This window comes from Pongo abelii, chromosome 1, assembly GCF_028885655.2.
Source record: "Pongo abelii isolate AG06213 chromosome 1, NHGRI_mPonAbe1-v2.0_pri, whole genome shotgun sequence".
Classification (NCBI taxonomy): domain Eukaryota; kingdom Metazoa; phylum Chordata; class Mammalia; order Primates; family Hominidae; genus Pongo; species Pongo abelii.
In genome coordinates this window covers 201,509,060-201,754,298 of record NC_071985.2, presented here as the reverse complement: position 1 = coordinate 201,754,298, position 245,239 = coordinate 201,509,060, and the positions used below count along the sequence as shown (strand labels likewise).

The following is a 245,239-nucleotide window of genomic DNA, read 5'->3' as shown; positions in this document are numbered from 1 at the left end:
AGAATCATTTTGTCAAGATCCTTGAAAAATTGTGTTGGGATTTAAATTAGAATTTCATCGAATTTACAGATTAGGGATAAAATTGAATAACACTGAGTCTTCTCATCCATAAATGTACCTTATTTCCATTCTGCCAGGCCTTCAATTCATTTTCGTGATTTTTCTTCATCAAAATATTGCACATTTCAATTAAATTATTCTATTCTTTAATATTTTTATTGCATTTTCTTTTTTCTTTCTTTTTTTTTCTTTCTTTTTTTTTGTTGAGATAAGGTCTCGCTTTGTGTACAGGCCAAAGTGCAGTGATATGATCACCTGGGCTCAGATGATTCTCCCACCTCAGCCTCCTGAGTAGCTGGGACTACAGGTGCCTACCACCATGTTTGACTAAATTTTTGTTTTTTTGTAGAAACGGCGTCTTGCTATGTTGCTCAGGCTGGTCTCAAACTCCTGGACTCAAGCAATCCTCCCACCTCAGCTTCCCAAAGTGCTGGGATTGCAGACGTGAGCCACCATGCTGGCGGCGGTGACTCACGCCTGTAATCCCAACACTTCAAGAGGCCTGGGCGGCAGATCACCTGAGCCCAGGAATTCGAGCCAGTCTGGGCAACATGGTGAAGCCCTGTCTCTACAAAAAATACAAAATTATCCAGGAGTGGTGGCATGTCCCATACTCCCTGTAGTCCCAGTTATTGGGAGGCTAAGGTGGGAGGATGGCTTGAGCCCAGGAGATGGAGGCTGCAGTGAGCCAGTGAGATGGAGGCTGAGTGAGATTGTGCCACTGCACTCCAGCCTAAGTGACAGAGCGAGACCCTGTTGCAAAGATATTAATAGTATTCTCATGATTCAAAAATCTCTATTGTATCGATTACAGTCCCCTTTTAATTCCTAATACTATTTATTTGTGCTTGCTCTCTCTCTTTCTCTCAATCATCCTAGGGTTTTTTGGTAAATCAGATTTTTGCTTTTTTATCTCTGTTTTTTATGATGTTGTTATTGTATTTTCTATTTCACTATCTTCTGGTTTTACCTTTCTTATTTACTTTCTTCGACTTCCTTTGGTTTACTCCTGTTCTTTCATTTTTTTTTAAGAGACAGGGTCTTGCTCTTAAGGCCGAAGTGTGGTGGTGTGATCATAGCTCGCTGCAGCCCTAAATGCCTACTAATTGGCCTTAAGCTAATTTTTAAAATTAGTTTAAATTATTTTGGAGAGATAAGAGTCTCACTATGTTGCTCAGGCTGGTCTCAAACTCGTGGCCTAAAGTGACCCACTCCCAACGCTTTGGGAGGCCAAGGTGGGAGGATCACTTGCACCCAGGAGTTTGAGACAAGCCAGACAATGTAGTGAGAACTTGTCTCTATAAAAAATACAAAAATTAGCCAGACATGGTGGTGCATGCATGTATTCCCAGCCTAGAGACAGGGTCTGTAGGGAAGCAAAATATTAGTGCCTAACATTTCTATTTTTTGTGAAGATTACGTCTCTCTATGTTGCCCAGGCTGGTCTTGAATTCCAGGGCTCAAGCAATCCTCCTGCCTCAGCCTCCCAAAGCACTGGGATTACAAGCATAAGCCATCACAGCCGGTGGTTACCTGTTATTATTAAAAATAAATGTTGTTTCAGGCCAGACTTGGTGGCTCATGCTTGTAATCCCAGCACTTTGGGAAGCCAAGATAGGAGGATCACTTGAGGCCAGGAGTTCAAGACCAGCCTGGTCAACATAGTGAGACCCTCATCTCTAACTGAAAATAAATAAATCATACATAAATAAATGTTTCAGCCAGGCATGATGGTGAACGTGTGTAATCCCAGCTACTCTGGTGGCTGAGGCGGGAGGATCCCTTGAGCTCAGGAGTTTGAGACTAGCCTAGGCAGCATAGTGAGACCCTCTCTCTATTGAAAAGAAAATGAAAATATACTTTTACTGCATTGTGATCAGTTAAAATTGTCTATATAATGTTGTTTTTTTTAAGTTTTTAAGATTTCCTTTGTGATCTGATATACTGTCAGTCATTGTTAATATTCATTGTATGCTTGAAAAATGACTGAAATTCTCAGTTTAATAGTTTAAGCTTTTCCTTTGTTTTTCTTTTTCTTTTCTTTTCTTTTTCTTTCTTTTTTTTTTTTTTTTTTTTTTTTTTTTTTTGAGATAGAGTCTTGCCCTGTCACCCAGGCTGGAGTACAGTGGTGCAATCTCGGCTCACTGCAACCTCCACCTCCCAGTTCAAGCGATTCTCCTGCCTCAGCCTCCCAAGTAGCTGGGATTACAGGCACCCGCCACCGCGCCCAACTAATTTTTGTATTTTTAGTAGAGACGGGGGTTTCACCATGTTGACCAGGCTGGTCTCAAACTCCTGACCTCATGATCCACTCGCCTCCGCCTCCCAAAGTGCTAGGATTACAGGCATGAGCCACGGCACCCAGCCAACAGTTTAAGCTTTTCTTACCTCAAGCTTTTTACTCATGTTTTTCAAATCCATAGTAATCTATAGTAACTTGAATCTATAGAAATCAGTGTTCAATGCAGAAAACAAAAACTACTCTAGATATTTTAGGCACAATGAGGTTTGATACAGGGCACTGTGTGTTTCAAAAGTCATTGGGAGGCCAGGCACGTGGCTCACGCCTGTAATCCCAGCACTTTGGGAGGCCAAGGCGGGTGGACTGCTTGAGCTTAGAGGAGTTCAAGACCAGCCCAGGCAACATGGCAAAACCCCGTCTCTACAAAAAGTACAAAAATTAGCCGGATGTGGTGGCGCGTCCCTGTAGTCCCAGCTACTTAGGAGGCTGAGGTGGGAGGATGGCTTAAGCCCAGGAGGCAGATGTTGTAGAGAGCCGAGATCACACCACTGCACTCCAGCCTGGGTGACAGAGCCAGACCCTATCTAAAAAATAAAAAAATAAAAAAAGTCACTGGCAGACTATAGGAGTGGACCCGAGGCTGGGCCTAGAACACACATTAGAACTGTATTTATAAATACACTGCTAGGGTAACAATACAAAGATCTAATACAGGCAGTGCCACTGCTGCTTCTACTGCCCACATACACAACACTAGGGGCCAGACATTGATGCGGGCAAGCTCGATAGCGCCACAGTTGTGCTTGGAAGCAGTAACAGCCCACGGAAAAGGACAATGGTCTTGGCCTCTCATCTGCTTTTCAGATCTTGCACAATAGCACTCAGTGGTGGAAAATAATTCACATCTGAAACACTCATTGTAAGGGAATCTGCGAAAGAGTTTTGGCTTTCTATCCTCTACAGGAAGGCATACTAGGATGTGGAGGATTGCTTGAGCCCCGGAGTTCAAGGCTTCTATGAGCTATGATAGCACCACTGCACTCCAACCCGGGTAACAGAGTGAGGCCCTGTCTCTAAAAAAAACTTTTAATAAGATTTTTAAAAATTGGCTGGGCACAGTGGCTCATGCCTGTAATCCCAGCACTTTGGTAGGCCAAGGCAGGCAGATCACTTGAGGTCAGGAGTTCGAGACCATCCTGGCTAATATGGTGAAAACCTGTCTCTACTAAAAATACAAAAATTAGCTGGGCATGGTGGCAGGCACCTGTAATCCCAGCTACTCGGGAGGCTGAGGCAGGAGAATCGCTTAAACCCTGGAGGCAGAGGTTACAGTGAACCAAGGTTGCGCCACTGAACTCCAGCCTGGGCAACAGAGAGAGACTCCATCTCAAAAAAAAAAAAAAATATTTTAAATGTCACACAATTATTACGGACTTGTCAATTTTTTTCCTTTACCTCTGTAAGTTCTTGCTTTATATATATTTAAAAACACTTTTTTAGGAGCATGCAAATTCATAAATTTTTACATCTTTTTTGGAGATTATAACTTTCATCAGTGCCAAATGTGCCTTTTCTTCCTATTAATGTTCTTCTGCTTTAATTCAGTTTTTCTGATATTAATATTGGTACACTGCTTCCTTGTGGTAGTATTTAGCTGATATGGTTTTGTGGGGTTTTTTTTCTTTTTTTTTTTTCAGAGACAGGGTCATGCTGTGTCACCCAGCTTAAGTGCAGTGTCACAATTACAGCTCACTGCAGCCTCTAACTCTTGGGCTCAAGTGACCTCCTGGGCTCAAGTGATCCTCCTGCCTCAGTCTCCCAAAGTGCTGGGAATTCAGGTATGAGCCACTGCACCCTGCCCATTATTCATTTTTTACAGAGGAGGAAATGTGGGCTTCAAATCCATGACTTGCTAGGGATTGCTCCGCTGGAGATAAGCAGAACTATGTCCAGCCTCAAGTCCAGCTGCATCCAAAGTCCCTCCGCCAGACTGTATTCCCACAAGGACGGGAACCAGACTGGGTCTGCCTTGTTGGCCAGTTCATTCACAGGGCCTAAGGTGGTGCCTGTCGTTTAATAACGAAAACACACCCAGAGGCAGTCAGAGAGGGAGGAAGAACACAATGGCACGACATCAAGGAAGTCAAGGAAAGACTGTTTGGGGTTTTGTGGATTTTTTTTCTCTGATAAATTATTTATTTTGGAATAATTTTAGACTTACAAAAAAGTTACAAATATATAAGAAGTTCCATCTACCCCTGACCTATTTTCTGTCATTGTTAACATCTTCTATTACTGTGGTCTCTGGGTAAACTAAGAAACCAACATTGGTACATTACTATTAACTAAACTCCAACTTTATGTGGATTCCTCCAGTTTTCCCCTTCAGGTCCTCTGTCTGTTCCAGGCTCCCGTGCGGGCTACCACGTTGCATTAGCTACCGTGCCCTTAGTCTCCTCTGATCTGTGACAGTTTCTCAGTCATTCCTTGTTTTTCATGACATTGACAGTTTTGAGGAGTAATCGTCAGGTATTTTGTAGAGTGTTTCTTAATTTGGATTTCCCTGATGCTTTTCTCCAGATTAAACTGGTCTCAGGGGTTTTGGAAAGAATGCCACACAGGTAAAATGCCTTCTCACATCAGAGCAGGGGGCACGTGGTAGCCACAGGTGATATTAACCTCCACCGCTTGGTAGAAAGTGCTTTCCAGACTTCTCCACTGCCAAATTCTACTTTAAGAATGTTAAAGCCTGGACACAGTGGCTCACGCCTATAATCCCAACACTTTGGGAGGCTGAGGAGGGCAGATCATTTGAGGTCAGGAGTTCAAGGCCAGCCTGGCCAACATGGCAAAACCCCGTCTCTACTAAAAATACAAAAATTAGCTGGGCGTGTTGCTGGGCACCTGTAATCCCAGCTCGTTGGGAGGCTGAGGCAAGAGAATCACTTGAACCCAGGAGGTGGAGGTTGCAGTGAGCTGAGATTGTGCCACTGCACTCCAGCCTGGGCAACAGAACGAGACTCCATCTCAAAAAAAACAAAAGAATTTTAAGATAGAGAGAGGTAGTGTTTTCAAAGAATATTGAATGATGTGGAGGAAGTGTCATAATGTGATATTAAGCGAAGGAAGAGAATGGAAGGAAATCCACCAGAATGTTGACAGTGGCTCTTTCTCAGTTGCTTCTTTTCTCCTCTTGCATTTTCTTTTTTTTTCTTTTCTTTTCTTTTTTTTTTTTTTTTTTTTTTTTTTTGAGACGGAGTCTTGCTTTGTCGCCCAGGCTGGAGTGCAGTGGCGTGATCTCAGCTCACTGCAAGCCCCGCCGCCCAGGTTCACGCCATTCTCCTGCTTCAGCCTCCCAAGTAGCTGGGACTACAGGCATCCGCCACCACGCCCAGCTAATTTTTTTGTATTTTTAGTAGAGACAGGGTTTCACCATGTTGGCCAGGATGGTCTCAATCTCCTGACCTCATGATCTGCCCACCTCGGCCTCCCAAAGTGCTGGGATTACAGGCGTGAGCCACCATGCCCGGCCTCTTGTGTTTTTTCATTACTCTACAATAAATATATAGGACTTGAAATTTCTTTAACGTTTTTAAAAAATTGTATATAGTATCACCTCCATTATACAGATAACACATACAGACATATTTATTCACAGGAACAATGTATAAAATATCCATTAAATGTTGATAGCTAGGGATTATCTATGGATGGTAACTTATTCCTTCATTGTGATTTTGTGTATTTTTCCATTTTTAAATAATAATCTTATTTTACGTTTTTATAGAGACAGAGTCTTGCTCTGTCACCCAGACTGGAGTACAGTAGTGCAATCATAGCTCACTGCAGCCTCCAACTCCTGGGCTCAAGTGATCCTCCCATCTCAGCCTCCTGAATAGTTGAGACTACAGGCATCCACTGCACCCAGCCCTGTTTATTATACTTTTTAATTGGACTTCAATTGCATAGAATGAGTTTTATCATACTAATTGGGTATATAGTACACATTCTCATCATTGGTCCATAAAAGGCCTTCCTTGAATCATTTATGAATTTATCTATTAGGGTGCCTATTTTAATAATATAAAAATATCCATGGAACCACTGCCCAAGACAAAAACTAAAATACTGATAAGAACTTACACAGACTGATATGATTCTCCTGACTTTTATCTACCCACAGCAACCCCTAATATGAATCCTGTGTTGTGTTCTTTTGCTTTCTCTTTTATGTAGTTTTATCACATCCACATCTGTTTCCCCAAATTATATGTATTTTTTAATGTGATATGTTGGGATTTACTTTCTTTTCTTTTCTTTCTTTTTCTTTTTTTTTTTTTTGAGACAGTGTCTCATTCTGTTGCCCAGGCTGGAGTGCAGAGGCGCGATCTCGGCTCACTGCAACCTCTGCCTCCCAGGTTCAAGGGATTCTCCTGCCTCGGCCTCCTGAGTAGCTGGGATTATAGGCATGTGCCACCATACCAGGCCAATTTTTTTTTTTTTTTGTATTTTTAATAGAGACAGGGTTTTACCATGTTAGCCAGGCTGGTCTCCAACTCCTGACCTCAGGTGATCTGCCTGCTTCGGCCTCCCAAAGTACTGGGATTACAGGCGTGAGCTACCACCCAGCCAGGATTTCCTTTTACCACTCAAAATTATATTGCTAAGTTTCATCTATATTGTTGCATTTGCCCAGCTCCTGTGTAATATTCCATTGTATGTTATTCCAAAATGTATCTGTCTCTTCTCCTCTCAGTGGTTCTCTGGATTATTTCTAGGTTTTGTGTTGACAGGAACATTCTAGCGTGTGTCTCCTAGAGTATGTGGTAAGAGTTTCTCTTGCATATGAAGTAAGGAGTGAAATTGCTAGGTCATAGTTGTTTTAGTTTGGGTCTCCCTAGAGCAGAGCCTGAGACAGAGACTAAACTGCTACCTGCATCTGTTGTTGGTTGTTTATTTGGGGGGTAAGCCCAGGAAGCAGGAATAAAGTGGCAGAAAGAGTGAGACGGGGAAGAGATCGTGGTCACTGCTGGAGAACTTGATTTTTGGATCTGTGGGCCCAGAGAATGGACGACAGGGACATTTTTATCTGCAAGCTCCTGAGCCCCATCTGTCAAGGGCTGCTCCTGGCATGTTATCTTCCCTGCACCTCTAGGCTGTGCTTGGGCTTGGGCTGAAAACAAAAAGATGTATAACTTGTGCTGAGGTGGGACTTGTTAGCGTGGCGTGAATCATGAGGTCAAGGGAACCGCAGCTGGGGCGCAAATTAGAGGTGAGTGGAGGAGAGACGATGCTGGCACCAGAGGCAGCTGCCAGAGAGGATAAGTGAATGTCCCACTTCACAGACTCACGCCAAACTGTCTTCCCGAGCGCTTGTGCCAATTTACACTCCCATCTGCAGCCTCTGAGAAACCCAGTGAACCCACATCCTCTCTGACACCTGGTACTGTCAGGCTGCTTCTTCTTCTTCTTCTTTTTTTTTTTTTTTTTTTTTTTGTAGATGTAGTCTTGCTCTGTCACCCAGGCTGGAGTGCTGTGGTGTGATCTCGGCTCACTGCAAACTCCGCCTCCCAGGTTCAAGCGATTCTCCTGCCTTAGCCTCCTGAGTAGCTGGGATTACAGGTGCCCACCACCACGTGGGGGCTAATTTTTGTATTTTTAGTAGAGGCAGGGTTTCACCATGTTGGCCAGGCTGGTCTCAAACTCCTGACCTCAGGTGATCCCCTCGCCTCAGCCTCCCAAAGTGCTGGGATTAGAGGCGTGAGCCACCATGCCGATCTTCTTCTTTTTTTTTTTTTTTTTTTTTTTGATATGGGGTCTTCTTGCTCTGTCTCCCAGGCTGGAGTGCAGTGGCATGACCACAGCTCACTGTAGCCTCGACCTTCTGGGCTCAAGCAATTCTCCCACCTCAGCCTCCCAAGTATCTGGGACTACAGGTGTACTACTGGTGGCATGCACCACCAGGCCCAGCTAATTTTTATAAATTATTTGTAGAGATGAGGTCTCACCATGTTGCCTAGCCTGGTCCCGAACTTCTGGGCTCAAGCGATCCTCCTGCCTCAGCCTCCCAAAGTGCTGGGATTATAGGTGTGAGCCACCATGCCCAGCCATCAGGCTTCTTAATGACCAATTTCTGGCTCTTGGTAGCTTTCTCTCTCTTTCATTCTCTGTCTTTCATTAAATATGCATTTGTGTGTATGTGTGTGTTTCTTTTAAATTCAGAAGTAGAAAGAAATCTTATTTTTTTCAAGGGGTAGTTTACCTGTTGAGAGTGTCAGTTGTTGTAGAGGGGCCTGGAAATATAAAGACTAAGAAAGGACCTAATCATGAGGCCCCAGGTTACTGGTGACTCTCGGGGAGTGGTTGGCAGGGGAGGGAGGTTGATGAAACCCCAGGGGGATAAGGGGCGGGACACCAGGGATGCAACAGAAGAGAGCCAAGGAGGAGGTCTGGTAGCCAAAGGCAGGAGAAGATTGCAAGGTCAGGTGGAGGGCGTGTCTAGAAATGGAAGAACTGAGTTTATGGTGAAATAAGGAGGAGCCGGGGAGGAGGGGGTGATGGAGAGGCAGAAGCAAGGGGCAGACTCCGTGTTAAGAGCAATGGGGACCAGGCGAGGTGGCTCACGCCTGTAATCCCAGCACTTTGGGAGGTCGAGGTGGGTGGATCATGAGGTCAGGAGTTCGAGACCAGCCTGGCCAACATGGTGAAACCCTGTCTCTACTAAAAATACAAAAATTAGCCGAGCATAGTAGCACACACCTGTAATGCCAGCTACTCAGCAGGCTGAGGCAGGAGAATCGCTTGAACCCGGGAGGCAGAGGTTGCAGTGAGCTAAGATCGCACCATTGCATGCCAGCCTGGGTGACGTAGCAAAACCGTGTTCCCCCACCCCCCCAAAAAAGAGTAATGGGGGCATCACAGTCCTCTCGAGGAAAGAGCGTTGACTTTGCAGCCAGATATATGCAGATTCAAATCTCAGGGCTGCCAGTTTTGAGGTGTCAGAGAGGCTGAGGACAGAGGAGCACCTAGACCAGAAGGCGCTTAACACTTGGTAGTTAGTTCTCTCTCCCTTCTTCTTCCAAAAGAGTCTGTGGCTGAAGCCAGTCCAGATCCGGAAGCTGGGAGGTTCTGCAGGAATGGCCCTTGGCTGAGTGGGCTGCAGGCTTCGGAATCCCATGAGTCTCAGGGAGGCCAGGTGAGAGCAGGTTTCTAGAGAGGGAGAACAAAGGGGATCCTGTAAGTTGGGGAGAGACGAGGGTGATGACGGAGGAGGCCAAGGTGCTGCTGCCGAGGCAGGGAAATTGCCATTGATGAGGGTGGGGGCTGGGCCTCCCCGGCTGAGATCCAGCAGGAAAGAAGTGAAGTCAGGGCAGAAATGATCTGTGTCCTGTCCTGCCCAAGAGGCGCCACCTCCACTTCCAGCCATGCCTGCTTATGTCGTGTGGCCAGTGCCCAGTTCCTACCCCAGCTGTTCGTCCTCCTTCGTGCCCATCTCAGGTCCTGGGGTCCTTCCACTGTGTTCTCCCAGCCAGAAATCTGGGTGTCAGCCTTGCCTCCCCAACTCAGCAGCCATCTAGGGTATGGACTCAGCTTCACTCTGCTTTTCCCAGGAGGTTCCCGGGGCTAGGGCGCCTTCCGGCAGCCCCAGGCAGCTGTCATCTGGCGGGACTCCCTTCCGTCATTACGCAGGAGGCTGGGGGCTTCACTGGCTCCCTCTGGCTCCCAAAAGGATCCATCATGTATTCAGCTGAGGGGAGCTCTCAGTCTCGCCTTCCTGAGATGCACTGATTTTTGGGAACTGGCTTCTCAAGCTGCTGGGGAAGGGTGGGGAGGGCAAAGTTTCATTTTCCATGGATGCCTTTGTGCACATCCCTCAACCTAGCTTTATGAGCTGTGGGAAGGCGGGAAGGGGGGCGGATCTGGACCACACTGAGCAGCCAGGAGGTGAACTCTGGAGGGAGGGCAGTCTCTGCAAGTCACGCTAGCCTGGGGCGCTCCCTAACCTGCCCATCCTGTGCCCGCCTAGTCTCGGCCAGGAGGCAGCAGGCACCATTGCTTTGCACTGTGCATGTCAGGCCCTTCCAGGCCCTTCAGCAGAAGGCAGTGGGGCCGCTCAGCCAGCAGTCACCACTGCTGTCCACAGCTCCACTGACCCAGCCCAACATGCCGCAGCTCACTTTGTCACCCCGCCTCCCAGGTTCTCTGATTTGCTAAAGGACATGTTCATGGTTGTCTGTCTCATGAACTGGAAAACCAGAGCGGATCCTCAGGGTCCCAAGCAAGAGGTTCAGTGTTACAGGGCTTGCAGCTCCGTGTCCTGAGGCTGTTCCTGCCTAGAGATGGACACTGCTGACCCCCAGGGCCACCAGCACCAGGGCCCTCTGAAGCTGCCAGGTGCCCCTGCCCCTTGGGGCCTCCTCCCAAGGCCCTTGCTCTTTTGCACCGAAGGTCATGCCTGCTGCCCCTGGACACTGCTAACTGTAGCTGCGGGTCACCGGCAAGTGTGTTGGGCATTGTTTGTGCCTCCGACAGTGCTCTGTGCAGTCACCACTCAACCTGGTTGCACCTCTAAGTCCTGGGCTGCAGTCAAGGTGGCTGGATTTCCTGTGCCTCTGAGCTGCTAGCTGCTATGGACACAGCCAGATGCTCCAAGGCTCCTGATCCTTGTCCCGAGGGCACGTGAACAGACACAGCCAGGAGGAAACTGGAGCGCTGGCTGCTGCCGGTGCATGTGCTTGTGCTTATGAAAAGTGGCCCTCTTCTGAGGCCACCAGGTGCTGCTGGCAGCCTGACCCGGGCTGCTGAGGGACACACTTGGATCAACATGCCTTATACTGCTGATGACGACTGGGTCACCTGGCCCGGGTAGGGTTTGTCAAGTTTCTCCACTGAGAAGGTGACTCTTCTCCCATCCATGCTCCCTTCCATACTTACCCTTAGGAAGGAAGTATTATGCTCAGCCCACGTTTAAGCAGTGGGGCTCATGTGCCATCTCCTTGAGGGTGGACTATCTACATAAATTATTTGGAATCTGCATGGGAGATTTGTCTCTTCTCATTCATTTATTTATATCGTTTGTTTAGTCACTTATTTATATCGCTCTGGACTCACGGGTATTGATTTTATACTTTGGGTTGTAATCCATTGCTATTTTATTTGGTTTGTTGCTCGAACTATTCCAGTTTTGGCTGTTGGGGGCTCTGTGTCTCTTTAACATTTTGTTGTACCCCCATTATTGTGGGGTGGGATATATTTCCTACCTCCTTGAAGACTTTCCACTCCCCTGATAACAAACATCAAATGCTGTTGAGACTCCAATTCACCCCTCCCTCACTCACCCCTTCCACTTGCTACTCCGGACCCTGAGCCCTGGCTGGGCCTCTGGTCCTGGGGATCTCAGAGCTGCTGGACACATTGAACTTTGAACCTTGCCCTTCCCTTCCCTCTGCCCAGCCACTGCCATGCACAAACAATGCCCTTTCCCCTGGTTGAGTCTGTCTGCCCTCCAGTTCCAGCCTCCAAAAAGCTTTATCACTTTAGTGCCAAAGCTGCCAACTTCAGTGTATATGAACAAACATACTTAAAGGACAAAACAAAACAAAAAGACCTGCCTCTCTATTGCCTTTGAAACCTACCTTATCTTCTTCACTCCCACACTTTAGATAAATGTCCATTTGCCTGCAACTGTTCTTATCACACACCTTCTCATTGGCCAGGGTAGTGTCATGGTCTCTGGAATCCCCCAGACTCTGATTCCAATCCCAGTGACCCTAGGCAGTGAGTTGATCCCTCAAAGCCTCACTTTTAGTCATCTGTAAAAGAGGGGCAGTAATAGCCTCCAAATAGCTCACACTGATTCATCACCACTATCGATGTCAGGCGATAACTTATGAAAAGTACCTAATATCCTTTGCCTGCCAGGCCCTTCCTTCCTCCATCTGGGGAATCCAAGGTCTGGGTTTCAGTCTCCATGAAACCTTTCCCAACCAATCGGCTGGAGCGAGTGGTTCCTTCCTGCCTGCCTGTACCTCCCTAGTACTTCGAGCGATTATTTGCTGACTCTCTGCTCCATCCCACCCCACCTCCAAACAGGCTGCCCAATGGTCAGAGTCATGCTGCATTACAGCCAGCAGGTTAGGAAGAAAGGGCATGGACTTGGACTTGGACATCACACTTGAGTGTGATCTGCGTTGGGATTGTGGCTCTGCACCTCAGCTGCTTGGCCTCAGCAAGTCCCCTAACCTCTTTGAGCTTCCTTTTCCTTATTTATAAAATTGTGATAACAGTAGTTATTTTATATGAATGCCGTGAAGATTTAAGTACATAATCCATGTCAAGCATTTCACAAAATGCCCAGCACACAGAAAGTGCTTAATAAATGGTCCCTTCCTCTCTTCTTAATATCAGGCAGGCTGCTCTGCCAGGCTCCGTTTATTGATGGATTCAAGGTTAAAAATAGAGTGGCAGTCTTGGGGAGTAGATCCTTCAGAGCTGGGAATTGACACCTTTGGTGCTGTGAATAGGGAAGGAGCCTGCCTCTCCCTTCAGGGGCCTCTCAGAGAAACACAAATCTTGATGCCTCTGGCCTTTCTCTCATTGATTTCCAGGGCAGGCGTGCAGAGGTCAGACTGCTCGGCTGGCAAGCTCGGAGCAGAGGCTCTGCGATCAAACGCGCTGGCTTCTCACCCCAGCCCTGCCATTCAGTGGCTGTGTGACCTTGGGCAAGCAGTGTTTCCTCTCAGAGGATCATCAGGGAAACTGACAATGCTAACAACATTGATTTTTTATATATATTACATATATATATATCACACATATATTACATATATATTACATATGTGTGTGTATATATATATATATATATATGAAAGCAAACAACTGATACTGGCAGAGACCTTGTGGTTGATGACCAACCAGCTCTGGGACTCAGGGTAATGGTGTCCCCTCTTTGAGCCTCAGTTTCCATATCCCTGAAACAGACACAGCAGCCCTGACTTACAAAGCTGTTGTGAGGATGCAGCAAGGTCGTGGATAGCAGCTGCTGACAGCGGTAACCCCTGATGGGCGCCTGAGTTATCTAATAGTCCATCTTCCAGTCTGAGGGTATGGGGAGACACATTTATTTTAGCTGTTTGTAACTATGGATCCATCAGCCTTGGAAAATGCAAATAAATGCATCAACAGAAAAACCCTTCACATCTTGAGTTGCTAACAGGCTGGTCCTGCCAGTGGGTAAACAACTTCTGTGCAATTGACTTCCCCTGCCATCAGCTCAGCACTCTTGGCAACTTGTTTTGTTACCTAGGACAAGACACTGGTTTAATTAAAGCAGATCCTGAATTGTGGGCAGGAGCTCCCACTTTCCCTTCTGCAGGGAGTCTTAGCAGTGATGTCAAAGGGCATAAATCTGACTTCCAGGGCCACTGAGCCAGCCTTCTTCAAGCAGACATGCAGGGGCTGGATGGTCCATGACCTCAGGGCCACACTCCCAGGTTGTTTCTTCCTTCCCTTCCTGGGACTGGTCTATCAGGCTCCAAACCCCTGTCCCTCACTCATTTCTGACCCTGAGATGGATACAGAACTTCATGACAACAACATTAATAAAAATACACAATCCTGGCCTGGCACCGGTTTACACAGTCCCAGCTCTGGGATTATAGCTGTGAGCCACTGCATCTGGCCTACCGTTGTTATTTTAAATCTTTCTTGACCTGAACCCTCAGTTCATTTTTAAAACTCCTCCTTTGGCAGGACAAAGGAACATGGTGGCTCATGCCTGTAATCCCAGCATTTTGGGAGGCCGAGGTGGGCAGATCACGTGAGGTTAGGAGTTCGAGACCAGTCTGGCCAACATAGAAACCCCGTCTCTACTAAAAATACAAAAATTGGCCAGGCGTGGTGGCTCACGCCTGTAATCCCAGCACTTTGGGAGGCTGAGGCAGGCGGATCACCTAAGATCAGGAGTTCGAGACTAGCCTGGCCAACATGGAGAAACCCCATCTCTACTAAGAGATACAAAATTATCTTGGTGTGGTGGCACATGCCTGTAATCCCAGCTACTCGGGAGGCTGAGGCAGGAGAATAGCTTGAACCCAGGAGGCGGAGGTTGCAGTGAGCCGAGATGGCGCCACTGCGCTCCAGCCTGGGCAACAAGAGCAAAACTCCGTCTCAATAAATAAATAAATAAATACAAATACAAATACAAAACTTAGCCGGGCATGGTGGTGCACACTCGTAATTCCAGATACTTGGTGGCTGAGGCATAAGAATTGCTTGAATCCAGGAGGCAGAGGTTGCAGTGAGCCGAGATCATGCCACTGCACTCCAGCCTGGGCAACAGAGCAAAACTCTCCCTAAATGAATTAAATAAATAAATACACAATCCCATCACATTGCAGTCCTCAAGGGAGATTTCTGCAAGAGCTCAACAGCCTTGGGCCAAGGCACTACATGCAAAGGCTCTCTTCCCTGCCACCTGCAACCTCTGCACCTAACAAGCAGAGAAGAAATTCTTGTTTTGCCCAGGCTGAGCAGGATGATCACCTGAGGATACGAGTAACCCCTATAGGACTGCGGTCACCAGGTGGGGGCGTTGATCTGACAGCATCCTATAAGAGTCCAGGCTCTCGATTCTCATTCTCTTGGGTTTCAGTCCCGGCTATAGCTTTTGGTGACTCTAGGCCACACTCTTAACCTCTCAAACTGTTAGTTCCTCGGTGTGTGCCCCTTGAATAAGATGGGGGCACTGACCCCTGTATAGTCGAAAATTCACGTATATGAATAACTTTTGACTCCCCCAAAACTTAACTACTAACAGCCTACTATGGACTGGAAGTCTTACCAATAACATAAACAGTTGATTAACACATGTCTTGTATGTTTTATATATATTATATACTGTATTCATACCACCAAGTAAGCTAGAGAAAATAAAATGTTATTAAGAAAATCATAAGGAAGAGAAAATACATTTACTACTCCTTATGTGGAAACGGATCATGGATCATCATAAAGGTCTTCACAACCTTGTCACCTTCACGCTGAGTAGGCTGAAGAGGAGGAAGAGGAGGGCTTGGTCCTGCTGTCTCAGGGGTGGCAGAGGCAGAAGAAAATCTGCATGAGAGTGGACCACACCATTCAAACGTGTGTTGTTCAAGGTTCAGCTCCATATTTATTTGTTTATTTGCGTGTTTATTAGTCTTCTTGCTTGTAGACAACAGAGTCCACTCTGGCTAGTTTCCGTAGAAGGAAAATTTGTTTAGGGATGTTAGAGAAACAGGATCTAGATGCAGCTTTCAAGAGCCTCTCCAAGAAGCATACTGCAGAATCAGACTCATGGCTCAGTTGGCGTCTCAGGTGGGCAAGCATGATTGGAGGAACCAAGGTCACATGCCTGCACCCTAGCTGCAAGGGAGGCTCACTTGGCTCTGAGGAGGAACTCAAGATATCAGGAATCCTACTCCAACTTTTTCCACTTGATTGCTTTCTTGGGTCCCTAGTAAGTAGTTCGAATGCAAAAGAAGTTGGAAATTTTAAGCTAAAAACAAGTTATTTTAAAGAAGAAAAAAACTGGAGAATTTAATTAGAAGTAGTTCTTCACCAATAGGCAGCCAATCAACTGTAAGTTCAGGCAAGCTGTCCTGCTGCATCAGAAATGTTTAAAAGCCTGTATTCCCAGCTACTGGGGAGGATCGTTTGAACCCAGGAATTCAAGGCTGCAGTGAGCTATGATCATGCCACTGCACTCCAGCCTGGGCAACAGAGCAAGACCTCTCTAAAAACAAAAACAAAACACACACACACACACACACACACACAAAAGGAAATGCTGAAAGGATTGCTTTCTTTTCCACAATAAGTAAAAATCCTCCAGAAAACAGGAGGAAAGGAAAGGGAACCAATACTTGTGTGCTTATTATGTGCTAAGTATTTTACATGTATTCTTTCTTTTAATTTTATTTATTCATTGTTTGAGACAGAGTCTCGCAGAGAGGAATTTTTAAAATTGTTGAGCAGCAGTGAAAGATAAATGGTCAGTACAGCTTCCTTCCTGTGTCCCTCAATTAGACTGTAAGGTCCAGGTAGGCAGGTACCTTGAATATCTTGTTCATCACTGTATCTCCAGCACCTAACATAGAGCCTGTGATGAAGAAACAGATAAAGGAAATGTAAACAATAATAGAACCACCTCAACTTTGAGGCTTCTGGCCAGCTTACCACCTCTCAAGGGGCTATGTCTCCAAACCTTTGGAAGAGCTCTTCCTTATTCGTGGAATGTCCATTCCTCCACACCCCCTTGCCTGATGGTGAAGTTGTCTTTGTCTTTCTGTTCTCAGCTTTGACTCACCTCCTCCTGGAGGGTTTCCTTGATGTACACCTCCATGCCTATCACCTCTGTTGGCATCACCACCACATCCTTGCCCTAACAGCTAGTTTTGTACGGTAGTTAAGAAGGCAAGCTCTGAAGTCCAACTGCCTGATTTCAAATACTGGCTTCAGCTCCTATTGGCTGTTGGTGCTTAGGTAAGTCGTGTGGCCATTCTGAGGATCATTCTCCTCATCTGTAACATGGGGTTAAAAATAGTAGCTAAATCACAGGATTGTTATGAGTTTTAAATGAAATAGTATATGCAAGTTCTTAGAATGGGGCCCGGTACAGAGAGAGAGAGGGAGCGTGCAATCAACCTCTGCTGCTGTTGCAATTCTTTACTGTTCTAGAACTTAGCAGGGCAATATTGTAATTGTTTTCCAGTTTGTATTCCCAACTTAACTGAGGCCTTCTGGAGTCAGGAACTGGGGTGTCCTTTACTCCCATACCTCCTCATGCACCTGCCATCCAGATCGGATGTTCACATAATATTTGTTGTATAAACTCAATCAAAGAAATCACAAATGCAAAGATGGAAAGATAAAATGTTTAGAGTTTGTATAATAGAAAAATAACTAAAACTAAAATGTCACCTGGGAGTGGAGAAAATGGAAAACGGCTAATAGCTACGTGGTGTAAAGATTTTATACACATCAATAAAAAATATCTGAGTTGCTAAGACAGATGGGTACAAAGGTCATGAACAGGCAATTTAAGTAAGTAAATAGAAGTAGTAAGTAAAATATGGAAGAATACTCAGTCTTCCACAAATGAGCTACAAATGATAGCAACAGTATCATAGAATGCAGAATTAAATATAGAACTATCCATAACTGAGAAATGTCCAATAGCAGAAGAATGGTTACATAAATAATGATATATTGGCTCAATGGCATGGTGTTCCACCATAAAATAATTATGAAAATGTTGAAACAAGTGTTTATGACATAGAAAGTTTGCAAGCAGATCGCAAAATTAAACTTAAAGCATCATCACCATGTGCGAAATGTTCATCTGGACTTGATCAAAGCTTGGCAGAGAATATAAGAAAATGAACACAGTTGCCTTGATAAAAGAGAGAAACCTTACTGAGTGCCCCCATAGCCCTGACTCCATGCCCAGGGCTTACACACATACGATCTCACTGAATCCTCCAGTTCTCTCCAGCTCCCTGTGAGCTAAGAGTCATTCCCCTTTACAGGTAAGGCAGCTAAGGCAAAGAGAAGGGCAAGAAAACCTGCCTGAGGTGGTGCAGGCAGTAATTAGCAGAGAGGCGTGCCAACCCTGGTGTGTTGGACTCCACGTTCCGTGCTCTTTCCAACTCATCAGATGTGTAAGATGGATGTGATCCAATAGCTTTCATTTCTCTTTAAACATTGCCTTTAGTGCTGTTTAAATGTCACTTGCGCAATTAAAACACAATTAAAAGAAAAACCAAAGCTGTCTCGGGAAGGCAGTTTAGTCTTTGTTCCTCCAGAGAGCTCCATGGACCAGAACCCCACCCTGCTCTTGGTCGACGCCCATGGTTTTGCCCAAACAATCCCAGGACACAGCCCTGCTGAACTTTCTGTCCCTCTTCGTTGGATTTAAAGCCCACGGGAGGCATCTGGCATTTCCTCCACCCCTCTCACCAAGACTCTCCTTTCATTTGAAGGTGCCCAGGAACTCTAGTTACCCCTGTCATGGGGACCCCAGTACTATTGTCAGTATTTCAAAAAGCCAAATAGAAATTGTGCTTTCATCCTAACAAGGCCTTGTGGGCTGACAGAGTGCCCTTAGTGTCCATCCTTGGATGAAAATGTGTCCTCACCCTGTGCACCAGGAAAAAAGGTACAGAATCCCAGGTTGCTGAGTTTACGGGAGTCAGGGAGGTCTCCCTGGGGAGTGGACTTTTCCAGCTGAGATCTGGAGGGTGAGTAGGAGTCAGCCAAGCGAAGAACAGAAGAAAGAGGCTCACTCTGTTGTCCAGGCTGAAGTTCAGTGGCACAATCATAGCTCACCATGACCTTGAAGTCAAACCAAAAGTAACATAAAAGAGAACACACTGATGCAACACGTTAAGATAGAAATGAAGAAAGGAAAATTAAGTGAGAAAAAAATTTTAAAGTTTAAATGATAAGAGAGAAAATGTGAGACGCTGTCTCTAAAAACAATAAAATAGGCCGAGCACAGTGGCTCACGCTTGTAATCCCAGTACTTTGGGAGGCAGAGGCGGGTGGATCACCTGAGGTCAGGAGTTTAAGACGAGCCTGACCAACATGGAGAAACCTCGTCTCTACTAAAAATACAAAATTAGCCAGGAGTGGTGGCACATGCCTGTAATCCCAGCTACTTGGGAGGCTGAGGCAGGAGAATCGCTTGAACCTGGCAGGCAGAGATTGCGCCATTGCACTCCAGCTTGGGCAACAAGAGCAAAACTCCGTCCTAAAAAAAAAAAAAAAAAAAGCCCCGAGGCAGGAAAGATGGGGAGCTTTCAAGAAAATGAAATGAAAAACGCACTGTGGACCAGGTGTGGAGGCTCACATCTGTGCTGGCTGACTCCCAGCACTTTGGGAGGCCGAGGCAAGCAGATTGCTTGAGGTCAGGAGTTCAAGACCAGCCTGGCCAACATGGTGAAACCCCATCTCTACTAAAAATACAATGACCCCAAAAAACCATATACACATATCAGAGTCACTGAAGAGGGAAACTCAAATGATGGTATCAAAACAATATTCTATAATATAATGATCAACATCAAAATATATTCTATTGGTCGGGCACAGTGGCTCATTCCTGTAATCCCAGCACTTTGGGAGGCCGAAGTGGGCGGATCACCTGAGGTCAGAAGTTCGAGGCCAGCCTTGCCAACATGGAGAAACCCCATCTCCACTAAAAATACAAAAAATTAGCTGGGCATGGTGGCAGGCACCTGTAGTCCCAGCTCCTCGGGAGGCTGAGGCACGAGAATCGCTTGAACCCAGGAAGCAAAGGTTGCAGTGAGCTGAGATTGCACTACTGCACTCTAGCCTGGGCAACAGAGCAAGACTCTGTCACACACACACACACACACACACACACACATATATATATGCTATTTAAAAAGTATTAGATTTTAAAGTTAAGAAAGATTCCTTTGAGAATCTAAACATAAAGGCACAAGTCACTTAAAAATCCCAGGCTGGCCTCTGGCTTCTTCACAGCAACATCCAGCATTAGCATACAATAGACAGATACCTACAAAGTCATCAAGGAGAGAAAGTGTGACTCAAGAATTTTATTTTCAGCCAAACTGTTGTTGAAGGAGAAAGGCAAAAGACAAAATTTTTGAACATGTGTGGGAAGTTTGGAGGCTGAGGCAGCCACACAGTCTGGATTTGTTGGAAGAATAGGATTTTTTTCCTTATGGTGACCCAGAGTTTTACTTAGGGGTTCATTTACACATTTATCCAACAGATTTTTTTTCTCTCTCTCTTTTGAAACAGGGTCTTGTTCTGTTGCCCAGGCTGGAATGCAATGACGTGATCATGGCTCACAGCAGCCTGGACCTTCTGGGCTCAAGCGATCCTCCCACCTCATTCCCCCAACCTGAGTAGCTGGGACCACAGGTGTGTGCCACCATGCCGGGCTAATTTTTTTTTTTTTAATTTTTTGTAGAGATGGGGTCTCCCTAGTTTGCCTATGCTGGTCTTCAACTCCCCGCTCAAGTGATCTTCCTGCCTCAGCCTCCCAAAGTGTTGGGATTACAGGCGTGAGCCACCATGCCTGGCTTAAACAGATTCTTAAAGACTAGAGAAGGTGTTGGGCCCTGTGTCCGGAACTGTCTTATACCAAATGCTAAGAAGGGTGAGGGAAAAGTGTCTTTGCAGAGATGAGTTGGCCTTTGAAGGTGAGTCAGAGTAACTGACAGGAAGGGGATCCCAGGCAAAGTAAAGGGCATGAGCAGCCGGGCACGGTGGCTCACGCCTGTAATCCTAGCACTTTGGGAGGCCAAGGCGGGTGGTTCACGAGGTCAGGAGATCGAGACCACCCTGGCCAACATGATGAAACCCTGTCTCTACTAAAATACAAAAAATTAGCTGGGCGTGGTGGCACGCGCCTGTAATTCCAGCTACTCGGGAGGCTGAGGCAAGGGAATTGCTTGAACCCGGGAGGTGGAGGTTGCAGTGAACCGAGATCGCACCACTGCACTCCAGCCTGGCAACAGAGCAGCCTCTGTCTCAAAAAAAAAAAAAAAAAAAGAAAAGAAAAAAGAAAAAAAAGAAAAGGGCATGAGCAAAGGCAGTGGGCATGGAGGCACGGAGCAGATATTCCAAGGCAAGAGGCCAAGCTGTCATCATGGATGGGACCTGGAATGTCCAGGTGTTTGGAATGGGAGAAATGGGTAAACCCGGAACGCTCAGGGTTGGGAAAGAGAGAGAGAGCCCAGACACTGGGCTATCAAGAGGCTCAAACTTGGCTGGGTGCGGTAGCTCACGCCTGTAACCCCAGCAATTTGGAAGGCCGAGGCAGACAGATCACTTGAGACCAGGAGTTTGAGACCAGTCTGGTCAACATGGTGAAACGCTGTCTCTACCAAAAGTACAAAAATTAGCTGGGCTTAATGGCGCACGCCTGTAATCCAGCTACTCGGGAGGCTGAGTCGGAAGAATTGCTTGAACCTGGGATGTGGAGGTTGTAGTGAGCTGAGATCGCGCCACTGAACTCACTCCTGCCTGGGCGACAGAGCGAGACTCAATCTAAAAAAAAAAAAAAAAAAAAAAAAAAGCTCAAACTTTATCCCACAGGCAATGTGGAGCCATAGACTGACAGAAGCAGGAAAATTCAAGAAGACGAGGAGATATCTTGAAACCTTCACAATGAGAAAATGTTCAGAGATTTTGTGAGAATTCAGCCATTCCCACAATTGCTTATAGCAGTCATACCTAATGGTGCACACTAGAATCATTTCCTGCAAAGTCAGGAACAAGGCAAGCTTGCCGCCTACTATTGCTGCTTTTGTTCAGCATTGTATTGAAAAGTCCCACCAGCACAGAAAAAGAAAGACCTTAAGGATTACTGTGACCATCTATGTATTTTTCATTGCTGAGTCAAGGAAGGTGCTTGTATATTTCCCTCTCTCTTCATCTTTATGTTTTTCCTGGAGTTTTAAATTGTCTTTCTTTTGTTCTTACATTATCTGCCTTTATTACTGAGGGCAGAAACCTCCCAACAAATTGGAAAGGTGGATATTCCTATTTCCTTTCTACAGATAGAGGAGGCTCAGAGGAATTGGCAAAGTCCACAGGAAATACCCAGTGGAGCTGGGATTCTTAATCTATTTTGTGGGATGACTCTATCAACCTCTGGGCTGGCCCTGTACAAAGAGCTGGAGTATGCATTGGCAGATACAGAGCTGCGGTGGGTGTGTCTCAGTTATGCGAACTTCATAAAGCTCACAAAGAAGAGGACAGTTGCAGGAAATCCCAAAGGGCACCAAATGAAAGAAGGTCCTATGAAGTGATGCCTGGAGGCCCAGCCACGCTCTCCAAAGAGCCGAGCCACCTCTGTGCAGCAGCAGGGCTTTTGGATCTTTATCCCCTTGCCTAGAATGTTCTCTGCTCTTCCTTGGGTTGGCACTTGGGTAGCACTTCCTTGGGTTGCTCAAGGCTTTGTTACCAAGTCAGGGTCCCACCTTCCCTAGGCAGAATGCTTCATGGAGGCTCCCCAGGCCTTGTACAAATGGAGGTCTATCATATCAGGTCATCAGACTAGTCCATTCCTGTCGCAGCCTTGGGACTAGTGGACACCATCTCTGGCCCTTGCAGAAATACATGAAATGAAGCACTTGGAAAATTCCATGTTAATCAGCACCTGGAAGCAGATGACTTGTTTCTGAGCATAAGTGAGAAGGCCTCAAGGGCTCCCAGAAATACCTGGCTCCTCTCTCTCTCTCTCTCTCTCTCTAAACCGCCACATCTAATCATCTATTTACTCAATACATTGTGTGAGCACTTCCCCGGTGCCAGCCTGTGCTAAGCACTGAACGCCAGGGCAGGCTGTTCCTGGCACAAGGGCACACAGCCCAGGGGCAAGTAGGGCTGAGATCCAGCCCAGGGACCGTTTGCCAAGCTGTGGGCTCAGAGAGCAGCATCTGCCCCCAAAGGATTCCTTTTTCTAATTCCCTCAAAAGCACTGCATGGGCTGGCTGCAGCCCTGCACATTAATGAATTAAACCCACATGGTCCCTGCCCTTGTGGAGCTCCAGTCCAGTGCAAGACAGACACATAATTAAACAATTAAACATAGAATTAGAATTCACCCTTATTTTGCTGGTGAGGAGACTGGGTTTCCTAGAAACTAAGTGACTTAGACAGTGAGTGACAGGGTCAGGGTTCAAACTCTGGTCTCCTGGCTCCAAAGCCACAATCTGTTCTACAGCATGATAGAGGCATTTGAGCTACATCAGTATTCACTCTGAGCATCAGCCCTGATCTCCAGCATTTCAGATTCTCCCTCTTTCTGACTCATTTGATTACAAGCTCTAGTTCCCCTGATCCTGAAGGTCCCTCCTCTTGACCTTGCCAGCTCCTTCAGCTCATCCCAGCCTCTCTCCTCCCTCTGGCTGCCAAACCTCTAGCTTGGATCCACCTGCTTCCTGTTACCGAGGCTTGCAACAGTGAATGACTCTTGCAGCTGGTACTTCCTGTCCCAGGTGTATTTTGGAGCCAGTCATGCATCCCAGAGGCTGGGCTGGGGACGGAACTGAGCAACAGTCCCTGGGCCATACTCAGAATTCCATTCCCAGTGGCAACACAAGCCATCACAAATCTAGGAATAAGCTGAAATGAATAAAATTATGAAACTTTACTGAAGGTCATAAAAGGAGATCTGAATCAATGGAGAGACATGCCATGCTCCTGGGTGGAAAAATTCAGTACCATAAAGATGTCATTTCTCTTCGGAGTAATCTACAAATTTAACGTGATTCCAATCAAAATAGCAAAGGCATTTTTTGGCCAGGCATGGTGGCTCACACCTGTAATCCCAATGCTTCTGGAGGCCAAGGTGGGAGGACCGCTTGAGGCCAGGAATTTGAGACCAGCTTGGGCAACATAGCAAGACCTTGTCTCTAAAAAAAAAAAAAAAAAAAAAAAAAATTTAATTAGCTGGGCATGGGCCAGGCATGGTGGCTCATGCCTGTAATCCCAGCACTTTGGGAGGCTGAAGCAGGCGGATCACCTGAGGTCAGAAGTTCAAGACCAGCCTGGATAACGTGCTGAAACCCCATTTCTACTAAAAATACAAAAAATTAGCTGGGTGTGGTGGCGCGTGCCTATAATCCCAGCTACTCGGAAGGCTGAGGCAGAATCGCTTGAACCCAGGAGACAGAGGTTGCAGTGAGCCGAGATTGCACCACTGCTCTCCAGCTTGGGCAACAAGAGTGAAGCGAAACCCCGTCTCAAAAAAAAAAAAAAAAAAAAAATGCTGGGCATGGTGGCAGGAGCCTGTAGTCTCAGCTACTCAGGATGCTGAGGCAAGAGGCTCCCTTGAGCCCAGGAGTTCAAGGCTGCAGTGAGCCCTGATCACACCACGTATTCCAGCCTGGGAGAGACAGAGCAAGATCCTGTCTCTAAAAAAATAAAAAATAAAGACATTTTAAATGGAATTTGACAAGCTGATTCTCAGGTTAATCCGGAAAGAAAAAAAATACAAAGAAAATACGCAACAACAGAATATCCAAGAAAAAATTTTCAGTAGTTTTTATTGTGGTAAAATATATATAACATAATATTTATCATTTAAACCATTTTTAAGTGTACAGTTCAATGGCATTCAGTACCTTCACTCTGATGTATAACCACATCACCACCATCCATCTCCAGAACTTTCCATCTTCCCAACTGAAACTGTGTACCCATGAACACCAACTCCCCATTCTCCCTTCCCCACAAGAAAAAAATTTTAATGAATAAAAATGAGAAAACTGTCAAGCCAGAAATAAAGATACCTTATAAAACAAGATAAATTCTATCTATCAATCATAAATGTAGCATTTCAAATCCATGAGGAAAAGGTAGACTATTTAATAAATGGCATTAGGACAAATGGCTCTCCAATTTTAAAAATAGAAAATTTGAACTCTACCTCACACCAGACACACCTACAAAGTCCCTTGAATTTAAAGAACTCAATGTAAAAAATAAAACCCATAAAATCATTAGAAGAAAAGTAAGAAAGGTGGACAGATTTGAGTACATAAAAACATTTAACTTCTGAATGACAGAAGACTCGATGAGCAAAGTTAAAAGACGAATAACAGGCGGGGAAAACAAACCCACCATAGACATGCAGAAATGCAACAAAACATATCTTGAAATAATAACAATTTTGCTTTTATTTTTCCCACTTCCTCACATCAATCAGAGATTTAAAATTACCTCCAGGAGAATTTGTGCTTTTATAGCAGGAATATAAAGAGAGAGAAACAGTCAGTGTTTGGATGTCATTGTTTTTTTAACTTTCTACATAGTCTACTGAAGCCCACATCAGAAATCACACTTCTGAAAGGCAAAGTCTTTTGATTTGCAAGAGGCTGCTTTTGCTGAGAGAAGAAAATGCTCTTGAAAATCAAAAGGGAAGGCCTTGGAAGAAGCTGAAGGTAAAATTTATGCCTTAACAATGGATTGAGAGGGAATGGAGAAGACCCAGGTTGTGTTTCCCCTAGGGAAGTAAATGGGGTCACTGAGCTGGGAAAGAGAAAGGCAGTAGGAGTGAGAATGACCTTGGAAGAGGTCAGGGGGATCCGGGATGGGGAACTGGACCTGTGGGACCCAAGGAGAGGAGTGGAGTCAGTGCCCAGAGACAGCTAAGTCCACTCCGTCACCACTACTGGGGAGCTTCCTGGGGACTGGGCCATCACCAGCAGACCTTCTGTGGCCACTCAACTGGATATCACAGGCCACCTTAGCTGAAGAGCTACATTAGTCATTGTATTAATCCATTCTCTCATTGCTATGAAGAACTACCTGAGACTGGGTAATTTATAAAGAAAAGAGGTTTAATTGACTCATGGATCTGAAGGCTGTACAGGAAGCATGGCTGGGGAGGCCTCAGGAAACTTAAAATCATGGCAGAAGGTGAAGGGGAAGCAAGCACATCTTACATGGTCAGAAAAGGAAGAAGAGAGTGAAGTGGAGGTGCTACACACTTTTAAACAACCAGATCTCATGAGAACTCACTATCATGGGAACAGCAAGGGGGATGTCCACACCCATGATCCAATCACCTTCCACCAGACCCCTCCTCCAACATTGGGGATTACAATTCAACATGAGATTTAGGCGGGGACACAAATCCAAACCATATCAGCCATTCAGCTCTGCACTGTCTGACGAGGGCCTTCATTGACAGCTGTCTGGAGTGCTCAGCAGGCATGATACCTACTCATGTCCTGATACTTTGCCCCATCCACACTTATCCCTAGTAATGCCTTTCCTTTTCACATGGCCCAGGACATTCACCAGCCTCCCAAACCAAGGGTGGGATATTTGATACCCACAGAGGAGGCAGTAATATGGAGTGAAGACTGCCTGCAAGCTGTCCTTGGGTAGAACTAGATAATGCTATAATCTACCCTGGTTAAAGTGATCCACAATATATAAAGAGCTCCTATAAATCAACAAAAAGGAGGCCAACAACCTAATAATTAAATTGGCGAAAGATATGGAAAAGAGAATTCACAGAAGAAATACAGATGTCTAATAAGTATATGAAAAGATGTTCAGTGACTGTTCTAAATTAGAAAAATGCAAGTTAAAACAACAATAAGATACATTTTGCTTAGCAAATTGGCAAAAATTTAAAAGGCAGATAAGGGAAAAAAGCACCTTCCTTTGCCATTGGTGGAATTATCCATGGGTGATTTGGTAATTCTATTGAATTTTGGTAATTTGGCAATTTGGTAATTCTATTGAAATTTTAAGTGTGTACACTTTTAAACCCAACAATTTCACTTCAACCAACATGTCCAACCAGGGGATGGTTGAGAAAGTCATGAGCAAAGGGGCCTGTCCGACATGTGTGTGTAGAATGGTTTTGCAACATCATTGTTATGAAAAACTGGGTTGGGGGTAAAGTTGGAGATGTTGCCATTTAGGTGGTGATCATGATAGGCTGGACTGAGAGCACGATCCTTGAGTGACCCATAAAAGAGGTGAGAAGTGACCCATGCATACTTTTGGGAGAAGACATTCCAGGAAAAGGGAATAGCCAGTGTAAGGCCCTTGGGGGAGGTGGGAGCCCATGCCTAGCATGTTCGGGAAAGTGATGCCACTGTAGGCGGAGCAGAGTGGCAGGGAGGGGGGAAGGGGACTGGAAGGAGGGCACGCCAGGGAGATCCCCAGAGAGGGGAGGTGGAACCAGTAGGCACATCACTCAGGGCCTTGCAGGCCATCGTAAAGGCGCTTTGGTTTTTCTTAGAAACTGGAAGCCACTGAAGGGATTGATTATTAAGATTAAAAAAGCAGAATGTAAAATCAAAGTATAGGATGCTACATTGAAAAAGTCATTTTAAAAGGTTGAAAGGGAATCATCAAAACTGACCATAGCTGCCAAGTTAGGGTGAAGGGATTATGAATTTTTTCCTCTATCCAACTTAATGTTTCTGTATTGCATGTTTGTGATTAAAATATGTTTCTAAGAGTTTTTAAAGTTGTGGTGGGTTTTGTTTTGTTTTGTCTTGAAAACTGACTCTCGATAGGAAGGCAGAAAACTATTATGAGGGGCCGGGCACAGTGGCTCACGCCTGTAATCCCAGCACTTTGGGAGGCCGAGGCAGGCAGATCACTTGAGGTCAGGAGTTCGAGACCAGCCTGGCCAACTTGGAGAAACCCCATCTCTACTAAAAATACAAAACTTAGCCGGGCATGGTGGTGTGCGCCTGTAATCCCAGCTACTTGGGAGGCTGAGACAGGAGAATTGCTTGAACCTGGGAGGCAGAGGTTGCAGTGAGCCAAGATTCCGCCACTGCACTCCAGCCTGGGTGACAGAGCGAGACTCCATCAAAAAAGAAAAGAAAAAGAAAACTATTGTGAGGGATGAGGAGGGGTGCAAAAAGCAATGGAGTTAGAGGCAGGTGGAGGGCGGGGCTAGGACCGAGAGAGAAGTGGGGCCAGGGGTAGGGAAACTGGTACAGAGGTCGGGAGGAGGGAGAGAGGGGGACACTGAGGCAGACAGAGAGATGGGAAAAGTGAGACCAAGAGAAGCAGAGGTGAGAGATAGGGAGAGACAGACCAGGACAAGGGCAGGAGCCCATGGAGGAGGCCACCTCCATGGTACTCCCTTCAGGACCTCAACACCCCATCAACCTCTCGAGACCCCTGTAAGACCCACGGGACCAGGTGCCTGACCCAGGCAGCCCAGCAATGGCCCATCCTCCAGCCCCACTCCAGCATCTCAGGATCTGGGAACTCAGGAGCCATCAGTGCTGCTTGGATGACCTTAAGCAGGGAAGTGGCATGACCAAGCTCGAGTGTCACAGGGCCCCTGTCTGCGAGGAGGAAATGGGTTGGGTCCAGGAAAACCACTCTGAGAAATATCGGGTACTTCTAAGAGCAAGGCGGGGCTACAAAGCACTTTCATATCACCTGCACACACACACACGTGTGCACACACGCACACCCACACACCATGGGAGGGCCCACACATCCGTTACAGCCCACACAGAGAAATTCCGGTATGTGGTGAGGGTCAGAGCTCTTACATCTGCTGGAGGCAGCCAGCAAGGCCAGAAGTTCACCTGCAGCAGGAACTCATCTGCTGAGACACTGTACAGACCCTGGTGGGGCGCTCCTCACACCTTCTTGGCCCAGTTGACTCAGGGCATCCAGGGGGACAGTTGCGTGCACCCTGCTTGAACCCCATTTCAAATGTGCCCTGCAGCTTCCCTCAGCTTTCCTGCCTCCGGGCTTTCTCCTTAGCTGCAGAAGGCCACTCAACCCTCCAGCAGCCACAGCTTGGAAGTCCAGGAAGCTGATGTCCCTGCGGCAGCCCTCAGCAATGAGGGACTGGAATCATGGATAAATGCGTCAGCTTTCTGACCTTCCGTGGAACAATTCTGAGGGTATTCCTCCTGGTTTTTCCGAGGGGCCCCAGCAGGATAAGCCCAGTTGCCTACAGTGGGAACCAGCTCAGAGAACACTCTCGTTGAAGGAATCATTTGTCCTGTGGAGCCCCACGGCCTGGGTGCGTCTACTTGCCTCTTTGTGGTATCATTTACTTGCTTCTCCATCCCTTATATTTCCTGTAGATAGAAGTCTGGCCTCAGGTCCAACTCTTCTGGCAAGGCACCAGAGCAGGCACTGTTGGTGTCCCACCATGTCCCATGGGCCAGCGCTGGAGGCCACCTGCAGACCTTCTGAGTCTTGCAACCTGAGGGCATTTTCTGCTTCTGAGAAGAGCCAGGGAGTTAATAACCCCAAGCAGCCTTTGACCAGCATTGGGTGGAGATTGGTGGCTAAATAGCCCAGCTTCCTCGCCTCTCTAGGGAAGGTTTCCGACATGTTCTGTATAGCCTTTCAGAGGGTCCCCAGAGGAACGGAGCTCCAGTTCCCGGAGTAGAGACCCACTCATTAATTCACTTTTTATCGGCTTTCTGCCTTTCCCTGCCTCACTTCCCTATTCTCTTAAAGATGGATGCTTTCTGGGATCATCTTCCAAATAAATCACTTGCACCCCGATCCTTTTCCTAGATAGAGTCTGCTTTTTTGGGAAATCCAAACTAAGGCAGCCTGTTCTCTTCATGGGGCTGTGTACTGCACGTGGCTTCACTTTAGGAGATACAAGAGCAGTGCTAGGGTGGGCCCATGGGCTCAGGTGTGACAATCTGATCCCTTCATTATGAAATTCTCCATCAACCTTTCACATTAATAATTTCATCCATAGGGGATTATTGCCTGAATCCATCATTTTATTAGGAGTTGTAAAAAAGATGGTTTTCTAATTCTATCAATCCTTACACATTTATTAGCTGGAATTTTTTAATAAAGAACTTTCCCTCATAAACTAGGGCTTTAAATTGAGATGCGATAGTAGAAAAATGACAGGATGAGGGCCTAATTCTTTCTTTCCATTGCTAATTCTCAGGACAAGGAATTGCACCCTGGTTATCTCCAGTGGCATTTAATGATACGTGTTTGATTTAGGGCTTTCTCTCTATCGATATGAACAAATGAGTGTTTACATAGTATGTTTCAATCCATTTCAGTCATTATTCTTTCTGATGATAAGTTGTCCCATCTTTAGCCAGTGAGTGTCTCTTCTTGTTGACCCCTATGCCCTTTGGATATGATCCCATTACTTTTTGACAATGTCCTTGCTTTCTGGCCCAATAGGATGTCCCAGCTCCTGTTGTCTGTTTTTTTTTTTTTTTTCTTTTTGAAACAGAGTCTCGCACTGTCCCCTAGGCTGGAGTACAATGGCATAATGTCAGCTCACTGCAGCCTCTGCCTCCCAAGTTCAAGTGATTCTTCTGCCTCAGCCTCCCGAGTATCTGGGACTACAAGCACACACCACCACGCCTGGCTAATTTTTGCATTTTTAGTAAAGACAGGGTTTCACCATATTGGCCAGGCCGGTCTTGAACTCCTGACCTTGTGATCCACCCACCTTGGCCTCCCAAAGTGTTGGGATTACAGGTGTGAGCCACCCTGCCCGGCCATGTGTCTGCTTCTTTTCCCAGACCTGGAATCTGCCATTCCTCCAAGGAGCTCTGGTTCTTGGTAGATGGTGAACACGATCTGGGCACAAGTGCACACATTGCTGCCGGGTTATTATTGTTTCTAAACCTTTTCAGTCGACAGAGCTAGGAAATACATACTTTTGAACAGGAAAAACAAAAGGATTAAGAGTTTCTGCTGATAGTTCCAATTCCAATCTAACATTTCAGGGTATTTATTTAATCTCTTTGGTCTTATCTTCATATCTTTTTTCTCATACACTGAAGATTTTATAGTCTAGCACTAACAATTACTTATTTGCATTATTCCATGGTTTTTATAAAATAGTTTCAAAAATAATGCCAATATTTTTATTAACAACAAGATTTCCAGATGAAGATGAACTTTTAAGACCTCCAGGAGGAAATTAAGACATGAGGGCTCTCAGCCTCAACCTCCTGGGCTTCAGCCATCCTCCCATCTCAGCCTCCCTAGTAGCTGGAAATATAGGCACATGCCACCACGCCTGGCTAACTTTTGTATTTTTTGTAGAGATGGGGTTTCACCATGTTGGCCAGACTGGTCTCGAACTCCTGGCCTCATGTGATCTGCTCGCCTCGGCCTCCCAAAGTGCTGGGATTACAGGCATGCGCCACTATGCCCAGCCCAGTTCATCTCTTACTGATGGACATTTGGATTGTTTCCAAAATTTCAAATAATGCCACAATGAATAACCTTGTGCATAAATCATTTTGGTATTTTTCTCTGTGTATCTTTAGGTTAGAACCCTAGAAGTGGGATTGCTGTGTCAAAGGGTAAATATTAATATATAAGTAATCATTTATTTATTTTATTTTATTTTTTTTTTTTTGAGACAGAGTCTCGCTCTGTCACCCAGGCTGGAGTGCAGTGGTACAATCTCGGCTCACTGCAGCCTCCTCCTCCTGAGTTCAAGCAAATCTCCTGCCTCAGCCCCCGCCACCACACCTGGCTAATTTTTTTTTTTTTTTTTTTTTTTTGTATTTTTAGTAGAGACAGAGTTTCACCATGTTAGCCAGGATGGTCTCGATCTCCTGACCTCGTGATCCGCCCACCTCGGCCTCCCAAAGTGCTGGAATTAGAGGCGTGAGCCACCGCGCCTGGCCATAATCATGTATTTTTTTAGGTGTAGCCAAGTTTCCCTCCAAAAGAGTTGTTCTGTTTTGCATTCCCATTAATAACCATTTTTCAGTCATTCATTCAATAAACACATGTTGCATACCTACTATGTGTCAGGCACTGGCTCATTTGCTGAGGATGCATACAACAGAGAAAGAGACACACGGCCCCTGCACTGAGGAGCTTCTAGTCTGGTGAGGAAGCGGAGGGTAAACAGATAACCACACAAATAATCACTTATGATATGTATTAAGAAGAGGCGGCCGGGCGCGGTGGCTCACACCTGTAATCCCAGCACTTTGGGAGGCCGAGGCAGGCGGATCACAAGTTCAGGAGATCGAGACCATCCTGGCTAACACGGTGAAACCCCGTCTCTACTAAAAATAGAAAAATTAGCCGGGCATGGTGGCGGACGCCTGTAATCCCAGCCACTCAGGAGGCTGAGGCAGGAGAATGGCGTGAACCCAGGAGGCGGAGCTTGCAGCAGTGAGTCGAGTTCGCGCCACTGCACTCCAGCCTGGGTGACAGAGCGAGACTCCGTCTCAGGAAAAAAAAAAAAAGGAGAGGCTGCTGTTGGCGATGGCTGACACCTGTAATCCCAGCTACTTGGGAGGCCGAGGCAGGAGGATCACTTGAGGTCAGGAATTTGAGACCAGTCTGGACAACATAACTAGAGCTCATCTCTACAAACAATAAAAAATTAGCTGGGAGTGGCGGTGCACTCCTGTGGTCCTAGCTATTCCAGAGGCTGAGCCAGGGGGATTGCTTGAGCCCTGGAGTTGGAGGCTATAGTGTGCTATAATCACGACACTGCCCTTCACCCTGGGCAACAGTGAAATTCTGTCTCAAACATAAGAAGGAAGAGAAGAGGAGAGGGGAGGGGAGGGGAGGGGAGAAAAGAGAGAGGAGAGGAGAGGAGAGGGGAGGGGAGGAGAGGAGAGGAGAGGAAAGGAAAGGAAGAGGGAGGGAGGAAGGAAGGAAGGAGAAAGAGAGAGAGGAAGGAAGGAGAAAGGGAGAGAGGAAGGAAGGAAGCAAGGAAGGAAGTACCGATTTTATAAGAGTTTTATAAGAGTTTACAATAAGGAGCCTTAACTCAATTTGAGGATCAAGAAGATCTTCCTGAGGAATAATGAATAAGCTGAAATCTGATGAACAAATAAGAATTAGCCAGGAAAAGTGGGTGAGGGGAAATGCCTGAGGTCAAAGAGGAAATCCAACCAGAAATTACAATAATCAAATTAGTTAAAAGAAAAACCCTTTAAAACAAAACCTATAGGGTAGTGATCAGTAGTCCAAAGATAATTTATAACTTTAAATAATTTTGTTGCTTAAAAAAACTGAAAATATGACCGGGCGCAGTGGCTCATGCCTGTAATCCCAGCACTTTGGGAGGCCAAGGCGGGTGGATCACCTGAGGTCAGGAGTTGGAGACCAGCCTGGCCAACACGGCAAAACCCTGTCTCTACTAAAAGTACAAAAATTAGCCAGGCATGGCTGCAGACACCTGTAATCCCAGCTACTCAGGAGGCTGAGTCAGGAGAATCACTTGAACCTGGGAGGCGGAGGTTGCAGTGAGCCGAGATCACACCATTGCACTCCAGCCTGGGCGACAAGAGTGAAACTCCATCTCAAAAAAAAAAAGAAAGAAAAACTGAAAATAAATTAATTATAAATATGCAACTTAAGAACCTAGAAAAAGACCAAGATAAAAGAAAATAGAAGAAAATTAATAAAGATAAAATAAGAAATTAATGAAGTAGAAAAGAAAGAAAAAAAGTAGAAAAGAAAGAAAAAAAATTTTTTTTTTTTTGAGACAGAGTCTTGCTCTGTCACCCAGGCTGGAGTGCAGTGGCCTGATCTCAGCTCACTGCAAGCTCCACCTCCTGGGTTCATGCCATTCTCCTGCCTCAGCCTCCCGAGTAGCTGGGACTACAGGCGCCCACCACCACACCCGGCTATTTTTTTGTATTTTTAGTAGAGATGGGGTTTCACCGTGTTAGCGAGGATGGTCTCAATCTCCTGACCTCATAATCTGCCCGCCTTGGCCTCCCAAAGTGCTGGGATTACAGGCATGAGCTACCGCGCCCAACCAATTTTTTTTTTTTTTATACTTTAAGTTCTAGGGTATATGTGCACAACGTGCAGGTTTGTTACATATGTATACATGTGCCATGTCGGTGTGCTGCACCCGTTAACTCATCATTTACATTAGGTATATCTCCTAATGCTATCCCTCCCCACTCCCCCCACCCCACGACAGGCCCCCAGTGTGTGATGTTCCCCACCCTGTGTCCAAGTGTTCTCATTGTTCAATTCCCACCTATGAGTGAGAACATGCAGTGTTTGGTTTTCTGTCCTTGCAATAGTTTGCTGAGAATGATGGTTTCCAGCTTCATCCATGTCCCTACAAAGGACATGAACTCATCCTTTTTATGGCTGCATATATGGTATTCCATGGTGTATATGTGCCACATTCTCTTAATCTAGTCTATCATTGATGGACATTTGGGTTGGTTCCAAGTCTGCTATTGTGAATAGTGCCACAATAAACATACGTGTACACGTGTCTTTATAGCCGCATGATTTATAATCCTTTGGGTATATGCCCAGTAATGGGATGGCTGGGTCAAATGGTATTTCTAGTTCTAGATCCCTGAGGAATCGCCACACTGACTTCCACAATGGTTGAACTAGTTTATAGTCCCACCAACAGTGTAAAAGCATTCAATAGGATAAATTTTTAAACTGGCTCTTTGAAAATACTTTTTAAAAGCACAAAATTGGCCAGGCTCATTGGCTCACATCTGTAATCCCAGCACTTTGGGAGGCCCAGGCGGCGGATCACTTGAGGTCAGTAGTTCAAGACCAGTCTGGCCAACATGGTGAAACCCTGTTTGTACTAAAAATACAAAAATTAGACAGGCATGGTGGCATGCGCCTGTAATCCCAGCTACTTGGCAGGCTGAAGCAGCAGAATCGCTTGAACTCAGGAGGCGGAGGTTGCAGTGAGCCGAGATCGCACCATTGCACTCCAGCAATAGAGCGAGACTGTCTCAAAAAATAAAGATAAAAATAGCAAATAAATAAATAAATACATACATACATAAATACATGAATGAACAAAATTGACTGGCACAGTGGCTCATGCCTGTAAACTTAACACTTTGGGAGGCCAAGGCCACCAGATCACTTGAGCCCAAGAGTTCAAAACCAGCCTGGGCAACATGGTGAGATCCTGTCTCCACAAATAAAATAAAGTAAAATAAATTAGCCAGGCATGGTGGTGCAAGTCTGTATTCCCAGCAACTCGGAAGGCTGAGGTGGGGGGATCACTAGGAGGTTGAGGCTATAGTGACCTATGATCACACCACTGCACTCCAGCTTTGGCAGCAGAGTGAGACCCCGTCTCAAAATAAAATAAAAGCACAAAATCACTTGCAAGCTTAAATAAGTAAAAAAGAGAGAAAATATATATAAATGATGAGAAAGGAGATATCACTACAATTATAGAAGTTACTAAATAATTTAAAAGTTAGCATTATGGCAACAAATGTCTTAGTCCATGGGAGACTGACAGTCAATCAAAATATAAATGACCAAAATTGACTCAAGAAGTAGAAAAGCTGAAGAGAACAATAATCAAAGAAAAGATTTAAAAGGCTGTTGAAGAGCTCTCATTAAAACAAATCATAAGTCTCTCTCTGTTTTCCTCTTCCCCTCTCTTCCTTCCTTCTTCCCTCCCTCTCTTCCTCCCTCCCTCCTTCCTCCTCCTCCATCTCTATCTCCCTCTCACCTTTTTTTGTGTGCTGGCTCCACTCCTTCATGTTACACAGTCTCTGCTATGGTTTGGATGTATGTGTCCCCCAAAATTCATAAGGATGGAACTAAAACCCAGTGTGATAGTACCCAGAGGTGAGGCCTCCAGGAGGTGATTAAGACATAAGAGCTCTCAGCCTGGGCAACATGGCAAAACCCTCTCTCTACAAAAAATATAAAAAATTATCCAGGCATAGGGGTGCATGCCTGTAGTCCCAGCTACCTGGGAGGCTGAAGCAGGAGGAACGTTTGAGCCTGGGATGCAGAGGTTGCAGTGAGCCGAGATCACGCTATTACACTCCAGCCTGGGAGACAGAGAGAGACCCTGTCTCAAAAAAATAGGCCGGGTGCAGTGGCTCATGCCTGTAATTCCAACACTTTGGGAGACCGAGGCGGATGGATCACCTGAGGTCGGGAGTTCGAGACCAGCCTGACCAACATGGAAAAATCCCATCTCTACTAAAAATACAAAATTAGTCGGGCATGGTACACATGCCTGTAATCCCAGCTATTCAGGAGGCTGAGACAGGAAGATTGCTTGAACCTGGGAGGCGGAGGTTGCAGTGAGCCAAGATCACACCATTGCACTCCAGCCTGGGCAACAAGAGCAAAACTCTGTCTCAATAAATAAATAAACAAATAAATAAATAATACATAAATAAGGGCTCCACCTGCATGAATAGGAGTAGTGAGTGCCCTTATAAAAGGCCTCAAGGGAACTAGCTAGGCTCTTTTGCCCTTCTGTCGCTTCCGCCATGGGAGGACACAGCATTCGTCCCCTCTGGAGGATACAGAAATGAGGCACCCTCTTAGAAGCAGGGACCAGCCCGTCACCAGACACCGAACCTGCCAGCACCTTGATCTTGAACTTCCAGCCTGCAAAACTGAGAAATCAATTTCTGTTCCTTACAAATGATCCAGTCTCTGGTATTTCGTTAAAGCAGCATGAACACACTAAGACATTGTGTACACAACCACAAAGGGATCCACTGGCAACCTCAGAGTCAGCTCGCCAGCAGCCCACCCTTCATTCCCTTGTGAAACATAAGAACGAGGACTGGCCTATCCTGTTCATTATAACAGTAATAACCGGAACAACAATAATAAAAACCACAGGCTGCTTGTCCAGCTTCAGTTGCAGGGTCAGTCGTTACAGTGTCTGAAGGATACAGGCTGGGGCCCTGCCTAGGTTGGGGCATGCTCCTCCACTTCATGGCTGAGGCAACTGGGGCACCGTGATTGATAACTCCACCCAGGTCACGTGGCACTGGGAGGCAGTTACCCAAGGAGCCATAAGCCTATGGATGATCACCGTGCCCTGCAGGCACTCCGGCACTTTCAGACAATGAAAACGAGAAGATTTCCCAATCTGTTCCACACTCTACTGGTTCCTTCCCATTTTCATTGCCTGACTTGAGGCATGATGAACCATGACCTCAAGTCAGACAAGGCCACAAGGCTAAAATTTAACTGGATACCATCTCAAATGTCATTCATACGACATTTAACACATACTTGTGGAGCACCCACCTCGCTCTGGGCACTGAGGAATCAGTAAGAGACAAAGAGAATATCCAACAAGATCTGTCTTCGTGGTGCTCGCGTTCTGTCCGTGGAGTTGTGGGGCCCCAAGAACACGACAGAATGAAAGATCCAATCCAGTTCAAAGGTCTTTGTTGTAAAATGAAATACCATGTTTACATATCTCAGGAGACAAAGAAATGTGAAACCTAGCCCCAATCTGAGTAAGAGTGCAGCCTTCTCAGAGTAAAGAGAATAATTAGATCATGTGAGTCACTGGAATCCAGGAAGCAGCCTACATGAGAATCCTATTTTGTAAGTTTCAAGGAAGCAATTTGAAGTAGCGGCTAAGCGCAAGGATTCTTAGTTCAACTCTCAGCTCCACTACTTATTGGCTGGGTGATCCTGATTAAGTTTGTTACCTTCTTTGTGCCTCAGCTTCTGGGGCCAGGCCCCAGACTACGTCCTTCAGATGCTGTAAAAGTGATAAAAATTATATTTATCTCGTGGATTACACATATAAGAAAGTGTTTATTGAGTGCCTACCAAATGCAAGCATTATTCTAGGCATTTGGTAGCCATCAGAGAACAAAGCAAAGATCTTGACCTCTCGCAGGGGGAGACAAACAGTGAATGCAATAAGCAAGCAAATACATGTATTTTTGGAGATGATAGGTGCTGTGGAAAAAGGAAAAAATAAAGCAGAGAAAGATGGAGAAAGAGGGGAGGGAGGGCTTGCTAGATTCCTAGAGTAGTCAGAGGTGGCTTCATTGAGATGGTGAGATTTGAGTGGGAACTTAAAGGAGGTGAGTGAGTGAGTCAAAGCAGATATCTGGGGAAAGAGCTCTCCCAGCAGAAGGAACAAACAGCTAGCGCAAAGGCCCTGTGGCAAGAGCTTGTCAGGGAGTGTTGGAGAAAAAATAAGAAAACCAGATGGCTGCAGCTGAGGAGAGGAGAAAGGGGTAAGAAAAGGAATCAGGGTTGGGCGTGGTGGCTCACACCTGTAATCTCAGCACTTCAGGAGGCTGAGGTAGGTGGATCACAAGGTCAGGAGTTCGAGACCAGCCTGACCAACATGATGAACCCTTGTCTCTACTTAAAATACAAAAATTAGTCGGGCATGGTGGCATGCACCTGTAATCCCAGCTACTCAGGAGCCTGAAGCAAAAGAATCACTTGAACCAGGGAGGCAGAGGTTGCAGTGAGCCGAGATCGCGCCATTGCACTCCAGCCTGGGCGACAGAGAGACTCCATCTAAAAAAAAAAAAAGGAAAGGAATCAGATGGTGGCAAGCCCTGGAGGGCACTGAAAGGACTTTGGCTTTTACTCTGAATGATATGGGAGCCACCAAGGGTTTCGAGCAGAGCAGGGACATGATCTGATCAGATATTAAAAGAATCCCTCTGGATTCTATGTTGAGACTAGAAGATAAGTGAACAAGGTAGACGCAGGAAGAACAGTTAGGAAATGCAATGGCTATTGCAGCAATTCATGCGAGAGATCGAAGTGGTTCAGACAAAGGCAGTAACAGCAGAGGTGGTAAGAAATGGCCAGATTCTGGACGTATTTTGATGGTAGAACCAACAGAATTTCCCAACTAGAATATGGGGTGTGAGGAAGAGAGGGGAGTCATCCGTTTTTGGTCTGAGCAATTGGAAGGACACTCATTAACTGAGGTAGAGCAGGCTTTGTGGGGGAAAGATGAGGAATTCAGTTTTGAACATGTTCAGTTTGAGATGTCTATTTTTATTTTATTTTGTTTTATTTTATTTTGAGAAACGGTCTCACTCTATCGCCCAGGGTGGGGTGCAGTGGCGTGATCACAGCTCACTGCAGCCTCCAACTCCTGGCTCAAGCAATCCTCTCCACTCAGTGTCCCGAGTAGCTAGGACTACAGATGCGTACCACACACCCAGCTCTTAGACGTCTATTAGACATCCAAGTAGAGAGCTCCACTAGGTGGCTGGATACTTGAGTATGGAGTGAGAAGAGAGTTCTAGGCTGACAATAAAACTTTGGGAATCGTAGGCATATAAGAAAATGTATTAAAGACCAGCCAGGAAATGAGAGCACATAGAGAAGAGAGGAGCTTCAACAGATCTTGCCAAGACCCAGGATATCCAACACGAACACAGACGAGGGAAGAGGAGGAACCACCAAGGAGACTTAGCATAACCAGTGAAGTAGGAGGAAAACCCAGAGAAGGTGACGTCCTAGAAGTGGTGTCTGCAGGAAGAGAGAGGGCGTGTCAGATGCTACTGCTGGGTCCGTCCACTAAGATGAAGGAAGATGATCCAAGCAAGTACTGAAAAGAAGGACTGGCAGGGTGGGTTTAGAATAGCCTGAGAGGAGAGGAATGGGGAACCAAACCCACCACTCTCTTGAGGAGTTTTACCGCAGAGGTGAGTAAGAAAAAAATGGGGTAGTAGCTGGCAGGAAAATCTGGTCAAAAACGTTTGTTTTGTCTTGTTCTGTGTCATAAGATGGGAGAAATCACAGCATGTCTGCTTGCTGATGGGGATGACTCCGTGGATCACTGCAGGGCAGGTCACTGGCTGAGAATGAGGCGGGAGAGGTGCTGGGAGGTTGAGGAGCGAGCAGGATGTGTGGAGCACTCACTTCAGAGCACGTGGGAGAGTGAAGGGTCTGCGGCATGGAGTGTGCCTGCTAGGCAGCCTTCCGGGCCCACTCGAAGTGTGTGGTCAAGGGTCATGAGAATTAAATGCACTAATGCATAATATATGAAAAGCACTTAGAACAGAACCTGGCACATAGAAAACACTATATAAGCATTAGCGATTATTATTTAAAATTAAGTATAGAAAGGTTTAAGACCATCAAAGCCATAGTGTTTTATGTATTTATAATGTTTAAGAGTATTTGGCCTACTAAAATGACAATCTTGTAACTCCATTTTAAATGTGTAATGGGGTAATTGATTAAGACTTATGATTTCAAATTGAAATCTTATTAAAGTAATACACAATATTGGAAAATCTAAGTGAGTTTTAGGCTCACCATATTCATTAGTTTAATTTTCTAGATTGATAAGAATTATTTTGTACTTAGGAAAGTTTTGTTCGTTAAGTGAGAAAACTTAAATAGTTAAAAAAGAAATCAAATATATTTATTAAATTTATCAGTCCAGTTTTATAGTTATAAAGGTGTTTAATTAACTGAGTTCTTAAGTGGGACCAAACATTATTCAAAGTCACCTTAAAAATTATTGTTGACATTTATTAGGCTTATAAATAGAATGATAAGATTTGTAAGCTGAACATAAAAGCCTAAGGAGGAACCAAGGTTTTTGAATTTGTAATTTTAATAAATCGACTCCATTTTTAAAACCAAAAATAAACCTTCTTAATAGTCTTCTCTGCAAACAAAAATCATCCTCAAGGACATCAAAAAACAGTGTCAGCCAGTTCTAGGAGCAGCTGGTTCATGTGGGAGAAGAATCAGAGCCCAAAACAAACTACCTTGCCTTGGAGGTCATGTTGGGGGCTGAGCTCCATGAGTGAGCACCACGTAGAGAAGGAATGGAATGGGGGCTGGAAGGAGAGGGGATGGTCACCCACCTGGGGTGGGAGTTGAGGGTGAAGGACTGAGTCTTCAAGGCAGCTGGGAGGTAAGTGAGACAAGAGGCAACTTCATGTATGAGCATTCTTCATTGAATCCTATATTATTAGAGTTCTCCAGAGAAGCAGAACCTATAGGATGGATGGATGGAAGGATGGATGGATGGATGGAAGGATGGATGGATGGATGGATGGATGGTTGGATGGATTAGATGGGTGGATATAGATAGATAGATAAGATAAATGAGAGATAGATGATAGATTAGATAGAAGATAGGTTAGATAGATGATGATAGATGATGGATTAGATACATAAGATAGATGATAGACAGATAGATAGATAGACAGACAGATAAATATAGAGATGAGATGGAGATTATGGGCTCGGTGGCTCACACCTGTAATCCCAACAGTTTGAGAGGCTGAGGCAGGCAGATCCCTTGAGCTCAGGAGCTCAAGACCAGCCTGGGCAACATAGTGAGACCCTGTCTCTACTAAAAATACAAAAATTATCTGGGCATGGTGGCACACGCCTGTAGTCCCAGCTACTTGGGAGGCTGAGGTGGGAGGATCACTTGAGCACAGGAGACGGAGGTTTCAGTGAGCCGAGATGGAGCCACTGCACTCCAGCCTGGGTGATAAAGCAAGACTCCATCTCACCAAAAAAAAAAAAAAAAAAAAAAAAAAAAAAGCTAGAGATTAAATAGATAGAGATAGACGTGAGATAGATAGATACAGATGAGATGGATGGATAGATAGATGAGAAGAAATTTACTGTGGAAATTGGCTCACATGATTATGGAGGCTGAGAAGTCTCATGGTATGTCATCTGCAAGCTGAAGAGCCAGGGAAGCTGGTGTCATAGCTCAGTCCAAGTCCAAAGGCCTGAGATCAGGGTAGCCAATGGTGTATCTCTGAGTTTGAGGCCAAAGGTCTGACAACTTGGTGGGTCACTGGTGCAAGTCCTGGAGTCCAGAGGCCAGAAAACCTGGAGTTCCGATGTCCAAGGGCAGGAGAAGATGAGTGTCCCAGCTCCAGGGAAGTGAATTTTCCTCTCCTCTGCTTTGTTATTTTATCCAGACGGGTGAGGGTGAATCTTCCTTACTCAGTCCACTGGTTCAAATGCCCATCTCTTCCACCCTCACAGACATACCCAGAAATAAGGCTTCACCAGCTAATGGGGTATCCCTTAACCCAGTCAGGTTGATGCCTAAAATTAATCATCACAAATCTTTTTTTACATTATTCAGGACATACCAGTAAAAACGTGAATTGCAACCAGGTGAGGTAGCTCAGGCCTGTAATCCCAGTACTTTCAGGGACAAAGGCAGAGGATCACTTGAGCCCAGGAACTCAAGACCAGCCTGGGAAACAAAGTGAGACCCCATCTCTACAAAAAAATAAAAATAAAAAATTAGATGGTCATGGTGGTGTGCACCAATAGTCCTAGCTACTTGGGAGGCTGAGGTAGGAGGATCCCTTGAGCCCAGGAGTTTGAGGCTGTGGTGAGCTATGATCATGCCACTGCACTCCAGCCTAGGCAACAGGGCAAGACTCTGTCGCTTTATTTAAAAAAAAAAAAAAAAAAAAAGCGAATTGCTTTTACTTTGATTGCAGAAGTCTTTCTTCTAATACAATCCCAGGCCAGGATTGACCATGAAGGGCCCTGGCTTAGGAGAATTTGAGGCCTCCAGGCAGAAAACCAATTGTTGAGCTGGTCCCCGCATCTCTGTTCTGGCAAGACGTGCTAATCTGGAAGGCACAGAAGGAGTGCTACTGAGGACAGAGATAGATTGTTCCTGACGCTTTTCCTCAGCCTGGAAGCAGCCATCCTCAGAACGGCTCTTCTCCCTTGGCCTGATTCCTGGTTCCGCCTTCTGGGTTTGGTTTTGTTCCATTCTGTTTTCCAACTCCCATCTATTTAGTGTTTACTATGTGCCAGGCAATGCTCTCAGTTCTACACTCAATCATCTTGAGATAAGAACTCATGAGAACTGTAGGCGAAGGTCTTCCAACTCCCCAGTAAGGTCACTTGACTGATTAGCCTGTCCTGAGAGCTCAAACTCTTTTTTTTCTTTTCTTTTGAGATGCTGTCTCACTCTGTCGCCTAGGCTGGAGTGCAGTGGCGCAATCTTGGCTCACTGCAACCCCCGCCTCCCAGGTTCAAGCAATTCTCCTGCGTCAGCCTCCCAAGTAGCTGGGATTATAGGTGTGTGCCACCACGGTCAGCTAATTTTTGTGTGTTTTTAGTTGAAACAGGGTTTCACTATATTGGCCAGGCTGGTCTCGAACTCCTGATTCCGTCCACCTAGGCCTCCCAAGGTGCTGGGATTACAGGCATGAGCCACTGTGCCCCGCTGAGCTCAAACTCTTAACCACGCAATGGTTTGGATGTGTGTGTCCCTCCAAAACTCATATGCTGGAACTGAAACCCCAAGGTGATGGTATTAACAGGTGGGGCCTTTTGGGAGGTGATGAAGTCACGAAGGACTGCCCTTGTGAATGGGATTAGTGCCCTGATGAAAGGGCTCAAAGGAACTAGCTAGGCCCCTTTCTGCCCTTCCCCCTTGTGCCACGTGAGGGTTTCGTGGTAAGAAGATACCATAATCTGAGCAGGCCCTTCCTGGACACCAAACCTGTCAGCACCTTGGTCTTGGACCTCCCAGTCTCCAAAACGGTGAGAAAACAAATTTGTTCTTTATAAATGACTCCATCTCAAGTAATTTGTTACAGCAGCACAAATGTGCTAAGACAACCACCATGCTACATTGCTTCTCTGTAACAAAGTTCCCAGAGACCTTGACATCCAGGCTTAATGGTGGCCAGTCTGAACCTCAGTATCCTCAGGTATAAAATGGAAATAATGCATCCTATGTATTAGGCAGTTCTATGAATTAACAGAGACAACTGTTCCAGTGCATAGAGAAAGAAGAAAATATCCTTGGTTTTCTTTAAGAAGATCTTGTCCGCCTAACTCGACAAGGATCGGGCAGAAAAGAAAAAGACAAGACCAACCTCCCTTACTCACATTGCTACAAAACTCCTAAATAAAATTGAGGCAGGATGAGAAATGTTGCTGGGCATGGTGGCTCACACCTGTAATCCTAGCTATTTAGGAGGCTGATGCAGGAGGATAGCTTGAGGACAGGAGTTCCAGACCAACCTAGATACCATAGCAAGACCCTATCTCAAAAACTGAAAAAGATAAAAAGCCAGGCTTGGTGGCATGTGCCTGTAGTCTGAACTACTTGGGAGGCTGAGGCAGGATTGCTTGAGCCCATAGGCCACTGCACTCCAGCCTGGACAACATAGCAAGACCCTGCCTCTAAAAAAAAAAAAGAGAGAGAGAGAGAGAAATGCTGTTATTTCTTATACAACTGAGTTTACAGGCTGGGAGTTCATACTCTTAAAAATATTAGCAAGGACAACTTAACAGTGTATTAGGAAGAAATATACTTTGATCAAGTGGTGTTTATCATAGGAATGTTAGGATGGTTCAATATTAATAAATCTATTAATGTAATTTATTCTAGGAAATAGTCTATAATAATGGTTTAAAAGAAAAATATACCATGACCAAGTGGTATTAGTTACAGGAATAAAAAGATAGATCAATATTAGAAAACCTATTAATATAATTTATCTTATTAATAAGTAGAAAAAGAAAACCATATATTTTAAAAGATAATGAAAATGCACTTGATAAATATAATATCCATATAACTAAGTTTTTAAAGTCTTTGTAAAATAGAAATAAGATACTTTCTTATGATTTTTTTAAAATGTCTCAGACCAACTTTAAGCATCATGTTTCACAATGAAACTCTAGTTCCATTAAGCGAAGAACAATCAAAGGTCCCAGTCACAACTCTTAATTAACATTGTTCTGAAAGTCCTAGTTAATTTAGTTAGGGAAACACATGAAATGATATATAAATATTAGAAGGAAGGAGGCAAAGTAAGCATCATATAAAGTTAATATGACTATATATCTAGAAATCCCCCCAAAAAATCCATTAAAAATATTAAGTGAGTCCAGGAACATAGCCAATTATAAAGCAAATATACAAAAATCAATAGCATTCTTACCAAACCATAAAAAGTACTTAGAGGCTGAGTGCGGTGGCTCATGCCTATAATCCCAGCACTTTGGAAAGATGAGGTGGGCGGATCACTTGAGGTCAGGAGTACAAGACCAGCCTGGTCAACATGGTGAAACCCCGTCTCCCCTAAAAATACAAAAATTGGCTAGGCATGGTGGCACTTGCCTGTAGTCCCAGTTACCCAAGAGGCTGAGGCAGGAGAATCACTTGAGCCTGGGAGGTGGAGGTTGCAGTGAGCCAAGATTGCGCCACTGCACTCAAACCTGGGTAACAGAGCGACACTCCATCTCAAAAAAAAAAATGCTTTAAATAGTTAGAAAAGTTAATGGGCAAATATTCCATTCATAATATTGGTAAAGGCATACCCACCTATTTCCCTCAAATTAACGTTAAAATTTACATATTCCAACTCAAAATCCCTAAAGATCTTATCTTAGGATTTAGAAAGCAATTCTAAAATTAAATTGAAGCATAAAGCTATAAAAATATTCAGGAAAAATCTGAAAAATAAGATCGAGAAGGGGCTTCCCCATCCATTAAAATATATTACAAAGTTTTAGAAATTAAAACAATATGGCACTGGCCCAGATGTTTTAAAATTTAAAAGGATTTTGGCTGGGCGCGGTGGCTCATGCCTGTAATCCCAGCACTTTGGGAGGTCAAGGCGGGCGGATCTCTTGAGGTCAGGAGTTTGAGACCAGCCTGGCCAACATGGTGATACCCATCTCTACTAAAAATACAAAAATTATCCGGGTGTGGTGCCACTCACCTGTAATCCCAGCTGCTCCAGAGGCTGAGGCAGGAAAATCGCCTGAACCCGGGAGGTGGAGGCTGCAGTGAGCCAAGACTGTGCCACTGCACTCCAGCCTGGGAGACAAAGCGAGACTCCGTTTAAAAAAAAACAATAATTATATATATATATTTAAAAGGATTTTATTCTCATCAGACATGGTAAGGTGACAGACACAACTTCCCTTGAAAGAAGGGTTTATTATTAACAGTTCCCAGAAGGAGGGTGCATGCCACACCATGCAGGGCCACACAGAGAAGCACCAGGGTCAGTCAAGAGGCAGAAGGAGCAGGGGAACGCATGGGCCAGGGCCTTTTTTGTGGTACTCCTGGGAAGGAGTGGGTGAGGCCAGGTAAGCAGCTGAACAGGTTTAGAAATGGATGGTCTGAATAATTTCACTAGCTCTGGGATGAAGAAGCGGTCCCTGATTGTCCAATACCTGGCTCTGCCGCAGTTTAGGGCAGGAGGAATTTTGGGTTGGTGTGTTAGATAAGAAGGTAGTTTCAGGTATGGGCTCCAGATTGGTTGGTTTTCATACAGAACAACTTGCATTTAAACAACTTGCTCACAGGCAAGTTGTTTACTAAGAATGAGCTAGCCCTGGGAGGGGTGGTCTCTCCAAGATTAGTAATACCCCCAAGATGTCAAAGCATCATAAATAAAGTTAAAATCATAATTAATAAAACAGAATAGACAAGTGATCAATAAAACAGAATAGAAAGATGAGACCTAAGTGCATAAAAGAATTTGATGAATGATCAAGATGGTTTTCCTCATCAGTGAGAAATTGCTAGATTATTCAATAAATAATGTTGGGACAACTTCCTAACCACTTAAGAAAAAGCAAGCTGGGCGTAATGGCTCATGCCTGTAATCCCAGCACTTTGGGAGACCGAGGTGGGCACATCACCTGAGGTCAGGAGTTTGAGATCAGCCTGGCCAACATGGTGAAGCCCCATCTATACTTAAAAATACAAAAAATTAGCTGGACATGGTGGTGCACACCTGTAATCCCAGCTACTCAGGAGGCTGAGACAGGAGAATCGCTTGAACCTGGGAGGTGGAGGTTGCAGTGAGCTGAGATTGCGCCATTGCACTCCAGACTGGGGGACAAGAGTGAGACTTCGTCTCAAAAAAAAAAAAAAAAAAAAGAAAAAGAAAAAAGTTAAAACTTTATATCACAAAATAAACTTGAAATGACTTAAAACACTAAGTAAAAATACACTGCTCTATAAATGTGTACATGTGGTATTTTTTATAAACTTGGGGTGGGGGGAGGGTGGCCAGATAAAATACAGGTATACCCCATGAATTATCTGGGACACACTTATACTTTAAAAGTATTTCTTGTTTATCTTGAGAACTAAAAATAAAGTCCTTAGCACTCCCAACCACCGAACGGACCCCCGGTGACCATGCAGGCTCCGAAGAAACCTTAAAAACTGAGTTCCCAGCCATGACAGGACAGGAGATGGGATGCACCTCATTATACCCTCTCCCATTTACAGTTTAGACACAACAACTGGCCAGCATTCACGTTAAAATGGAGATCGTAAAGGCGGAGCGAGGTGGCTCACACCTGTAATCCTAGCACTTTGGGAAGCCCAGGTGGGTGGATCACTTTAAATCAGAAGTTTGAGACCAGCCTGGGAAACATGATGAAACCCCGTCTCTGCTAAAAAATACAAAAAATTATCCAGGTGTGGTGGCGTGTGCCTGTAGTCCCACCTACTTGGGAGGCTGAGGCATGAGGATCACTTGAACCCAGGAGGTGGAGGTTGCAGTGAGCCAACATTGTGCCACTGTACTTCAGCCTGGGCCACAGAGCGAGGAAAAAAAAAATAGTGACCGTAATAAGACTGATGAAACAGATTGTTTGTGACAATAAGATACCATATTATAAACAAGACATAAGGCCATGCCAAGCTAGGGTTAAGTCATGCACCCCTACACTTATAGAATAAGTTATGGGCCAAGCGTGGTAGCTCACATCTATAATTCCAGCGCTTTGGGAGGCCGAGGTTGGATGATTGCTTGAGGCCAGGAGTCCAAGACCAGCCTGGGCAACATAGTGAGATCCTGTCTCTGTTTTTAAAATAAAATAAAATTTTAAAAATTAAAAAAAAATTTAAGAATAAACTAGGCCAAGCATGGTGGCTCACACCTGTAATCCCAGCACTGCAGGAGGCCAAAGTGGGCGGATCACTTAAGGTCAGGAGTTCAAGACCAGCCTGGCCAACATGGTGAAACTCTGTCTCTACTAAAAATACAAAAAAAAAAAAAATTAGCTGGATGTGGTGGCATGCACCTGTAATCCCAGCTACTCTGGAGGCTGAGGCAGGAGAATCACTTGAACCCAGGAGACAGAGGTTGCAGTGAGCTGAGATTGTGCCACTGCACTCCAGCCTGGGCAACGGAGAGAGAATTGGTCTCAAAAAAAAAAAAAAAAGAGAGAGAGAGAGAATAAACTAAGTTCTATTTTCTTTTTCTCTAACAGCTAAACAAACCCTAGCTTTGAGACAAGCGATAGTAAAACAGTTGCAGCTCATTCACCATGAGACTCTGACTGACTGACCCCCTCCTAGCCCCGCTCCACAAGCCATAACTACAACTTTGACTGGACAAGAGATTCATTTCAGTAACGTTCTTCTGATAAGAGATCACCACTCGGCTGGGCACGGTGGTTCATGCCTGTAATCCCAGCACTTTGTGGGGCCAAGGTGGGTGGATCACCTGAGGTCAGGAGTTCGAGACCACCCTGGCCAACATGGTGAAACCTGGTCTCTACTAAAAAAAAAAAAAAAAAAAAAAAAAAATACAAAAATTAGCTGGACATGGTGGTGAGTGCCTATAATCCCAGCTACTAGGGGCGTTGAGGTAGGAGGATCGCTTGAACCTGGGAGGCAGAGGTTGCAGTGAGCTGAGATCATGCCACTGCACTCCAGCCTGGGCAACAGAACAGAGCAAGACTCCATCTCAAAAAAAAAAAAAAAAAAAAAAAGAGATCACCACTCATGGACTAGTTCTGGCTGGTTTACAGAGGCTACACTTGAGTGCCTTCCTGTTCCTACTTCACCTTTTGATGTATAGGGCCTAATTGTAAGGCATTTAAATGTTATGTACCCCCCCCAAAGTGAACATGGGATGCATGTAACATGCATATTTGTTCAGTACTCATGTGTCAGGCCCCCCTTTGTGAATATTCATGGCTCCTCCTATAGCCTGCTGAATATGTGTACTCTGACCAACCCATTCAGTATAAATCCCTGTTCCATTCTCCCCTCTCCCCAAGTGCCTACGGGGCCTCTGCTGGAGGCTGTGCTTCTCAGCATGCAGAATGGCCAACCTGCAGGCTGTAACCCTTTACAAGAAATAAAGTGTTTCCAAATTTATAAATGGTGTGATTTTTTTCAGTTAACAATCTGGAATTCAGCTTTAACTGGGCATCTTATATTTTATTTGCTAAATCTAACAACCCTGGGAGGGGTGACTCTTCTAAGAAAAGCAAATGACCAATTAACCACACTGAAAATCAAATAAATGCAAATAAAAGTAGTGAAAAGACACTTTTACTTATCAACTAGGGGAAGACTAAAAACCAGGCTGGGCACGATGGCTCACGCTGGTAATCCCAGCATTTTGGGAGGCCAAAGTGGAAGGATCACTTGAGCCCAGGAGTTCCATGAGACCAGCCTGGGTAACATAGGGAGACCCTGTCTCTACAAAAAACCAAAACATTAGCCAGGCATGGTGGCGCCCACCTGTAGTCCCAGCTACTTGGGAGGCTAAGGTAGGAGGATGGCTTGGGCCCAGGAGGTCAAGGCTGCAGTGAGGCATGATCACACCACTGCACTACAGCCTGGGTGAGAGAACGAGACCCTGTATCAAAAACTAAATAAATAAAAACTAATAAATTAATAAATTTTTAAAACTGGCCAAATCCAGTATTGGTAAAGGGGTGGGGAAATAGGCATGCCCTCTCCAGCTAGGACCACCACTCATTTTCCTCAACATTTCTGACCCTGTAGAGACCCGACCTTCAGTATTTGTGTCCTCACCTCATTCACTCCTCAACCCATCATAGTCAGGCTTCTGCCACCCTCACACCATTAAACGGCTCTTCCTATCTCCAAACCCACGGGGACATCTCTCCTCTTGGCCTTACCTAATGTCTTTGATCCTGTTCCCCGCTTCTTCGTCATGAACACCCCTTTCCGTAGCATCGATGGCCCCCATCCCTCTCATCTCCACCTATTTTTCCCATCACTACTTCCTAGTCTTCTTTCTCTGTCCACCGCTTCGGTACAGGCGTTCCTCTCTCTTCTCTATTAAGTCCTCCTCCTTCCACAGTCTCCATGGGAATTCTTATACCACAGATCAAGGACTTGGCCTCCCACTGACATCTGCCTTCAGAGCACCAAGCCTACAAATCAAACTGTTTACCAGACTCTGGTGCTCCACAGAGCATCTCAAACTCAAATGACCAAAATGACAAACATCATCTTCACCACTAATCCTCATCTCAGAAAAGGCCACTGCCATCGAATGAATTGTTCAAACCAGAAACCTGGGTGTCATTCTGAACTGCCCTCTCTCCTTCTCCACCCACAACCAAACCATCACCAAAATCACCAACTATTTTGCTTACAAACTTCTCTCACATCCCTCTACTTATTGTCAATTCTACTGCCACTGCATCACCCAAACCAGCTTCAACTGCTCCGTCTCCCTTGCCCCCGCAACTCAAAAGAAAACAGGTGCAAGGTGAGAACAAGAAATTTGCAATGGCCGGGTGTGGTGGCTGACGCCTGTAATCCCAACACTTTGGGAGACTGAGGTGGGCAGATGACTTGAGGTCAGGAGTTCAAGACCAGCCTGGCCAATATGGTGAAATCCCGTCCTACTAAAAATACATAAAATTAGCCAGGTATGGTGGTGGGCGCCTGTAATCCCAGCTACTCAGGAGGCTGAGGCAGGAGAATCGCTTGAACCCAGGAGGCAGAGGTTGCAGTGAGCTGAGATTGTGCCATTGCACTCTAGCCTAGGCAACAAGAGTGAAACTCTGTCTCAAAAAAAAAGAAAAACAATTTCAAAAGAAATCCAAATGACCAAAAACATGAAAGAATAATCAACTCTGTTAGGAATTAAAGAAACACCAACTTTAAAGTGAACAAGAAAAAAACGAAATACTGCCTTTGCCTAAACAATTAGCAAAGATAAAGAAAATGACCATCCATGGTAGTAATGAAGTTCTGGAGCAATGGGATATTCTCACACTGGAATTAACCCATTTGAAGGGGCTTTTTAATTCAAAATTTAATTTCAAAATTCTGAATGAGCAGAAACTGCAACCCAGAAATTCCTCTTCAAGGAATTTATCCTAAGATGACTGGGCACAGCACTGAGCACTTACTCTGGGTATTTTCTCATTTAATCTTCACAGCAATCAGCCCGGTGAGGCTGGGAATATTGAGCCCATTATACAGAAGAGCAAACTGAGAGTTAAACAAATAACTCCCAGGATGCTTGTAAGTATCAGGGCTCAAACCACAAGCTTAAAAGCCCCCACTCTGCTGTCTCCTTGGCATAAATTTCTTGTCCTGTGGAGGAAGCAGACTCAGGAGAAATATCTTCTGGGTGCTTCCTGCCTGGGTGGGTCCTAGGGAGGCAGTAACGCAGCAAGTAAGAGAAGGGACATTTATGGAACCACAAGGGCAGCCCTAGAGGCTATGGAGAGGCTTGGAGGCAGCCATCTGGCCATGGGGTGGATTCCTAGGGAACTTGTTTTGATGTTGTACTTACATAGAAAATACGTGTTTTTACTTAACTGGCTTAGGGGAGCGGACGGACATTATGGAGAAATTGGCCCCAGGGGGAATATTTACACCATGGAAATTAGTGAACGCTACAAATCAGAGTGTATCAGTTAGGAACTGATTCAAGCACACATAAGCCAGGCAACAGTGTTTCAAGTGAGTAGAAAGATTTTATTTTGTCTCCAGCACCCATATGGCTGGTAGCTGCTTCTGTCTTCTTGCTCTGCTGTTCTGTGGCTCTGGCATCACAGCCAAGTAAAAAAGAGGAAACCACGGATATGGAAAATATGATGAGCAGAGTCTGCCACAGGGGGATAGAGTCCCCAGGCCACCCTTGCTACCACCACTGTGGTGCCTTGGTTCAAAAATAAAATAATGCCCAAGTGTGGTGGCTCACACCCGTAATCCCAGTGCTTTGGGAGGCCAAGGCCGAAGGATCGCTTGAGGCCAGAAATTCAAGACTAGCATGGGCAGTGTAGCTAGACTCCATGTCTACAAAATTAAAAAAAAAAAAAAAAATAGGTGGGGCTGGGTGTGGTGGCTCACGCCTGTAATCCCGACACTTTGGGAGGCCAAGGTGGGCAAATCGCTTGATCCTGGGAGTTCAAGACCGGCCTGGGCAGCATGGTGAAACCCCATTTCTACCAAAATTACAAAAATTAGTCTGGCATGGTGGCGCATACCTGTAATTCCAGCTACTCAGGAGGCTGAGGTAGGAGGATCGCTTGAACCTCGGAGGTGGAGGTTGCAGTGAGCTGAGATGGCGCCACTGCACTCCAGCCTGGGTGAGACTGCATCTCAAAGAAAAAAAAGAAAAAATAGGCAGATATCGTGGTTTATGCCTGTAATCCTAGCTACTCAGGAAGCCAAGTCGGAGGATCACTTGAGCCCAGGAGTTCAACGTCACAGTGAGCTATGATTGCACCACTGAACTCCAGCCTGAACAACAGAGTGAGACCCTGTCTCTAAAAACAATAAAATAGAAAATAAAACGACATAAAATGGATTCTAAGAGCTCTGAAAGCCAGATGGTGAGAGAAGCCGCTGAGGGAAGTTTTGGAGGGACCCTGTAGCTTCGAAGCTCCATTCTGTTTCTGTATGTACCGGACGGGCAGCCCCTGCCTTCACCTCTGTCTCCCTAAGCGTATATGATAGAGTGGCCTTGGCAGGGACATTGGCCTTCTCAGGCTGGGCAGTGGTGACTGGGGCTTCAAGAGCCTTCCCCATGGGGCCTCAGCTAGACAGTTGATGCCGTCTGGTGACTGTAGTTTACTAACTAGTTTGGGGACCCTTGTATTGGTAAACTGGCTCAAAATTTTTCTTTAATTTAAGAAAACCACCCTGACTTGTAGCATTCATTAATTTCCGTGGTATAGATATTTCCACTGGGGCCAAGTTCAAGCTACCACCAAATAACAAGCAGCTCACAGGATTCCTGAAGATGTAACAATTGGCTCTAGGGCGCCTGTGCATACTGACTCTAGCACACCAGTCCTGTGAGCCCTACTTTGGGAACTCCCAGAGATAACTGGGGATCCCTCTGAGGAGAGACTGAGGATTTGTCATCATATGAATGGGGTGTTGAGGTAATCAGGGAATTAAGCCCAACTTTGTAATAAGAAGCTGATAAAGTTAGGTACCCAAGCTATATGTGCACTAAAATGTTTTAATATGCATTCTTATTGTAAATAGACACAATGCTATTTATCCATTCAATAGGCATTTATTGAGAATCTCTTCTGTGCCAGGAACTGTTCTAGACACTAAGGATGATTAAAGTGAATAAGATAAAGTTTTGTCCTTTTGGAGTTTACAGTCTAGAACATATGAAATAAGGTCAGAAAGTTACAATTATTATGAAGAAAATTAAAGCAGAGAAGGGGATAGAGAGTGCCAAGACTGCCGAGTGCAGTGGCTCACACCTGTAATCCCAACAGTTTGGGAGGCCGAGGCGGGCGGATCACTTGAGGTCAGGAGTTTGATACCAGCCTGGCCTACATGGGGAAACTCCGTCTCTACTAAAAATACAAAAATTAACCAGGCATGGTGTCATGCGCCTGTAATCCCAGCTACTCGGGAGGCTAAGGCAGGAGAATCACTTGAACCCGGGAGGCAGAGGAGGTTGCAGTGAGCCAAGATCGTGCCACTGCACTCCAGCCTGGGCAACAGAGCAAGACTCCATCTCAAAAAAAAAAAAAAATTAACCAGACACAGTGGCTCAAGCCTGTAATCCCAGCTACTCGGGAGGCTAAGGCAGGAGAATCGCTTGAACGCAGGAGGCGGAGGAGGTTGCAGTGAGCCAAGATCGTGCCACTGCATTCCAGCCTGGGCAATAGAGCGAGACTCCATCTCAAAAAAAAAGGGTGCTAGGACTACCAGTTTAGAAAGGATGGTCTGGGAAGCTCTTCCTGATGAATTGACATCTGAGCAGAGAGGAAAATGAAGTGAGGGAGGGAGCCAAACCACAATGCGGGGGCACATTCCAGACAGAAGGGAGAGCAGGAGGAAAGGCCCTGAGATGGATGTAAAGTGGGCATGAGTGAGAACAATGAGGTTCCAGTGTGGCTGAAGCTCAGTGAACCAGGGAGAGCAACAGCATGAAATCAAATTAGAGAGGTAGCTAGGAGCCAACTGTGTACACTAAGGATGGAGTTTGTATCTTATTATTTTTTTGTTTTAAGATGGAGTCTTGCTCTGTCCCCCACGCTGGAGTGCAGTGGCGTGATCTTGGCTCACTGCAACCTCTGTCTCCCAGGTTCAAGCCATTCTTGTGCCTCAGCCTCCCGAGTAGCTGGGATTACAGGCCTGTGCCACCACGCCCAGCTAGTTTTTGTATTTTTAGTAGAGAAGGGGTTTTACCATGTTGGCCAGGCTGGTCTCCAGCTCCTGACCTCAAGTGATCCACCTGCCTCAGCCTCCCAAAGTGCTGGGATTACAGGCATGAGCCACCGCGCCCAGCCAAGTTTGTATCTTATTCTAAATGTGATGCGAAGACGCTGGAGGGTTTGAGCAGGGAAATAACAATATCTCCTGTGTGAGGCAGGCGAATCACAAAGTCAGGATTTGAGCCCAACCTGGCCAACATGGTGAAACCCCGTCTCTACTAAAAAAAAAAACAATTCAAAAAATTAGCCAGGCATGGTGGCAGGTGCCTGTAATCCCAGCTACTCGGGAAGCTGAGGCAGGAGAATCGCTTGAACCCAGGAGGCAGAGGTTGCAGTGACCTGAGATCACGCCACTGCACTCCAGCCCAGGTGGCAGAGTGAGACTCTATCCAAAATAAATAAATAAATAAATAAATAAATAAATATTATCAAAAATAGAATGTGGGCCAGGGGCAGTGGCTCACACCTATCATCCTAGCACTTTGGGAGGGTGAGGCAGGCAGATCACTTGAGTGCAAGAGTTCGAGACCAGCCTGGGCAACATAGTGAGCCATCTTCTCTAGAAAAAATAATCAAAAATTAGCCAGGTGTGGTGGTGCATGCCTATAGTCCCAGCTACTCAGGAGGCTGAGGGATGGGAGGATAGCTTAAGCCCGGGGGGTCAAAGCTGCAGTGACCCCTGATCATAGCCATTGTACTCCTGTGTGGGGACTAAGTGAGATCTTATCTCACAAAAAAAAAAAAAAAAGAATGTGGGTGGGAGAGGAAGCAGAGAAAACAATAGGGCCTATTGCTACAGTTTGGGTGAGAAATGGTGGTGATGGTGGTTTGAGCTAAGGCTGTGAAGTGGGGGAAGTAAGAAGTGGCTGGACTGAACTAGATTAGACAAGATTTAACAAAGAACCGGATATGAGATAAAAGGAAAAGAAAAACGAATCTTGGATAACTCCAATACATTTGCACTCTCCACTCAAAATTTTGGGATTGCTAGGGAAGGACAGGTTTGGGTGGGAAGAACTAAGAGTTCAGTGGAATGGTCATATGTCTTTATTTTGCCTTCATTGCTGAAGGATATTTTTGCTGGGTGTAGAATTCTGGGTTGACATTTGTTTTCTTTCCGTGTGTTAGACATTTGGAAGAAAAACAACCATAAAGGAGACATTTTCAGACAAATAAAAACTGAAACAGTTTGCCATCAACAGATCTAAATATACCAAAGACATTCTAAATATTTGATTTCTACCAAATAGAAAATGATCTTGGGTGGGGGTGGTGGCTCACACCTGTAATCCCAGCAATTTGGGAGGCCGAGGCAGGCAGAACTCTTGAGCCCAGGAGTTCAAGACCGGCCTGGGCAACATGGGGAAACCCCATCCCTACAAAAAACACAAAAATCAGCTGGGTACAGTGGCTCACGCCTGTAATCCCAGCACTTTGGGAGGCCGAGGCAGGTGGATCATGAGGTCAAGAGCTTGAGACCATCCTGGCCAACATGGTGAAACCCCTTCTCTACTAAAAATACAAAAAAATCAGCCAGGCATGGTGGCATGTGCCTGTAGTCCCAGCTACTCAGGAGGCTGAGGCAGGAGAATCACTTGAACCCGGGAGGCGGAGATTGCAGTGAGCCAAGATCGTGCCACTGCACTCCAGCCTGAGCAACAGAGCTAGACTCCGTCTCAAAAAAAAAAAAAAAAAAAAAAAAAATCATCCAGGACTGATGGCATGTGCCTGTAGTCCCAGCTAGTTGAGATGCCAAGGTGAGAGGATCACTTGAGCCTGGGAGGTTGAGGCTGCAGTGAGCCATGACTGTGCCATTACACTCCAGCCTGGGTGACCGAGCAAGATCCTGTCTTAAAAAAAAAAAAAAGAAAGAAAAAAAGAAAAAAAAATCTCAAGTAGGAGGTTTATTTTATTTTATTTTATTTTATTTTTGAAATAGAGTTTTGTTCTTGTTGCCCAGGCTAGAGTGCAATGGCGTGATCTCAGCTCACTGCAACTTCCACTGCCAGGTTCAAGCGATTCTCTTGCCTCAACCTCCCAAGTAGCTGGGATTACAGACATGTACCACCACCTGGCTAATTTTGTATTTTTAGTAGAGACAGGGTTTCACTATGTTAGTCAGGATGGTCTCGAATTCCTGACCTCAGGTGATCCAAACACCTCAGCCACCCAAGTGCTAGGATTACAGGTGTAAACTACTGCTCCCAGCCCTCAAGTAGGAGGTTTAAATGAACACTAATATATATAAAATAATAATAGTAGACTACAAGGTTTAAAACAAATATTTCACTCAAAAGGCAAAGATTACCAGACTGAATAATAAAAATCTAATTATATATTGTGTGTAAGAAACACACCTAAAGCACAGATATACAAAAAAGTTGAAAATTGGACTGTGCATGGTGGCTCACACCTGTATTCCCAGTACTTTGGGAGGCTGAGGCAGGCCGATCACTTGAGCCTAGAAGTCCAAGACCAACCTAGGCAACCTCATCTCTAGTGAGACCTCATCTCTACAAAAAATAGAAAAAAATAGCCAGGCATGGTGGCACACGCATGCAGTCCCAGCTACTCAGGAGGCTGAAGGGAAGATTGCTTGACCCCAGGAGGCTGAGGCCATAGTGAGCCAAGATTGTGCCACTGCACCCCAGCCAGGGTGACAGAGCTAGACCTTTCTCAAATTTTAAAAAGAAAAAAAAATAAAGTTGAAAATGGAAAGATAGAAAAAGTATATTATGCAAAACTGTCTTGGGCTGCTATAACAGAATATCTAAGACTGGATAATTTATAATGTATAGAAATTTGTTTTCACAGCTCTGAAGACTGGGAAGTCCAAAATCAGAGTGCTAGCATCTGGCAAGGGCCTTCTTGCTGCATAATAACATGGTGAAAGGCAGACAGCAAAGGAGTGAAAGAGAGCAAGAGAGAGACACCAAGAGACAGAAAGAAAGAGAGAGAGAGAGAGAGCACGCGCACCAGAGGGGGCTAACCCACTCCCAGCATTAATCCATTTATGAGGGCTGAGCATTTATGACCTAACACTTCTTAAAGCTCCCACCTCTCAACACTGTCAAAATGGCAATTAAATTTCAACATGAATTTTGAAGGGGACAAACATCCCAGTCACAGCAAATACTAAACAACAGAAATCTGTTGAAATTAAATAAAGTTGAAATGGGGTTACAGAAGAAAATAGACTTTAAAGCCAAAATCATTTCATAATGGGAGAGGTCATTTCATAATGATAAAAATTTAATTAGCCAGAAAAATATAACAATTCTAAATTGGCATGTACCTAATAACATGCTTTTTATTTTATTATTATTATTTGAGGCAGAGTTTCGCTCTTGTTGCCCAGGCTGGAGTGCAATGGCATGACGTCTGCTCACTGCAACCTCTGCCTACTGGGTTCAAGCGATTCTCCTGCCTCGGCCTCCAGAGGAGCTGAGATTACAGCCGCCTGCCACCACATTCGGCTAATTTTTTTGTATTTTTAGTAGAGACAGGGTTTCACCATGTTGCCCAGGCTAGTCTCGAACGCCTGACCTCAGGTGATCCACCCCCCTCAGCCTCCCAAATTGTTGGGATTACAGGCTTGAACCTCTGCACCTAGCTACAACATGCTTTTTAAAAGATATAAAGTAAAAAATAAAAAATGGCAGAATGACAAAGAGAAACAGATAAATCCATAATCGTAGCAGGAAATGTTAACATATCTCTCTCCATTAGTTGCTAGAACAAGTAGACAAAAATAATCAGTAAGAACACAGAGGATTTAATGATTAACTAGCCTGACCTAGTAGAAGTCTATAGAACACAGTATGCAACCACTGCAGAATCCATGTTGCTTCAGCACTCATGAAGTATTTCTAGAAATCAAATATATCCTGTATCCTTGGCCATTAAGCAAATCTGAACAAATGTCAAAGTATTAAAATGATACAGAATATGTTTTCAGACCACAATGCATATATGCTATAAATTAATAAAGAAAAGGTAATCATAAAATCCCCATGTATTTGGAAATTAAGATGTTTCTAAATAATCCATGTTATTCACTGACTACATAAAATCAAAATAATAATATCTCTTGGGGGTTAAAAAAAAGAAAAAACACACAGCGACAATAGTATATAAGCTGGAGGCTGGTTAATGAAGTTAAAGTGTTTTGAGGTTGTTGCATAGTTCAGGGAAAAAAAGACATTGATTAATTTTAGACTTTGATAGGAAGCAAGTTGAAATTACTAGGGTAACTACTACAAGAATAGAAACAGAAAAGAGATCTTTCAAACTAGAGGAAAAAGAGAACAAGACAAAATAACAGACCTCTCTCATAATTGATGGAAGCAGCAGACAAAAATCTAAGCACGGATTTATAAGATTTGAATATATGTGGACTTCCACATAGATGTTAAAAAGGCCGCTTCCAGCTATAGCCGGGACTGGCTGAGACTGGCTTAGTGTGCTAAGGTTTAGTTCACTAGTGGAATCTGGACCCCAGAAGCATTGGTCCCAGGGTGGAGCCCCCACCATATCCCTCAAATCTCATCACTTCAGTCTGTTTCACTCAACTTTCATCTTCCAGTTTCTGTATCTCATTATCTGAAGGCAATTTTTTTTGGCTTTTTTTTTTTTTTTTTTTTTTTTTTAAGACAGAGTCTCATTCTGTTGCCCAGGCTGGAGTGCAATGGCACGATCTCGGCTCACTGCAACCTCTGCCTCCCGGGTTCAACTGATTCTTGTGCCTCAGCCTTCCCAGTATCTGGGATTACAGGCGCCCGCCACCATGCCTGGCTAATTTTTTGTATTTTTAGCAGAGGCGGGCTTTCACCATGTTGCCCAGGCTGGTCTCAAACTCCTGAGCTCAAGCAATCTGCCTACCTCAGCCTCCCAAAGTGCTAGGATTACAGGCATGAGCCACTGCGCCCGGCCAAAGCTTTTTTCATTTTACTTTATATTTTATTTTTATATATTTTTTTGAGACAGAGACTCTCGCTCTGTTGCACAGGCGAAAGTGCAGTGGCATGATCTCTGCTCACTACAGCCTCGACCTCTCGGGCCCCCGTGATCCTCCCACCTCAGCCCCCCACATAGCTGGGACTATAGGCATGATGAATGATGAGCTACCATGCGCAGCTAATTTTTGTGTGTATATATGTGTGTGTGTGTGTGTGTATTTATGTCTATATAGATAGATAGATAGATATTTTTTTTTAGTAGAGATGCAGTTTTGCCATGTTGCCCAGGCTAGCCTTGAACTCCTAGACTCAAGCGATCCGTCCACCTCGGCCTCCCAAAGTGTTGAGATTACAGGTGTGAGCCACCACTCCCAGCAGGCTTTTTTCAGAGCTACAAAAGACCTCTCTACCTGGAGAATGAATGACAGGATAAGTGTATAAATACCCCAGCTCCCTTGCCCATCTGGGAAGAGGACCCTGAGGCTTTCTTCGGCTTCCCCATGGACTTTAGCTCTAGTTGCCCAAAGTGGTCTCTGGTGTGATAATACACCCTTTACTGGGAGCCTTCCCTTTCTTGTACACTTCTCAGTCCTCTACTGGTGTTTCCTGTACTTCCTGAATTACTGTGCACTGAAGTCCATGTCTCAGGGTCTGCTTCTGGGGGAAGCAGACTTTTATTGACATGTCTCCTGTGCCACTTCCCAGGACCCGTGTTAAAGAGAGGCAGTTCCCCAAGTGTCTATTAGACACAAGAGCCACCCCTGAGTGGCTGCTGCTCCAAGGGCTGTGTGCTCATGAAGGCCATGGTCCTGGGCCATGGGAGAATCTTCTCTGTTTTGCAGAGAAGCACAAGACTCAGCGTTGGGCTGGCCAGCATCTAGGCCTCAGCTGGCAAGAAAGTCTGTAGGACCCGGTGTGTGTCTCTTGGGGCTGAGAAGATGGCAGGCAAACCACCAGCTCAAGACCATGTGGCCTCAGGCCCGGGTAACCCAGATCAAAGCTCCTCTGACCAGTCCCCAGGGAAGACTTTGTATCTTTGTTGCCAAGTACACAAACTTTCTTAAGGGGAAATGAGTCCAGGACTTTTTGGCTCCATTTAGGTTTCAAAAGAGCTAGATAGGGGACCTTCCAGGCCCCTTGGCCACCAATCCTTCCCGTTCTGTGGCTGCAGCAGCACAAAGGGAATTTAGCAAACCTTGTTTCAATAGTTGGAACCCAGCACAATTTGGAGGAAAGAGGATGGATTTTAGAACCAGGAAGAGCTCCATTCAAATCCCAACGTTGCCACTTGCTAGCTGGATAATGTTGACACGTGACTCAGCCTCTCCAAATTGCACTTTCCTCACCTGTAAACCAGGTATAAGAAGTGTATTACCTTATAGGATCACTGTGGGGATTAAATTAAATAATGCTTGTAAAAAACTTAGTACAGTATCTAGTACATAGGAAATAATAAATGGTACCATTGTTACCATGTTTGCCGCAGCTTGATTATCATAACAAAAAATTGAAACAACTTAAATTCTATCAGTGGGCAATTGGTTAAATAAAAGTGTCGGCTGGGCATTGTGGCTCACACCTATAATCTCAACATTTTGAGAGGCCAAGGCAGGTGGATCATTTGAGGTCAGGAGTTCAAGACCAGCCTGGCCAACGTGGTGAAGCCCTGTATTTCTCTACTAAAAATACAAAAGTTAACCAGGCATGGTGCCACGTGCCTGTAGTCCCAGCTACTCAGGAGGCTGAGGCAGGAGAATCACTTAAGTCAGGGAGGCAGAGATTGCAGTGAGCAATGATCACTCCAGCCTGGATGACAGAGCCAGACTCTGTCTCAAAAAAAAAAAGGTGTTACCTCTCTATATGCAGTAGGATGCTGTGCAGCCATTAAAAATTATAATGCGGGTTTATACCTGTTGATGTGGACAACTGTTCATGTATTTATTATTTAGTAGGAAAAAGCAGGTTACATATCAATATATACAGTGTGAATTTATTTTATGTTTAAATGCAAGTTTGGGCTGGGCACGGTGGCTCACGGCTGTAATCCCAGCACTTTGGGTGGCCGAGGCAGGTGGACCACCTGAGGTCAGGGGTTTGAGACAAGCCTGGCCAGCATGGCGAAACCGTGTCTCTACTAAAAATACAAAAATTAGCCAGGTTTGGTGGCACGCACCTGTAGTCCCAGCTACTCATGAGGCTGAGGTGGGAGGATCACTTGAATCCGGGAGTTGGAAGTTGCAGTGAACCGAGATCTCGCCACTGCACCCCAGCCCGGGCAACAGAGTGAGACTCCCTCTCAAAAAAGCAATAATAGTAAATGCAAGTTTGTATATGTGTATATTGATGTATGTATAATTATAGGTATAAATGCATAGGAAAAATATTTGGAATAAGATATACCAAACCATTAATGGTGCTTATCACTGCAGGGTGGTACATGGGCAGATTTTTTTTATTTCTGCTTATCTGTATTTTAACTTTTTAAAATAATGACCATGTGTGACATGTGTAATAAAAAATAATAAAAAAAAATACGCTGGGCGCAGTGGCTCACGCCTGTAATCCCAGCACTTTGGGAGGCCAAAGCAGATGGATCACGAGGTCAGGAGTTTGAGACCAGCCTGACCAACATGATGAAATCCCGTCTCTACTAAAAATACAAAAATTAGCTGAGCACCTGTAATCTCAGCTACTCAGGAGGCTGAGGCAGAAGAATCGCTTGAACCCAGGAGGCAGAGGTTGCAGTGAGCTGAGACCGCACCACCGCACTCCAGCCTGGGCTGCAGAGTGAGACTCCGTCTCAAAAAAAACAAACAAACAAACAAAAAAAACATGAAAATGTGTGGTCGAGGGCAAGACAGAGCTCCAGAAGAGATCTGCCCAACACAACACCAGCTGTGTGGCACACCCCTAACCCCAGGCAAATTACTAAAAACCTCTCAGCCTCAGTTTTCCTCTCTGTAAATTGGGTCATTGTAGATTAACTGAGATAATGCACATCAAATCCTCAGCTTGGTGCCCAGGACACAGTGAGCCACTGATCTTCAATAAGGCATTTGACCCAGGATCCCCAAGTCCAAGTTCATTACTATTCTCAGCCCATGGAACTGCCTCCAGCTAAGGATAAGGGCTATTTCCTCAGTCACAGTGCTCCCTGCCATGTGGTGGAGACCTTATTTCTCTTCAAAGATAATGACTGGCAAGACTGTTGTCGAGAGAGAGGGGAGAAAGAGAGAGAGTGGCGGGGAGAGAGAAGAGAGGGAAAGAGAACTGTTAGGCAGAGGTGGAGAGAGTCCACATTCTTCTGAACTGTTTGAAAAATAAAAAACAAACTTGTTCATGAATTTCTTTTCGGGTTTAAAGATATGGGAATAAAATTATTTTTAACACTTTGAATTAACAAACTATTGAGTTACTCCTTCAGCAGGAAGTTCTTTTCCTCCTGCAGAGCAAGGTCATTTCACAAAGTATAGTCTGAGGACCATCTATATTAGGATCCTGGGCCCCACTCCGCCACCTCCTGCTCCAATGAATTAGACTTTCTGGGGCAGCAGAAGAGTGGGGAGCCTGCTTAGCCTTACTTTAATTAGCTCCCCAGGTAATTCTTAAGGATATCAAAGTTTAAGAACTACGACTTTATGAATCCATTGGCATATCAAGCACTTAGAAATGCTACCTTCCCTGCAGTCTATGAGATTATATCAAAGTTCAGTAAGTCAAGTGAATCCACCTGTGACTTTGCCATTATTTACTGTGCAAACTAAAATTATTCACCCCTGTAATCTCATGATCCTACTAATATCACCGGTCAAATGCTGCCTCAACTGGTTAAGAAATTATAATGCAATACTGTGTAAATATAGAACAAGAATGAGGAGGCTTTTTCCATTGTACTGTGGACTAAGCTCTGAGCTATGTAAAGTGAAAAAAAATCAGTGTTAAACAACGTGTTTGGTCTGCAAGCACTTGTGTAAAAAGAACGCCCCCCCACACACATATAAGATATACACATATATATTTGTATATGCAAATCTTTGTATATGCAAATATCTGGAAGACTATTTAAGGAACTGGGGGCGGGGAGGAGTTGTGGTTACCTCTGAGGACAAGGGGTGGCTGAGGACATGAGAAAGATTTTTCACAGTACTGTACACCCACCCTTGCTTTTGAATTTTGAACCATCTGAATGCATTCCTTTTTCAAAAATAAATTAAACTCAAATGTAAAAATATGCTGCCTGGGTGTGCTATCTTTGAGCTGCTCTGAATGCAGGAGCCTCCTTCTTAGCTCATCCCTGTGGCTCTCTGATACTCAGACTGTCTTTTCATCTAAGGCTCCCCTTCTACGAGTCAATCACTGACCTTGTCCATCCACAGACATATTTTGATCGGACTATTAAGCCAGACAACTCCTCTTGCACTTAACATTCCAGTCCAGAGGCAGCGAGAGCACACTTGCAAAAGATTCCATGATTTTAGACTTTGGCAAGAAGCAAGAGGTCAGTGTGCTTATGTAAGTCAACATTGCTTCTCAAAGGTGACGTGCTCAGGAAGGTAACGTGCATTCTCAGCCTAGCTCAGTCCACAGCAGCAACAGCAAGACTTGCACAGGACGAGAGGCAGCTTGGAGGGAGTCAAGAGGGAGAGAGCTGAGTCCCCATCCTGCTGAGGGACCTGGACAGTCCCAGATTGATTGGCTTAAGTAAAAAGGAGAAATCTGTGATCAAGAATAGCATAAGGGTAGCCCGGGCGCGGTGGCTCATGCCTGTAATCCCAGCACTTTTGGAGGCCGAGGCAGGCGGATCACAAAATCAGGAGTTCAAGACCAGCCTGACCAACACGGTGAAACCCCGTCTCTACTAAAAATACAAAAATTAGTTGGGCATGGTGGCGCATGCCTATAATCCCAGCTACTCAGGAGGCTGAGGCAGGAGAATCTCTTGAACCCGGGAGGCAGAGGTTGCAGTGAGCCAAGATCACGCCACTGCATTCCAGCCTGGGCGACAGAGCGAGACTCTGTCTCAAAAAAAAAACAAAAAAGAATAACCTAAAGGTAACATATGGCCCAGCCATTCCACTCCTAGATTTTTACACAAGAGAAAAAGAAATAACCTATGTCCATACAAAGACTTGCACACACGTGTTCATAGCAGCTTTATTTGTAAAAACCCCAATCTGGGAACAGCCCAAATGCCCACCAATAGATAAGTGGATAAACAAATTATGGCATACCATACAATGGAAGAATCCTCAACAATAGAAACGAATAAACTATTATTACATGTAACAACATGGATGATTCTAAAAATAATGATGCTGAGTGAAAAAAGCCAGACAAAGAAGAGTGCATACTGTATGACTCCATTTATAAAAAACCCTAGAAAATGTATGGCTGGGCGTGGTGGCTCATGCCTGTAATCCCAGCACTTTGGGAGGCCGAGGCAGGTGGATCACGAGGTCAGAAGATCAAGACTATCCTGGCTAACACGGTGAAACCCCATTTCTACTAAAAATACAAAAAAAAAAAAAAAAAATTAGCCAGGCGTGGTGGCCAGTGCCTATAGTCCCAGCTGCTTGGGAGGCTGAGGCAGGAGAATGGCGTGAACCCAGGAGGCGGAGCTTGCAGTGAGCTGAGATCGCGCCACTGCACTCCAGCCTGGGCAACAGTGTGAGATTCTATCTCAAAAAAAAAAAAAAAAAAAGAAAAAGAAAAGAAAACCCTAGAAAATGTAAGCTAACCTATAGTAACAGAAAACACATTCATGGGTGCTCGAGATGAGGGTGCAAATAGGGCTGGGAGGGAAAGATTACAAAGGGGCAGGAGGAAACTCTTGCAGATGATGGATATGTTCATATTCTTGGTTGTGGTGGTGGTTTCACGGTGTAGTCACATGCCAAAACTCATCAAATTACACACTTTGAATATATGCAGTTTGTTGCATGTCAATTATACCAAAATAAAGCTGTTTTCTGTGTGTTTGTTTTTTGAGATGGAGTCTCGCTCTGTCGTCCAGGCTGGAGTGCAGTGGTGCGATCTTGGCTCACTGCAAGTTCCGCCTCCCGGGTTCATGCCATTCTCCTGCCTCAGCCTCCCGAGTAGCTGGGACTACAGGCACCCGCCACCACACCCGACTAATTTTTTTGTATTTTTAGTAGAGACGGGGTTTCAACGTGTTAGCCAGGATGGTCTCGATCTCCTGACCTCGTGATCCACCTGCCTCAACCTCCCAAAGTGCTGGGATTACAGGCGTGAGCCACCGTGCCCGACCTGTTTTTTTTTTTTTTTTTTTTTTTTTAATCTTGGGTTATCCCATAGAACTCAAGAAATAGGTAATGCTTCCTGGACTGAAGGAAATGTCCTGTCTCTTGGCTGTGGTGGTAGTTACACAACTACACATTTGTTAAAGCTCTTCCAACTGTGTGCTTAAGATCAGTTTTTTGGGGTTTTGTTTTGTTTGTTTTTTTGAGACAGGGTCTTCCTCTGTCACCCATTCTGGAGTGCAAGTGGTGCAATCACAGCTCATTGCAGCCTCAACCTCTCGGGCTCAAGTGATCCTCCCACCTCAGCCTCCCCAGTAGGTGAGACTACAGGCACACGCCACCACACCTAGATAATGTTTGTATTTTTTGTAGAGATGGGATCTCTCATGTTGCCCAGGCTGGTCTCAAACTCCTGGGCTCGAGTGATCCTCCCACCTCAGCCTCCCAAAGTGCTGAGATTACAGGCCTGATCCACCACAACCAGCCCATGGGGAAGGATTTTGATTGGCCCATTTGGGGTTAGGGGTTAGGCCTTCATTCATGTGTCCCAAAGATACTGAGCAGCACTGGCCAGCATCCTGTTGGGCCCTGGGACACCGTGGAGAGTGAGACGAATGAAGTCTCTGCCCCAGAGTGGCTTAGTCTGGTCCCACTTCAAATCGAGATAAGCACTTTCAACAACAAAAAACAGAGTTAGGGGACAGAAAGCAACTTTGGGAAGGCAGTGATCCACATGAGGTGGTCAGGAATGGTCTCTAAGGTGACCTGGAACAGACAAAAGGGGCCCACTCTGCGAAGACCAGGCTGCAGGGAAGTAGGCCCCAGGCAGATGGAGGAACAGGTGTAAAGCCCCTGAGGCAGAAACGGTGGCATGAGAGGCCTAGGTGGCTGAGCTCAGTGGGAAGGAGTTTGGGAGATGAGGCCGGATCCTACAGGGCTTTGCAGGGCAGGGAGAGGAATTTGCATTTTATTCCCAGTGTCTTGGGAAAACTCTGGAAAGCTGAGGCAGAATGGCTTGATGTAATTTTTTTTTTTAGGTGGAGTTCAGCTCTTGTTGCCCAGGCTGGAGTGTAATGGCGTGATCTCAGCTCGTCGCAACCTCCACCTCCCAGGTTCAAGTGATTCTCCTGCCTCAGCCTCCTGAGTAGCTGGGATTACAGGCACCTGCCACCATGCCCTGCTAATTTTGTATTTTTAGTAGAGACGGGGGTCTCTCCATGTTGGTCAGGCTGGTCTCGAACTCCCGACCTCAGATGATCTGCCCGCCTCGGCCTCCCAAAGTGCTGGGATTACAGGCGTAAGCCACCGCGCCTGGCTGTAATTTTTTTTTAAAGCTCCTCTGGCTGCCATGAGAATAGACTGTAGTGGGACAAGAGTGGAGCAGAGAACGAGGAGAAGCCTACTGTGGTCGGTCACATATTCAGAGGGACAGCCAATAGGATTTGCTAATGGATCAGGTGTTGGGAGGATGGAGGCGAGAGATAGGGAAGAAGAAGGCCCCTAAAAGAGAAATAAATTGGATAAATGCAGCAGGGCAGGCAGAGTCTGGGTTACTAACAAGGCATCTTCCAGCTGATCACAAGGCTGAAGGTGGGCCCAGGGTGAACAAGCAGTCACTGTCATAGCTGCCGATTTTAAATTCCCTCTCTAGGCCGGGCATGGTGGCTCAGGCCTGTAATTCCAGAGCTTTGGGACGCTAAGACAGGAGGATAGCTAGAGGTCAGGAGTTCAAGACCATTCCGGGCAACAGAACAAGATCCCCCCGCCACCAGTCTCTACAAAAAAATGTTTAAAATTAGCCGGGCATGGTGGCACACACCTGTAATCCCAGCTGCTCTGGAGGCTGTGACGGGAGAATCGCTTGAGCCCAGGAGTTCAAGGTTGCAGTGAGCTCTGGTCACGCCACTGCACTCCAGCCTGGGTGACAGAGTGAGCAGAAGTGGAGAGAGTACATATTCTCCAGAACCTGTCTCTGAAAAAAAAAAAAAAAATCCTCTCTGACTCTCTCAGGAAACTGGTCTGGAAAAGAAGAGGGTTGGAGTAGTCTCTGGTTCTCAGTGGGGGTGGAACCACTCACTACAGCATACTGACATTTAAAGGAGGGGACTAAGGATGCTAGACATCTGGAAACGTGGGAAATCCCACCCAATAAAGAATGGTCTCATGTCCCACTTCCAAATATCCCACTAAACATTTATGAAGATGAAAAGCCTGTACATGCAAGTATGCTTGTTTAAAAATACTTCCCACTGCTGGGAGCGGTGGCTTACGCCTGTAATCCCAGCACTTTGGGAGGCCAAGGCGGGTGGATCACCTGAGATCGGGAGTTCAAGACCAGCCTGGCCAACAAGGTGAAACCCCATCTCTACTAAAAATACAAAAATTAGCCAGGTGTGGTGGTGCCCACCTGTAATCCCAGCTACTCGGGTGGCTGAGGCAGGAGAACTGCTTGAAGCCGGGAGGCAGAGGCTGCAGTGGGCCGAGATCATACCACTGCACTCCAGCCTAGGCAACAGAGCATGTCACCAATAACAACACTCATGGCTTTTGAGGTGCAATGTACTCGAACCAATTTGAATTCATAGCTGTGACATCTGGGGTGATTCTATGCATAGGTGCAAACATCTATTTCAGTGTCTTCCTAGGGTAATCGTGCCTAGATATTTATAAATTTAAAGTGCATTTATTATAAATTACTTTCCTTCTATTTCTCCTCTTTTGTACAGTTCAATTATAAGCCTAAGCATATTTTATATTTATATACATACACATACATTTAATCCTCAAACAATTCTATGAGGCAACACTGTCATTAGCTCCATTTTATAGATGAAGAAACTGAGGTGCAGAGTGGTGCCAGAGCCCACAAGGCTGGTGAGCAGCTGAACGGGCATTTGAACCCAGGAAGTTTACTCCAAAACTCATATTGTCTAAAGCACCGTATCATATGGACTTCAGGTAGATTATTTTATCTATGAATTTTATTTCAGAATAGTAAGGTATTTACTAAATACTGGTCCGATAAAAATGAGATGCAATGGTCTCGAAGCTCTCTAGGCCTCTCCTACCTCTAAAATCCTTTTATTCTGGCTTTGTTCCTAAACACTCTTCTCATTCAAGTTAACTTGGAAGCAAGAGAACTTTCCTGAAGAGGCACCGTGTTATATCAAATTAGCGAGGCCATTTTGCTTTGTTTATTTATTTATTTAATTTATTTTTTTGAGACAGAGTCTCACTCTGTCACCCAGGCTGGAGTACACTGGTGTGATCTCAGCTCACTACAACCTCTGCCTCCTGGGTTCAAGCGATTCTCTTCCTCAGCCTCCCGAGTAGCTGGGATTACAGGCATGCACCACCACTCCCGGCTAATTTTGTACTCTTAGTAGAGACGGGGTTTCTCCATCTTGGTCAGGCTGGTCTCGAACTCCCGACCTCAGGTGACCCGCCCGCCTTGGCCTCCCAAAGTGCTGGGATTACAGGCGTGAGCCACCGCGTCTGGCTGCTTTGTTTTTTAACCATGATACTCAAGTCTAGCAAAGATGCAATACAGATTCTTAAACATTCCTGGAGGGAAGGCAATGAATGATCCCTTCTCAACATAAATTCAGCAACACGCCCCAAGAATTTATAAAATGCTCACATTCTTTGACTCTGGCTTCACTTCAGAAAATCTTTCTTAAGGAAATATTTTTCATTGTGGTAGAATATACATAACATAAAATTTACCATTTTAACCATTTTAAAGTCTGTGATTCAGTGGCATTTAGTACATTCACAATAGTGTACAACAATTACCACTATCTAGTTCCAAAGCATTTCATCATCCAAAAAAGGAAACCCCATGTCCATTACACAGCCACTCCCCATCCTGCCTCCCTCGGACTCTGGCAACCACTCATCTGCTTTCTGTCTCTATGAATTTGCCTATTCTAGATACTTCATGTAAATGGAATCACACACTATGTGACCTTCTCTGTCTGCTTTTTTCACTTCAGCAAAATGTTTTCAAGGTTCACCCACATGGTAGCATGCATCAATACTTTATTCTTTTTTGTTTTTATTTCTTTTATTGACATAAAATTCACATAACATAAAATTAAATATTTTAAAGTGTACAAATCCATGACGTTTAGTATATTCACAGTGCCCTGCAACTACCACCCTACTTCCAAAACATTTTCATCAGCCTAAAATAAAACCCCATATACATTAAGCAATTAATCCCCATTTTCCCCTCCCCTCATCCCCTAGCAACCACCAATCTACTTTTGTTCCCCTATAAAGTTAACTCTTCTGGATATTACTCATATAAACAGAATCACACGTTATGTGACTCTGTCTGGCTTCTTTCATTTAACATTAGGTTTTCGAGGCTCATCCACATTCTGACATATATCAGGACTTCAAGACTGCACATCTTTTTATGGCTGAGTAGTATTTCTTTTTTTTTTTTCTAGATGGAGCTTTGCTCCGTCACCCAGGTTGGAGGGCGGTGGCATGATCTTGGCTCACTGCAACCTCTGTCTCCCAGGTTCAAGTGATTCATTCTCCTGCCTCAGCCTCCCGAGTAGCTGGGATTACAAGCACCCACCACCGTGCCTGGCTAATTTTTGTATTTTTAGTAGAGACGGGGTTTCACCATGTTAGCCAGGCTGGTCTCAAACTCCTGACCTCAAGTGATCCACCCACCTCGGCCTCCCAAAGTGTTGGGATTACAGGCGTGAGCCACCGTGCCCAGTCTGGCTGAGTAATATTTCATTGTATAGAGATACCACATTTTCTTTGTCCATCCATGGGTGGTCATTTCCACTTTTGGATTATTGTGAATAGTGCTACTATGAACATTTGTGTACAGTTTTCATTTGAACACTTGTTTTCTTTTTGTTTTTCTTTTCTTTTTTTTTTTTTTTTTTTGAGTCGGAGTTTTGCTCTTGTTGCCCAGGCTGGAGTGCAATGGCGTGATCTCGGTTCACTGCAACCTCCGCCTCCCGAGTTCAAGCGATTCTCCTGCCTCAGCCTCCTGAGTAGCTGGGGTTACAGGCATGCGCCACCACGCCCAGCTAATTTTGTATTATTAGTAGAGACAGAGTTTCTCCATGTTGGTCAGGCTGGTCTCGAACTCCTGACCTCGGTGATCCACCCGCATCGGCCTCCCAAAGTGCTGGGATTACAGGCGTGAGCCACCAATTGAACACTTGTTTTCAATTCTTTTGAGTATATACCTAGAAGTGGAACTGCTGGGTCAGACAGTATTCTATGAATTCTATGTTTAGCTTATTGAGGTCCTGCCAAATTGTTTTCACGGCAGCTGCGCCATTTTACATTCCCACCAGCAATGTTCCAACTTCTCCTTCTCCACATCCTCGCCAACACTTGTTACTTTTCTTATTATAACCATCCTAGTGGGTATGAAGTGGTATCTCATTGTAGTTTTATTTGCGTTAATCTAATGATTAATGACACTGAGCATCTTTTCATGTGCTTTTGGCCATTTATATACATTATTTGGAGAAATATCTACTCAAGTCTTTGCCCATTTTTAAATTGGGTTGTTTGTCTTTTTGTTGTTGAGTTATGCCTAAGGAAGTAATTTTAAATTTTAAAAAATATAGCTGGCATGGTGGCTCACACCTGTAATCCCAGCACTTTGGGGGGCCGAGGCGGGTGGATCACTTGAGGTCGGGAGTTCGAGACCAGCCTGACCAATATGGAGAGACCCTGTCTCTACTAAAAAATATAAAATTAGCCAGGCATGGTGGTGCATGCCTCTAATCCCAGCTACTCAGGAGGCTGAGGCAGGAGAATCACTTGAACCTGGGAGGTGGAGGTGGAGGTTGCGGTGAGCTGAGATTGCGCCATTGCACTCCAGTCTGGGCAACAAGAGTGAAACTCCATCTCAAAAAAAAAAATTTTTTTTGAAAAAATATTTAAACATAAAGATATTTATCACAGTATCATTAACAATAGTGAAAAGACTAGAAATCACACTAATGTCTAACAATAGGGCATACAACCACAGTTCCAGCCCTTAAGGGGCACTCTGTCTTGTTGGAAAGGCACCAAAAAAACCCCCAAAATTCAGTAAGTCCCAAATTCTGGGTATGCAGACAGTGCCAGAGCAGTTCAGAAGATGGGTGGGGAGAGTATCAGGGGAGACTTCTCCAGACAGCTGAAGAAATGTGAGGGTAAGAGTATGCGAGGCAGAAAGAATGGCATTCATCAAGAGTTGTGAAAAAGAATAATATGGCCAGGTGCAGTGGCTCACACCTGTATTTCTAGCAGTTTGGGAGGCCGAGATGGGTGGATTACCTGAAGTCAGAAGTTCAAGACCAGCCTGGCCAACATGGTGAAATCCTCTCTCTACTAAAAACACAAAAATTTGCCAGGTGTGGTGGTGGGCGCCTGTAATCCCAGCTACACAGGAGGCTGAGGCAGGAGAATCACTTGAACCTGGGAGACAGAGGTCACAGTGAGCTGAGATTGCGCCATTACACTCCAGCCTGGGCTAAAGAGCAAAACTCCATCTTAAAAAAAAAAAAAAAAAAGAAGAAGAAGAAGAAGAAAAATATGATCAGGTAACTACAAACAGTTTTCTGGGCTGTGGTATAAGGTTCAGTGCAGACAAGCAGGAAGGAGCTGGAACTAGAAGGATTTTTTATGCTAAACCTTTACCTGAAAGCCCAGGGAGCTTCAGAAGGAGGTCCCATGATCAACCTATGTGTTGGAAAGATCACGCTGACACCCCATGGAGGATGGACTATGGTGGGGCCAGACTAGGGTCTACTCAGAAGGCTGTTGTGAGACAAAAGGAACTAAGACAGTCGTGGTGGGGGGGACAGGAAGTAAGACATTAACAACTGCAGCACCATTAGACTGTGAGCCACACAAGGTCAGAAAGCAGATATGATTCCTGTATCAGAGTTCCTGCCTGTTATGGGTTGAATGCTGTCTTAGTCCATTTGGGCTGCTATAACAGGGTGGTTTATAAACAACAGAATTTGCTACTCATAGTTCTGGAGGCTGGGATGTCCAAGATCAAGGCCCTGACAGCCTCAGTGTCTGGTGAGGGCCCACTTCCTGGTTCACAGATAGTGCCTTCTTACTATGTCTTCACATAGTAGAAGGGCCAGGCTAGCTCTCTGGGGTCTCTTTTTAAGGGCACTAATCCCAATCATGAGTGTTCTGCCTTCCCAAAGACCCCACCTCCTAATACCATCACCTTAGGAGTTAGGATTTCAACATATGAATTTGAAGGGAACACAAACATTCCGACTATAGCAGAGTATGTCCCTCCATGACAGCTATGTTGAAGTCCTAACCCCCAGTACCTCAGAATGTGACCTTATTTGGAAATAGAGTCATTGTAGATGTAATTAGTTAAGAACAGATCACACTAGAGTAGAGTGGACACTTAATTTGCTATAACTGTTGTCCTTATAAGAAGATAGTCATCAAGAGTTCGAGAGCAGCCTGGCCAACATGGTGAAACCCCATCTCTACTAAAAACACAAAAATTAGATGGGCGTGGTGGCACACGCCCATAATCCCAGCTATGTTGGAGGCTGAGGCAAGAGAATCGCTTGAACCCGGGAGACAGAAGTTGCAGTGAGCCAAGATCACACCACTGCATTCCAGCCTGGGTGACAGAGTGAGACTGTCAAAAAAAAAAAAAAAAAAAACCCTGAAACACAGAGTGGGCAAGCAAATTTCCCAAGGTTACAAAGCTAGTTAAACGGCAGAGCCAGGATCTGATGCCTGGCAGGCTGACTTCAGGCTCCAGTGCTCTTACCCAATATACTATGCAGCTGTTCTAATAAATATTTGCTGGAAAGTTCAACGGATGGTTAAATGAATGACTGGATCAATCTGGATTTGGTACCAGAATAAAAAGTGAAGATGGGCGGGGTGTGGTGGCTCATGCCTGCAATCCCAGCACTTTGGGAGGCTAAGGTGGGAGGATTACTTGAGACCAGGAGTTCAAGACCATCCTGGGCAACATGGCAAGGCCCCATCTCTATAAAAAATAAAACAATTCGCTGGGCGTGATGCCCTGAACCTGTAGTCCCAGCTACTCGGGAGGCTGAGGTGGGAGGATCACTTGAGCCTGGAGAGATCGAGGCTGCAGTGAACCAGGATCAGGACACTGCATGGGTTCGATGGCTTACGCCTGTAATCCCAACACTTTGGGAGGCCGAGATGGGTGGATTGCTTGAGTCCAGGAGTTCAAGACCAGCCTGGGCAACATGGAGAAACCCCCTCTCTACAAAAATACAAAAATTAGCCAGTCGCTGGTGGTGTGTGCCTGTAGTCCCAGCGACTCGGGAGGCTGAGGTGGGAGGATCACTGGAGCCCAGAGGCAGAGGCTGCAGCAAGCTGAGACCTGTACCACTGCACTCCAGCCTGGGCAACAAAGTGAGACCCCGCCTCAAAAAAAAAAAAAAAAGAAGTGAGGATGACTCCCAGGTGTCTGGCTCGGATGACTTAGTAGGTAAGGTATCTCCATTTAGTGAGACAGGAAAAAGAGAGGCGACGTCAGATTTGCGAGGTGGAGGTTGGAGTCTGGGGAAACAACAAATATGTTCTTGAAATGCTGAGTTTGAATTACCAAGAAGACACACAAGTGATGTCCAATAGACTGCTGGACACATGGGTCTGGAACTCCAGAGAGACGCATGGGTTAGATTTATAGACTTGGGAGCCATCGGTATACTTAATGTCAGGGTTTGAATGAGATCACCAAAGCACAGTGTAAAGAAAGAGAAAGCAGACGACCCAAGACACAGCCCTGAGGACACTGGAATTTACGGGGCAAGTGAAAGAAAAGGATCCTTTACTTCCTAGCAAAGGGTCTGTCATGGAAACGACAAGTCAGGTTGTGGTGGCTTGAGGAATGAATATAAAACGAATCACAGGGTAAATGTATGTGTTACAGGTGAGAAAGTGACAGATGGATTGATGGGCTGTGGCAGAGAATCAGTGTGGAAATGACTGACTAGACACAGTGTTTTGTTGGTTGGAGCCAGCTTGCATCAAATGAGAGCTGATTATTAAATTTCAGAAATGTTGCAAGCTGGTTGTTAGATATAGCTTTTTTTTTTTTTTTGAGATGGAGTTTCGCAGTTGTTGCCCAGGCTGGAGTGCAATGGCGCGATCTCGGCTCACTGCAATCTCTGTCTCCCAGGTTCAAGCGATTCTCCTGCCTCAGCCTCCTGAGTAGCTGGGATTATAGGCATGCGCCACCATGCCCAGCTAATTTTGTATTTTTAGTAGAGATGGGATTTCTCCATGTTGGTCAGGCTGGTCTCGAACTCCCAACCTCAGGCGATCTGCCTGCCTTGGCCTCCCAAAGTGTTAAGATTATAGGCGTGAGCCACTGTGCCCAGCCAATACAGTCATTATTAAAAAATTAGTTGAAGAGACTTACGATCAAATATAAATTAAATTAATAACAAAGGTCATAAATTCTTAAAACTCATCACTTCCTAATTATTTTACTAGGCTTTATTATCTATGCTCTTATACTTACTGTATCTGTATGGTGGAAATACCATAATGATGTGCCACTGCACCTCGTTTCCCAGCTCTATGTTCAGTGATGTCAATTGGTAGCTTGAAACTAACCATGGAAATTACCAAATGCTATAAGTCAGAACTTGATTTATTTATTGTTTTATTGATTGTTTAGACTTACGAAAGTAAAGGAGAAAATGTTAGTAATGCGGCTTTTACTTAAAAGTGTATCATGTCTGTAGCCATCACATTGTAAACAGAATTCTTAAAAACTGAAGAAGTAGTCTTCCAGTATTCAAAAACAATTATCTGGCCAGGCACCGTGGCTCATTCCTATAATCCCAGCACTTTGGGAGACCAAGGCTGAAGAGTCATTTGAGACTGGGAGTTCAAGATCAGCTTAGGCCACATAGAGAGGCTCTGTCTCTACAAATAAATTGGCCAGGCATTTGACACACGACTGTAGTCCTAGCTACTCGGAAGGCTGAGATGGGAGGATCCCTTAAGCTCAGGAGTTCGAGGGTACATTGAGCTATAATGGTGCCACTGTACTCCAGCCTGTGCAACAGAGCAAGACCCTGTCTGTAGATGAATGAATTAATAAAATAAAACTATTATCCAGTTCCTCAAAGAAGTCATTCATATCACTAATGGATGAGTGAAGTTTTGACATATGTCTTCATCGTTTAACTTTCAAGTCCTTTACATAAAGGCAAATATCAACCAACATTTATGTTGTTTGTCAATTGTAACCACAGGTTGCCCAGGACATAAAAGTTTGGCAAAAATCAACAAAAGCAATCTGTGAGAATCAATTGTCTATATGGAATTTATAATACAATTTAATTATGTGTTACATATCCATTATGTCACTAAAATGTATAGTAAACTAATGTGTATGTATGTATATATGTACACATATACACACATATCTATGTATATACACATATACACACACACAATTGTTTTTCCCCACAGACATTATTCAACCTCCTGATGATGTAAGAGGCAGAACAGTCCCACTGCCATGGGAATAGGTCATTGGAGTTAAAGTAGTAAAGGCCTTCAGCACTGAGAGGGCTGGAAGAGGCACTGAATTCATGCAGGATAAAAGAATGACTAAGGGATGTGGGTCTGTAAGGCCCAAGAAACTCCATGCATTGAGTGATGGGAGAACTTCGTGCATTGAGAGAATGGTAGCAATGAGGATGAGTAGTTGTAACAGCCTGACAATAACTATCTCAAGCTGGTACTACCCAAGAACAATGGTCTGGATGTGGCTGCAGGGGGCTGACTCCTTGGTTCTCACTGGCCTGTAGTATATGGAGAATGAGTAGTCCCCATTTGTTAGGTCACAGAGAAATAAGTGTCCTCAGGAGACAATCTGGTTTCAGTTCATAATAATAGCTTCCATTTATTGAATGCACAGGGACCGTGGTACAGTGGTGTGATCAGAGCTTCTGAGTTAGACATTTCAGGTTAGAATTCAGGCTCGGCCACTTACTATACATGTGAGACCGGGCAGGCTACTTACCTTCTCTGAGCTTTCATGTCCTAGTGTGTAAAATGGAGAAAACGTCATTTACCATGCAAAAGATAGTACACTTAAAAAGTAAACATACAAGGGCCGGGCACGGTGGCTCACGCCTGTAATCCCAGCACTTTGGGAGGCCGAGGCGGGCGGATCACAAGGTCAGGAGATCGAGACCATCCTGGCTGGCATGGTGAAACCCGGTCTCTACTAAAAATACAAAAAAATTAGCCGGGTGTGGTGGCGGGCACCTGTAGTCCTAGCTACTCGGGAGGCTGAGGCAGGAGAATGGTGTGAACCCAGGAGGCAGAGCTTTCAGTGAGCAGAGGTCGTGCCACTGCACTCCAGCCTGGGTGACAGAGCGAGACTCCCTCTCAAAAAAAAAAAAAAAAAAAAAAAAAGTAAGCATACAAGATAAAATAAAAGGCATCCAAATAGGAAAATTTCTAATTCCAAATAGGAAATTTCCTTTCTTTGCTGACAATATGATTTTATACCTAGAAAACCCTAAAGACTCCACCAAAAGGCTCCTGGAACTGACAACTTTAGTAAAGTTTCAGGATACAAAATCAATGTACAAAAATCAGTAGCATTTCTATATACCAATAATGTTCAAGCTGAGAGTCAAATCAAGAACCCAATCCCATTTACAATAGCCATGAAAAAACTGAAATGCCTAGGAAAACAGCTAACCAAAAAGGTGAAAGATCTCTAGAAAGAGAACTACAAAACATTGCTGAAAGAACTCACAGACGACACAAATAAATGGAAAAATATTACATGCTCATGAATTGGAAGAATCAGTATCTTTAAAATGGCCACACTGCCGAAAGCAATTTACATATTTAACACTATTCCTATCAAACTACCAATGTCATTTTTCAGAGAATTAGAAAAAACTATTCTAAAATTCACATAGAACCAAAAAAGAGCCCAAATAGCCAAAACAATCCCAAGCAAAAAAAAAAAAAAAAGCCAGAGACATCACACTATCTAACTTCAAACTATACTATAAGGCTAGAGTAAAAAAACAGTATAGTACTGGTACAAAAACAGATGCATAGACCAGTGGAACAGAATAGAGAACCCAGAAATAAAGCCATACACCTACAACCATCTGATCTTCAACAGAGTAGACAAAAACAAGCAATGGAGAATGGGCTCCTTATTCAATAAATGGTGCTTGGATCACTGGCTAGCCATATACAGAATAATGAAACTGAAACCCCATCTTTCACCATATACAAAAATCAACTCAAGATAGATTAAAGATTTAAATGTAAGACCTCGAACTATAAAATCCTGGAAGAAAACCCAGGAAATATCCTTCTCAACATCAGCCTTGGCAAAGAATTTGTGGCTAAGTCCTCACAAGCAATTGCAACAAAAACAAAAATTGGCAAGTGGAACCTAATTAAACTAAGGAGGTTCTGCACAGCAAAAGAAACTATCAACAGAGCAAACAGGCAACCTACAAAATGGGAGAAAATATTCGCAAGCTATGCATCCAACAAAAATCTAATATCCAGAATCTATAAGGAACTTAACAAGCAAAAAGCAAATAACCCCACTAAAAAAAATGGGCAAAGGGGCCAGGCACAATGGCTCACATCTGTAATTTCATTACTTTGGGAGGCCAAAGTGGGAGGATTGCTTGAGACCAGGAGTTTGAGACTAGCCTGGGCAACAGGGCAAGGCTCTGTCTCTACAAAACATTTAAAAATTAGCAGGGCATGGTGGTGTGCACCTGTGGTCCCAACAACTTGAGAGGCTGAGGCAGGAGGATCACTTGAGCCAAGGAGGTCGAGGCTGCAATGAGCCATGTTCGTGCTACTGCACTCAAGCCTGGGTGAAAGAGTGAGGCACTGTCTCAAAAAAAAAAAAGAGGGGGGCAAAGGACATGAATACGTACTTCTCAAAAGAAGACATACAAGTGGCCAACAAACATGAAAAATTGCTCATCACCGCTAATCATCAGATAAATGCAAATCAAAACCACAATGAGATACCATCTCACACCAGTCAGAATGGCTATTATTAAAAAGTCAAATAATAACAGATGCTGGTGAGGCTGCAGAGAAAAGGGAATGCTTATATGCTATTAATGAGAATCTAAATTAGTTCAGTCACTGTGAAAAGCAGTTTGGAGATTTCTCAAATAACTTAAAACAGAGCTATCATTCAACCCAGCAATCCCATTTCTGCGTTTATAACCAAAAGAAAATAAATTATTCTACCAAAAAGACACATGCACTCATATGTTCATCACAGCACTGTTCACAATAGCAAAGACATGGAATCAACCTAGGTGCCCATCAACAGTGGATTGGATAAAGAAAGGTAGTACATAGAAACCATGGAATACTATGCAGCCATAAAAAAAGAACAAAATCACGTCCTTTGCAGCAACATAGATACAGCTGGAGGCCAATATCCTAAGCAAATGAATGCAGGAAAAGGAAACCAAATACCACGTGTTCTCAATTATAAGTGGGAGCTAAATACTGGGTACTCATGAACATAAAGATGAGAACAGGCTGGGGGCAGTGGTTCACGCCTGTAATCCCAGCACTTTGGGAGACCGAGGCGGGTGGATCACCTGAGGTCAGGAGTTCGAGACCAGCTTGGCCAACAAGGTGAAAATCCATGTCTACTAAAAACACAAAAAATTAGCTGGGCATGGTGGTGCATGCCTGTAGTCCCAGCTACTTGGGAGGCTGAGACCCGAGAATCACTTGAACCAGGAGGGTGGAGGTTGCAGTGAGCCGATATCATGCTACCACACTCCAGCCTGGGTGACAAAGTGAGATTCTGTCTCAAAAAAAAAATTTTTTTTAATAATAATAAAGATGAGAACAATAGGGTGGGTGCAGTGACTGACACCTGTAATCCCAGCACTTTGGGAAGCCTAGGCGGGCAGATCACAAGGTTAGGACTTTGAGACCAGCCTGGCCAACATGGTGAAACCCCGTCTCTACTAAAAATACAAAAATTAGCTGGGTGTAGTGGTGGGCACCTGTAGTCCCAGCTACTTGGGATGCTGAGGCATGAGAATCACTTGAACCCAGGAGGCAAAGGTTGCAGTGAGCCGATATCTCGCCACTGCACTCCAGCCTGGGCAACAGAGCGAGACTCCATCTCAAAACAAAACAAAACAGTGCTGTCTCAGAACATGAAATAATTAAAAAGTCTTCTGTAGTACAAACACACATAACACCTGGGCAAATTATTGCAAAAGGTAGAAAAAATACAAGTTTAGCTCATCCTTCATCACAGATAAAAAAAATTGATAAGTTCAAAAGCCATCTCCTCTTCTCTATTTTCTGTTTCATCCCATGATTTTTAGATTTCAAGAGGACTTGTAGTAATGAATATGGGTGCTATAAATTAATCTAAACATGATTCAAATCTTTATGTATTCATGAAAATTTTACCTGTTATCAATCTTAGGGTTCCAGGTGTTAATGGCAATTCTAAACGAAAGTCAAATATAATCATTTGCATAAAAGCATTAAAGATGATTAATTAGTATTTTCATGCAGCTGTGATCTATTCTGTGCTTTTAGAGCTGAAAATTTTTTACCAAAAACATTTACCTATGCTAATCTACAGGAAATTGCAGAACATTCTCTAGTTTTCTGTGTACTCAGCCACATTTATAGCATTTTCATAACTGGGATATTTCATATTTTCTGACTTTAAAAGGCATTACAATTCTACACCCTTGAAAATTAGGTTGATTTCCACACCATTCCTTGAATATTTATGTGTTCAGTTCCAAAAGGATGATAGTGATTAAATGTACTCGTGTTAACAAATTCCCATTTTTGTGTTTTGCATGATTTGGAGAATATGCATATTCCAGTTTCAAGGGGCCTAAACTTGAGGTGCCCTTAAAACTCAGTCACAAGGCTTAGGTAGAAAAGTGTTTTCAGAGAAATGATTTATCTGTGCTGAATAAAAGCTGTAGCACTGGCAGCTCAGATCCAGTTGCGATTGCTAAAGCATGTCCAGGCTGGTTATCTAATGCCTCTGCAGGAATTTAGGCCACACATTAATGCACTGAAGATAAAATCAATTTGAAAATTTCTTAAATCAAATGCCAGTCCTGGCATAATACTCTATGTGCAGGAGAACCAGCCAACAATAATAGGAAGCCAATTATAGACTATAAACCACTCTGCTCAAATGTCCTGGTTTGTTACTGACAGGGCCCATTACGCACAGTTTGCATAAGTTAAATCCACTGATGAGATAGAACTGCTATACACACACACAAGGGTGCGTGTCCCCGCTGCACCTAACATAAAGATGCAACTCAATTAACAGGAATGCTTATCAAGTGCAAAAACTCATAGCAACATCCTGAACATGAGATCCCCAAGAAACACCTTCCCATTCCTCCACAGCAGTGCAACTGAGCAGTGAAGCACTGGTTTTAAAATCAGCTCCAGATTCTTTTTTCTTTTTCTTTTTTTTTTTTTTTTTTTTTTTTTTTGAGATGGAGTTTCGCTCTGTGGTCCAGGCTGGAGTGCAGTGTTGTAATCTTAGCTCACTGCAACCTCTGCCTCCCAGGTTCAAGTGATTCTCCTGACTCAGCCCCCAGAGTAGCTGGGATTATAGGTGCCTGCCACCATGCCCAGATAATTTTTTGTATTTTTAGTAGAGACAGGGTTTCATCATTTTGGCCAGGCTGGTCTCAAACTCCTGACCTCAGGTGATCCACCTGCCTCAGCCTCCCAAAGTGCTGAGATTACAGGCGTGAGCCACCACGCCCGGCCCAGGCCCAGATTCTAATACTGCTGCTGCCACCAACTTGCTATTACTTCACCTCCTGATTTTCTCATTTATAAAATGGGATTAGCAATGAGGCCTATGTAGTAGCCTATGAAGATTAAATGAGATCATGCACATGAAATTCTGAGCACATAGTACTCAACAGATGATGGCCAGTATTATCATTTTGTTTCTCTATCTTCCTGACTGCCAGACCCCAAAACAGCAAAGGAAACAGAAGTAACATGGGTAATATCACACTTCTGTTAACCTGTTTGGGGTGGTTAGCAGGGTTGCAAGTAGTGAAGAGGATTCTATTTACTTTCATTTGCAAGTGTGATCTGTGGAGAAAATAAGAGGTAGGGGCGGTTTTACAAATCTTTCCCATGGCCAGACACCCCTGTAAATTAATCCTTTGAAATTAGCATGTAGGCCGGGCAGTGGCTCACTACTGTAATCCCAGCACTTTGGGAGGTCAAGGCAGGCAGATCACGAGGTCAGGAGATCGAGACCACCCTGGCTAACATGGTGAAACCCCGTCTCTACTGAAAACACAAAAACTTAGCTGGGTGTGGTGGCGGTCGCCTGTAGTCTCAGCTACTCAGGAGGCTGAGGCAGGAGAATGGCGTGAACCTGGGAGGCAGAGCTTGCAGTGAGCTGAGATCGTGCCACTGCATTCCAGCCTGGGTGACAGAGCGAGACTCCGTCTCAAAAAAAAAAAGAAAGAAAGAAATTAGCATGTAGATATGCTGGATACCTTTTCATGTAGATCTGGGATCTGGCGGCTAAAAGGAAAGAATCTTCTACCCCATCCATCTGCTGCTCCCTTAGTTAAGGCCCCAACACTTCTGTCCTGAACTGCTGCAACTATCATCCATCCACCATCCATAAATGGTCTCTCAGCTTCTAGTCTCTCCAATTCATTCTCATTCATTCAGCTGATATTTGTTGCATGCATAGTACAAATCAGGAACTGGGTTTACGTAATAGGTATGGTCTCTAATTTAAGGAGCTCCTTGAATAACTTTCTGAGCATAGATCTGACCATGTAGCTGCTGTGCTTACCAACCTTCATGGCTCCCCACCGCCCAAGGCAGATTCACAACTAGAGACTGATTCAGAATGATCTGGGTGGTACCTGGACATGCACATTTTTAATAAACCACATAGTTGAGTCTGATGTCTTCTCCAGATTGAGAAATGATCGATAAAGTCAAATTTCTTTCTTTCTGCCACCTCTGCCTCCCGGGCTCAGGCAATCCTCCCACCTCAGCCTCCCAAGTAGTTGGGACTACAGGTATGCACCATCATGCCTGGCTAATTTTTGTATTTTCTGTAGACATGGGGTTTCACCATGTTAGCCAGGCTGGTCTCAAACTCCTGAGCTCAAGCGACCCACCCCGCCTCAGCCTCCCAAAGTGCTGGGATTACAGGTGTGAGCCACTGCGCCCGGCCTCAATTTTCTTAATATGATACATAACTCTTTGCAATATGACCCCAACAACCTTCCAAGCCTCACCAAATCAACACAATTTGGTCTCTAAGTTTATTCTTCACTCCTCGCTATGCTCCAACCATAAAACCCACACTGATGTTCCTTGAACGCACCAAGATTATTCTTTCAACTTTGCACATACTGCTACACATACTGCATGGGAAGTGCTTCCAGTATCTTCTCATAGCATTTGCACACAGCAGGCTCTTTTACCTTCCACAGACTTTCCCCGACCGCTCCTCTCACGTATAACCCCAGTCACTATCCCTTTACCTGCTTTATTTTCTTCCTATCTTTGTTGCACTGATCACTATCTGAAAATAGATTACTAATTTGTGTACCTGTTTATTCTCTGTCTTCTCCAGTAGAATGTAAGCCCTACCAGGGCAGAGCATGTTTCTTGTTTCCCACTATATCCTCAGTGCCTAGAATAGTGTATAGGATGTAGCAGAAATCACCACTCTACCTATAGGAGCTTCAGTAACAGCATTTAACATGCTATTTGTATAATCCCTTCTAGTCAAGGCTCTCTTGGTTATTAAGAAACTGACTCAAGCTATTTTAAACAAGGGGCGAGGGAAGGGACAGAAACCATCGAAAGGACTTCAGGGGAGGACATGCAGCTGGGCTTTATGAAAAAGAACTCTGAATTCAGGGGCATTGCTCCCCTAATCCCAGGCCACAGACTCTTCTCTCTGCTACCCTGGGCTGCTTCTCCATCCTCCTTCCTCTGTCCTTTGTCTACTCGTCTCACATATGATCCAACATACACATGGCCCTACTGGCCCCTCACATCCAAGAGTCTACCTCAGTTGAAATTGAGAATCTGGGCTGGGCGTGGTGGCTCATGCCTGTAATCTCAGTACTCTAGGAGGCTGAAATCACTTGAGGTCAGGAGTTCGAGACCAGCCTGGCCAACATGGTGAAACCTCATCTCTACTAAAAATACAAAAATTAGCCAGGTGTGGTGGCATACACCTGTAGTCCCAGCTACTTGGGAGGCTGAGGCAGGAGAATCGCTTGAACCTGGGAGGCAGAGGTTGCAGTGAGCAGAGATCACACCACTGCACTCCCGCCTGGGCAGCAGAGCAAGACTCCATCTCCAAAAAAAAAAGAAATTGAGAATCTGCTGGCCAATGTCAGCAGTTGAGTCAACTGTCTATCCCTGATCCAATCATCTATGGCCTTGGGGGTAGACGGGGAGGCACAAGGAAGGGGTGTCTAGTACCTCCTCTACTCTGATGACAACCAAACCTGCCTAGCACAAATCCAAACCCTCCAGAGAAAACAAATCTTGCCTCTTCTCCCAAAAATACCATGCTCTTTCATACTTCCACTGCCTTGTATTATTTCTTCAACCTGAAATGTACTGTCCCCACATCAACCTTTTTTTGTAAGTGTACAACTTAGCAGCATTTAATACAGTCACACTGTTATGCAACCATCACCACTGTCTAATCCCAGAACACTTTTATCACCACAGAAAGAAACCCTGTCCCCGCCCTAGCCCATGTAACCATAATGTCTTCATTTCCCTTGTATATATGTAGAATTGAAAATTGTACATATTGGAATTGCTGGGTCATATGGCAAATGTTTAACTTTCTGAGAAACTGCCAAACTGTTTTTCAAAAATGACGGCACCATCGCTTTATATTATATACCAGCAATGTATGAAGGTTCCAATTTCTTCATACCCTTCCCAAGACTTGTTATTGTCCATCTTTTTTATGATAGCCATTCTGATGGATGGAACATGCTATCTCATTGTGTATCAACCTTTTCTATCTCATCCTTCAAAATCCAGCTCAAACATGCCCACTGCAGCATCTCCTGATGTGCTCCAGGGCAGTTTTAGTTACCCCCTAGTATCATAGTACCATAATTTGTCTATGTCTCTATCCATACCCATTCATTCAGTATCCACTGAGCACCTGCTGCATGCCAAGCACTATTTGAGGTGCTGAAGATACGGTGAATGAAACACAAAACAAAAAACAGCTATGCCTTTGTTGAGCTTATATTTTGGTGGGGGAAACAAATAATTAAAAGGTTGAGGCCGGGTGCAGTGGCTCACACCTGTCTGCAATCCCAGCACTTTGGGAGGCCGAGGCAGGCGTATCACCTGAGGTTGGGAGTTTGAAACCGGCCTGATCAACATGGAGAAACCCTGTCTCTACTAAAAATACAAAATTAGCTGGATGTTGTGGCACATGCCTGTAATCCCAGCTACTTGGGAGGCCGAGGCAGAATTGCTTGAACCCAGGAGGCGGAGTTTGCAGTGAGCCGAGATTGCACCATTGCACTCCAGCCTGGGGAACAAGAGTGAAACTTTAAAAAAAAAAAAAAAAAAAAAAGAAGCTTGTGAGATGGTGCTAAGTATTATAGAGAACACTAAAGCATAGTGGGACAAATAGGGTGGTCATGGAAAGCTTCACTCAAGCTAACATTTGAGCAAGAATTAAAGTTAAGTTTCCACTATAACACATCAGTGAGAGATGAGAGGGAGGTATTGGATATAGGTCTAGAGTCCAGAGAATAGAGTCCAGGGAGATAGAACACAAGTGTAGAAGCTAATGAGGAACCAGAAACCCGAACTGAGGTGTGGCAACTAAACTAGGTGAAAACTCAGGAGTGTGGTGTTCTAGAGGCAAAAACCTGTATTCGTTTTCTATTGGTGCTATAATAAATTATCACAAACATTGTGGCTGAAAACAATACAGATTTATCCTACAGTTCTGTAGAAGTCCTACATGCAACCAAAATCAAGGTGTTAGCAGGCTAAATTCCTTCTTGGAGGCTGTAGGGCGAATCTGTTTCCTTGCCTTCTCCAGGTTCGAGGCTGCCGTCACTCCTTGGCTCCTGGCCCCTTCCCTCCACCTTCAAATAATCTCTGATCCTTCTATCCTAGACACATCTCCCTCTGACCTCAGCTAGGAAAGGTTGTCTGTTTTTACGGATCCGTGCTATTAGATCAGGCCTACCAAGATAATCCAAGATATTCTTCCCATCTCAAAATTCCGAACTTAATCACACCCACAAAGTCCCTTTAACATGTAGGATAACATTCACAGGTTCCAGGGATTTAGAACCTGGATATTTGGGGCGGGGGGGGGGGGGTTAGGGGAGAAGGGCATTATTTTCCTACATGCAAATGAAACATTTCAAAGAGGAAGTAGTCAACTGTACCATATGCTGACATGTCAAAGAAGTTATGAAGGTGGGCACAGTGGCTCATGCTCATCATCTCAGCGCTCTGGGAAGCCGAGGCAGGGGGATCATTTGAGACCAGGAGCTCAAGACCAGCCTGGGCAACATAAAAAGACTATATTTTGGCCAGGCACGGTAGCTCACGCCTGTAATCCCAGCACTTTGGGAGGCCGAGGTGGAGGGATCACTTGAGGTCAGAAGTTCGAGACCAGCCTGGCCAACATGGTGAAACTCCATCTCTACTAAAAATACAAAAATTAGCTGGGCATGGTGGCATGTGCCTGTAGTCCCAGCTACTCGGGAGGCTGAGGCAGGAGAATTGCTTAAACCCGGGAGGTAGAGATTGTAGTGAGCCGAGATCGCGCCACTGCACTCCAGCCTGGGCCACAGAGCAAGACTCCATGTCCAAAAAAAAAAAACAAAAAAAGGCTATGAAGACTATGTCTCTCCAAAAAAAAAAAAAAATTTTTTTTTTTTTTTGAGACAGAGTTTCGCTCTTGTCACCCAGGCTGGAGTGCAATGGCACGATTCTCCTGCTTCAGCCTCCCAAGTAGCTGGGACTACAGGCATGCATCACCATGCCTGGCTAATTTTGTATTTTTAGAAGAGATGGGGTTTCACCATGTTGGCCAGGTTGGTCTCGAACCCCTGGCCTCAGGTGATCCGCCCGCCCCGGCCTCCCAAAGTGCTGGGATTACAGATGTGAGCCACCATACCCAACCAAAAAATTTTAATTAGCTGGGCACGGTGACATGCGGTGACATGCACGTGTAGTCCTAGCTACTCAGGAGGCTGAGGTAGGATCGTTTGAGCCTGAATTTAAGGTTACGGTGAGCTATGATCGTGCCACTACACTCCAGCCTGGGTGACAAAACAAGACCCTCAAAAAAAGTTATGAGAATTGACCATCGGGGTGATCCTTTTTTTTTTTTTTTTTTTTTTGAGACAGTCTTACTCTGTTGCCCAGGTAGGAGCACAGCAGCATAATTTTGGCTCACTGCAACCTCTGCCTCCCAGGTTCAAGCGATTCTCGTGCCTCAGCCACCCAGAGTAGCTGGGATTACAGGTGTGTGCCACCGCATCCAGCTAATTTTGTATTTTCAGTAGAGACAGGGTTTCACCATGTTGGGAGGCTGGTCTTGAACTCCTGGCCTCATGTGATCTGTCTGCCTTGGCCTCCCAAAGTGCAGGCATGAGCCACTGCACCCGGCCTCTGGTGATCTTTAACATGGGCTGTTCTGTGGAGTCAAAATCCTCATTGGTGCAAGCTCAAAGGAGAGAAGCAGAGAGAATAGGTAGGTAACTCTCAAGTTGTACTAGAGAAGAGCAAAGAAATGGGATGGTAGCTGAAGGGGCAGATGTGGGGTCAAACAAGGATTTTTTTTTAATATGGAATACTAGCATGTTTAAGCTCATGGGAATGATCTAGTAGGGGGAAAAGTTAATGAGCAGGATAGAGAAGGAAAATGGCTACACATCTGGGCCCTTTGAACAGGTAACGGATGGAATTTAGCACACAAGTGGAAGAGCTTGCCTTAAATAGGGCAAGGACAGGCTGGGCAGTGGCTCATGCCTGTAATCCCAGCACTTTGGAAGGCAGCTATGCTCACCACTATACCACCAACGCGATCCCAACACTTTGGGAGGCCAAGGTAGGTAGATCATGAGGTCAGCAGTTTAAGACCAGCCTAACCAATATGGTGAAACTCCGTCTCTACTAAAAATACAAAAATTAGCTGGGCTTGGTGGCACGTGCCTGTAATCCCTGCTACTCAGGATGCTGAGGCAGGAGAATCGCTTGCTCCCAGGAGGCGGAAGTTGCAGTGAGCTGAGATTGCACCACTGTACTCCAGCCTGGGTGACAGAGCAAAACTCAGTCAAAAAAAAAAAAAAAAAAATTGGGCAAGGACAGTCTGCCTATAGTAACTACAAGAAAGACAGTAGCACAGATGCAGGTGGGTGAGTAGATGTGATGGAAGGAGCCTGTGAAAATTTTATTTCTAAGTTTAAAAAAGAAGCTGAGAGGATGGCAAAGGTGTTAAAAATTTAAGAGAAGTGTAAATGGGATAGAGAAATGTACTAGGATTGAGAGGTTTTGAGGCTCATGTGAGGTCATAGCTTTAGTTTTCAAGGCAGGGTCTCACTATGTTGCCCAGGATGGAGTGCAGTGGCTGTCCACAGGCACAATCATTTCACAATGTAGCCTCAAACTCCTGGGCTCAAGTGATTCTCTTGCCTCAGCCTCCTGAGTAACTGAGACTTAATAGGCACGTACCACCTGGCCCGGGGAGGTCATGACCTTAGAGAGACTGAATCAGCATGTTCCGTTGTGTAGGTACTTAAGTGCACAGAAAGTGGAGTACTGAACTTAACCAAAAATGGATTTTAGCCAGGGAAGTACAATGAAACAAGAGATGGGGCAAGGCTGAAAAGCTGAGTGATTGTCACAGTGCATCACAGAACCTAAGCTAGGTAATGAAGGACATGAAGAGGTGAAAAGAGGTGAAGAGAAGTGGCAGGATCAATGAATTCTGAGACTAGTCTCGCTGTCACCCAGGATGAGGTGCAGTGACACAGTATCAGGTCACTGCAACCTCAGCCTCCCATGTTCAAGCAATCCTCTCACTTCAGCCTCCCAAGTAGCTGGGACTGTAGTCCAGATGGTAGTGCACCACAACACCCGGTTAGTTTTTGTATTTTTTGTCAAGTTGGGGTTTGGCCATGTTGCCCAGGATGTGGATCAATGAACTATAAATATCAGTACTATAACCACCCACTGTAACTGTTTTATGTCTACATATCTGACACCCCCTCCAGACTGAGGTCCTCCAAAGCGAAATGAGTGTCGTATCTTTTCCTAGTATCTGAGCATGCTGTTAGCTGGGTGGATGGATGCTTACCCATAGTGAAAGGGAAATTTCACACTCCCAAATCCTGATATATTAATATAGAGCTGTTACTTCCTCACTGTTCTTTAATACGAATTCAAGTACAAAGTTGCAATGCTTCACCAAAACCTATGGTATAAATAAGCTGGGTGCAGAGAGACTACTCAGAATGGCCATAGTATGCGATTATTGAGTCTGTGAATAGCCACTACACTCCAGCCTGGGAAGCACTGCATGACTGTCTCTAAAAAATAATAATCTATGGTATAAACCAAGCCTTTGACAAGATGCTGAATTCCTACAGGGTTGTATACAAGAACTGAACCAGAAAATGTACTAGATGTATTCCAGCTATGGTTAAGTTGGCTCTTACTGAACACTTCAGTGACATAAAATCTTTGAATTTCCAAGCCTCTATTTTACCTCCTTGCAGTAAACTAGCAGGACCCAAAACAGTCCTTGAGAATAGCAGGCAAAGAAAGGGGAAAGATATAAGTGAAATTTTGTTTTTTTTTGTTTGTTTTTTTGGGACAGGGTGTTTGTCACCAAGGCTGGAGTACAGTGGCATGATCACAGCTCACTACAGCCTCAACCTCCTGGGCTCAAGTGTTCTTCTCACCTCAGCCTCCCAAGTAGCTGAGACTGCAGGCACACACCACCATGCCCAACTAATTATTAAAATTTTTTTTTTGTAGAGATGGACTCACCACATTACCCAGGCTGGTCTTGAACTCCTGGGCTCAAGTGATCTGCCTGCCTTGGCCTCCCGAAGTGCTGGGATTATAGGCATGAGCCACTGTGCCCAGCTTAAACACTGCTTTATAAGCACAGACATAAACTCTTGAGGATGGAGGAAAAAAATGCACAAAGAGCATGTAAAATATGTTTTATTGTTCTTTAAAAGGGTTCAGGGATTGGTTTTAAATCAGGCTGCACACCTTTCAAATCAATCTGACATCTCTCTATGTCAAACTGGCTTCAGCTAGCAATACTTCATTAAATCCAAAAGAAAAAAATTGCTTTAATTTTAAGGAAAAAAAAATCCAGTTTTAAGAACAATTAACATTAGTCTTTAAAACAAAAGGAGGGCTAATGTTTCATGTTGCTTTATACATCCTTCTCCTCAATACAGAACCAGGAATGTAATTTTCCTAACTCAGGCAGGCACTGATACTGATGGACACTGCGCATGCGTACACACACACACACACACACACAGGCAGGCACTGATACTGATGGACACTGCGCATGCGTACACACACACTGCGCATGCGTACACACACACACACACACACACAGAGATACTGATGGACACTGCGCATGCGTACACACACACACACACACACACACACACACACACACACACACACACACACACACACACACACACACACACACACACACACACACACACACACACACACACACACACACACACACACACACACACACACACACACACACACACACACACACACACTTCCCCGAAACAACAAAATTCAGAGTATGTCAAGGAAAAAGGTTTGTTATTCTATTGATCAAAACCCAGTGGAATCAACACCATCTATCTTAGCTTAGCAGGTATGCTGTTTTGATCTTGAGTCTATATTAATGGAATCTATTGTTGTGTTCTGAAATAAAGAATTTTGGATAAACCATTATGTTTTAAAGTCCTAGAAACAATTTCAAAAAGCATTATTTTGTTTTGTTTTCTGGGATGGGAGAGGAGAGAATCTACAGATTTGCATTTAGTTAAAAATCAAAACTCCAGCAATAGGAAATAGGCAGTTCACATAGCCGGCCAACATTTGAGGTATCATCAGTGTGAGACAAGGTCCCGGTCTGTTCCTACTGGCCTAGCTGACGCTAACAAAATGGGAGGCTTATGGCTCTGCACAGCAAATTCCAGCAGGACAAGATGACTTTAAGCCTGTATTCAGAGCCTTAGAAGCAGGGCACTACTGAGTATGTAATATTTAGAGGTGAAAGTGCAAGAGATCCTGATGGTGCCCCTCTACCTGCTTTGTCCATGCAGCCTGATCGTAACTGCCTTCCACAAAGGAGCAGAAAAACAGCTTTTCTAGACCAGTACACTAAACCCAGCAAAGAATCTGCAAAAATGCTACTACACCGCTTCACAAGCAACATAGTCCCTTCACTACTCATTGGGTTGCACGATGTCTCTCTTCTACCTTGTTATGGCCTGTGGACACATACTCACTAGGCATCATTGTTGGTTTTAAACCAGGGATTTTTTTTTTTTAATCTCAAACCTAGTAATAACAAGGCAATCAGTGGTTAAACTGAACTTTACACATAGGGGGCAGTTTGGAAAACACACACCACAAGCATTTCTCAAGTCGAAAATATGTGAATTTGCTGCTGCTCCTTTGACGGTTCCTGAAAATTCAGAGTACAAGTCCTAAAATAAAAATTTTAAGCTACCAGCATTCTCTGACACTAGACAGAAAATCAGAGTAACACTACAGCCCACAATTCTACAGGGTGTAGAAAGTACGCTTACTGCCTGGACATCTTTATTAATGGCCTGGAGTCCTCCCTTTTAGAAGACAAGTTTCTGGGATATCCACTTAGCTTCACTGGTTAGGGAAGAGAAGAATTCAACTCTCAGGTAAGTTGAGAAGAGACTCCTCTTAAAATGCCATTTCTCCACTAACTTATCAAAATAAAAACAAAACAAAAGGCTCTTGGCTACTTTGCCTAGTATTAGATAGGGTTTTGAGGAAAAGAAACTAACATGAACACCCTTTCATCAGTAAAGACTAAAAACCACCTGGATCATATTTTTTATATATATATATAATATATATAGTATATATATATAAAATATATATATACTATATATATTATATATAGTATATATATATATCACTGTTTTTTTGGTGTTTTGTTTTTTTCTTTATTTATCTAAAAGTGCCCAGGTGGGCTTAAGGCTGCCAGACTGCACGCACATCTACAGCAACAAGGGCTTCTATTTCATCTACAACTTGGATTGGGGGAAAGGGAGGTGTAGGAGAAGAAGAAAAAAAAGAGGGGAAAAATATACCACCAACCCTCCCCCACAAAAAAAGGGAAAAAAAATCCCACCACAGGGAGATCTATGTGCCAAGCATAATGGAAGAGTGTGCTCCCCAAACAGATGGTTTTGCACAGGCTAATGTTCTGCTGGTTTTCCTTAGAGACCTATTTTGAAAAAGTTTAAAAAGACAGGAGATTTCAAAATAATTCAATCCTGGCAGAAATTCAAACTCCAAAACTGGAGCAAAATCATCCTTCACTGAATTAATTCCTTTTCTCTTTCTCTTTTCTTAAACATTTTATTCATTTTATAGAGAGATTTCTTTTTTGTTTGCTTTTGTTCCAATCATTAGGAGAGTGGTTGAGGAGTACTGAATCCATCACTACTTTGATGACACAGGTAATATTCCAGATTCACATTTCCAGGTACCAAGAGTTCCCTCTAAATGCCACAATCAAGTCAGCCTTTGTTTACATTTCCTTCTACTGAACACAGCAATGCCCATTGGTATCTCTGAAGCGTAATCGCATCTTAGGTCGGTATTTCTCCAAGTAAAGCAGCTGTTTGGAATTGAACGCTCCCCTTCTTTTTCTGAAAATACAAGAATGGCAAACTTTATCATGTAAAAAAAGAGCTGTCTGATTCACTGAAATGTATTATTTACATCCTAAGGCCTTTCTAATTCCACACAGCTGAAAACCAGCATATTTCCCATACTACAACAATTCTTAAAGAGCTAAGTTGCAACATGAACTTTCTAAGACCCCCTAGAAGGAATAGAAAAATTTTTCTTGCTGTCATTATAGTCTATTAACCATTTAATAAAGATCAGAATAGTTTATCCAGAAACATCTGACTAAATTCTTCCAATTAGATTGATGTATTCTTCAGATTAGAGTTGGTAGCAAGTATTTAGGATGCTAAAAAATAATAGTAAGATGAAGAAGCAGGCTCAAGACATACAAAGATAGCATTCCTTGAAATATGTTACCTTCCTAGAGCCGTTACCATATATTTCATGCTCTCTGTCGCAAATAGTCTCTTCTTTTGTTTTCTTTTTTTAAAGGAAGGGTTGAAAGGGAAAGGGCAAGACAAAAATTGTCAAAGAATTCTGGATAACAAAATAGCATGATTCGTTATTCCAGATCAATGTCAAGATCCTGTCTGTGCACTACCATCCTGATTTTGTCCCTGAATACATCACTTAAGAGTCTCAGGTGAGTCCAGGCGTGGTGGCTCACGCCTGTAATCCCAGCACTTTGGGAGGCCGAGGTGGGCGGATCACGATATCAGGAGATTGAGACCATCCTGGCCAACATGGTGAAACCTCATCTACTAAAAATACAAAAATTAGCTGGGCGTGGTGGTGCATGCCTGTAGTCCCAGCTACTTGGGAGGCTGAGGCAATAGAATCGCTTGAACCCAGGAGCAGAGGTTACAGTGAGCCGAGATCGAGCCACTGCACTCCAGCTTGAGCAACAGAGCGAGACTCCATCTCAAAAAAAAAAAGAGTCCCAGGTGATTAACTGCTCCTCTATACATTCTTCTTGCCTCCTCCTAATACAGAATTATATTTGGAAGGTATTTGGAATCTATTAAAAGGAGCATTTTTGAGATTCCTAGATACTCAAAACAATATACTGGACAGTCTATAATGTCCAAATTAGAAAAACTTTTGAATCTGGAAACCAGCTGTACTGAGTCTCTATCACTTGCTCTAAATTTCTTACATCTTCAAATAATACTTTAAGCCAAAAAAAAGCAAATTATCCCATACTATAAATGAATATCCCTTCCATAATTCCTTCCTCATGCATGATCTTGCTTTCTGTGTTTCTGAACACAAAACTTCATACTCACTGTCTTATAAACTGAACTGCATCTTCGTACTTCATTCCACATTCAATCAAAGCAAGTGCAACCAGCACAGGTGCCCTGCAGAAAGAAACCTGTATATAAGTATCCATAAGTCTTGGAGTGAAAGGATTTTTAAAAACCTGTAACTGCATATTACCAATGAAACGCATGAGCTTTCTTTTTCCTGTATACTAAAGTAGCTGGTATCTGCCTAACACAGTAAATATATCTCATCATCATTAATTCTATGATTTTTTTTTTTTTGGCGGGGCTGGGGGCAGGGTCTCGCTCTATCACCCAGGCCAGAGTGCAGTGACACAATCATGGCTCACTGCAGCCTCGACCTCCCAAAGCTCAGGTGATCCTCCTGCCTCAGTTCCTCAAATAGCTGGGACTATAGGTGCCCGCCACCATGCCCAGCTAATTTTTGTATTTTTAGTAGTTAGTAGAGACGGGGTTTCTCCGTGTTACCCAGTCTGCTCTTGAACTCCTAGGCTCAAGCAATCTGCCTGCCTCCGCCTCCCAAAGTGCTGGGATTACAGGTGTGAACCACAGCGCCCAGCCTGATTATCTACTTTTAGTAAAGCACCAAATTCTAAACCTTAAGAAATCTTTACTCTTTAAAACATCACATTATATATTAAATTTTCTCATCACTAGATATGATCAAAAATCCTTCACTGGCCTTTAGCCATTATCACAGTAAACTAAATGGCCAAACATATTACTTATCTCCAATGTGTCAGAATTTTCATTACCAATTGATTTTAATATTTCCTTATTAAATGCTAAAAAGGTGCTAGACTTTTTCAAGAAAATCCTTTCGATGAGCTAGGAAAATGCCCAAGAATTGATGACTAGAAAAAGTTCTATCTTTTTTAAAAAATTTAACAAAGGAAATGATGTTTTTATAAAGCCCATTACAGGGCACCAATTTTGGCTACCTAAAACTAGGATAGCTACTAGTTATAAAACTGCCAAGTCAAGTTACAACATTATCTTCAACCTTCAGGATAAGGACTAAAACTTCTAATCTTATGAACAAACAGTACCACACTACAAAAAAGGAAAATAGCAAACAAAAGGGCAGAGCAGAACAGCTTGAGTCACCACCACCTTGAGGCAATGGCAGCCTACACTAATGTTTTGAGTCAAAGTGTGCATCCTAAATTGGCATTTAATCTGCTGTTGATGACAGCGTTGCAACACCATTCCAAGCAATGCTCAGGGGAAAAGGTTTTAAGATCAAAGTCAATTCTTGTCCATACATCTCCTTTCAAGAGTTTAAAGTTCAGATATCTGCTCTCTATTAACTTCCCATTCATCTCAGTCCAAAATTAACCATGTATAGATTCATCAAACTCTAAAATTATTTTAATTTTGTTGCCAATTTCAGTGACCTGAACTTTTGATTACTTGAAATAGGGAGAAAAATAAAACACCCACTAAATCCAGGCTGGCATCAGAATCAGACAACCAGATGAAATGAACAGACTATTTTGAGAAATCATTACACTAGTTTTTCCTCTCATTTCCTTTCCTTTCAGGTAATTTAATGTTATTTAGTATAATATATGCAAATGTCTACCAACGTGAAACTTTCAACTAACTTAGGCATGGTAATGAATTCAGACAAAAAGGGTAATAAAGGTAAGAGTTTACCTTCCCAATCCTGCAACACAATGCACTGCAACACAGCAACCTGGCTCTTCACGAAATTTGGTTTTTAACAGGTTTAACCAATCATCTACTATCTGATTAGGGGGTGGAGCTCCATCATCAAATGGCCAATCCTGAAAAGAAATGACCTTTTACATTAAATTGATATTTTCTCCATGATTAACATCCTAATACAGAATACCTGCACACAGTACACACGGCAGGCCTAACTGAACTAACCGCACTATATATACCTATTGTTAACACAATTCTGATCATTGCTGTAAAATGATCCAGGATTGAAATTAAAGTTTGCCAAATAAATTAGCCTTCTCAATGCAGTATCACACACATCTGAATTTACAAAAACTTACAGAAATCTCTATCAGAGTCATAAGAGCTAGCGTTCTCCCAAATATATCTGAATAGAGTAGTAATTAGACATTAACAGACAAAACTGTAATTAAAGCCAAGACAAAGTAAGAGAGGACATAGCACATGTCAACATGATTTAAAAGTCCACCCTGGCAAAGCACACCAACTGGTGTCTCATTGGTCTCTACAGATAATTGAAGATTATAATTGAAGATAACTAAGTTATGACATCTTTAGAGAAAGGTTATCTGATAAGAAATCTCCAATAGTTAGTAAATCATAACAGAAACATACTACCATCTTTGTGCTTATTAAAAGGCAAGCAGCAAGTATTTTTAAACCGCTTACTAAATTATATATGTCCCCATTTAACAAGGACAGTGCTGCATGACAGGGTCCTGAGCAAATGGAGACCATTTTGTCAAGTATCCCTTCCTCTTTCTGTATTCACCTGTTTGGGCTATCTTTCAATTAAGACTAATCCCACGAGCATTCACAGTATAGGCAGGGGTTTATCTTCCTCACTACTTAGCAAGAGGTTCTAAGAAACCAACACAAATGGGGAGTGGAGGAGGGGGACTGGGGGCTGACATTTTACAAACCTTCCCTCCTCCCATCTAAGCTTCAAAGACAGAAATGCAAAAACACTGTTAGGAATTTTTTTAAAAACATAAAGCTATTCTAATGAGACTGGATAAGGACACTTTAAGATATTAGGGGAGGAAAAAGAGAAGTGACAGAGCATTAAATTGATTCTGCATTCATTATTGGCACCACTAGAACACTTCATGTAGTCCATTAGCCATAACAGTACATGTTTGAGTTGACAACTACGCCCCATAATTAAAGGACTGTCCGTGTTATTATAAATGTCACTAGAGAGTTTAACTGTAAATAGCAATAAAACCAGTACCTTAGTCAAGAGCTTACTTCCTCTAATACTCCCTAAAATGCACCTAGTTAAGAAACAACATAAAACATGCTTCACTTACTCATATAAGTAGTGTCTATTTTTAAAAAATCATTAATCATTTAGAAACATCTGAACCTCAAACTGATACAGCTAAAACCACCATTAGTCTATTCCAATGTGTGTATGGTTTGCAAGAGCATTCAGAGGATTGACAGGCCTTATTTGGGGATAACCTCTTACCATGAAATGTTCCAAAACCCTCTTCGCCTAGCAAAATTAGATTAACAAAGTCTCTGTCTGGGAAAAGGAAATTCCAAGCTTAAGGCTAAATGCCCTTGTTTTTTCAAGTGTAAGTTAAATCTTTCATTTTATCTGATCATAGCTATTTATTTATTTGTTTGTATTTTTTTTAATGACTTCTTTTCCTCTGGGTAGATACCCAGTAATGGGATTGCTGGATCAAATGGTAGTTCTACTTTTAGTTCTTTAAGGAATCTCCACGCTGTTTTCTATAGTGGTTGTACTAGTTTATATTCCCACCAGCAGTGTAAAAGTGTTCCCTTTTCACCACATCCCTGCCAACATCTATTTTTTTTTTATTTTTTGATTATGGCCATTCCTTACAGGAGCAAGGTGGTATCATATTGTGCTTTTCATTTGCATTTCCCAGATCACAGCTATTTAAAACAAAACAAAAACCTAAATTTAAAGGCCTGGAATAAATCTTAGGCCTACCATTATCTTCTACAAACTAGTTCAAGTTCTTTAGTTCATTTCTATTTCACAAAGATGTTTACCAACATTACTGACTCAAACAGACTATGGTCAATCCAGTCATTTTCTCACTCTGCCATCTGTCAAAACAAGTTGATTTCTGCTCACTATAGAACATATTCATAATTCAGCAAAATAAACTTGTATGCAGCTTATTTTCAGAAGTTTAAATTTTATTACTACTTTTTAAACACAGGGTTGCATTTGACACGTTTACACTCATTCCCAGTGATTTCCAGCAGTGGACAGTAAAGTCATTTAGAAATTTGACTGCAAGCAAATTACTACCACGCCAAACTATTAAAACACATTATTGACTGATTGACAAGGTCTCTGTCAATCAAGCTGGAGCACAGCAGCACAATCACGGCTCACTGCAGCCTTGACCTCCCGGGTACAGGTGATCCTCCCACCTCAGCCTCCCAAGTAGCTGGGACTATAGGCGCATGCCATCATGTCCAGCTAATTTTTGTATTTTTCGGAGAGACAGGGTTTCACCATGTTGCCCCACTAGTCTTGGAACTCCTGGGCTCAAGTGATCCACCCACCTTGGCCTCCCAGAGTGGTGGGAACAGGCACGAGCCACCACACAGGGCCCTAAAACACATTTTCTTAAAACACATTTGGCTATTTAGTTTTTATTTTCACCAAAATGGACATGAGGAAACTATGGATCAGATATAAGAGGACTGCCTTACCAATAGGTCATTATTCTTTTTGCATCAACTGCCTTCCCAACCACTGACCAATATAATAAAGACTACAGAACTACCTCTCCATAAGAAGCAGGAACATAACCTTAAACCAGTATCTTCCTTACTACGTTCTTCCTACCTAACTACTTATAAAATCTCCAGTTGTCTTCCTACTACATAACCTTCCCACAATCAAACCAACAGCTCAAAGACACCTAAAACTACAAGATCATTTCATTACATGCTCCTAAAAGCTGCTCCTACAACTTAGACAACTACTTAGGGAAGAAAGAATAAAATGTTAACTAACCTGATGCTCCCATTTGCTATAAGGAAACAAGCCTATTTTGGTGCTAAAAAGGAATTTAATTTAAAATAATTCCAATCACTTTGTGCTCAAATTGAGCTAGATAAGAAATCTAATCACACTAAAGCTCCTCAGAAACCTAACAAAAAGTATCAGAAACTATGCTGATTACTCTGGAGCAAGATGCCTTCTACCTCTCTCTCCTCATCCTCTTATCCCACCTTTTTGCCTCCTACAAGTTATCCACAAAATATTAAGTAACTAATCTCGTACTTGCAAAGTGGCAGAGTTCCGTATGGACTTAAGAATGTCTGACGGAAATTACTTTCGTTATATTCAAATTAGTAGCCTAGAAACAAAAGCTAAATATTGCATTAATTTCCTAAAAAATAAAACTTGCAAATTTACATGTTGTTAAAATAAGAGCACACTAAATTTTGCTTTTTATTAGTTGAAAACACTATGATTTGTAGGCTTTAAGAGCACAAATGAACAAAACTGCCAATTTGTTAATCCAAAAGAATTTGGAAGATTGCTATCAATAATGTATTTTTCACTACAACCTTAAAAAATCCAAAAGTACTACTGCCAGGGTTTTTTTGTTTTTGTTTTTGAGACAAGGTCTTACTCTGTCATCCAGGCTGGAGTGCAGTGGCATAATCAAGGCTCACTGCAACCCTGACCTCCCAGGCTCAGGCGATCCTCTCACTTCAGCCTCCCAAGTAGCTGGGACTACAGATGTGTGCCACCGTGGCCACCTAATACCAAGTTTTAAATTTTTTTTTTTTTTTTTGAGACGGGGTTTCCCTCTGTCACCCAGGCTGGAATGTGGTGTCGTGGCCACAGCTCACTGCAGTCTCAACCACCTAGGCTCAAGTGATTCCCTCAACTCAAAAACCCAAGTAGCTGGGACCACAGGTGTGCACCAACATGCCCCGCCAGTTTTTTAATTATCTGTACAGATGAGATCTCGCCACATTGCCCAAGCTGGTCTTGAACTCCTGGGTTCAAGTGATCTTCCCACAATATTGGGATTATAGGTATGAGCCAGTGCACCTGGCCTAGTTTTATAAATATTTATGTTTGAAAGATACAACTTGTTGTGAAAAATTTAAATACTACACACTCACTAGAACGTGGATTCCTTCTTTTTCAACTGGAGCTTTATCATATGTAGCATCACAAACTCGAACCAAAGTCGTCACTCCATACTTCTTAAGTTCCTTTAAAAAAAAAAAAAAATTATAATGGAACTTGTTTTTGAAACCTACAGCCAAAAATGTAGAAATGTACTATTATAGGCCGGGCGCGGTGGTTCACGCCTATAATCCCAGCACTTTGGGAGGCCTGAGGCGGGCAGATCACAAGGTAAGGAGTTCGAGACCAGCCTGACCAACATAGTGAAACCCCACCTCTATTAAAAATACACAGATCAGCTGAGTGTGGTGGCGCGGGCCTGTAAACTCAGCTACTCAGGAGGTTGAGGCAGGAGAATCGCTTGAACCCCGGAGGCAGACGTTGCAGTGAGCCGAGATCGCGCCACTGCACTCCAGCCTGGGCAACAGAGCGATACTCCGTCTCAAAAAAAAAAAAAAAGAAATGTACTATTATAAATTAAAACAATGAGATATTTTTAGATAAAGATCAGAATTGTTCTCACTGTGGTTATATATTTAATGGACACTCATGAAATCTCAGTGGGAGTGTAAGACTCACCTTTCTAAAGGGCAATTTGGTAGCATAACATGAAGACTTACACAAAAGTTCACATACACTGCAACCTAAAAATTCTACTTCTGGGAGTTTATACAAAAGAAATAATTAAAGACATACACAAAGATTTAGGTAACAGCACGTTCACCACAAACTGGAATGGTGAAAAATTAGAAACCACATTAATGGTCCAAAAACAAGGGAATGATTAAAGAAGTATGGCACATCCATATAGTGAACACTATGACAGCTATAAAAACAATACCAAGGAGGATGGGGAAAGATTTTAAAAAATATATAGTGTGATCCTACCTGTATGTGTATTTATGAACACACACAGATATATGCAGAGAAAAACATCTAGAAGCCAGTTATTAACAATTAAATGTTGTTAAATTCTTTTTGCTTATCTGTATCTCTTTATTTTTATGAAATAAACATTGCTTTTTTTTAAAGAAATACAATTCTGAAATTAAGAAAAAAAGTGGTATATTAAAAAGACACCTAATGCAGTTATAGCGAGAAGCCTTGCTCCTTTAAAACTCTCCCTACGGTGAATGCCTAACCCAGTGACTACCTATCTCCAAGGGGCTACCAACATCTTTTTTATAGTTGCAGGAGGACAGTGGCCTGTGCCACTTTTGGAGACTATGGCCAAGGAATCCACAGGTTGAAAATAGTACCACATAATTCAGCTAGACTTAAAGGTGACTGAACAATCTGAGGGCATACAGGCCTAGAATCAACTTGTACGCTGTATATATGAAGTTAAGCTCAGGGAATTGTAAGCATAAATAAGCAGGCACAGTGATATCCTATAAGAAGGGTCCATCATTTAGTTATCTAAAGTGCAGAATTATTTTAATTGCTAAAGGACTTCATTTTTCACAAAAAGGCCTTCTTATAATACAGACTCAAGAAAGGTAGAAGTATTGTCAGGAATTTTAAAAATGTTTCAAAATACAAATAAAATCCCATTAAAATAAACTCTGTAATAGCCATTCATTGAAAAGTTGTGATAGAATTTTTTATAGTATTTGTGACCTTAAGCAAGTCAAAACCTCTTTTGGTCTCAGTTTTCCCATCTATAAAATGAAAATCACTAAGAGTTCACCCACCTTTCTAAGTCTACTCCATAAATACAGCAAGAAAAATCATTTAAACTCAACAACCCAAGAATGATTAAAAAGCTTATGTTCTGGTCAGGCACGGTGGCTCACGCCTGTAATCCCAGCATTTTGGGAGGCCGAGGCGGGCGGATCATGAGGTCAAGAGATCAAGACCATCCTGGCCAACATGGTGAAACTTCATCTCTACTAAAAATACAAAAATTAGCTGGGTGTGGTGGTGTGCGCCTGTAGTCCCAGCTACTTGGGAGCTGAGGCAGGAGAATCGCTTAAACCCGGGAGGCGCAGGTTGCAGTGAGCCAAGATCGTGCCACTGCACTCTGTCTCAAAAAAAAAAAAAAAAAAAAAAAGGCTGGGCACGGTGGCTCATGCCTGTAATCCCAGCACTTTGGGAGGCCAAGGTGACAGATCACAAGGTCAGGAGATCAAGACCATCCTGGCTAACATGGTGAAATCCCGTCTCTACTAGAAATACAAAAAATTAGCCGCACGTGATGGCAGATGTCTGTAGTCCCAGCTACCGGGGAGGCTGAGGCAGGAGAATGGTGTGAACCCGGGAGGCGGAACTTGCAGTGAGCCGAGATAGTGCCACTGCACTCCAGCCTGGTGAAGAGCAAGACTCCGTCTCCAAAAAAAAAAAAAAAAAAAAAAAAAGCTTATGTTCAAATGTTTGCTCAAAGAAGTATAAAGAGTTTTTTCTCCTACCAATAGAAAAAATATTAAGGATCTGACATAAAAATACTACCTCTACCACCTTTCCTTCTCCCAAGTTTCTGGACCCTTGTATACGATTATTACAACGAAGTAGTCTGGGGGTGCCTTTTCATCAAAGGTGATTAGAATATCTGAAGTACATACAGAATGATTTTTAGTGTCAGACACCTAGGCAAGTATAGCAGTTCCACCACATACTATGTGCCATTAGGCAAATTACTAAATGGCTCTGAACCTGTTTCCTCATTGGTAAGAGGGAAATAATGGTATCTACACCTCATAGGGTTTTTGTATTTGTGACCTTAAGCACAAACATTGCTCGTTGCATAATGTGTAACACTGTTTATTATAATGCTAGGTGCATACCGTGTTCAATAAATGTTAATTATTATTATTGAATGTTTGACCAAAAAAACCTGTCAATAAATGTAGAAAGAACACAGAGAAAACAGTACTAGATATCTCTACAATCCCCAAATTTCATAAAATGTTCTTGAAAAAATCTGCTGTAACTAACCCAACCCAATTCAAACCAGGATTGGCAGGATGACTCCAAATACAGAAATAAATGGCTTTGTGCTAAGAGAATTTTTTAATGGGATTTTACCTAGAAATCAATCCAAAAAGTAGACCATGCTACAATCTTACCTCTGTGAACTTGTTGAGAGTAGCATTGGTAGGGTTGTGAGTTATCAGAAAACGCATGTTCTCATAGGAGATCTCCACAGGGGCTGGACGGTTCATTATGGCAAATAAAAAGTGTGAACGTGCGTGTGAGTGTGATGGGGAAAGTGAAAAAAAAAAAATCAATAAATCTTGAAATGTTTCACAGCAGAAAACATTAAAAAGACCACTAAAACGCCTATTATCAATCAGTGTTTTCTCTATTCAACTTGTTTATTCCTTATGAAGCTTCTCTCTTCAAGATAAGCAAAGTATTTAGAATCCACTTGAATCCAAATTCAATTTGGGCCTCAATTTCTGCAGATGGATACCTTCGGACTCCAAAAAATCCAACTACATACAAAACTTAAGCAGCCTTTACTACATTTAGGCACTAGTGAGACAAGTTAAAAGTGTAGGTCACTTTTCACTTGTTTACTTGATGCTTAATTTTACTGGAGTCATTAAAAGAAATATGCTTGCAATTAAAAAAAAAAAAGCCAACTATTTCTGAGGCCAGTCTCGGTGTCCAGGAGTCTTCAAGGCAATGTTAATTATGGCACATAGAACCTCCAAGCTCACTTGTCAGCGAAAATGCTGTGCTGAGCCTGGCAGAAGTCTGCCCTCACACTCAGAATCGCCATAAATGTGCAACGTATATTCCAACGAAAAACCTGGAGAAGAAAAGAATAAGTAAAATGAACTAAAGGCTGATGGCACAGTAAACACAAATGCCTGAAGTCAAAATACATTCTTTATAAACCCAAAGTGATGTGAAATGTCACCAATTATACGTTATTACCATCTATGAAGAATTGGATAAAGGGGTATTATGAAGAGTTTTAAAAATCAGAGACTCGAGCCGGGTGTGGTGGCTGATGCCTATAATCCTAGCACTTTGGGAGGCTGAGGCAGGTAGGTCACCTGAGGTCGGGAGTTTGAGACCAGCCTGATCAACATGGAGAAACCCCGTCACTACTCAAAAATACACAATTAGCCAGGTATGGTGGTGCATGCCTGTAATCTCAGCTACTCGGGAGGCTGAGGCTGGAGAATCGTTTGAACCCGGGAGGTAGAGGTTGTGGTGAGCCAAGATGGCGCCATTGCACTCCAGCCTGGGCAACAAGAGCAAAACTCTGTCTCAAAAAAAAAAAAAAAAAAAATCGGAGACTCAAGCCGGGTGTGGTGGCTGATGCCTGTAATCCTAGCACTTTGGGAGGCTGAGGCGGGCAGATCACCTGAGGTCAGGAGTTCAAGATCAGCCTGGCCAACATGGAGAAACCCTGTCTCTACTAAAAATACAAAATTAGCCGGGCATGGTGGCGCATGCCCGTAATCCCAGCTACTCAGGAGGCTGAGGCAGGAGAATTGCTTGAACCTGGGAGGCAGAGGTTGCAGTGAGCTGAGATTGTGCCACTGCACTCCAGTCTGGACAATGAGAACAAAACTCCGTCTCAAAAAACAAAAAAACAAAAAAAACCAGAGACTCAATTACTTTTAACTCAAATAATTTTTAAATGATTACTAGATACTTAAAGAAAACTTCCATGAACTCTTTTTTTTTTTTTGAGACAGAGTCTTGCTCTGTCACCCAGGCTGAAGTGCAATGGCAAGATCTCAGCTCACTGCAACCTCCGCCCCCCAGGTTCAAGCTATTTTCCTGCCTCAGCCTCCCAAGTAGCTGGGATTACAGGTGCCCACCACCACACCTGGCTAATTTTTGTATTTTTGGTAGAGACGGGGCTTCACCACGTTGACCAGGCTCATCTCGAACTCCTGACCTCAGGTGATTCGCTCGCCTAGGCCTCCCAAAGTGCTGGGATCACAGGCGTGAACTACTGCGCCTGGCCCATGAACTCTTTTCATAAACTTCACAAAGATCTCCTTATTTTTCTGCTTTGATGGTTAGGTCCTTCACATATACTCTTTGGTTAAAATAAGGTATACCTATAAATGGGTAGAGGATATTAATCAAAATTTCACTTTGAGGATTTTATTCTTTCCATTCAAAGTATATGTGTTGGCCCTCAATGATGAGACTAACTCATAAGGCACTCTCAAAAAATCCTGTGATCCAACACTGTACTGACAGTAGTTTCCTATATGATACTGTAATGCTTCACACAATGCAGTGGACATAACCAACTTGTTACGTAAATAAAGAATTGATTTTTGAAAAATCATTTCCCCTTTTCCTCACAACTCTTGAGTAGTTGTTACAACATACAAGGAATGAGGAAAGAGGATCAGAAAAATGGAGTGACTTGCCTAAAATCACACAATGGAAGTTTTTAACTGAGCCCAAATTCAAACCCAAGTCTTCTGTTAGTCCCGTTTCTTCCAATGTACCACAAATGCCTGCTGACTCAACTAACGTATAAACTTCATCCTCCCCTTTCTATTTCAGTTTACCTTTTTATTATTTCTCACATAATAATTGCCTCAAGAATACAAAATTATTTGAAGGTCACTGATTCACACAGACTTCTCCCCAAACATTAATCCCTACCAAAAAAAACAAAGCAAGAAGTGACAGAATTTTTATTATTATTTTAGGCCTGCTGCTTTGAAACACAGTACTCTTTACAGCTGGCTCAGTCAGAGAACATCAACATAATCATAAATTCCTCTGGAAACAGGGACAAAGCTTAAGTTCTTTCACTTGCCTTTTCCCTAAGTTACCAATAAAGGCTTATTTAGAAGTCTCTAAAAAATAGCTGTGACCAGACAGAAATAGGTATGAAAGATAACGACTACGGAACCATTTTCAGGAAGAAACTGAAATATATAGGTAAGTAGCTAGGCCTACAAAGCTTCAACACTATTCATCTATCCTCAAGCTTTTTTTTATGATACTCTCATGGCATTTTATTGTGTAAATTGCATACTTGTGATTATATAACCACGGACACAAACATAAAACTAAAATAATATAAAAGACACAAATGAAATTCAAAATAGCATTCTAAGAACTTCAATAATACTACAGCAGAATGAGTTACTCGCTACAGTAAAAACACAAAATGTCTACCCTCAAAACTAAAAACAAAAATACACTCCATCGCTCTTCCTACCTCAAAATTCTAACTGTAACCCCAAAACCTAGCCACCTTAGATTACAGAGGAAAACATTTCATAAAGTACTCCTTGTACAGTCAAGAAATTTTAGAACCAACAGAAACATCAACTACTCTGACCTTTTAAAAAACAAAAAAGTTGGCCGGGCCTGGTGGCTCAGGCCTGTAATCTCAGCACTTTGGGAGGCCGAGGCAGGCAGATCACCCGAGGTCAGGAGTTTGAGACCAGCCTGATCAACATGGAGAAACCCCATCTCTACTAAAAATACAAAATTAGTTGGGTGTGGTGGCACATGCCTGTACTCCCAGCTACTCGGGAGGCTGAGGCAGGAGAATTGCTTGAACCTGGGAGACAGAGGTTGCAGTGAGCCGAGATTGTGCCATTGCACTCCAGCCTGGGCAACAAGAGCAAAACTCTGTCTCAAAAAAAATAAAAAATAAAAATGTTTGGGGCTCAGAGAGGTTAAAATGGCTTAAGTATGATCGCACTGCTAATTGGTAGCAGCTTAAGAACAAAAACCCAGGTTTCTTTATTTTATTTATTTATTTATTTATTTATTTAGAGATAGGTTTCCACTCTGTCACCCAGGCTGAGTGCAGTGGCGCGATCATGGCTCACTGCAGCCTCAACCTCCTGGCTCAAGCGATCCTCCCACCTCAGGCTCCTGAGGAGCTGGGAACACAGGTGCACACCACCAGGCTAATTTTTGATTTTCTGTAGCAACAAGGTTTCACTATGTTGCCCAGGCTGATCTCGAATTCCTGGATGCAAACCAACCTCCTGCCTCCACCTCCCAAAGTGATGGAATTACAGGCATGACCCACCGTGCCCAGCCCACATACTTTTTATCTTTTTTTTTTTTTAGACGGAGTCTTACTCTGTTGCCCAGGCTGGAGTGCAGTGGCACAATCTCAGCTCACTGCAACCTCCGCCTCCCGGGTTCAAGCAATTCTCCTGCCTCAGACTCCCGAGTAGCTGGGATTACAGGCATATTTTTGTATTTTTAGTAGAGACAAGGTTTCACCAAAGGCCAGGCTGGTCTTGAAGGCCTGACCTCGTGATCTGCCCACCTTGGCCTCCCTAAGTGCTGGGATTACAGACGTGAGCCACCACACCCAGCCCCTTCTTTTCTTTTCTGAGACAGGGTCTTGCTCTATCGCCCAGGCTGGAATGCAGTGGTGCAACCATAGCTCACGGCAACCTCAAATTTCTGGGCACAAGTGATCCTCCTGCCTCAACCTCTTGAGTAGCTGGGACTACAGGTGCATGCCGCTGCGCCCAGCTAATATTTTTAAAGTATTTTTGGAGAGACGGGGCCCTTGCTATGTTGCCCAGGCTGGTCTAAAACTCCTGGGCTCAAGCGATCCTCCAGCTTTGGCCTCCTAAAGCACAGGGATTACAGGTTTCGTGAGCCACTGAGTCTAGCCCCACATATTTTTCAAGTTGCAATCTTCCATACAAGTATAATTTTTTTTCCAAATATCTGCTTGGATGTTCATCTCCAACTCTGTGACCTTAAAATAAGGTGGGAGAGTGGGTGGAGTTTATTAAAGTAACTACTCAAAGAACAATAGTTTGCATGCAATGCAGAGCAAAACACAAGGAAATTCTAACCTATTTGAATCCCTTTGGTTCAATGACGTTATCACTGCAAATGTGTGTCAGCTGAGTAAAGGCACTGAAAGACCTGCATTGTAGTGACAGCCAGGCTTAAAGGCTACAGCTCCAGCATTAAGTTTTCTACCTAGTCTCCAGTGTGTGTCTGCTCAGCAAACAGAACAAGCTTTATCCCATCTTACTCTCCCAACCTCATTTTGGAAAGACCATTTCCAGGAATAAAGATAATTCATTATGAAGATGTTCAATTCTTAATACTGAGAACCCAGCAAAGGAATTTCTGCCAAAAGAAACAGTATGTTCTAGCACTTTTAACAGACACATGATAAAAACAAGCTTCTGTTCCCTCCCCCTCCATCAAGAGTTCAACTACACATCAACAGTTACATTTTTGCACCTGTCAATTCAGATAAACTAATGTTAATTCCTGTGACACACTTAAGAATGCAAAGCAAACAGTGTGTAAAAAATCATAAACAACCTATCACAGCTAGAAAGTACTCAAAAGTTGCAGAACCCTATATTTTAACATAAATTCAGTGCATGTACACCATACAGGAAAATTCTCCTAAAGTTGTCTCTCTGACATTAATTCTGCTCTATCTACTTAAATAAATTATTGTTTTTAACTTACCAAGTGATGAAAGAGGCTAGTTTACTTGACATATAACAGTGGTAAATTCAAATATACACCCAAATACTCTCTCTCCATTTAATTTTATCATAAAACCTAACTTTTAAAATGTTGAATTTGGGATATTTCCATTTCCTAGGCAACATTTCCATTTTTAACAAAAGAATATAACTTCAATGAAGGATGAGAAAGGATAGTCTGTGACAGAGAAGTCCTTTTAAATTAAGAAAGGAGGGAGATAAGGGATAAAAAAGAAAGAAAAAACTATCCAGAGGTTAAGAAGAAAACATCTGTATGAACTGATATGAAATGACAGCTAAAAGACACTAATAAGTAAAAAAAAAAGCACAGTACATGACAGTATGAACAGTGTGCTTAGAAATATGTGTGAGTACTGTACGCATTCATGCACATGGGATATCTGGAAGATTATAAAGTTAAGAGGTAACAGTGGTTTCCTGGGGTTGGGGCAGGGCCAGGAACACAGGACTGAAGGCTGGAGGTCAACAGCATGATTTACTACATCCTAACATATACCTTTTGAACTGTTTTAACTTTTCCCATGTACATATGGTATTACCTTTAAAAAAAAAATTCTAAGGTGATAAGAACCCTATAATGATTTACAATCAAACTACGTTCTTAACAGTTCTATAATCATAGGATTAGAAAGAGGATCCAGAGGGCTAGTCCTCTGTCCCAGGCAGGTCTGTACCTACACAGTTCCATAAAGTGTTTTCTTTCCTGTTAAATAGGCTAAATGGTAAAATTCATGTCCTGCCTTGGCAACTGTAATTCTAACTACAAATAAAGTGAATTTAGAGGCCGGGCGCCGTGGCTCACGCCTATAATCCCAGCACTTTAGGAGGCAGAGGCGGGCAGATCACGAACGAGGTCAGGAGATCGAGACCATCCTGGCTAACACGGTGAAACCCCGTCTCTACTAAAAATACAAAAAAATTAGTCGGGTGTGGTGGTGGGCGCCTGTGGTCCCAGCTACTTGGGAGGCTGAGGCAGGAGAATGGCGTGAACCCGGGAGGCAGAGCTTGCAGTGAGCCAAGATCGCGCCACTGCACTCCAGCCTGGGCAACAGAGCGAGACTGCGTCTCAAAAAAAAAAGGGTGAATTTAGAGGTATAAGGGAATTTTATAAAAGCAGCCTCATTTAATTTAACCCAATTTTACTGGGCATCCTTTTAAAATTCCTATCAATTGGCGGGCACAGTGGCTCATGCCTGTAATCCCAGCACTCTGGGAGGCCACGGTGAGCGGACCACGAAGTCAGCAGATAGAAGCCATCCTGGCCCATCTCTACTAAAAATACAAAAATTAGCTGGGCATGGCGGCGCATGCCTGTAATCCCAGCTACTCGGGAGGCTGAGGCAAGAGAATCGCTTGAACCCAGGAGGTGGAGGTTGCAGTGAGCTGAGACTGCGCCACTGCACTCCAGCCTGGCCACAGAGCTAGACTCCGTTTCAAAAAATTAAAAAAAAAAAATATATATATATATATATCTCTCCTATCAATCCACTCACATCAGGATTTCTACTAAGAAATCATCTCTTTACATTTCCAAATTAAATGATACAATAAACCCTCTAATTTGGTGAGCTATGCCAGTATTCACCAAATTAAAACAGCACATTAAAATATAAAGGTACAATAAAAGAATTCTAGATTTAAGGAAATACAGTCTAAAAGCAAAGGTCTAAAAAAAACGAGTATGCATATATTTACTATGTTACTTTTCTTACCAGAAATTTTACAGGAAGTAATGCAAATTTGAGTCAGCTTGGTTTCTACAATCAGTCAACATGAAAGCCTAATGTAACATACAACTAACACCTTGCAACAATTTTTTCCTAAAGCGAATTCCCTTCATGTCAATAGCCACTTTTATTTCCCCTTAAAATAAGTATAAAAAATCTAATCTGTCAACAGTAAAGAATTTATCCTCCTGAAGAGGTAGGCATTTTCCTCAAATTCTTTCATTAATTCAAATATTTACAGAACATGTACTATGGGTCACATACTCTTACAGGTACAAGAGCAGTAAGCAAAACAAAAATTTCTGTTGGGATGGATCTTACACTTTACTGGGCAGAAAAAAAGAAATAAAAATGTCACTGCTCTGGAGAAAAATTAGAAGTAGGGGAGTTAGCAGTGCCGGAGGGAGGGGGGTTCCAATTTTAAATAAGGCTAACAGGAAAGGCCTCCCTGAAAAAAGTGACTTTTTATCCAAGAGCTAAGAGTGTGAGCCAAACAGGTATTTGGGGAGCATTTTAGGCAGAGGATTAACTGCTGCAAAGGTTATGAGGTGGGGACAAGCTTAGAATATGCTAGGAACAAGGGAACCAATGCTACTGGAACAGAGAGGACAAAGGAATGAATACAGTCAGAGAAATAAAAGAGAGCCTTATAGGCCGCTAAAAGCATTTGACTTTTATTCAGAAAATGATGCCTCTCCAAATGAAGCCAATGAAGGGTTTCACTCAAGAGTGACACCTCAAAGCCATAAAAAATAATGAAATCATGTCCTTTGCAGCAACATGGATGCAGCTGGAGGCCATTATCCTAAGCGAATTAACCCAGGAACAGAAAACCAAATACCGCATGTTCTCACTTATAAGTGGGAGCTAAACACTGAGTACACATAGACTCAAAGAGGGGAACAACAGACACTGGGGGCCACTTGAGGGTGGAGGGTGAGAGGAGAGTGGGAGTTGAAAAACTACTTATCAGGTACTATGCTCGCTAGCTGGTGACGAGGTGACAAAATCATTTGTACACCAAATCCGAGCGACATTCAATTTACCCATGTAACAAACCTGGCACATGTAAACGCTGAACCTAACATAAAAGCTGAAAAAGGAGAGAAAAAAAGAGTGACAACTTAGGTTTTACAAAGGATCACTCTATCTGCTATGTGGAAACATTACAAAAATGGTAAGGGTGGAAGCAAGGAGACAAGTAGATATAATGGTAGCTTAGACCAGGGTAACAGCAGTAGGGAAGATAAGAAGGGGTCAGTTTCAAGATACACTTTGATGTGGGATTTGTCCACAGACTGGATATAGAGTTTATGAAAAACAGTCAAGGCTCTGAGTAACTACAGAACTTGTGGAGTCCAACTTAATATTCAGAGACTCTTCAGAAAATAGATTGTAAAATCTTCTCAACCATCAAAGTAGTAGGGAAATTCCTCTGTAAAATGCTACTGTACCTAGTATTTTGACCACTTGGGGGAAAAAACTGTCTGAAAACTTGTAAACTAAAAAAACCTCACCTTTAATTAGTAAAGTGTTTAATTAGTAAACACTCATCTTCTGATTAACTGGTCTCAAACTGAAAATTTATTCATCTCTTATGACCTACTCCCAAATCAAGTAGATAGAACAACAGTTCTATCCTATCCTCTGCACTACCTACCTTTATCCCTCTACTGTTCCATTTATCAAACTAAAATAGAATAATCTAGCTCCTTGAAACTTAGATTTAAATTAATATAATATTATATTATAATAATTATATTATATTATATACAATATAACGTATATTATAATATATAAATATAATAAAATATAATATATAGCATAATACAATTATATACAATATATTAATATCCCTCCTTACCCACAATAACTACAGTCCTAGGAAGCTGAAAAAGCGGTATCAATTCAATTCTATACAAATAAGGATCCAAAATGTCAGTGAATAAGCCAAAAACAAGATGCTTTTTTACTGTTAAAAAAAATTTTTTGGCCAGGCGCGGTGGCTTACGCCTGTAATCCCAGCACTTTGGAAGGCAAAGACGGGCAGATCATCTGAGGTCAGGAGTTCAAGACCAGCCTGGCCAACATGGCAAAACCCTGTCTCTACCAAAAATACAAAAACTAGCCAGGCGTTGTGGCGCATGCCTGCAGTCCCAGCTCAGCAGGCTGAAGCAGGAGAATTGCTTGAACCTGGGAGGCGGAGGTTGCAGTGAGCCAAGATGGTGCCACTGTACTCCAGCCTGGGTGACAGAGTGAAACTGTCTCAAAAAAAACAAAAAAAAAATTTCATAGTTACTCCCTTGGTTATTCCCACTTTTCCACTTCCTCATTTAAGGAGGGAACTTGAGACTCAAGTTCCAGTACAGAAATCAATAATCAGTTCTACAAAAAGAAATCATGACCTTGATGGTGGGAAAATGTCTTAACATTTCAAAACCAGTAGAAGATACATGGCCAGCCACTCAGAAAGATAAGGGAAGCAATTAGTCAACAATCGCACCTGCTTCTGAGAACAGTGACAGTTATTCACTGAAGTCCTGTGGGCCCTGTTCCCACCAAAATGAAAAGGGAGTGGTTTTAGATGTGCATGTACCCCAGTGATTAACAGTTGTCCTTTTCTAGTAATTTCTACCTCTACAAATAACTATAAGACAAAAATTGAATTAAATATTTTCAGGCCACACTTAAAAATATTTACTTTACAATTTTGTACTCCATTTTTCCTCTAAAGATTTCCAATTCTCAAAATGAATCTCTTGTCTAAAATTGGTATTTTTCCTTTCATAAATAAAATTTAAATGCAGGTTAACAGCACTATGGCCAACGCCGACTTTCTCTTTAAAAAGTATTTGAATAGCACTGGTAATAACATTAAAAAATCCTAACAGCACAATCCTAATATTGAGTATTAATCTAATTGTTTTCAGTTAATCTTTTAAAAATCACATTAAATAGTTTTACTAAATGGATTCTATTCATCCATACTTTTGTGACAAAAGTATCATGGCTATCTTTTCTATGGGGTTTATGTTTAAAGACTTTAGTTTATGTGCATTTTAAGACTCCCAAGCCCCTTCATTATAAAGTTTAAGCACATTCTTTTCCTAAATAATTTTGATAACCTTCTTAAGAATAGGAACTATCTCCAATTCAGTTGCTTCCCCAGAAAGTTAAATCCTAACATTTGTTTTATTTCCTCCTCCCATCCTTCTTTCTTTAATCTCAAAAGGCTAATTTTTCCAGAGAACAATTTAAGTCTTAATCATTTTAATTTAGTTTCCAACATCACTATACATACATTAACCCAAGAACCATTGAATCAATAATTTCATTAATAAGTAATTTAAGATTCTGAACTTCAATTGTAATAAAGCAAATTCAGTAGTAAAAATCCAAAAGAACACCTGGATTCAGCCTGTCAACACCACACTGAAATGTTTTCTGAGCTATATCAGGACAGTTAAAATGACTGTAACAGCTGCAAGTTCCCTGAGGTTGCAAAATAGATACTTGGGAAAGGTTATTTGAATCACCTTTCAAAATAACCTACAGCACAGGAGTAGCATGCAAAGCAAAAACTTTCAGGCTACTGTTCACATTATTTAAAATATACCATCTCTCAGAACTTACTAGTTTTTGGGTCAACTTAACTCTTTTCATTTCCCTATTTTGTCAAATGTATTGAGCGTATTTAAAGGTCCTGTTCCAGTATTAACCCCCAAAGAGAGGGAGGGAAACTCTCTATGGACAAGACACAGAATAAAAACATCCCAAAATACATCTTGTCAGCATAAATTATTTTGTTTGAGCCCCAGAAATGTTTCTGCTGTTCAGGCACTCTGATCCAAGTTTCCCCTATAACTGGGTAACAAGTTACACTTCACTTCCTCTCCTAAACTTGCTTTTTATAAATTACATTATAGTTCACAGACATATGTGTACTGAGTACAATACAAGATAAACAGTCAAGAATCCAAATCATTCTATTTGAAGCTGCTGGTGGCCTTTTAAAATGTACTGTCTATCCACTAATTGTCCAATAATGGCATCCTTTCACAAAACACAGTAACATTAACGATCTTTAAAAACCACACAGTGAAAGTAAATATTTCATACTACATATTAACATGAAATAAAAATGGTGAAATAACTCTATAATGCCATGTCAAGAAGTTATTCTTTACTCACTAGCTCAGTTCAACATGGATTCACCTTCCTTTTCTTCCCAATTAAAGAATGCAAAATTCAATCTTTCTCGTCCTCTTCCTCCAAATGTTTACTGAGATGAGGGACAATATGTCACCTCTCAATTATACCAAAATGCAGCACAGCCAATCTTCGAACAAGCATTTGCAGAGACGTGTGCACATCATACAAACACTATCCAGGATCAAGCTCCTAGAAGAATCAACGTGGGTGAAAAATGCTTGATTGGTATTAAGTTTTCATATTACCGCCACAAATTTTAAAGATACAAAGTAAGCGTGAGAAGAATGGAGTAGGATTAAGACTTCTGAAGAAAGGTAAAACTTTTATAATAGAAAACTGGTAGAAACAGTGAAGGAACCATGGTAGTGTGACTTGAGAAAGGTGCTTAGTCTTTGGTTAGATAACTCTGGAGAAGCCTTGACCGGGCTGAGAATTTCAGACCAATTCAAAGGCAATAAAAGCTCTTAGGAATTTCAAAGCAGAGTAGTGGTAAGAGAGCAACTCTTTGCTCACTGAGGAAAAGAGCAAACATTGCCATATTTATGGGCCTCCTCTGATCTACTGAGCAAGCAGCTCCGTAATTACCAAAAAGCTTAACAAAAATTTTCTTTCAACTTACTAAATCGTAGTCAACAGATAACGAGTTTAACTAAATTCTACCCGTTGATGACCTCCAAATGAAGATCCAATCTAAGAAAACAATTGAGAATATAGCCTGTACTTTATATTTAAAGTACTTTTCACCCAGAAAGACCCAATTTGCATAATTTAAACTAATCACCAAAAGGAAACTTGTTTGTAACCACACATGTGGAATGAAAATAATGTCACTAGAATCTATTGTTTCTCCATCATATCCTTCTCTATTTGCTGACAAATCCTGCTGGTGACTCATATCCTTCTGCACTAACCAGTCACTCCATTCCCTAATGAAAGGCTTTTCACCAATAATGGAAAATACAATACACAACAATTTGTTCTGCTACTAAAAACAACAAATATCAACATTTGTATATAAATCCAATTTACAAATACTGTGGTGATACAACCTAGTGAATGTTTCCTGTAAAACAGTGGGGAAAATAAAAAGATGGTCAAATTTAAACAAAAACTAAAGGACAACTGGAAGAAAACAGACCTGATTGTGAATTTGAATTCTTGTCAAACAATACATTAGTTAACAGCCAACATATCTGGCCACTGCAGAAATAAAAACATAAAGTAATTTATCTGATCTGCTAAAACAAATATATCATGTGTACATTTTATGCCAAAAGAATTAATGTCTTGAGAAGACTAAAAGTTCAAATAAAAAATACTATGAGAGGAATTAAATACACCACTTCTCTAAAGGTAAAGACTGTTGTAATGTTCAAAATATTTTTTCAAACCAGGCTCAACTAGCAAAGAAAGGGTCGCAAAAAAGCCTAATCTCAAAATTCTCAACAATTTAAAAAGCCAACATTGTGTAAAGTAAATTTATATTCAAATGATGAAATTTAGTTTAGGCCACTTAAAATGAAGTGGATGCTGTGTTAACACAACCTGTGGGCAAGAAAATCAGTATAGGCAAACAAAAACCATCTGTATTCAAGTCACATAAAAAATATCCGTATAATCTGTCAATCCTCACAGTCATTTTTCTGGGAAAGATTTCGGTGTCCTGTAAATCTACACTGACTGAACAAACAGTGCAGGAAACGAGTCATTCTCTCACTTAAGTCCTGGTAACTCCACAATGGGGAACTGTGGAAAGCAGACAGCCAGCATTGCTGTGCAGCTTCTTTTATGGAGGTGCTAGGGTACTGACAGTTTCTGGTTGAGCCTAGACCTCTACCACTCCAAAGAGCAAAAAGATTTTCAAACAATATGCACCTCAGCTCTACACTAAGCAACCTAAAAGGCTTCATGTGCCAAGACAGTGGCCAGGGACTCAAGGGAGCCCATCGAATGAGGTTCAGCCAATAAAACAAAGGATAATGAGAGAAAGCTAACTGACACCTCTATACGTAGTAATAGTTCAAAAGATGAAAATGGTGGAAAGATTTTTTCTTTTTTTTTTTTTTTTTGAGACAGGGTCTCCCTCTGTCTCCCAGGCTAGACTGTAGTGGCATAGTCTCGGCTCACTTCAGCCTTGACCTCCCAGGCTCCAGTGATCCTTCCACTTCAGCCTCCTGAGTAGCTGGAACTACAGGTTCATACCACTATGCTGGCTAGTTTTTGTATTTTTTGTAGAGATGCTGTCTCTGTGTTGCCCAGGCTGGTCTCGAACTCCTGGCCTCAAGGGGTCCCCCCGTGTCTGCCTCCCAAAATGAGCCACTGTGCCTAGCCAAGACTTTTCTAATATTTCACAGATTAAGAGACTCAAATCACCATCTCCCAAAGTAATTATAATTGGTGGCATCCACTGTTCAACACAGATTTAAGTACTTTAAGCCCCTAAAAGGAAAAAAAAAAAATTATTCACTGCTATTTATTGATAATCTTTAACTTAGATTGTAAAACCTGGGATTTAATAATCAAATCCCGGCACTTTGGGAGGCCGAGGCCAGCAGCTCGCGCCTGAGCTCAGGGGTTCGGGACCAGCCTGGGCAACATAGCAAAACCCTGTCTCTACTAAAAATACGAAAATTAGTTGGGCGTGGTGGCGCACGCCTATAATCCCAGCTGAGGCAGGACAATCGCTTAAACCTAGGAGGTGGAGGCTGCAGTGAGCTGAGGTTGCACCACTGCACTCCAGCCTGGGCAACAGAGTAAGACTCTGGGGGAAAAAAAACCCCAACAACAATCAATCTATAAATAAATTTCCTTATCTGTAAAGCTAAAAGAATACTACTTACAAGATTATTGAGTTTTAAATGAGACAATACATGAGTTGGCATAAGAAAGGAATGTGGAAACCTAAACCCTGAAAGTGTAATATTGAACTTTACCAGTACCCCAAGATCTATACCGTCACCCTATTCAATAAACATAGCTAAGTCCACCATGTTAAAACTATGGATCCTGGGCCACACGGTGGATCATTCCTGTAATCCCTGCACTTTGGGAGGCCGAGGCGGGTAGATCACCTGAAGTCAGGAGTTCAAGACCAGCCTGGCCAACGTTATGAACCCTCATCTCCACTAAAAATACAAAAAATTAGTCGGGCGTGGTGGCGTGTGCCTGTAATCCAGCTATTCAGGAGGCTGAGGCAGGAGAATCACTTGAACCCAGGAGGCGCAGGCTGCAGTGAGCCAAGATTGCACCACTGCACTCCAGCCTGGGCAACAAGGGCAAAACTCCATCTTAAAAAAAAAAACTATGGATCCTGATTCTTACTCAAAATTTTAAAGATCCCATCTTCTATTCAACAAATATAGCTGATGGAATAGCACCCAAATAAATCAACCAAACTTAAGTTTCACAAAAACTTAAGCTTCATTCTTCCAAGACCAAGAGCAATAGCTAAAAATGTATGCACCTGCTCCTCTGCATCTTATTTGTAAATACATTCGTTTTCTAGGCTTCAGTGGTTACCAACCCCCACATTACAACAAAAAGGAAAAAGTATAGTCAAATCCTGTAAAATAAATCCCTACTAAATTTCAACTTTGTGTCTGCAAATTGTAAAGTGTTCCTTAATTACTGCATAAGGAAATACTACCTTTATAGGACAAAATGAATAAAAAGTTAATTCTAAAGAAAAATAAATCCAATTTACCTTGTTTGAAACTTTTTTCAAGTCAACTATATATGGGGCTCTCATACTGTTTTTTAAAGCTATACACAAAAGTATTCAAACATTTACTCTTCCTAGTGCTACAAAGTTCAATGATGTTGTAAATGGTTTCTGCCTATAAATTTGGTTCGTTCAAATTAAATTTTACTTGACTGACTCACAGAGGGAGTGGCCTGACTTTTGCTGTTCTGAGTCAGAAAATACCCCGTTCAGCAGTTCGAAACTATTTTTCATCTATAAAGGTGTTCTAAAATGCCAGCCTTTTCCAGCTACAAAATCTGTTGCCTTAGTAGAAAGATCTTAGTGATAATAATACTTTGAATCCGTAGTTCAATTTATAATTAACAAAGTGCTTTCACATGTATTTTCTCACTTCTTCTGATTTAAGTGTCCCACACAGCTCAACAGAGAAACTTTGATACAGTGGTAAGTTCTAGTTCACTCTTGGCCCCAATAAATATACTCTCCTCTTTTTCCAAAAAATAAAAAACATAAAACGCTGCTGCATTTCTTTAATCAGACTTCCCTCACGCAGACATATCCCAGGTGTCTCATAAAAACTGTCTCAAAGCACACACCCTGGGGCCCCAAGAGAGTTTCAAGGCAGAATCTCCTCCCACATAAAAGCCTAGCTTAGGCCCCAAAGAGCCTCCAGTCAGCATCTCCTAAATGATCCACTTGCCTCCAGCCTTCTCCATTAGTTTCAACAGCTCTCCTAAGTACAAGCTGCTAGGCCATCAGGTGGATGAGAAACCTCAATATAAGAGGAGCTATTGAGAGAGTAGTATGATGTATTGGAAAAATCAAGGGCTTTAGAGTCAAAGACCTGGATTTTTAATCCAGCACTAATTATTATCTGTGTGACCTGGGACAAGTTACTTAACCTTTTGAGTTTCTGTATCTCTTCTCCTCACCACTGTAAATCCATGGGAGCTCATCACTGTATCCCTAGTGCCTGGCAAATAGAAGTGATTCAAAATAAGCTAAATGGATGCAAATGAAGATACCACCTTTCTTGTAGTTGTGAGAATTAAATGAATATAAAAAGCACCTGTAGCACAGGAGGAAATTAATACTAATTAATTCCTTCCCTCACTAAATAGTAACAACACTATTTACTATTTCTTTCTTCTTATTTTTTTTGAGAGAGGGTCTCACTGGCTCACTGCAGCTGCAGCCTTGACTTCCTGGACTCACAAGATCCTCTCACCTCAGCCTCCTGGATAGCTGGAACTACAGGCACACACTACCACGCCTAACTTTTGTATTTTCTGTAGAAATGGAGTCACCATGTTGCCCAGGCTGGTCTCGAACTCCTGGGCTCAAGCGATCCTCCTGCCTCAGCCTCCCAAAGTGCTAGCATTACAGGCATGAGCCAGCTTGCCCAGCCAAAAAATATAATTTCTAACTTTTAATTACACACCAGTGATTTTGCCTGTAATTCTATTATGTTCACTATCAAAAGGACCACCCTCGCCTGTTAATCCCCAGCACTGTGGGAGGCCAAGGCAGGTGGATTAGTGGAGGTCAGGAGTTCGAGACCAGCCTGGCCAACATGGTGAAACCCCGTCTCTACTAAAAATATGAAAATTAGCCGGGTGTGGTGGCACACACTTGTATTCTCAGCTACTTGGGAGGCTGAGGCGGGAAGATCATTTGAACCTGGGAAGCCTGGGCAACAAACAGAGCGAGACTCCATCTCAAAAACAAACAAACAAACAAACAAAAGGACCATACTACTCTTTGCTTATATTGAAAAACTACCAACTTCTATCGCTTCTCGGCCTTTTGGCTAAGATCAAGTGAAAGACTACCAACTTCTAGAAGACATTACTTTTAAGATAACATCATTTTTAAGATTATATCAATGTGTAAAATCCCTATCAAGGTACTACTCTTCAAGAATCCCTACTTTTACAACACAAGAATGGGAAAAGTCCATGACAATAATTAGTCCGTTCATTATGAAACTTAAAAATGCCAAGATCAGAATACCAGCAAACAACTTCTCACCATCTTCACCAATACAATGGTGTGCTGGCAAGTGATTCTGAAGCCCCGATAATGTGTCATTCTGCATCCTTAATTTCCTTTTGCACACTCAGCAAAGCATAACTTCACTCACTTCCCTCTGAAACTACTCTCTATTACAGAGCATGACAGCAAGTACCACATTCCAACTCAGCAGTGGTTGTAGTTTGGTGACTCCGGACAGACAAACATTTGCTGAATGCCTACAGTGACACTAGAATTGCTAGTCACTGCTAACTTCTTGACAAATTCCAGGAAATAATAAACCAGACTACAGTTCAATTTACCTAACAATAAAATACTCTTCACCTGAAAAACTAGCAGGGCTTTACAAAAGTTCATGCTCCTGAACACTCTACAGGCCAGAGTGTAGGATCTTGAGCAACAAACTTCTTTTCGTTAGCTCTCAGGGGCCCCAGACTAGGATAGGATGGCATCATTGACAAATTTGAAAATTTACTTTGAAGTCATGAAACGTGGGAGAAAAAAATGTATAGAACAACAACAAAAAAACACATCACATCCTTTCTTGGGGAAAAAAATTAAAATCCCAGAGCCAGAAGATCATAGTGCCGCTGGAAGAGACTTATACCCCCTTTCCTCATACTTGAACCTGAGGACCCGGGGACAAGACGCTCCCGGAAAGAACTCCCTAACCCAACACACCAGGGTTCACTATCGCCACACACAAAGACCAAGGGGAAGGGCCTCCAGGATGCCTGCTCACACACTGGACACACGCCGGCACACCCTGCCACACTCCCGCCTCTGCCACGCACCTTCTCACCGACACACACCACGTTCTCCCCCCACACTCACCCGCTCTTTACCACACTCAATTCTCTCCTCCCCCATTTACTCACTCATTCTACCAGCACCCCTCATGCCCACACGCTCCCCACACACCCATACCCTCCCCTGCCCTCACCCGCATTCCCCCAACATCGACACTGACCCCCGACGCGCTCCCACTCCCCCCACCTCCTCGCACGGACACTCAGCCCTGTCCCCCACTCACACGCCCTCCCTTCACCAACTCACTCTCCCCCACGCTCGCACAGCTCTCTCCCTTCCACACACACGAGCCCGCCCCTCGCTCACCCACCCTCGCTCCCCCGCCCCGGCCCGGCCCTCCTTCCGGGGACGTGTCTCCGGCCTGCACTAATGGCTGCGGGGCCTCCCGCCCTCCCCTTCCCCGAGGCCCCCGGCGCCGGCGCGGGGGCCGCCCGGGAGGGGCGCACTCACGCTGGCGAGCTGGGGACTGGGCATTGAAGTCCGGCGGTGGCGGGAGCGAGGAGGCGCCTCTCTCCTCAGTCACCTCGGCGGCGGCGGCGGCGGCGGTAGCGGTGGCGGCGGCGGCGACGACTCCCCCCCAGCCTCGGCGCGCGACACCCGGCCCGGCCCGGCGGCGGCGGCGGCGGCGCGTCTCCACGAGTCCGTCTTGCTGCTGCTGCTGCGGCCGCCGCTGCGTCTCCTGCTGCCGCCGCTGCCTCCGCTGCCGCCGCTGCCCTGTGGCGTCGCCTCGCGCCGTGCCCCGCCGCCGCTGCCGCTCCAGCCGCTCCCGGACGGACGACGGTTACAGCCCGGCCGATCGCGCCGCCGCCACCACCGCTGCGCGCGCAGCCGGAACCAGCTCCCGCCGCCGCCCCTCAGGGGGCGCTGCGGGGCGCGGCGCGCGGGGCCGCCGGCCCGCCCTCCGCGTTCGCTGACTGGCTGCCCGGCCGGCTCGCGGGCAGTTGGGCCCGCCCACCTGCCCCGCGGGGCGCTGACCCACTGCCCTGGGCGCCTCCCCCGCTCCTCCTCCTCGTGGTTCGTTCCGCTCCGCACTCCCGGCTACGGAAGGCGAGTCCATGTGATCGGGGAGGGAAGGCAGAACGTGGCCTGGGGAGTCGCTCGCCCACGCTGCGCCCCGCCCATCCGCACCTGGGCTGGGTCGAGGGCCTGCAGCCTAGGTGTGACCCGCAAGGTCGAAGGGTTCTTTCTCGCTCCTAGGCCATCAGGCCTGGGGTCAGATCCTGATGGGACGGGGTGGCCACCACGTCCTGTGCTTGGGGATTTCCAACTCAGAAGTGGGAACCTGGGCAGCTCAGTTCTTGGCTGCCCTTCCTGAGGCCCCAAATGAATGGCGTGTGCATCTTCGTCAAAGATATTAATACGCCACGCCCAACTCTGCCCACAAGACACACACCCACCCTAAGAACTGTCCCTGACAAGCCAAAATTCAGACTTTCAGGATGTAGGATCTTGGGTAAGTGATTCCTTCTAAGTATTATCAACTATTAAATGGAAATAATAATCAGCTACCTCATGGGCTCTTTCACATATCGATAATAACGTATGAAAACGCTTGAGAAGGGCCAGGCGCGGTGGCTCATGCCTGTAATCCAGCACTTTGGGAGGCCGAGGAGGGCAGATCACGAGGTCAGGAGTTCGAGACCAGCCTGGCCAAAATAGTGAAACCCTGTCTCTGCTAAAAATACAAAAATTAGCCGGGCATGGTGGCGCGCGCCCGGAAGGAGGGCCGTAATCCCAGCTACTCGGGAGCTTGAGGCAGGAGACTCACTTGAACCCGGCAGGCGGAGTTTGCAGTGAGCCGAGATCACGCCACTGCACTCCAACCTGGGCGACAGAATGAGACTCCATCTCAAAAAAAAAAGAAAAGAAAAGAAAGAAAAAGAAAACGCTTGAGTTGAGAAAGTGAGAAAGAAGAGACCCTGAATTTCAAGCTTTCCGACTTAATGTCACCTTTAACGACGCAGATTATCGTAGAGATTCTCAAGTGGAAAGGTTTTTGCCTCTTGCATTTGGAAGCTAGCCAGAAATTCTTTGCCAGATCATGCGTCCTGAGTTTTGGTTTGGAAAATGTGGTCACTAGCGAGCTGGTAGGCTGGTTTGGGCCACGGCCAGATGGGAAAGTGCGGCATTGGAGGCTGACTTGGGAGGGAGATGTCTTCCCCTGGGAATTGCGGGTTGGGGAGGGTCTGTTCTTTCTGTCCACCCCTGGGAAGTCTTGCCTGCCCAGAACTGGCGCCTATATAGGAAGAAATGAAGATGCTCCCGTGGGTGCTTCTCCCCCATCTCGCCACCACATCCATGCTCATCCAGCCCTGCGGGGAGAAGCAGTGATCTGTCGTCATTAGACCTTCCCCACAAGGTAGACCTGGGGCATTGCTTCTGACCAGAAGGCTTCCATTAGAGCTTAGCAATAAAAAGAAAGGTCTTATGACTCAGCCGCATCAAGCCACAGCACAGAGTCCAGGATGTTCACCACCAGGTGGCCCAGGAGGGGGTATTCTAGGGCAAGGCTGGCTAGCAGGGCTGTGTGGGAGTTGAGAGAGGCCTTGAGGAGCAAGAGGGGCTGCAGATCAGTAGCAAGGCCCTTAGGTGAGGAGCACAGACTGGGCTCACTTGTATTCTGTCTGCCTCCAGCAAGCAGTATTTTCTACTTCCTGGAAACATAGACTGATTTGAAAGAAAGAGCTACCTCCTCTGCAAAACTTTTGCTGTGTCTATGAGTTATTGATTCTTCCGATAAAGTTGCAAAACACCTTGTGCAATACTCTACCATAGTACTTAACATGGTATTGTAATTGCCTGTTTTCAGATTCTCCCCTGCTTAGATGGATCTATTTGGGGCAGTCTAGCAGATTGTTTGTTTGCTTGTTTGTTTTCATCTAGTAGATTGTTTGACCAAGTGAATGACACTTCCCTCCACCTAGCTCTCCTTCTGGCCCTGAAATAAAATAATGTAATAACAACATTAACAACATAAGGATAAGAATAGTGGCTCCAATAATAGTTACCTTTACCCCCCTTTTTTTTTTTTGAGACAGAGTCTCACTCTGTCACCCAGGCTGGAGTGCAGTGGCGCGATCTCGGCTCACTGCAAGCTCCACCTCCTGGGTTTACACCATTCTCCCGCCTCAGCCTCCTGAGTAGCTGTGACTACAGGCGCCCACCACCACGCCCAGCTAATTTTTTGTATTTTTAGTAGAGATGGGGTTTCACCATATTAGCCAGGATGGTCTCGATCTCCTGACCTCGTGATCCGCCCACCTCGGCCTCCAGAAGTGCTGGGATTACAGGCGTGAGCCACCGCGCCTGGCCTTTTTTTTTTTTTTTTTTAAGACAGGGTCTCACTTTGTCACCCCAGAGGGAATGCAGTAGTGCAAACATGGCTCACTGCAGCCTCAACCTCCTAGGCTCAAGCAATCCTCCCACCTCAGCCTCCCAAGTAGGTGGGTGGGACCATGGGCCCATGCCACCATGCCCAGCTAATTATTTTTTTATTTTTGTAGAGATGGAGGTCTTGCCATGTTGCCTAGGCTGGTCTTGAACTCCTGGGCTCAAGCAACCTTCCCACTTTGGCCTCCCAAAGTGTTGGGATTATAGGCATGAACCACTGCACCCAGCCATAATTACCTTTTATTAAGCATCTACTCTTTTCCAAGTCCTGATAGAAACGTTTTAAAATGTTATCAAGGCCCGGCAGAGTGGCTCATGCCTGTAATCCCAACACTTTGGGAGGTCAAGGCGGGTGGATCACCTGAGGTCAGGAGTTTGAGACCAGCCTGGCCAACATGGTAAAACCCTGTCTCTACTAAAAATACAAAAATTAGCCGAGAGTGGTGGTAGGCATCTATAATCCCAGGTACTCGGGAGGCTAAGGCAGGAGAATCACTTGAACCCAGAAGGCGGAGGTTGCAGTAAGCCGAGATCGCGCCACTTCACTCTAGCCTGGGCAACAAGAGCAAAACTCCATCTCAAAATAAATAAATAATAAAATAAAATCTATTATCGAGTTTATGATTCAAAATGACCCTATTAGGAAGGTACTATTACCCCCATTAAAAAAGGGAAGTATTATCAACTATTAAATGGAAATAATAATCAGCTGCCTCATGGGCTCTTTCACGTATCCATAATAACATATGAAAACACTTGAGAAAGGCCGGGCGCGGTGGCTCACGCCTGTAATCCCCACACTTTGAGAGGCCAAGGCAGGCGGACCACGAGGTCAGGAGTTTGAGACCAGCCTGGCCAACATAGTGAAAAGCTGTCTCTACTAAAAATACAAAAATTAGCCGGGCATGGTGGCACGTGCCTGTAGTCCCAGCTACTTGGGAGGCTGAGGCAGGATAATCACTTGAACCTGGGAGGCGAAGGTTGTGGTGAACCGAGATTTCGACGCTGCACTCCAGCCTGGGCAACAGAGCGAGACTCTGTCTCAGAAAAAAGAAAAAAAAGGCCAGTTGCGGTGGCTCACACCTGTATCTCAGCACTTTGGGAGGCCGAGGCAGGCAGATCACGAGGTCACGAGTTTGAGACCAGCCTGACCGACATGGTGAAACCTTGTTTCCACTAAAAATACAAAAATTAGCCAGGCGTGGTGGCGTGCGCCTGTAATCCCAGCTACTTAGGAAGCTGAGGCAAGAGAATTGCTTGAACTTGGGAGGCGGAGATTGCAGTGAGCCGAGCTGAGATCATGCCACTGCACTCCAGCCTGGGAGACAGAGTAAGACTCCGTCTTAAAAAACAAAGGAACCAAGGAACCAGAGGCTCAGAGAGACGAAATGACAGAAACAGGATTCACCCCAGGTCTGTCTGCCTCTGAAGCCCAAATAATCATGATATTCATTTCTGACTTCAGTCAATAACTGGTGTCCTCAGAATAAGCTGGAAACCCTTGTGAAATGCTGAAAAAAATATCTGCCTCTGAGAGGGAAAGGTCCTAGACTATGACACCACTGCCACATTCCCTTACCCCCCGGAAAGCAGAGAGATGCTCTCATCCCGACATCCAAATGGCTTCCCACAGCAGGCTGTAACATGGTTTTACTCTCTCCACACCTCAAACAGATCAGGAACTGGGCTGCTGGTGCCTTATTACAGCAGGAACCACCCCTAGCAGTGAGTTTCACGCCTAAGTGCCTTGAGTTTATCCAGTGCTTTTGCTGAAGCATTCCAAGTGCCATTTGCTGATTAATCTTCCCAGTGCCCCTGTGGGACAAGCTGGCAGTACTCTTCGCTGATTTTACAGAGCATTAGCTCCTTGAGAGCAGGAGCTATGTGGGCCCACCACACACAGGGGTTAGAAAAACAAGTAATGGTCTGCCGGGCACAGTGGCTCATGCTTGTAATCCCAGCACTTTGGGAGGCCGAGGAAGGCGGATCACCTGAGGCCAAGAGTTCGAGACCAGCCTGGCCAACATGGCAAAAACCTCGTCTCTACTAAAAATACAAAAAAAAATTATCTGGGCGTGGTGGTGCATACCTGTAATCCCAGCTACTCGGGAGGCTGAGTCAGAAGAATCGCTTGAACCGGGAAGGCGGAGGTTGCAGTGAGCTGAGATTGCACCATTGCACTCCAGCCTGGGCGACAGAGTGAGACTGTCTCAAAAAAAAAAAAAAGAAAAGAAAAGAAAAGAAAAACAAGAAAACAAGTCATGATCATGTGGTAAAGAAACTGAAGCCCTCAGAAAAGTGGTTTAGACAGAGGTTGGGAACAGGTGACTGGTTCCCACCCTGGGATTTTACACTAATTCATCTGGCATCTTTGCATTGCCATTTTGTTGTCCTGTAGACTTGGGGAGTTATTTCATCTGCCTGATGAAATAACTATTTCCCCATCTGTAAAATAGAAAAGGTAAACTTCAAAAAAAGGTGTTTTGAGGACTAAAGGACTTAGTGTGCATAACTCATGCATTGAACTCATGTTAAGTATTCAATAAATGTAGCTAATATTATTATTAGTTGGTACTTGGCACCGTGCAATGAATAAATGAAATGAGCCTTGATACCACCAGCAGTTTATTTCAAAATTACAGATTCTGCAACTTACCATTAGTTTTGTGATCTTCAACAGATGTTGTAACTTCACAAATGAACCTTTCTCTTCATCTATGAAATAGGATGATAGCTCTAAAATGGAGAGCTTGAAAATACTTTGCTTTGTAAACTGTCAAGCACTCTGCAGACATTAACTGTGGTTTTAGAAAGAGCACAGGCCTTGCAGTGTGACTGTACAGGAATCCCAGCTCTGGCCCTTAAACTCCTCACCTCTAAAGTTTTCCTCATCTGTAATATGGGCATGGTGATCACATCTGTCTTGAAGTGTTGTGACAAATTAAATTATTAAAGACAATATATTTAAAGTAGCTGGCACAGTGAGAGGTGGTCCATAAATATTACTTCCCTACCCCCTAACAAATAAGTCTTGCCTTTTAAAGACCTGAAGCAAAGGAATCAGCAGGATGTGGTGGGAAACGTGTGGAACCAATCGCTGAGTTGATTCCTGGCTCTGCCATTGTGTGGCCTTGAGGTTTCACAGCCTCTCTGCGCCTTCATGTTCCTTCCCTCCAACACTAAATAAAGTATGCCTCCATTGCAAAGTTCGCTCAATAAATAGGAACTACTAACAAATGCACAGACAGGCCTATGAAGCACTCTTATGGAAAAGACCCAGTTGAAAAGACTCAGTTGCAAGTAGCAACCAAAATTTCCGAGCCCGAAACCAGATGGAGTCATGAGCTGCGAAATAAGCGATCCAGGCTCCACAAAGTTCCGATGAGCATGGGAGGTTTCAAGCCCCATGTCTGGACGCTGCCAGTGCACCGGCCAAGAGAAGGCCAAGAGACGACTCAACCCTCCCAGAGTGATAACCGGGTAGGAGGAGGCAAGGGGAGGAAGGAATGTACTATTCACCGCCCCACCCATCCCCTGCCTCTAATCTCTCTTCCGGAATTTTACAGCCCTCTTTTGCAGGGGCGGGGGGAGGGGGCAGGGCGCTGGCTCCAGCTGTTTGCAGAAATCGCCCGTCCCTGGCCTCTCCGCTTGTGCAGGAAGCCCTGGTGTCGTACCCTAAGCCGCTGCAGTTCGCACTCTGCGGCCTCCTCAGGCACTAGAGCTTCCCCTGCGTCCGCCTTTGGGGGAGGGGAGGGACTGAAGCTGTGAATTCCGGGAGAAGTCAAGGCTCGCTCGGGGCGTGTGTCCGCGCGCGAAGGGGCTCGCTGTCGCGGTGCCGGCGGGAGCTGGAAAGCTTCGGCTGCGGCCTGAGTGGACGGGAAGGCGGCGGCCTCCGCGGAATCCTTCCCGGGGCCGATCCACAGTCAGGATCCCCAGCTCCACCGCCATCAAGTGGGACTGGATTTTGGCCAGAGAAGAAAACGACTTCGGGAACTGGCAACGAGGGAGAGGGAAAAGTTGAGAAACGTGACTCAGCCTCCTTGGTTCATCTTTCACGTGGGGCAGCGGAAGCCTGGCGGGGACGGGGCGCCGCTCGGGGACTGCAGGCCCGTAGGTCCTTCCCTATCCGTGAGGGATTGGTTGGTTCCAGGACACCTGCGGATCCCAAAATCTGCGGATAATCAAGTCCCTGTTATAAAATATAAAATGGGCGGGGCGCAGTGGCTTACGCCTGTAATCCCAGCACTTTGGGGGGGCCGAGGCGGGAGGATCACTTGAGGTCAGGAGTACGAGACCAGCCTGGCCAACATGATGAAACCCCCGTGTCTACTAAAAAAATAGAAAAAGTAGCCGGGCATGGTGGCGGGCACCTGTAATCCCAGCTACTCGGGAGGCTGAGGCACTAGAATCTTCGCTTGAACCCAGGAAGCGGAGGTTGCAGTGAGCCGACATTGCGCCACTGCACTCCAGCCTGGACGACAGAGCTAGACTCAGTATAAAAAATAAAATAAAATATATAAAATGGTATAGTATTTGCATATAACCTACACACATCCTCTCGTATACTTTAAATCATCTCTAGATTACTTATACCTAATACAGTGTAAATGTTATGTAGTTGTTATACTGTATTGTTTAGGGAATGATGACAAGAAAAAAGTACATGTTTAGTGAAGATGCTATTTTTTTTCCCGAATATTTTAGATCCCTGGTTGGTTGAATTCAGGAATATGAAGGGCCTACTGCACTTGAACCTCTGTCGCTGCCCTGCCTTCTGGGTTCTCTTCACAGCATTCTCTGATACCCTGTGACTCAGTTTGCCCATTTAGCAGTTGGAAAATAGAAAAGGATTTATTAATTACTGAAGCTAGAGCTGTTGGAAATGAAGCATCAAGGTTTCCTACACAAAGGGATTAGGAGGTAATGATGTTCATAGCTGACATTTATTGAGCACTTACTATGTGTCAGGCAGTGTTTTTTGTTGTTGTTGTTGTTTTTTTTGAGATGAAGTTTCGCTCTTGTTGCCTAGGCTGGAGTGCAATGGCGCAGTCTCGGCTCACCGCAACCTCTGCCTCCCGAGTTCAAGCGATTCTCCTGCCTTAGCCTCCCGAGTATCTGGGTTTACAGGCATGCACCACCACGCCCAGCTAATTTTGTAGTTTTAGTAGAGATGGGGTTTCTCCATTTGGTGAGGCTGGTCTCAAACTCCTGACCTCAGGTGATCCGCCCACCTCGGCCTCCCAAAGTGCTGGGATTACAGGCGTGAGCCACCGTGCCCAGCCATGCCAGGCACTGTTCTAAGCACTTGATATGTATTAACTAATTTAACTTTTATAACCCTAAGGGGTGGGAATTATTGTTATCTCCATTTTACATTACTATTAATATTGTTACCCTGTTATTCCCATTTCATGGAGAAACTGAGATAAATAACAGTGAAGCCACTTGACCAAGGCCATTCAACTGGTAGTACATGATAGAGCCAGGAGGATTTGAACCCAGCAAATATATTTCCAGGGCCCCACTTCCTCAACCACTGTGTGTCTGCCTCTCCTAATAAGAATGTGGTTACCACATTCTGGATGTTGGTCTAACACTGTGAATTCTTTTCATTATATCAACCTCTTTCAGAGTGACTAAGATTATCTGTGCCTGTATAAATGTTTCATATATGCTATCTGACCGGTGATAATGTTTCTACACACTGAAACTTCAAAGTACTAGCTTAAATGGGGCAATTAAGGTCATATGTGAAATTGAGAGGACTCCTTCCCCAATGGTCCACAGCTTTCTTAATTCTGCCAAGTGCTATGGCCAAAATCTTGACTTTCCCACCCATAGTGGGTCCCATTTTACCTAGTGGCAACCTTGAGTACTTACCCATCTCCACATCAATGATCCTAACTTCCTATCTGCTGCTGTGTTTTCAAGGATGCTGAAAAGGTTGTCTTGCCCACTCATACATATCCCTTACCCCTATATGTGTAGAAACTGAACAGTTGGAGGTTTTCTTCTTGGTTTGAAGCCAAAAATGATAGTTCATCTTTTGTTAAAATGCAAACATCACAAGAGAGAAAAATAAACTGGGCCTCATCAGCTATTTTCATGTAATGAGAATGAGATTACCAGATCCTGGCCAAGCATGGTGGCTCACACCTGTAATCCCAGCACTTTGGGAGGCCAAGGCAAGTGGATCACCAGAGATCAGGAGTTCGAGACCAGCCTGGCCAATGTGGTGAACCCCCATCTCTACTAATAATACAAAAAAAAAAATTACCGATCCTTCCTAAGAACAAGTTTTAGTAGGAGAGAGACCAGGACTATCAACTCACCCCAACTGGTACCTGAAAGGACCTTAGAAGTCAGCTAGTGGAACCCCTCCTTTTATAGGCACACATGAAAAAAAAAGAGGTGGTTTTTTGTTTTTTGTTTTTTAAATGGAGTTTTGTTCTTGTCTCCCAGGGCTAGAGTAAAATGGCATGATCTCAGCTCACTGCAACCTCTGCCTCCCAGGTTCAAGCGATTATCCCACCTCAGCCTCGCCAGTAGCTGGGATTACAGGCGCCTGCCACCACGCCTGGCTAATTTTTGTATTTTTAGTAGAGACAGGGTTTTGCCATGTTGGCCAGCCTGGTCTCAAACTCCTGACCTCAGGTGATCTGCCTGCCTTGGCCTCCCGAAGTGCTGGGATTACAGACATGAACCACTGTGCCTGGCCTAGAAAAAGAGTTTTTATGCCACTCAGAGGTACTGAGGGTCTGAGAAGGAGCTGAGGGAAAACCATTATGGGGAAGGAAACAGAAGGGCAGGCAAAGGGACAAAAGATAAGATTAGCCTCAATGTCAGAAACCTTTCCTTCTCAAACTCCTGGGCTCAAGCAATCCTCCCACCTTGGCCTCTCAAAGTGCTGGGATTACAGTTATGAGCCACTGTGCTTGCATAGAAACCTTTCCTTCTGGCTGGGCGCAGTCGCTTACGCCTGTAATCCCAGTACTTTGGGAGGCCAAGGCAGGTGGATCACGAGATCAGAAGTTCGAGACCAGCCTGGCCAAGATGATGAAACCCATCTCTACTAAAAATACAAAAATTAGTGGGGCATGGTGGCAGATGCCTGTAATCCCAGCTACTTGGGAGGCTGAGGCAGAGAATTGCTTGAACCCGGGAGGCGGAGGTTACGATGAGCCGAAATCATGCCACTGCACCCCAGCCTGGGCGACAGAGCGAGACTCCATCTCAAAAAAAAAAAAAAAGAAAGAAAGAAAAAAAGAAATATTTCCTTCTATTTGTGTTTTTTAAAACCTGGCTCTGGCCGGGCACTGTGGCTCATGCCTATAATCCCAGCACTTTGGGAAGCCGAGGTGGGTGGATTGCTTGAGGCCAGGAGCTAGAGACCAGCCTGGCCAACACGGCAAAACCCCGTCTCTACTAAAAATACAAAAATTAGCCAGACATGGTGGTGAATGCCTGTAATTCCAGCCTCTTGGGAAGCTGAGTCACAAGAATCGCTTGAACCCTGGAGATTGCAGTGAGCCGAGATCACGCCACTGCACTCCAGCCTGGGCAACAGAGCAAGACTGTCTTAAATAAATAAATAAATTATCTGTCCACCACTACTGTAAAGATGATACATGCATTTTATAGCATGTAAATTATACTTTAATAATGCTGCTAAAAAATAAGACATGCTTCTTACACATTTTTTAAATTACAGAGATGGATGCTTAATAAAGCAAAAGTCTCCAGCAATCCTACCCAGAAAAAGAACCACTTTTTTTTTTTTTTTTTTTTTTTTTGGGAAGGAGTTTCGCTCTTGTTGCCTAGGCTAGAGTGCAGAAGCGCAATCTCGGCTCACCACAACCTCCACCTCCCGGGTTTAAGCGATTCTCCTGCCTCAGCCTCCCGAGTAGCTGGGATTACAGGCATGTGCCACCACGTCTGGCTAATTTTCGTATTTTTAGTAGAGACGGGGTTTTGCCACATTGGCCAGGCTGGTCGCGAACTCTCCCAACCTCAGGTGATCCACCCTCCTCGGCCTCCCAAAGTGTTGGGATTATAGGTGTGAGCTACCGCGCCCGGCCAAAGAACCACTATTAACAATTTGGATTATATTGTTCTTCCAGATTTTTTTCTGTACATTCATATTTTTTCTGTGTATTTATATGTATGTGTGTGTTTAACAAGTAGAATTATTTCCCTTAACAATATGTCTTGGACAGTTTTCCGTGTCAGTACATTTAGATCTACCTTGTTCTTTTTAAAGGCTACCTACACAGCATGATTGAACTATTATTCTTTTTTTTTTTCCCCAAATGGAGTCTTGCTATGTGACCCAGAGCTGGAATGCAATGGAGGGTGATCTCGGCTCACTGCAACCTCTGTCTCCCGAGTTCAAGCAATTCTCCTGCCTCAGCCTCCCGAGTAGCTGGGATTACAGGCGCACACCACCACGCCTGGCTAATTTTTGTATTTTTAGTAGAGAAGGGATTTCACCATGTTGGCCAGGCTGGTCTCGAACTCCTGACCTCATGATCCACCCACCTCGGCCTCCCAAAGTGCTGGGATTACAGACCTGAGCCACCGTGCCCAGCCGACTGAACTATAATTTATTTAACAGGTTCCCTATTGGTAAATATCCCGGTTGTTTCCAATTCTTTGCTATTGGAAGCAATACTGCAGTGGACATTCTTGCACATACATCTTGATAAGCCTTGGAGCACTTTTAGGGAAATTCTGTAGGATAAATTCCCAGAGAGACTTCCTTTTAAAACAATATGCTTCATCAACTATAATTTTCATCTTATTCCAAATGTCCTGGCATAAAAGCCTGTTCCTGATCAAACTTGAATAAAATGCTTAGCATATAGTACACATGAAACAAATATCAATTTCATGGCCATTGTTACCATTGTTTCATGATATCATTAATCCAGTGGATAGAAGCTCATTCCTTCTGTCAACAATTATTGATGAGCTTCTGCCATATAATAGGTCTGAGGCCCCAACAGTGAACAGACATAGACCCTGCCCTCAAGAAGTTGACAGTCTAGAAACTGATGGATGTCTCAACCAGCAATTACAACATCATGAGATGAGTACTACAAAAATGCTAACTAGCCAAGTCCTGTGGCTCGCACCTTGGTCTCAACTACTTAGGAGGTGGACGTGGCAGGACGGCTTGAGCCCAGGAGATGGAGGTTGCAATGAGCTATGATTGTACCACTGCACTCCAGCCTTGGTGACAGAGTGAGACTCCATCTCTGAAATAAATAAATTAATTAAATTAATAAATAAATAAAGTGGTAACTGCTTGCAGGGGAAATAAGGGAACACATAAAACGGACATCTAACCCACCTGAAGAAGGAAAGGAAAGGAAAGGGCTACGAGAAAGAAGTAATAGCTTGAGGTCAGGCGTGGTGGCTAACACCTGTAATCCCAGCGTTTTGGGAGGCCGAGGTGGGCGGATCATGAGGTCAGGAGATCAAGACCATCCTGGCCAACATGGTGAAACCCGATCTGTACTAAAATACAAAAGAAAAAAGAAAAATTAGCCAGGCATGGTGGCTCGCACCTGTAGTCCCAGCTACTCAGGAGGCTGAGGCAGGGGAATGGCTTGAACCCGGGAGGCAGAGGTTGCAGTGAGCCGAGATCGTGCCACTGCACTCCAGCCTGGCAACAGAGCAAGACTCCATCTCAAAAAGAGAAAAAAGAAGAAGAAGAAGTAATAGCTTGAATTATCCAAAGAGGGAAGGTAGTGAGTGCTCCAGCTACCAAAGGTATCCAAGCAGAGGCCAAGATACCATCTCCAAGAAATACTGGCAGGGATAGTAAACAAGATGAATGGTTCTCAAACATCTATTCTCAGACTGGTGCTAGTATGTGGAAAAAGGAAAAAAATATGTATAAAAGGGTAAATTATTTACTAAATGTATTTTTTTTTTTTTTTTTTGAGATGGAATCTCACTCTGTCGCCCAGGCTGGAGTGCAGTGGTGTGATCTTGGCTCACTGCAAGCTCGGCCTCCCGGGTTCACGCCATTCTCCTGACTCAGCCTCCGGAGTAGCTGGGACTACAGGCACCCACCACCATGCCCGGCTAATTTATTTTGTATTTTTAGTAGAGACGGGGTTTCACCATGTTAGCCAGGATGGTCTCAATCTCCTGACCTCGTGATCCGCCCGCCTTGGCCTCCCAAAGTGCTGGGATTACAGGCGTGAGCCACCGTGCCTGGCCTAAATGTATTGTTTAAGGAACAGTATTTTATTCTAAGAATGTATACCATTCCTTCCTATCTTTTTTCATAGAAGAATGTGCTTTCTTTTATGAAACAGTGGTGGTACTACATGATAGTTGTGTTTTTTCTAATGTCCTTATTTAGCCAAACTAAAAGGTAGCAACCATATCTGAGTCTGCCTTCTCATTTTTAAAACTTTTAACTGTTGATGACATCCAAAAGTCTGGGGACTTCTGAGCCAGATGACATCTAAGATTCTTTCCATCCCTGTGATTATAAAATTCTCTGCTCAACGGTGATTAAGGCCTGAAGCTAAATTAAGTTCAGAATCTGTGAGCCAAATCCTTTTCAACAGACCCAGGGTAAAAATAAATACATAAGTCCATGAGTAAGTAACAGAAAGACAACAATCTGATAGCCTCTAAAACACTTTTATTTTTTGGTTCCCAAACCACATAAGAGTACCTCAAGTTTCCATATAGATTTGCTCCCCTGCTCCAGGGAAATGTAGCAATGAAGAAGAGAGACCACAGAAATAACAGATAGAAGTGATATGGGAAAAATCAATTTGGTGCAGTTTTCACAAACCTTTAAAATAGAGCAATTTAAGTGATGATGGGGTTTCATGACCAGCGGCAGCAGAGCCTCTTGATGGGAATGCTGGTGTTTTTCGGACATTTCTCTGAGTGGGTGGGAAGGGAAGGAAAATGGTTTTTTTCCCTCCCCTTCCACTTATAAGAAAATGGAGGCAATGAAAAGCAAAAGTCTCCCATAATGTCCCATTAAGAGAAATGAATGAAATGCAGCTGCTGCCCTGTAGCCAGATAGCGCAAACCCTCAGACAGGCACCGGGCAGGCCTTGCCTGCCGATGCTGCAGAAACAAAGGATTCACCAACACACCTGCCACTGCGGTTACCATGGTGACTCCTCACCTTTTGCATTCCGTAACTTCAGGGTTGAGACTGGTTCAGGGCACATTTGAGTTTTCATGTTTCTCCTTGGCTTCTGAAAAAAGAAAGGGGAGGGGAGGGGAAGGATTCTAAATCAGCTTGCATGCTGCCTTGCCCCAGCTTTTCAGCCTGCACATCTAGGCATCTCTAGGGGAGGGAGGCCAACTGCAGGCGGAGGAAGTGGAAATGGCTCAGGTGGAGCCCAACAGACCTAGGTTCAAATCTCAGCTCCTTAAGGAATCCCTTTTTATTTTTTTCATTCAAACAACCCCTGGAGGCCAGTGGCTCACGCCTGTAATCCCAACACTGGGAGGCCGAGGCAGGTGGATCCCTTGAGGCCAGGAGTTTAAGACCAGCCTGCCTATCATGGTAAAACCCTGTCTCTACTAAAAATACAAAAATTAGCTGGGCATGGTGGTGCACGCCTGTAAGACCAGCTACTCAGGAGGCTGAGGCATGAGACTCGCTTGAAACTGGGAGGTGGAGGTTGCAGTGAGCTATGATCACTATGATTGCGCCACTGCACTCCAGCCTGGCTGAGAGTTTTAATGTTCTTATTTAGCCAGACTAAAAGCTAGCAGCCATATCTGGGTCTCCCTCCTCATTTTTAAAACTTTTAACCATTGATGACATCCAAAAATCTGGGGCTTCTGAGCCTCTTGGCTTTTCAGCCTGCACACCTTCTGGGCAAGACTGTCTCAAAAACAAACAAACAAACAAAATAACAACTCCAGTTCTGGGTCAGACACTAGCAGATACACAGAGATGATTGTGAAGAGCTGGAATTGGCCCCTAGAGAGTCAGGAGTACAGAGGAGATGATCACAAGCTAGGATGAGAAGTGACTTCACTGAGGCAGGTGCTGGTTCTGTCACCTCGTGGGGAGCTGGGAAACTGTGTGAAGCCTCAGCTGCATTGAGAAGGACTCTTATGAACATTCTGGCAAGCCCATAAGAGCTCAGCATAAGGGCATCAAAATTAAGGGTGAGACGTGTTGAGACTTGTACTCTGTCCTCAGGCAAGTCTGCTCACTTTCCCAAGCCTCAGTTTCCCCATTGTAAGTCAAAGCTAATAGTAACTGCATTACTCTTATTGAGAAAATGACATTCATTAATACATAATGATGAAGCAAAGAGAAGACAGACCTAGATCCACCACCCCCTAACTCTCCAATGCCCAGCTGAGTGACTGGGAGAATTCTGAACTTTCACCTCTCTGAGTCTGTTTCCTTACTTTGTAAAAGGGTAATCATAACTCATAAGGGTGTTTCTAGACTTAGATAAGAAAATATATGTATGTAAACTGCATAGCACCAGCATACAATAAAATGATAGCTGCTTTTTTTTTTTTTTGTGACAGAGCCTTACTCTGTCACCCGGGCTGGAGTGCAGTGGCATGATCTCGGCTCACTGCAACCTCCACTTCCCAGTTTCAAGTGATTCTCCAGTCTCAGCATCCTCAGTAGCTGGGACTATAGATGCGCGCCACCACGTCCGGCTAATTTTTGTATTTTTAGTAAAGATGGGGTGTCATCATGTTGGCCAGGCTGGTCTTGAACTCCTGACCTCAGGTGATCTCCCCACCTCAACCTCCCAAAGTGCTGGGATTACAGGCGTAAGCCACTGCGCCTGGCCAGTAGCTGCTTTTTTGTTTGTTTGCTTTTGAGATGGAATTTCACCCTTGTTGCCCAAGCTGGAGTACAATGGCGCGACCTCGGCTCACTGCAACCTCTGCCTCCCAGGTTCAAGTGATTCTCCTGCCTCAGCCTCCCTAGCAGCTGGGATTACAGGCGCCCACTATAATGCCTGGCTAATTTTTTGTATTTTTAGTAGAGACGGGGTTTCACTATTTTGGCCAGGCTGGTCTCAAACTCCTGACCTCAGGTGATCCACCCGCCTAAGCCTCCCAAAGTGCTGGGATTACAGGTGTGAGCCACTGCACCCGGTCTTTTGCAAGCTCCGGCTTCCGGGTTCAAGCAATTCTCATGCTTCAGCCTCCCGAGTAGCTGGGACTACAGGCATGTGCCACAACGCCTGGCTAATTTTTTGTATTTTTAGTAGAGTTGGGGTTTCACCATGTTGGCCAGGCTGGTCTCGAACTCCTGACCTCAGGTGATCCACCCACCTCAGCCTCCTAAAGTGCTGGGATTACAGGCATGAGCCACCACGCCCAGCCCCTATGGTAGTTGCTTTTAAGTATAGAAATGGAATTCCTGATCAAGAGCCTCATAGTCAGATATTATTATTGTTATTATTATTTTTAAAAATTTCTCTTTTTTTCTTTCCAGGCTGGTGTCAAACTCCTGGCCTCAAGCCATCCTCCCACCTCTGCCTCCCTAAGTGCTGGAATTACAGATGTTAGCCACTGTACCCGACCTATTGTTAATAGTGTTACATGTATAGAGAACCTGGCATTTAGTTGACACTCCAAAAACTTTACTTCCCAGCCTTTTCAGACCCTTTCCTCAGGCCACCCCACCTTTGCCTTCTCTTCAGCTTTCAAATGTGTTGGCTACTTCCCTTCCAGGCCAAGGAGGTGCTGCTGGAGGTCTGTGTTCCTTCCATAGCATCCCCCTTTTCCCCTCAGCCGAATGAAGGGGAGAGGGCTTGGGCCTGACCCAGTGGCCTGCCCACGTGGCTCCCCTGGAGACCGAGGTAGGGGAAAAGGCAGAGAGTGCGTCAGTCCTGATGCAATCACAGGCTTAGTGCTTGGCTCACTTCCTCCTCTTTGGATGTTTACGGGAGCCTGGATTCCACAGGAACCCTTGGAAGTGTACACTGACAACAGAGTAGGGGGCAGACAGCAGACAAAATTATCCCTGCTTCAGGGACAGTTCAGGAAGAAAGTGATACTGTGCCTGCCTGGGCCTTACGTTCCCTGAGCTCAGGGACAGGGGAAAGAGATACCAGGTGTCAAATCAGGGGCAGGGGAGGCAGGCAGGGAGGAAGAAGCCAGGACAGGGGACAAACCGCTAGCTGCTGCCAGGGCCAGCTTCCAGACACAGCTCAGGGAGGCTGTGAATAGGCCCTTTATCTAAGCCAAAGTGGGGGAAAGGAGTCACAGAAGGGGGTCTCAGGTGATAAGGAGCCTCAGAACAAGCTCAGGGGATCTTGTCCCTTCCTTCTCAGCAGAAATCCTAGCAGGGAGAAGCTTCTTTTTAAGGATTTTGTTTTCCAGCCATTTGCCCAGGATCTTCATTTGGGAGGCCCCTCCTCAATCCCACAGACCTTGCTGGGTCACCTAGAGAGGTCCTAAGAGGTGCGGTGTTGCACAGTGGTTAAGGACATGGGCTTTTGGCAGTCAAGTCTCAGTTCTTCCAGTGACTGGCTGGATGCCCCAGGCAAGTCATTTCACCTAACTCTCAACTCCCTATGTCAAACGAGGATAATAACAAGTGGTCAACCCCAGAGGTAAAGCCGGGAGGCCCATAGAACATTGCCTGGCAATGGTGAAAGCACCCAATAACTGTTAGATATTGTTATTTTTATTAAGAATAAAGGAGCCAGGCGTGGTGGCTCACGCCTGTAATCCCAGCACTTTGGGAGGCCAAGGTGGGCAGATCGCCTGAGGTCGGGACTTCGAGACCAGCCTGACCAACATGGAGAAACCCTGTCTCTACTAAAAACACAAAATTAGCCGGGTATGGTGGCGCATGCTTGAAATCCCAGCTATTTAGGAGGCTGAGGCAGGAGAATCGCTTGAACCCGGGAGGCAGAGATTGCCGTGAACCAAGATAGCACCATTGTACTACAGCCTGGGCAACAAGAGTGAAACTCCATCTCATAAATAAATAAATAAAGGCTTGGAGAGCCTTTTTTTTTTCTCTCTGAAGCTGGGGACCAATTGTCCTTCTTCCTTCAATATCTAATGACTGTTTCCCAGCTATCAGAAAGGAATCCAACTTCCCCTCCCCCAGAGCTGTGAAACTGAGTAGCAAAGCTTGCTCAAGCTCCTGAGTCATTCAGCAAAACCAGCCCAAGATAATCAGTGGATCAAGGAAACTAGATGCAGAGTGGGGAAAACCCAGCCGCAAAGCTGGGGCCTTCTCGCAGGGCAGTTCCCTCTGCTGGCCCCTCTGGTGAGCTTTCACTTCAGGTTCACAAACAAGACAGCATCTTCCCAGGCCCTCCTGAACCCAGAATAAGGCCTTAGCTACTCCTGGGTCTCTCGACAGCAGCCAGGCCTTTCTCTGGAATCTTGTTTGACACAAACTTTTTGCCTTTGGACAAACTCTCTCCTTCCCTCCGTATCCCAGGCCTCAGGAGAGTTGAAACCCTGATTCCCATTCTCACTGTCCACTCATTTCTCAGTCCCTGTCATTTGACTTCTGCCCGGCCACTGAACTGTCTGTCATCACACTCACTGATGATCTTTTCATCACCAAATCCAAAGACTTTTTCCAGGCCTTTCCTACTTGCCTTCTCTAAACAGTCAGCACTGTTGACCACTTTCTTTCTTTCTTTTTTATTTTTTTTCTGAGACGGAGTTTCACTCTTGTTGCCCAGGCTGGAGTGCAATGGCGCGATCTCTGCTCACTGCAACCTCCGCCTCCCGGGTTCAAGTGATTCTCCTGCCTCAGCCTCCCAAGTAGCTGGGACTACAGGCATGTGCTGCCACACCTGGCTAAGTTTGTATTTTTAGTAGAGACAGGGTTTCTCCATGTTGGTCATGCTGGTCTCAAACTCCTGACCTCAGATGATCTGCCCACCTCACCCTCCCAAAGTGCTGGGATTACAGGCATGAGCCACTGCGCCCGGCCTTGTATTTAATTTTTTTAAATAGAAACGGGGTCTCCCTATGTTGCCAGGCTGGTCTCAATCTCCTGGCCTCAAGTGATCCTCCTACCTCAGCCTCCCAAAGTGCTGGGATTGCAGGCATGAGCCACCATGCCCCACCCTGACCACTTTCTTTCTTAACTCTCCTTCCTGAGCTTCTCTGAGGCCACAGACCCCTGGTTCTCCTCCTCCTTCTCTCATCCTTGGTTGCTGGCAACATTCCAGCCCTGAAATGTCACTTCTCATAGTTCTGCTTTTAGCCCTCTTCCCTTTCTACCCCTCATGCTCCCTCCCACTTTTAAGCTGTGCCTGTGTCTTCAACCTCTATTTCCTTGCTGATGACTTCCCAGACTGTATCTCAACCACAGATCTTCCCCCCAAGAGCCACCCACCTGTCAAGCAGCTCCACTTGCACACTGCCACATACAGCAAGCTCAACAAGGCCAAAACTGAACTCTTTATCTTCCCCCAAACCTGCTCCTCCTAGGTTCCCAGTCTTGATGAATGACACCACCTTTTACCCTGTTCCCCAAGCCAGAAGCTCAAATGTCACTCTTGCTTCTGCCCAGCCCAGCTCACCAATCACCATGTTCTTAATATGTTATAAATAAACCTCCCCTCTCCCCTCTGTCTCCACTGTTTCTCTTTCTTTCTCTCTTTCTTTCCTTCCTTCCTTCCTTCTTTCTTTCTTTCTTTCTTTCTTTTTCTTTCGTCTTGCTCTGTCACCCAGGCTGGAGTGCAGTGGCACAATCACAGCTCACTGCAGCCTCAGCCTCCTGGGCTCAGGTGATCCTCCCACCCCAGCCTTCCAAGTAGCTGGGACTACAGGTACTTGCCACCATTCCTGGCTAATTTTTGTATTTTTTATAAAGATGGATTTTGGCCATGTTGCCCAGGCTGGTCTTAAACTCTGGGCTCAAGTGAGCCTCCTGCCTCGGTTTCCCAAAGTGCTGGGATTACAGGCGTGAGCGACCACACCTGGCCTGTCTCCACTGTTTCTGCTTCAATTTAGGCCCTCATCATGACCTGAAGCCTGGATTGATACATTTTTTGGTGGTGGTTGTTCTTTTTTTTTGAGACAGAGTCTTGCTCTTTTGCCCAGGCTGGAGTGCACTTGCATGATCTCGGCTTACTACAACCTCTGCCTCCTGGGTTCAAGCCATTCTTGTATCTCAGCCACCCGAGTAGCTGGAATTACAGATGTGCACCACCACACCCAGCTAATTTTTGTATTTTTAGTACAGACAAGGTTTTGCCATGCTGGCCAGGCTAGTCTAGAACTCCCGACCTGAGGTGATCTGCCCACCTCGACCTCCTTGAGTGCTGGGATTAGAGGCGTGAGCCACTGCATCCGGCCTGTTTTTTGTTTTTCTTGAGACAGGGTCTCACTCCCAACACCCAGGCTGGAGTGCAGTGGCACGATCATGGCTCACTGCAGCCTTGACTTCCCAGGCTCAGATGATTCTCCCACCTCAGGCTCAGATGATTCTCCCACCTCAGGCTCAGATGATTCTCCCACCTCGGGCTCAGATGATTCTCCCACCTCGGGTTCAGATGATTCTCCCACCTCAGCCAACCAACCAGCTGGGACTACAGGCATGTGCCCCTATGCCTGGCTAATTTTTGTATTTTTTGTAGAGATGGGGTTTCACCCCATTGCCCAAGCTGGTCTTGATCTCCTGGGCTTCAGCGATCCTTCTACCTCAGCCTCCCAAAGTGCTGGGATAACAGGTGTGAGCCACCGCACAGGCCTATTATTACATGTCTCATAAGGGGGCTCTCAGCCTCAATCTCTTCCCCCTTGGTACTAAACTCCTTTCAAGTGTCTGCCCATCTAAATAGACTCCCTTTCCTGAGACCCCACCGTTGCCCATAGGCCTTGCTGAAGAGGTCCCCCTACACTCTCGCTGACCTTGCTGATGCCTGCCCTGCTATCACCACAGTGTTTTGAACCAGGGGTGCCCATCTGACCCACACTGGGCTGAATTATATCTCTTGGGACTCTGAAACTGGGACATAGTGACTCTAGTTCAAACACTCCCAGGGGTCACAATACTAATGATAATGAGTGAAACAGCCCAGTGAGAGACAATGGGGAATGGCGGCAATTGTGGCAAATGGAAAGTGTGTGCCTCGGCTAAAGGTAGCAGCTGTGTCTCTGCTCTAGCAGATGGTTGCCATGGGAATATGGGCCCAGACTTGTCAGATATTCTGATTTTCCAGATTTTTGTGTGAGATTTCCCAATTTTTGAATTTGGGGCACTAATTCATTTTTGTAAATGCCACAGGCTAAGAATATTTTTTTTACATCATATTTGGTCTATAGGGCTGCCAGTTTGCAGTTAGTGCCAGAGAGTCAGGTTTAGGCATAGGACTCAAAGCTGGAGACAGCCACTTTCTGCCATGTGTATGGAGAAGCAGAGAAAGCCCTCTGCAGAGCAAGAAGAACAAAACCTATTCCCACTGACTCCTTGCCCCCCAGATTTACCACATGTCCACATTTCCTGGCCCAACACCTCCCGCCCTTCTTTCCAGGCCCAAGATTATGTAATAGCTAAAAGTTATGGGCGCTGAGGCCAGACAAACCAAGGTTCAGCTGCTGAGTCTGCAACTCCCAGCTGTGTGCTCTTTAAGTCACTTCTCTTCTCTGAGCCTCAGTTCCTTCCTTACTCTGTAAAATGGGCTACTTACCTCATAGAGTTGTTACTAGGATAAAATGAGATGCTGTTCAGAAAGTTCTTAGCACAGTGCCTGGCACCCAGTAAGCCCTGAATGGATGTCAGCCACTTTTATTATTACTGCCATTAGCAGTAGTATTCCTCCTCATTCCAGCCCTCTCTCCCAAAACACTTGTATAACTGCGGGCATTTACCATTTATTATTATTATTTTTTGAGACAAGGTTTCACTCTATGGCCCAGGCTGGAGTGCAATGGCACAAATCAGCTCATTGCAGCCTTGACCTCCTGGGCTCAAGCAATCCTCCCACCTCAGCCTACCAAGTAGCTGGAACCACAGAGCCATGCACTACCACACCCGGCTAATTTTTTTATTTTTTGTAAAGATGGGGTCCTACTATGTTGCCCAGGCTGGTCTCAAACTCCTGAGCTCAAGCAATCCTCTCACCTCAGCCTCCCAAAGGCTGTTATTATTTACTACTATTTTATCTGCCGTGGTATATTTTAAACTTCTTGAGTGAAAGGCCACATTTTATCTCTCTTTATATGGGCAAAGGGAAAGAAATGGGGTTGGAACACTGTTTTGTCCATAGTAGATATTCAAGAAACATTTATTTGTTGGCACGCTCCTTGGAAGTTAGGCTCCGTGAGAGCAAGGACCTTTGTCTGTCTGATTCCCTCTTTTATCCCCTGAGCCAAGCAGTGCTGAGTACACATAGAACTCTTAATAATGTGTATGGAATACAAGAATGAAAGGCATCTCTTCACCCTCCACCATGATCTTTAACATATCCTTGGAGGTTCTTGGTATAAATCTCAATCCACTGTTTCGTAGGTTCTGGAGTCTCTGTTAATGGCATCCCATTTTTCCTTTGGAGAACTGTCCCTCCTCTACTCAATGTGGCTGACCCACCTCAGCTTGGGAATGGTCATCTGACCAAGGGCTCACCAGTCAGAGACACCTATCCTCTGGCCTTAGTGACGGGTTCAGGATGGACTTATGACTCCATCAAGGACAATCAGAGCTGGAACTATTGGAACGGGGAAATTTGCTTTCCACTGAGGAAGCCAATTCATGAGAACATAAGCCCAGATAGAGCTGCTAGTAGCCATTTACCACCATGAGGAAAAGGCCTACCTAGGAATGAAGCAAACACAGAAAAAGGTCTGAGAGATAGAAAGAGCTAGACAGGTTCCTTATAGGTTTTTGTTGTTGTTGTTGTTGTTGTTGTTGTTTTGAGACAGGGTCTCACTCTGTCACCCAGGCTGGAGTACATTAGCGCGAGCTCAGCTCACTGCAACCTCCACCTCCTGGGTTCAAGCGATTTTCCTGCCTCACCCTCCCGATTATCTGGGACTACAGGCACGCACCACCACGCACAGCTAATTTTTGTATTTTTTGGTAGATACAGGGTAGAGAATGACGAAGACGTACTTATAGAAGCAGAGGCTGGAGGCCATGATTTCCCAGACAGAAAGAAAAAAAGAGAGACAGCACTGCTTCCTCATTCCTCATGAGACTAATTACTTCTCCTCTTGGGTTCTATGAGATTTCTCTGGGTTTCTATAATTCCTTCTCACCATTATCCTCCACCCTACTTTTTTTTTAACTTAAAATAGCTCTAGTGGTTTTTTGATCTTTTGTTTTTGCTTGTAACCAAAAGGTTCTTAGACAACTGTCCTAGGAACGGGTCTGCAGCTAAGCAGTTTTGTTCACTGTGCTGACAAAGAAGCTGGGTCCCTGAATCGAGACCCAAACATACATTTGTTAGCTGTGTCACCTTGGCCAGAACACCTGGATTCACTGGACTGGCTTGGCCCTCTGTAAAATAAGAATGATAATGCCTATCTTATCAGACTGAATGAGAGAAGGTGGAAATCAGAGCTTAGCAGAGTGCTGGGCGCAGAGAATCCATATCACCTGTGTGTGCTGAACACAGAAGAGGGGCTATGTCCAAGCCCAGAGCAACCCCTGGTTGGTCCCAGCCAGGAGACCAGAAAAGAGGCTTAAAGGAACAACCCCTCTCCCCATCAGCACCTTTTTCATCTCATTTGTACCAATTTTTTTTTTTTTTTTGAGACAGTCTCACTCTGTCACCCAGGCTGGAGGGCAGTGGCAGGATCACAGCTCACTGCAACCTCCGCCCCCCGAGTTCAAGGAATTCTCCCACCTCTGTCTCCGGAATAACTGGGATTGCAGGTGCCCGCCACCATGACTGACTAATTTTTGTGTTTTTAGTAGAGACAGGGTTTCACCATGTTGGCCAGGCTGGTTTAGAACTCCTGGCCTCAAGTGATCCACCCGCCTCAGCCTCCCAAAGTGCTGGGATTACAGGCGTGAGCCACTATGCCTGGCCTTGTACCAATATTTTAAAAGCATTGAGGGGGAAAGAAATAGCTTTATTTTTTTTTCTTTTTATTATTATTATTATTATTATACTTTAGGTTTTATGGTACATGTGCACAATGTGCAGGTAAGTTACATATGTATACATGTGCCATGCTGGTGTGCTGCACCCACTAACTCGTCATCTAGCATTAGGTATATCTCCCAATGCTATCCCTCCCCCCTCCCCCGACCCCACAACAGTCCCCGAAGTGTGATGTTCCCCTTCCTGTGTCCATGTGTTCTCATTGTTCAATTCCCACCTATGAGTGAGAATATGCGGTGTTTGGTTTTTTGTTCTTGGGATAGTTTACTGAGAATGATGATTTCCAATTTCATCCATGTCCCTACAAAGGACATGAACTCATCATTTTTTATGGCTGCATAGTATTCCATGGTGTATATGTGCCACATTTTCTTAATCCAGTCTATCATTGTTGGACATTTGGGTTGGTTCCAAGTCTTTGCTATTGTGAATAATGCTGCAATAAACATACGTGTGCATGTGTCTTTATAGCAGCATGATTTATAGTCCTTTGGGTATATACCCAGTAATGGGATGGCTGGGTCGAATGGAATTTCTAGTTCTAGATCCCTGAGGAATCGCCACACTGACTTCCACAAGGTTTGAACTAGTTTACAGTCCCACCAACAGTGTAAAAGTGTTCCTAGAAATAGCTTTATTTTTAAAGGAGCCCATTCTGGAACTCTATTCTAATGATATAATCAAACAAGAGAAAATACATATGCATAAGGATGCTCATTGCAATAGTGTTTACATTAGAGAAAAACTGGAAGTGACTTAAATGTCCAACACTCTGTTTGCTTATTAAATGATGATACCTTCATACAATAGACAGTTATAAAGATTTAGAGGAGAAAGGACAGAATTATTTTTAAATGAAAACAACTAATGAACAGAATTCAAAATGTTATGGGGTATACTGCAGAATTTGTCTGAATGTTTAAGGTGAAAGCCCAGTATTTCAAAGAAGGTTCTGTTGCTCTCGTACATTCCAGACCCGACACACACAGTCTCATGCATTACCTGTCTGGCACAGCATTCATCTTTTCTGCCTCTGGGGTTACTGGGTGGAAAAACTTAAGAAGCATTTATGCAAGTACAAGTCCTGAGGCCTCTAACATTAAAGGTATTTACAAAGATAGATATCCACAACATTTTCCGAGTACAAAACGCAGGTTTCAAAAATATTGCCAAATAAAGGGCAACCTGCTCGGGTCCCCTTCCACGCTGTAGAAGCTTTGTCCTTTCACTCTTCATAATAAACCTTGCTACCGCTCAAAAAAAAAAAAAAAAAAATTGCCACAAAAGACTCCAAAAAACAAAAGTATTGCCAAAAATTTGAACAGTGGTTATTTCAGGCCATGACACTTCAGGAGATCTTTCTCTTCTTCTTAGTATTTTTTTTTTCTTTTCTGAGATGGAGTCTCACTCTGTTGCCCAGGCTGGAGTGCAATGGTGCGATGTTGGCTCACTGCAACCTACGCCTGCCAGGTTCAAGTGATTCTCCTGCCTCAGCCTCCTGAGAAGCTGGGACTACAGGTGCATACCACCACTCCTGGCTAATTTTTGTATTTTTAGTAGAGACAGGGTTTCACCATGTCGGCCAGGATAGTCTCGATCTCCTGACCTCGTGATCCTCCCGCCTCAGCCCCCCAAAGTGCTGGGATTACAGGCATGAGCCACCCCGCCTGGCCTCTTCTTAGTACTTTTATGTATTATTTGAAGTTTTTATAATCTGTATACATTATATTTATGAGGAAAAAAATGAAGCTATTTTCATGAGGAGTCCACCTTGATTTTACTTTCTCCTATATTGTCCTCAAATCACATTCGATCAGATTTCCTCTACCATACCTTCCTTCTTTTTTTTTTTTTTTTTTTTTTTGAGACTGAGTTTCACTCTTGTTGCCCCGTTGGAGTGCAATGGCGCGATCTCCAGCTCACCGCAACCTCCGCCTCCTGGGTTCAAGCGATTCTCCCATCTCAGCCTCCTAAGCAGCTGGGATTACAGGCACCACACCCAACTAATTTTGTATTTTTAATAGAGACGGGGTTTCTCCATGTTGGTCAGTGTGGTCTGGAACTCCCAACCTCAGGTGATCCGCCCGCCTCGGCCTCCCAAAGTGCTGGGATTACAGGCATGAGCCACCGCGACCAGCACATACCTTCCTTCTTCAGGAAGAGGAGAATTTACCTGGCTGCCCTGTCCTCCAGGCAGACACTCCCTGTACAGGAAGGGCCTTCCATGAGCCTGGCAGAAACGCTAGGCAGCTCACTACTGTCCTCTTGTGGTCAGAACAGGTCAGAGCTTGATCTAGCAAAACACAGCTCACCCAGTCTACTCTGAAAGTCAAGGTCATCCCCAGAAGTGTGACCTGTGGCTATCCCTGCAGTTAATGTGCTGCACACCAGCATCAGTAGCCCAGCACCCCATCCCAAAACGGGCCATAATCAGGGCTTAGCAGCCTAAGCCTAAAGACTGCAAACCTATCTGAACAATGCTGTCTACTCCAAGCCAGAGACTTTCAGGAGACACTCTTTTCTGACAGTTAGAGCAAGTGATGGAGAGCATGCCTGTCCACTAGAGAGAGCACTCATGGTCAGAACTTGGGGTTTAAGACTGCAGAGAAGGCAAAGTTGCAGGAAAACAACAACAATCATCCTAATCATAAAAGCATCCCTTGCCCTTGTATGGTTCTTTTTACTTTTCAAAGTATTTCCCAAAGCAATTTGGCATGTCCAAAGAAATTAACACAAAGATGTTTGCTACAGCAAAAGAGGATTTAGGCTGGGTGCCTGTAATCCCAGCATTTTGGGAGGCCGAGGCAGGCACATCACCTGAGGTTGGGAGTTTGAGAACAGCCTGGCCAACAGGGTAAAACCCTGTTTCTACTAAAAATACAAAAAAATGGCTGGGCATGATGGCTCACACCTGTAATCCCAGCACTTTGGGAGGCCGAGGCAGGTGGATCATTTGAGGTCAGGAGTTGGAGAGCAGCCTGGCCAACATGGTGAGACCCCGTCTCTACTAAAAATACAAAAATTAGCCGGGCATGGTGGTACATGCCTGTAATCCCAACTACTCTGGAGGCCGAAGCAGGAGAATTGCTGGAACCCGGGAGGCAGAGGTTGTAGTGTGCTGAGATCGCGCCACTGCACTCCAGCCTGGGTGACAGAGTAAGACTCTGTCTCAAAAAAACCCCGAAAAAACACAACAAAAAAACAAAAAAATTAGCTGGGTGTGGTGGCAGGCACCTGTAATCCCAGCTACTCGGGAGGTTGAGGCGAGAGAATCGCTTGAACCTGGGAGGCGGAGGTTGCAGTGAGCTGAGACTGCACCACTGCACTCTACCCTAGGAGACGAGAGAAACTCCGTTTCAAAAAAAAAAAAAAAAAAAAGAGACAGAGAGAATCTAAACATCCTTCAGTAGGACAGCCATTTACTAAAATGGAATAGTATGCAACTGTTTAAAATATTTCTTTATTCCTTTTCCACTCCCACAGCTTCACTTGACTTAACTAGCCTTAAAAAAAAAAAATAGGTCGGGCACAATGGCTCACGGCTGAAATTCCATCATTTTGGGAGCCCAAGGTGGGTGGACTGCTTGCACTGAGGAGTTTGAGACCCCTGGGCAACGTGGCGAAAGTTCTTCTATACAAAAAAATACAAAAAATTAGCTGAGTTGCGGTGGTGTGCACCGGTAGTCCCAGCTACTCAGGAGGCTAAGGTGGGAGGATCGCTTGAGGCTAGGAGGTTGACACTGCAGTGAGCTGTGATCACGCCACTGCACTCCAGCTTGGGTGACAGAGTAAGACTCTAAAAAAGAAAAAAAAAAGTGCGGCTGGGCACAGTGGCTCACACCTGTAATCCCAGCACTTTGGGAGGCCAAGGCAGGCAGATCACTTGAGCTCAAGAGATCAAGACCAGCCTGGCGAACATGGCGAAACCCCGTCTCTACTAAAAATACAAAACGTAGCCAGGTGTGGTAGTGGGCGCCTGTAGTCCCAGCTACTTGGGAGGCCAAGGCAGGAGAATTGCTTGAACCTGGGAGGCAGAGGTGGCAGTGAGCCAAGATCATGCCATTGCACTCCAGCCTGGGCAACAAGAGCAAAATTCCCTCTCAAAAAAAAAAAAAAAAAAAGACAGATAAATCTATCTGGATGTGTTGGTATGGAATAATCTTCAAGATTCATTGTTAAGATTGTTTTTAAAAGAAAAAAATAAGTTTATGTGTCTGTTTAAAATAAGAATTTGTATAACCGTAGATATATCTATTTAGGTATGTATAGAATACACTGGAAGGAAACACCTCCAATAATGACTGCCTCTGAGAATGGAGGAAAGAGGGCATGGCGGTAGGAAGGAGAACTGCTTCCTACTGGATATCCTTATGTACTATTAAATTCTTTTTTTTTTTTTTGAGACGGAGTCTCGCTCTGTCGCCCATGCTGGAGTACAGTGGCGCGATCTTGGCTCACTGCAAGCTCCGTCTCCTGGGTTCATGCCATTCTCCTGCCTCAGCCTCCCAAGTAGCTGGGACTACAGGCGCCTGCCACCACGCCCAGCTAATTTTGTGTATTTTTTAGCAGAGACGGGGTTTCACCGTGTTAGCCAGGATGGTCTCGATCTCCTGACCTCGTGATCCACCCGCGTCGGCCTCCCAAAGTGCTGGGATTTTAGGCGTGAGCCACCGCACCCAGCCTGTACTATTAAATTCTTTATCATGCACGTTATTACATTTTCAAGGTAAAATTTATTTAAAATTTAAAATGTATTTCAAAAGACCTTTGGATATAATGGAATCAGAAAGACTTGGGTTCAAATCTAGACTCTGAGATTTACCAATTATATGACCTTAAGTAAATCACTTAACTACTTTGAACTTCAATTTTCTCATTCCTAAAATAGGATTAGTGGCCAGGCATGGTGGCTCATGCTTGTAATCCCAGCAGTTTGGGAGGCTGAGGCAGGCAGATCACAAGGTCAGGGATTCGAGACCAGCCTGGCCAACATGGTGAAACCACGTCTCTACTAAGAATACAAAAATTAGCTGGACATGGTGGCACATGCCTGTAATCCCAGCTACTTGGGAGGCTGAGGCAGAATTGCTTGAACCCAGGAGGCAGACGTTGCAATGAGCCCAGATCATGCCACTACATTCCAGCCTGGGAGACAGAGTGAAACTCCATCTCAAAAAAAAAAAAAAATAGGATTAGTAACATCAACCTCATGGTATTATGAAGATTAAAGAAGCTTTTGGGAGCTGGGTGCAGTGCCTCACGCCTATAATCCCAGCACTTTGGGAGGCTGAGGTGGGCAGATCACTTGAGGTCAGGAGGTCGACATCAGCCTGGCCAACATGGTGAAACCCCATCTCTACTAAAAATACAAAAATTAGCTGGGCGTGGTGGCAGGTGCCTGTAATCCCAGCTACTCAGGAGGCTGAGACAGGAGAATCACTTGAACCTGGGAGGCAGAGGTTGCAGTGGCATCCAGATTGGAGTAAAACTGTCTGTATTTGCAGATGACATGATCTCGAATAGAGAAAATCCTAAGGAGTCCACAAAATACTATTAGAACTAATAAATGAGTTTGGTGAGGTTGCAGGATACAAGATCAATACACAAATCAGTTGAATTTTTATACGGTAGCAATGAACAATCTGAAAATGAAATTGAGAAAATAATTTTCATTTACAATATCATCAAGAAGAATAATATACTTAGGAGGAAATTTAACAAAAGAAGTATGATACAAGACTTGGACAGGCACGGTAACTCATGTCTGTAATCCCAGCCCTTTGGGAGGCTGAGGTGGGCAGATCGCTTGAGGCCAGGAGTTCAAGATCAGCATCGGTGATACAGTGAGACCTCATAGCTACAAAAAAATTTTAAAAATTAGCTGGGCATGGGCTGGGCGCAGTGGCTTACCCCTGTAATCCCAGCATTTTGGGAGGCCGAGGCGGGTGGATCACGAGGTCGGGAGATCGAGATCATCCTGGCTAACATAGTGAAACCCTGTCTCTACTAAAAATACACAAAATTAGGTGGGTGTGGTGGTGGGCGCTTGTAGTCCCAGCTACTCAGGAGGCTGAGGCAGGAGAATGAAACCCGGATGGCAGAGCTTTCAGTGAGCCGAGATCGTGCCACTGTACTCTAGCTTGGGCGACAGAGCAAGGCTCCGTCTAAAAAAAAAAAAAAAAAAATTACTTGGATGTGCACTCCTGTAGTCTCAGCTAGTTAGGAGGCTGCGGCGGAGGATGGCTTGAGCCTGGGAAGTTGAGGCTGCAGTGAGCCAAGATTGCACCACTGCACTGCAGCTGGGGTGACAGAGCAAGGCTCTATCTCAAATATAAATAAATAAATAACAAGATTCAGACACTGAAAACTATAAAAATATTAAAAGACTTTGCGTCTGTTTTTGTTTGTTTGTTTGTTTGGTTGATTGGTTGGTTGGTTGGTTGGTTGGTTGGTTGGTTGGTTGGTTTTATAGACAGAGTCTTATTCTGTTGCCCTGGCTGGAGTGCAGTGGTGCTATCACGGCTCACTGCAGCCTCTAACTCCCAGGCTCAAGAGATTCTCCAGCCTCAGCCTCGCAAGTAGCTGGGACTACAGGTGTATACCACCAAACCTGGCTAATTTTTTTCATTTCTTGTAGAGACAAAGTCTCACTATGTTGCCCAGGCTGGTCTTAAACTCCTGGGCTCAAATGCTCCTCTCACCTCCACCTCCTAAAGTGCTAGGATTATAGGCATGAGCCTCCGCTCCTGGCCTGTTGAAAGAAATTTAATAAGACCTAAATAAATGGGAAGACATCCCATGTTCCTATATTGGAATGAACAGATGGCATTCTGGGGAGTAAGATGGCAATACTCCCCAAACTGATCTACATTTTCAGTGCAATTCCTATCACAATTTCAGCTGGTGTTTTTTTGGGGTTTTTTTTTTTTTTTTTTTTGCAGACATTACCAAGCTGATCCTAAAATTCATATGGAAATGCAAGGGACACAGAATAGTCAAAATAATCTTGAAAAAAAAATAGTTGGAGGACTCACTGATTTCAAAATTTATACATAGCTAAAGTGATAAAGACAATATGGTACTGACACAAGAATAAATATATAGGCCAGGCGTGGTAGCTCACGCCTGTAATCCCCGCACTTTGGGAGGCCAAGGGGGGGGGCAGATCACCTGAGGTCAGGAGTTCGAGACCAGCCGGGCCAACGTGGCAAAACCCCATCTCTACTAAAAATACAAAAATTAGCCGGGTGTGGTGGCACATGCCTGTAATCCCAGCTACTCATGAGGCTGAGGTGGAAGAATCGCTTGAACCCGGGAAGTGGAGGTTGCAGTGAGCTGAGATCATACCATTGCACTCCATCCTGGGCAACAGAGTAAGACTCTGTCTCAAAAAATAAATAAATAAATAAATATATAGATAGATAGATTAATGGAATAGAACTGAAAGTCCAGAAATAAACCTTTACATTTGTGGTCAATTTTGAACAAATGTATGAAAACAATAACTGGATATTCACATGCAAAAAAAAATTTGAATGAACCCCTATTCACACTATGTAAACAATTTGATCAAAAATGTAACAGACCTAAATGTAAGAGCTAAAAAAAGCATAATACTCAGAAGAAAACATGGGAATCAATCTTCACGACACTGGATTAAGCAATAGTTTCTTAGATATGATACTCAAAAGCACAGACAAAACAAAAAAATAGATAAATTGGACTTTGTAAACATTAAAAACTTTTGTGTTTCAAAGGACACCATCTCTCTCTTTTTTTTTTTTTTTTTTTTTTGGTTTGAGACAGAGTCTTGCTGTGTCGCTCAGGCTGGAGTACAATGGTGCGATCTTGCCTCACTGCAACCTCTGCCTCCCAGGTTCAAGCAATTCTCATGTCTCAGTCTCCCGAGTAGCTGGGATTACAAGCACCTGCCACCACACCCAGCTAACTTTTGTACTTTTAGTATAGACGGAGTTTCACCATGTTGATCAGGCTGGTCTCGAACTCCTGACCTCAGGTGATCCACCTGCTTCAGCCTCCCACAGTGCTGGGATTACAGGCGTGAGCCAGTGTGCCCAGCCCATCTCTTGTTTTTAATTTAACTTTTATTTTAAGTTCAGGGTTACATGTGCAGGTTTGTTGTATAGGTAAACTTGCGTCATGGGGGTTTGTTGTACAAATTATTTCCTCACCCAGGTATTAAGCCTCGTACCCGTGAGTTATTTCTCCTGATCCTCTTTCTCCTCCCAACCTCCACCTTCCATTAGGCCCCAGCGTGTGTTGTTCCACTCTGTGAGGACACTATCTCCTGATGGTGAAAAGATAACCCACAGAATGGGAGAAATATTTACAAATCGTAGATTGGATAAGGGACTTGTATTCAGAATAAAGAAGAACAACAAAAAAACCCCACTGACTTGTATGCTTTAGAAGTGAATTTTACGGTATGTGAATCACGTATCACTAAAGCTATTTTTTTATTTTAATTTTTTTTTTTTTTTTTTTTTTTGGACACAGGGTCTCACTCTCACCTAGGCTGGAATGCAGTGGCAGGATCTCAGCCCACTGCAACCTCCATCTCCTGGGTTCAAGCGATCCTCCTGCCTCAGCCTCCTGACTAGCTGGGCCTACAGGCTGTGCCACCATACCCGGCTAATTTTTGTATTTTTTATAGAGATGAAATTTCACTATGTTGCCTAGACTGGTCTCGAACCCCTGAGCTCAAGTGATCCACCCACTTCAGCCTCCCAAGGTGCTGGGATTACAGGTGTGAGCCACCACACCTAGCCAATAAAGCTGTTTTTTTTGTTTGTTTGTTTCTTTTTGTTTTGTTTTGTTTAAGAGTTGGGGATTGTTAGATGGAAAACTCTCCTATCTTTCCCTTCCATGGGAAAGGCATCCATAGTGTAACACTCCTGGCTTCTCTCTGCTTCCCCTGAAAGAGGCAAGTGACTGAATCCATCCATGAGTCTGTGATAAAGAACTGGTATATGCAGCTCTGCACACTCCTCTCCTAAAGGATGCATTCTGTCTGTCTCTGTATGCCTTAAGTTCTACTTCATCAGGCACTGCCTGTGAATCCATGGTTAAGCTGATGCAATTCTGGGGTCAGTACTTGGGTATGCACCTATCGACAGACATAGGTCACTCTCTCTAATATCAGCTTTATCAATAATAAGGCTGCTATTTTGGTCTTCATATGCCTTATTTCTTAATCTTATTTCTCAAATGGTTCAGAGCTCTTTCAAGCAAAGAGAGTACTATTTATAGACTACTCTTCTAAGAATCCCCGCAGCACTGAGAGCGTGATATGAGTGCCACCAAATAGCCACAGGTATATCACAGACACGCTTAGTCTGGAGAGGTAGCATGGAGCAATTAAATGAGTCAACAGACCTCATTTCTTCTTCTAAATTCATTTATTCATACATGTATTCAACAAATGTGAATCAAGGACCGAGGATGTGCCAGTCATTGTTAAAGGAGCTGGAGATTCAGCCATGAACAAAACTGATCAAAATCCTGCCATAGCAGGGCATACATTTTAGTGGGACTGACATTAAGCCAGGATATATGGTATTTTAGGTGGTAATATATCCTAAGGAGAAATAAATAGCACAGGGAAGGAAAATAGATACTATCAGTGGAGGGTGTGAAATTTTAGGTAAGGTGTCCAGGAAAGTCCTCATTAAGAAGATAGCATTAAAGACCTGAAAGAAATATGGAAGCAACCAATGAGAATTTGGAAATAAAAAATTCCAGGCCAAATAAGTACCACATGTAAAGGCTCTGAAGTGAGAGTGTGTGGTCTGAAGAAAAGCATGTGTAGCAGAGTGATGGCAGGTGGAGAGGCTGGAAATTGAGGGAAGAGATGTCTCAAGAAGCCAGCTTAGGCTGGGCATGGTGGCTCACGCCTATAATCCCAGCACTTCGGGAGGCCGAGGTGGAGGGATCACTTGAGGTCAGGAGTTCGAGACCAGCCTGGCCAAAAAGATGAAACCCCATCTCTACTAAAAATACAAAAATTAGCTGGGCGTGGTGGCATGCACCTGGAGTCCCAGCTAGTCAGGAAGGTGAGGCAAGAGAATCACTTGAACCCAGGAGATGGGGGTTACAGTGAGCCGAGATTGCACTACTGCACTTCAACCTGGGTGACGGAGACTCCGTCTCAAAAAAAAAAAAAAAAAGACAGCGCTCAGCTGGGCACAGTGGCTCACACCTGTAATCCCAGCACTTTGGGAGCCCAAGGTGGGAGGATCACTTGAGCCCAGGAGTTCAAGACCACTCTAGGCAACATAGAGCAGCCTTGTATCTACAAATACATTTAAAAAATTAGCTTGGTGGCATGCACCTGTTGTCCCAGGAGGCTGAGGTGGGAGAATGGCTTAAGCCTAGCCAGTCTAGACTGCAGTGAGCTGTGATTGCACCACTGCACCCCAACCTGGGTGGCAGAGTGAGACTCCATCTCAAAAAAAGCCAGTTCAGATAACGCCTTGTAGCTCAGGGTAAACACTTCAACTTTTACTCATCGATTTACCCACTGCAGTGCTCAGGCAGAAGGGTGACATATCTGAATCTGTTGAGAGATTAGGGGAAGCAAAGGCAGAAACCCGAAGAGCAGTGAGGAGGCTGTTGGTGGCTTAGGCCAGAATGTGAACAGCGGAGAGAGTTGGAAGGGGTCAATGCTGGAGATATTTTGAAGGTAGGCCTCACTAAGTGTGTTGATGGATTGAAGCTAGGGTGTATGAGAAAGAGAAGTTAAGGATAGCTCAAGATTTTTGGCCTGAGCATTGAAAGATGCAGTGGCAATTAACTGAACAGGTTAGGTAGGGGTCAGGGAGTGGATAGCAGGAACTTGGTCCTGGACATGTTAAGTTTGAGGTGCCCATTGGACATTTAAGGGGACGTGTCAAATAGGCAGCTGGTCATACAAGTCTCGAGTTTAAGAGAGAGGTCCAAGCTGCTTTTTAGCTTACCATTTAGCCACTTGCTAGCCCCATGACCTTACACCAGTCACACTTCCCTCTTATATTAAGTAGAAAGAAAAACAGTGGCTATGATACAAGGTTGTTGTGAGGATTAAACCTGATGATTAGTTAAGTCAGTGGTTCGCCGGAGGCTCTGAAAAAATTATGACTATTATTAAGTTCAATTAAACATACAGGCCAGACGGGATGGTTCACGCCTGTAATCCCAACACTTTGAGAAGCCAAGACAGGTGGGTCACCTGAGGCCAGGAGTTTGAGACCAGCCTGGCCAACATGGCAAAACCCCGTCTCCACTAAAAATACAAAAACTACCCAGGCGTGGTGGCACACACCTGTAATCACAGCTACTCAGGAAGGTGAGGCACAAGAATCGCTTGAACCCAGGAGGTAGGAGGTTGCAGTGAGTCAAGATCACGCTACTGCACTCCAGCCTGGGTGGTACAGAGAGACTGTGTCCCAAAAACAAAAAACAAAACCAAAAAAAAAAAAAAAACACCATACAGGCTGGGTGCAGTGGCTCACATCTGTAAATCCCAGCACACTTTGGGAAGCTGAAATGGGAGGATCACTTGAGCCTAGGGGTTTGAGACCACCCTGGGCAACATAGCGAGACCTTGTCTCTACAAAAAATTTAAAAATTGTCCGGGCGCGGTGGCTCACGCCTGTAATCCCAGCACTTTGGGAGGCCGAGGCGGATGGATCACGAGGTCAGGAGTTCAAGACCAGCCTGGCCAACATGGTGAAATCTCATCTCTACTACAAATACAAAAATTAGCCTGGCATGGTGGTGTGTGCCTGTAATCCTAGCTACTCAGGAGGCTGAGGCAGGAGAATTGCTTGAATCCGGGAGGCGGAGGTTGCAGTGAGCCGAGATCGTGCCATTGCATTCCAGCCTGGGCTACAGAGAGACTCCATCTTAAAAAAAAAAAAAAAAAAAAAAATTAAATTATCTGAGTGTGGTGGTACATGCCTGTAGTCCCAGCTATTCGAGAGGCTGAGGTGGGAGGATTGCTTGAACCGAGAAGGTGGAGGTTGCAGTGAGCTGAGATCATGCCACTGAACTTCAGTCTGGGTGACAGAGACTCTGTCTCTCAAACAAAACAAAACATGCGTTTAGTTACTGGAAACCCGAAAATGAAAGGTTCTGTACCTACCCTCACTCCCAATGCAGAAAACTTAGTCAAAGCTTTCAACAAACTCTCAGGTAACAGCAAGAATTTGGGAGAATCAGTAGGTCCTGATATCTGATTGGACAACAAAGGAAGAGTCAAAGACAATGGACAGTTGGTCTCAGCATGGAAACCATCAGGAGATTAGGAGACAAACCAGAAGGTGTACCTGGTCCTCCGGCCAGCTTGCCAGGCAACCCTGGACTCATGATCCTTCCACCCCCTGCCCCCTGCCAGCCTCTCACTTCCCCAGTAGGGTGAATCCCAGTGCCCTGGAGATGTTTTGTTTTTGTTTTTGTTTCTGTTTTTGTTTTTGTTTTCCCCGAGACGGAGTCTCACTCTGTCGCCCAGGCTGGAGTGCAGTGGTGCGATCTTAGCTCACTGCAACCTCCGCCTCCCAGGTTCAAGCGATTCTTCTGCCTCAGCCTCCCAAGTAGCTGGGACTACAAGCGCACGCCACCACATCCGGCTAATTTTTTGTATTTTTAGTAGAGACAGGGTATCACCATGTTGGCCAGGATGGTCTCGCTCTCCTGACCTCGTAATCTGCCCGCTTCAGCCTCCCAAAGTGCTGGGATTACAGGTGTGGGCCACGGCACCCGGCTGAGATGTTTTTAAAATGTCCAAAGTTGCTCAGGGGAAAAACACTTGATGCTGTAATGTTAATCACATCACCTCCCCAGGCCTGTTTTCCCACCTGCTTTCCTCTCACTGAGCCCTTTCTCCCCATAAGGACCTCTCCAGGCACAAGGGTCATGACACTGATTCTTCTCAGCTTCTAGGCAGCAGAAGAAATAGCTCAGGGACCCTGTGCAACACTGAACAATGAAAATTCTGAAAAAATGCTGGAACCAACATGAAGAGAAAAGTCAGGGAGCATAAAAGGAGAGAAGCTACCACTGAGTTCCTACTGGGCAAGGGGCTATGCTAGATGTTCTCAAGAGTGAGAAATTGTTGCAAGATTTAAACATATGTCCACACAACATTCGACTCAGGGGCTGGCACACAGTATGTGCACAAAGAGTACAATAAATTTTTGCTGCACTATTTGTATTATATCACTTTTAATCCTCACAACACCCTGCAAGCTAGGCTCCAACTGAGAAGCAGTTTGGTAGAGAGGTGTATGTTCTTCTGTCAAACAAATCTGGGTTCACGTTCTAACTCTGCCATGTCTAGGCTTCTGTGGACCTGAGAAAGCCTGTTGTCTTGTCTTGTCTTTTTTCTTTTCTTTTCTTTTCTTCACAGAGTCACGCTCTCTCGCCAGGCTGAAGTGCAGTGGCGCGATCTCGGCTCACTGCAATCTCCAACTCCCTGGTTCAAGTGATTCTCCTGCCTCAGCCTCCCAGGTAGCTGGGATTACAGGCACGCAACACCACACCCAGCTAATTTTTGTATTTTTAGTAGAGATGGGGTTTCACCATGTTGGCCAGGATGGTCTCCATCTCCTGACCTCGTGATCCTCCCACCTCGGCCTCCCAAAATGCTAGGATTACAGGTATAAGCCACCGCGCCTGGCCCTTTTTTTTTTTTTTTTTTTTTTTGAGACAGAGTCTCGCTCTTGTCACCCAGGCTGGAGTGCAGTGGCATAATATCAGCTCACTGCAACCTCCGCCTCCCGGGTTCAGGCAATTCTCCTGCCTCAGCCTCCTGAGTAGCTGGGATTACAGATGCCCACCACCATGCCCGGCTAATTTTTGTATTTTTAGTAGAGACGGGGTTTCGCCATGTTGGCCAGGCTGGTCTCAAACTCCTGACCTCAGGTGATCCGCCCACCTCGGCCTCCCAAAGTGCCTGGATTACAGGCATGAGCCACTGCGCTTGGCCCACTTTACTTTTCTGAGTCTTGGTTTGCACACCTATAAAGAGGGGGAAACAATGATACCTACTAAACAAAGATTCATCTAAAACCCTCAGTGTAGGTCCTGGCACACAGTAACTGCTCAATAATCATTATTCTTAGTAGTATTGGAAGAAAGAACACAGAAGTTCCAGAGGTTAGGTCATTTATCCAAGTTCACACAGCCAAGTAGAATACACTCATGGAGGCCAGGCCCAGTGGCTCAAGCCTGTAATCCCAGCACTTTGGGAAGCTGAGGTGGTGGATCACTTGAGGTCAGGAGTTTGAGACCGGCCTGGCCAACATGGTGAAATACCATCTCTACAAAAAATACAAAACTTAGCCAGATATGGTGGCAGGCACCTGTAGTCCCAGCTCCTTGGGAGACTGAGGCATGAGAATTGCTTGAACCTGGGAGGTAGAGGTTGCAGTGAGCCAAGATTACGTCACTGCACTCCAGCCTGGGCGAAAGAGTGAGACTTTGTCTTAAAAAAAAAAAAAACAACAGATTCATGGTTTGGGCCTACTCAGCATCTGTGCCTTTCCTTTCCTTCTGGTGAGAAAACCTTGACTTTTGGGAATTGCCTGCCCCTACTATCAGGCCTGTTGACTTAGGTGGGGTTAACACACCTCTTCCAAGCTCTAGAGGCAAGACATGACCCACATCTGGCCAATTACGTGTTCCATCCCTCTGGTCACAGTGACTGGTTTGAGGTAGCCTTATGACTCATGCCAAGTCCATGAGAATACTGGAACTTTGTCAGATCCATTGGGATAGAGATGAACCTTTCTTTTTTGTTTGTTTTTTGTTGTTGTTGGGGTGGGGGTTGTTTGGTTGTTTGTTTGCTTTTTTCTTTTTTTAAGGCAGAGTCTCTGTCACCCAGGCTTGAGTGCAGTGGTGTGATCTCGGCTCACTGCAGCCTCCACCTCCCAGGTGCAAGCGATTCTCCTGCCTCAGCCTCCTGAGTAGCTGGGACTACATGCACCTGCCACTGCACCCGGCTAATTTTTGTATTTTTAGCAGAGATGAGGTTTCACCATGTTGGCAGGCTGGTCTTGAACTCCTGACCTCAGGTTATCCACTCACCTCGGCCTCCAAAGTGCTGGGATTACAGGTGTGAGCCACCGCACCTGGCTATGTTTGTTTGCTTTTTGAGACAGGGTCTCCCTCTGTCACCCAGGCTAGAATGCAGTGGTGCAATCACATCTCACTGCTGCCTCGACCTCCCAGGCTCAGGTTATCTTCCCACCTCAACTTCCCGAGTAGCTGGGACTACAGGCATGTGCCATTACACCTGGCTAACTTTTGTATTTATTGTAGAGATGGGTTTTCGCCATGTTGCCCAGGCTGATCTCGAGCTCCAGGACTCAAGCAATCCACCCACCTAGGCCTCCCAAAGTGCTAGAATTACAGGTATGAGCCACTGCACCCGGCCTGAAATGAACCTTTCTTTGGACTTGACACTGGGAGGATATAAGCTTGGAGCTGCTGGAAGTTGCTAGGTAGAGAGAGTGCCCGAATGCAAAGCACACCCAGAGGAACTAGAGCTGAAGGAGAGAAAGAGACTGAAGCTGCCAACTCTAAGTAAGCTCTTGCCTAAACTCTTGAACAAACATGTCTAATGTCTGTACATCAAGTTTCGGGTACGTGAAGCAATAATGAGGCAATAATTCTCTCTCTCTTTCCCTTAAGACAACCAAAAGAATCCTTATTTGGCAAATGTATCAGTCAGGGTCCCAAGTGAAAACAGATGACACACTAAAATTAGAATAATTTGAAGAGGGTTTATTTGTGATGGTATGAGTGGGTGCAGAGAAACCATAGGGATAGCACAGTGGCCCGGGGCTAGCAACACTTGAGGAACTGCCACCACCCTTAGGCCTGAAGGGACAGGGGAGAGCATTTCCTGAGAGAGGGAATTTTAGAAAAGAGGCCTCCTTAAGAAGAGCTGTGACTGCCCATCAAGGATACCCTGTCAACCTGTGGAGGGAGCAAGGGAATAACTACCCAACTTCTCTCCCTTCTGGCCCCTCAGACCCAGGGTCCCCAGTGGCTGAGCCCAAGAAGAAGCTGGAAGGCAAAGGAGCCTGCTGATGTGTCCAGACAAGGCAGACAGAACAGGACAGAGAAGAGTGAAGCTTGAGTCTGCAGGGGTAGATGGGAGATGGCTGGCTCTCCCAGAAAGCAGCACAGCCTGGTCTGACTGTCTCTCCCACAGCCCCGTAATGGCTGGGGACAATTTGGAATCTCAGGCCAGAGGGGTTTTTTTGTTTTGTTTGTTTGTTGTTTGTTTGTTTTTGAGACACGGTCTCGCTCTGTTGCCAGGCTGGAGTGCAGTGGCACAATCTCGGCTCACTGCAACCTCCACCTCCCGGGTTCAAGCGATTCTTCTGCCTCAGCCTCCTGAGTAGCTGGGACTACAGGCATGCACTACCACACTCAGCTAATTTTTATATTTTTAGTAGAGACAGGGTTTCATCATGTTGGCCAGGATGATCTCGAACCCCTGACCTTGTGATCCGCCCGCCTCAGCCTCCCAAAGTGCTGGGATTACAGGCATGAGTCACTGCGCCTGGCTTGTTTGTTTGTTTTTAAAGGGACAGAGTCAGGGCCGGGCACTATGGCTCATACCTGTAGTCTTGGGAAACACCTTGGGAAGCTGAGGCAGGTGAATCACTTGAGGTCGGGAGTTTGAGACCAGACTGGGCAACATGGTGAAACCTCATCTCCACTAAAAATAGATATACAAAAATAAGCTGGTGGCGCATGCCTGTAATCTCAGCTACTCCGGGTTGAACCTGGTAAGCAGAGGTTGTAGTGAGCTGAGATCGCACCACTGCATTCCAGTCTAGGCAATAGAGCGAGACTGTCTCTAAATAAATAAATAAACAAATAAACAAAGGAACAGGGTCTTGCTTTGTTGTCCAGGCTGGTCTTGAACTCTAGACTCAAATGATCCTCCCACCTCAACCTCCCAAAGTGCTGGGATTACAGGCATGAGTCACTGAGCCTGGCCAGACCAGAGTTTTAAAACTCTCATCATTCCCTTTGGTCTTTTCTATATATCCATGTCCCTCCTTCCCTAGAGAAGACCCTATAGGAGGTTGGAATTCTGAGAATCTGGGAAGAATCCACGGACAAGCCCAGCTTACTTTGCAGGAAGTAGAAGCCTCTAGCTCAGCCTCCCAGTGACCAGAATCCTGAGCTGACCCTCAGGCCTCGCCCTGCCAGCTCCCTTGCCTCACAGACATCTCTCTGCTTGCCACTGTGGCCCCAGTCACCACCAGACAGCAGCTCCGTGACTTTCCTTTCTCTCCATAGGAGATGTCTGTTTCCTTCTGTAGCCAAGCCGGAGAAGGTTCTGAGATTCCCCACTACTGGCAGAAACCCAAAAGTGTCCTGAGGACGGGGCTGAGTTGTATCCCACTATCTCATTTTGGTCACGCAGACACCTGTTCCCTCTTTTTCTTATTCCCAAGACACTCACTCTAATCTTCTTTGCCAAAATGAGTTCCTCCCCACCTTTCAAATCCAGTTTAAACCTTAGAATCTTTCAGTTTCAACACCAGAGGACATACAATTTAAGAAATTAAAAAAATAAAAAAAACGGCCGGGCGCGGTGACTCACGCCTGTAATCCCAGCACTTTGGGAGGCCGAGGCGGGCGGATCACGAGGTCAGGAGATCGAGACCATCCTGGCTAACACGGTGAAACCCCGTCTCTACTAAAAAATATTTTAAAAATTAGCCGGGCATGGTGGCAGGCGCCTGTAGTCCCAGCTACTCGGGAGTCTGAGGCAGGAGAATGGCGTGAACCCGGGAGGCGGAGCTTGCAGTGAGCCGAGATCATGCCACTGCACTCCAGCCTGGGCGACAGAGTGAGACTCCGTCTCAAAAATAAAAAATAAAAATAAATAATAAAATAAATAAATAAATAAATAAACCTGGCCGGGCGCGTTGGCTCATGCCTGTAATCCCAGCACTTTAGGAGGCCGAGGCGGGTGGATAATGAGGTCAGGAGATCGAGACCATCCTGGCTAACACGGTGAAACCCCGTCTCTATTAAAAATACAAAAAATTAGCCGGGCATGGTGGCAGACACCTGTAGTCCCAGCTACTCAAGAGGCTGAGGCAGGAGAATGGCATGAGCCTGGGAGGCGGAGCTTGCAGTGAGATGAGATCGCATCACTGCACTGCAGCCTGGGTGACAGAGCAAGACTCCATCTCGAAAAAAATAATAATAATAAATAAATAAAATAAAAATAAAACAACTTAGAATTTCCTCAGAAAGCCTTCCTCATCAGTTCTCCCGACTCCACTCTTGCTATTATGACAATTATTATCAGAAGGACTTCTGCACATAAATACCTAATAATAGCAACTAACATGTACTAAGATGTACTAAGTGCTATCAGCCCATCGCTGAGCTATTTGCTACACAGAAACCATCTCATTTAATCCTTACAGCCACCTTGTAAGGTATGTGCTACCGATATATAGAATATGTTGTGATTGGTAGCCCTGGACTGTACCATGAGGCGACCTTAGGAGCAATTACTTTATCCATTTCTATGGAAAAAAAGTGAGGCTCGGAAAGGATAAATTACTAGCTTAAGTTCACACAAGCAAGCAAAAGGCAGAGATGAAACCTAAACCCAGGTATGAACACTCCAAAGCCTATATTCTCTCTTTTTTTTTTTTTTTTTTTGAGACAGAGTCTTGCTCCATTGCCCAGGCTGGAGTGCAGTGGCGCAATCTCGGCTCACTGCAACCTCCGCTTCCCAGGTTCAAGTAATTCTTCTGCCTCAGCTTCCCAAGTAGCTGGGACTACAGGTGCCCATCACCACACCCAGCTAATTTTTGTATTTTTAGTAGAGACGGGGTTTCACCATGTTGGCCAGGCTAGTCTCAAACTCCTGATCTCAGGTGATCCACCCAACTCAGCCTCCCAAAGTGCTGGGATTACAGGCATAAGCCACCTTGCCTGGCCAAAGTCTATGTTCTTAAGATTGCAATATTTTACTGTGTCCCAGGTATGTGCAGTTCCAGAGTTAGGTAGTAGCTGGAGGAGTTTCTGAATTTTCTCTGTAACATGGTTATATACATGCTAGAATCGCAGTCAGTGAACTTAATATGCAAATGAAATACTCTGTACACTGTAAACAATGTTACCTCTCAAGTTTTTGCAGCAAACACCACCATTATCCCTTTGGAGTTAAACCCACTTGGCTAGCACTCTTGCTGCCAAACCCCCATGAGATGCCAAACACTTGAAAAGGGTTTCATCAGAGATGTCAGTGTGAGATTAAGAACACATGACAGATGAAATAGAGAAAACGAGGGAACTCACTAGCAGTTACTGCTAAGACGCTCAGGCTATTAGCCTGTCGCACTCCCCACTGCCAGCAAAGCCATCTTTAGCCACTTGGAAACCTGGCCTTGCTTTCACTTCCTTTGTGAAATGTCCCAGGTGGTATTTTCCCCACAGTGTAAACAAGTCCTTTTACATTAATCAATTCATTTAATTCTCACAAAAACACTATAAAGTAAGTACTGTTATCATCTCCATTTTACAGATGACGTAACTGAGGCACAGAGAGTCTAAGCAGTTTGCTCAAAGTCACATGTGACATATGGTAGTGCTAGATTCAAACCCTTAAGTTACTATAGAATCTGTGCTCTCAAAAACTGCTACTCAGGCTGGGCACAGTAGCTCACAGCTGTAAACCCAGCACTTTGGGAGGCTGAGGCGGGCAGATCACCTGAGGTCAGCAGTTCGAGACCAGCCTGGCCAATGTGGCAAAACCCCGTCTCTACTAGAACTACAAAAAAATTAGCCGGGCATGGTGGTGCATGCCTATAATTCCAGCTACTTAGGAGGCTGAGGCAGGAGAATCACCACTTGACCTGGGAGGCAGAGGTTGCAGTGAGGTGAGATCACACCACTGCACTCCAGCCTGTGCGACAAAGTGAGACTTCGTGTCAAAAAAAAAAAAAAAAAAAACACATACACACACACAAAAACCCCTACTACTCTGTAGTTTTACAACAAAGCTAAATGAAGATAATTAGAAAATCCACTGTTGCACCAGAATTGCAAAAGGGCTGCGGAGATATGCTTTTTTGTAGAATCTATGTGCTTTAGTAATGTGGAAGGGAGATCTCCCACCAAAATGTGTGGTGAGGTAGGCCTGGGTCACTCCCCAGACCAGGATCCCCCAGGCTCCAGGCTTTCATCTTAGCCCTATAGTAACCCCCTCAGAAAAAGAATGCTTCTTTCCCATTTGTTCTAGCAAAAATCCTAAGATTGCTCTGATCAACTACCTTGATTCTGTGCTTAACATTGACCCAGTTACGGAACTAAAGGATGGAATATGCTGACTTGTCGGGCCTGGGTGATATGCACATTCTTTTCTGCAGTCACACCCCAACACACGGAGCAAGAATGGAGAGATGGCTCCTAGCGAAAACTAGAGTACTGAGAAGAGGGGAAAGAATGCTGAGCAGGCAAAACAACAGATGATCCAGGGATTCAGGCATTGACACTGGTAATTACAAGGCAGTGTGATAAATGACTTGACAGGAAGGAACTGGCACTGGAAGACAGCAGAGGAAACACCTAAACCAGAGGAAGTGGCATGTAAGCTGAGACCCAAGGAGGAGGTATCCAGGGCAAGGAGGGTGTGGGGTGGGGAAAGGAAACAGGCTGTGCATATTTTTTTTTCCTTCCCTCCCTCCCTCCCTCCCTCCCTCCCTTCCTTCCTTTTTTTGAGACAGAGTCTCACTCTGTCACCCAGGCTGGTGTGCAGTGGCATGATCTCGGCTCACTGCAACCTCTGCCTCCCAGGTTCAAGGGATTCTCCTGCCTCAGCCTCCCAAGGAGCTAGGATTACAGGTGCCTGCCACCACCCCCGCCTAATTTTTGTATTTTTAGTAGAGACAGGGTTTCGCCATGTTGTCCAGGTTAGTCTCGAACTCTTAACCTCCAGTTATCCACCTGCCTCGGCCTCCCAAAGTGCTGAGATTACAGGTGTGAGCCACCATGCCCGGCCACATTTCTTGAAATGTGTGAGATTGGGGCCTACACATTCACAGAGTCCATGAGGATGAAGATGATGGGCCAGTCTGGGTGCCCTGAAGTAGGCCTGAGCAGAAAGGAAGGAAAATGGATTGGGGGCTGAAGAGGAGATGAAGTTTTCAGTTTGGATATTGATCCTGAGGGGCACATGGGTCATCCTGTTAGAGATATCAAAGAGCCAGCTGAATATGTGGGTATGGCATTTGGGAGCAGGATCTCTGGACAGAGATCTGGGTGTAATCAGCACAAGGATGACCATTGAATGACCATCAATTAAGGTCATCAAATGGTTACTGAGTGTAGGAGAGACATCCTTGGGTGAGGGGACCAAGGGGGAACAGACTCTTCAACAAAGACATCCAGATGGCCAAATAGCACAAGAAACAAGCATGTAAAAACATTATTACTGGCCAGGCTTGATGGCTCATGCCTGTAATTCCAGCACTTTGGGAGGCCGAGGCGGGCAGATGACTTGAGGCCAGGAGTTCAAGACCAGCCTGGGCAACATAGCCCGACCTCATCTCTACAAAAAACTTCAAAATTAGCCAGATGTGTTGGCATGCACTTGTAGTCCCAGCTACTCAGGGAGCTGAGGCAGGAGGATTGCTTGAGCCTGGGAGGTTGAGGCTACAATGAGCCATGATCATGCCACTGCACCCCAGCCTCGGCAACAGAATGAGACCCTGTCTCAAAACAAAAAATATTATTACTTATTACTATGTGGGTAGATACATTAAAACAGTGAGATACCACTACGCACCTATCAGAATGGCTGAAATTTGAAATTAAAAGGACTGACAATATTAATAACTGGAATTCTCATACACCATTGAAAGGAGTGTAAACTGGTACAACCACTTTGGAAAACTGGCGGTATTTACTAAAACTAAACATACGTATCCCTTCTGACCTAGCAGTTCCACTCAAATATATATAGCCAAGAAAAATAAATGGTTGAGTCTACCAAAAAGACAAATGTAAAAGAATGTTTGTAACAGCATTATTCAGAATAGCCAAAAGCTAGAAACAACCCAAATGTCTCCATTGTTATATGTTCATTTGATAGAATACTACACCACATACACAAAAAACTAAGTACTAAGTACTAACATGGATGAATTTTATAGCTATAATATTGAGTGAAAGAAGCCAGAACAAAAATAATGTACACCATGCAATTCCATTTAGAAAAATCTCAAAAACAGGTATAGTTAGCTGATGGTAATAGAGGTCAGAAATAATCGTTTCTATTGTGACAGGGGGTATGTCTGAAAGGGGGCCAAGAAAACCTTCTGGGGTCCTGGAAATAATCCGTATTCTGATCTGGTTGATGGTTATACAGGTGTATACATGTGTAAAACTTCAAGCTGGGTGTGGTGGTATGTGCCTGTAGTCCCAGCTACTCAGGAAGCTGAGGAAAGAGGATTGCTTGACCCAAGGAGTTTGAGGCTGCAGTGAGCTATGATTGCACCTGTGAATAGCCACTATACTCCAGCCTGGGCAACATAGCAAGACCCTGTCTCTAAAAACTAAAAAAAAAAAAAAAAATTTTAATTTAAAAAATCAGAAAGTAGGCCAGGCATGGTGGATCAGGCCTATAATCCCAGTACTTTGAGAGGCCAAGGCAGGCAGATAGCCTGAGGTCAGGAGTTTGAGACCAGCCTGGCCAACATGGTGAAATCCCGTCTCTACTAAAAATACAAAAAATAGCTGGGCTTGGTGGCAGATGCCTGTAATCCCAGCTACTTGGGAGGCTGAGGCAGGAGAATCGCTTGAACCTGGGAGGTGGAGGTTGCAGTGAGCCGAGATTGTGCCACTGCACTCTAGCTTGGGCAACAAGAGCGAGACTTCGTCTCAAAAAAAAAAAAAAAATCAGAAAGTATTCATCTAGTTGCTCATTTAAGGTTTGTGCACATTACCATATCTATTTTATACATAAAGGTGGGGGTGAAGGAAAGTTTATCCCCTCTTCCCAAAGCCAAAATTACCAAAGTTAGCACTGATCCAGGGACTGTGGATACTTTACAATTTGTGATATGATGTGACAGTTTCATGAGGCCCATCTTGATGAAGTTCCCCAGGGCAAGAGCCTCTCTTTTGATTGTTTTCTCTACTGTTCCAAAGCGTCTATACTGGGGCTCAGATCACAGCAGGCCCACAATGTCTGTGACTCAGTATCTGCTTGGAACAGCACACCCAGCCCTTCAGTGTTCAACTCGACACTCACTTCCTGAGTGTCTGCTCTATGCTAGGCCTTGTGCTGAGAGCTAGAGGTACAAACACAAGTAAGACAACCATCCCTACACTTGAAAAGCGGCCAAGCAAGAGGTGGGTACCCCAGGATGAAGGACAGGAACTTGCAGCAGCCAACCCATCCATCAACACATGTAAAATAATATTAGTAACAAATAACCACCATTTATGAACTGCCAGGTGCTTTATGGTGTAACAGACTTTTTTTTTCTTAATTGCTATTTTAAACCACAACTGCCTGCAGCTACTTTTGTCTATTAGGGGAGTGGCATAATTTTTCTCTGGGTAGAGGGTTTTTTGTTTGGGAAAATACTTTATAAGTTGCTTTGGCATGAAGAATGAAGCTCTCCAGGGCGAGGGCAAGACAAAGACAGCTGAACTGTTTTGCAAATTAGAGAAAAATGTGGCAGCAGAGGGAGCAGGGGTGCCTAAATGCAGAAGGAAGGGAGACATTAGGAGATACAGTTAGAGAGATCTATGTTGCTTTTGTTTTCCCAGGCTCAGTGCTTTAGAGAACCATCCCTTTGCCTTACTAATCTTACTTATTCTTCAGGTTTTACCCTTCAAAAATCACTTCCTCATACCACACAGCCACCAAAAAGAATGAGGTGAAGCTCTCTCTACTAACATGGAAAAAATGCCCTGGCTGTATTGTGAAGTGGAGGCAGGGGAAGTCACCAGCTGGATAGGAGCGTAGTAACAACCCTGTTTTTAAAGAGGAGGGCCCTGTATATGTACTTACACTTGGATACATTTGGAAAGTCCCCCAGAAAAGTACATAACACTCTGTTAACAGCTGTTACCACCAGGGAGGATGGTGGGGAGTAATTTGGAGCTTCTGTTTTCAATTTTTATCCTTTATTTTTAAATATTTTACCATGAGATTTTATCTCTATTTGTTTATTTTATTTATCTGTTTTTGAGACAGGATCTTGCTCTGTTACCCAGGCTGGAGTGCAGTGGCACCAACACAGCTCACTGCAGCCTCAACCTCCTGGGCTGTAAGTGATCCTCCTGCCTCAGCCTCCCAAGTAGCTGGAAACACGGGTGTACCACACCAAGCCCAGCTCATTTTTTAAAAACTTTTTTTTGTAGATACTAGCCACTACACTGCAAAGTGCTGGGATTACAGGCATGAGCCACCTTACCCAGCCTGAGACTCTTAAAAATGGGGTAGGCTTGGTGCAGTGGCTCACGCCTGAAATTCCAGCACTTTGGGAGGCAAGGCAGGAGGATTGCTTGAGGCCAAGACCAGCCTGGGCAACATGGTGAGACCCCTGTCTCTCTGAAATATTTAAAAATTAGCCAGGCATGGTGGAGCATGTCTGTAGTCCCAACTACTCTAGAGGATGAGGCAGGAGGATCACTTACAGCCCAGGAGGTTAAAGCTGCAGTGAGCCCTGTTCATGCTACTGCACTTCAGCCTGGACAACAAAGCAAGACCCTTTCTCTAAAACAAACAAACAAACAAAAAGGCTGGATGTGGTTGGTCACTCACACCTGTAATCTCAGTACTTTGGGAAGCCAAGAAGAGAGGATTGCTTGAGCCCAGGAGTTCAAGACCAGCCTGGGCAACACAGTGAAACCTCATCTCTATGACAATACATTTAAAAATTAAGGAAAAAAAAAAGCCAAGAACCTAATCTTCTATTGTAGGTCAGGTTCCCGTGGTATTCTGCTGTTCTCCTTTGTGACATTCAGTACCTTTGGAATCGCCTGCCCGTTGACTTCCCCACCCCTCCACCTCCTACACCCACTCTGTTCCCCTTGGCTCTAAGACTACAGGGACCAGGAATGCCTAGCAAAGTGCTTGGCTTAGCAGTTGACCAAATGAATGAGTTCTCCCACCTTCCAATGACTTTTCTCTTGCCTGGGTTTTGATTCTTCCAGAGAAGGGAGAGAACAGCTCAGCTCCATCTGTGTGTGCCGCCCAGGCCTGGCTCACACTGTTCCTGCACATTCCCTACCCAGGGCAGGGTGAAGATGCCCTCTTTCTTGTCCTGGAGAGAGTGTAAAAGCAGCAGCTCCTGCTGTCTTCACTGCCTCAGCCCTGGGGGACACCAAAATGCCTGAGACCACAACAACTTGTGAGAGGTGTGAGCAGGTGGCAGAGCCAATTACAGGAACAGGCCTGAGCATTCTGGCTGACCTTGGCAGAAGCTTCTCTTCCATCTTCCTTTTATTTCTAGCAGTTGGGGGAGGAGGGAATGAAGCCCTAATTGCTTTCACCTTGAGGAAAATCTGCTGCTGACCATGTGCAGATAGAATCATTCTGTCATACAGCAGGGGGGCTGGAAATTAGATCAGATCAGGAAGGCTGGCGTTTTCCCTGAGGCTCTCAACTAACGACCAAGGGGAAGAGAGGCACTTGGCCTAACGCCCCTCCTCACTCTGCCCTAACAGTCACACAGTGTTAGCTGAGCTCTTCTCTTACTTCTGCCTAGAACTCCACAGGGAACTCCCCATGCCTGCCCCCTCCCCACCCAGGCTGCTGTGACTAACGTGTGCCTTCACTAGGTCTTGCCCAGGCCAGAACTCAGGCTGCTGAGTGAGAACTAGAGCTATTCTCACAGGCCCCCGACTGCCAGGCAGATGCCTCTGTCAACTCAGCCAGCCTGTCCCTGCCGAGTTCAGACAGGAAGGCAAGGCTGGCCCCTGGAACTACCAGGGAGAGACATCAGCCAGCCACATGTGCCTGATTCTGCCCAGACACTTCTAACAATTGAGGCAGTGGGTGAACTCGCATGCTTTCTCCATCCCTGATGAAAAGCAAGTTCAAAAGCCACATACTGTCCTCAAGCCCTGGGGGAAGCCAGAACCCTGACAAAGAGGAAGCATTGTAACTCGATAGAGCAGTCTTGAGTGATACTGATGCGGTAGAGTCAACCACCACACATTCAGCATTGGAGCCACCGAGAATCACCCAGAGCGCATGTGATACTGACGTTAAGCAATTAATGGCATACAAAGCTTCAGAGCACTAGCTGGTCACCTACTGGATCCCGAGTAGAAATTTCCTGTAAGAAATTCTGGGGAGGGCCAGGCGCAGTGGCTCACACCTGTAATCCCAGCACTTTGGCAGGCTAAGGCGGGGGAGTCGCTTTAGCACAGGAGTTTGAGACCAGCCTGGGTAACAAAGCAAGACCCTATCTCTACAAAAAAAAAAAAAAAAAAAAAAAAAAAAAAATTAGACAGGTGTGGTGGCACACGCCTGTGGTCCCAGCTACTTGGGGGCCGAGGTGAGAGGATAGCTTGAGCCGAGGAGGTCAAGGCTGCAGTGAGCTATGATCACACCACTGCACTCCAGCCTGGAGCAAGCAAGAATTTCATTCTAAAAAAAAAAAAAAAGTTCTGAGGAGGCAATAGAAACCCATAGCTTCATACATAGCCCACTGCAACAACTTTCTGGCTATGTGACTTCGATGGTGTCACTTAACCTGTCTGAGCTTCAATTTCCTCATCTGCAAAATGTGATTAATAATGCCCACCTCAAAGGGCTGCCATGAGAATGAAGTTAATATATGTAAACTAGTGCAGCATGGTGCTCAGGAAGTGCTCACTAAACGGTCACTGTCCATATTATTATTACTATTTTATTTTTTATTTTATTTTATTTATTTATTTATTTTAAGACAGAGTCTCGCTCTGTCTTCCAGGCTGGTGTGCAGTGGCGCAATCTCGGCTCACTGCAAGCTCTGTCTCCCAGGTTCACACCATTCTCCTGCCTCAGCCTCCAGAGTAGCTGAGACTACAGGCGCCCGCCACCATGCCTGGCTAATTTTTTTTTTTTTTTTTTTTTTTTTTTTTTTTTTTTTTTTGTATTTTTAGTAGAGACGAGGTTTCACCGTGTTAGCCAGGATGATCTCAATCTCCTGACCTCGTGATCCGCCCCCCTCAGCCTCCCAAAGTGCTGGGATTACAGGCTTGAACCACCGTGCCCGGGCTTTTTTTTTTGAGACGGAGTCTCGCTCTGTCACCAGGCTGGAGTGCAGTGGCGTGATGTCGGCTCACTGCAACCTCTGCCTCCTTGGTTCAAGCAATTTTCCTGCGTCAGCCTCCTGAGTAGCTGAAATTACAGGCACACACCACCACACCCAGCTAATTTTTGTATTTTTAGTAGAGACAGGATTTCACCATGTTGGCCAGGATGGTCTCGATCTCCTGACCTCGTGATCTGCCCCCCTCGGCCTCCCAAAGTGCTGGGATTACAGGTGTGAGCCACCATGCCCCGCCCATATTATTATTATGGAGCCGTCAGTGCACACTGCAGTATGGACACTGAGGAGAGATGGTGTATGGTGGGGACTTTACGACCATGCAGACCTGGTGTGAAATCCTGTTTTCATTATTTCTGCCTTATGTGGCCTTGGGAGAGTTAATTAATTTCTTTAGGTTTCAGTCTCCCTCTGTAGAAAGGTATCGATAACACCTACCTTGTCAACAGGATAAAGTCCCGTTATTACCAGAGCCCAAGCATGCAGAAGATGCTCAGGAAATATTAGCTGCTGTGGGTACCGAATCATCATCCTCTTTCCGGCATCCTTCACCTTTTTCATTTGGTAGTTTTTACAGAGAGATGACAGTCTCCTCAAAGTGATTTACTGAGGAGGAGCATATTGATTTTTTTCAAAGCCAGTGGTCTCTTTCCTGTCCTGATTCTTCTTGTCATCTCTACTATTTGACCCTGGTGGCCACCTCTGAGACCTCCTCCCCCTTGGTTTTCTTGACTCCAATACCCCAATCTTTGCTTCTCTCTCTCTGTCTCTCTCTCTCTCTCTCTCTCTCCCCTCCCTTCTTCACAGTATCTTCAGCTTCCCTGGCTTATTCCAGTCCTGTGGCCCCCACATTCTACCTGTTCTCCCCAAAAGAAAGACTATGTGGTCACCAAAACCAAGCTCAACCTGCCATTCCTCCTGATCTCAAAGGTATCATTATTCTCCTGGCCACCCCGACATAAAATCCCAGATCCTTCTCTTTTTTCTTTCCTCTCTTTCTGAATCCAGTCAATTGCCATCTGTTTTTTCCTTCAAAATATTTTTCATATCCATCTCCTTCTTTTCCATTTTCCCTCTTGCCAATATCAACTCAGGCCTGATCTAGTTTAAACATCCAGTTCCCATCCATTCTGAGTATCGCAACCTCCCCAAAAATATCACTTGAAGCTCACCATCAGATATTCTTTTTCTACTACCCTTTCATCTCTATTCAAAATCCTATTAAGGCTTTTTCCTTCCTACAGTAGATTCAAGAGCATTCAAGGCCTTCCATACCTAGATTTTCTAAAGTTGACTTTCCATTTGGCCCCAATCCAGACCCTCCATTCTGTTCATCCCTTATCCACCATGTCCATCTCCTCTCCTTTGCATTTGTATCCTTCTCTGCTTGTAGTGTCTTCCCTCCATTTCCTCTCCTATTCAAATTTCATCCATCCTTCCAGGCCTGGCTCAAAACTCAACTCCTTCCTGAAGCCTTCCCTGACCACTTTGGTCAACAGTGGTCACTTCCTCTGAGTTCCCTTTGATGGTGTTGGGGGTGTAGAGGTGGTGGTGGTGAAGAGCTGACTGTCTGAGGAACTGGTCAGTGCCTGCTGGATCACCTGCCTGTGCCTTCAACGTATACCTGAAGGCAGAGATGGTCTCTCCCACATCCTCCTGGATGACACAGCACAGTGGTTTGGAGTTGAACAGACTTGTGTTCAAATCCTAATCTGTCACTTTCCCACTGGTTGTAACCCACCTTCTCCAAGTCTCATTTTTCTCATCCAAAATATAGGGGTCATAAAGGCCTTATAAAGTGGTGAAGATTAAATGATAATATAAGCAAACAACATGGCGCAATGCTTGGCATACAACCTAGAAAGGTAGGAATTATTATAGTTCCTGGCACCCTGCAGTCTAAACATTATTTTTGCAGCCTTGCTCATTTGCATAGCCAAATAGTAATTTATATAGACTGTGATATTTCACTATAGGTATATCTGCTTCCCAAACCACTTGCTTTTTCCAACTTGCCATTTTTATAAATGCTACCAGTGTTCCAAGGCTCCCAGGCTCAAACCTTGGCAATGTACTCAGCTTTCTCTGCTCTTTCATGGGCCAAACCCATTGGCACTTAACCATGAGCTGTCTCTAACTGTTCTGAGATGTCTTAACTCCCCATGGGACTGTGCATGCTTTGAGAGCAGGAACTATGACCTGCACTGCCTTGTTATCTATTACACTAGCATAGAGCAGGGACTCAATACAGATTTGTTTCCTAAAAAAAATTCTGTCAACAAACTACAGGGGCAGCCGTGAAGGAGGTATGACAGCAGCAATCTAAAAAAAGAATAAGATATTCTGTAATCATGTTTTATCCTCTCCTCTTTCTCTAACTCATGTATTCCTCCTACTCATTCTTTTTTTTTTTTTTTCAGACAGGGTTTCACTCCTGTCGCCCAGGTTTGGAGTGCAATGGTATGACCTCGGCTCACCGCAACCTCTACCTCCCAGCTCAAGCGATTCTCCTGCCTCAGCTTCCCAAGTAGCTGGGATTCCAGGTGCATGCCACCATGCCCAGCTAATTTTTGTATTTTTTGTAGAGATGGGGTTTCGCCATGTTGGCCAGACTGGTCTCAGAACTCTTGGGCTCAAGCAATCAGCCCGCCTTAGCCTCACAAAAAAAATCTATTTTTTTTTTTTTTTCAGACACAGTCTCCCCCAGGCTGGAGTGCAGTGGCACAATGTCAGCTTACTGCATGCAACCTCTGCCTCCTGGGTTCAAGCAATTCTCCTGCCTCAGCCTCCCGAGTAGCTGGGATTACAGGCACCCGCCACCACACCCGGCTAATTTTGCATTTTTAGTAGAGATGGAGTCTCACCATGTTAGCCAGGGTGGTCTTGAACTCCTGACCTCAGATGATCTGCCCACCTCGGCCTCCCACAGTACTGGGATTATAGGCATGAGCCACCACACCTGGCACCTGGCCCTTCTACTCGTTTTTTTTTGTTTGTTTTTTGTGTTTTTTTTTAAACGGAGTCTCACTCTGTGGCCCAGGTTGGAGTGCAGTGGCGCGACCTTGGCTCACTGCAAGCTCCACCTCCCGGGTTCACACCATTCTCCTGCCTCAGCCTCCCGAGTAGCTGGGACTACAGGTGCCCGCCACCACGCCCGGCTAATTTTTTATATTTTTTAGTAGAGACGGGGTTTCACCGTGTTAGCCAGGATGGTCTCTGTCTCCTGAACTCGTGATCCGCCAGCCTCGGCCTCCCAAAGTGCCGGGATTACAGGCGTGAGCCACCGCGTCCAGCCCATCCTACTCATTCTTTAAGGCCCAAATCTCTCCTCCAAGGTCTGCCATAAGCATTATTTCCTTTTTTTTCTTTTATTTATACTACATATTTAATTGCATGGGGATTTTACCAAATTTTTTAAAATTAAAAATTGAAAAAAAATTAAAATAATGTAGAACTATGTAAAGTGATTATAAAGCTTTTTCTCTTCTTCTCAGTTCTCAAAGGTAACAACTGGGAACACTTTGGTGGGTGTCCCTCCAAATCTTTTTTCTGTTACGCTGGAAATTAATATACTAAGATAGAATATGAAAATAATCTTTTAAAAATAATTATGTTTATCGTAGATTTTATGTGCCCAAATTGGCTATTTTGAGGTCAGGGGAAACTAAATAAATCCAATATGTGAAATAAATGAGAAAACTTCAAATCTGTTCCATAGCACCTTAATAACTCTATTAGAGAGTACTTACCATACTGTGCAGCTTATGTACACATCTGTATCCCAGTTGGCTTGTATGACAGGCAGCAACTACCGTTAATTTTTATATCCCAAATACCTAATTTGCACATAGTAACTGCTCAATAAATTTATTTTATTTTATTTTTACATTAAAAAATTATTTTTTTGGCCGGGTGCAGTGGCTCACGCCTGTAATTCTAGCACTTTGGGAGGCCGAGGCAGGCAGATCACGATGTCAGGAGATTGAGACCAGCTTGACCAACATAGTGAAACCCCGTCTCTCCTAAAAGTACAAAAATTAGCCTGGAGTGGTGGCGTGCAACTGTAGTCCCAGCTACTCAGGAGGCTGAGGCAGTAGAATCACTTGAACCCGGGAAGCAGAGGTTGCAGTAAGCCAAGATGGCACCACTGCACTACAGCCTGGGCAACAGAACGAGACTCCATCTCAAAAAAAAATTATTTTTTTAGAGAGAGGGTCTTGCTCTGTCACCCAGTGGCATGATCATAGCTCACTGCAACCTTGAACTCTTGCCTCAGGACTACAGAGGCATGCCACCATGCCGGGCTTCAAGTGATCCTCCTGGCCTCAAGTGATCCTCCCATCTCAATCTCCCAAAGTTCACAGGGTCTCACGCTGTTGCCCAGGCTCCAGTACAGTGGCACAATCATGGCTCAGCAGCCTCCACCTCCTGGGCTAAATCAATCCTCCCACTTCAGCCTCCCTCAATCCTTCTTAATCTGTTTTATGACTTTATTATTTTATTTTATTTTATTTTTTTGAGATGGAATCTCACCCTGTCACCCAGGCTGGAGTGTAGTGGTGCCATCTCAGCTCACTGCAACCTCCGCCTCCCAGGTTCAAGCAATTCTTCTGCCTCAGCCTCCCGAGTAGCTGGGACTACAGGTGCACACCACCACATCTGGCTAATTTTTGTATTTTTAGTAGAGATGGGGTTTCACCATTTTGGCCAGGCTGATCTCAAACTCCTGACCTCAGGTGATCCATCCCCATCAGCCTCCCAAAGTGCTGGGATTACAGGCATGAGCCACCACACCGAGCACGATTAATTTATTTTTAATAATAAACTCAAGTTTATTTCAGTAATTTTGCAATTCACCATTAAATGATTGATCTATCATTCAGGGTCTTAGCAAGAAACTGAACTAAACTCAGATAATTCAAGAAACTCTAATGAAGGGAATATTCAAGAGATATGGGTAGAGTTATGGGAACCAAAATGTGAGGTTGAGGCAGCCAGAGGCTAGCAATAGCAGGAAGCCACCATGACTGTGCTTGCTCAAAAAGGCAAGGGGAGGAAATGCAGTTTCCTTGAACCCAATGACACGCCAAGCCCTGGAAGAGGGGCCACAGACAGGAGCTATGGTCTTGGAAGGAAGTAATCATTGCCGGAAAAAAATTAAGATGTGGCTGGGTGTGGTGGCTCACGTCTGTAATCCTAGCCTTTGGGAGGCCAAGGTGGGCGGATCACCTGAGGTCGAGAGTTTGAGACCAGCCTGGCCAACATGGCGAAACCCCGTCTCTACTAAAAATATAAAAATTTGCTGGGCAAGGTGGTGCGCACCTGTAGTCCCAGCTACTCAGGAGGCTGGGGCAGAAGAGTTGCTTGAACCTGGAAGCGGAGGTTGCAGTGAGCCGAGATTGCACCACTGCACTCCAGCCTGGGCAAAAGAGCAAGACACCATCTTAAAAAAAAAAAAAAAACAAAAAAAAAAACAAAAAAAAAAACACGTCTCCACTGTAGCTACAGACCCTGCCACAGTGAGATGGTCGTGAGGCTGAGTTGGTCCTCATAGCTGCCTTCTTCCACTCTCTAGTCCATGTTCCCCTCACCCTTTGCCAACATGTTGACCAGAGGAAACTCTTTACTCAGTGGAATGAACCAAACCTTCATTTCCACAGGATTCAAGCCATAAGTGGTCCTGTCTTTATTGCTTTGCTATAGTTTTACATTGATAGTTATTAGGTATGGGAGTACTAAGAGGTACTCTAGTGAATCCACTGGGAATAAACATAGGTCTTCTTGTCCCTGTTGGTAGCAGCAACCTAATTTCCATGCAGGATTAATCACCCTAGCCAATAGTATAATAAACTCCTTATCTGCCATTGGCTCAGTAGTATGAAGGGTCCAAAATGACCAGTGGAAAGTCTCAGCTTCCAAATTACTGAACCAATGTCATGTCTGTGTTCCCTGAAGGAAGCGTCCCTCCCTTGGGAAATAGGACTTTCAAACCTACCGAACCCAGAGTTGCAGGGACAAAAAGGAAAAAAATAGATGAGTTATTAAGTAGAAATGTGAGAAAGATCACTCCCGCTCCCACCCTGGATACAGACGGCACTGTATACTGGTGATTTGTTTAAGGCATATGCCACATCCTTTGACATCACCTCAAAACTTGTCTTTCTTTTTCGTTTTCTTTTTGTGGAAACAGGGTCTCACTGTGTTGCCCAGGCTGTTCTCAAATTCCTGGCCTCCAGCTGTTTTCCTGCCTTTGCCTCCCTAAGTGTTGGTATTACAGGTGTGAGCCATCATGCCCGGCTGACATCACCTCAACTTTCAGGTTGCTGTGACTTCCTAAGCCGTTCCTACACTACCCAGAGTTGGTCTTAAGGTGTGACATCTGAATTGGAAATTTTCACTGGTGGCTTTACCACCTCTCTAGGAAAGTGTTCAAGGGATATTCTGGTTATTTGAGAATACTTTATATTTTCATCACCAAAAACAAAACCAAGAAAACCATAACCACTCTTATTTTGTAACTTTCTTTTTAAGTTATACAGGGCAGACCCCTACCTCAGATACTTGGGTTTTGCCATGCAATTGATGCCTAATTATCACTGATATCCCTGCTCTCATGGCCTCACCCCACACAGTGGAGAATTTGTCCGCTAGGCCTATTCCAGCATTTTTCACAGAGATGTTTTAAATTTGCTATTAAGAACAATTGCAAATGACAATGTGGTAATTATTTCTGTGGCATTCATAAACTGTGATGTGCTCTGTAACACATCAACAAAGTGTCAAGTGGGTTTTGTGTTGGTCAAGAAAAAAAGATAATGAGGCCAGGTGCAGTGGCTATCGCCTGTGCATTTTGGGAGGCCAAGGTGGGCAGATCACTTGAGGTGAGGAGTTCAAGACCAGCCTAGCCAACATGGAGAAACCCCATCTCTACTAAAAATACAAAAAATTAGCCAGGCATGGTGGCACATGCCTGTAGTCCCAGTGAGGCATGAGAATCACTTGAACCCAGGAGGCGGAGGTTGCCGTGAGCCAAGTTCATGCCACTGCACTCCAGCCTGGGTGACAGAGCGAGACTCTGCCCCGCCTCCCCCCAACCAATGAAAAAGAAAAATAAAAAAAGGATAATGGCCCCTAATGCTTCCCATTTCATAATTCGATCTAATATCTATGATTAAACTGAGGAGCAGTTTGTGATGAAAGAAAGAGTCTGACTTCATGTTCAAAATTCTGGGAGAAACACCCTCATTATAGTAATCAACCTCATGCATTTAAATAAGTGTTTCTTAGAGCAAATCTCCACAATTATTTGGGATCTATGAGCTCGGACTTTGAAATCAGACAGCCCTGGATTTCAAGCTTTAGTTCACCACATATGTGACTTGGGCAGATGATTTAAACTTTTTGAGCCTCAGTTTCTTCTTCTCTGTAAAGTGGGCATAACTATTGTCCTTTCTCCCAGACTTAAAGGCTTACAAAGAGACAGGCATATACTAAATTCTTTAAAAAATATTAGCAATTGTGATTTCTAATAGTTATTACTTACTAGGCATTATAGGTATTGGGCTCTTAGACGAATGAAAGATTTCAGAAGTCTCTGCTTATAAAGGGAAATTTATCAAGAGGAAAAGACTCCAACTTAAGTTTCCTTTAGGCTGTTTTTCAGAAGGTTGGATCATTTCCCTTCTCCCGCAAAAAAAAAAAAAAAAAAAACTTGATAAACTTTCAGAAAGAAAGCACAATTGCTTAATTTAAATTTTATCATAGATATTTAAAATAAAATAGTTTTAGAATAAATTCGTTCACTTAGGTCACATGGTACAAAGAAATTCTGTTTTAGTGAGTTGTAAGTTTATGTTGTAGGACACTGAAACCACTGTATAATCGTTGAAGTCAGTATAAGTAAACCAAATTTTACAGAACTAGGGGCCAGAATTTGCCAATTTTAGGGGTTTATGATTAAATCTTTGTCTTTAAATCCCTAAGTAAGTCACACCTCTGATATAATGCTTAAAACATTTAGGCTCTCAGCTGGGCACGGTAGCTCATACCTGAAATCCCAGCACTCTGGGAGGCCAAGGCAGGCGGATCACTTGAGGTCAGGAGTTCGAGACCAGCCTGGCCAATGTGGTGAAACCCTGTCTCTACTAAAAATACAAAAATTAGCCAGACATGGTGGTGCACACCTATAGTCCTAGCTACTTGGTAGGCTGAGGCAGGAGAATTGCTTGAACCTGGGAGGCAGAGGTTGCAGTGATCCGATATCATACCACTGCACTCCAGCCTGAACAACACAGTGGGACTCCATCTCAAAAAAAAAAAAAAGAAAAAAATTGGGCTCTTGAGTCAGACTACCTGAATTCAAATCCCCAGTAACCTTGCAAGTGACTTAACCTCCTTGTGCTTTTATTTTTTATTTATTATTATTATTATTATTATTTTTGAGACGGAGTCTGGCTCCGTCGCCCAGGCTGGTGTGCAGTGGCACAATCTTGGCTCACTGCAAGCTCCGCCTCCCAGGTTCACGCCATTCTCCTGCCTCCTGAGTAGCTGGGACTAGGAGTAGCTGGGAATACAGGCACCTGCCAACACACCCGGCTAATTTTTTGTATTTTTAGTAGAGACGGGGTTTCACCGTGTAAGCCAGGATGGTCTCGATCTCCTGACCTTGTGATCCGTCTGCCTCGGCCTCCCAAAGTGCTGGGATTACAGGCGTGAGCCACCGCACCCAGCCCCCTCCTTGTGCTTTTATTTTCTCAGCTGTAAAATGGGAATAACAGTACCAGCGTCAGAGGACTGTTGTGAGAATTAAATAACCAAACACATATAGATGTTGGCTATCATTATTTCTTATTCCTGCGATTCCAAGTTCCGAGTAAGTAAATGCAATATGAACAGAAGTAGGATCAGCCTGTCCTGTCAAAAGAAGTATCTCAAGCTGGGTGCAGTGGCTCACACCTATAAACCCAGCACTTCAAGAGGCTGAGGTGGGAGGATTGCTTGAGCCCAGGAGTTTGAGACCAGCCTGGGCAACTTGGCAAAACCTGGTCTCTACAAAAAATACATAAATTAGCTGGGCATGGTGGCAGGTGCTTATAGTTGCAGCTATTCAGAGGGGCTGAGCTGGGAGGATCACTTGAGCCTAGGAGATCAAGGTTGCCATGAGGCAAGATCGTACCACTGCACTCCAGCCTAGGGGATAGAGTGAGACCCCATCTCAAAAAAAAGAAAAAAAGTATTTTAGAGTCATAAGTACCCTAGTGAGCTTGGCACAGGTAGTGAACTACTGTCCCAAGAAATGCAAACCAACCATGCTGATAAGGTATCCATTTTATACACATCCTCCCTAGAGTTTAGGGACAAGCCTAGTGAGTCAGCTTATTGGGTCACACAATCAACTGATTGGTCCCAAGCTTTGAAAAATTAGATTTTCCAAAAGTTCATTTTAAAAAAGTAGGCCGGGTGCAATGGCTCACACCTATAATCCCAGCACTTTGGGAGGCTGAGGTGGGCAGATCACAAGGTCAGGAGATGGAGACCATCCTGGCTAACACGGTGAAACCCCATCTCTACTAAAAATACAAAAATTAGCTGGGCTTGGTGGCAGGCGCCTGTAGTCCCAGCTACTTGAGAGGCTGAGGCAGGAGAATGGCATGAACCCAGGAGGCAGAGCTTGCAGTGAGCCGAGACTGCGCCACTGCACTCCAGCCTGGGCGACAGAGTGAGACTCCATCTCAAAAAAAAAAAAAAAAAAAAAAACCTTGAAGTAGGCCTCAAGTCTCTTTACTACACTCTACCCCTAGGCTGTGGCCTCACTGATGATAGGATGTAGGTGGTCTCAGGCAGTTTTTCGGGTAGTCCTTTTCCGATACTCAGAGACTAAAAACATCTTGATTTTTCCCTCGTTTGTTCCTTTTCACCTAGGTAGGAAGTGGGCACGGTAGCTCACACCTGAAATCCCAGCACTCTGGAAGGCCAAGGCAGGCGGATCATTTGAAGTCAGGAGTTTGAGACCAGTCTGGCCAACATGGTGAAACCGTCTCTACTAAAAATACAAAAATTAGCCGGACATGGTGGTGCACACCTGTAGTCCTAGCTACTCAGTAGGACCAATATGCTCTCTTTTTTATCAATACCGAGTATAGTATCAGGTTCAAAGTTTCAGCTCAGCAGTTGATTGTTAAGACTAACTGGAGATTAGGGAGAAAGGCAGGTGAGAGTTGGGCAGGCCCAACCATGAACCATGCCATTCCGCTGCTGAAAAACCTTTGAATGCATTTCCTATGCAAATTTAAGAGGCTTATAAGAATAAAATAGGCCAGGCATGGTGGATGGCCAGGTGCAGTGGCTCACGCATGTAATCCCAGCACTTTGGGAGGCCAAGGCAGGCAGATCACCTGAGATCAGGAGTTCGAGACCAGCCTGGCCAACATGGCAACACCCTGTCTCTACTAAAAATACAAAAATTAGCTGGGCGTGGTGGTGGGTGCCTGTAATCCCAGTTATCTGGGAGGCTGAGGCAGGAGAATCACTTGAACTCAGGAGGCGGAGGAGGTTACAGGGAGCCAAAATTACACCGTTGCTCTCCAGCCTGGGTGACAAGAGCGAAACTCTGTCTCAAAAAAAAAAAAAAGAATAAAATAAACTTAGACCGATCTCTTTTTTAACAGGATATAAACCTCTAAGATCCAGCCAGGCTGAACTACAGGTAGGTCCTCAAATAACCAAGTTCTCTCTCTGCTCTATACCCTCTCATGTGCCTGGGATGCGCTTCTCCAGCCCTTTACCTGGCTAACTCCTGAGGTCCTTTAAGTTCAGCCTAGATGACACCTCCTCCAGGAAGCAATCCTTAACCTGAGACTGGGTTAGGTGACCCTCCTCTGTACTCCTATAACACCTTGTACTTAACCTTATTCTTATTATTTTACCCATTCTGATCTGCAATTGCCAATGTACTTATCTGTGTTGCGCCCTCGTCATCAGTATCCTGAGGATAGGAACCCACATCTTATTCACCATTATATCCTTAGCCTCTAGCATAGTTCTGGCACATAGTAAATGCTCAATAAGTAAATATTTGTTGCATATTTACTGTAGTAGTCTCCTAATTGGTCCTCATGGTCTCCTAATTGGTCCTCATGGTCTCCTAATTGGTCCTCATGGTTTCATTTTTCTCCCAATTTCTACACAACAGCTATAGAAAGCTCAGCACAGCCTACATGGCCATGCAGCATTGTGACCCTACCTACCTCACCCACCTCACTTCTACCTGCTTGTGCTCACTGTCTTCTCCAGCCATACGGCCTTTCTTTTTTTTCTTAGAATTCACTCCACCAGTACCTGTCTCAAGGCAGCTGCACTCACTGCACCGTTTGTCCAGAGAGCTCTTCCCCTAGTACTTGCCATGGCTGGCTTCTTCTTCCCGATCAGGAACCCCTGAGAGAGACCTTCCTGGACCATCCTACTTAAAGTAGCAACCCATCCCTTCTCAGTCACTCTATCACAGTATCTTGTTTTATCTTTTTTTTTTTTTTTTTTTTTTTTGAGACCAGGTGCGCACCACCGCTCCCGGCTAAATTTTGTATTTTTAGTAGAGACGGGGTTTCACCATGTTGGCCAGGCTGGTCTCAAACTCCTGACCTCGGGTGATCTGCCCACCTTGGTCTCCCAGAGTGCTGGGATTACAGGCATGGGCCACCGCACCCGGCCATTTTATCATCTTTCTAGAACTTATTTCTACCCTGTTTACTTGGTGTTTATCTGTCTCCCCTATGTAGAAAGCAGCACAAAAGCAGGAACCCTGTCTATCCTGTTTACCGCTTACCCCACATCCAGTACAATGGCTGGCATCTATTCGGTAGGTATGTAATAAATATTCATTGAATGAATGAATGCATGCATGCCTCATGAATGGAGCAAATGCTGCCTTTGAAGTAGTCACCTTGGGCAGGTGTGTCTATCCTTGCTCTGACAGTGCCATATTGCTCAAAGGTATTTTGGGGCCTCATCTTTTAGAACTGACTTCAGGATCACTTCAAAAGTTACACAAGCTCTTAGACAAGATGGCATGAAGAAAAAAGCTACAGAAGAAAATCAGATTCACAGCTGGGCATGGTGGCTCATATCTGTAATCCCAGCACTTTGGGAGGCTGAGGCAGAGGGTCGCTTGAGCCCAAGAGTTGAAGAACAGCCTGGTCACAGCAGTGAAACCCCATCTCTACAAAAGAAACAAATTTAAATTAACTGGGCATGATGGTACATGCCTGTTGTCCCAGCTACTGGGGAGGCTGAAGCAGGAAGATTGCTTGAGCTCAGGAGTTTGAGGCTGTGAGCCATGATTGTGCCACTGTACTCCAGCCTGGGCAACAGAGTGAGACCTTGTCTCAAAAATAAAAAATAAATAAAATTTGTCACCTGTGTCAATATTCTGAAGAATAAACTTTAGGCTCTAAAGGGAATTTGCAAAGAGAAATTCAGGCACCTCTCATTCTGATGTGTTAAGTTCTCCAGTGTTATGTTACTTCTAAAAGATCATCTTGTTTTACAGTGAAACTTCTTTTTTCTTTGAGACAAAGTCTCGCTCTGTCGCCCAGGCTGGAGTGCAGTGGTGCGATCTTGGCTCACTGCAACTTCCACATCCTGGGCTTAATTGATTCCCCTGCCCCAGCCTCCCTAGTAGCTGGGATTACAGGTGCACGCCACCATGCCCTACTAATTTTTGTATTTTTCGTAGAGACGAGGTTTCACCATGTTGTTCAGGCTGGTCTCGAACTCCTGACCTCAGGTGATATGCCTGCCTTGGCCTCCTAAAGTGCTGGGAAGTGAAACTTTATACACTAAGACAACAGCGTTTTCACTTTTGGACTGCTTTCTCATTTTAGTGATTTTTGAAACAGTTCCATTGTGAATAATTCAATTTCTAGGAAAAAAAAAAAACAACACAATGGTATTTAGGTTAGAAGGCATCTCAGGGTCTAAACAATTGCTTTCTTCTCTCCTACAAGAATCACTCCAATCTGATAACTTTGCTATTCCTCAAGCATCTCACAGATTCTCACCAGTTTGTGCCCCTCTTTCTGTTCTTTCCTCTGACAAAATAGACCTTCTATCCTTTACCCCAGTCCCTAGCAAAATTGTATTCTTTCTTCCAGGCCCTGCTCAAACATTTGCCTTCCAGAATTCCCACCCCATCTAAACTTCCTTCAGAATTAATTCCATTATTTGCCGGGCATGGTGGCTCATGCCTGTAATCCCAACACTTTGGGTGGCCAAAGTGGGTGGATCACTTGAGGTCAGGAGTTCAAGACAAGCCTGGCCAACATGGCAAAACTTGGTCTCTCCTAAAAATACAAAAATTAGCCAGGCGTGGTGGCGCATGCCTGTAATCCCAGCTACTTGGGTGGCTGAGGCATGATAATCACCTGAAGTTAAGGTTGCAGTGAGCTGAGATCACACCACTGCACTCCAACATGGGCAACAGAGCGAGACTCAAAAAAAAAAAAAAAGAATTAATTCTATCATCCCCTTACTTCCCACACCACCTAGTATAAGCACCATGAGGGCAGGTGCAATGTCTGTCTTTTTCATGACTATGTCCCCAGGACTGAGCACAGTGTCTAGCACATGGTACATGTTCAAAATATATTTGTTGAATGAATAAATGCTTCTCCATTCTATTATCTCGCATATATTATTTAGTTGTTGTTTTGTTTTGTTTTGTTTTGTTTTTGTTTTTGTTTTTGAGATGGAGTCTCGCTCTGTCGCCCAGGCTGGAGTGCAGTGGGTGTGATCTTGGCTCACTACAACCTCCCAAGTTCAAGCAATTTTCCTGTCTCATCCTCCCATGTAGCTGGGACTACAGGCGCCTGCCACTACGCCCGGCTAATTTTTGTATTTTTAGTAGAGATGGGGTTTCACCATGTTGATCAGGCTGGTCTCAAACTCCTGACCTCAGGTGATCCACCCGCCTCGATCTCCCAAAGTGCTAGGATTACAGGTGTGAGCCACCGCACCCAGCCTATTATTTAGTTATTTAAATGCCTTCCTTTCCCTCAAGACTGCCAATTTCTTCTATAGTGAGGTCCACAGCTTTACTCATCTTTTATCTCTCTGAGGCATGAAGAGGACAGAGGTGAGCCTGAGCCCAGAAGGTGGCATTTGTTTTGCTAAAATTCCAAAGCTTGCTCTCAGATCAGCCAGCATCACAGTGGATTCCTTTGCTTCTATATTCTCTTTGAGCCCAAACTAAGCTTCTAATGTGAAAGGGTGGCCCTAAGTTCTGAATATTATCCCCCTCCCCAGCCCCAGGACTGAGCCTGACTGAGCCCAAATGTAGTGTCCCTTGGGTCTACATATCTCCAAATTGAGGGTGAACTCCCTTCTCTCCCTGGGCTTCTCTGACTGCCATTGCAGTCTCCTCTCCCATTCCACCACCAGAATGATCTAGGACAGGATCACTACCTCAATCAAACGCTTAAAGAGGCAGGCTGGTAGCATAAACGCCTGGGGAGTTAGAGGTAGTGCCATCTAAAGGCAGAAGCTAGTTATTGCTTGGAGGAGTATGAGCCCAGAGCTCCTGTACATCCCTAGAACATCTGATGCTTCAAGAAAGACCAGAAATCCAGAACTTTAAAAAAATGTGAAATCTCCGAATGTTTAGGTATTGGCAACTAATTCAATTTTTTAAAATTAGGTAGGCCTAATTTTATTTTATTTTATTTTATTTTATTTTTTGAGATGGAGTCTCACTGTGTCGCTCAGGCTGGAGTGCAGTGGCACAATCTTGGCTCACTGCAACCTCTGCCTCCCAGGTTCAAGCAATTCTCTGCCTCAGCCTCCCAAGTAGCTGGGATTACAGGAGCCTGCCACCACGTCCGGCTAATTTTTGTATTTTTAGTAGAGATGGAGTTTCACCATCTTGGCCAGGCTGGTCCTGACCTTGTGATCTACCTGCCTCGGCCTACCAAAGTGCTGGGATTACAGGAGTGCGCCCGGACTAGATAGGCCTAATTTTGAAACATATGGACAGGCTAAATCTAACCTGTGAGCTGTGGTGTTCTTCCCTCCTTTCCGCCTCTGACCACATTATCTCACTGTTCTCCACAGGCACTCTATTTCCTTATCTGAGCATCAAGACTCAGACTACCTTTTTTTTTTTTTTTTTTTGAGACGGAGTCTCACTCTGTCACCCAGGCTGGAGTGCAGTGGCGCGATCTTGGCTCACTGCAAGCTCCGCCTCCCGGGTTCACGCCATTCTCCAGCCTCAGCCTCCCGAGTAGCTGAGACTACAGGCACCCGCCACCGCGCCCAGCTAATTTTTTTTGTATTTTTAGTAGAGATGGGTTTTCACCATGTTAGCCAGGATGGTCTCGATCTCCTGACCTCGTGATCCACCCGCCTCAGCCTCCCAAAGTGCTGGGATTATAGGCGTGAGCCACCGCGCCCGGCTCACACTACCTTTTGGCCTTATCTCCTGCCATCTTCCATGAGCCCCTCCCCACTCATCCAAATCTAGCTCATATCCCGCAACTTCCCATTCCAGGGACCCACACCAAGTTTTGTAAAGTTTTGTTGTCTTTGCACGTGCTGTTCCTATTGATATTCATTGAGCCAACAAATATTTACTGATCAGCCAATCCAGACCAGCACTGTGCTGGGGACATAACCTTAAACACCAGAAACAAAGTTCCTGCTCTCATAGAGCTTACATTTGAGTTGCAGAGATGGAGGTTACTCAAATAATCACAAAGAGGTAAATTTTTGTGTTTTTTTTTTTTTTTTTTTTGAGATGGGGTCTCACTCTGTCACCCGAGATGGAGTACAGTGGCATGAGCTCGGCTCACTGCAACCTCCACCTCCTGGGCTCCAGCAATCCTCCCACCTCAGCCTCCCAAGTAGCTGGGACCACAGGCTCACATCACTACACCCAGTGAATTTTTTTTTTTTTTTTTTTTTTTTTTTTTGGTAGAGACAGGGTTTCGCCATGTTGCCCAGGCTGGTCTCGAACTCCTGAGCTCAAGTAATCCGCCCACCTTGGCCTCCCAAAATGCTGGGATTACAGGAATGAGCCACCACATCCAGCCCCAAAGAGGTAAATTTGAAAGGTGCTGTTTTAGGAAGGAACCATGAAAGCATGTAACAAACGGAGCTAAGCCGATCTGCACTAGGGGGCCTGGACACCTTCCCTGAAGAAGTGGCAATTGACTATATCTGAAGAATATATAGGAATTGCAGTAGCTAAAGAAAAGAGGAGGAGCTAAAGAAAGAAAAGACAAGGGACTGGATTGGAGGAAGGGGGACAGTGATTGGAGTTTTAGGCTAAGGAACCGGAATGGGTGTGGTCGAGAGGAAGCAGGAGTCTGGCTTATCTGAGGAACTGAAAAAGGCCAGGGTTGCTAAGCACAGGAACCAGGGAGGAGAATGGCATGAGATGAGGTAAGAAAGCCAGGTGTAGCTAGGCACAGTGGCACCTGTAGTCCCAGCTACTTGGGAGGCCGAGGAAGGAGGATCATTTGAGGCCAGGAGTTGGAGGCTGCAGTGAGCTATGATGGCGCCACTGCATTCCAGCCTGGGCAATACAGTGAGACCCGATCTCTATAAAAAAAGAAAAGAAAGTCAGGCATACAGGTAGGGGCAGGTCAAACATGTTAACAGGACTCGGGTCTTTATCCTAAAGGCAATAGGAAAAATACTATTCTGGCTTCTGGGTTGAAAATAGAAAAGGGGAAAAGGAGTGGAAGTAGGGGACCAGGTCAGAGGTGGCAGAAGTTCAAGAGAGGCATTATGGCACTTCAGATGGAGGCAGAGGCAGGGGAGACAGAGAAATGTGGATGGGATTTTCAGTATTTATGAGGTAAGCAACAAAGGACTTAAGAATGGTTTGTATATGGTGGGGGTAGAGTGATGAGGCAGAAGAGGGAAGTCAGAACACATCTCAGATATCCAGGGTGTGCAGTGAGTTAGGGGTGCTGTTGCCTAAGATACAGACACTGAGGAGGAGCAGGTCAGTGGTGAAGGCAAAGGGTAGAGTGGGAGTTTGTTTATTTATTTATTTATTTTGAGACAGTCTTTCTCTGTCACCTAGGCTGGAGTGCAGTGATGCGATCTCGGCTCACTGCAACCTCCGCCTCCCAGGTTCAAGCAATTCTCCTGCCTCAGCATCTCGAGTAGCTGGGATTAAAGGCAGGTGCCACAACACCTGGCTAATTTTTGTATTTTTAGTAGAGACGGGGTTTTGCCCTGTTGGCCAGGCTTGTCTCGAACTCCTGACCTCAGCTGATCCACCCACCTCAGCCTCCCAAAGTGCTGGGATTGGGAGCCACCGCGCCCAGCCTATTTATTTATTTATTTTTGAAATGGAGTTTCGCTCTTGTTGCCCAGGCTGGAGTGCAATGACGCGATCTTGGCTCACTGTAACCTCCACCTCCCAGGTTCAAGCGATTCTCCTGCCTCAGCCTCCCAAATAGCTGGGATTACAGGTGCTCGCCACTATGCCTGGGTAATTTTTTTTAATTTATTATTATTATTATTTTAGATGAAGTCTCGCTCTGTCGCCCAGGCTGGAGTACAGTGATGCAATCTCAGTTCACTGCAAACTCCACCTCTTGGGTTCAAGTGATTCTCCTGCCTCAGCCTCCCGAGTAGCTGGGATTACTGGCGCCCACAACCACACCTGGCTAATTTTTGTATTTTTAGTAGATATGGGGTTTCATCATGTTGGCCAGGCTGGTCTAAAAACTCCTGACCTCAGGTGATCTGCCTGCCTTGGCCTCCCAAAGTGCTGGGATTTCAGATGTGACCCACTGCACCTGGCAAGCAGCGCACTTTCTGGTTAGCAGGACAGGCAGGAAAAAAAAAAAAAAAAAAAAGATGATTATAATGCAAACATCACACAAGCCTCAGCAGTCTGTGGATTCAAACAAAGCCACGTGAATGCTAATCATCCCAAGTTCCTGTTCTTGCCCCAGCAAACTCTCCTTCAAGTATTTCTGGGATTTCTCTAGGGACTTTTCACACACGGCTGTCACTGGTCACATCAGCCTTGCTCTGCTCCCCTCTACCCCTACCAAAGGTGCCTACTGTGGGAGTACCTGACGACCCTGTGGGCAGGACTCAGACTATTATGAGGGTGGCAAAGGGCAAGCCTCAAAGTGAGTGACTCCTTCAAATCTGCTGGCCCCGTGTTCTCTCTTTCTGCACTGAAGCAGGCCGGAGAGAGGAAAAGTTCCATGAAAAGGGAGGTGGGCCCAGAGCAGCACTGCTAATGCCTGCAGTTTGGGTTCTACTGGGGACATGCTGAGTTTGAGGAGCCTCTGAGACATCCAGATGAGGATGTCAGGGATGCAACTGGCTTTCTGGATTTGGAATTCAGAAGTTTGAGTTAGAGATATGAATTCCAGAGCTGTAAACATGGAGGAGAGAGTACCGGCACAGGACCAAGCTTTGCTGAATTCCCAACATTTAAATGCCCTGGCCCTCCCTCCACCTGGCCACTTCCCAAATACTCAGCTTTCCTACCTCATCTGGGCAGTTGGTCGGTCACTCTCTCCTGTGCATACCCATGTGTCTCTGCACAGTCTTCTATTACAACACCTTTCATTCTACATGGCAACTTGATTTACATATTTGTCTCCTTGAGAGTAGGGACTTTCTCTTAATGTTGAATTTTGGTCTCCCCATCTCCTTCCCCTTCCCTCCACATATTTGGCACCAAGTAGGTGTTTAAAATTGAACAAATGAACTACACTTTTTTTCTTTTCTTTTCTTTTCTTTTTTTTGACAGTCTCGCTGTGTCACCCAGGCTGGAATGCAGTGGTCTGATCTCGGCTCACTGCAACCTCCACCTCGTAGGTTCCAGCAATTCTCTGCCTCAGCCTCCCGAGTAGCTGGGATTACAGACACCCACCACCATGCCCAACTAATTTTTGTATATTTAGTAGAGACGGGGTTTCACCATTGTGGCTAGCCTGGTCTTGAACTCCTGACCTTGTGATCCACCCGCCTCTGCCTCCCAAAGTGCTGGGATTACAGGCATGAGCCACCGCGCCACCTGAACTACACTCTTGGAAGAGAAACTCTCCTGCCCAGGGCTGGGGCCTTTTGTCTCCTGAGAACTGGCTGCAATGCAGGAGAGGTAGATGGCGCCTGCATATCTCCCACCTGCTGAGATCACACAAGTCAAGAGCTCTAGGCAAGTTTGAATCCTTCTAGTCATTCCCGTAGGGATTCATGTGAAAGTGAAAGTCTGCAGTAGGGTACTCAATAAATGCGTGTGGTGATCATAACAATGGCCAATATTGCTTATGAAGTACCTACTAATTGCCAGCCTCTGTGCTAAGTGCTTTATAGATACTATCATGTTAACCCTATATGTGTTAACCCTAACAGCCCTGGGGCAGGCATTGTTATATCCTCTGTTTTTTGTTTGTTTGTTTGTTTGTTTGTTTTGAGACAGAGTCTTGCTCTGTCACCCAGACTGGAGTGCAGTGGTGCGATTTCGGCTCACTGCAATCTCTGTCTCCCAGGGTCCAACGATTCTCCTGCCTCAGGCTCCTGAGTAGCTGGGATTACAGGTGTGCGCCACCACGTCCGGCTGATTTTTTTACTTTTAGTAGAGATGGGGTTTCACCATGTTGGCCAAGCTGGTCTCGAACTCCTGAACTCGTGATCCACCCGCCTTGGCTTCCCAAAGTGCTGAGATTACAGGTGTGAGCCACCGTGCCCAGCCATCTCTGTTTTATCAAGGAGAGGGAAGACGAGTCTGAGCTAGTGTGATGGTTAATTTTCAGTGTCAACTTCACCGGATTAAGGAATACCCAGAGGACTGATAAAGCATTATTTCTAGGTGTGTCTGTGAGTGTGTTCCCAGAAGAGAGTGGCCTGTGAGTGGACTGAATGGTACAGATCCGCCCTCAATGTGGGCGGGCGCCAGCTAATGGGCTAGGGCCCAGAATGAACACAAAAGGCAAAGAAGGGATTTCCTGTCTCTCTTCCTGGAGCTAGGACACTCTTCTCCTGTCCTTGGACATTAGATCCCCATGCTCTTCAGCCCTTGGACTCCAGGCCTTACACCAGCAGCCCCTGGGTTCTCAGGCCTTTACCCTCTAAGAATCACACCACTGGCTTCCTTGGTTCTGAGGATCTCAGATTTGGACTGAGCCACACGACCGGCTTTCCAGGGTCTCCAGCTTGCAGAAGGCCTCCAATGGGACTTCTCAGCCTCCATAATCATGTGAACCAATTGCCCTCACAAGTCCCCTCTTGAATGTCTATATCTATCTATATACCGTATTTATTCTGTCTCTCTAAAGAATCCTGACTAATGCAGCAAAGCAAAACACTGTGCTCAGTCACCCAGCAGGTAAGAGGCAGAGCTACCAACCTCCATCTGAACCATTATGCACTGCTGCTGTACCCTATACCATAGTAACTGGATTAAGGGTAGAAGAAACTTGCTCTTTTTGGAAACTCCTCCTCCCCCCAAAACAAGCCTAGCTATACTCAGTGAAAATTATACAGATTAGAGAGTAGGACTTGGCCAGGCCTGGTGGCTCATGCCTGTAATCCCAGCACTTTGGGAGGCCGAGGCAGGTGGATCACGAGGTCAGGAGATCGAGACCATCCTGGCTAACAAGGTGAAACCCTGTCTCTACTAAAAATACAAAAAAATTAGCCGGGCGTGGTGGTGAGTGCCTGTAGTCCCAGCTACCCGGGAGGCTGAGGCAGGAGAATGGCGTGAACCCGAGGTGGAGCTTGCAGTGAGCTGAGATCCCGCCACTGCACTCCAGCCTGGGTGACAGAGCAAGACTCCATCTCAAAAAAAAAAAAAAAAAAAAAAGAGAGAGAGAGTAGAACTTTCAGATCCACAGCCAACATAAAGCACCCACAAATCTTCATCAGGTACTAAAGCGTATAATAGTGATTACTTCTGTTTATAAGCCCTACTATCAGGAGGTTTACACTGATATTTGTTAATGTTCACAACAAGCCTTCAAGGTAGAAGGCATTACCCCACTTTATAGAAGAGAAAACTAAGTTTCAGAGGTCTTCCAAATGATACACAGTGAGGACAAGGCATTGCCGGGTTGTTTGAATTTGCCCCACTCCAACGTCAGTCTTTTCACATGGTTGTTAACCTTCAGGTGGGCCTGGGGCAGCATACTGTGGTGAAGACAAAATAAACTCCAGACTTCTAGGCTTTCAGAGCAGAAATTACTCTTCCCTACCCCCTGAGAAGGGCCCCCAAAATAGAAGGCTACTGCATCACTTAGTGGATACATACACTGCAACCTCAACCACTCTTGGCCTGAGATTACCTTCAGGGTTCTCACCTGGAAGAAGAGCACATCTCTCCCGCTCAGCCTACTCTCAGGGAAAGCAAGTAAAGATCTGGCAAGCACCCAGAAAGACTGAGGGTTATTTTTTGTTTTGTTTCCAGTGTTTTTAAAATTGTATATAGTTATGGCTACAACATGTTTTGATATACATACGCAGTAACTGTTGATTCTAGTCTAGAAAGGCCATAGATACCACTACCCAGCTCCTTCTCAGACAAACCTTTATCAAAGTTTTATTAGCCTCAGTTCAAGGGATCTCTATTTGGGCATCACATTACAGGGCAAGTACGCTTCAGCCATTTGTAACACCACCACTCAAGCAGGATCTTCAAGGGTGGCAGTGGAAATGAGTTGCAAAGGAACTATAAATTCTCCTTGCCCTTTCCCCCCTCTTCATGCAGTTGCTCTCTCAACCCACCTATTCCTTCAAGTCTGACACTGGATTACTCCCATTCCCTGAACACATTTCCCACATTCTCATCTCTGCTCATTTATTCCACTTCCCTTTGCCTGGAACTTATTCTTCCTTGGCCAAAATCTATCTTCTGCTTTGAACTCCAACAGCACTTAATTTTTTCGTTTCTTTTTTCTTTTTGACACGGAGTCTGACTCTGTTGCCCAGGCTGGAGTGCAGTGTGGCACGATCTTGGCTCACTGTAACCTCCACCTCCCAGGTTCAAGCAATTCTCCTGCCTCAGCCTCCCAAGTAGCTGGGATTACAGGTGCATGCCACCACGTTCAGCTAACTTTTTTATGTTTTTAGTAGAGATGGGGTTTCACTGTATTGGCCAGGCTGGTCTTGAACTCCTGACCTCAGGTGATCCACCCATTTCGGCCTCCCAAAGTGCTGGGATTACAGGAGTGGGCCACCGCACTGGCCTTTTTTTTTTTTTTTTTTTTTTTTTTTTTTGAGACAAGGTCTCACTCTGTCGTCCAGGCTGAGTGCAGTGGGGCAGTCGTTGCTCACTGCAGCATCAATCTCCCAGGCTCAAGCAGCAATCTTCCCACCTCAGTCTCTCAAGTAGCTGGGGACAACAGGTGCACGCCACCACACCCAGCTAATTTCTTTCTTTCTTTCTTTTTTTCCCGAGACAGAGTCTCGCACTGTCCCCCAGGCTGGAGTGCAGTGCTGCAATCTCAGCTCACTGCAACCTCCGCCTCCCCGGTTCAAGCGATTCTCCTGCCTCAGCCTCCTGAGTAGCTGGGACTACAGGCGCGCCACCATGCCCAGCTAATTTTTGTATTTTTAGTAGAGACGGGGTTTCACAATGTTGGCCAGGATGGTCTCGATCTCTTGACCTTGTGATCCGCCCGCCTCGGTTTCCCAAAGTGCTGGGATTACAGGCATGAGCCATCGCACCTGGCCTATATTTTACATTATATATATATAATTTATGTAGATATGGGTTTTGTTTTCATTTCTGTGGGTAATTTGGAAATCCTCTCCCTTAACCCCTTAAAGAAGGCCTTTAGGTTCTCTAGTTAAAGGGTTCTAAGCTTCACATCCAAAAATTAAGTTTCCAGGCACTCAGAAGACAATTTCCGAATAAACCTTTTTTTCCTTTTTTTTTTTTTTGAGACGTAGTCTCGCTCTGTCGCCCAGGCTGGAGTGCAGTGGCGTGATCTCGGCTCACGGCAGCCTCCGCGTCCCTGGTTCAAGCAATTCTCCTGCCTCAGCCTCCCAAGTAGCTGGGATTACAGGCATGCACCACCACACCCGGCTAATTTTTATATTTTTGGTAAAGATGGGGTTTCATCATGTTGGCCAAGTTGGTCTCGAACTCCTGGCCTCAGGTGATTCGCCCACCTCGGCCTCCCAAAGTGTTGGGATCACAGGCGTGAGCCACCGACCCCAGCCGAAACGTTTATTGTAGAGATGAGGGCTCATTATATTATCCAGGCTGCTCTCGAACTCCTAGCCTCAAGTAATCATCCCACCTAGGCCTCCCAAAGTGCTAGGATTACAGGCATAAGCCACTGCACCAGTCCCCAAAGACTTTTGAAAAGTGTGGGCTCATTAGGAGAACTGATCCAGAAGGAAAAGAGATGGGAGCGAGCGCTTTAAATGGAAGAAGAAAATAATCTGCGGAGGGAAGGGAAAGTTAGAGAGGGCACCAGGCTTTTGATGGCTTATGGGACAAGTAGGGACCTAAGGCTCCACTTGTATATAGCACACCAGGATGTGGAGAACACCGTGGGCGACTGTCCACTATGTACCTTGCCTTTGAGAGTAGTGGCAAGGGTCTCTTTGAGCAAGTCTGGAGTGGTAGAAGAAGCCATCCTAATGATACAACCAACGTGGATTAAGGATCTGGTCTCTACCTCACTGTTTGAAGGAAAAAACACTTAATTGGCAATAATGACGGCGAAACAAAACAAACACAATTCAGAGAAAGCAGTAAAATATGTAAAAAGAGCTAAAATGCTGCTTAAGATTTCCCTGACCAACAATGTCAACCGTTTTAGAACCGACTGGAATATATGTAATACTGGAAATATATATACTGGAAACAACTTCTTGTGTTCCCTGATGTCTGGGACCCTTTTCTTTGCTAGACTTCAGATCTCTGATCTGAACCATCCCTCTTAGTTCAAGTACTCCAATAGCCTTCAGTGTTTCCACCAAGCCGTCCTTCCTCAATTTCTCCCTCCAGGTTTCCCTTCCCCAACTTCCCCCCTGCATCAGACTCTCCCTCAGCCTTCCTTTCTCCCTGTGCAGTCTGTCTCACTTCCGTCTTCCTCCCCAGGCGGTCTCAATTCTCTCTCCCTCCCCTTTCCGTGTCCCTCACGGCAGTCTTTTATTTCCTTACTTCGGTGACCGACCCCCACCCCACTCCCCAGCCCACTCCCCACAGCCTCCCTCCACTGCTCAGCCGTTGGAGAGGGCGTGGCCCCGCGAGTAACAGCTCTCCCGCCCCACACTCCGCGGGCCCGCGCGCAGACAAAGACATTCCACAGCTCCCGCCCCCTCCACGCCAGAAAGGGGAGGAGACACGTGTCCCGCTAGCGCCGAGTCACGTGGAAAAGGAAACGAACTGAGCCGGCTGCCTCCCGCGCATGCGCATCAAGCTCTGGCCTGGCGGGCGCGGAGGGAAAGCCAGAGTCGGGAGGCGACTTCTTCGGACGCCGCGGCGGTGCGCAGGCGCCGTGGCCGGACTGGGGACTTTGTTCTCCGCGGAGAAACCCAAGGGCGGTGCCGGTGGCTGGCTGCGCACGCGCGCCGCCTCATTTCCGGTGCTCTCTCTCGCTGGGTCGCTCGGGTCGGCTTCGGTCGCTACCGCTCCAGCTCTGCCACCCCCGCCAACCGCCGCTTGGGCCTCAGTCGCTGCCGCGTCGCTTTCTCGCTCCTTGGATCGCACATCCTCCCAGATGCAGCGCCGGGACGACCCCGCCGCGCGCATGAGCCGGTCTTCGGGCCGTAGCGGCTCCATGGACCCCTCCGGTGCCCACCCCTCGGTGCGTCAGACGCCGTCTCGGCAGCCGCCGCTGCCTCACCGGTCCCGGGGAGGCGGAGGGGGCTCCCGCGGGGGCGCCCGGGCCTCGCCCGCCACGCAGCCGCCACCGCTGCTGCCGCCCTCGGCCACGGGTCCCGACGCGACAGTGGGCGGGCCAGCGCCGACCCCGCTGCTGCCCCCCTCGGCCACAGCCTCGGTCAAGATGGAGCCGGAGAACAAGTACCTGCCCGAACTCATGGCCGAGAAGGACTCGCTGGACCCGTCCTTCACTCACGCCATGCAGCTGCTGACGGCAGGTAAGGGGGCCTCCCGTGTCCCTCTGGGTCGCCCGGCTATCCCGGGGCATGAGTGGCCCTGGCTTTGTTCCTCTCGCTTCCCGCCCCCTCGGGACCGAGGTAGTTGGGAGCTCCGGTCTCATCCTTATTTCTGGGAGCCTGGATTCCACATTGCCACCTCATCCCGGAGTGCGTGGGAGAATTTCTAGGCTGCAGTGGAGGCCCGAAGGCGACTTTGCGATCTCCTAGCGCTAATGTCTTGATGGATAGTGCTGAGCTCCCCGCCCCTTTCCGACTCTTCCCTCCTCCCTCCTCTTGCGGCTGCCTGGCGCGCAGATTCTTCCAGAAATGAACCTTTATTTCCCCCTTTCCCCGAAGGGAAACCCTTTTTGATCGCGGGTGGCGATGAGCGCCTCGACCGAGGTGTAGGAGGTGAAGACAGCCAGAGCGGGGAGGGACCGTGGGAGGAAGGGCCGAAGTGAGGTGGGGTGAGGCTGGAATGCCCTGTCCAGTGCCTTGCTGTCGCCGGGGCCGAGCCGGACTTAGCAGTAACCGCAGCTTAAGTTGCTGGGAGGAAGGAGCGATTTATGTGGATCGGAGCTTGAGGTTTCCGAATCAGATTTCCGACTAAGGCTGATAGAATAAGAATTGCTACTGAGCCTGAAGGTTGTCCTCTTTCATTTTACACCGTGTGTTCACTATCGTTGAAGAAGGAGTGAAATAACGCTGGGACAGTGAAGTGGGACGATAGGGACTCCCGCGTAGTTCACATGACGTTTCCCAACGAGATGGACAGAAATTGAGAGAAGTTGCATGATGCTTGTACTGAAAGGCTTGGCCTTTTTGTTGCTATTTTTTACGTTTTTGATTCAGTATGAAATAGATTAGAAATGAGAGTCTTTGTTCTGTAGATTAGCGCTCTTTTCCTGATCAGCACTGGCCAATCACCTAGTCGCTCTGATTTTTCCCTAAAGCTGTCTGACTTTCGCTTCTAGTTAAAACATTATTTTAATAAATATTTTTTATGATACCTAAATTTTAGTAAGCATGTAAAAATTCACATCCTTCCAACACTGAATGAGTAGTTGGACTCTTTGGCAAGGTTAATATAATGGACAGCTCATTATGAAAATATTATCTCCCTCCCTTTGTTCTCTGTCTCCCAACACTGTAAGGTGAGGGATCTTTACCAGTGCGGTGTTCATCTTTTATGCTTTCTTAAGATAACTGTCAAAAACTGTTGATCCTTAAAAGTTACTTTTAATTTTCAGTCTCCCTCACTGCTTAACTAAGAGAGTGCTCTTTATTTTTAACTTGGGCTTTCTGGATGTATTTTTTTAAAACCCAACTGAAATTGGAGAAGTGTGATTGAGGTTAATGTTGGTTTGGGATGTATGAATTCTTTCTAGCATGGATAAGTGTTAATATATGTTGAGCCTGGCTTTTAAGGTATTTCTGAATTATCTTGCAAGGGGATTGCAGTGAAGTCACAACCCATTGTGAGGAAGTGAGACTTTGAGAAGATAGAATAGTAGTATTTAAGCTCTGGTAAGATCACATGGAAGGGGCAAGTGCGGTGGCTCACACCTGTAATCCCAGCACTTTGGGAGGCCGAGACGGGCGGATCGCGAGGTCAGGAGTTGGAGACCAGCCTGATCAACATGGTGAAACCCCGTCTCTACTAAAAATACAAAATTAGCCTGGCGTGGTGGCGCACGCCTGTGATCCCAGCTACTTTGGAAGCTGAGGCAGGAAAATCACTTGAACCTGGGAAGCAGAGGTTGCAGGGAGCCCAGATTGCGCCATTACACTCCAGCCTGGGCAACAGGAGCTAAACTCCATCTCAAAAAAGGGGGGGGAAAAAAAAAAAGAAAAGAAAAGAACACACGGAAGAAAAATATAGCTAACACTTAATGTTTGAGGTCTGAACACTTTACATTAAATATTTAACCTATAAAATGAAATGAGAACTTACTTTTATTATCCTCACTTTTACAGATGAGGAAACCAAGACACCCAGAGATTAATAATTTGCCTGAGGTAACAAAATTAGTAAGCAGCGTAACCAGGATTTTTGGTCAGTCTACACACCTTCCCTGTTCCCTCACTATAGTGCCTGCTGCAAATTGTACTTTAAGCTATAGTTGGACAAAATAGTAAAATCTATCTGGGATGATAGGTGATCAAAAAAAAAAAAGGATATTTGAAAGTATCACAGTGTTAACAGGGTAGTGAAGATGATAAGGCTAAGATACAAAAAGGAAACCAGAGAGCAGAGTCTACTGCTTGGGACTGTGACTCCTCCAGGCACCTTTGACCATTCCCCATAAGGTACCATGAGACCCTGAGCACTCTTCCTATACTGCCTACACAGCTCCCCTCTTCCTTTCCTGGGTTTACTTTATTTTTCACTATCAGCATCTGTTGCACTTTATTGTCATTATGTACAGTATTTGTTTGTTGATTACCCATTCTCCATGGCTAGAATGTCAGCTCCAGCAGAGTGCAGGAATCTTTTGTCTGCTTTGTTCACCGTTGTATCTCCTGTGCTTTGAAGAGTGCTGCACAGAGTGGCCTCTTACTAAATATTTCATGAAAGAATACATATTCACCTTCATTGAAGATGGGACTGATGAAAAAATGATGACAGCCGGGCACGGTGGCTCACACCTATAATCCCAACACTTTGGGAGGCCGAGGCGGACGGATCACTTGAGGTCAGGAGTTGGAGACCAGCCTGGCCAACATGGTGAAACCCCGTCTCTACCAAAAATACAGAAATTAGCCGGGCGTGGTGGCACATGCCTGTAATCCCAGCTACTTGGGAGGCTGAGGCAGGAGAATCACTTGAAACCGGGAGGTGGAGGTTACAGTGAGCCCAGATTGCACCATTGCACTCCAGCCTGGGCGAAGAAGCAAGACTCCGTCTCAAAAAAAAAAGACAAAATTTTGAGGGATGTAGATTTTGAATGTAGACTTCTATGTTAGCCAGATTGATATTCAGCTGTGATGACTGTCGAATGTATCTGCAGACATAAGGATTCAATCATCCATCTTTGTTTTCTGGAAGAGAAATAATTTACCTTATTGTGTTAATCTATTTATATACTAAGTAAAATGCTGTTGTATATATTCGAATGTATCTGCAGACATAAGGATTCAATCGTCCATCTTTGTTTTCTGGAAGAGAAATAATTTACCTTATTGTGTTAATATATTTATATACTAAGTAAAATGCTGTTGTATATATATCAGTGTTCTTTTTCTACTTTTTTTTTTTTTTTTTTTTTGAGACGGAGTTTCACTCTTATCGCCCAGGCTGGAATGTAATGGCGCGATCTTGGCTCACCGCAACCTCCGCCTCCCAGGTTCAAGCAATTCTCCTGCCTCAGCTCCCCTAGTAGCTGGGATTACAGGCATGTGCCACCACACCCGGCTAATTTTGTATTTTTAGTACAGACGGGGGTTTCTCCATGTTGGTCAGGCTGGTCTCGAACTCCCGACCTCAGGTGATCCGCCCGCCTCGGCCTCCCAAAGTGCTAGGATTACAGGCATGAGCCACTGTGCCTGGCCTGTTTTTCTACTTTCTACAATTAGGGAAATACAAGTTAGTATAAGTGACTCAAGAATAAACATTTTGAATAGATTAGCAATCTGCAAAAGATCTTGGAGGGATACTCAAAAATCCATCCTTCAAAAGCATACAGTGGAAAACATTTTACAAAGTCTGTTGAAACTTCAAAATAGTTAATTCCTTTATTCACAATATTCTCTAGAAATACATTAAGACCTTCCCAGTTCATTCTACAGGGCTAGCAAAACCTGCTATTAAAACTGGAAAATAAGGGCCGGGCCTGGTGGCTCATGCCTGTAATCCCAGCACTTTGGGAGGCCAAGGTGGGCAAAGCACGAGGTCAGGAGTTCGAGACCAGCCTGGCCAACGTGGTGAAACCCCGTCTCTACTAAAAATACAAAAAATTACCCCTGGTGTGGTGGTGGGTGCCTGTAATCCCAGCTACTCAGGAGGCTAAGGCAGGAAAATCATTTGAACTCAGGAGGCAGAGGTTGCAGTGAGCCAAGATCGCACCACTGCACTCCAGCCTGGGCAACAGTGTGAGACTCCGTCTCAAAAAAAAAAACAGGCCAGGTGCGGTGGCTCACGCCTGTAATCCCAGCACTTCGGGAGGCCAAGGCGGGTGGATCACGAGGTCAGGAGATCGAGACCATCCTGGCTAACACGGTGAAACCCCGACTCTACTAAAAAATACAAAAAAATTAGCTGGGCGCGGTGTTGGGCGCCTGTAGTCCCAGCTACTGGGGAGGCTGAGGCAGGAGAATGGCGTGAACCCGGGAGGCGGAGTTTGCAGTGAGCGGAGATCACGCTGCTGCACTGCAGCCTGGGGGACAGAGTGAGACTCCGTCTCAAAAACAAACAAACAAACAAACAAACTGGAGAGTAAGGCCAGGTGCGGTGGCCCCCGCCTGTAATCCCAGCACTTTGGGATGCTGAGGCAGTCGGATCACTTAAGGTCAGGAGTTCGAGACCAGTCTGACCAACATGGTGAAACCCTGGCTCTACTAAAAATACAAAAGATAGCTGGGCATGGTGGCACGTGCCTGTAATCCTAGCTACTCAGGATGCTGAGGCAGGAGAATCACTTGAACCCAGAAGGTGGAGGTTGCAGTGAGCCGAGATTGCGCCACTGCACTCCAGCCTGGGCGACACAGCGAGAATCTGTCTTAAAAAAAAAAAAAAATATATTATACCAGCAACACCTTTTCTAGGAATGTGCTCAAAGAAACTTATACATGAGCACTTGATTCATAAAATGGTGTACCTTGTTCACAAAATGTTGCAACTTGTTTCACCATTCATTGGATAATGTGATAGATTTACAACAGAAAATATTGGGCTGGGCACAGTTTCTCACGCCTGTAATCCCAGCATTTTGGGAGGCCGAGGCGGGTGGATTACCTGAGGTCAGGAGTTTGAGACCAGCCTGACCAACATGGTGAAACCCTGTCTTTACTAAAAATACAAAAATTAGTTGGGCGTGGTAGCAGGTGCCTGTAATCCCGGCTACTTGGAAGGGTGAGGCAGGAGGATTGCTGAAACCCGGGAGACAGAGGTTGCAGTGAGCTGAGATCTAGCCAACAAGTGAAACTCAATCTCAAAAAAAAAAAAAAAGAAAGAAAAAGAAAATATTTGTACAGCCGTGAAAATGGATGAACTATAGCTGCAGGCAACGACATGGAGAAATCTCCAAAATCTAATGTTATATGAAGAAAGTACATCGCATAAGACTACATACAGTATAATACTATTTCTATAAAACAAAGCCTAGTAAGATAAAGCAGAATATCATTAGGTATACATTTATTTGTGATATTGCAGGGTTTTTTGTTTGTTTGTTTGTTTGTTTTGAGATTGAGTCTCGCTCTGTCGCTCACGCTGGAGTGAAGTGGCATGATCTCGGCTCACTGCTACCTCCGCCTTTCGGTTTCAAGCAGTTCTCCTGCCTCAGCCTCCCAAGTAGCTGGGATTACAGGCGCCCACCACCATGCCCGGCTGATTTTTGTGTTTTTAGTAGAGATGGGGTTTCACCATGTTGGCCAAGCTGGTCTTGAATTCCTGACCTCGTGATCCTCCCTCTTCGGCTTCCCGAAGTGCCCGTGTTACAGGTGTAAGCCACCACGCCCAGCCCAATGCAGGTTTTGTTTGTTTGTTTGTTTGTTTGTTTTTTACAAAACTAAATGTGCTTATTGGCTGGGCATGGTGGCTCATGCCTGTAATCCCAGGACTTTGGGAGGCCAAGGTGAGAGGATTGCTTGAGCCCTAGTGAGAGCTTGTCTCTACAGAAAATTTAAAAATTAGCTGAGAATGGCGGCACACACCCGTAGTCCCAACTACTCGGGAGCCTGAAGCAGAAGGATCACTTGAACCCAGGAGATTGGTCTTAGGCTGAGGTGGAAGAATCGCTTGAACCCAGGAGGTCGAGGCTGCCTTGAGCTGAGATCGTGCGACTGCACTCCAGCTTGGGCGACAGTGAGACCCTGTCTCAAAAAAAATAAAATAAAATGTGCTTACCATATCGTTCAACAGTTGCATTCTTGGGTATTTATTTCAGGGAAATTAAAACTCAAGTTAACACAAAACCTGTACATGAATGTTCACAGCAGCTTTATTCATAGTAGCCAAAAACTGGAAACAAACCAAATGCCTCCAATAAACTGGCACACCCATACCATGAAACAGTACTCTGCAGTACAAAAAAAAAAAAAAAGGAACTGTTAATAAATGCAGCAACTTGCTTGATCACAAGAGAATTAAGCTGAGTGAAGAAAGCCAATCTCAAAAGGTTATATACTATATGATTTCATTAATATAACATTCTTGAAGAAACGAAATAGTGGAGATGAAGACTGTTAGTGGTTGCCAGTGGTGAGAGATGAGGGAAGATGGTGACTGGCTATCAAAGGGTAAGGATCCTCATGATGGAACTGTTCTGTATCTTGACGAGGTGGTGGTCACATGAGTCTGATTAAATTGCATAGAACTAAGCAAACAAGTACATGGAAAGGTGGTGAAATCCTAATAAAGTCAATGAATTGTTAATTTTTTTTCATGAAACCTGTACAACAAATTTTCTTATTTTAATGTTAATTTTCTGATTGTGATACAGATATGCAAAATGTTATGGGGAAAACTAAAGTATACAGGATCTCTGTTATTTCTTAAAACTGCATATAAATCTAAAATTGCCTTAAAATGAAAAAAAAAAAAACTTTTCAAAGATGCAAAGCTCTAAATTGTGCACTAAGGAAAAGATTTGGGAGACCATAGTCAATATGACAGAGTTTTCTACTGTCCTGGAATGTAAAAATTGAGCCCCTATGAAAGGGCTTGTAACAGGCCTTTGGGGGATTTTTTTTTTAACCAATACCCAGCCTTTCTGTACCCATAGCCAATATTGTATATAATATATTGTGAGTTTGTATTTTTTTCTGGGTTGCTAATCAGTAGCTTCCATCAAATTCTCAGAGGGACCCATGATTCCAAAAAAGATAAAGAACCTATTGGCTTTGTGCTCTTGCTTGAAACAGTAAGTAATTTGATAAATAAAACGAATGAAGTTGTTTTGCAATGGTAAGCTTACGGGACTTCTGATTCCAAAAGATGATACCAACAGAAAAGGTGAGAATTATAAATTTGGGGATGATAAAGTCATGTGAGTTGTTTAAGGGAAGCTGAGGGTGTTAACCATACTTTTTTGTTTTTTGGTTTTTTTTTTTTGAAACAGGTTCTCACTCTGACTCAGGCTGGAGTGCAGTAACGCAATCTTGGCTCACTGCAACCTCTCCTTCCCGGGTTCAAGCGATTCTTGTGCCTCAGCCTCTCAAGTAACTGGGATTACAGGCGCATGACACCACACCTGGCTAATTTTTGACAGGCACGCGGCACCACGCCCGGCTAAGTTTTGTATTTTTAGTAGAGACGAGGTTTCACCATGTTGGCCAGGCTGGTCTTGAACTTCTGACCTCAGGTTATCTGCCTGCCTTGGCCTCCCAAAGTGCTGGGATTATAGGCGTGAAGCACCACACCCAGCGGCACATTTCTTTTTTTTTTTTTCTGGAGGTGGAGTCTTGCACTGTCACCTAGGCTGGAGTCTGGAGTGCACTGGCATGATCTCGGCTCACTGCAAGCTCCACCTCCCGGGTTCAAACAATTCTCCTCTCTCAGCCTCCTGAGTAGCTGGGACTACAGGCGCACGCCACCACGCCCAAGCAATTTTTAGATTTAGCTAGAGTAAATCTTTAAATCTTTAGTAGAGACAGGGTTTCACCATAGTAGAGACAGGGTTTCACCATGTTGGCCAGGATAGTCTCGATCTCCTGCTCACCTTGGCCTCCCAAAGTGCTGGGATTACAGGTGTGAGCCACCGCGCCCCAGCCGGTACATTTCTTTAATTTGGTTAATGATTATAGATGCCTATTGTGTATCAAGCATTGTACTGTACTAAGAATTACAGATGCTCAGCAATGGAAGGAGTCCAGAGATTGTTAACAACAGGCAAAGGAGGAGTGCTGTGTTTAGAAGTGTGGAACCAAGTATATTGGGAGTCTAGAGGAGGGTATGAAATGAACCCTGACCTTTTAGAGCAGTTCTGCTGAGAATCTTGCTCTCCTAGAAATACTCACTCTGGATACTTAGAAAATCTTGACCATTGTCTTGTTCCTTATGCAGGCCATATCAAACGTTCAGTTGGCCGGGCGTGGTGGCTCACGCTTGTAATCCCAACACTTTGGGAGGCCGAGGCGGGTGGATCAAAAGGTCAGGAGATCAAGACCATCCTAGCTAACACGGTGAAACCCCGTCTCTACTAAAAATACAAAAATTAGCCAGGTGTGGTGGCACGCGCCTATAGTCAGTCACCAGCTACTTGGGAGGCTGAGACAGGAGAATTGCTTGAACCCGGGAGGCGGAGGTTGCAGTGAGCCAAAATTGCACCACGCATTCCAGCGTGGGTGACAGAGCAAGACCCTGTCTCAAAAAAAAAAAAAGTTCAGTTAATAATATATTTGTAGTGATTTGTTTTTTGTTAAGCCAGCCCAGTTGATAAAGTTGGTATATAATTTTCCCAAACTTCTCTAATATTAACTTTTTGTGTGTGTGTTACATCTCTTTCTCGCCCTCTCTCTTTTTTTCTTACTATTTTTCTTTAATCTCTTTTAAAGTCATACACCAAGCATGTAGGAGAGCTGGGAATCAAACCCATTTTGTCTAGCTTCAAAACCCTTGTCTTTCCTCCAAGACATATTAAGCAACATGGAAGCTTACAGTCTGGTTGGGATAAAATCTACAAAAAAAAAAAAAAAAGTAGGGGGTGGGAAAGGTTAAGTTATAGTAAAAGATGAAGGAAATTTTGAAAGGTTAATTGAATTTACTCTCTTTGGTATAAGAAGTGACATGGGTTTAAGTATCTGCTATGTCACTAATTAGTTTTGAGATCTTGGACAAGTTATATAGCTTTTCTGAGCCCGGGTTTCTTCATCTGTCAAATGAAGATAATACTGGTTACAAAGACAAAGTGAAATAATAAATACAAAATTCCTGACACATAGAAGGCATTGGATAAGATATGATTATTCTGAGTGGCCGGGAAACAAATGGGTCACCTCTTGTGTTGTTTACACCTCAGCTTTGTTTTCTTTGGCCCTTGGGACATCCAAGGTCTCCAGAGACCCAAGCAAAGATTACTTAAAGGAGTCAGTTCCAAAAGGGTTGTCTAGAAAGTACTTTTGCCTGAGGTTAAACCATTTTTAGGAAGCTCCTCCTTGATTTTTTGTCTTCCCGTTTCAGTCTACTCTAGCTCTCTGGGGAAAGCAAGGACAAGGAGAGACATACAGAGTTGAAAAAGAAAAAAGAAAGACCATCAGACAGCTGAACATCTGAGACACCCATAAAGCCTTTTCATTACCTTTACGCCACATGCCAGTGTCTGAGGGTATAAATTGTACTTACCAAAATTTTATATAAAAGTCAGCTCTTCCTTGCTTAAATAAAGTGTGCCCCCTACAAACACATACTCATCAAGAGACAATAGGAAAAGCATGAAATTAGAAGTTAGCGGCCTGGCGCGGTGGCTCACGCCTGTATTTCCAGCACTTTGGGAGGCCAAGGTGGGTGGATCACCTGAGATCAGGAGTTGAAGACCAGCCTGGCCAACATGGTGAAACCTTTTTTCTACTAAAAATACAAAATTTAGCTGGGCATGGTGGCAGATGACTGTAATCCCAGCTACTCAGGAGGCTGAGGTAGGGAGAATTGCTTGAACCTGGGAGGCAGAGGTTGCAGTGAGCTGAGATAGTGCCACTGCACTCCAGCCTGAGCGACAGAGTGAGACTTCATTTCAAAAAAAAAAAAAAGAAAGTCAGAAAAGGCCTAAAGGCCTGAGTTTTGGGGGTTTTCTAAAATTTTTTATTAAATTTTTTTTAGAGACAGGGTCTTGCTCTGTCACCCAAGCTGGAATGCAGTGGCGCCATTATGGCTCACCACAGCCTCCACCTCCTGGGCTCAAGTGATCATCCTGCCTCAGCCTCTCTAGTAACTGGGACAACAGTTGTACACCACCACACTGAGCTAATTTAATTTAATTTTTTTTTTTTAATTTTGGTGAAGATGGGGTCTCACTCTGTTGCCCAGGCAGGTCTCAAGTTCCTGGGCTCAAGCAATCCTCCCACCTCGGCCTCCCAAAGTTCTGGGATTATAGATGTGAGCCCCTGTGCCCAGCCAGGCCTGGGTTTTTTATTCTTATTCTGTTACTTTAACAATTTTATGACCTAGAGATAGTTATTTAACCTCTTTGAGTTTTTGTTTCCTCAGATGTAAGTAACTCAGTTCACTGAGTTATTTTTGAGGATTAATGAGGTAATAGTTCTATGGTATTTGATATATAGTAGGCATCAAATAAATATTCAGCCCCACCTGGATAAGGTGGCACGCACCTTTAGCTACTGGGGAGACTGAGGCGGGAGGATCGCTTGAGCTCAGGAGTTCGAGGCTGCAGTGAACTATGATGGTGTCACTGTACTTCAGCCTGGGCAGTAGAGAACCCATCTCTTTAAAACAAACAAAAAAAACGGCAGGGGGAGCATAGTAGGTCACACCTATAATCCCAGCACTTTGGGAGGCCGAAGTGGAAGGATCATTAGAGCCCAGGAGTTCAAGACCAACCTGGGCAAAATAGGGAGACCGCATCTCTACCAATAAAAAAAATTAGCCAGGCATGGTGGCACGTGCCTATGGTTGCACCTACTGGGGGTGCTGAGGTGGGAGGATCGCCTGAACCCAGGAGGTTGAGGCTACAGTGAGCCATTATTGTGTCACTCACTCCAGCCTGGGTGACAGAGTGAGACCCTATCTCAAAAAAAAAAAAAAAAAAAAAAAATTCAGCTGCTCTTTTTTTTTTTTTTTGAGACAGAGTCTCGCTCTGTCACCCAGGCTAGAGTGCAGTGGCACGATCTCGGCTCACTGTGACCTCCGCCTCCCGGGTTCAAGCAATTCTTCTGTCTCAGCCTCCCAAGCAGTTGGGACTACAGGCACACGCCACCACGCCCAGCTCATTTTTGTACTTTTAATAGAGATGGGGTTTCACTGTGTTGGTCAGGTTGGTCTCGGACTCCGGTAATCCACCCGCCTCAGCCTCCCAAAGTGCTGGAATTACAGGCATGAGCCACAGCGCCTGGCCCCCTCCACCCTTCTTGAAAGCTCAAGTAGCTTCTTAGTCTTCTGCTTGCTTCCTTTTCTTCCCTCTCCCTCCGTCCCCTCCCTGCCTCCCTTCCTGCCCACTCCCTTCTTCCCTCCCTCCCTTCCCTCCTTCCTTCCTGCCTTTCTCCCTTTTTTCCCTCTCCCCTCCTCTCTCCTTCCCTTCTCCCCTCCTCTCCCTTCGTTACCCAAGCTGGAGTGCAGTTGCGCAGTCATCATAGTTCACTGCAGCCTTGAACTCTTGGGCTCAAGTGATCTTCCCACCACAGCCTCCTGAGTAGCTGGGATAATAGGCATGTACCACTACACCCAGCTAATTTAAAAATTTATTTATTTATTTATTTATTTTTGGTAGAGACAGGGTCTCGCTGTGTTGCCCAGGCTGGTCTCAAGCTGCTGGGCCAAAAGCAGTCATCCTGCTTCAGCCTCCCAAAGCACTGGGATTACAAGCGCATGTGCCACTGTGCCCAACCAGTCTTTTGCTTTGTAGGTTAAAATTCTGATTCTCTTTTCAACCCTCTGTTTTATTTAAATGATCCTTCTCTGAATTCTCTAAAAATGCTTTCCTTTGCTTTTTTTGAGACAGGGCCTTACTCTGTCACCCAGGCTGGAGTGCAGTGGCATGATCTTGGCTCACTACAGCCTCCAACTGCTTATCCTCCTGCCTCAGCCTCCCAGATAGCTGGGACCACAGGCACATACCACCATGCCTGACTAATTTGTTATTTTTTGTGGAGAAGGGGTCTCACTATGTTGCCCGCTCTGGTCCCAAACTCCTGGGCTCCAGTGATCCTTCTGCCTCAGCTTCCCCAAATGCTGAGATTACAAGTGTGAGCCACCATGCCTGGCCACTGCTATTCTTTAAAAAGTTGTGAAATAATTGGACAGAAGGATTCTAAGATCTGAGTAGTTCAAAAATAGAAGAATCCATGTTATAGAAAGGTCTTATACTATCACACTGGTCTTTAAGAAATGAAAAAATGAAAGGCCTTAAATTCACAGAGTGCATTACATTGCATATAAACACAGCTTCTTGTAGGAGTATAGCAGATGAACAGACTTTGAGTCGTCTTGCACTGACCAAGGTTTCTGGAAAGTGGTATAAAATACAGCTGAAAGGTCTAACTCAATGGTAGCTCTCGGAAGCACAAAGCGACATAGATAAAATGAAGTATCTAATTTGTTCCACATTCTTTTTTGTTGTTGCTGTGATGGAGTCTTGCCCTGTCACCCAAGCTGGAGTGCAGTGGCACAGTCTGAGCTCACTGCAGCCTCTGTCTCCCGGGTTCCAGTGATTCTCCTCCCTCAGCCTCCTAGGTAGCTGGGATTACAGGTGCACACCACCACGCCTGGCTAATTTTTGTATTTTTAGTAGAGATGGGGTTTCCCCATGTTGACCAAGCTGGTCTTGAATTTTTGGCCTCAGGTGATGCACCCACCTCAGCCTCCCAAAGTGCTGGGATTACAGGCGTGAGCCACCGCGCCCGGCCTATATATTTAGTAGAGATGGGGTTTCACCATGTTGGCCAGGCTGGTCTTGAACTCCTGACCTCAGGTGATTTGCCCACCTTGGCCTCCCAAAGTGCTGGGATTACCGGCATGAGCCACTACTCCTGGCCTGTTCCAGATTATTAAAAGCTCCTTGGTGATGTTCTCAGATCAGAATTATGGCATCTTTGTTCTTCTAGGACTTTGAGGATTGAATACCTAAGTTTTCCAGTCTGAGAACTTAGAAAGTGGTGTAGTCAGGTACAGTAGGCTCAAAAAGATTGATCAGAAAAAGTTAATATTAGCAGTAGGGGAAAAGAAGTAGAGGTCAGGATCTGCCACCAAACAGTAAGGGTTAAGGTTAGGATTACCCTCACAAGTAGACTGTTGAATGAAGCATTACTCTGTTAACTGTAAGGTCAAATTTGTTTTCTATTCCAAGCAGTGAAACATAGGATTGTGAAGAGCACTGTCATTTACAGTTCTTCTCATAGGAGTAAAGGTTTTAATTAAGGATATTTACAATTCGTCAGCAATTTTAATTGTCAGAAAACCAGGAAGTATGTGTCTATTAGTTCATGGTATAGTATAGCATCTGAAATTAGGCTTTTTAACAAACAGGCATTCAGTCTGAAATTCTAAATTCTGTAAGGCATGTCAGAGTCAAAGTTACTTTTCTTCGTCTATATATTTCACAGCTGCACCTCTCTAAACATTTATTTTAAAAACTGTTAGGCCAGTACGGTGGCTCACATCTGTAATCCCAGCACTTTGGGAGGTCGAGGCAGGTGGATCACCTGAAGTCAGGAGTTCGAGACCAGCCCAGCCAACATGGTGAAACCCCATCTCTACTAAAAATAGGGAAAAAAATTAGTCGGGCATAGTGGCGCATGCCTGTAGTTCCAGCTACTCGGAAGGCTGAGGCAGGAGAATCGCTTGAACCCGGGAAGCAGAGGTTCCAGTGAGCAGAGATTGCACCACTGCACTCCAACCTGGGTGACAGAGCGAGACTGTGTCTCAAAAAATAATAATTAATAAATTAAAACTGTTAAGGGTATAGATGTGTGGAACGTGTTTCAGGTAGAGTGTCTTTATACTTTAAGCCAATGGTTTTCAAAGTATGGTCCCTGGACCAGCAATATCAGAATTACCTGGGAACTTGCTGGAAATGCAAATTCCTAAACACAAATCCCAGACTGGCTTTGAGGCCCAGCAATCTAGTTTAATAAGCCCTCTTCTAGGTGATTCTGATGCATGAAGAAGTTTGAGAACCCCAGCCTTAAAATTATAGAAGATGGGAATGTTATATAATATTCTATTACAGAATATTCTCTGATATTTAGAATGTTCCACTGATTTTAGGGAGTATATATATATATATATACATGTGTATATATACACTTTTTTTTTTTTTTTTTTTTTTTTTTTGAGACAGAGTCTTGCTCTGTCGCCCAGGCTGGAGTGCAGTGGCGCGATCTCGGCTCACTGCAAGCTCCGCCTCCTGGGTTCACGCCATTCTTCTGCCCCAGCCTCCCTAGTAGCTGGGACTACAGGTGTCCACCACCACACCCGGCTAATTTTTTTTTTGTATTTTTAGTAGAGATGGGGTTTCACCGTGTTAGCCAGGATGGTCTCGATCTCCAGACCTTGTGATCCTCCTGCCTCAGCCTCCCAAAGTGCTGGGATTACAAGCGTGAGCCACCGCACCTGGCCTTTTTTTTTTTTTTTTTTTTTTTTTAACTATTCTCAGTGGATCATATAAGCTTTCAGTTCCTGCTCATCCTTGGGCACTCTGCCATCATCTCTATTAGAACTCCTGTTATAGCACTTAACTATACTTCATTGCCACCTCTATAGTCTGGAAACTCCAGTATATAAACAGTGAAGACAAGAGACCAGTCTGACTCGCTCTGTTGTATCTCCTGTGCTTTGCAAGACAGATGTCTGGCTCTTATTAAGTCCTCCATAGTGGTTAATGATTGTACTTATTATAGCTCTTCCTTCATCTGCCTCTCCATACCATAGGAAGCACTCAAACACTTGCAGTCACTCAGTGAATGAAGTTCCTTAATGGTAGGAAATCTTTTTGTATGCCAGGTTTCTAGCTAATGAAACTGTCTTAACCCACGAATTGAAAGTACTTTTAGGTGATGATGGATATGTCTGTGCCCATGATGGTGGTGATGGTTTCATGGGTGTATACTTATCTCCAAACTCATCATTGTATACATTAATTATGTATAACTTTTTACATATCAGTTATACTTCAATAAAATGTTTTTTTAAAAAGTACCTGGTGGCTGGGTGCAGTGGCTCACGCCTGTAATCCCAGCACTTTGGGAGGCTGAGGCAGGCGGATCACCTGAGGTCGGGTGATCAGCCTGACCAACATGGAGAAAACCCTTCTCTACTAAAAATACAAAATTAGCTGGGCATGGTGGCACATGCCTGTAATCCCAGCTACTTGGGAGGCTGAGGCAGGAGAATCGCTTGAACCCAGGAGGCAGAGGTTGCAGTGAGTAGAGATCACGCCATTGCACTCCAACCTGGACAAAAAGAGCGAAACTCTGTCTCAAAAAAAAGTACCTGGTGCATTTTGTATCATTTAGGCATTGGCTGAATTTGGGCTAGATAATGGTAACAATATATTTAGTACTTTATGAAAAATTGGCCTTAATTAGGCATATCTACATATTTTATTAACTTGTCTTAGGTCACACGACTAGTGAGTAGCAGAGTAAGAACAAGGTCTTTCAGACTCTTAAGGACTAGTATCTAGAGTACTAATGTCACCGTGGAACTTTAATGGAACTATCCATTGTATATTTAGATTATTTACTTTTGTTTTTTTCAAGGTAAGATTATACTTTGTCTTGATGCAGATTTTGATTTTTTGTTTGTTTCTTTATTCTCCTTTCCCCCATCTCACCCAATTAATTTTGTTAAATTGATTTAAGAAACATTTAAATGTCTCTCTTGTCATGGCTTCAGGTGAGGGTGGAAGAGTACACTTCTTTTATTAGAAGTAGGCTTTGGGCTTTCTAGTCAACTTCATATAGCTTTAGTGCTTTCAGCTAGTTTCTTTCTGAAATTGGCACATTTCGTGTGAACTATTTGGTTTCACTATATGGTATTCCATGTTATTGCTTTAAGCAGACTTCAAAATTTGCATTTATTTACCAGGGCAAAAATAAATTGTTTTTCCTATTCAGAAATTGAGAAGATTCAGAAAGGAGACTCAAAAAAGGATGATGAGGAGAATTACTTGGATTTATTTTCTCATAAGAACATGAAACTGAAAGAGCGAGTGCTGATACCTGTCAAGCAGTATCCCAAGGTAAGGCAAAAAGTGCTTTGCATCTTTCAGTTATCTTTATAGTTATGGGAGAGTCATGGGCTATAATAAAGACTCCTGGGGATTGTGATGCTTTAGAAACTTAAGCTTGTGAAGCTTCTCTTTCATGCTTGCAGTACCTGTTACTGGCAGTTGAAATATCTAAGTTCTTAACTAATAACATAGCTATAGCCAGGAAGGAAATATAATCATATTTTTATTATCAAAAAGTTTCTTTCTCAAATGATTGCTCAGGCTACAAGTTCAAAGAAAAAAAAATTAAAACCTGAAGAGTTGCTCTTTGTCAAAAGACTAACCTGAAATCTAAATAAAAGGAAATGTAATATGAATCCTCAATTGGATGAAGTTAATTTTATTTTCTTACTGAAAGTTTACTTTTAAGTAAATGCTTTTTTTCTTCCTTTTTTTTTTTTTAGGAAATTATTTAGTTACATTTAGTTTATCCAGCGTGCTATCAAAGGGTGCTATATAGTCTCTTCTGTTCTGAGGTCACTGCCTAAAAAATGTTTATGTATGTTAAGTGCTAGGCCAGGCACAGTGGCTCATGCCTGTAATGCCAGCACTGTAGGAGGCCGATGCAGGCAGATTGCTTGAGCCCAGGAGTTCAAGACCAGCCTGAGCAACATAGCGAAACCGCATCTCTACAAAAAATACAAAAATTTGCCTAGTGTTGTGGTGTGCACCTGTACCCAGCTATTCCAGAGGCTGGGGCAGGAGGATCACTTGAGTCCAGAAAGTTGAGGCTCCGGTGAGCCATGATCGTGTCACTGCACTTTGGCCTGGGCAACAGAGTGAGAGCCTGTCTCAAAATAAAGTAAAAAATAAAATAGTAAACGTCTTAATGTATTATGGAAGAGCACCAGAATACATCAGAAAAGCCAAATTCAGGTCTAGGAACTGCCACTTTCTAGTTTCATAACCTTAAGCTAATCGCTTTATTAATATGGCTTCAGTGTCCTTCAGTAAAATGGGAATGGTAATACTCTACCTTTGCAGGGTTGTTTAAAATCAAGTGAGGTAATTTATGTGGAAATGTTTTTATATAGTAGCATGTATATTTAGAAATCCTCTATTTTCTGTCAGTTCAATTTTGTGGGGAAGATTCTTGGACCACAAGGAAATACAATCAAAAGACTGCAGGAAGAGACTGGTGCAAAGATCTCTGTGTTGGGAAAGGGCTCAATGAGAGACAAAGCCAAGGTAAGTTCACATTAGTGAGGCAAGAGGACACCCTAATGCCTTCTACTTGCCCAGAATGCAGTATGGATGTCTTATAGAGGCAAGAATTTTGTATGTGTACAGAATGTGGCTCCTTTAAGTTTGCACTGGATGCAAGAGATTATACACCAAGTTAATTTACTTGCTTGGCAACCCTGGAAGAGCCTAGGTGTGCCCTGGTGATAGTTTTCTTTTGGACTTTCTGACTGTATAGTAATGGAAACAGCAGTAGCATGTTGTGCATTGGTAGGATTGTCTGTGAAAACTTGAAAGGGAAACTGGATATACTAAAAGTTAGTCTAAAGCAGACAAAAGACACGAAAATGCAAATAGCACACCCCCTTTTTTGTAACCTGGAAAAGTGAGAACAATAGTGTTGTGAGAGCAGATGAGTTTGAGGATTAGTTGGTTTGTTTTATAGCCAGTTTGGAATGTGAGGCTCACTAAAAGAATGTATTCCAAAAGGAACCATGAGTAATCCTGACTACAGAATCTAATGCGTCTTTTTTTTCCCCATGCCATAGCCGCATACGCTGTGTACTCTGTGACAAGAAACTTCTCACCAAAACAGAATAGTCTTAGCCTTCTGGGGTCACCTTATTTGATGAGATATTCCTGCTACAGTCCAAAAACCAATTCTTTCAACCCTCCTTTTATGTAGCCTAATGGACACGTATTTGTTTTCTCAGGTCATTTCTTAGTAGACGCATATAGTTAGGGCTGAAATGTGTTGTTCTAACTAATGAGATTTACATGAGCTTTTCTTCTCTCTGTCCTGACTTCTTTCTTCCCCTAGCACTCCCTAGACCATATAAGCAGATAAGCAGAGCTCGTGGTGATTAACAGCTCTACCTGTGATTTAAAAACAAATGCTTGGCAAACAGCTATTATCTGAATAGAGACTAGAATTAAGTTTTTCTTCTTTATGCTTTTAGTAAGAGCTCCAGTGGATATCTCAGGGATTTAAGACAACAATTAACTGTTAGCAGCAGACCATGTGCAAGTTTAGCAGGCTGTGCAAATTACAGTTCTTCAGAGTTTGTTTTACTTTTTTTTTTTTTTCTTGAGACGGAGCCTTGCTCTGTTGCCCAGGCTGGAGTGCAGTGGCTCACTGCAACCTCCACCTCACGGGTTCAAGTGATTCTCCTGCCTCAGCCCCCTGAGTAGCTGGGATTACAGGTGTGCACCACCATGCCCGGCTAATTTTTGTATTTTTAGTAGAGACGGGGCTTCATCACATTGGTCAGACTGGTCTCGAACTCCTGACCTTGTGATCCTCCCGCCTCTGTCTCCCAAAGTCCTGGGATTATAGGCGTGAGCCACCACACCTGGCTGCTTGTTTTACTTTCTTAAACTTTACTGTTTTTTTTTTTTTTTTTTTTTTTTTAATTCTTCTCAGCTCAAACCAATTAACTTTACTGTTTTTCATAGACATTAGGGGTATTTCTTGCTGTTCCTTTGGCTTAGAGGTAAAGGTGGTGTTTTCTCCCTAGTCCATGTGGTGTGACATTTCTCTGCATTTTTCCATAGGAGGAAGAGCTGCGCAAAGGTGGAGACCCCAAATATGCCCACTTAAATATGGATCTGCATGTCTTCATTGAAGTCTTTGGACCCCCATGTGAGGCTTATGCTCTTATGGCCCATGCCATGGAGGAAGTCAAGAAATTTCTAGTACCGGTAAGGAAATCCATATCCTGTGTCTTCTGAGCAAAAGAGAACTGGGATCTTATGCTGTTGTGAAGGTAGGGGTTCTTAACTAAGGTCTCTGCATAACCTGTATGTATACCAAATTCTGAATTTATGTTCATTTTCCTGAGGTAGTTCGTTACTTGCACCTAGTTCTCAAAGCATTATGCTCCAAGGCCACTCTATCCCTCCTTGTCTAATGTGGTTTTCATTGTGTACCGGTATCTTGTCAGTATCTCGGGTCCACAGTGTGCCTGCATTCTGATATTCGGTTAACTAAGGTTTAACAGGGTCTTCACCTAGCTGAGTATTTTGGTAGTAGTGTGGAACAAGGAGATTGTGTTAGGAAAGTGACTAAGGTGGGTCTCTGCACTCAAGAAGTTCATGCTATGGAGAGTAGAGGCTAGCAGCAAGAAGCTTATAGCATCTAGTGTTACTGGGTTAAATTCTGACCTGAGCACACTCAGAGATTTCTTTCCTGGAGGAGTTTGCTGAGGACGAGTTTAGTTTGGAAGAGGTTGACTATTGATATTTAACAGATAGGTGAGCAGCTTTTTTCAGACTATTATTGAGGACTAGATAGAGATGGGACGGGCCGGTTTATCTATCTTGCTTGTTACCACCTTTGAATACTTGGTTGGAATATTACTTTGAATAAATAGGAAATGGTACTATTTTTGCCTTTTAGCAAGGCCTGGTGGTTGTCAGAGTTAACATACTACTGTTGAATATTTAATAACAAGGATGAATCTGGAGACTTACGAAAGATTTGGAATATTAACTAGAATTGAGTAAGTGTCATGTGTTCATCAGAAAACTAAGAGGAGGTAAGATACAGTCCTTGGTTTTCTTGAATGTTAAATGAGGGAGTTAGAACTAAATGTGGTGTCAGATGATGTGAAAATTGATAGGGCAAAAATTTATAGGCAGTGTGGGCCAGGCACGGTGGCTCACGCCTGTAATCCCAGCAATTTGGGAGGCCGAGGCGGGCAGATCACCGAAGGTTGGGAGTTGGAGACCAGCCTGACCAACATGGAGAAACCCCGTCTATTAAAAACACAAAATTAGCTGGGCGTGGTGGCACATGCCTGTAATCCCAGCTACTAGGGAGGCTGAGGCGGGAGAATCTCTTGAACCCAGGAGGCAGAGGTTGCAGTAAGCCGAGATTGCACCATTGGACTCCAGCCTGGGCAACAAGAGTGTGAAACTCCATCTCCAAAAAAAAAAAAAAGTTTTTAGGCATTGTGTACCCGTAATGCTGAACTGCAAGGATTCCAACAGTCTCAAATGTCTTAGCAGCTGCTTTGCTTTCAAGTACCTCATCTTCATTAGAATGTTCAACATGAGGCCGGGCGCGGTGGCTCACACCTGTAATCCCAGCACTTTGGAAGGCCGAGGCGGGTGGATCACGAGGTCAGGAGATTGAGACCATCCTGGCTAACAAGGTGAAACCCCATCTCTACTAAAAATTCAAAAAAAAAAATTAGCTGGGCGTGGTGGCAGGCACCTGTAGTCCCAGCTAATCGGGAGGCTGAGGCAGGAGAATGGTGTGAACCCAGGAGGCGGAGTTTGCAGTGAGCCAAGATGCGCCACTGCACTCCAGCCTGGGTGACAGAGTGAGACTCTGTCTCAAAAAAAAAGAATGTTCAACATGAAACTGACCATTTAACATATCCTAGAGAAAAACACAGCTGGTTAATCTTACTCAAGGGAATTTTTTACTCTTTTTGGGGTGTTCTATTGATCACCCAAGCCATTCAATTTTCAAAGGACTGCAGAGGAAATGCCCATCTCCTCTCTTCATTGTTAGTCTCCCTCATATTCTCCTCAGAAGGGTTAGGTTTATGAGGCTTGCTTGTAAGTGAATCTTTTGAAAAAGATGCTTGCCGGGGAGATGTGGGTTTCCTCAGTGTTGATGTGGCAGTTGGAGGAGTCTGAGCAATGGTCTGGCATTGGTTACTTGATTCTCCAAGGTGTGAGTCTCAAGCAGCAGTAATGTGTAAGGTAGGAGGAGCTGGAGAGTTGAGGGGGGCATCAAAGACTAGCATCATCTATTGAAGCTGTATATGCCTGGGATATATAAAAATGCATGAAGTATTAAGACTGAATGGCTCTCAACAGGAAGCATGAAAAGATTTGCCAATGGCATTTGATTTTTCCCTCTTGTGGAGGAAAAAAAAGTGAGGCTATTTTTGCATCTGTGACCAGAGCCCTCCATTTTCCCCTTAGAACAATTAACTATACCAGCAATGCTTCACAGTGCCGTAGGAAGAGCACTGGACTATGTATGTCTGTCTATCTGTGTCTTCCTGGACAGGTTATCATTTCACTTTTCTGAGCTTCAGGTTTCTTGTTCATCCCAAACATTTCTTAAGTATCTGTCGGATGTCTGATACTATGCTTCGGTGTAAAGTTACAAAAATGGCTCCTGAAGAGCTTACAGTTTAGTGACAGACAATTCTAAAATGATGTGGTAAGTGCTTGGGTATAGGGAATTATGTGGTACTTTGAGAAAAGAGGAGTTGTAGGGGTGGCATCAAGAGAAAGTTTTTCAAGAGACACTTATTTAGACAAGTCTTGTCAGGATAAGTTAAGAATCCCTCAGGTGGACAAAAAAGACAGTATAAGGACAAAAAAGCCTGTTGATCCAACACCTAGATTTTGAGACAGGTAATTCTGAATTCACATCTAGAGTCTGCCATTTATTAGCTCTGTGTTCTTAAGCTGGCTGATGTATACTCCCTGAGTCTGTTTTCTTAACTGTAAAATATGGAGATCTGCCTACTTATTTCAGGGTCATTGTGAAGATTTTTTTTTTTTTTTTTTTTTTTTTTTTTGAGACGGAGTCTTGCTCTTTCGCCCAGGCCAGACTGCAGTGGCGCTATCTTGGCTCACTGCAAGCTCCGCCTCCCGGGTTCACGCCATTCTCCTGCCTCAGCCTCCCGAGTAGCTGGAACTACAGGCGCCTGCCACCACACCCGGCTAATTTTTTTGTATTTTTAGTAGAGACGGGGTTTCACCGTGTTAGCCAGGATGGTCTCGATCTCCTCACCTCGTGATCTGCCCGCCTCGGCCTCCCAAAGTGCTGGGATTACAGGCATGAGCCACCGCGCCCGGCCCTCATTTTGAAGATTAAACTGAAAAATCTATATAAAGCTTATTATATAGAGCCAAGTGCATACCGTTCCATTAATGGTAGTGGCTTTTATTATTCCAGGAAAAGGAAACTATTTGCAAAGAATGGATGTGTAAGAGTATGCCAGGCTCTGAACTACAAGTTGTTCAGCCTGGCTTGTGAGGAGGTTATATATAGGGAGGGAATGGGAGTGATCCGGAGAGCTAGGCAGGGACCACATTATGAATAATGGGGGGTCTGCCATCAAGACTTTTCTCAAAGAGATGACAGATGGGGTGCCATTTGACTTCAGAGAAGGAATGACCTGAGACCTCATTTGGGCTCTCAAGAGCTCTTCTTAGAATTCAAGGCTCCTGTGGACCAGATGATTTCTCAGTAGAAAGTATAGATGTCACACAATACTCCTTGTATCTTTTGTTCCCAGGATATGATGGATGATATCTGCCAGGAGCAATTTCTAGAGCTGTCCTACTTGAATGGAGTACCTGAACCCTCTCGTGGACGTGGGGTGCCAGTGAGAGGCCGGGGAGCTGCACCTCCTCCACCACCTGTTCCCAGGTAAAAATAATCGAGACACCCAGAAATAGGATGTAAATTTGACAACTAGTGTCGTCTCTTTTAGTGGTGCTCTTATGTCTAGCTTAGGAAGGGTCTCAGGATTTGCATGTTGCATCAAGAATAGAATTCTACAACCATACGCTCACACCTATAATCCCAGCACTTTGGGAGGCTAAGGCAGGCGGATCAACTGACATTAGGAGTTTGAGACCAGCCTGGCCAACATGGTGAAACCCTGTCTCTACTAAAAATACAAAAATTAGCCAGGTGTGGTGGCATACACCACACTACTCAGGAGGCTGGGGCAAGAGAATTGCTTGAACCCAGGAGACGGAGGTTGCAGTGAGCCGAGATCATGCCACTGCACTTCAGCCTGGGTGATAGAGCAAGACTCCATTTCAAAAAAGAAAAAATAGAGTTCTAGATCTTGGGCACTTTGACCATAGCCAAGTGCTGCAGTCTAGCTGAAACTTTTGGTCGTCTAATTTTGGACAGTCTTAGCATTTGTTAACGGTCTGACTTCAAAATTCTACCTTTTGTGACTGACCTTTATAGAGTATTCAGACTCTCCAGACCTACCCAAGGCAGTGCAGTGATGAATTGGTCCTCTATAGGACCTGGGGGATCTTGCAGTGTGGGTCCTTTACCCTGTACATTCCTCTGTGCTTTAATAATAGCCTAGTTAAGACTTCATAAAATCTGCCTAATTCCAGAATTTGTAAACAAATCAGAACATAAAAGTGGCCTGTTTATAAAAAGCTCCATTTAAGATAAACTTTCATTTTGTAGGGGCCGTGGTGTTGGACCACCTCGGGGGGCTTTGGTACGTGGTACACCAGTAAGGGGAGCCATCACCAGAGGTGCCACTGTGACTCGAGGCGTGCCACCCCCACCTACTGTGAGGGGTGCTCCAGCACCAAGAGCACGGACAGCAGGCATCCAGAGGATACCTTTGCCTCCACCTCCTGCACCAGAAACATATGAAGAATATGTAAGAAATTTGAACAATGTGCCATTTCCCAATACCTAGAAGGCTGCTAAAGGAAGTTGAATGACAGGGCCTCGGTCCTTTATGTAGGTGTCATGGGCTGCCTGTAAGATTTGCAATCTGCCCTCTTCTCTTGCAGTGAATGTTGAACTATTAGAAGATTTTTCCATTTTAGGCAGGGTTTTACTATACGCCTGTAGATTAAACAAGAAATAAAATGTACTTTAATGTAGTGTTTTATAATGAATTTCTTACTAATAGTACTGATAATACTAAAGCTCGATTTTGTACTTTACTTCCTGCCCACACTTGTTCTGTGGCATATCATATTTGTTTGGGTTTTCTTTGTTTAGTAACCCTTTCTTTTTTCACTATTCTACAGTAGGCATTAACATTTTGGAGGGAAATGTCATGTCTTTTTAATTCAGAAGCCTACCTACTCCCATGGGATGTAGTTACCTTTCCTACTCTCTATGATTTTGATCTTTTATTTCATTTTTTTGTTGTTGTTCTAGGGATATGATGATACATACGCAGAACAAAGTTATGAAGGCTACGAAGGCTATTACAGCCAGAGTCAAGGGTGAGTCAGGCAGTATAAGCACTGTTTTTTGTCCTAAGGATAGATGGAGGGAGTTGGAGGAACAGAGAGATTTAGACAGTACAACCCTAAGGAACAGAATGGTTCGCCTTTTGAGGGTATCTCCTCTGCAACCCCTGCAGTCCTGACTGGTCTTGAACTCTTGAGCTCAAGCAGTCCTCCCACTTCAGCTCTCTCTAGTAGCTGGGGTTACAGGTGCGTGCCACCATGCAATGCTTTCTCTGCGTTTGACATCTGTGAAGCGTACACTTGGATTTGTAAATTTGGATAACTGTGAACCTTAAATTAATTTAGAACCTGAGAGTAACAAATGAAAAATTTCCAAGCTGTAACTACATGGAAACAAGGAGAAATGCCTTTATGTTATTTTGATTTATTATTTTAAAATATCAAAACCACATTAAAGCTGCATAAAATTTTACAAGAAACTTGAATTCCATTACCATAACTTAGGTTCTTTTCTGCATTTCTCTTTAAGACCATTTCCTTGTGTGTCCATATATATAGCTTACCTGTGAATTAGTTGAAAAAGAGTCCCAGAATTCTACAGCAGTGATAAAACAGTTCTTTTTTCTTTCTGGTGAGCCCTATGAATACATGTATATATATGCTATATTAAGAGGGTCAATTTAGGATTGTGCTTTTTCACTTTATATTCTGTGGTATCCATTTTTCTTTGCAGTAATTGTCAATTATTTTATAAGTACATAGTCTATACATATTTTGGAAATACTTCACGGTGTAGGGATGGGGCAGAATGAGTATTTTCCTGTATTAATACACTTAGTAAAATGACTGACATATGGAAGTATTTGAGAGAAAGGTGAAACTAAAACATAGTTACCCTGTAGCTTCCTAACACTCTGCCTTTGGTTTTCAGGGACTCAGAATATTATGACTATGGACATGGGGAGGTTCAAGATTCTTATGAAGCTTATGGTATGTCTTTATCTCTGTGGTGGGGCAGAATGTACAAGTAAGTGCCTGGGAGAATGCTGATGACTAAAGTATTGAGAGTCAGACAAACACACGGATAAACCTTTAGAAGGCCAAGATTTTGCTAGATGTGACAGTAAGAGTTCTGCTTTTACTTAAATTTTGCAGTACATGGTAGAAAGAGGGACTGCTAAAGTGAAGTGGGGTATTGTTACTCTTGGAAGGGTAGTGTGTGTCTTAAACAAGGGCTCAAGACCAGCTTGGCCCTGGTTGGAGCAGCAGACTTACAAGCTAATGTTGATTTTTTTCTACTTTAGGCAGGGAAATAGCTAGACCTGGGTTGTATTTCTGGGCCTTTGCTGCCGATATCTAGGCCATTTTGGTAGATAACAAGAACTTAATCATACACAACTGTACTCATCTACCCCATTTCATTAAAAAAATAAATTTAGATCTCATTGAAAAGAATGTCATTGTAAAGGAAATGTCAGCTGAAAGGGACCTAGATGGCAAGCAGCTAGCCAGACCAGGTTGGGGGGCAAGAATAGTGCCTATTAGGGCCGGGTGTGGTGGCTCATGCCTGTAATCCCAACACTTTGGGAGGCCGAGGCAGGCGGATCACCTGTGGTCAGGAGTTCGAGACCAGCCTGGCCAAGATGGTGAAACCCTGTCTCTACTAAAAATACAAAAAAATTAGCCAGGTGTGGTGGTGGGCGCCTTTAATCTCAGCTACTTGGGAGGCTGAGGCATGAGAATCAACTTGAACCTGGGAGGCGGAGGTTGCAGTGAGCTGAGACCGTGCCATTGCACTCCAGCCTGGGCAACGAGAACAAAACTCCGTCTCAAAAAAAAAAAAAAATAGTGCCTATTAGAATCAGATTAGAGGCTGTAGGGGCTAGAGCCAGTAATTCAGGACAGTACTGGCACCAAGCTCCTTGTTGGCTTGAAGACATCAACACAGTCCTTGATCCCAAGAGAGCTATGGAGGCTGCAACAGCAGCAGGACAAGGCTGCCTTCCCTGAGGTTTGGTTAAAAACACATCACTCAAGTGTGTCCTCAAGAGCCAGTTATGGCCCTATGTTAATAGGCCTCACTGGGAATACTATGTGGCAGTGGATGCAGCGAGAGCTACCTTTTCATTATAAGGTATTTTCAGCATACCTGAGGGACTTCCAGAGAGTCCTTGGCAGGGGCTCAGCGATTGACAATTCACGCTAAGATACTGGTTGACAGTCTCCCCTTATCCCTAGCTGAAAAAGAGGAGCCCCTTAGGGCCTCCCAGAGACGGACAAGCTGAGCCCAACTCAGCACAGTATGAAGTAGCCAATCCGCTGCTTGCCCAAGGAAACTGTTTTTTACCAGTTTTAGCGAAATAGCACTGGACAGTTGCCAATCACTAACACTGCTTTGCTCTGCTCGTATACCACTATTTAGAAGGGCCATGTGATTGCACCCAAGTATTTCCCTCCATCAGTGAGGCAGTACAGTGGGGCCTCTGTATGTGTTTGACTAAATTGCATTTCTGTTTTGCTGGAGAAAAGACCAAACTGAAAGAGGCAGGCTTCTCTTTGTGCTCCTGATATGATGTTGCCACAGTTAATCCGTTCTGATCTCTGCTTTGATTAACAGAATTAGAAAAATAAAGTGTCCAGGATGATCTGTATACGTCAGGAAAAAAAGAAAAAGAAACTGTCTTGTTGATACCCAGAAGCCACTTGGAAAGTGATAGACATGTGTGTTATACTAGGGGTATAATTAGGGTTCTGTGTGACTTTAGATCTATATAGGAGTTTGAGGCCTATAGAGATGGAGGCAGATACTTGTGAATACAGGCAGCTGGAAAAATACTTCAGGGATGAACTAGTGTGTGTAAGGTGTGGGAAGAATAAGCTTATACGCAATTTATTTTCATAAGAGGTCACCTCTAGAATTATGTGATCATATTCCTCAGGCTTTTCCCTGTCACAAAGGAGAACCATTTGAGGATGTGAACCACATTGTCTGGCTTCTCTCACCTGTCGACTTAAGAAAGGAGATAAGGAATTATCTTTTTTTTTTTTTTTTTTTTTTTTTGAGATGGAGTCTGGCTCTGTTGTCCAGGCTGGAGTGGAGTGGCGCAATCTCAGCTCACTGCAACCTCTGCCTCCCAGGTTCAAGCAATTCTCCTGCCTCAGCCTCCTGAGTAGCTGGGATTACAGGCACGTGCCACCACGCCTGGCTAATTTTTGTATTTTTAGTAGAGTTGGGGTTTCACCCTGTTGGTCAGGCTGGTCTCGAACTCCTGACCTTGTGATTTTCCCGCCTTGGCCTCCCAAAGTGCTGGGATTACAGGCATGAGCCACCGCACCCAGCCTTGGAATTATCTTAAACAGTGCTGTCAGTGCAACATTTGATTGCACATCCCTCTACCAGAGAGAGCAGTATCAGCTCTGCTGGTGGAGGGCCCCATGGAAAGTGGCCCTTGCTTGCTTTTCCCAGGGAGCTAGAGGACACTTCTCCATAAGGAGACGTGACTTGCTGTTGCATGGAAGTGGGGCTGGCTGCCTGCTTCCAATCTGAAAGACTTCAGAAGTCTTCCCACCTTACCTGAGGCTGCCTGCCAGATTGTTTTGGGAACAGGAAAGGCCATTGCAGACTCACTAAGATTAATGACTTCCTCACTATCTCAAGCAAGGTGTTGGGTATCTCCAGGTTTGGGGACTGGAGTATAGATCACATTTGTCTATGAAGAACCTCGTTGTGGGAGATTACTCCAGAGTCAATGGCAGCCTTTTTGGATTTGTTCCCTTCTGTCCTTCCACTCAAAACTGAAAAATTGCCCAGGCTGCCCAAGAGGGCCAAGCCAAGTAGAGAGCAAGGAACACCAGGGGAAGTGTCAAGACATTAGAAGAAACGCAGTGTTTTTAGTGATCTTTACTATGTGACCTATCCCTGCTTATCCCTAAGTGCTGTCGCCACATGGTTTATAAACTGTCTTTGTTTTCCCCACAGGCCAGGACGACTGGAATGGGACCAGGCCGTCGCTGAAGGCCCCTCCTGCTAGGCCAGTGAAGGGAGCATACAGAGAGCACCCATATGGACGTTATTAAAAACAAACATGAGGGGAAAATATCAGTTATGAGCAAAGTTGTTACTGATTTCTTGTATCTCCCAGGATTCCTGTTGCTTTACCCACAACAGACAAGTAATTGTCTAAGTGTTTTTCTTCGTGGTCCCCTTCTTCTCCCCACCTTACTCCATTCTTAACTCTGCATTCTGGCTTCTGTATGTAGTATTTTAAAATGAGTTAAAATAGATTTAGGAATATTGAATTAATTTTTTAAGTGTGTAGATGCTTTTTTCTTTGTTGTTTAAATATAAACAGAAGTGTACCTTTTATAATAAAAAAAAAGAAGTTGAGTAAAAAAAAAACACACAAACCTGTTAGTTTCAAAAATGACATTGCTTGCTTAAAGGTTCTGAAGTAAAGGCTTGTTAAGTTTCTCTTAGTTTTGATTTGAGGCATCCCGTAAAGTTGTAGTTGCAGAATCCCAAACTAGGCTACATTTCAAAATTCAGGGCTGTTTAAGATTTAAAATCACAAACATTAACGGCAGTAGGTACCACCATGTAAAAGTGAGCTCAGACGTCTCTAAAAAATGTTTCCTTTATAAAAGCACATGGCGGTTGAATCTTAAGGTTAAATTTTAATATGAAACATCCTCATGAATTAAATAGTTGATGCAATTTTTAACGTTAATTGATATAAAAAAACAACAACAACAACAACAAAATTAGGCTTGTAAAACTGACTTTTTCATTACGTGGGTTTTGAAATCTAGCCCCAGACATACTGTGTTGAGAGATACTTAGGGGGAGGGAGTAGGTTTTGAAGAGGTTGATGGTGGTGGGGAGGGAAGGCCTCCTGAATTGAGTTTGATGCAGAGCTTTTTAGCCATGAAGAATCTTTCAGTTATAGTACTAATAATTAAATCAGTATTTAAAAAGACAAAGTATTTTGTCCATTTGAGATTCTGCACTCCATGAAAAGCTCACTTGGACGCTGGGGCCAAAAGCTGATGATTTTCTGAAGTTGACGGTTGTCAATATATCGAACTGTTCCCAAGTTAGTCAAGTATGTCTCAACACTAGCATGATATAAAAAGGGACACTGCAGCTGAATGAAAAAGGAATCAAAATCCACTTTGTACATAAGTTAAAGTCCTAATTGGATTTGTACCGTCCTCCCATTTTGTTCTCGGAAGATTAAATGCTACATGTGTAAGTCTGCCTAAATAGGTAGCTTAAACTTATGTCAAAATGTCTGCAGCAGTTTGTCAATAAAGTTTAGTCCTTTTTTAATCAAAGTAAATGTGATGAATTGTCATTTTTTTGGGTGGACCATAAAATAGTTTTCTCTTTCAAATAAACTTAAATTAACTCTAAAGTTAATGGGCTTGTTAAAAGTTGGAAACATTCTTAAAAGTGGTGGGGGGGATTTTATTTTAAGTTTACCAAAAAAAAGTTGATGGAGTTGTTAAGTTTTAGTTTAAAAATAACCAAAGCTTTTTCACCCCCTGGAAGTTGTTGGAAGCTGTTGTATCCAATCCTATCAAAAATTCTAATTTATGGAGAGTTTTCAACTCAGCTGAGCTGAAACTCGGATTGGTTTCCATAGATAGGTCTCAGTATTTAAAAGTGCAAGCCAGCCTGGTTTGCACCTTCTGTAGAACCCCTAGGTGGCTCTAAAGTGTGACACCAAATAATTTCTGTGAGCTCAGAAGGGGACAGCATCTGCCTTTAGGCATGACAGTTCAGCCAATTCTGGGTGCCCTTGAGGGTTTCTCTTTCAATCCCAGAAATGCTGACAACTTAGCTGGGCTGGGGCAGGATTTGGCATGATAGGCTGGCTCTGAACCCGCTCCTAAGAGACCAAGAGAGGAAGTGATGGAATTGGTTGGTTCCGTTTCTACTCTATGCTGATTCTCAGGGTTCTCATGGCTTCCCTAAGAGAGCCACCTAAACTGCTCGGGGGTGAAAAATCCTCTTGTATTGAAGTGCCAAGCTGCCTGCAGCAGTGCATGATGGACATTTTTTTTTCTTTTTAAAACACACCAACAAAAAAATGTATTTGTAGATTGTGATAAAATGTAAATAACTGAATTTTCAACCATGGTTTGAAGTCAGCTTTCAGGGCATTATGTCTTGTTTTGATGAAAAGAGATCACTCTATACCCCCCTTTTTAAAGGAAAATTATCGCAAGAGAATCAGGATGTGTAAAGCTAACATGCATCGCAAAAAACCAAAGGTAACCTAAATGTCTGATTTTAATAGCACATATTTCTCTTTTACATAAACTGTGACAGCAACTTGCATAAACAATTCTTTAGCTGTTAACTTTAATGTTAAAACTTTGCAAAACTTGTTTAATAAAAATAGCTGTAAAAAGAAAAACCATATGTTGCCGCATAAATTAGCCATAACTCTTAATAATCCTGCCCATCACAAGTGAACTGTAACGTAACCTGGGCACAAAGTCTGACATCTTAAATGACACATTGTAAAATTTCAATGACTGTAGATTAGACCTCCTGCTGCACCCCAAAAGCTTTCTGCTCAGCTGTTTAAAACTGTGTAAGGATGAGTCCCTGTAGGTCCCCATATTGATATTCACAATGAAACTTTACTTAAAATTTCTTAAAAGTTGCATGTTTCTCCTGTAATGTGTAAACTGCATGCAGGATCTCTTTATCTTTTATTTTGTATGTCTTTAAAACTTCCTCTTCAAAAGACTGATCTGTTATTTCTCCATTTTCAGGTGACTGAAAACTCCTGAGGCATTTCCTGGACTAGAATGGGTAGTGAAGACCCATGTCAGGTATGTTAAGGTGGCTTTCTATTAAGGAACATGAGCCTTTTATCATAACTGTAAAACAGTTACGCTAGGAGGGGGCCTATAAGGTGGTCAATGGGTTAATCTTTTTTTGTGGTCATTTGTACCTTATTTACGACATGACCACACTTAGATGTCCATACTGAATTTACATCTAATGGTTGATAAGGCCAGACAATATCAACTTAGATCTGTTGAATCCCACTCTGTTTATCCTGTTAATAACCTGATGAGGTGGTGTTCCACTTGGAGTTCATTGGTTGCAAGCAACAAAGTGGCTAATGTAAATAAAAAAGACTTTATTAGAAAGGTGTTAGGGGCTCAACGTTCAGTGTGAAGGCTAAAAAATCTGGTGTGGGAACTGTAGTGGCTGCAGGGAACTGGGACAACAGTGGTAGACCACAGGAACGATCTTGAAACAAGGACTGGCTCCTTGGGCACAACTCAAACTATGTCGGGTCTCTTTCTGCCTCTACTCAAGATTCAGGTTTTAGAGAGGGAATATCAGACTGGATTAGCTGAGTCACATGCATAAGAAACAACCAATTCCTCAAAAGGCAGTTGGGGAGTTACTAGGAAAGGGAAATGGATGCTGGGCAGCCCGGAAACAATTGTCCAGTAATATCCATATTTTACAGAAGTAACTTAGACCTAATGAAGTTAAGTAACTTCCCAGGGTCCCATAATTAGTATGGCTAGTACTCAAGCTCAAGATTTGTGTTGCCAAACCTGTCATCTTAACCCTATACTATACTGCCCTTAATCTAGGGAAAGGGTTTTTTGGGTTTTTTTGGGGTTTTTTTTTTGGTTTTTTTGGGTTTTCTTTTGTTTTGTTTTTTTTTTTTTTGAGACGGAGTCCCACTCCATTGCCCAGGCTGGGCTGCAGTGGCGCAATCTCAGGTCACTGCAACCTCCGCCTCTGGGTTCAAGCAATTCTCCTGTCTTAGCCTCCTGAGTACCTGGGACTACAGGCACCTGCCACCACTCCCGGCTAATCTTTGTATTTTTTAGTAGAGACGAGGTTTCACCTTATTGGTCAGGCTGGTCTTGAACTCCTGACCTCAGGTGATCCACCTGCCTCGGCCTCCCAAAGTGCTGGGATTACAGGCATGAGCCACCACACCCGGCTGGGAAAGGGTATTTCTTATACTTAGGAGATCCTTCATAGGGATAATTGTGATATAGAAGAAAGGACATGGAGTTTGACTCCCTGGTTTGTGTAGTTGGGGGCTGTGACAACAGTGAGCTTTCCTGTTAATTGAAGCCATTAAGCAACTAACTGGCTGATTTTTTTCTCTGCTCTAAGGTGTTAGGATTAGGATGACACTGAGGAGAAAGACCTAACTAGGTAAGCCCGAGGCACATAGTAACCTTTCACAGTGAAATTTGGCTTCTTGGAATTTTTTTTTCTTCCAAGCCTGCCTCTCAGCCTCTGAGAGATCTGGAAGCTGTAAAGAGGGGCATATGTACTGAACAAGATTCTGGGCACCTGGCAAGTCCTAAGTTTGATGCTGGTCACATGAATGGCTAGGAAATTTAGCGGGGGGAATCCCTGAATGCAGAGAATTTAGTCTCAACTCTTCCTAGGGTAGTCTGAAGAAGAAAAATGGATTAGAAGTTTGGAGAAACCTTTCATTTGGACTGTGAACTGTGCCTGGAAAGGCAGGTTCTGTTTGTGGACCTAGGCCTGCTGGTGTTCTGCCTGTTCTGGACATGTAGCTTCGCCCATTGATCCAAGTGTTTTCTGTAAACTTCTATCACTCACTACCTGTGAACTTTATTTATTTATTTTAAGGTGGAGTCTCACTCTGTTGCCCAGACTGGAGTGCAGTGGTGTGATTTCAGCTTACTGCAACCTCTGCCTCCTGGGTTCAAGCGATTCCCCTGCCTCAGCCTCCTGAGTAGCTGGGATTATAGGCACACACCACCACGCCTGGATAATTTTTGTATTTTTACTAGAGATGTAGTTTCACCATGTTGGCCAGGCTAGTCTTGAACTCCTGGCTTCAAGTGATCCGCCCACCTCAGCCTCCCAAAATGCTAGGATCACAGGTGTGAGCCACTGTGCCTGGCCAACCTGTGAACTTTTATTACAATTCTGTAAGCTTTAGAGACAGGCAAGATTGGGTATCTGTCCTGTCTCTGCTTCATGTGAGCCTTTGTCACCTTAGTCAGAAACAAAACCCTTTCAGTGCCTCATTTATCATCAAATGAAGTTGATGATAATACCTGACATTTATCACTGTATGCATCATAATATCCTAACAGAGTTAGTATCTCATTTGGTCCCTTTCTACCTTTGTTTCTGTTTTGAGGAAAAATTCACATAGCATAAAATTTACAATTTTAAAGTGTACAATGCAGTAGTTTTTAGTATATTTATACTGTGCAACCATTTCCACTATTTAATTCCAGAATATTTCCATCACTCTAAAAAGAAATCTTATATCTGCTAATAGTCACTCCCAACTCCCCTCTCTCCCCAGCTGTTGGCAGCCACTACTCTTTCTGTGGGTTTGCCTATTCTGAACATTCCATATAAATGGAATCATATAATATATGCTTTTTGGAATTGGCTTCTTTGACTTTGCATAGTGCTTGGTTCATCCAGGTTATAGCATGTAACATAGTACTTCATACTAGTCATAGGAAACATTACTTCCAAAAGCAGCCCATTTCATTAGAGACGGCTCTAAGTATTTTATCTCTCATTTTGAATGAGACCTGTACCTCAGTAATTTAAACTGAATCTGCTTTAGACCCCTGAAGCAATATCCTTTCAGGTATTTGAAGATCATTTTCATTACTGTGTCTTTCCCATCTGTAAAAATTTTCTTGGCTGCACACGGCAGCTCATGCCTGTAATCCCAACACCTGGGGAGGCTGAGTTGGGAGGATCACTTGAGGCCAGGAGTTAAAGACGAACCTAGACAACATAGCAGACTCTGTCTCTACAAAAAGTTAGCTGGGCATTAGCTGGGCATGATGGCTTGCACCTCTTGTCCTAGCTACTCAGGAGGCAGGGGAAGGAGGATCACTTGAGGAGTTCGAGGTTACAGTATGCTATGATCACAACACTGCACTCCAGCCTGGGTAGAAAGTTTTTAAAATACTATTGGTCCCAATAAAATACATTTGCTGCCTGCCAGATGTGGCCTTTAGCCTACCAGTTTGCAGCCTGTGGTTAGCTTCTGTTAGTATAAATTAAAGGTCTTGTTAGCATTTTTAAGTGATTCTTTTTGGACAGACATTACTGTCCTAGTGGCAAAGAAGTCTAGAGTTTTGGTGGAATTTTAAAATAACAACTTTATTGAGATATAATTCACATACCATACTGTTCTCTCACTTAAAGTGTACAATTCAGTGGTTTTTAGTATATACACAGAGTTGTTCAGTCATCACTAGGGCCCATTTAAAATGTCTTTATCATCCCAAAAAGAAACCCCATGCCTTTTGTCTGTCTTCCAGCAATCTATTTATCCCCTCCAGCCGTAGGCTACTAAGAGTAGTAGCCTTTCTGTCTCTATAGACTTGCCTGTTGTGGACATGCACTAAAGATGACAAGGGTTTAGCCTCCAGAAGGCTAAGTCCAAGGGTTTAGCCAGTTACAGAAGACCACTTACTGTATGATTTCATTTGTATGAAATCATACAGAAAGTGGTCTTCTGTGCCTGGCTTCCTTTTTGTTTTTGTTTTTTTTTGTTGTTGTTGTTTTTTTTTTTTTTTTTGAGACGGACTCTGGCTGGAGTGCAGTGGTGCGATCTCAGCTCACTGCAACTGCAACCTCTGCCTCCCAGGTTCAAGCAATTCTACTGCCTTCCTGAGTAGCTGGGATTATAGGCATGCGCCTCCATGCCCGGCTAATTTTTGTATTTTTGGTAGAGGTGGGGTTTCACTGTGTCGGCCAGGCTGGTCTCGAACTCATGACTTCAGGTGATCCGCCTACCTTGGCCTCCCAAAGTTTGGGATTACAGATGTGAGCCATCACGCTCAGCCGACTGGCCTCCTTTCACTTAGGATGTTTTCAAGGTTCATCCATGTTGTAGCATGTATCAGTACTTTGTTCTTTTTTTTACTGTTAAATGCGATTTCACTGTATGCATATACTACGTTTCATTTATTCATTGATCCATTGACAGGCATTTGGATTGTTTCTACTTTTTGGCTATTATGAATAATACTGCTTTGAACATTTGTATATAAGTTTTTGTGTGGACATGTTTTCAGTTTCTTGGGTATATACCTAGAAGAATTTCTGGGTTCTGGGTCATACGGTGACTCTGTTTAATTTTTTTTTTTTTTTTTTTTAAGACAGAGTCTCGCTCTGTCGCCCAGGCTGGAGTGCAGGGCGTGATCTCAGCTCACTGCAACCTCCGCCTCCCGGGTTCAAGTGATTCTCCTGCCTCAGCCTCCCAAGCAGCTGGGAATATAGGCACGTGCCACCACACCTGGCTAATTTTTTGTATTTTTAGTAGAGACGGGGTTTCACTGTGTTAGCCAGGATGGTCTCGATCTCCTGACCTCATGATCCACCTGCCTCAGCCTCCCAAAGTGCTGGGATTACAGGCATGAGCCACCACGCCCGGTCTGTTTAATTTTTTTAGGAACTGCCAAATTGTTTTTTGCAGAGCCTGTACCATTCCTACCAGCAATGTATGAGGGTTCCAAATGCTCCATATCCTCACCAACATTTATTTTATTATAGCTATCTTTAGTGGGTGTGAAGTGGTACCTCCCTGTGGTTTTGATTTGCATTTCCCTAATGACTAATGTCATTGAGCATATTTTCATGTGCTTGTTAGCCAATTATGTATCTTCTGTGGAAAAATGTCTATCTAAATACTTTGCCCACTTTTAAATGGGATAATTTGTCTTTTAGTGAGTTGTAAGTTCTTTATATATTCTGGACGCTAAACCCTTGTCAGATGTATGATTTGCAAATATTTTCTCCCATTCAGTGGGTTGTCTTTTTACTTTCTTTAAATCACCAAAATTTTCCATTTTGATGAAGTCCAGTTTATCTGTTTTTTTCTTTTTTGTCATAGGTAATAAACTGTTGTCTCATTCAAGATCAGGATTATACCTGTTTGTTTCTTTCTCAGTTTTTTAGTTTTAGTTCTTTTTGTTTGTTTGTTTTTTGGAGACAGAGTCTGACTCTGTCCCCCAGGCTGGAGTGCAGTGGTGTGATCTCAGTTCACTGCAGCCTCCAGCTCCCGGGTTCAAGCAGTTCTCATGCTTCACCCTCCCAAGTAGCTGGTAATACAGTTATACAGGTGCGCGCCACCATGCCTGGCTAATTTTTTGTATTTTTTAGTAGAGGCAAGGTTTCACCATGTTGGCCAGGCCAGGCTGGTCTTGAACCCCTAAGCTCAGGCAGTCCACCCACCTCGGCCTCCCAAAGTGCTAAGATTACAGGTGTGAGCCACCACACCCAGCTTTAATTCTTGCACTTATGTCTATGATTCATTTTATGTTAACTTTTGTGTGTGTGGCCTAGGGTGGGGGTTCAAATTCTTTTTTTTTGAGACAGAGTCTCACTCTGTCACCCAGGCTGGAGTGCAGTGGCTCAATCTTGGCTCATTGCAACCTCTGCCTCCCAGGTTCAAGCAATTCTCCCTGCCTCAGCGTCCCAAGTAGCTGGGATTACAGGCGCCCACCACCATGCCCAGCCATGCCCAGCTAATTTTTGTATTTTTAGTAGAGACGGGGTTTTGCCATGTTGACCAGGCTGGTCTCGAACTCCTGACCTCAGGTGATCCGCCCGCCTCAGCCCTCCAAAGTGCTGGGATTACAGGCGTGAGCCACTGTGCTCGGCCCAAATTCATTCTTTTACATGTGGATATCCCATTGTCCTGGTACCATTTGTTGAAAAGACTATTCTTTCTTCATTGAATGGTCTTGTCGCCCTTATCAAAAACAGTTAACCACAGATGTATGTAGGTCTACTGCCTTTTGAAGTAGTTATTACCTAAAGTTATTGATACAATTTCTGGCAGTAGCTGTTCAATAATACATAATAGCTGATCAGATTATTTTTACATCACTGAGAGTTTGTAAGTGTTAGAGCTAGGATTTGATCCCAAGTATGGGTGACTACAAAGCATGCCTTTATTTCTGTATTATACTGCAGGCTGCTAAAGTGGGAATGAGGCTGTTCCAGCTGCCATGGCTGGTCATAGGTGGTTTTCCAGAGGTTCAGAGGCTGCGCTCCAGCATGTCCATCTCCCACCATCAACTTCCTCCCTTCCTAGCCCTCTCTTCCCCCACCACAGTTTCCATAGAGTCTCCAGGGTGGACACTTGGCAGTGACAGTTACTATGGAGGGAATACTCTGACCCTTCCTTACCTATGGATACAGGCTTAGGGTTTGTGCCACCTTTATACTCTCTTCCACCAAATCGCACCTCCTGTCCCAGGCTAAGAATGAAGTTAGAGATACATTAACACCTGCTAGGACTTTGTGGCCACCAAAGATGTGGATTAGAGTGTATTAGGCAACACATGGGCTCACTGTCTTCTCGATATGTTCCTGTACTGTGTATGACCCTACAGAGGCTGCTGTTTGCTGGCAGTACTACTAGTAAGTAATCATTTTCATTTTTTTCCCTCATTTTATTCTCAGTCTATGCCATCCACTGATCTTGACCACATTTAAAAGAAGAAGAAAGTGAGATAGGGAAAATAGGCAGCTTTGCTTGGCTAAAGAAGAAGAGCTCAATTTGAATGCCTACTGTGTGTCCCTATTTTTATAGATTAGGCAACTGATACTAGAAGAGGTGAGGTAATTTACCATGGTTGCGTAGCACTTTAGGACAGGGTGCATATCAACATTTTTGTACAGCAAAGTCCATTCTCTGTGCTGAAAGCTTGCTGCTTCTGTAATTCCAAATTTCATTGACCCTAAGAGACTGCTTATTGTAAGTGTGTCTTTAAGTGCTATAAAGAAAGAAAGGAAAGAAAGAAAGAAGGAAAGAAAAGAAAGAAAAAAAGCTGCCAATTAAGCTGACATAGTGGTTTCTTTTTTTTTTTGAGACGGAGTCTCACTCTGTCGCCCAGGCTGGAGTGCAGTGGAGCGATCTCTGCTCGCTGCAAGCTCCGCCTCCCAGGTTCACACCATTCTCCTGCCTCAGCCCCCTGAGTAGCTGGGACTACAGGCGCCCGCCACCACGCCCGGCTAATTTTTTGTATTTTTAGTAGAGACAGGGTTTCACCGTGTTAGCCAGGATGGTCTCGATCTCCTGACCTCGTGATCCACCCGTCTCAGCCTCCCAAAGTGCTGGGATTACAGGTGTGAGCCACTGCGCCCAGCTGAGTGGTTTCTTTTCACATCAAATACAAGATGCATCCTGAAAAAAAGTCATGTTATTACGCATTTTGTGAATTCAAACATGTATTGACTATTTACTCTGTGCCATGTAGTTTTCTCCACCAGTGAGGTAGATGTTATTATCCCATTTTTACACATGATGAAACTGAGGCCAGAAAATTTTAAACAGGCCAGGCCTGGTGGTTCACCCCGTAACCCCAAGGCAGGAGTATCGCTTGAGTCCAGGAGTTCAGGACTAGCCTGGGCAACATAGTGAGACTCCCATCTCTACAAAAAAATAAAAATAAAAAGCTAGATGTGGTGGTGCACGTCTGTAGTCCCAGCTACTTAAAAGGCTGAGTCAGGAAGATCTCTTGAGCCCAGGAGGTCAAGGCTGCAGTGAGTCATGATCATGACACTATACTCCAGCTTGAGTGACAGCGAGACTCTGTCTCAAAAAATAATAATATATCTATAAAATAATAAATTAAAAAATAGTTGCAATAGTGTATCATCATGTTCTCTTGCAGAATTGAATACCAGGGAGCCTGGAGGAGCTGCCTGAGAAAGGCTTAGGGAGTGCTAGAGAAAGGTGATAGCATTTAAGTTACATCTTAAAGGATAACCAAAATTTGCCAGGCAGACAAATGGATAGCTTAGCATAATAACACTTTATTATAGCTTTAAGCAGACTAATTTAATTAATTAATTAATTACAGGTGGGGTCTTGCTTTGCCACCCAGGCTGGAGTGCAGTGGTGTGATCATAGCTCGCTGCAGCCTTGCACTCCTGGGCTCAAGCTGTCCTCCTGCCTCAGCCTCCCAAGTAGCTAGGACTACAGGCATGGGCCACCATGCCCACTTGACTTTATTTTTTTATAGAAACAAGTCTCTATGTTGCCCAAGCTGGACTCAAACTCCTGGCCTCAAGCACCTTCCCAGAGTGGTAAGGATTACAGGTATGAGCCACCATACCCTGTGTAAGCAGACTACTTTCAAATTCTGCCTCAGTTTCAAGTCTCAATTTCATCATTTGTAAAATGGGGATAATATCATTTACTTCGCAACACTGTTGGGAAGATCGAGTGAGCTAATGCATATAAAACATTCAACAGGCCGGGCGCAGTGGCTCACATGTATAATCCTAGCACTTTGGGAGGCCGAGGTGGGCGGATCACTTGAAGTCAGGAGTTCGAGACCAGCCTGACCAACATAGAGAAGCCCCGTCTCTACTAAATACACAAAAAACTCGGCCGCCCCGTCTGGGAGGTGAGGAGTGCCTCTGCCCGGCCGCCTCCCCGTCTGGGAAGGAAGTGAGGAGCACCTCTGCCTGGCCGCCTCCCCGTCTGGGAAGGAAGTGAGGAGCACCTCTGCCCGGCCACCCCGTCTGGGAGGTGAGGAGCGCCTCTGCCTGGCCACCACCCCGTCTGGGAGGAAGTGAGGAGCGCCTCTGCCCGGCCGCCCCATCTGGGAAGTGAGGAGCGCCTCTGCCCGGCCGCCCCGTCTGGGAGGTGAGGAGCGCCTCTGCCCGGCCGCCACCTCGTCTGGGAAGTGAGGAGCACCTCTGCCTGGCCGCCCCGTCTGGGAAGTGAGGAGCGCCTCTGCCCGGTCGCCCATCGTCTGGGAAGTGAGGAGTGCCTCTGCCCGGCCGCCCCGTCTGGGAGGTGAGGAGCGCCTCTGCCTGGCCGCCCCGTCTGGGAGGTGAGGAGCGCCTCTGCCCGGCCGCCCCGTCTGGGAGGAAGTGAGGAGCGCCTCTGCCCGGCCGCCCCATCTGGGAAGTGAGGAGCGCCTCTGCCTGGCTGCCACCCCATCTGGGAGGAAGTGAGGAGCGCCTCTGCCCGGCCGCCCCATCTGGGAAGTGAGGAGCGCCTCTGCCCGGCCCCCCCGTCTGGGAAGTGAGGAGCGCCTCTGCCTGGCTGCCGCCCCATCTGGGAGGAAGTGAGGAGCGCCTCTGCCCGGCCGCCCCGTCTGGGAGGTGAGGAGTGCCTCTGCCCGGCCGCCCCGTCTGGGAAGTGAGGAACGCCTCTGCCCGGCCGCCCCGTCTGGGAAGTGAGGAGCGCCTCTGCCCGGCCGCCCCATCTGGGAAGTGAGGAGCGCCTCTGCCCGGCCGCCCCGTCTGGGAAGTGAGGAGCGCCTCTGCCCGGCCGCCCTGTCTGGGAGGAGAAATTCTTCTGCCTTGGGATGCTGTTGATCTATGGCCTTTCCCCCAGCCCCGTGGTCTCTGAAACATGTGCTGTGTCAACTCAGGGTTAAATGGATTAAGGGCTGTGCAAGATGTGCTTTGTTAAACAGATGCTTGAAGGCAGCATGCTCTTTAAGAGTCATCACCACTCCCTAATCTCAAGTACCCAGGGACACAAACACTGCAGAAGGCCGCAGGGACCTAGCAGAAGGCCGCAGGGACCTCTGCCTAGGAAAACCAGAGACCTTTGTTCATGTGTTTATCTCCTGACCTTCTCTCTACTATTATCCAATGACCCTGCCATATCCCCCTCTACGAGAAACACCCAAGAATGATCGATAAATACTTAATAAAAATAATAATAATAATAAAATAAAATAAAAATACAAAAAATTAGCCGGGCATGGTGGCGCATGCCTGTAATCCCAGCTACTCGGGAGGCTGAGGCAGGAGAATCGCTTGTACCCAGGAGGCGGAGGTTGCAGTGAGCCAAGATCGCGCCATTGCACCCAACAAAAGCAAAACTCCATCTCAAAAAAAAACATTTAACATGAGACACAGTAAGCACTCAAATATTAGCTATAAGTAGAGATTGGAAGAATAAGTTAGTGCTGATTTTGGAAGCTACGTATTAGTCAAGGGGTTTGGACTTTATTCTAAAGTTTGAGCTATTTAATGCCTTAAGCATGAGAGTGACTTACATCACATCTGTTTACCAGTGTACCGGCAAGGCAGGGAAAATAAGGGAAGGAAGCCTTCTATAAAGTGGCGCTACTCCTTTGTGGGAGAGTGAAGGGGATATTCTCCCCCTTGTTGTCCTCCTGCCTGAAGGCCTTTTAATTCCTGCCTTTTTCAGAAAGGAGACTCATCTCTCCTGTCTGGTACTTGGGTTGTTTGAGGATGAGATGTCTGGACTGCCCTATGTTATGGGAATCTCCTCGTGTTGTATTCCTTTCACCCACCCTGCGAAATGGAAACCAGAACTCTTGAGTGTCCACTAATAGAAACTTTGCTCTTAACGGATTGTTAAGCAAGGCTTTGCTCACCACTAGAAGTCCTCAATGCATGAGGTCTCTGCCTCCATTTTAAGCTCTTAATTACGTTCTAATTCTGTGCCGAGAGTATCATATACAGCAAGCTTGTCCAGCCTATGGCCCGGGACGGCTTTGAATGTAGCCTAACACAAATTCATAAACTTTCTTAAAACATTATGAGATTTTTCTGCGATTTTTTTTTTTAAGCTCATCGGCTAGTGTATTTTATGTGTGCCCCAAGACAGTTATTCCAATGTGGCCTAGGGAAGCCAAAAGTTTGGACACCCTAGAATTATACAGTATCTCATTTAATTCTCACAAACCCTGTGAAGCAGTGATTATCCGTGGTATACAGAGTGAGAAATGTATGTCTAGAAGTTAGGATAACCACAGAGTCCAAGAGATGGAGTTTAGACTGAAGTCTTTCTTAGCTGCCTGCTGGTCTCCTCTGTACCTAGGGTGGCCACATGATCAGCTTACACTGAAGTAGTTCCTGACTTTGGTATATATGACTGGTACCCCTGGCTTGGTTTCCAGATTCCTGAAGTTTAAAAACTTGGATCCTGGGCCGGGTGCGGTGGCTCACGCCTGTAATCCCAGCACTTTGGGAAGCCAAGGCGGGCGGATCATGAGGTCAGGAGTTTGAGACCAGCCTGGCCAACATGGTGAAACCCTGCCTCTACTAAAAATACAAAAATTAGCCGGACGTGGTGGCGCGCATCTGTAATCCCAGCTACTTGGGAGGCTGAGGCAGGGGAATTGCTTGAACCTGGGAGGCGGAGGTTGCAGTGAGCCGCGATCGTACAATTGCACTCCAGCCTGGGCGACAAGAATAAGACTCCGTCTCCAAAAAAAGAAGAGTTGGATCCTTATGAGCCCTCCCCTTTTCTCTTCAGACCCACATGTACCTCCTGCTCCCCAGATTAATAGTCATTGCATGTTTAAAGCTAGCAAGCATCTGATGAATATTTAATAGCATCGAGCAGACAGGCTGGAAACAGCTGTCTGAGACAGCAGCTGCTTAGGGGGAGGGGAGGAAGTGCACAACACTGCCTTAACTACCCGTTCTTTTGTTTCCTGGCCTAGAAAATAGGTCTGGCTCTTCAAGGCCCCTTAGGAGCACAAGCCTGTGGGGGCACTGCACCCTAGTCCTGTTGTAGCCTGATTGCTGCTCTCAGCTCCTAAGGAGGCTGCATTCAAGCAGGAGACTCAACCCTTTTTGGGAGGTAATGGGGAAGAATGTTCACGGACCTCTAGAATCCATTTTCCAGTCCCAGGGCTGGAGGTCTTCTACTCAATTGTCTATTCTGGCTCTGAAGCTGAGGATGCAGTCTCATCTAGTGTTCTGCAAACTGCAGTGCTCTCTGTTTTTTTGTTTGTTTGTTTTGAATGTACTTTTTGCTTTCGTATACAGCTCTCTCTTCTAAAAGGAGAGAGACGTGTATCTGGAAGGGATGTGAATTTCATAGCCGTGCTGCTAAGGTTTAGCTTCTTGGCATTCCTTGATCACAGATTCACTAGCCTCTCACCAGTGACTGTACTTCTCATTCCTAGCCGGTACTGTGTTGATTGTCTTTGCATCTCAGGCAGGGAATGGGCCGATAGGAGGTCTCATGTACACAAGCTAACCCCATCCTTAGACCTTGGGGAGCTTCTTGCTTCAAGGAGGCCTTGTCACTTTCAGGGCAAATTGGGGGTGGGGGAGGGTTGTCCAGGGACTCCTTAAAAAAGACAGCTTAGTTGAGATGTTTCTAGATAGGGTGTGAGGCACAGCCAGTTTATCAGCCCAGATTAATCAGCTAAATAGGGCACCTTGCCAGAAATTTGGGTACTATTTCTGATCTTAATATTGCATTAAGATGCCTGAATTGGCTGTTCCCTTGTCAACCTCTGGTGCCCACCTCAGGGTAGCCAGTCTCTTTCTTCTAAGCACTGTGATGTGTGTGAAAACTTGAGATAGAAGAGTTTGGGTTCAGATACAGGGCTAATTATTCCCAGGGGTCTCCTAACTCCAGCAGCCTTCATGGTTCCTATTCATGGCCTAGCTTTAGGTATAAGATGGTTGCTCCTCAGGTCTCAGGCTCTCTGGGGTTGGAATGTAGCAAACAAATTCTGCATCTGCCTTTGAGAAAGAGAAATATCTTATGCTCTGATGTGATTCTTTTTAAGCTTCTCTCTAGAAATCAGTACAAATGTCTCCTTTCATTCTTTTTAAAAATACATTCACTGTTATACATTAGAACACCTACTATGTGCTAGACGCTGGGGATCCGGTGGCCGGTGAACAATATAAAATGGTCCCTGGCTTCATGGAGCTTATAGTCTATTTGTGGAAACAGACACTAAACAGATAATCTCATAAATAACAAATAATTTCAATTGTGTGAAGTTCTACAAAGAAAAGAACAGGGTGCAATGAGGGTGTACAACCTAATACTGTGGTTTTCCTTGAGGAAATGATGTTTAAGCTAACATCTAAAGGAAGACTTAGCTGGGCAGAGGGCTTGGGGAAAGGACATAGAGCAGCACATTATAGGCAGAGGATAGGACTGAAGCAAGTTGAAGCCACGGTAAGAATCTGGACCTTTTTTATTTTTATTTTTGAGACAGGGTCTTGTTCTGTCATCCAGGCTGGAGCACATATCAGTATGATGGCTCATTACACCCTCGACTTTCCACCTCAGCCTCCCAAGTAACTGGGACTGTAGGCAGTTGGCTAATTTTTTCTATTTTTTGTAGAGACAAGATCTCAATCTGTTGCCCAGGCTGTTTTCGAACTCCTAGGCAAAATTGGTCCTCCTGTGTTAACCTCCCAAAGTGTTGGGATTTATAGGTGTTAGCCACCACACCTAGCTGGACTTTTTTTTTTTTTTTTTTTTTTTTTTTTTAAGAGATGAGGTCAGCCGGGCATGGTGTCTTAACGCCTGTAATCCCAGCACTTTGGGAGGCTGAGGCAGGCAGATCACGAGGTCAGGAGTTTGAGACCATCCTGGCTAACACAGTGAAACCCCGTCTCTACTAAAAATACAAAAAATTAGCCGGGCATGGTGGCGGGTGCCTGTAGTCCCAGCTACTCGGGAGGCTGAGGCAGGAGAATGGCGTGAACCCGGGAGGCGGAGCTTGTAGTGAGCTGAGATCGCGCCACTGCACTCCAGCCTGGGCAACAGAACGAGACTCCATCTCAAAAAAAAAAGAGAGAGAGATGGGGTCTCGGGGGCCGGGTGCGGTGGCTCACACCTGTAATCTCAGCACTTTGGGAGGCCGAGGCGGGCGGATCACCTAAGGTCAGGAGTTCAAGAGCAGCCTGGCCAACATGGTGAAACCCCGCCTCTACTAAAAATACAAAAAATTAGCTGAGTGTGGTGGTGGGCGCCTGTAATCCCAGCTACTTAGGAGGCTGAGGCAGGAGAATTGCTTGAACCTAGGAGGCGGAGGTAGCAGTGAGCTGAGATCACACCACTGTACTCCAGACTGGGCAATAAGAGTGAAACTGTCTCAAAAAAAAACAAAACAAAAACAAAAAACAAAACAGATGGGGTCTCACTGCAGTGATCATAGCTCACTGCAGCTTCTACCTCCTGGGCTCAAGCCATCCTCTCACCTCAGCCTCCAGAGTAGCTGGGACTGTAGGCATGGGCCACCGCGCCCAGCTTATTTTTTAATTTTTTGTAGAGACAAGGTATTACTGTGTTGCCCAGGCTGGTCTTGAACTTCTGGCCTCAAGCACTCCTCCCACCTCGGCATCCCAAAGTGCTGCGATTACAGGTGTGAGCCACTGCACCTGGCTGACCTTAAAAAAGCAAAGTTTATCATAGAGTTTTGGTTTCCGATTCACAGGGTGGGTGAAAGGAATAGAATATGAGGAGAGTCCCTTAACACATGGCAGTCCTAACATCCCACTGAAGACAACTTGAATGGGAGGAGGGGGGTGTGGAAAATGAAATTATTCAATGTCTGATTTTTAAACTTGCTGATGAGTGGAGAATGGTTATGGGGACCTGTTAAGAAACTTGCTAGTCTAGGCAAGAAGTAAGAAAGGTCTAGCCGAGCACGGTAGCACATGCCTGTAATCCCAGCTACTCGGGAGGTGGAGGCAGGAGGATCGCTTGAGCCCAGGAAGCAGAGGTTGCAGTGAATTGAGATCGTGCCACTGCACTGCAGCCTGAGTGACAGAGTGAGACTGTCTCAACAACAAAAAAGGTCTATAGTAGATTAATATTGCAAACATAGAGAAGTCAATGAATTCAAGAACTTTGCCAGGCACAGTGGCTCATGCCTGTAATAATCCTAGCGCTTTGGGAGACCGAGGTGGGCGGATCACCTGAGGTCAGGAGTTTGAGACCAGCCTGGCCATCATGGTGAAACCCCATCTCTACTAAAAATACAAAAATTAGCTGGGCATGGTGGCGTGTGCCTGTAATCCCAACTACTTGGGAGCCTGAGGGAGGAGAATCACTGGAACCCAGAAGGCAGAGGCTGCAGTACTGGAGCTAAAAGATTGTGTCCCTGCACTCCAGCCTGAGTGACAGAGCGAGACTCTGTCTCAGGAAAAAAAAAAAAAAAAAACCTTTTAGCTGATAGAATGAACATATTAAGGCTCCAGGTTACTGACTGGAACAACTAGGGAGATGGTAGCGCCATTTAAAAGATGGGAAGCACTGGCCAGGCATGGTGGCTCACACCTATAATCCCAGCACTTTGGCAAGCCATTAAGAGGATCCCAGGAGTTTGAGACCAGTCTGAGCAACATATGGAGACAAAAATTTAAAAATTAGCCAGGGATGTTGGTGTGTGTCTGTGATCGTACTTGGAGGCTGAGGTTGGAGATCACTTTAGCCCAGGAGATCAAGACTGAAGTGAGCCATGATGTTGCCACTGTACTCCAGTCTGAGTGACAAAGCAAGACTCTTTCTTTAAAAAAAAAAAAAGAAGAAGGAGCATTGCTATAGGTTTTAGCATGAGATCAAGCCCCTTCCCTGTGCCGCAGATTTAAAATGTGTCTCCTCTAGTCCACCCTGAGTATTTGGTGCTGGGATGAATCCTTCATAACATCCATCGCCCCTTGAGCCTAACATTGAGTTACCAATAATAGTGATAATAAGATGCCTATTTTCTGATTTCCATTCTTCAAAAGACTTTAAAGATTTTTGTTCATCTTTTTCACTTTTCTAGAACAGCAGAAAGCATTTTTCCCTTTGTTTATAGAGGCTTCAAAGCTTGGATAGGCCCCCAAAGGTTTTGTTGATTCTTCCCTGGATCACTCAGCTGAGGTATGGCCAAGGACAGGAGATATTGAGTGTGAGACTGCATTTTCATTACCTGACAGACAGTAAAAAGAGAATTCATAGGCTGTGGACTTCTGTTTTCTACCCATCTGTGTACCCAAGAAACTTGTGTACTGAATGAAACAAGTAGAGTTGTGCTGTGGGATGGGGCAATTGTGAGGGAAGCAGCCTGGTCAGGTGGGAGGCTGGGAAACCCCCTAATAGGGGAGCTTTCTTAATTTTCCACCTTGTGTCTTTGCAGCTATCAGAGGACTCCTGAAACCTGGAGGGCTACCTGCTGTATAAAGGCTGGCCTGAGGGCATTTGCTGAACACGGAGAAACCCAGGAGAGGAGATCAGCAGTTTTCTTTCACTCCACTTGATCTGTCAGATTTACCCACAGAAAGCCAGTCAGGATCCGTTAAGAGTCTTTAGGCCCAGAATGGAGTCCTCAGGGCTGCAGGGGACTGTGGTGCTAACAATTAAACTGTTCAAGAATTTAAAGAGTTGAAGGGGACTAAAGGGTATCCCTAGCATGGCCTCCTAGATGGGAATGAACTGGCAACTCCTACTGTGCCATTCCCAGTCTGTGTGCTTCCCTTTAGCCTCCCATAGAATTGGCTGAAACACCCTACCACCATTTTCTGTTTTCCCCACTACCACACCTGTGTTATGGGTGTCAGCCTGTGAGTCCTTGAACCCTTCCAGAGGGCTCCCAAGGGAGGGTGATCACCACCCCTCCATAAAAGGCTGAGGAAAGCCAAGTGAGAAGATTGAATTAATTTGGGCAAGTTATTTAACATCTGAACCTGTTTTTCTCTTCATTGTTTATTACTTACCTTGTCCAAAAAGGTCATAAAGGGTAGGGCTTTTTCTGTTCCACCTCTGTACTATATTTCTCCCCAACAAGTATCTGCCCCTGAGGACCTCAATAAAGGTTTGGTCAAGTGATGAATGGTCCCACTCTGGTAGCTTCTATCAGCTTTGGGAGAGAGCCAAAGCCCCCTTGTCTAGCTCTCACTTTCCTTCCAGCTATACTAGGCCAGCTATTTGTTCTGCCATTTTCTCTTGAAGGATTGGAAAGTCAGCCTTTGATATGCTTCTGGTTTCCTCTGGCCTATTTCTAGGTTGATTTATACTCAGCTTCCTGAGAGGCTAGGGACCTCTGATACTG

General features: G+C 44.6%; 3 protein-coding genes and 2 long non-coding RNA genes across 9 annotated transcripts; 2 read left to right on the top strand and 3 right to left on the bottom strand.

Moving 5' to 3' along the window:
* Window positions 1-89,512: 89,512 nt before the first annotated feature.
* On the bottom strand, window positions 89,513-102,679 carry PTP4A2 (protein tyrosine phosphatase 4A2). 2 transcript variants are annotated; one of them, XM_024248921.3, is made up of 5 exons: window positions 102,464-102,679; window positions 99,392-99,484; window positions 95,201-95,331; window positions 93,542-93,616; window positions 89,513-92,272 (listed from the first exon to the last, which is right to left on the bottom strand). In XM_024248921.3, the coding sequence occupies exons 1-5, from the start codon at window positions 102,557-102,559 to the stop codon at window positions 92,164-92,166; spliced, it is 504 nt and encodes a 167-aa protein (XP_024104689.1). In that variant the 5' UTR covers window positions 102,560-102,679; the 3' UTR covers window positions 89,513-92,163. The 2 variants fall into 2 exon arrangements, with proteins under 2 accessions (XP_024104689.1, XP_024104706.1); XM_024248938.3 differs by lacking the exon at window positions 99,392-99,484 and having other exon boundaries at window positions 102,464-102,591.
* A 377-nt stretch (window positions 102,680-103,056) lies between these two features.
* On the bottom strand, window positions 103,057-103,122 carry LOC129059462 (uncharacterized). The gene has a single exon (XM_055078599.1). The coding sequence runs from the start codon at window positions 103,120-103,122 to the stop codon at window positions 103,057-103,059; it is 66 nt and encodes a 21-aa protein (XP_054934574.1).
* An 18,158-nt stretch (window positions 103,123-121,280) lies between these two features.
* LOC129059445 (uncharacterized) lies at window positions 121,281-183,970 on the top strand. The gene is made up of 3 exons (XR_008525347.2): window positions 121,281-121,787; window positions 182,780-182,817; window positions 183,887-183,970. It is a non-coding gene; the product is annotated as an uncharacterized LOC129059445 (long non-coding RNA).
* A 12,556-nt stretch (window positions 183,971-196,526) lies between these two features.
* KHDRBS1 (KH RNA binding domain containing, signal transduction associated 1) lies at window positions 196,527-245,017 on the top strand. 4 transcript variants are annotated; one of them, XR_008525346.2, is made up of 12 exons: window positions 196,664-197,195; window positions 213,141-213,265; window positions 214,367-214,483; window positions 216,032-216,178; window positions 219,748-219,881; window positions 220,671-220,872; window positions 221,385-221,452; window positions 222,351-222,409; window positions 225,399-225,591; window positions 228,206-228,265; window positions 236,468-240,027; window positions 244,328-245,017. XR_008525346.2 is itself a non-coding variant. In XM_002811130.5 (9 exons), the coding sequence occupies exons 1-9, from the start codon at window positions 196,814-196,816 to the stop codon at window positions 225,494-225,496; spliced, it is 1,332 nt and encodes a 443-aa protein (XP_002811176.1). In that variant the 5' UTR covers window positions 196,527-196,813; the 3' UTR covers window positions 225,497-226,758. The 4 variants fall into 4 exon arrangements, 1 of the variants encoding a protein (XP_002811176.1); XR_008525344.2 differs by lacking the exon at window positions 236,468-240,027 and adding an exon at window positions 229,587-229,628; XR_008525343.2 differs by lacking the exon at window positions 236,468-240,027.
* LOC134759699 (uncharacterized) lies at window positions 198,495-204,683 on the bottom strand. Its single transcript, XR_010136273.1, has 2 exons — window positions 203,070-204,683; window positions 198,495-200,237 (listed from the first exon to the last, which is right to left on the bottom strand). It is a non-coding gene; the product is annotated as an uncharacterized LOC134759699 (long non-coding RNA).
* Window positions 245,018-245,239: the final 222 nt, after the last annotated feature.

What these genes read in the sequence shown, in the direction of transcription:
- PTP4A2 (XM_024248921.3), bottom strand. Translation starts at nt 102,559, where the DNA reads ATGAACCGTCCAGCCCCTGTGGAGATCTCCTATGAGAACATGCGTTTT. An exon ending in CTCTCAACAAGTTCACAGAG is followed by an intron (nt 99,485 to 102,463) that starts GTAAGATTGTAG and finishes TTTTTTTTAAAG; the next exon opens with GAACTTAAGAAGTATGGAGT. An exon ending in TGTGTTGCAGGATTGGGAAG is followed by an intron (nt 93,617 to 95,200) that starts GTAAACTCTTAC and finishes TTCTTTCTGCAG; the next exon opens with GGCACCTGTGCTGGTTGCAC.
- KHDRBS1 (XM_002811130.5), top strand. Translation starts at nt 196,814, where the DNA reads ATGCAGCGCCGGGACGACCCCGCCGCGCGCATGAGCCGGTCTTCGGGC. An exon ending in CATGCAGCTGCTGACGGCAG is followed by an intron (nt 197,196 to 213,140) that starts GTAAGGGGGCCT and finishes TTTCCTATTCAG; the next exon opens with AAATTGAGAAGATTCAGAAA. An exon ending in CTGTCAAGCAGTATCCCAAG is followed by an intron (nt 213,266 to 214,366) that starts GTAAGGCAAAAA and finishes ATTTTCTGTCAG; the next exon opens with TTCAATTTTGTGGGGAAGAT.